Source organism: Mixophyes fleayi, chromosome 2 (assembly GCF_038048845.1).
Source record: "Mixophyes fleayi isolate aMixFle1 chromosome 2, aMixFle1.hap1, whole genome shotgun sequence".
Lineage (NCBI taxonomy): Eukaryota > Metazoa > Chordata > Amphibia > Anura > Limnodynastidae > Mixophyes > Mixophyes fleayi.
Genome location: NC_134403.1, coordinates 266,377,301 through 266,601,809, shown reverse-complemented (window position 1 = coordinate 266,601,809; position 224,509 = coordinate 266,377,301). Strand labels below are relative to the sequence as shown.

Sequence of the window (224,509 nt, the reverse complement as noted above, 5' to 3'; positions counted from 1 at the left end):
GATATCAAAATCTGTTCCACTTTTTGGATTGGATTGGATTGGAATTGAACTGTCGGGGTGGAAATCTGTCTGTGTGCAGTCAACCTGAAAAAATGCCTTTAACTCAGTTTAACCCAGGGGCCTGCCAATGGAAAACTAAGACTAAGATTGCATTGTGACAAGGAGTCAGGTTGGCTGGCATGTATTGTGATGCCATGGGCCATTCCGGAAGTGACCAGAGCCATATGTATAATGAATTCCCACTCCTCAGTGCCTGTACAGCTAGACTGTGCAATTTGTTTGCCTCCAAAGTGCGTAGACAAATTACTTAGACAGACCTCTTAATATGACTCCTGCCAATTGATACAAAATTGTCTACTTTTCAACTGTCCATTTAAATTGTTTGCTTATTTTAAATCTTTTTATTTTGTTTTTATAAAGACAAAATACTTCTCTAACAGAGCACAAATAATTGGTTACCTTACTGCACATTACAAGCAATAACAAACAAATCTGCCAATAAAGCAGGAAGGAGCTGGGGGCTGCAGGTGAAGGTTTGGACGGCCAAAGGCCATCTGTTGCCATTACTGTTGTAAGGAGTCATATGTTGGAGGTTATGCTTATAGGTGGATGAATGTTAATTAGATTCTATATGGCCATTAGATCTGTTTTAAGTGTGTATGTACCACAAAATATTGCTTAGTTACGTGTTGCTTAGGAAAATCGAATACATTAAAATAATGCAAAAGAATAGTTGAAACCTGATTAAAAGAATATATTATATGTATATATATATATATATATATATATATATATATATACACACATTATATATATATATATATATATATATATATATATATATATATATATATATATATAGAGAGAGAGAGAGAGAGAGAGAGAGAGAGAGAGAGAGAGAGAGAGAGAGAGAGAGAGAGAGAGAACAAACAAGATATCTATAGATGGCGCTTACCCAATATATGGAAGATAACACAAATACAAAATTGCATGTGCGTGTATGACAATAAATAAATAGATGAATATATAAACTTATTTCGACTAACACTAATCAGTGTCCTCTTTCCATTAGGATGTCACTTTGCAAAGTGAATGCAATTAAACGGGTTGCACTGATGTCTCCGCCGACTGATCGTTGACGGAACCCGGTCTTCCGGTCTGCCTTACCTCAGCTCATACACACACACACACACACACACACGTACGTACACACCTATGTATGACATGATCCCTGGGCTTATTTAAAAATAAATCAATAACAAATCAAAATAACAAAAATGTTATAAATCTTTTTTCAATAACTTAGAGAGGAGGCTGGTAAACAAGAAAACAAGACACATTATCAGCAACAGTACCCAAAAAAGAGCAACAAAATAATCAGAATTAAGGAATGTTATGAACGAACAGGTTGAAAAACCTAACAACAATGTCAATTAAACCCTGACATAAATTAACATGACAAGGTCACCATTATAATCTAGGCTTAATACACACACTGGGAACTGCGATTTGTCTTTATGCACCAGGTATTTCCTGAGCTTAAAATATCTGTCAAGAAAGAGTTAAGTCTGTCATATTTCCCCATAATGTGCTAACAGCTGAGAACAGGAAGGTACAAACTTTGAAAATACTATTGCTGTAAACATGCAGAATATGTCAATAGCATATCCTGGGGAAATTCCCACTGTAAAAGTTTCATCCCTCTTGCAGTCATGTGACTGAAACAGTTTAACACTACGTCAGCTGCATGTTCCGCAATGTAATGCACAGTCTATAAAAACAATCGAGTGTTGAAAGTGGAAGTTCATGTGTTTTTTTATTGCGTAAGTGGCAACTTGCGTATTGTGCTGCTTCTTGCAGGTGATTGACAGGTCAGACCAATAACAAGTATACAGGCACAGCAGAGAACTGATTTTTTAAATTAATTTAATCTACCTTACTGCATGTCTTCCCATAAATAACCCCTTTTATATCACCACATTTACATTTATGTGGGCAATGACCTTTATAATTTGCTCTGCCCACCAGAATTTATAGATCCAGTGCATTCTGATCTTACATTGGCTGGCATGTCACAACTAATGCAAACAGCTTGGAACTCATATACTACCATTAGTCCGCCACCTTCCAAAACATATAGGGGCTCATGCAGGGTACATCTGTTTTGTGTAAAACATACATTTCCATACTGTGCATGCATAACAAAAATGTGTACGCATACGCGGTATGCAGATTTTGTCGCATACTACACTACCACTTCTTTATGCTTGGTGAGGCGAAACTGGGGACGGAAGATGTGGCAAACTTAGGCAAGCATAATACAGCAAGGACATGTTCACATATTTGTGACTGAGGTAGACCTAGACATAAATATATGTAACACCTCTTTGATAGAGTAAGTGTTTTATGGTTACTTTAAGCTAAGTAGCTTTCTTTATCCACAGTATTTTATCCTGTGCTGCTATCATTGCCTCCACCAGAGTCTGAATATGGATTTGACAGGTAAGAACAACTGTGCATCAAAATAGGAAGTTCCCCCTCCCCAACACTGCTAAAGTTATCACGCAAACAAAGTTTATGGCAGAACATCAATCAAGCAGCATTTATTTATTGATCTGTTGTAGGGTTGTATCATCTAAGCAATTTTATATTTGATAACTAATAAATAGAGCAATTTCATAACTTTAGGATCTATGAATGGAGAAACTACAATAGTTCCAATTGACTAACTAGCCAAATATTATACACAATCCTAACTTTATTGTAGATACCAACCTACTTTTGAGATACTTAACGACGGTTGGTTTAAATATAGAGAAGACTTAACATCTATACTAGTGTCAATATTAATTAAAGGTACTCTTTCCATTTCATACTCCTTAAATATGTACAAAAAGAAAACTGAGAGCGCAAAAAACTGTAAGCCACTAGTTGGAATAATTGCAAATTCATTTATTATATAAAATAATATGTATTTAAAGATGATATAAATATACCATTACACATATTTATAAAACAATAGCCAGTATTGGGTATAACAAAAAACTGGCATATATCAGATTCAACACTCTAGATGTGTCAGAGCACATAAAATATTCCCTAAATGGATTCACAGCAGATGTAATAATAATTGGATATACTCGTGTATATGTATAGGTTGAAACTTGTAGACACAACTAAGTGTGTGAGATGATAATCCAACAAATACACGGCTCAATCCTGGAAAATGAATGTACTAGAGCACATGAATGTAAAAACAAATCCTCATACCGCAGATGATTTAGTCCATGATAATGGTAAAGTCACTCATGAATAATTCAGGAAGTTCATATGAACAAAAACCTCGTGTGTGAAATCCCCAATTGAATACACAAAAGTCACCCTCTCTGTGAGAGGAACATTGTTGCCTTTTAAGATGTTATATACTTAATGTTAGTCCCGAATAGGCAATCTAATGTGATAGTAAAGATCACTCATAGATAATTCAAGAGGTTCATATGCACCAGACTTCATGTATAAAATCCCCAATTGAGTACACAAAAGTCACCCTCTCTATGAGAGGAACATAGATGCCTTTTAAGATGTTGTATACTTAACGTTAGTCCTTAAATATGTATCATCAAATGTATCATTTGCTATGGCAATGCAAAACCAATGGCTTAGTTGCCGCGACTCACTCACCCGCTTCCTGGCCGTCGCTATGACGACCGGGACGCCACTCCCGGTATTCGGCCCGACCGTGGCCGTTGCCTAGGCAACGGTCGGGACGCTGCAGTTGGTAGCGCCGCATCCCAGCATTAGGGTCAGCTGGGCGCGCACGCTACGCTTCAGGTGTTTTACATTATGACAGCCCTTAGGGCTGATTTGTTCTTTGCCCCCATTGGCTAGTGCCTGTTTATTAGGCAGGGAGGGCTTAGCCTCCCTACCGGTTATAGTTCTGTCTGCCAGTCTGTAGTCTGTTCCTGTACTGTGTTGGTGAAGAACTTTAGATATTGACTACCCGTGTATGACCCCTTGCCTGTTCTTGGAATTTGAGCCTTTGCCTGTGACCCTTGACCTCTGCCTGTGTACCGATTCTGAACCTTTGCCTGTGACCCTGACCGTTCTGTTTCCTGACACCTCCTCTGGTGCTCCGTCCAGTCTGCAGATCGCTGGTCCGCCGCTGTTCCGTGTGCCATCACCTGAACCCATACGCAGCTGTGTGAGTATAAACTTATACTACTTAGAGTTTAAGACCTTGGGGCATCCGAGTACTTGTGAGCGTAACCAGTCTATACGGGAAAGGCGGCTGCTATAGGTGAAGACCTCCTATATCTGTTCTATAAGTTTATGCCGCACTAGTTGTCGTAACATTATAACCGGCCAGTGAAGAATGGTACTGCTCCCATGGATGAACGCGGAACAAATCTTTCTCCTGTTTTGGCGGGCCATATTCAAAACACTATCCCAGATGGTCCAAGACCTGTCGCAGCGCTTGTCTGCGCAAGAGGAAACTACCAGAGCCTCACAAGCCCAGCAAGCTCCCTTGGCCTTTTCTGTAGAACCTAAATTGAATCTGCCAGATCGGTTCTCCGGAGATAGAACCTTATTTCGGCATTTTAAAGAAAGTTGTAAGCTGTACTTCCGCCTTAGGCCTCGCTCGTCTGGATCGGAGCTTCAAAAGGTTGGCATCATTAAATCCCTTCTGCAGGGAGACCCTCAGTCCTGGGCATTCAGCCTTGCCCCTACAAGTCCTCAGTTACAGACTGTTGATGCCTTCTTTGACGCCCTAGGACTGCTCTATGATGATCCGGACAGAGTTGACTCAGCCAAATCACATCTTAGAGCCCTGAAACAGGGTCGTCGCACTGCTGAGGAATACTGCGCTGAGTTCAGATGCTGGTCCACAGACAGCGAGTGGAATGACCCAGCACTCCGGAGCCAGTTTTATTTGGGCCTTTCCGAACTGATAAAAGACTCTCTGGTGCAATACGCTGTGCCCACTACACAGGAGAATCTGATGTAACTGGTCATCAAGATTGACCGTAGGTTTAAAGAAAGAAAGGCTGAGAGGGATACCTCTGTTTCCTCGTGCTCTTTTCTTACTCCTCCTGCAGCACCATTTGAAGCCACTGAACCTATGCAGCTAGGTGCTTATCGGCTCACGTCAGAAGAAAAAACCCGGAGACGTACGTTAGGCCTCTGCCTATACTGTGGCAACAGGGGTCACCTCCTCCAAAGCTGTCCCAACAAATCAGATAAGTCGGGAAAAGAACAGGCCTAGAGAATGTGGAAGAGGTTCTTCTAGGTCTGCAAATTATTTCTTCCAAAAATGCACTTCTGTTTCCTGCAGAGATTTCCTTTGGTGCTAAATCTACCGCTGTCGCTGCCTTCTTAGACAGTGGTGCCGCTGGTAATTTCTTGGATCTGGACTTTGCCCGTTCCCTGGGAATTCCAACTGTTGAGCTCAAGTCACCCATCACTGTCTGTGGTCTAGATGGTGGTCCTTTACCAGGCGGGAAAATATGTTCACAGACACCTCTGTTGCAGCTTACCGTAGGGCCACTACATACCGAGAACCTGTTGTTTTTTCTTATTAATTGCCCTTCGGTTCCTGTGATCCTAGGGCACCCCTGGCTGCAGCTCCATAGTCCTATCATCGACTGGAACAAGGGCGATATCATTCACTGGAGTTCCTTTTGCTCATCATCCTGTTTATCTCTGCCTGTTCGGTTGCTCCAGGTTCCGTCTGACCAGTTGCCTCTACCATATCATGAATTTCGAGATGTTTTCTCCAAGCAGGCAGCCGACACCTTGCCTCCACATCGCAGTTACGACTGCGCCATCGACCTCATTCCAGGCTTTAAGCTCCGTAAGGGACGATTATACTGTCTGTACTGGAAACGCAGGCCATGGAAGAATATATTATGGAGAATGTCAAAAGAGGCTTTATCAGGCCTTCAAAATCTCCTATCGGAGCCGGATTCTTCTTTGTCTCAAAGAAAGATGGGACGCTTCGACCCTGCATAGATTACCGCGGGTTGAATAAAATCACCATTAAAAATACGTACCTGCTTCCACTCATATCAGTCCTCTTTGATCAGCTTAGAAGTGCTTCAGTCTTTACCAAGATCGACTTACATGGTGCATATAACCTTATTCGTATCAGAGATGGGGACGAATGGAAGAGCGCGTTCAACACTCACTCAGGTCACTATGAATATTTGGTCATGCCTTTCGGTTTATTCAATGCACCCGCTGTTTTCCAGGACCTAATTAATGATGTTCTCAGGGAATTCCTAGGCCACTTCGTTGTGGTATACCTGGATGACATCTTGATCTTTTCTCAGTCCTTGGCTCAACACCGCTATCATGTGAAACAGGTCCTCCTCAAGCTTCGGCAGCATCAATTATTCGCCAAGCTAGAGAAGTGTGAATTTGAGGTCCAGAAAGTCTCTTTCCTCGGATACATTATCTCTCCAGACGGGTTTTTAATGGATCCTAGCAAGGTTCAAGCAATCTTGGAATGGGTGCACCCAAATAATCTGAAGGCCATTCAGAGATTTTTGGGCTTCGCAAATTATTACCGGAGATTCATTCATTCCTTTTCAAATCTAGTCGCTCCTATTACTGCTTTAACCCGGAAAGGGGCTGACTCCACCAATTGGACTCCGGATGCCATAACCTCTTTTGAAGCCTTGAAATCAGCTTTTGCCTCCGCTCCAGTCTTGAGACTTATCTTTCGTCATTGAAGTAGACGCCTCTGATGTAGGTGCAGGTGCTGTTTTGTCCCAGAAGGATCCTCGAGACCACAGATTACATCCGTGTGCCTACTTTTCACGGAAATTCTCTTCTGCTGAGATTAATTACGACGTGGGCAATCGTGAACTCTTAGCCATGAAATGGGCATTTGAGGAATGGCAACACTGGCTAGAAGGGGCAGTCCATGTCATCTCTGTACTCACGGATCATAAAAATCTACTATTTATTGAATCTGCTAAACGCTTAAATTCCAGGCAAGCCCGATGGGCATTGTTTTTTACTCGCTTTAAGTTTGTGATCTCATACAGACCGGGCTCCAAGAATATTAAAGCGGATGCTCTCTCCCGAAGTTTCAGTTCTTCTCACGCTCCGCCTGCTGTTCCGCTTCCTATCATTCCTCCTGCTTCTATCCATGTGGGGCTGACTCAGGATCTAGGGGTTGCTCTCCGCCAGTTTCAGAAAATTGCTCCTCCCGAGACTCCGTTGGGCAAGTTGTTTGTGCCTATTCACCTCAGAAAAGCTGTGTTGTCTGAAGCCCATGAAAATAAAAGTGCTGGTCATCCAGGCATTTTCAAGACCACTGAAATTCTTCTGCGTTCTGTTTTGTGGCCCACCTTATCTCCGGACGTCAGAGAATTCGTCCTCTCCTGCAGGGATTGTGTCAGGAACAAGTCTGCCAGGAATTGTCCTTCGGGTCAACTCATGCCTTTGTAAACTCCAACTAAGCCTTGGTCACATCTCTCAATGGATTTTATTGTGGATCTGCCCTGCTCTTCTGGTCATAGTACTATTTGGGTGGTGGTCGATCGGTTTAGCAAAATGACCCACTTTATTCCGTTGGCAGGGCTACCTAATGCCCAGAACCTGGCATCATTGTTCCTCCACCATGTCTTTCCTCTCCACGGGTTGCCAGAGGATATTGTTTCGGACCGCGGGTCTCAATTCATTGGCCAATTTTGGAGATCCTTCTGCAACCACCTGGGCATCAACATCAGTCTATCATCTGCCTATCATCCACAGTTAAACGGTCAGACTGAAAGAGTCAACCAGTCTCTGGAACAATTCCTTCGACTATACATTTCCAAATTCCATAGCAACTGGTCTTCGTTACTCCCATGGGCTGAATTTGCTTACAACAATTCCTGCCATTTTTCCACCCGCATGTCTCCATTTTATTGCAATTTTGGCTTTCATCCTAGGTCTAATTCCCTTTCTGCGATCAATTCATCTGGTTCCTCTGGTATACGTCCCACTATGTCTCTTCTTAGAATTATTTGGAAGAAAGTCCATTCCGCTCTGCTTCAGGCCTCCACTCGAGCAAAATTTTTTGCAGACCGTCATCGCAGGAGATGCTCTTTTAAAGTGGGAGACGAAGTATGGGTCTCCACCCGTAATATTAGGATCAAACAACCATGCAAGAAATTGGGACCTAGGTTCATTGGACCTTTCTCTATTATTAAGAAAGTCAACCCGGTTGCTTTCAGGCTCAAGCTTCCACCTTTGTTAAGAATCCCTAATACATTCCACTGCTCCCGCTTGAAACCTGTTGTCTCGTCATCCAGATTTCAAACTCATAACCATCGAAACCTCAACCAGTCAAATTGCATGTTTCTCATGAATATTTTGTGGAGAAGATTCTCGACTCCAGGAGGGTTCAGGGACAAACCCATTTTCTGGTCCACTGGAAGGGCTATGGCCCAGAACGCTCTTGGGGGTACTGTTCCGAGCCGCGGCGGTGCCCAGCCGCCGCGACTCACTCACCTGCGTCCTGGCCATCGCTATGACGACCGGGACGCCACTTCCGGTATTCGTCCCGGCCGTTGCCTAGGCAACGGTCGGGACTCTGCAGTTGGTAGCGCCGCGTCCCGGCATTAGGGTCAGCCGGGCGCGTGCGCTACGCTTCAGGTGTTTTACATTATGACAGCCCTAGAGCTGATTTGTTCTTTGCCCCCATTGACTAGTGCCTGTTTATTAGGCAGGGAGGGCTTAGCCTCCCTGCTGGTTATAGTTCTGTCTGCCAGTCTGTAGCCTGCTCCTGTTCTGTGTTGGTGAAGAACCTTAGATATTGACTATCTGTGTATGACCCCTTGCCTCTTGGAATTTGAGCCTTTGCCTGTGACCCTTGAACTCTGCCTGTGTACCAATTCTGAACCTTTGCCTGTGATCCTGATCCGTTGCCTGTCCCTGGACTCTGAACCATTGCCTGTGACCCTGACCGTGCTGTTTCCTGACACCTCCTCTGGTGCTCCGTCCAGTCTGCAGATCGCTGGTCCGCCGCTGTTCCGTGTGCCATCACCTGAACCCGTATAAACTTATACTACTTAGAGTTTAAGCCTGGGGGCATCTGAATACCTGTGAGCGTAACCAGTCTCTACGGTAAAGGCGGCTGCTATAGGTGAAGACCTCCTATATCTGCTCTATAAGTTTATGCCGCACTAGTTGTCGTAACACATAGGTAATTAACCTATGAGTAGAGGGTGTTAGCACAGTACCAAATAATATTTACTCTACTCATATATATATATTGGGACATCGACACAATGCTCATATTTTGGGCTCTATACACCACCACAATGGATTTGAAATGGAAAAAAACAAGATATGCTTTAACTGCAGACTTTCAGCTTTAATTTGAGGGAATTTACATCTAAATCAGGTGAACAGTGTAGGAATTACAACGGTTTCTATATGTGCCTCCCACTTTTTAAGGGACCAAAAGTAATGGGACAATCGACTCAAAAGCTATTTTATGGAAATGTGTGGGCTATTTCCTCGTTATTTCATCATCAATTAAGCAGGTAAAAGGTCTGGAGTTGATTCTAGGTGTGACATTTGCATTTGGAATCTGTGGCTGTCGACTCTCAATATGAGATCCAAAGAGCTGTCACTATCAGTGAAGCAAGCCATCATTAGGCTGAAAAATCAAACAAAACCCATCAGAGAGATAGCAAAAACATTAGGTGTGGCCAAATCAAGTGTTTGGAACATTCTTAAAAAGAGAGAATGCACCGGAGAACTCAGCAACACCAAAAGACCCGAAAGACCACGGGAAACAACTGTGGTGGATGACAGAAGAATTTTTTCCCTGTCGAAGAAAAACCCCTTCCAACAGTTGGCCAAATCAAGAACACTCTCCAGGAGGTAGGTGTATATGTGTCAAAGTCAACAATCAAGAGAAGACTTCACAAGAGTGAATATAGAGGGTTCACCAAAAGATGTAAACCATTGGTGAGCCACAAAAACAGGAAGACCAGATTAGAGTTTGGCAAACAACATCTATAAAAGCCATTACAGTTCTGGAACAACATACTGTGGACAGATGAGACAAAGATCAACTTGTACTAGAGTGATGGGAAGAGAAGTGTATGGAGAAGGAAAGGAACTGCTCATGATCCAAAACATACCACCTCATCAGTGAAGCATGGTGGTGGTAGTGTCATGGCTTGGGCATGTATGGCTGCCAATGAAACTGGTTCCCTTGTATTTATTGATGATGTGACTGCTGACAAAAGCAGCAGGATGAATTCTGAAGTGTTTTGGGCAATATTATCTGCTCATATTCAGTCAAATCCTTCAGAACTCATTGGACGGCGCTTCACAGTACAGATGGACAATGACCCGAAGCATACTGCAAAAGCGCCCAAAGAGTTTTTTAAGGCTAAAAAGTGTAATGTCATGCAATGGCCAAGTCAATCACCTGACCTGAATCCAATTGAGCATGCATTTCACTTGATGAAGACAAAACTGAAGGGAAAATGCCCCAAGAACAAGCAGGAGCTGAAGACATTTGCAGTAGAGGCCATGCAGAGCATCACCGGGGATGAAACCCAGCGTCTGGTGACGTCTATACGTTCCAGACTTCAGGCTGTAATTGACTGCATAGGATTTACAACAAAGTATTAAAAAGTAAAAGTTTGATGTAGGATTTTTTAGCTTGTCCCATTACTTTTGGTCCCTTAAAAAGTGGGAGGCACATATAAAAACCGTTGTAATTCCTACACTGTTCACCTGATTTAGATGTAAATTCCCTCAAATTAAAGCTGAAAGTCTGCAGTTAAAGCACATCTTGTTTGTTTCATTTCAAGTCCATTGTGGTGGTGTATAGAGCCCAAAATATGAGAATTGTGTCGATGTCCCAATATTTATTGACTTGACTGTATATTGACGAAAGATCTCGTGTCCAAAACATGTTGTTAGAAGATCTATATACTATCTCAGTTCAGCTTCTGGATCCAATTCAATTATCAATGCTGTTGCCATCTCTATTCCTCCTTTGCTGATCTCCCATGCGGTCTTGATGTCGTCAGCTGCTCCGGGCATGGGGAACAAGATCCTTACTCTGTATCCTGCAGCAATTAGGATGCTAAAGAAAAACACAGCTACTCCCGAGTGCACTGAAGCACATAAGCAGCAGCATCCTGTAAAATTAGAAGAGGAAGGAGGTTCAGTTATGATAAATGGGGAAGGATAAGTATGGTTGCCAGCAGCTGTTTTAAGATTTCTATAATGACTAGTTCATGTTACATGTAATGTACTTCATTCACTTGCATACTTGTGTTACTTAGATCACATGCGGTTACTGAATTTCTGTGGCAAGTCTAGATGAGTCTAGTTCTTTATCCTTTTCTAGTATTGTCTGATTTACCGACTTTTTAATGAGCTCTTAATATTATTGATAATAGCTGATTTGGTTGATATATTAACAACTATCTCATTAAGGCACATGGTATTTTATGCTGATTTTATTTTATTTTATTTAAGACCCAGTTTTGCATTTTTATTGTCATGAGATATAACTGTTTGAAGAATTTACACTGAAATATCTATATTGTGTGCGTTAAATAAATTGTTATAATTGTATCTTACTTTTCAGCATCGTGTGTGTTTTTTCTTGATCAGATCCAGCGCTGTCTTTATTTTTATTTCTTTATTTACCGATATTGACTGGTTTGTATGAGACCTAAAAAACTGCAAAGATGATTCCGGGCCTTAATTGTTGTCTGATTATCTTACCTGGTCATGAGGACTTTGCCATCTGGTATCTCCACCAGCATCTGCATTGAAAGACCCAGGAACCCCTATTCCACTCATTTAACATCAACCTACGACATTCCCATCTTAGCCACAGCAATGACACCAGGCAGGCCATCTTTTAAAAATGTCAAAACTTTGAGCCTTAGAAAAGGGATCACATCCCAAAAGCTTGCCTGTCACAAAGCAAATATAGTAGCATGAGCTTCACACTGTATGCCACTTAAATTATGGTAACTATGTTATTCCAGCAGCAATTAACCATTAGTTCATTTAGCATGTCCCAACCTCAGCAAATGACACCCAACAGTTAAACAAAAAAAATATTTACTCGCATGCAATCATAGCAATATTGGGAAAATTTCAATGCCATAGAGCCCTTTGTCATTTTACTAGATGTGATTACTTAATTGTTGACTTCTCATACCGTACACAGTACATTGTTTGGAATCTGTAGAGTCCCAGATATGGGGTATTCCATCTATTTATGTGAACCGATTAAAAAAGCTGCACACTATCTAATCTTGGGAAACTACCAAGTCTATCTGCCTCTGGTCTATGGTAGCTCCATACTGCACAGGCCCTGGCACTGGTAGATATATCAAGCCTTAATAGCACATTTACTTAAAATTATCTGCAGATAAGAAAATCAACAAGCCTACATTTGAGTAGTGCCACCTTCAATACTGGGGTTCCTTTTAGGGGTGACCTGTAGCCACTTCAAAACGAACATAAAATAACCATATACAGTTGTTATTTTCTTATATCTTTTGTAATTTTGTACATATAGTATTGTTCCGCAAGTGTAGGGTGTTCGGTTTGCTTACAGTTGTTGGTGTCACGCCAACATATTAGAGCTCCCATTTTGTGGAAGCTTAGGTCTTTAGTTTTCAATACATGTAGTGCCAGCCCTTACACATTTACATAGACTAACACAGGCAGAAAAGAGCAATAGCTTCTACCCACTTAAATTTCCACTGAAAACTTAAAAAATATGTTAAATATTAGACACAACAAAGGAATATCACCGCACCAGGTTATCACAACCCAGATTACTAGTATAATCTTATTGTTCCGATACCTGGGTCGTAAAATAAATCGGGTGGTGCATCCAGAACATTTAGAAATGCTTATACAGAAATTTTAAAGGGGAAAAATCATTGTTCTATATGGAGCATTCAGTGATTTAAAATATGGCACAAAATAAAACGTAATCCTTTATTTATACTTTAAAAGTATTCTCTTTTGTCCAGTTTATAAGGTTGAAGAGAAATATTTAAAACCATGCAGAGTAAAAAGAATGAGAATTGGTGATTAAAATGGTAGACTTTCTACCAGGCCTTGCTATGTGATCCTAGACCATGTATGGTATTTTGATAATTAATATGATAAAGAATATAAACCCACCTGTTTGTCTCACAATGATTTAGCTAATGTTGCTTGTGAGCATGCAGGGACCAATATTCTGACTATAGCATTTTCAGAATTAGCACTGTTCAATTACAGCAATAAGTGTTCTTAAATATAACACCTCAAATAAAGTCCATCCATAAATTGTGGCCATAGGAGTATATTTAATGAAGGTCAAGGTAATCCACTGCAGTATATAGCAGAATCACACAATGAGAGCAGACTAATCACATCTAATCATTATTTAGAGTAGTGGTTCTGCTCCACTAATCTATATACATTTGTCCATGAGGTCTTATTATTTTTTTTATTTTTTTTCTTATAAACTTTTGATTTATAATAGCTGATGGTAACAATACAGGCCATTAAACGTTAAATATGTTTAACAAGAAGTGCAAGGAGGGAGCATGAACAAGGCTGCTGGGCACTATGCATTTTCATTGGGCCACATCACTATTTAAGGCAGTGAAGGCTCACTGCCGGTTATAGATTTCTGCCTCTAGTTGCTGACCTGCTCCATTCTCCTGCTCCTGTGCTATTTTGGATTGATTCTTTGTGTATGACCCCTGGCTTGCTTACTGGACTTTGTTGGATTGCCTGTGACCCTGACCTCTGCCTGTTTCCCGAATACGTTGCCTTCTGCCAGCCCTGACCCTTGCCTGGACTCCACTCTTCTCTCTGCTGTTGCCTCTCTGAACTTTGCCTGTTTCTGGACTCCGCTACCTTCTACCATCAGGCCCTCGCCTGCGCTGCAGTAATATTAGAAACTTATACTACTCTGAATTAAGACCTGGGGACCTCTGAGTACCTGTGAGCGCGTCCAGCTCTACGGGAAAGACAGCTGCTATAGGTGAAGACCTCTCCTGCCTGTTCTACAAGTTTATGATATTTACTGTCAGCCCTAACACTAACATTGTTTAAAAGTGCAATCTTCATTAAAACCATAGTAACCAATCAGCAGCTAGCTTTCTTAAGTGAAAGTCAGACAATTAAACAAATATCTTGATTGGTTGCAATGGGTTTAATGCAGTCTTGGCACAGAGTTCTATGGGGACTGGGATAACCCATGAAAAATAGATTAATGCAGGAGAAATCTCTGAATTCTGCTGTGTAAGACCCTTCATAAATTTTGCAATGGTTATTCCCCAGAGAAAACAGCTGTTTTATCTGGGATTATGGCTGATCGCACTGTCATAAATAGACCCCAAAGTATTGGAACCCCTACAATACAGCAAGGATGCAGATAGCTAGCACGGCAAGAAAGACCCCTTTTACCATAATGTGGATCACACGCTAGGCAACCCAGCCACCCGCTGTTGTCTGCTCGCAGTGGTGACAGGCGGGCTGACCCATAAGAGTGCGTGTGACAATTTTTATTTGAAGCACAGACATAAGCTGGCTACTTACACTTTCAAAGGTACCCAATAACATGAATGCACTCGCATGCTAATGCTACATAGTGTGTACGCAGGGGGTTCATGTCTTATTTGTTAAAATGCTTACATGTAAAGGTGAATCAAGTGATCTAATTTACAAATAAGAGTGCAGGATTAGAGTGTGGAACTGTATCCACAAGGGATAGCTAATTTATTAGAACATATAGTAATTCCATGGGTACATCAAAATATACCTAAAAGGAGACTTCATAAATGTGTAACATTGATCTAAATATTAGGTATGAGATGGTTGCAAAATAAAGTCTATGGTAACACAAGGCAACAGTTTAACTGTAAGGTACAGTTGTAATAATTAGCAATACGTAAAAGAAGTGGAGGATATCAGTTCATTTCAGTCCTGTAACTGTTTATAATGCAATAGAAAATATAACAACATACAGTCAGTTGCCAAGGGTGAAGAACATTACAAATATATGCAAGCTGTGATTTTATATACACAATGCAAAAGAACAGCCGAAAAGTGTATTATAATACCATCCAATATATGTGGAGATAGGTCAGAGATCGCTCAAAGTGGCGATTCTTAAGAACTGGTGAATACACATACGAAGGAGAAACCTCCTTAAATGAAGATAATTGCTATTGTTTATTTAACACTCACAGATCACCTTGATGCTGATTATTCCTATATTATGTATACATATTATAATAGACATATTATAATAGACTACATGCAATAATTTAGTGATACCCACATATTGGACTGTAATTGTCAGGAGCCCACTACGAGCATCCCGGCCACCTCCATGACGACCAGGACGTCATTTCCTGTTACTCGGGCCTGACCGTTGCCAAGTCAACGGCCGGACGCCAAGTGTGCTGAGCGGTGTGCCCCGGCAAGTACTGCAGCCGGGCGCATGCGCAAATACTGTAGCCTGTGGGCTATTTAATTAGGGGCATCATTAATTATACGAGGCCTGACAATCATTACAGGGCTAAGCCCTAATTGGCCAGTATCAGTATATAAAGCAGGGAGGGCTTAGACTCCCTGCCGGTTATAGCGTCCAGTCTTCCCTGTCAGCTAACCTGCTCCTGTGCTATCTTTGGTGATAAACCTTTCAGATTGATTACTGTGTATGACCCCTGCCTGTACCTTGGACCTTGCCTGTGACCCTGACCCATTTGCCCGTACCTTGGACCCCACTGTATTGCTTGTGGCCCTGACCTTTGGCGTGTTATCGGACCATCCTGCTTGCTAGTGACCCCTGATCTCGGCTTTCGTCTGACCATCTGCTGTCATCTACTCCTGGCCTGGCGTTGCGGTTTAGTATAACGAACCTGCACTGCATTGGAGTTAAGTCCTGGGGGCATCCCAGTACCTGTGAGTGCGTCTAGCTCTACGGAAAGGCGGCTGCTATAGGTGAAGACCTCTGCCTATCAGTTCTGAAGGTTCGTTATCTGACCAGACAGCCTAACAGTAATAAGATGACATTTTAATGAATTCTGAAAAAAAGTTGTTTTTTATATAATGGGGATCTATACTAAACTTTGTAGCAACAATTGAGGTCATTATATTCTTTCTATTTGTGCACCAAGATAATAACTTGCCTTTAAACACATTGTCAATTTTAAATTTGTCCAGCAAAGTCGCCGAGTATTGTCGATTTGCTAGAATCGCAGATTAATACATTTACCCCCTGGTCTTCATTTTCTCCTAGGGGACTTATTTCACGTGTGAGGATTTTTTGCCAGTGTTTATATATGCAATATATATGCTTTTAATAAATGTATAAAAGTTGTGAAGCAATATACTAGAGCAGCCGCTATTTCCTTCTCTTACTGGTTATAGCTTGGAAAGGTACTATTGAAGGGTGTTGGAAAGAAGGAAAAGAGATTAGAGAAATCATGCAAGATACAAGAATGTGCTTGGAGAACAATGTGTGGTTACCGATTGAAAAGTATTCCATATCTTGAATAAATGTGAGTACAATTACACCCATTAAGCCACAATTTGACATACTACACTATCATTTGTTTTATTCTCTTAAGAACTGTTATACACTCGACGTGTGAACAATATACACGATACGGTCAATGACATGTTGTCATATTTATTTTGTTTATAGAGGTGATTCATGAGGGTGGAACTGGTTTATATGTATATGGGTGTTTACGTGCACAGTAAACTTTAAGGAAGTCACAGTTTTCTATGTATATTTGAATATGTTACATTTGTAATTGCATTATTTTTCTCTTCATTTTTATGTACATAGCATGAAACTGTAGAGTTGCAATATAGAGGGAACTATCCACTATAGCATATTCACTAATGCAATTATTGCGCACATCACGTTAAATGACCGGTGGTCAGATATTGCAAGAGTGTGTACGTGCCCACGATCATGTTTTATATTACCAATGCACATCACATCGTTTGTTTTGGTTTTCAAAACTTCCTAAAAACATGATCAAAGATGGAACGATGTTGGGCAAATGTGGAAGTGTGTACGCACTTACGACCAGCACTCTAGGCCTATATCTTTAGAGTGTGTACTGTCTTATCAGTAGATGGTTATGAGAGATGTGAAGATAAATTGTGCAGGTGCATACGCATGAATCGGCATGCTCATTGGTACTTTCCATCGTTGGTAAAATCGTTAGAGACATTGCATCTGAACTATCATTGCTTAGATGTGCACTCAGCTTTATACTACAACTTACATATATGAGAAATCATTTTTGGGACAGGAAATATAAGTTAGATCGAAATGGTAGAAAAAGCACTATTATAGGTTAGCCAGGGAACTAAGTGCATTTTAGCTGGAGCTCAAAAGTAGTCACAGAGGGAATTTTACAAAGGTAGTTTCCAAAAGCAGACTGTGATGTGGGCTCGTGCTGCTGCATATTTTCCGATTTAAAATTCTGCTTTTCACTATTGATTTGGTAATCATTATTATGGTACAATACTGTATAGTATATTAGTAGAATTATAATACTTATTGCTAGACCAAGGGTAAAAAATAAATAAATTTTGAATCCCATCCCCAAGTTTCCAATGTGTAGCTTGCTACCAATTAGTAAAATTAACTGCAGTTCTAGGAAACTTTTCACTATTGGTCTTGGGATCATCACTAATATTAATTTTAGCAACCTCTGTGTTGCTTTAGTGAGGGTACCAATCAAAACGTAGCTGTCATTTTTATATAGGTTTTTCACTATCAACAGCCAAAAACAATCAAACTAAAAGCCATTGTTTGGAGTGTGACAAGATAATTGTGTAAATGTCAATTACATGATACAGGATAAATGGCCACCTTACACAAGTAAACAAAGTTTCACCTCTTCCTCGAACAATCTGAGGATAAGACCATCCAGTTGGATGACAAGCTAAAAAGGTGTAAATATAAATCTAATATTACATTAGTCCTTGGTAAAATCGTCAACTGTATTGCATCAAAAGAAATGTCAATTACATGATACAGAATGGCTGTTTCCAGCATTATATTCAATACTTGAGTATATGATCACACAAGCAATATCCTCATTCTGTTCTGCTCTACCACTACTGGCTCCTCCATCTATTTCACTGTCACCCTTTACAAATATTAAGAGACACTAGGATAAATGGCCACCTTACCCAAGTAAATACAGTTTCACCTCGTTCTCAAACAATCTGAGAATAAGACCATCCAATTGGATGACAGGCTAAAAAAGGTGCAAACCTAAATCTAATATTACATTAGTCGTTGGTAAAATCGTCAACTATATTGCATCGGGAGAAAATTTCTGTAGTGTGTACCCAGCCTTACCCTTAATCTGATTCCCCATTTAAGCCTTGTATGCAGTGATTTCTTCCCATGTACCAACATTACAGGCATAGCCAAATGATGCTGTATGTGAAATAATGAGAAAATATGCCACTAATTGAACTGTATCATTGATAAGTTAATCTGCAGAATAGCCCTCATAAGGACTAATTTGCCACTTATGTTGGTTGCTTAACTTAACAATGTAAGCTTGCTTAGAGAACAGGAAGTTAAGGTTATGACGGATGCAACAAAGCTACTAATATTTCTATATGTAGGTTAGGATACTCCCTATGTAACCCTCAACAAACGCTTCCTTACATACCTAATTAGAGAATGTACAAGAAATGACATGTCAATTTGGATTCTGAAGTGAAAACGGCATTGTTGCAGCCTTTAGGTGTAAGACTTCCAATATAGGGTGTGGGGGCAATAGCTTGACTGAACAATTTGCCAAATGTTAATATTTTTACAAGGTGGGCTAAATGGGTGCTGAAAATAAAAAGGACAGACTTTTTATTCCAAGTAGTTCACTTGCATACCCCATAGTGCCCTACAAATAGGATATACCCCTTTAAGTTCTGGTCAGTTCCCAGGTTTTATTTTATAAATATATCAGAAGGTAAACTGATAAAATAGTAGAAATATATATTAAAGATGAGTGAAATCAAAGTGCGCTTCTTTAAATGAATGAAATATGTGTACAAGTAAAAAAATCATTTGAGGAAGTGCTACCAGGGACAGTTTACTTTGTATGTGAAGAGAAAAGATCGTCCAATGCTCTAAAACAAACAATATATGTCATTACGTGTCAACATATACATAAGTAGGTAGTGGTTGAAGTGCTGATTTGGAAATTTAAAAGTGATGGTATGAAAAATGTAAGTGAATGGAATTTGATTGTTTTACAATGAAGGCAGTGGGAGACCAGGCAATATGACATAATACGCAGGGGCGCACGCAGGATTTTTAAGGGGGGGTTTCTCCCCACCCACGCAGCAGCTCCATTTCGGCAGCACTGTACTATACAGCAGCCACAGAGCTGTCAAAGAAGCGTCCGCTGCGGTGCTGTGTACAATACAGCACCACCGCGGACACTTCTTTGACAGCGCCGCGGCTGCTATACAGTACAGTGCCGCTATGTAGGGGCACTGTGTGCGCCCCTGATATTGTATACCAGGTTTCTTCCATCACTGTAAGTCATACTTACCAACTTCTTGAAGTCTTCTTCCGGGAGCCTGCCAGGGGAGGTGGGCATGATGGGGACGGGGCTTCAAAATGCTCATCATTTTGACCCCCCCATGACGTAATGATGCAAATCGCGTCATTTGACAGTAGAGGCGGTGAATCGCTGCGTTTTTTAACTAATTCTGCCCACTTCACTAGGAAGTGGGCAGAATTATGCCAGATGCGGGGGATTGCCACGCTCTCCCGGGAGTCCGGGAGACTCTCGCAAAATGCGGGAGTCTCCCGGACATTCCGGGAGAGTTGGCAAGTATGCTGTAAGTAGGAGAATTTTGTATACAATCTAGCTATGTTGGGGTAAGCTCACCTATCAACGTCAAGGCATCTGTAGATGAGACCCTAGCCTTTGTAAAAACAAGTATTCTCAGGATTTTACAGTTAAATCCTTCCTGAGTCTTAATAATTAAAGTATGCAGCACCTATGTGTGTCCCAAAACAAATTAAAAATCAGTGAAACCAAGGTTTGCTCTTCTTTAAATTAATTAAATATGTGTTCAAGCGAATAAACTAATTTGAGAAAGTGCTGCAACAACATTTAGACCACTGTGTATGTGAAAACAGAAAGGTAGTCTGGAGCGCTAAAATAAACAATATGTAAATCACTATGTGTCACTATATGAGATGCCTTGACAAGTGAGCTTACCCCAATATAGCAATACTGTGCACAAACTTCTCCTACTTTTCTATATGTTGACACATAGTGATTTATATATTGCTTGATTTAGAGCACCAGACTATCTTTTGTTTTCACATAGTGAAATATATCCTAAAGTTACAATATGTTTTCTTTGCATTTGGGATCTGTATAAACATAGGTAATATTGTTAGACATATCAGGATTTAATGGGCTCAGCGGAGCCATTAGAAACATATTCCAGATGATGTGCCCAATTCCTACCATGCTAGCCTCCACTGAGCAGGACAGGGCTTGTCTGGTGGGTGGTGACATAACAAGTAGCTGACAGTAGGAGGCGGGTGTTTAAGAGAGAGGGCCTACATGCTGTTGTGGTCCCCACAATGCTAAACAAAAGAGAAAGAAAATGATCGGAGAGGAGGTAAGAGATGGGAATAAGGATTAAATAACTAAGCAAGGATGGAAATGAGTAAGGAGGTGCAGCGGAAGTAAAGGGGATAAGAGAAAGAACCGAAAGGCAGAAAGAGAATGGGATAAGTAGATTGGGGAGCATAAGGGCATAACCGTAGAAGAAGGTAAGGTGTGATGGGAGGAAAAAGAAGGTAAACACTAGAAAGGAAGAGGGGCTGAGCGGTAGATTAAGGGAGCAGGAGATAAATGGAGTGAGAGGAACTCAGAGGCAGAGAAAACCAATAGTAAGGGCAGATTATTTATTTGAAAATAGTAAACCCCCACTCTATAGTCAGAGATGCCCCCTCCCCCTCTTTTACAGGTATGCAAGATTGGCACATGTCTGTTTGCCAGGCATAGCTAAATCTTTGTAAAAAAAAAAAAAAAAAAACTGGATCAAAACAGTTATTTTTGGGAAACTTATTACTTTTTTTTAAAAAAACAAACAAACTCCATTATATGCGGGTGAAATAGGTAAAATGAAGGAAAATATACTTTCAAGATTCTGCAGTTTGCAACCTGTACACAGTTGCTGCAAGATTACACCTGTGTTTAGGAAGCACTTGATTTTCTGAGTAGACGCATTAGTAAAGATCACATGGACATTTTAGAATGCCAAGATACTGATCACAAAACCAAGGTGTAAAGCAATGACAAGCCAAGATCTGTTATTAGGAAGAATTAATCCCATCATACCATAGTTTCTCTGAATGCATTGATACCAAATGTGTGTATTTTACTTTAAACTTGGAATGATATTACAAGTTGTATATTTTTATCTTTTTCTGATTTTTAATTGGATTATATTTTGTATTATTATTTGTTTTGTTTGCTTACTGTATATGGAAACTTATAGAGGTGCTTCTTTTACACCCAGTTCACATCAAAGTTAGAGTGCATATAGGCAGGAGAGACCTTATACTGCCCTCTGCTGGGGAAAGTCCTTGAAAGAGTAAGCATCATATACTGTAACATTCACTTAGGGCCTGATTCATTAGCGATCGGATTTGCCATTTTTTGCAGATCTTACGAAAATCTTCTCTGCACATGCCCAGAAAAGGGAGATAAGAAGAAAATTCTGTTGCGTATGCTAAGAATTTCTTAAGGTAAGATGAAAATCCACAGTAAATGCACTTAAGAAGTTTTCTGACCACTTAAGCAAAAAGGGTTGGGAATGGGAGAGGAATGGGTGGAAATCCAAAATAAGGTAAGAAGAGTAGGCGTTATTTGTACGGACTTAAGAAGAGTAGGCGTTACCTCCGGATCCGTCGGATAGTTAAGAAAAAAACCTGTGCGTTTTATCTTAACTCCTTGCTGAAACTTAAGGAAGCTCAGTGTCATGCTTAAATCCAAAGCAGCTACAGCAGCAGCGCTGAGTAACAACAATAAACTGTTCTAAAAGCATTGTTTGCTTAAAACACAACTAAATATGCACAACATACACCGTAATACTCTTTACCAGAAAAATAGTTTTTGTTTAAAAGATATATATATTTTATATTTAGCTCAAACATTAAACATTGTGTAAATTTTTTTTTAAACGCAACCTCTTTTTATTACAACCACAATTGTAATAAATAGCAATGTACAGTGGCTGATGTGTCAACAGTTTGTTGCTAGTGCTTGTAAAAAAAAAAAAACAGCTAACAATATGCGAGTATTAATCTAAAAAAATAAGTTATGAAAATTTTACGGAGAATTTGTGTGAACTTAAACCAAGCGTACTCTTACACCAGGGACACTTTGAACATCAACACAAATAAGGGAAGGATATTATTGACCCCACAGAGACAAGGGCGTTGGTGAGGATTCAAACTCAGGATTCCACTGTTGAAAGGTGGATTGTCTAACTGCTACACCAATGTGCAAGTGCTGAAAACAATATGTGAATAAAATAGAATAGAAGAAAAAGCTGAGCATCAGCTTCTCTCATAACAAGCTTTTTTCCTTTTTTAATTTTTATTAATGTCAATAATTATACTGTACTTTAAAATATTATAGACATAAATCCTTGGTACATGCACAGTTTAAATATTTGAATATGGAAATGCAGTCATGTATAATAATAATAATAATAATAATAATAATAATAATAATAATAATAATAGTAATTGGACTTCAAATTGATTGTCTTTTTTTTTATATCTTGGGCAATTAGGTTTTTTTGGCTTTCATCTGTGGATATTTCCAATATCTTTGCAATCAAGTAATTTTGAACAGCTGCTTCTCTGTGTTGTACCTGCACACAATTTTCAACATGCCATTTAGCCATATTCCACAAAATGTAGCAGGAATCAAACTCATGAACCCACTGATAAGAAGTGGATTGTGTAACTACTATGTCAAACTGCAAGTAGAAACAGTATGTGCATGAAACAGACTAGAAGGAAAAGCTGAGCATCAACGTCTCTCATAACAAACAGTTTTACTTTAATAATTTTCATTAATGTAACAATCAATCAATTATATTAATATTATCAATTCTACAATGCAATATTGGAGCCCTCAATCCTTTGTACATGCACAGTTTAAATTTTTGGGTATGAAAATTCCCAACTCAACACATGCATTACTGCCAACATGAAGGTTTAAGGATAAACACTAAAGAATTACACACACACACACATTTTCTTTTTCTTCATCACGAAAAATGTGTCATAGGAAATTTATATGTTCTCCATCACGAAAAATGTGTCATAGGAAATGTATAAATGTAAATAAACATGGATGCGGATGTAACGGCTAACAATGCGCAATCATAAATATGCATGACAATAGCCATACCAAACGGCGAAACATATACTAGCGTACTCTTCTATAAGTGACACATTGGAGTACATCCACAGAAACATGGGGATATACAAAGTCAGCACAGATATATGCATGATTCTGCTTTCGAACTCATGACCCTGCTGTTGCCAGCTCATTTTTCTAACCAGTAAGGCATACTTCAGATTGAAACACCCATACAACACAGCACAGGAACTATTGGCAAAATAAAGTGTTAATGACCATAATTAAATGAACAATTGCACACACCTTCTTAGTAACAGACAAAAAGGATCATGTTTTGTTTTTTAAAAATTAAAATAAGAAAGTCTATGCAAAATATCAGATTAATTCACAATTAGAAATAAACATAAACATGTTTTAATCAGTATAAAAGGAAACAACAGATTTGCTAAATCGGCATTGCATAGAGCCAGCATCAGATCTCGTCATCTGATACCTCAGTGAGCCTATACACCTGCATATACTTGTCTCATTACAATCCACTATAAAAGACTGCTTCATGCACACTTGCAGTTGGTTAGGACTCTATAGTGTGATTTTCTGCTGGGGATTTGTATAGTGGTCTGTTATTTGTATTGAGAATTATATTTTAGTTTACTCTTTTATAACACTTTAACTGTTTGTGTTTGTAAGATATTTTATGTTACACAATAACAGTGCATCTATATTTTCATATGTAATGTGTGTGTTATTTAAATTTTCCAGGGTGCATGTTTATCCAACAGATCCCCAGCCCTCCAGAAACTATGGAGACAGGACACTTCAGATTCCAAATTGATTTGCAAGGTAAAAATGTTTTGAAATATGGTTTATATCACACTTTAAAAATCTGTCATTCCAAAAAAATAATTGTATTGTGATGAAAGTAAAGGCCTGTTACATTTTTATAAACATATACAAATGCAGGCACCAGATAGTTTGGACTTAAACAAAAGTGCACCTTTGAATTCTGCTAAATTGAAATTATGCTGTAAGGGCTGCCTCTGCCTCTGCCGAGATTATCAGATGCGACTTTATAGCCATAGCACTTAGAAAAATAATGATGAAGCTTGATTAGTAGAGTTTTGTTTAAAATAGATTAAACTAAAGGCTTTCATTGATGTCCTATCAGGCCTTAACTGGAACATGTCTGGCTCACCTGAAAAATATTCAGTAATCAAGGAGGATTGGCAAGTTTCATTTTATGCAGAACGATCAAGACATGGAGGAGTTGCCTTTTGCAGCTTGTAAGTATCTAGTTATGTTAATCCTTTTAGGTTATTGGGGGACCTGTGTTACAGTTAAGGCAACAAATTGTATATTTTATTGCCTGAAAGTACAGGTGTGTACAAATTACACAGTCAACTAATTTTTAAATTGAAAATGTCCTAAGGTTGATTGCTTTTCTCTTATATTTTAAACAGAGAAAGAAGACTGGCAATATGAGTTCCAGCATGACCTGCCTTGCAACACTTCTAACCAATGAGATGAAGCCAACATGCAGGTGTTTCTAATTTTTAGTTTACAAAGGAGTTGGTATTTTCAGTTTGTTTTCATGTTTCATTTGATTACTGTAATTGTGTCTATAAATAAATATTAATAATTATTTTTGCAATACTCATTCACCTGTAACTCTCTGATGCTTTGGACACTGTTTAACATCCTCTTCTCCTTCACTCCATTGCCCATCTAGACACAGTTCTCTTCTGGGTCACTTGCTACCTCTCTAACCGCTCCTGTGGTGTACCAACCTCTGGCACATTCTCCCTTCCTCTCTCACGCTCTATTGAGGTCTTACAATGCTAATTTTTTGGCAAAATGTTGTACTTTAATATTGTACAGCTTCAGAGTTGGGGTACTAATATGATCATTTGGCCTCCAATACCATCTCTACGCCGAGGACACCCAAATGAACATTGCTTTTTATCACCTATTTCTTACAGCACTATCGTTTGCAAACCACTGTCTTTCTGCATTTGCCTCATAGATGTCACAATGTTAGCTAAAGAAAATCATGTTCTATACAGAGTTCATTCTTGTCCCTCATGCCAGAGTCATCAACTAGCCTCCAATCTCACTCACTGTAAATAACACCACTATATCCTCTGTATTTGTTTAAATTTAAGGTGTCTGTAAGTTTGTGTTTAGGATAGGAGGAGCAGATTCATGAGGCAAATTAGGGCCCCAAAAATGTGTTAGTTTGAACCTTATCAAAACCATATCACCAAGTTGTCTTAAATTATAGACACAAATTTTAAACCATAAATTACTGTATGCTTTTTCTTGTAGTTACCTTAAAATGTTACACTTTATTTCTACACTTACATTTACAACTCAGCTTTGACAAAAAATAGCACACTTATAAATCAAGAGCCTGTAATTGCGAATAGTGGAGTACAATTTTCGTTGGTCTGCCCCCTGTTTACTAGGATACGAGGAATGAATGACAAGGAGACATTTTGCAAAGAGATCCGCGAGGGACGTAAGCACGCCCACACATGGTCTGCGAACCAATCGGAAAGCAGAGTATTGGAGAGCAGTTTGTAGAAATACAAAATGATGTCCGCCACATTTGCTCGCAGAGAGTTAAGGGTGCTGACCGAGGGCATGGATAGCATGCCCTCTGGTCAGTACATTACAAATGACTTAAAATTGCGTGCGTACCGGAGGGTACGCCACTACATATTCCTGCACTTCAACGTCGGAGAATGTGCAGTTCCAGTGGTGCTGGAGTGACTTACGCCGGTGTCAGCCCCAGCTTTTGGCGGAGATCAGTGAAGAGATTGTAAGATGTGAGTTGTGTATTAATCGGATAAAATATTGTAATACAAACACTTGCTTTATTTATATGAATAGTTTGAAACTTCAGACCAATAAGCCATGTTTGGGATTCAAACTCATGACCCCAGTGCTGTGAGGCAGAAGTGCTACCCACTAAGGCAACATGCTGACATTACCTTACAGACATTTATAATATTAAAAGTGGCAGATGTGTTATATTGGCATCTTAGTAAACAACGCTCACAGTTGGCCTAAGATTATTTTGACATATTAGTAGGCCAAATACAAATACCTCCTGTATTATATGTCCCGAACCAGTCAGTAATTATCTGGTTGCTTTAATTATGATGGGTCCCCAAAAGGAGGACTATTTGAAAATTACACACAAAAACTGAGATAGTCCACATCCCTAAGCCAAAAGCAAACATTGTTACAGGCCATGTGGAAGTGGTTTGTGCCTGTCATGTTGATATCCATTTTGAAAAGTTAAAATTTATCTGTGGTGCAAAACAAATGTTTCACAATGATCACATTATTATCGGACTACATCTATATAATTGTTACGCTGGTTAATATTTGATCAATAGACTTATATGTGATTTTTGTTCTAACAAACCGTAGATGCTGTGAATGACGCCAGGCGGAGGAGGAGGAGGAGGAGGAGGAGGAGGAACAGGTGGAGGCAGTGGTGGAGCCTCAGGCAGAGGAGGTGGAGGCGGTTGGTGAGGCTCAGGAGAATGAGTAGACAGTGGTGGTGGCAGAGTAGGAGGAGGAGCCAGTGGTGGAGGCAGAGGACGAAGAGGAGGAGGAACCAGTGGTGGAGGCAGAGAACGAAGAGGAGGAGGAACCAGTGGTGGAGGCAGAGGACGAGGAGGAGGAGGAAGAGGAAGAGGTGGTCATGGAGGCGGTGGTGGAGGCAGAGGAGGTGGAGGTTGTGGTGGCGGAGGCAGAGGAGGAAGGCGAGGTGGTGGCAGGCAGCCAAGAGCCGGAGGCCTTGCTAGATGGTAAGTATTCCCATTAAAGCCTTTACATTATTTTATCACATATAGACGTCCATTATACTGGTATGAAATCCCTGTTTTCACCCATGTTCCATTAAACTAGACATACTTATAAATGTCACAGGCTTCCATCATGAAGGGCCTACTAAGTCTTTCTTGAAAATACATCCCCCACCCCCCTTCCCTGACCACAACAGAAAGGTGTAGATATCTAAGTCTGCAACCAAAAAGCCTAAGGCCTATTGTTTCTAATGTATTTGGCATGCCATTAGATGTAACGTGAAAGTTATGTAACAGTACACGTCTCTGCTAACTCCTGTGTGTTGTTAAAAATCGATAGACATATATTAATTTTTATTCTTGGTTTATTTTGACAGCTACACCATCCACCTCAATTTGGGCTCGAGACCCCCTTCTGTGAGTGAAATCTCGCGAAGAATCCTTCGAAAAATAAAGAAATACCAATAAAAATAAAAAAATACTTAAAACTATTAGATGACCTTTATGTTTTTGTTTTTTTTAAACTTATACATATGTTTATTTAGTTAAAAAATGTACAGTTTAATAATATATAATGAGACAGATTCATTGGTGTGTGTGTCTACAGTATAAATGCACAACATGTGTGTATTAGGACAATAAAGAATGGAGATTTCAATAATACAATAATAACATTTAAGGTAGATTGTTTCTTTACCTCATCATTCCAACTTTTATATAGCATCACTAATTCTGGCTCACTGGACAGATAAGGTAATCTGTCCCAAAAGAGCTTAAAATGTAAAAGCAGTAACACCGACAGACAGACTGTGGTCAATTTGTTAGCAGCAAATGAAGGTACTAGTATGTCTTTGGATTTTGGAAAGAAAACCACACTAACATAGGGAGAACACTAACTCAACACACATAAGGCAATGGCCAGGAAACAAACTCATGACCCCAGCAATGGAAGGCAGAGGTGCTACACACTAAACCATCGTGCAGAGCCGGTGTTGGCTGCATCGATTTGCTTAAGAAGATGGGGACATAACATACAAGCAGGAGATGATGAAAAAAAAAGGCTGTAAGTTTCTAATTGCATCTCCCAAAAAACAACTGGGGCCCTCTTCCAACAAAACCCCACCCCCCTCTACAAAAAGCAGTCCATTTCATTCCATAGTAATATCATTCACAAAATGTGCCTTGGGGGTCTGAATCATTAAGGAAGGTATATGCCAAATGTCAATCCAAATCAACACCTTCACCAAACCATCTGGCATTGAAGGGGTATCCAAATGCTAAATATGAGGTTTTAGTAAAATTTGAATAAAGCATACTATACATCAACTTATAATGTCTGAGTAAACCCACACAAACATGGAAGTGAACATAAAAAGTCAACACATATAAGGGAATGTTTGGGAACTGAACTCATGAACCCAGTGCTGTAAGGCAATTGCAACTAAGCCACCATGCTGCTCCACTGTGGTCTGCATTTATTGTTGTTAAAGCAGAGTACATAACATAACACATGCAAGCTGAAGATGGCATAAAACAAGGAGTCCAAACCATGTTGCATTTTAGTCCAAGAAAGTTCCCTCAAAATCAAGCCACTCCCTTCTGAGTCTTAGGCCGTTCATAGTAATAGATGTCAGCATGCACATAATAATGTGTATGTGGCCTGTGCGACGTGTCCTTTTTTAAAAGTAAGACATTGTAATAAATTTGAAATGCAACTTGCCCTAAGAAAGTGACATTTGAGGGGGAGATACATCCAAAATAGGAGAACAGATGTATCAGTGTGGTAGACCATGTAGTAGATCACGTTTAAATGACAGAGTAAAAAATCAAGAAAACAAGTATTTGTGTGTTGCATGAAAACCATGCAAAAACCATTACTTTATCTAAATACTATCCTAATTCTAGACCTTTCATAAAACAAACATAAGCAGGTTTTGGCAAAGTTCCTGTTGTGTTCCTTTCATTAATGAATAAGGCCCACAAGCTGCACACAGATGCTACAGCCATGCTTGATATTTAAACTCATGACGCCAGTTTTGTGAGACAGAAGTGCTAACCACTAAGGTACCCATGCAGATCTTAACTGGCATATATTTTTGGGTAATAAGGAAGAGTAATATTATCTAGCTCTAACATCTGTTGCACACATGCTGTATTGTTGTGCTTCTTGTCTATAGAATGTATTTATATTTCCAACTGCATGTTGCCTTAGTGGTTAATCAATCCACCTTCCAACAATGGAGTCATGAGTTTGATTCCGGACTCATGACCTTTATCTGTGTGGAGATTGTACTTACAAAATGGATAGCGTACTCTTCTTTTAATAGAGTAACGTCAATAATATAAATTTTTATAATATGCAAATGTTTATTGTAATATGCGTTTATTCATGTTAGCGATATATTATGCGATAAATTTGCATCCACAATCTTAGTACAAAGCAAACACATTACACAATCTTTCATGTAGGTATATAAGAAGGTGTGTTGAATTAGCTGATTACAAACACTGCAAAGTAATTTTCCCAGGGTCTCTAAACATGGAAGTGTTAAAACGAATAATTAGATTACAATAGTCCTGCATAATACCCCATTTAGACAACACTGCAACACAGCAGCACAGTAGCTAACCATCATCCTTCTCTTCTTTTTTCATCTCCAGGTATGTCCATGCTCTGCTGTTCTGAACTACATTAATCTGTGTATCTCATCCCTGCAGCTGTTTGTTTAAAAAGTATGTTATAGGAATTTGTTATGAGTTCAAACTTAGGTTGGTCCAGTCTTTTATTGATGCCTAATTTATGATGGGTATCTAGCCTCCTCTAGCCTATTTGACAAATGTTTTTCTTTTCCTTTGATTATCTGACCAATTAGCACAGCTGTAGTGTATTCCTAAATTAGCCTGACTACATCTTAGCTTCAGTCTATGGGGTGACGTATGTGTGTTTTCTGCACTAAGTGGGTTTTCTCACTAAGTGTATGAAAATGCACAGTTAGACAACACAGTTGGACAAACATTGACTACATTTCATTACTTCCAGGAATAAGCTACATCTGTCACAGCCTATTTCTGCATTACTTGTCTATCTACACGGAACACTGCAAATAGGTAATTCTTTAAAATCCCCTAACTTTTTTGCTTTTACTCTTTTATCACAATGTTTAACAAATTGCTTTTCTTGGTATCTTTTCATGGCATTATCTTTAGGACTGTATCATATTTCACCCCTCCACCAACACAAACATTTATCCACATTGCATCTTCATTACTCCACTCACTTCTAGTTAATACCCATGAACTGTTGTCCTATTTATTATCTCTAACAAGTACAGCCTCCACCTTTCGCCAGAAAATAGAAGGTCACACATCTTACAATCCCCTTAACTACCTTTCTCTCACTCTGCTTCTATTAACCGGTAATATAGCACCTAATCCAGGTCCCCCCACACTCCTCACACACACATACATCAGAGCACTACCTCTCTATAGCAAACCTCAAGCACATCACCTGTTTCCCCTCTCTTCCAAAGTCCTTTAAATGTGCCCTTTGGAATGCACGCTCTGTTTGTAACAAACTTACCTCCATACATGATCTCTTCCTGTCAAAAAAACAACCTTCTGACAATAACAGAAACATGGCACGGGCAATCAGACACTGCTTCACCTACAGCACTTTCACATGGTGAAAGGATAACCAAACTATTCAAACATTTAACGCAACCTTGCATTTCCATTCATTATATGTATTAATTAGAAGTATTAGAACTTTGTGCGGTTAATCCAGAAAAATAGAATGTACCAAAATAAAAAAGTAGCCCAACTGCACATAGACTATATTATTTCACAAAACAGTTCACCCTTTGAAGGATAACCCAAAGGTTACCAACATGTAGCTCTCCAACTGATATGGAACTATGCAGTTGGCAGACAAAGCATGCTGTACTTCCATAGAAGCTGGTCAGCTACAGAATGCCTAAGTCTGCTTTAACATATGACATGCTACATGTAGGGTGTGTGACCCTAGCTGATACCAGCAGTTGGTAACTAGTTGATAGGACCTGCTGGGACCTTTAGTTACACATAAGCTGGAGAGACACATGTAGCTTAAGACATAACAGAGTGAAAGGTATGTAACCCCAGTTGATCTAAAACTGCATACACACTTATGCATTTATTGCCCAAATCACACGTTTGTTCAGCTATTACAAGAGTGTACAATATATGCTCCTATGATCATGTTTTGTCTTACCAAAACATATCGCATCTGTTGATTTGGTTTTCTAAACAAACAGTGATGGAACGATGTCAGGCAAACGTGGAAGTGTGTACACACTCACGACCAGCAGTGTAGGCAGATACCTGCAGAGTGTGCACAGAGAGCAGGGGGTAAATGTATGAAAGTCCGTTTTTTTCAACTTGCTGGAAAGCGGCGACTTTGCAGCTAAAATTTAAAGCGGCGATGGCTTGTAAAGGCAAACTTTACAAGCTTTTTTTCAACTCGCCGATTTCCGGCGAGTTGAAAAAAACTGACTTTCATACATTTACCCCCAGATCTTTTCAGAAGATTGTTATGAGAGATGAAGATCACAGATCTGAAGGTGTAGGTGTGTGCGCATGAATCAGCATGCTCATCAGGACTTCAATTGATGAAATAATTACCAAAATTGCATCGAACATCAATGAACAATGACTGAAATAGGGTCACTCCATCTCCAGACTACAAGTTCCCGAAAGTCATGGTTGCCATATAATTGAATCATTATGAACATAGCTAAGGGGCAAAATGGCCCAAGCTTCAAACCCGGGCCTCACTATCAGGGCCGGATTAACCCTAGGGCTAACTGGGCTAGAGCCCAGGGGCCTCGGGCATCCAGGGGGCCCTTGAAAGTGCTCAGCAGCATTATTGATCGGTCGGGGGCGGGGGCGCCCCCGGCGCGATCAATGCTGCTGAGCACTTTCACTACGGTCCTTCCCTGATGCGCTGTATTCTCCTTACTGAGGAGATCTCATGAGTCTCACTCTCTCACGAGATCTCCTCAGTAAAGAGCATACAGCATGCTGGGGAAGGAAGTAAGTCGCTTGGTGGCGGCTCGGATCACGGGGGGGACGGGACCTCACGGGGGAATCTCCCCTTAGCCCAGGGGCCTCCATCCCCTTAATCCGGCCCTGCTCACTATACACATTTCACTCAGAGACAAGAATCCATGGTGGCAATTATGATTAGGTGGTTGTTGAGCTACTGTCCTGTGGTCAGTTGTCAGCACAACTTGTGAAATCACATTACACTATTGACCCACTTGCAATTGGTAGGAGCAGCTTTTATTTCCATGAGGCTCTGACAGCCCACATTATTTATAATTCAACTGACAGACAATTGCAATCTGGAGGACTAGTGAGTGAATTGCCAAAGTTACTAAAATGTATTCAGGTTTTACTTAATTGTTTGCAATCTAGAGACATCCACTGAATCACCAGACCCCGTGCAGCTGTGGTAATTTGACCGCTGCTTAAAAAGTAAATTTTCCAAATCAAAATGTAAAATTAACTCTTTGATTGCATTTCAGTATGCAGTACCTTACATTACATGGTACCAATGTTACAGGTCAGGGTTCCAAGATCCCCTTGCCACTGATGATAAACCATATTCTCTTGAATTTAGATATCAGTTATGATTATCTGAGCGGGGAGGTGGGGGTGGCCCCACTAGTCTCAGACTGAATCAGCTGGCTCTGTTAAGTATTGTAACTATTAAAATATAAATATTGTATAATAGTGTTTATTACCGATAACAAAACAATCAAAGTGTCCCACACAAGCTATGAATAAACTCAAACAGTGATTTGAACATATATTCATTTCCCTCCACATCAGTTCATAGATTTACTAAATATGACATTTTGGCCAGTCTCTACTCCACTATATGAGCATCACTGCACTTCTTTGCCTGTTTAAATGGTTTATTGCCGACTGTGGATCTGATCTTTAGGTATCCGTCAGATATGATGATGATGATGATGATGCCGATAGCTACACACACCTAATTGGGGAGGTGAAATTTAACAGTTGTTACATGTAAGTGAGATTACTACATTTGAGAAAGATTTCTACAAAACCTACCCAGAATATTCTTCTTAAAATATAACACCATATACAATGGTGTAAAATTTTTTTCCCCCTTTCTTATCTCTTCTATTGTTGCATATTTGTCACACTTAATTGTTTCAGATCTTAAATATATGACATCCTGAGTAAACACAAAATAAAGTTTGTAAATGGACATTTCATTTATTGAAGGAATTTTTTTTTTTTTATTCCACACCTATATCACCCTTGTGAAAAATGAATTGCCCCCTAAACTTAATAACTAGTTGTGCGACCTTTAGAAGCAACAACTGCAACTAAATGCTTCTAATAGCTGGAGATCAGTTTTTCACATCGCTGTGGAGGAATTCTGGCCTACTCTTCTTTCAGAATTGCTTCAATTCAGCAACATTGAGTTTTCAAGCATGAACTGCCCATTTAAGTCCTGCCACAGCATCTCAATTGGATTCAAGTCTGGACTTTGACCAGGCCACTCCAAAACCTTGTTTCTTTTGAGTCAGAGTGGGACTTGCGCTCTTGTGCTTCAAACCATGGCTTGCTGTTTAACCCAGATGCGCTGTAGCTACAGATCAAGAACTGATGAGCGAATATTCTCCCTCAGAGTTTTCTAGTAGAGAGCAGAATTCATGATTCACCACTGTTCCAAGTTTTCTCCATTTGGAGATAATTGCTCAAACTGTGGTTTGCTGTATATTTCAATAACTTTCTTTCTCATCTTTTCTAGAATGTCTTTTGCTCACAGCATACTATGGTGGTTGTTGAGACCTTTTAGCCAACTTCACATCGCTGTAAAGGTTCTATTTAAGTGATGTTTAGATTCAACAGTAATCAAGCCTGATTGTTGAACCCAAATATCAATTAAATTTGGTTCATTGGTTGAATGAGTAACTAAGGGGCAATTACTATTACACAAAAGGCAAGTTGGTGTTGGATAACTTTTTCCCTTCAATAAATGAAGTGACAATTTAAAAACTGTATTTTGTAGTACCAGAGGAGTGGCTTGACCGGACATGGAGTAAGTCGCATGGCGCTTGCTCTCCTACCAAAATCCTGTTTTTTATCCTGCCCCACACAAAGAAACTGGCTAATTTCATCTGGAAGGGACTTGCTACATGCTCCCGCTCACATTAGACCTGTGACCGGGTTACCTGCAATGGAGTCCCACCTGTGAAAAGACTGCTGTAGAGCTCCGTCGGTAGCGATCCCCACACCCTGTCATCTCCAAGGGTCTCCAGTCTTGAGCTGCCCTCTGCTATTACTCACTGAACGGTACTGTGGGGGACTTGGCTGCCGGCGATTCGTCTGTCTCAGGCTCCTGTCTGCTGCCCTCCATCCCCCTCCTCTGCTCCCGATACTCAGCGGGAAGCGCCCATCTTGACCTGCAGCGGAGGAGTCTGTCCCCGTAGGTATGGTGCTCCACTGTCGATTAAATATGCCATACTTGACCCAGCTTGCCAGAAACCTGGACTAGTCACTTACTGCAGCCCTGACAGCACATCTCCCCCTACACTCTCTTCTCCCAACACTGGTAGTGACTGAGAGCAGTACCTGCCAAGCTTGATATACAGGGACCCAGGATTGATTACCATCAACTGTATTGCTGCTGCCATTATTCTGTGACTGACTGGGCTGCCCCTGGGATAATATCTCTGCTCCATTCCCTCCCCTCTGGGAATAGTTGACTCTTGCTCTGCATCTCCTGGAGTGGTCAGTAGTGGCCTTATCCTTTACACTCTGCTTCCCCCCTTTCATATCTGCCACCGTGGGGAAGCACAATGCTGCTGTTACCACTGCGTCCAGGCTTGAAAAATATGCCCGTGGCTCTTCTTGGACCAGTTCTTATGGCAACCCGTGTGGCATAAACTTATAAAACTAGTAGCAGAGGTCTTCACCTTTAGCAGCCGCCTTTCCCGTAGAGACTGGTTATGCTCACAGGTACTCAGATGCCCCCAGGACTTAAACTCAAGGTAGAATAAGTTTATACTCACACGGCTGCGCACAGGTGCAGGAGGTAGCCACGGAGGGGAAGCAGGCCAGAGATCTGCGGACTGGACTGAGTACCGGAAGAGATGTTGGGTACCAGCAGGGTCACCGGCAATGGTTCGGAAACCAGGTACAGGCAATAATTCGGAGTCACAGGCAAGGTTCACAATCCAGGGACAGGAAATAAGTCGGGGTCACAGGCAAGGTTCAGAATCCGGGTACAGGTAATAAGTCGGGGTCACAGGCAAGGTTCAGAATCCAGAGACAGGCAATGGTCATACACAGGCAATCAATCGAAGGTTAAACACCCCACAATAGCACAGGAGCAGGCAGCAGTGCTGGGAGAGAACGCTATAACCGGCAGGGAGACCAAGCCCTCCCTGCCTAATATACTGCAACTAGCCAATCAGGGCTTAGCCCTGTAATCATACACAGGTCAGGGTAATTGGAAATGAGGAGTCTAATCAGCCCGCAGGCTGTACACTAGCGCACGCGCCTGGCTGCCCTGTGTTGCTGGGTCGTGCTAGTACTGACTTCAGCGTCCGGCCGTTGCCCTGGCTGTGAAACCGGATGTGACGTCTCGGTCGTCATAACGGCAGCCGGGATGCCGGGAACCAGGGGTAGTAAGTCGCGGCGGTGCCCGCGGCGACTCATCATCATCATCATTTATTTATATAGCGCCAACATATTCCTTAGCACTTTACAATTGGGGACATGACACCAGTTCTGTGGAATCTGCAGGTGCTAAAAATTGTCCCGCTCCCCTGGCTTCACCTTCGCCCCCTACGGAGGACTCTTCTTTCATTCAGCAGGTTCTTTTGGCTATTAGCTCCTCACAGAAGAGACTTGCTGACCGTATTGGGGAGGTGTAGGTGGACCTGTCTCCGTCCAGATATCCAAAATATGAGGGAGAGAGTTGGGGAGGCGGAACAACGCATATCTGTGTTGGAGGATACTACTGCACGCGTTCGAGGAGATATCACTGAGCTGACTTATCAAGTTAATCTCTGCCACTAAAAAGTGTCACACCTTGAAGGGCGCAACAATTTACGTTTTGTGGGCTCACCTGAGAGAGCAGAGGGCTCTAGTCCAGAGATTTTCCTGGAATCCTGGTTGATAACAGCCTTTGGCAAGGACATCTTCACTACACAATTTGCAGTCGAATGGGCTCATCACCTTCCTCCACAGCCTGGGGCTCCGGTCCGCACATTCACAGCTAAGATGTTACATTATCGGGACAGATACAAGGGTACTCTGAAATACGTCAACCACATTGTATCAGTCTTCCCTGATTTTGCCGTTGAAGTTCAGAAAAGCAGAGCCCAATTTGCCCAGGTGAAGTGTAGACTCCGGAACCTCCAGTTGCCATATACAATGCTGTTCGCTGCGTGGCTGAGAGTGGTGGCGGATGGTCACACGCATTTCTTCTCTACCCTGCGAGAGGCCTCGGACTGGTTGGACGGCAGACCTCAAGTGGCAAACAGGTGAGATAATGACCAACTCCAACTAGTCCCAGTGTATGATGATGCAATATAGTGAAGGCTTTCTATCTTAGATTGAGGGACTGACTGTTATATTACTGTTATCCTGATATAGCGTGCTTGGTGGAAACTCCCATGGTGGGGGGGCAAGTTCTGGCCTTTAAGAAGTCATGGGTTGGCTGAGCCGACCATTCAGTTCACTCAACACATTCACGGGGGGTTTCAGTACTAGCGAGACGAAATTTGCAATTTGTGTTGGAGCAGGTACAACTGAACCTCTATGGTCGTTATGTATTTCTTCAAGCCCTGTTAGATAACTCCCCAATTACATTCTTGGACATCTATGTCCCTCTCCTTTCAGTGCCGAGGAGCAGGTCTCCAAGTTTATTGCAATCTTCCCTTATGCTCCGGTGGTGTGTATGGGGGACTTTAACGCAGTTATGGACGCTCAGGTGGTTGGCGGCAGTCCAACCCTCTTTTATAGATTAATAGCAGATATGGGTTTGGTAGATATATGGAGGGCCGCCAGATGTTTTCTTGTCATTACTCCTCCCATATTACATTCTTCCGCATAGACCTAGATTTGATTTCTAGTAGACTGGTCCCCTTGGTCACATAGGTCGGCTTTCTCTCTAGGAGGATATCCGACCATTCCCCTGTGCTGTTGGTCGCTGCCTTTGCCCCACGTACTGGAACTCGTTTAGGTAAGTTAAATCCATTTTGGCTTACTTTGACGGCTAGTAACCTGGTGGCAGATTGGGAGGGGTTCTTTTCATAAAAGTCATGAGGACATGCTTCTGTTCCTTAAGAGATTCGGACATGTCCCGGGCCGCACTGCTGTGTCTGGTGGATTAGTGCCGTGGTTGCAATTGGCCGGAGTATAAACTGGTCCAAGTCTAATATATTTCTCATCTCTGGGGGGCTTCCGATGTGTCCTGTTGCCTCCTATCCACTTCAATGGACACCTAAATTTAAATATCTAGGAATATGGGTCACAAATTTGGTTGCTGACTACATACCACTGAATATTGACCCCGCAATCAACTATCTTTAGGCCAAAACTTCTACTTGGACAAAATTTCCCCTGTCCATGTTTGATAGAGTTAATCTAATAAATAGGTACGCCAGCCAAAATTCCTGTACCCACTGCACCAGTCTCTGGTGTATCTCCCGAGATGCCTTTTCTCCAAGAATAAAATTCATATCCTCTCTGGTCTGGGGGGCAGGGTAAGAATAACGTTAGCCACTCTGTGTCGTTCCCAGGCCTCTGGGGGACTTGCTCTTACAGACTTTTGGGCTTACAATTTTGCTGCACAATTGAGGGGATGGTTGGGGGCTTCTCCACCGTTGGCGTGCCGCGGGGTCACATTCAAGAGTCAACTCTATTCCCATGGCATTCTTAAATTGTTTGCGCAGCTACAATTCAAATTTCCACTGCCAAATTGCCTATTCTTTACTTACCTGCAGCTCTGGCATGCTCTAGAAGACCAATTTGGCAGAACTTTCATTTCTTTTGGCCTGGTCCCTCTCCGCTCACTTCTTGGACAGGTGGGCACAACCCAGACCATTTCCATTCTGTACGTCAATGTTCTTTCCTTACTTGCTTCTGATGACTTTAGTGAGCTGCAGATGGAATGGGAGGTGGACTTATGCCCTTTGGATCATGATGACAGGAGTGCCATTCTTGACATTGCCAGAGAGGCCACCTCCTGTACCAGGTTTAGACTCTGAGTGCCCAAAGTGTTGGGAAATCCCAGCTAACTTCTGGCACCTACTCTGGGATTGCCCTGTGGTTGGGGACTTCTGGTCAGAAGTGGCCGAGGGGGATAAGAGATACAGGCATCAGGATTCCTTTGTTATTTCCTAAGACTTGTGGGTTTGGTATCAGAGTGGATTTGCTGCTTGGCAGGAGCGCAACCAGATATTTCACCAACCTTCTTGCACTGGCTAGTTATAGCCCAAAAGTGAATGGCCAGTGATTGGCCTAGCTTTGCTGTCTGGGTGGTTTTGGTGAATGAGGCTGTGGGACATGAAAAGTTCACCTACCAATCCAGAAACACCATCCCTAAGTACTATAAAGTCTGGTCTTCCTGGTTGAAGTCCAGATATGCCGTGAGATCCCTGGCGGCAGATTTTGATCCACCATGAACGCGCCCCCCCCCCCCCTTACATGTATAAACCTACTCCATTGTGTATATGCATCTGTTGGATGACTGGACACGAGGGTCAGGGGTCACAGTGCTCGATGGGGGGTGGAAGGGGAGGCTATATCTGTTTGGGCCAAATGTTACATTTGATATTCACTTGAACTGTACATTGCTAATATGCTTAACACTTTATACACATTTTCTTGCAGGCCTAAATACTCAACAAAAGTAGCTTGGCACACAGTTCCAGTAGTTTTATGTTGTTAACTGTATTGTCTGAAAACTTGAATAAAAATATTTGATTTAATAAACAAACACTGTATTTTGTTTTTACTCAGGTTCTTTATCTTACATTCAATTTTGTTTGAAGATTTGAAACAAAAATGTGTGACAAATATGCAAAATATGCAACCATAGAAGGGGGCAAACAAACCCAAAACCTCTCACACCATTGGATGTTCCTTCCATATTTTAGATCTATTTCCAGATCACAGTGATAATATGCCTTTACCAACAGTTCTGTCAATTTAGGTACATTTAGGATGTGATGAGATTTAGATTGAGGTAAACTATAAAGCTGCTCAAGTACAAAGTGCTGCCCACAGATTGTGATACAGAGCTCAACCATTATTATTATTGTTGATCAAAAAAGCACAATGATCCCATATAGTGGGGAAACCATTCTTTCAACACTTATTTATAAGACACTTGCTATAAAAGCAATTTATTACAAGATAAAAGGTTTATAAAAAAGTATGAACAGTGGATTTAATAATGTGCTAAAATGTCTACATAGGTACATGTCCCATTGGAAAATTGGCCATTGGCCTATACTTCCATGTGAGCAATTTCTAGACCCTTTGAACATACGTAAAGATCAGGCTGTTTTGGGGGAAAAGAAGCTCTGCAATTAACAGCTAAAAAACCCCCAGTACACCATTTTAAGCACTTTTAAATATCTTATTACACAACACAAGATCTCATATTTGTATGTGGGTACAATTAGAATCATTTGCACTGCAAGACACACTGGGTCCGATTCATTAAGGAAATTAAGGCAAAAAATGAAAGGGGTGCAAACTAGTTTATTGTTTTTCCCAAGTTAAATACTGGCTGTTTTTTTCATGTAGCACCAGTGCTCGAAGTGGGGCAGTTTGTGCCAGTATGGTATACTGACATTTCTGCGCCCCACTCCTTCAGCCTTGCTGGTGGTAAGCAGGGTAGGCAAGGCAGGGGAGCGCCATGTCTGACTGGCGCTCCGCCCGCCTACCCTGCTTGTGCTGCATCCGATGGCTGCAGAGAGAGAGATATGGAAGGGGAGGCGCAGCGAGAGAGAGAGAGATATGGAAGGGGAGGCGCAGGGAGAGAGAGAGAGATATGGAAGGGGAGGCGCAGCGAGAGAGAGAGAGATATGGAAGGGGAGGCACAGTGAGAGAGAGAGATATGGAAGGGGGCTTCCTCTAAATGTCACTGAAGCCTTGTTAAGGTCACCTGGCAAAGCAATCAACAACTTAGAAGCCCTTTTAGACCATTCCTTCCAAACTATAATCAAATTTCATTGTGAATTACAACTCCACACGCCTCTTATCTAAAAACACAATTTATTGAGGAGTTCCCACATAAATTCTCCTCCCTTCAGTCTGGGATTTTGGAGAATACAAAGCACAAAAACGGACATACATTATTCCAGTTGTGAAAACGTTGCTTAGTTTTTTGTTTGTTTGTTTGTTTTTTATTTTATCTTTAACATGTAGTTTAAGGGGTGGGGAGACCACTTTTTTTAAAGACATTTTATACACTTTGTGTTACATATGTGATGCATACATTCTCCTAGACAGCATGAGTATTATTGACACAGCTCCCAGAGAACACTGTCCATAAACATAGTATTCTAGTATCAGTGGTCAAAGTGCCATAACAAAAAAAAGCAGTTGTACAGTGGCGGCTTATTGCAAGAAAGCACTGTATTAGGTCCGTGCTCTGTTTCTTCTAAATGCACGCACATACACACACACACACACACACACACACACACACACACTTAAAAAGGCTGGTCTTAACTCCTCTGCTGGGGAGAAACATACTGTATTCCCAAACTTCCAGCAAAGTGTTCAAACAAGTGAGACTGGTTTACACAGGAGACTGAATTGCAAACCCGTATGTAGTCAGAGGGAAATATGTAGTTAATCCTCTCCGGAAGTAGACAGGGATATCGCACACGAGAGTGTCCTGCTACAATGAAGGTCCATTCTAGGACTGCAGAGGTTAAATAAGCTCCATCTTCTTTGTAACGTAAAGTCTTACATAAAATGAAAAAAACAAAAACAGAAAAATGCTACTGAATATGCCATGGGCACTTTAATAAATTCCAGATGCTTCCCTCACTCCTATATTTGGGGGGGAAAAAATATATATATAATAGTATTTTAAGACACTTCATATCACTGAACTGCATGTTATTATATTGCTGCAAAGTGCTATGCTCATAAGCCGGTAATAGGCCTAACCCCCACCCATTGGCAGTAACACAGCAGGAATTACATGCTCTGTGATGCAGTGCCATGCAGGAGATGTATTAAATACTGTCAAGTTTCATGTCAGATGAAGCTCTCACTGTCATTGCACATAAATGGATAAAAGCATTACTGCTTTTTTGGTGGCTTCCAATATTATCTATAGACATTTTCCTTATCCTTAAGACAACCAATGCCACCAACAGAAAGTAGCAAGTACTACAATTGCCGATGTATTATGCCACTGTATTGTGACCTCCTCTCAAGGTCCAGCGATCCGTCAAGCCTGGTCACGTTGTCAAGTCTAGGATATGTTTTTCAATATCTATAGACAGGCTCTGATTTAAATGGGGCACAGTATAGCATTTAGTTTTCCGATAAAAGTGATAAAGGATGCTCTCTGTTGTACAGATATAATTGCCATAGTTTTAGAAATCATCTATTTACAGACACCACATTAGCACTGTGTCTGCTGTATATAGTGTTAATGTATATTTGCCATCCATTAAAAAAGAATGGTCATTGGTCATTTAGGATAAAAGATAAATAATACTGATCTAGTGTCCATGGTAAAGGAGCAGCTATGACTAACCATAGTCATTCAGTGACAATCACCATTAGTGCAATGGTACTCTGCTCCAGCCACTAAAAAGCACTGCTCTCTTGTCCCCTTCCCATATCTCTTCTTAACATATATGTGCCACTGTGCAGATCACAGATTCTTACATTGCTACACTTTATGTGTAGATCGTAGTGTGCAAGTAAAAGACCTGGAGTGGTGGCTAGGACAACTATTAAAGGCTACTGTAACCCCATGACAATGGGGTTAATGCTACCTTGGGCTCTCTCAAAGCCAAGCACAATTCCCTTATTGCTGTTGTTAATATTTTAAATTTGGAATCTTGGAACAGCAGGAACTGGAATCAGAATACAAGTGGAATGTATAAAGGGAATAAAACTAATACAGGCCCTACAGAAGAGAGTTCTAAGACACCTACCCACTCTACACCTACATATGCAGACAGAGTAAGGGTGACAACTCAATGGGGAATCACAGAATAGAAGCATGGTCCCACATAGGATCAATATGAACTAACATTGTCATAAGGTCAACTAGTGACGTGGTTCGCAATCAATCAGTGTTAAACTTTTACAAAACTATGCTGTTTTACACCCTGTGAATCTAAAATGATTTCCTACCTATGCTATGCTAGAAGAAAAAGGACCGACACTTACTCCAAACCTAAATGTGGAAATGCGTTCATAAACTAATTCATAAATCCACCCAAATCTGGAATTATTGTGAACTCACAGTTGTAATGACTCTTAAAATGATGTAAAACTCTCCATACCCTCCAATAACACCTGTAAACCTTTCCCTGAAAGATGCAGAACGTGATAATTTTGCTCTTATCATGCACGTATACTCTTTATTTGTTTATGCAAGCTTGGTAGATATGTGAAAACTATGATATATGTAATAGACAAAACACTGACACACAGTAAATAGTATAAGTGAACACGAACATTTTACTCTCACGGCAATAATTGTTATGACCTGCTTTTAGCTTTTAATTTTTGTAACACATTTAAAGCTTGCTTAAACATAGAGTAACTCAATGTGCATAAATGAGAAGAGCATTTTAAACAAATTATTATTTCAAGCGGCAATCCCTATACAAATCTCATCATCTGTGCCACTTTCAATAAAGGGAGTAACTCTTAAGTCTGGGAAACATTGATCCTACATGGGACCGGTACTTAAGAGCTCATTTGGTCCTTGACCTCCTTGTTTGTCCCCATAATGGATTCTTCCCAGTTTTGTTTTAGGGCTCTTGCTTCTGTCAGTTTCCACACTCTCATCACAAGTCCTTATGTACACACTAAAGATTTCTAACATTGAATTCACAGTGATGACCCTAATTAACCTGCATCACACCGGACAAGACTTGTCGGACGGCTGCTGACCAGATGTAGATCCAACTCCACCAGGTGCAGGGGGATTGGATTTGGGGAACATCGTTGGTTTGGGACGTGTAGCTGGAGGCCTTGAAGGGGGTACACGTACTGATTTAGCGGTACGGAATGAACAAGATATGTCGCTGGCAGAGCTGGAGCTGCGCTGAAAACTGGGTTCTGAGTCCCGCAGGGACTGAGCATGAAGAGGACTAGAAGGCTCAGAATTGGGAGCAGCCACAGGGGAAGTCTTTAGGGGCTCCAGGGTGTCCAGCACCACATCGGGGGCAAATTTTGCGCTGCTTTGGCGCTCTAGCTCCCTCAACTCATTAAGGGCAGAGTTCATGGTCGCTTCAATATCCTATAAAAAAGGAAGACAAAGAAAAGAGTTAAAGCCTCTATAGGTGATAATTCTTACATTAAATAAAACCTTGCAATTTTTTTGTTCTTTACTATATTTCTAAATATTTAAATATTGCAAGTGTTGCATTTAAGTAACAATCAGAAAAAATCAGGACATTACTAGTCAAAAACGGACTGGCTGGAGGTGTTAAAGGACGGATTAACGAACATTATTAATTTAAACCACAAAAATACCACACTGTCTTAACTTTTATAGGTATACAATAAATCTGTATTTTATGAAGCTTGGCTTATCAGCATCATCACCATTTATTTATATAGCGCCACTGATTCCGCAGCGCTGTACAGAGAACTCATTCACATCAGGCTTATTTGTACAATAAATTTGTATTCATGTCTTTTTTCACAAAGTGAAAAACTGTGTATATATATTTAGTACCCATAATACATATGATATGACATAGGCTTGGATATCAGTGACAAAAAGGGTCTATGTAAAAGTAAGAATGTGACACAGATGAAAACAGGCGCATGGTGCAAATAATGTATGGATAGCTAGCTAAGGCAAATATGGATATGTTATGTTTGCGGAGGAAAAACTGCAGCGACATAGAATCTATACTCTGGGGTGGTTCCTGCCACACCACCCTTCTACCTATCTTTTATTTCCTACTTCTCCATTTCTCTCTCCTTTTCTTTTTTCTTGCTCTTTATCTTTCTTTAAATTAAAATAAAAACTACTGGTCGTTATCTTTGCATATCTTAGTAGAATCTGACTCATAGGGGGGGATTCAATTGTTCCTCCGGGCGCCGCCAGAACGAGCGCGTTAAAACTATTACCGTTTATACGGTAATTACTCGCTCAATTTCAGCTCGCAGCTCCCTGAGCAGCGAGCTGAAATTGAGCGAGTAAATTACCGTATGAACGGTAATTACACGCAATATTACCGTATAAACGGTAATAGTTTTAACGCGCTCGTTCCGGCGGCACCCGGAGCAACAATTGAATACCCCCCATACTCTTGCCCTCATATGGAGAATTATTCAATTAATGTACTCTACTTGTTGTAAAATATGTATCCGAATCCCACTGCGTATTCTGTTTGACCATCAATAAGCATTTGTTTAAAAATAAAAAATTATATATATATATATATATATATATATATATATATATATATATATATATATATATATATATATATATATATATATATATATATATATATAAAATCACATTTAATGTGCTAAGTTTCTTTTCACCAAACATCCTTTTTAATTGTGCACAGGTGACAGGTGAATTAGTCTGTTTGAGATCATGTGAGACAGTTATGGGCCCAGCCAATTAGATTACTGTACCAGAGCGTGATTAATACAGGTTTTTATAACCACTACATTACAGTGTTCCTTGCTTTTTTCAGGTTTTCACTGTAGGCAGGATCATTCTAATAAGAACAGTGTATATAATAACGTCAAATCTGAGATTGATTTTACACCAAAGTATTGGAGGCAAGAATGGGTGGTGAAATTTTTATATAATACCACCAAACAGCATTCAGGATAATTTGGTTGCCTTTCTCCGCTCCCCTATTATCACTGCAACTAAAGCAATATCCCCCCTCCCCATTAGATTTGACAGTAATAGTAACAACCTGAGCAATAACTTCTGGGTCCAGTGGGCGGTGATTATTGAAGCTTTTTGACCTTCCGGCAGCCATTGCTTTACGTATCTGAGGACTGTCCATCCTGTTTTTAAGAGATGAATGTCGGCTGATGCTACTGACTGTGCCATGCCCACTGATCGAGCAGCGATCTGGAGCCTCTCTGGAGAAGCTCTGGCTCATGACAGGCTGAGATGTTGGCCGTACATTTGCTCCAGGAGAAGCCGGTTCTGACGTGTCAGAGCTAGAAAGACTGTCACTCTGGCGAAATGGTCTTCGGATACTGCCAGACTCTGGCCTCTTTCTTTGCCTGACAATCAGTAGAAATGGCTAATTAGAAAAGTAATATTACACCAACAATTAGTCTAACACAACTACATAGGAGACAAACTTAAAGAAATCAGTTTACATTTCATTGTGAACAAATCATGCTTCTCTGAAAACTACAAGTGTGTTTTATAATATTTTACCTAGATTATTAGTTTATTGAAATACTGTGTTGTGCTAGGAACATACAATTTCCTAGCCTCAAACATAAAATGTGAAAGTGAATTACACAAATCACCAGAGGGCCCCAGAATGTATCCAAAACTATAAATAATAGAATAATTCTGACAATTTCTTGTGATAGACTTGCATCCGGCATTGTAGGCACTTTGGGATCTTCAGTCCCACTGATAGAAGTCAAAGTTCATAAGCTTTAGGAATGGGATCTATTACTTGGAATCCCTGGGACAATTGATATCCACACGTTACAATAACTACAGATCTGGGAAACCTGCCCAATAACGCAGCTTATGTATTCCCAGATATTGCAGATTACCTCTACTTGTCTGTGTGCTCACTTACCTTCAAACCCCACCTGGTGACAAAGGAACAAGTAACAACGGAAGAAGTCTGTCTGCAAGCTGGGACTTATGGCTTAACATATTTGGCTATATCTGTGCTATAGAAGTGCATAGCTATGTAAAGGTGACAATTTGTATGTCTCCACCTATAATCCATTAGGCAAAGAATAAATACACCTTAAAAAATAAAATTATATAGGTCAAGATTGCACCTACTGTTTTCAGATGACATATGTTTTATGAAGGAATCATAAGTGGATTCATTTTATCCTGACCTAAAACTACTTTGGTGTTTAATCATCATCACCACCATTTATTTATATAGCGCCACTGATTCTGCAACGCTGTACAGAGAACTCACATCAGTCCCTGCCCCATTGGAGCTTACAGTCTAAATTCCCTAAAGCTGGGTACACACTACAAAGTTTTCAACCAATAATCGGCTAAATCAGCCGACATACGACCGCTTGTTCAAAAGTCGGGTCAGTGTGTACAGTGACACAATGGTCGAAAGTCTGCCCAAATGGACGATTGTCGCCTCATTTGGTTGGTCGTACCGTTTAATATTTTCGTTCCAATCTCGTTTCCGCTGTGTAGTGTGTATACACTTCCGACCGATCCACAACAGTGAGTACGAAATTACAGTCATTGCTCACGACAACATGGCTGTAAAAAGTCGCTAAAGGGACGTCCGCTCTTCCCTTTCTCGTCCTAAACAAGGCTAGTGTGTATGCAGTCCATGGACCGAGCGATCGGACCATCGATCGCATGTAAAATCGCACGGCATAAAAAGTTGGTCGAAATTTCTGTAGTGTGTACCCAGCTTTACACACACAGACAGACTAGGGTCAATTTAGATAGCAGCCAATTAACCTACCAGTATGTTTTTGGAGTGTGGGAGGAAACCGAAGCACCCGGAGGAAACCCATGCAAACACGGGGAGAACATACAAACTCCACACAGATAAGGCCATGGTCGGGAATTGAACTCACGACCCCATCACTGTGAGGCAGAAGTGCTAACCACTTAGCCACCGTGCAAATAAGGATTTGTCTAGATGTGTATTAAAAACAAAGCTGTTTTAATTATCTTTTTCTGTACCTACTTCTAAAGTGAAGTGAGAGGGACCATACTGGTGATATCCATGTAATGTACTGTAGGGGTATAATATCCCACGTTTTCACGACTATATAAATGGACGTTTCTACAGCATTGCCCAAGGAAATCAATCAGATCAAAAAAATGTTCTAAATGAGAATGACAGAATCAGATGTTTTGTACAATATTTATTTAGACAAATGTAAGTAAATCCTGATTTTAGTGCAGTTTATCACAGAAGAAAAAATGATACCAATAACTCAGCTCTATATAGAATATGATTACTTTGCATTAATTGTATCTTGTTCAGTTAAGCTGTAAAATTCAGGATTTGTTTCAATTTGTAACGCTTGCATATAAAATAATTATGGCACGCATAGAGATGCTCCGATTTCACGCTTTCACATGCTGGAACTATACCTCAAGCAAACTGCAATGTTGGGACAGAAGAGGGTGTAATGCTAATTGGTTTCTAATGAAAAAAAAACTGATGTGTACCATTATATATAACGCCAGCATAAAAAAATAAAAAAGGTTTTGGCGACTGTGAAAAATCAGTTTAATCAGCGGCATTTTGGATCATAAGGATCAAACACATTGGACCTGATTCATTAAGGAAAGCAAGGGGAAAAATGAGCAAGTTTTCTCCTGGACAAAACCATGTTACAATGCAAGGGGTGCAAACCAGTTTATTCTTATGCACATAAGATAAATTACTGGCTGTTTTTTTATGTAACATACAAATACTTGATCGCTTTATTTGTATACTGAAATTTAAAGTTGATCTAGGATATGCCATACCCCAAATATAAATCTGCCATCACATTTTAAATTTGTCTCCCCCTCCAGTGCAACATGGTTTTGCCCAGGTGCAAAATTACTCTTTTGTTTGCTTTACTTTCCTTAATGAATCAGGCTCATTGTTTCAATTAAGCTGGAATAACTTCAACTCTACATAAATATATATATATATATATATATATATATATATATATATATATACACACACACACATACACACACACTGAATATTATTATATGTTTTTATATGCTACAAAACCTATTTCAGCAAAAATCTATACTTCAAATCAACTTTTATATTAGCTTTAGTAGCTCTTTAAAGTATAGAACTCCTCTGATCACAAAACAGATACAAGGTTATGCAGTCAATGAAATGCTTCATTAGAACAATGAATAATCTTATTAGCACTCCTTACTTGTTAATGTTAGCCAGATAAATGTCAGCCACGTGGCTCCCGGTGGGGCAGCTGAGGCTGGCTCTGGCTGTGACCTTCTCCTCCACCAGCGGCTCAGAACTCTGCTCTGGATCAGAACGGGGACTAGATCTCTCACTAGGAGGGTCATCGCTGTGAGAATATAAGAATAACTTACCAAACACAGCACACATGTATGTTTACCAACCACACCTACGTTATTGTATATTTCACTATCCAATCATTAATAGGCTAACAATGAAAAATACGTGACAACATATTTCTCTATGTCACAACTCCTATCAGTGTATTGTTTTTGTTATTATATTGTTATTCCTAACATCCAATCTAATTTGTGGCTTATAACTGTTCCCTCTTTTCTCCTTTTAACGTGAAATATAGACTGGAATTGCTCACTGATACAATAAAACTATAGCAACACAAGTACTAGGAAACTTGATTGATCTGAGAATAGAAGTCCAAATTTATAAGTGCTTTTTAGCCATTTCTATAACGGTTTTCTTTATTGATCTACACTGTGAGGTCTTTCTTTAATACTTGTATAGCTCTTATAAATAGAAATGACCTCTTACTAGTGTTAAAGGGTAACTTTATACCAGGTTCAATGTATGAACAACGATCACAGTGGTGAGGTTGGATATGGGGCCGAGCCCCCTGATCTGCTATGAGACAACACTGACAACAAGGGTTGTATATCCAGATATTCTGACTGAAGACTGCAGTCCTTGGACCATGAGCACATACCTCCCAGAAGTTGTAATCCGTCTGCTGCTGTATCCAATGCTGTTTGGATTGGACCCTGTGTAGGTGTGGACAAGACACATTAGTTTCCAAATTCTAAGTGTAGAAAATGAACCGCGGCACACCCAACACACACTGCAGGTCCAGGTTCTCTCTTAATGACTGGTAATGTCACCACATGCTGACATGTATTATGTGTTTATCACTATAAAAAGTGCACTCTTTTGAATTAACATAAGCAGACGGCTAAGAGAGATGATCATGCAAAACAGGAGAACACTCACCATCCTCTGTGCTGTGTATGTCAGAGGTCATATCTAGTACGGAATCTTCCACAGAGATGGGCTCACTATGAGAACTCTCGCTACAGGAGACAAGCAACAAAAAGAAAGCGGTGAAGAGTATGGAGAGTGGGAAAAGAAGGTTAATTGAAGTGTTATATTATTTTTTGACTCATCTTAAAGATGAAGGAAGTATAAAGTTACACTAATATAATCTAAAATAACGATTTATTGGTTGTAATCAGCCAAAGAATATAAATCATATCTATGGTCTGTCTGTTTCAGGAGTGAGACTACAACATAAATATACACAAGTTCCACTATACAGAATATATAGGTTGCAACATTCAAAATTTCACAGTGCAAGATATTGTGTTCTGCAATCCTCCATAATTGTCTGAGCGGCTGCGGACTGTGTAATCCCACTGATGTGTTAGACTGTTCTGCAACACAGTCCTATATATAAAGTTGTTGTTTTTTTATTATTTCTGACAATCATATATTACACTGCCTGAATGCCTTGCACAGTTGTCAAGGGGTCAGGAACTAAATGAAATAGTTACTATTATAGGTCCTATACCTAAATGCCCAGGCTGTTAACAGTGAGGGTGGACTTGACAGTGAGACTTCAGAGTATACAATTTTACTATATAAACACTACTACATACTGTATTTCTACCCCCTGTCCCCAACTGACAATAACTTTGTCACTGTACCAGTCTTCACCAACACTGCCAAAAATATAGACTGGCCCGTCCAGCTCGCGAGGGCCCGGAAAGATGCTCTCATGTTGCATGATGATGGTTTTGATTAACTCGTTAACATGCGACTGGCAGGACACTTGGTCATGATTGTCAGGGACGCACATCAGGGTGGGGCCAAAGCAGATTGCCAGATTATAGGGGTCCATCATGTTATCATCGCTGAACTGAGAAAGGCTGCGTGAAATAGAAGGGAGTAAACAGAAAATCAAATTGAACCGATGAAAATAAAAACAATAAAACCTCCTCGTTGAAATTTCAAAATATGTGGCCCCATTGAGCAAATGTTGCTTTGTGGCAATATGCACATATTCTCCCACAAATAATTCTGTTTATAAGCAAACCACACGCATTAGCCGAGTAAGATGGAGGCATCTGCAGGGATTGCAATTTTTTTATCGTCTGATAGGAGGATCAGGGTATTTTGGGCTTAAGGCAGGGTAGATGTACTCATATTGCATCCATATGTAAAAAGAAGATATTTCAGGGGCGGGCTCCCAGTGAAGTCAATGGCTGCAGGGGATCCTTGACCCCACACAAAAGGGCTTGATATTTACAAGTGTTCGGAATGTGCTAAAAACAGGCGTCTGTCTAACCTTTCAGTAGCCTTTTTGCAACATCCAGGCAAATGTTATGTAGGAAATTGCAAATATAGGAGCAAATACACCATGTCTTAGAAATAATGACATATACGAATGCAAAACGCATAATAGAGAGTCCTGATGCCTCTTTACTCTTGCAGATCACCTTTGAGGTGCCAATTGCAGAAAGCAGAATTGGATTATGCCATGTTACATGTGCGGGGAGGAATAATAGTTATATATGCACAAAATGAAACATGCAGAGATGTGTTTAATCCTGATCACAAATGACTTTTAGGGGATTTTAAAATTGTAAGATATGTGTGCAACAGTAGAAATAAAAGGGAGGAATTACCTCCTGCACAATTTATCCCCAAACAGGTTCCCCCTTGAGTATTTTGGGTGAGATCATAAGTTATCACACAGGAATTCTGCAGTAACATGGCCACCCAACCAGTTTCTTCTGTCCGTTGTATGGTGACATTACTCCTCCACTAGACTTAAGCAGTCTAGTGTGACAGATGACAACTTCTGCTACATTATCTATGCAGTTTTGTCAACAACAGGACCCCACCATTGTGCTACTTGGTTAAAAAACACTGTTGTATTGTCCATGTATGAAACATAAGTTATATGTGCACAACTAATATACACTAATGGCACACTCACTGATTGAGGAAGGCAAAAAGGTATCTCATGAGGACAAGAATGGCAGCAGGGAGACCAAGCAGGACTTTGCGGATGTGGGAAGCTCGTTCTTGCATGTTCTCCATGGCTGTAAAGAATAAACATCACATAAGTCACATAACTTGCTATAAGCTTATGAATAAATAGCCTCCGCTGTGTCTGAAACAGTTAACTGCAGGGACAGAATGTTTGTGGAGAGAATAGATCATGGTAATACATCCCCACTTCCAGGAACTTCCTGAATTACATAGCAAGATGTTGATGATCCATTCCCACTTCAATGAGCTTCCTGAATGGTACAGTCATGTTAGGCATGCTTTCCCCTTAGCACCCCTCCCCCCCTGTCCACAAATCCATCATTGTCATTAGGTCATTTAAGCTCTCTTGGGGTATGACCTGCAGAACCTATTATGAAGAAAATGTTTATTGCCTCTTTCACTACTGTTCATTGTTTTATTCCACATCCCTCAACCTCTAACACACTCAATTTAGTTCCACACTTCCTCAGCAGTCAAGGGATTAAACTAAATCAAGAGATATTTTTTCTTATTTTTTTTTTAACTTCAACCTTTTAATTGATGGAGCTTGAAGAGTTAAAATGCCCAAATATGTAATTCAAAATTACATCTCAGACTATAACTATCAAATGTCCACGGAGAAGAAATTTTCATGTTGTTTATATGACAGTAAACAAGTATGTCCAAGTGTACCCAGTCAGGTTTGTTATCCCCCATTCCAAAATAACTATATATATTTAATATGAACAGAATATAATACTTATTTTGTGCTGAGGATGTCTCCTGACTGCTAAAACCCTAGGCCAGTCTTTGCCAACCTGTAGGTCTCTCCAAGTGTTGTGAAACTACATACCCCAGCATGCTTTGCCAGTAGATAGCCAGCTGAGAGCCTACAGGGCATACTGGGACATGTAGTTTCACAACATCTGGAGAGTCACAGGTTGAACAGGCCTGCTCTAGGCTCTGCATTCCACATAACTCCTGGCTGTTTTGCCTTGAAAAAGCATACAAGCGAAACGCGCGTCGGCGTTCGCATTGTATCTCACACACTGCTGCTAAATAATACTGATTTTATAATAGATTTTATAATATAGATCAATACTATATTCTCTCATACTAGTTGGGGTCATAAGAACGGGTCAATATACGACCGCTTCATTATGGGCTGAGACAACTGTATATGCTATAAGATTTATATTAACCACGGCTCAAACAGACTCTTGTATTGACTCCACTAGATTACTCTCTGGCAGTATAGAGACCAGCTAACTTACAAGTGCACTCCTTCAAATTAGATTGGGTCATAGCAACGGGTCAATATATGGCTGCTACACAGTGTACCGTGATAATTATATACGTTACAAGAATTTACAAATCACGGCTCTAATAGATTTATGTATTGACTGTTCGAGACAACTCTCTGTGGTCACAGAGATCGGCTAGCCTATTAGTGCAGCAATTGCTTTGACCCTGCTGCAGACGATCCTATCGTAATCATAGAAGCACTATATTGTGCACAATTTTATAACATAGGATCATAGACTATATTTAGGCATGCACAATTATTTGCATTCATCGGTATTAACTACAGAGAGCCAACATCTGAGAGGATTTTGTGTAATAATAATTATTTAGGTATTACTAATACTCTTTATCATCCGAAGTATGAATCATCATTAGGGTCTTATTCTGTTATGACCTCTAGGATGTATGAGTAATTCATCATCACAGCAGCCAATATTGTTATATTAGCACTTATTACTTCAATAACTTCAGTGAGAATACAAGCGACTTGCAGCAGAAACTGCAATTTTATTTTCACTTCCCTCACTTTGCATCTATTTTTATATTTTCGCTAGTTGTATCCAGATATTACAATTTTAACAAATACCAATAAAATGTAATTTTTAATACTCCATACCCCGGAGTGCCCCTGTATACACTCTTTTTACTTTGTTCAATACTCTAACTCCTGGCTGTGCAAACTTATTATACAATGTGAGATAGTGACAGGGTTCCATCCACAACATGCTGCCCTGACATTTCTGGTTTACGGGTATAGAATGATGAATAAACAATAGGTGGAGACACTTTTTGCATAATGAACAAAATGGTGATAAATATACCATTTACAGAAATGCCATGTATATGAATGGATTGTTAATACAACACTTGTTCAACTATATATATGAGCAACAATTCATAGATAAAACCACGATAGGTGGCACAGACAAGGTATATTAGGGTATATTAGTCCTTACAAACACAGCTTAAGAGGTCATGGAAGATTTCTTTTGGGAAAAGAGGTATTGAGAGCCCCCGAAAATATAGTTTAAGAACTCCAGCCACAGAATCCAAATCATGGTCATTTTGATCTTCTTCTAGAGGGTCCTCTCCTGCCAAAAAAATAAAACAGGCAAGTGTTAACACTAGTTCTCCTACAGCTGATCTGGTCATGTCATGGTTTTCCATACAGGTCAAATTGGTTTAATGATATTATATAAAGATAATTTATATTATTTACACTTATTTACATTTTAATTGCAAAGACATCTCTAATTTTGCAGATTTCTGGAGACCATCTTCAGCAAGAAAAATCACTCTACGCCTTCCTTCTGACAACATCAACACATTTTAAATAAAGGAAAAAAATAAATAAATTTATTAATACATTTCCTACAATCTGATCTTCAATGCAGATTGTCTATTCAACAAAGGACTCTCTTCCCCCTTTAAAAAAATCAATACTTGGCCCTAAACATTGTTTTTGTTTTTAATTATTTCACAAAACTCCACTGCTTTTTGTTCCTTTTAAAAACAATGTCTCCTTTTGTGTCACAAAGTGCCACAAACATATTATTATATCAAGTCATACACACCTCTCTCAAATGCATTCTTAATGTCATTCACTTCCACCTGGGAGCCAGACACCCGGAATATCCCCTCATGCTGAAGACCTGAGGAAAGGACATAGAAGTGGTCGGTCAATTAGTACATGTAAAGTGAGTGGAATGGGCGTCAGTAGAATGGCGGTATAATACGCACCGTGACGACTAAGGAACCTTATGCAGCTTTCTACCACTAGGGGAATTGGTTGCTTGGAGTCCTGGAATAGAAAACCCAACTCAGATCTAAGCCCATTAGAACACGTACAAGCTTACATTACAGGCAGGCCTGGATTTGTACAAGGGCCCAGGCCTAGGATGGGAAAGCTTAAAGTATTTTACCACATGTTTCCTTATGTATTCTTACCAATAAAATGAAACGATTATTACTTTTAGTTAGTGGTAGAATAGATTTAGTTTTTATAAACAGATAGTATGGGGCCAGCAGTGGGGAAGAGGTCAGGGAGGTCTCTGCTACAGCTGGTCTGTGGCCACATAAAAGTAAAATCCGGGCCTGCTTATAGGTTTGACAGTTTGTATATGTAGAATTACATTTTTTTCACTAATGTTCTATGCTTACTACAGAAACAAAAAGCAGCTAAGAAGCTAGTCCTAAATAGGTATGGCTACCTAGGTTAAACATACTTAAGTCTAAAGTTCATACGGTTATTATAGTAGTAAGGTCTTTAAATGACAGTTAAAATGTTATGGTAAATAAAGAAAATAAATAATTCCACCATAAATAGCCCTATAGGCTTATTTTATGCATGGTTATGAGTGTTAATAAGTAAACCAATGGCCTTCTTTGTATGCTGCTGGTGTGTACGTGTGTAATATATACAGTACATACACACATTCTTACCACAAGTGGCAAGGCAGTGTAATGTTGGGGCAGGCTGTTGCGTCAATCTGAATGAAATAAAAATAACCTAAATCAGGGCTGTCAAAGCGGAGGATTGTGGGCCATGAATGACTTTCTGTAGCCTCTGCTTAATTGAATAACAGTATTATTTTCAGTGTTACATACAATATTAATAAAGGCATAAAATATATAAAATATTCCATCAAGCTTATATACAGTGTCTTGTGATTATTTATCTTTGGTGATCCATCTTTATTCTTCTACTGCAATATAATACAATATTATTCTGACATTTTAGGAAGGACCCTGGTATAGTCAAGCATTACTAAAGATAAATAAAATGAAAAAAAGCATACAACTTAAGTAAAATAAATAAAGGATAAAGAATGTTCTACTGTAAATAGCAATGTAAGCTATGACTAACGGCTTAAGTGATCTAAGCCATTTTTCTTTAAAATATTATTCACAGATTAATTTTTTTTACTGACTTGCTGATGTAATGTGTGTGTGTGGAAGGGGGCGCTTGGGGGGACCAGGAGAGGGCAAACATAAAGAGTATACAAACCAAAAGGATGGAGCCATGTTGAAAAGATAAAGAGTAGTTATTAAAGTTGTCTTAGCAAATACCATTCCGTTGACTCAAATAACCTCAAGTTATGATGTATATTTTCGCTCAAAGATTCTATACATAATCCCCATTTTGTATAGAACCCTGTTTCGATGTCAGGAGGGGTAGCCTTTCTGTCTAGATATGGTGTGTCCAATAAATCAGTCTTTAAATGCCCAGCAGAGGGGGAATTGAGGATGTCCAAAGTTTTAGTATCAGTTGTTTTGCAATGGTCACAATTACCGTCAAACTAGACTACAGTACGAAGGATGGCAAATCTGTTTTCCACTGTTTGAAGTTGGCAAATAGAAGGCTCCTGGCACCTTCCCTACTCACACAGTAAAGGTGTTATTTATAAAATTCATAACCTTGTTCCAAAATGTATTTTTCTGCAATTCCCAAGGTTGGGTATTATGTTTGCCTGTTGTGTCTTACATTTTGGCCACATCCCTGTTTCCTTTCCACCATGTGTTTGCTCTGAGACTGGGATAGTATAAGCTCTGTTAATTATTCTAATACAAATCTTCTATCGCCTTATGGTTTTCAATGTGGACTCACCAAAGATTCCGGATGAGGTCTGTTTATATGCATCTTAAGGGAGTAAAGGGGGTTTAAGCAAAATGACCAATCTGAAGCAGCAATCACAAAGTCTGGGCTTCTGATTGGTCTTTCAGCACCCCCTGCAGCCATTTTGAAGTGGCAAACATAAATGTTCTGCTACTGGTAATGCAGCTTTAACAACATATATGTACTCCCGCCTTAGTATTAACCTTAATGGGTCTGTCAATATACATCAAACTACTTTATAGTATACACACATCATTACCTGCTTCCTTAGAGTTGACATTCGTCGACCACTGAAAGGCACAAGGTTAAAAAAAAAATGTAAAATGTCACATATTATAAAGTGACCCCATCCTCAACATAAATATATTTAGACATAGGTTTTAACACTAACCTGCCAAGAGAACAGTCTGTGCGCTGACCTGCCAAAATCAATAAAAAGAAAACAAACACATTACTAGGGAACATGATTTAAGGACCACAGAATTCCAAAATGTAAACTTTATGATATGGAGATAAAATACATTGTTCTTTGGTAAACTGACTTTTCGCTGCAGCTCTGGTAAAGAGTTCAAGTTTTATCTCACCTCTACACTACAGACAGCTACATCTTTAGGACAGACAGAGTACTGATGGAATCTCGGACAGGTCAAAAAGCGAAGAGTGCAGTCATCTGAGCTTCTGTGACATCACTGGCCTTGCCCTTGTGTATGTATGAACCCAGTGCATTTCTGCACAGCAACGCTACTAAAGTGTCACTCAAACTCTGCTTGCTCAGTTAAAGAAACACCTTACTCCCAACATGTAAACCTTCTGTAGAGGAGAAAATCTCAAGTATGGTGGGTATATTCAGTTACAGATGTATCACGTGTCAAATAGTGTTCTGACTGGTTAATTACATTATTCTTTCGCATGCTGCCTCTTTAAGTAAACACATCACATTGTGTCAAGTGTGTTTCCAAAGTGTAATATTGAAATTTCTAGCAATAAATTATGCTGCCACTAGAGGCACTTTGAGAAAATTGTACAACACATGTCAGATGAAAAGTATGCAGCATATGCATAATGTGCTTTGTAAATCAGCATCTTAGCAGAAAAAACACATGTGGCTTAATTTTCTACATATTCTGCCAATAAGATAAGTTAACAGCACCTCCCCACCAATCCTTAAACCGACAGTGCAAAATACCCTGGACTGGCTTCCACTATATCAGTGTCCCACACCCTCCAAACATGACTAGACACGCAATAAATAGCAGTGGGAGCCAGAAGACAACCTTGCCATGGGCCCATTATATCAATTAAAAAAAATATAAAATAAATAATTCTTAATTAGTAAATCAAACAAAAATAAATAAAAAATAAATAAATAAAATAAAATAAAAAAAAAATCGACCCAACAGGCAGTAAATGATGAAAGCTGGGATTAAAAACAGGCTCTGTTTCACACTCCAGCCAATCACACAAAGCCAGTGATAATAATCGCTTGTAGTTGGCTGCTGATGAAGGTGAAGAGAGATAAGGAACTAGAACTGATTTTTCCTTTACATATTTTTTATTATTATCTAAAGGATTCTAAGTGCAGATAATGAAACTGTATTGCTTTTATGTGTTCTAGACTATAGCTATATCAGAGTAAAAATTATTTGATGGTTTATTCACTTGGAGTAACTAATTATTTATATCATGGGTAATGACAATTCAGAATGGGTGTATATGTTACTTATGTTTTTTCATAAAATATAGGATAATTATGGCCTGATCAACCAATAGGCTGTGCAGACTGCAGCGCTGGCCGAGGTTCTTAGCCCGGTCTCATAATCGTGTAAAGCCTAAGAACTGCGTCACGCAGCTAAAAGCAACCTATATGATTTCCTGCCAGGCAGCCTCTCAAGTAAAGGTGACGAAGACTGCTGTCCGAGTGAGGGGAGGAATGTTGGTCATCATCGTACTAATGCCAGCAGGCTAGTCAGCTGCTGGTGACAAGAAATGGCTGGTGGTGTGTGACAGGATTAGGCCACACTGCCAAGATAACATCTCCCACTGGCCCTCAATTCTCAGAGATTACATGGACTGTCACCCCAAGACCAGTTCTTAAATTGCACCTGGTGGACATGGGGAGAACGTATTGTTGACATATGGGGGAGTAAGAAGGAAGGGACAGTTGGAAGCCCCGACACGTAACAAAAGTTGGAAGAGGTAAATTTCCGAAGGAACTGTGTGTTATCCAAGATCTGGAGGTGGAGAAAGATAAAGTATTACCTATTGTCTTCCACAGGACTGGCCCAGATATTGTGGCAGGGACAAAGCAGGGGAGCCACTGTAGAAGGCCAACTCATCTCCATTCCCAGTCCAACCCACTAAGCCAATTAACCTACCAGTATGTTTTTGGAGTGTGGGAGGAAATCGGAGCACCCAGTTATTACGCAGGTTTTTTTTGTGTAAAAAGTTATTTTTTCATTTTTAAAGTTAAAAAATTAAAAAATAAATGTTGTCATCTCTGCTGTTCCCTCCTTCCAAAAGAGGAGCAAAATGGAGAATGTTTATGCAATCATCCATTACCTCATTGAACTTCAGACACTTCATAGTCAGCCAGTACCAAACAAACCTGCTATGTATCAGTGACCAAGAGACACTCCCAAAGATTGTCATTCTAGATTATTATTGACCTTGTCAATGTCAAAGATGGGCGTCCCCACCCAGCTCCCAGATGAACATAAGAAATTGCTTCTGTCAGACTTACACTCTCCCAGGGTCTTCTGTAACATGTCATGCTTGGCTTTCAGTTTCATAATCAAATTTCGTCCCTCCAGGAATTCCTTCATCTTCTACAGAGAACAAAGAAGCAATAATTTATCAGTTACATCCAACCAGATTCTCAATGCAGCCCCAGAGCTATTACACTTGACCCAGAAATTTCTAATTAATTTCAGAGCTTTATTATACTCACATGGATTGCACTTAAGGCAACATATAACATTATAAAAATCCCAAAAAAGAATGAAAAAGTCTCTCTCTGAAGGGGAAAAACTGATGATATCAAGGAAGAGCTACTTTCTAGACAGTACAAAAGAATCTTGAAGCAGACTCCCAGCAGGAGAGTATAATTTGATAAGGGATTTGGAAAAACATTATCACCTTCAAATGAAAACAGCTCACACACACCCTGTGCAAAATGGAAATGGTATAAGTCTGGCAGCCTAGAGGTCTATAAGACATGAAACCACTTCTCTATATGGGAGAATTAACATATCTCCAAAGCTGCTCAAGACTAGTAAACCAGTGTTATAAGGGCACCTTTCCGTACTAGCCCTTATAATCTGTGTGTATGTTTATAAAGTAAAGAAGTTAGTACTGGTTTTGATATTGGGCCCATGGATTATACAGAAATACAACAGCCAGAAGAGCCAACTCTGATATTAATGGAATACGAATTGGGGAGGGTGACCATAAATTAGCTTGTTTGTGGAGGATCTTCTAGCTATGCAAATGCAGTGGTCTCTCTCCCTAATATGATAACAGAATACCAACAACTACAAGAACAATTACTCCAAAGCAGTAACCTTAAACATTTTAAAGTAAATTCTAAAAGGCCTGTTTATTGAGGAAAGAAACTGAGATTCAAACATGGAATCTTATTTATTTGGAAATCAAGAGGTAGTCTACAACTCCCCTGCTTTACAAACTACCACCATTCAGTTCTACTTCATCGTCTAGCAGTCCAAAAAAAACAACGTGCTCACATTGAGCAATTTTATCAGTGTTATTCCTTGCAGAGTAAAAATCCCTAGGCACCACCACCACCATACTACTGGCCCAACTTTACAATCCTGGAAGAGATTTAAACCTTTAGTACTCTTTACATGCAATATACACCTTTAGCCCTAATAGTACATAATACAGACTTTACTGAAGGATTTTTCTCCCAATTATTTTAAGTCTTGATCACAATCAGTGATCCTACATATCGGCCATCTAGTGAACGTAGAGAGGTCTGGTCATTTGAAGACCGTAAAAATACCCTGAACATTCTTAATGACAAATCCTGGGCCTATCTTTCAATATGGCACTTTATTCTTAGTATAAACCAGCGGTTCCCAAAGTGTGTGCGGCGGCTCCCAAGGGTGCCTCGGCACTGTCACAGGGGTGCCGCGGCCAGGAGACAAAAACAAAACAAAAAACAACTTACCAATCTGGAGGCGCCCAGGACCCAGCATCCTCCTCTCTCCTCACTCATGACGTCGTCACGCCCAACATATTCAGTGAGAGGCGACAGGAGAGAGGAGGATGCTGGATCACGGGCGCCGCCGCATTGTAAGAAGAAGAGAAGACAGAAGAAATAGAAGAAAGAAGGACAAGTATGGTAAGTAAAGAAACGTATGGGAAGGTGAAAGGAACCGGCAATGGAGGGGCAAAAGAATGAAGAGGGGCAGGCAGTTCGTGTGGGGATGAAGAGGAGCAGACAGTGTGTGTGGGGATGAAGAGGTGCAGACAGTGTGATGATTTTTGTACATGTTTTATTTTGTTTAATCTTATTCCTCTTAATATTAGCTGTAAATTATTCTTTGACAGAAATATAAAAATATTCTTTTCCCTTGGATTTATGGATATTATTTTTGTAAACAACTTACTAAGTATTTCTGTCCTGAACTAAATACTTATTACATTATTTTGACTCAAATACTTAAAAAAACGGGACTGCTCTGTAATTATTCTGGAGGGGTGCCTTGAAAAAATGATGGCGACTCTAAGGGTGCCGTGACCTGAAAAAGATTGGGAACCACTGGCATAAGCCAAAAACAGAAAAATTTTTGCAGGGACTTCTCTCATTTGGAACATATTTACTCCTCACCGTTGTCCCCTAGACATTTGATCTCACAAATCAATAGGTTAATCATTAAATTGTCCTTTGACTCTTCCCAAACACACAGAGACTTGGAACTGCAAACTACAAATGAGTATCAATAGCACCAGATTTTTAAATTCTCACATGCAAGCTCATGTAGTAGAGACGCAGATCAAAGTAATCTCTAGATGGTACAAATGCCCAAGTATTCTTAGCAATAATGCTGGAGGTGCAAACAAGCTTCTTGAACCCCAATTTATGTCTGGTGGAGTTGCTCCAGATTGAAAGGGACTTTGACATGAGACGAAATTCACGTCAGAGGAAACTACTGGCGCATCAACACTGCTGACCACAGAATTCTGGCTCCTCAATTTGATGAATATGCCTACCAAATTTAAATAGCAATTGCTAAAACACCTAATAAATATGGTGAAAGCAAGAAAATCTCACTCCCCTCAGATCATTCCAGAGTGGTAGAATTTAATTTTACATGGCTAAAGAGGACGTAACTTTATCTGCTACTGATCAATACCTTTGGATTACAGACACTTGGTACTATGGTTGGAGTATAAAGAATTGGATAATTATAAAAAATATTTTGAATAATTACCCACCCCAGTACTTGATAATAACCTAACTCTCTCCTGCTTTAGGGTCACCGTTTAGTTTTTACCAATGGATATACACATTTCAATAGAGCCAACAAGGAGTTCTGCAAGCGTGATAAGAATCCAAACATGACCATTTTTTCATAACCTGTAAACTGCTTTATAATACTCCTTTATCAGCCCGCTCATTTTATTATCCCAATAAGTTACCCAGTTTTTGTTGAACGTTTTCTATTAAATGACTGCCTTTTCGTTATTGCCTCCTCACCCCTATGTTCCTGTGTTAATACAACTACTCATTCGAAGATTGTGTTTCGTATGTTAATCAAATTGACACTCTTATACCAAAGGTCAGTTCATTATCCTTTATCAAGTGTATGTGTTGCTTACCCATATCATGTAAATTAATAAAAAAAAAAAACAGAAGTTGGGCTCAACTTACAATATTATGAAAGAAATTGAAGAGCACTTTCACTCTCTGTAGACACCTGCAAATTCTGCTGTATGCCTCAAAAGAACTCACAAATACCATAAATATGGAATGTTGAAACAAAGGTAAGGTTCATTACTATAGGTTATGACATATTTGTGCCATTCACACCTTGTTGTTAAATAAGCCTTTTAGCTATGTTCTGAAAAAGTTACAGGACCCTGCCAAGCATTTGGTAGAAATGGTAAGATTTTATCTTTACAGTGAAGTAGAACTGCTCCGTCTCCTGCTGGTTGGCACGCCGCTTGGCAATACTCGGCTTGCTCATGTAGGTCTCCGACACTGTGGACTTCACAGATTCCATGGAGTTACTATACTGGAAGCAGTCAGATACATCGAAGTCCTCCACGCTCACCATGTCTTGAATGGTCTGCAATGTAGCTTCCATCGTCTTCTTAACCTTTGGTATGAAACAGCAAAACAAACAAAGTATATGTCACACAAGCAGGATTGCAATACATAGCATGAGGGTTATGTACACATAGGCATTTTTATATCATCCCATGGTCCAATGCTGTGTGCGGTGTTCACCAAATGGTGGATGCAGCTTAAATAAAATATAAATATAGGGATTCTTATAATAAAAACTAATACCCATGCTCATTTGTTTTCAAATGGATGAGAAACCATGAACAGCGCTTGATGGACCCCATATCCATCATTAGTAGCAAAAAATAACTGTGGAAACTGACCATTTATTTCTATAGGGAGCAATGTTCTATGTTTTATATGGCATTAAGCAGCTCAGAACTGCTTTCAAGAAGACAGATTTTTCATCTTCAAGTTGCAATTTGGCGCATTTCTGAGTATACTACATGTAATATAATAAGCAGGTCACACACAAAAGTGAAATGTAATAAATACACCACACTAATGATTCATTTAAGCTATAAATGAGGCTAAACATAGCACTATTTTAGGGGGAAAAGGTAATTTAATGAAAGTGGTGGTTCTAAAGTGGTAGTAGGTTCACACTCTATATAGTGCACTTTTCTGCATTGCTGCACACTTCGAGTATGTAGAGTACTTACTCCTTGGTGCACACTTCACAGACCATCTAAATGATCTTTGTGTTTTGCAGTGTGAATCTGTTATACTTAATAAATGACCACCACTGTAGTAAAACTGGGCACGGTCTAGCCATTCAGCTAGATGGCTAATGATGATGATGATGATTTCCAGTATCACTTGGGCTTGCTAGGGCAGAAAGAAAATGCCACACACCAGCTAATAGCAATAACCTGTGGTCATCTTCTGATTGCATTTACCAACATGCCTGATAATGATCTGATTGATTTCAATTCAATAATTATTGGACATCATGGTTGTTTTCGGGCCACACATACTGTGATATTGAGATAACTGCTCCAATATAATCTACATTAATGCAGTGTGTAGCTAGCAAAAGGTACCTCACAGGACGGCCTCACTAACATCTAATTTGTGCAATTGGCTGTAAGTGAGGTCTGTCCTGTGAGGTGAAGGAGTTGTGACACACATGCCCAGTATACAGCAAGAAGGAATACATTGAGCACTTGGGTCATGAGTTCAACTACCGACCATGGCCTTATCTATGTGGAGTTTGTATGTTCTCCCCGTGTTTGTGTGGGTTTCCTCCGGGTGCTCCGGTTTCCTCCCACACTTAAAAAACATACTAGTAGGTTAATTGGCTGCTATCAAAATTGACCCCAGTCTCTCTCTGTCTTTCTCTGTGTGTCTATGTTAGGGGATTTAGACTGTAAGCTCCAATGGGGCAGGGATTGATGTGAGCGAGTTCTCTGTACAGCGCTGCGGAATTAGTGGCGCTATATAAATAGCTGATGAGGATGATGATTGAGTGGAATGTTTTACAGCCTTTGTGAATACCACGATGACTATATGGTACTTGTGCGGTCTTTCAAGAAAAATATATTTAAAAAAAAATTAAAAAAAATGGATGTAATTACTGAGATGACCTGATGGGTTCTTAAAAAGGTAAACTGTATTTTGTACAGGGTACAGCACATAAGAACATTGGAGTATATACTACACACTATGTGTGCAACGGCATACAAGTGACATTTATAAACTAGTGCACAGATAATGTGCTGTAACCCATAGTAATCAGTGAGGGGTTCGTTTTCAATATTTACTGGTCGTTACAGGTGACAACTCTTTACAGTTACCATTTTCATAAATGACCCCTACTAGAGCTTGTCCCCTAGAAAGAAGATCGGATAGTAGTACAGGAACTCACAATCCAAACAAACACCCCATACCTCCTCATTTTCTATTTGTAACGTGGACAAACGACACTGCAGCTGCTGACACCTTTGAGCCAACTCCCCCTGTAAAGGCTGCTGGGCACAGAGTTGTGCCATCTAGAGACAAAAAGACAGTATTCAATACTAACACATTAAATAGTCAGGGGTGACACGGGTGGTTTTCATGTATAACATTCTATTTGCATGCATAAATAAACTATTATTATTATTATTAATATTTATTTATAAGGCGCCACAAGGCATCCGCAGCGCCGTACAGAGACAAACAAAATTACAATACAATGGGAGACAGCACAGTACAGTAAACACAGCAACTCAGTAAGCTCAATGCACAGCTAGAGAGGGCGGGGAAGGGGGAGGGAGGATCCGCAAACGACGGGGCCCAAGAAGGAGGGCGCAGAAGACAGGGAGACCCCCAGGGGGGAGGAGGGAGCGAGAGTGGACGTGGGGTGGAGGACCCTCGAGGAGGAGGGCTAAGTAGCTGGAGAGCAGAGTTAGAAGTGGTGGAAACAGGAGGAGAGATGGCCCTGCTCAGAGGAGCGTACAATCTAACTAGAAAGAATAACGATGTGTTGTCTTTCCCCATCCAAGTTAATAAATCTTTTGTCATTTCAGCAACAGCGGTAAGAAGAAAGAGCCTCTGTGTTCACTTTCAAAGGTCAGGATCAAAGGTCAAACAAAATAAATGGTTACATCAAAAACCGTATGTCCGTATGCAAGAGTCCATTTCCACAGTACATTTTAAATCCAAAAGGCATTGTTTTTGTATGCCTCAAATAATGCACTGAAGTAATGCAATGTAGTTTTATGATGCGCATTATTGCGTCCGTAGATTTAATAGAATGTGTTCTAGCTGTTATTTGTTTATACTGAAGTCTTACAATGAGCAATGTTGGGCAACATTCTGTGTCATGGGGCAAAAGTGACAGCTTAAAATAAATTGTTTTATATGAAAAAAAACCAAAAAACTACCAACAAGATATGGGACTCATTTAGTGTTAGGAGTAAATCCAATTGAAAGGAACAATTCTGCAAAACCTTATCCAGCAGTGGAGCAAATGTAAAATGTGTGAACAGATACAGATGAGTGTGCAACCAAATGCACCAACTGCATCAGAATAAGGTTATACTGGCTGGATTTATCTCTAACTCTATATATGTAAATGTTTCAGGAACACGCCAGCTCTTTAGATCTGGGGAAAATGACATCTTGTGCAATGAGAGGAGCTATTTGTTATGCAAATTTAGTTTTCATTGTGATTCTTTACTGAATATTACAGAAGTGTCTTCCAGGTCTAAAAGCAGACACTAAGCTAATTGGAAAGAAAATACCTGATATTGCATACAATCTCAGAACCTTTATAGATGTCCCTGAGAATTCGAAAATAATTTTTAACAGCTTTTCCCTTTGGACCCGCTTTAGAGCAGCTCTGCAACCAAATAAAAGACCTTATGAAAGGTGCAATATGAGAATACTTACAGTATCCCCCATGTGTGGTTGGAACTCAAACCTCACAGGAGGGCAGAAGACACTGTTGGAGGACTCCATGAGGCGTTGCTTGTCTGCAGAAGCATCCAGATTTTCTGTGGCACTCTCCAGAGCCTCTAGTCCCTCCTGCTTGGAGTGCTGAAGATTGAACTCAGCGGAGAGGAAGGTACGTAGAGCGCGATGCAAACTTGAGTGGTAGCCGAGGTCACAGCACTTTAACAGGATAACAACCACACAGATTTACCAAACAAACTACACAGCTATACAAATGATAATATATGAACTCAATATAATAAAAGATATATTCTATTTAAAGAAGGATGTGGCATAGAATAATCTTTACGATCTTGCATGGGAATTAGCGCATACACAACAAGGTGCAGTGACTGTTAAAAAAAAAAAAAAAATCAACCAAAATAATTAAATGATTAACTAAAATTAATATATACGTAAGGATATGCTGCCTAAACTAGATATAACATGTCAAGTCTTAAACACAAAAGTGCATAGTGGCCACACAAAATAAACATTCATGGCATAAAAAAAATGAACCAACAGGTAACCTCAAAGACTCAGTAGTCTTACAAGGGAAAAAAAATGACTTGTTGAAGAAAGAGCCACTCGGTAAGGCTTACAATTCCAGAACTCTCAGGTTGTAAAATCATCTTCTGAAAGCATCTGGCAGCCATTCTATGCCCATAAAGCATGATTTAGATTTGAACATAAAAATGCAACTGTTGCATACACGCAACAATGCATCTGTAAATGTACCTTCCTATGTCTATATTTGAACTTAAAATCTAGTGTATAGATACATCCGTCACAAAGATGTGCCCGTCATCCATGCCCTTATTGTACTGAACTTACATGTGGAGGCTGTTATAGGCTACATGCTATCTGTGGCAGCAGAAACATGCCTCAAGATATTGACTCTCTATAGGCGGACAGGTGCTGTCCAGCTGGGTTGACTGCGAGCCAATGTCCGCAAGAGGCAAGGACTATCCCCTGGTCTCTGTATCATGCAACATTGGTAGCCTGTGACAGAGATGGTACCATGCTTTGCCTCCGGATTGTCTGTATCTACATTACTGTTTGACAAATGTGAAAGCCAGCACAGGAGTGTTAAAGTGCTACCATACCACATGCTGCCCCGGGAACTATGTAATGCACTATGAGTACACCATTGGGAATCGGGCAATTGCAGATGTTGCAATAGATGATACTATTTGTATTTGAACTGTATTAAAAAAAAATGTCAGTTAAACCAGATTCTTACGTCAATGAGGTCAGACAAGTCATGAATGTAGTATTTGAAGACAGACGCGTTGGTGGCTTCCAGTGCCAGCACATACTCATTTCGAGCCTTGATGGCCTTCACTTTGTTCTCTGTGTATTTGGCCTGACGCTAGAGGGACAAAACAAGTAGGTTAAGAATGAGGAGGGAATATGTGGCGGAGAGAAGCGGTGTTAACACACAACACAACGCTAACACTGCACATAATGGTCACAGAACAGGTATAAGACAAGTGGGAGTTGTATTAAAAACAGCACTGCTAAAGAAACAGACTAATGCGGGGCAAATAATAAACACAGAAGAAGAGAAAGAATATGAATGTGCTCAAAGAAAGAATTTGTGCACAGAGAAATGTACAGATAACGTGAAAAAACGTAATTTGTACAGAGTTCCTGGTACACTGTACTCCGTTATGAGCTATACCTCAGTAATTTGCACACCAGTATGGCATTATGCTACGGTAAGTCAATTGGCAAGTTCATTTAATCTATGCGGACTCGCTTCCCAATAACACACCTGTATTTTGAGTATAGATGGACTACAAGCAGGAAGCTACTATTCTTAGACACATTACACCTATGTAACAGTGGAAGAAAATAAAAAGAGCAAAGGAAAGCCAGGTAGGTAAATCATTATGACAATTCTTACCTTTTCCTTCATCTTTTCGATTTTTCTAACTGAGCTGCGCCTTATGTGTTTCTCATCCAGACGGACAGTGGTGGCGGCGTCGGGGGAGCGAGGAGTCTGACGATCTTCCTGTCTCACGGATCTGCTCATCTGTTTCTCCTCCTGTTTTTCCGCCTCTTTTAGCTTACTCTGCGCGGTGATGCTGTCTGCGTTGTACATGTGATAGGTCTTCATCACCTGAAATATAAATGACATCAATTTGTGATTTTATATATGTTAAGAGCAAGGTAAATTGAACAAATTATAGGTTGTTCGCTAATGCCAAGCATTCCTACTGGAGAAAAACAAAAAACAAAACTGCATATGCTGTATCCCTTAAAACACCTGAACTTACAACTGTATGTATTTATCATAAAAGGACAGAATATTTTTTTTCTTAGCAATGCTTTCCCTTTAACAAATCAATCAATTCTAAATTTTGGTGATTGGACTAGACACACATTACAATATTGCGAGATAACTATTTTCCACTCTAAATCACACTTTAGCAATCCTACCTGTTTAGGTGGCTAGTTCGGAGTAAATACAGAAGCTGGCTGTGCCATCTTTTCCCAAGTGAGTCTGGAGTTAATGGTCTAATCCTGTTATTCCATCTTTTAAATAATTAACCAATAATTGAATAATTGATGTTAAAAAATAGAACTAGACCACAATTGCCTGCTACACTTGGGTAATGTTGGCAATTACTAATTACAAAAGCCTTTCCTCCACCATTAAATGGCCAAAAATTACAATCTGGTGTTTAATATTCACATACTTTATTCAGCACTGTAAGATAAAGTGCTTTGATTAATTATTACTATTGACCACAACTTATATCTGTTTAGGTAAGGCAGTAAAAATACTTCACATTCAAGGATATAGAAGCAGAGTGCAAAATGCGTACAATAAACAATTAATTTTACGGCTACAGATATGGGATGAGCCAGGCAGTATTGCTCTTTCTTTCTGGGTAATTTCAAGCATTTACAAATCTCTATTCCTCATGCTGTCAATCTTGCAGCAAATGAACACAGTATGAGCTGGATAGCTACTCACTGTGTAGAGCTCATTTAATACTTTCATCAGGTCCTCGTGCAGCTGCAGACCAATTTCTTTACTCTGCAAAGACACAAAGAAATACATTATGGGTCATTTTTTTAACATGGAGATGTAGGTATGTATGAAAATAAATAAATATCTATCTATCTATCTATCTATCTATCTATCTATCTATCTATCTATCTATCTATCTATCTATCTATCTAGAAACATTGATTGTACATATCTGAGGGTCTATGGTTGCCAAAATAACCAGTTTAAATCAGAAGTATACAACCTATGTTTTACAACATCTTGAACACTATTTTTAGATCCATTTTGACAGAAGCAAAGCCAGTTCTGAAGCACAATATACAGGTCCAAAATGTATCCCTGTGATTGCTACTCACTAACCAGGATGTATGAGCGTCAACCATCTTCATTTAAACCAGGTGTACAACCCCAGGGCTGTGGTCCTGTACTCTTTGACCTCATACCCTACTTCACTTTCATAGGGCAGATTCACAAAAGTCCATGAATACCGTTGATAATATTCTGGAACATGGAAACTCACAGAATTTCTCAAATGTCTTATTTTCTTGCAAATATGTGTGGAGATTATTAATTTTCACCACATTATAACAGCAGTATAAATGTCAGGCATAATGCCAACTGGAGCTATCTGGCAGTGAACAGTCAATCTCTGCACCATACACTCACACTACAAAAAGTCTAAATAAAAATAGCACAAAACATTTATATATCTGGCAAACTAACAAGGTTTGGACATTAGCAGTGCCGTTTTCTTAAAATAAAATTATATATCTATATATCCATCTGCTCCTATTTTCCAAGGCCTCCCACATGATTTGGTCTTGAAAATGTCTCTAATAATTTACAAGTATTTGCATGGTGTCATATCCAGCATGTCACATGTAGTCTAGTGTACTATGCTTGTATAGATTATTATACATAGAATACACTCACCTGTCCAACAGCAGTGGCCTTGGAAATTATGTTCAAACATATGCAACTATGCTGGACTTATGACAGCTCTACTCACAGGAAACTAATGTTATATTTCCAACATGACGTTGCCTTATTGGAGCCAGTATGTCATACACATTGTGGTACATACCAAAAACTGCAGAATAACAGGGGCAGTATAAAATCCATCCCCCAATGAAAGGTCTTATGCTGGCACTACATCATTCTAAAAAATACAGACAGGATTCAGGGGACACTGACAACAGGAGGATGTGACAGACGGGAACAGAAGGAATGATTGTTGGGGGGAGGGAAAGACTCTGGAGGTGATGCAGGGTTGGTAAGAGAACAGGATGAGGAGATACCCTGCAGAGGTCTGACACCAGATGGGCACATACAGGATACAGCACATACAGACTTTGTTGCCAGGACCACAGACTATATTCATATCCTTTATCAAAATTGTAATATATATCTCGATGCGCAAGTGCAGAGTTTTGGCAAGCTTAGTGTGAACATGAGACATGGTAGATATAGCTCTAATGATGTGTGTCAGAAAGAGAAGGAATAATCCTATGTGAAGAGATACAATTTGGTTGCTTAACCCTGCATGTTCTACCCCAAGGCACAGACTTGCTGCAGCACTTACGGACAGACAGAGCTCCGGCAGCCTCCCCAAGCCAACTCCTGCAACTGCCATTATTAATTCATGTAGTTGTTTTTTCTAAAGGCAACTAACACAGGAGAGGGCATTTGCTGCCATATTAATTGTTAATACCTTCCATTCCACTGCCCTCTCCCTATGGGACTTTTCATCTGCTCTCACTACAAAGGCAGGAAGGGGACCACACGCTATGCTGGCTCTTTAACTCTACTGTCCCCATGGGAGACACCCAGGAGGGAGGGGCAGACCGGAGGTTAGAGATGCAATCTCATGTTTTGTAGCTGCCTACACATCTATGTTGTAATCCAAAAACAATACAAATGGTTCCACAATACAAATTTAAGATCACTAATTAAAAAACGCTAACTTGCTTTCATTGATTTCATTTAATCTTGGTAGAATCTGTATGGAAGTCATTGATTTCTGTATTTTATTTATCCTCCTATTATTATTCATCATCTACTGTTTTAGTCAAGTTAATAAGGTATTTTACCTTATGGTAATATCATTATCAAAAATAATACATAGTCTCTTCCTTTGACACAATATTTGAGGAATTTTTATTTTACCCAATCAATGCCAGCTTTGCAAAGAAAAAGTGTTTATTTTGTATGGGGCCGGAGAATACAATGCACTGTGCATTTTACAATTGGATACTACAGGAACAAGCATTGGATTTAATTATTCTGCCTGTTCTTCTCCCCATCACCACAGAGCTCTACAGCCCAAAACTCCACATTATCTCCTCTTCAAAAGAAATACATGTATTTTACTGGTAATTAAAAATTATTGTTATTTTTTTTAATGTTGAAATAAGCCACCCTAGGTTTCCACAAATTTGAGTGTGATGGGAACCATGTTGAACGTATATAAATATATGTTCACAGGTCGTTTAACAGAAGCGTTCCTTACAGCAAGGTTAAAAAGGGTAAAGGACTTCCATAGAAGAACTTAGTACTATTTTGGACTATCCTATTGTAGGATTTTTGTGGGTGTCTTAACATCCAGCAAGAGTAGCATGCACTCGAAACCAGGGTGCACGCACTGCACTATAGCGTTTTTATTTGAATAGACTACATGTGTTAGTGTGTAAGGTGGTGCAGCACCAGCTGACATCCTATAGAGTGAGCCATGATCTCCCCTGTAATACATTTCTCTCCCCCCTCATCTCTAATAGTAACACGTTTTATGTATGTCACTTTTTCCCTACTGTGCGGTGCTGCGGAGCATGTTGCACCTTACAAATCTACGATAATAATTCCTGGCTCACCTTTGTAGTAACACACCCCCAACAACCACCACCCCCATCACCACTGTAGTATTAAATATCTTCCCCTCCTCACCTTTTCAGTAACATATGCCCCCCCACCCTGTGCTGCTATAGGAACACATCCCTTTCACCCAAATGAGTCACAAAAAAGACCTGGTACAATGTGGGACAGATATAGGGGGATGCAAGACAATAGAACAGCAGCAGTATTTCTGTAACTCCTTATCTGGGGCAGCACGGTGGGTTAGTGGTTAGCACTTCTGCCTCACAGCGCTGGGGTCACGAGTTCAATTCCCAACCATGGCCTTATCTGTGTGGGGTTTGTATGTTCTCCCCGTGTTTGTGTGGGTTTCCTCCGGGTGCTCCGGTTTCCTCCCACACTCCAAAAACATACTAGTAGGTTAATTTGCTGCTATCAATATTGACCCTAGTCTGTCTTGCTCTGTGTGTGTATGTTAGGGAATTTAGACTGTAAGCTCCAATGGGGTAGGGACTGATGTGAATGAGTTCTCTGTACAGCGCTGCGGAATCAGTGGCGCTATATAAATAAATGGTGTTGATCTGTTCCTGTGCATCACTGCTCACAACCCTTATAACCCCCATACCTATAAATCCAGTTGTCTTATCAAATTGTCTTAAAACTTATACGGTTTTCTTCCAGGCCTGGTCTTATATAATGACCCAAGGTGGAAAAATGGCACGGCGTGACGGCCTTAAAATGAAAATTATACGGACAGTTTATTTTTTTAAATTTCAAAATATTTTGATTGATGACTGGGATTTTGTTGAATGTATTCCCATATCAGCGAGATAGAGCCATGCAAACAGTCTCCCAATATTTATTAAATTCTGGTCTCTAGTGGCACAATTGATATTTAATTTCATCTCTGCAAAGAAACTAGCATGGCAGCTCCAACTGATTAATATTCAAATACAGACAGAAATAAGGTTTGAGGAACATGCTTTGCTGAATATCAATAAATACATGTGAAAACAAGACCTTTTTTTATATAACCTTCAGTATGGCGGATGACTCTGCAGGACATACATCAGCTGAAATTATGAAGTGTAAAAACAAAAAGAAAATGATATGCAAGCAAGGCAAATACAGATGTAAATGTGGCTCCAATTACTGAAGCATTTGACGTGAACAAACAAACTGCAATCTGACAAGTGGACCACTAAAAGTAAGGGATCCTCTGGGGTGTCTGCGGTGTTCTCTACTTGTGCCAAGTGTAACACAAAACTATCTGTTAGACAGCATAACCAAAATGCCCTTTGCACCGCTTGTGAGGCCGGAACTCAGGAGCGTCCCGCCCCAGCACAAAAACAAGCAGTCATGGAAGAGCCACTCTGGATCAAGTCCCTAGCCTCAGCCATGGATAAACTCACCAGTGTACTGTTGTGGGCCACAGAGGTACATGATCACACTACTGAAAACACACAAGCACTTCCCATAGGGGACGCAGGCACATCCTCCCAAAGCTTATTAGTTTAGAGTGAAGAGCGCCTGCTCTCGGTTACCCACAGGGCCAAGAGAGTCATTCCAGATGTGGACCAAGGTCGCGATCCAGATTCAGATTATTCCTCTGATGAGGAGGGGGGGGGGGATTAGAACTGGATACACAGGAAGAGGACTCGGTCAGCACAATAGATTCTGCCTTGTCCAATAATGTAGATAATCTTATTTTCGGTAGAGTTAGGTTTCCCGGACCCTGAACCCATGGCCCCCCTCAGGGCTCACCCTGTTCAAGAAAATCAAAGCCCAGGTGACGGCCTTCCCACCATCTCCCCAGATGGTTGAGATGGTAGCCGACGCTTGGCTTAAACCAAGTAAACAGTTTGTGATGCCGGGCAGATTTAACACACTTTATACCCTCCCGGCAGAAGATTCTATTAAATGGGAGGCTGCTCCCAGTGTTGACACACCCGTCTCCCGTTTGTCCTCCTCCTCAGCCATCCCCACCCAGGAGCGAGGGTCTCTCAGAGACCCAACAGACAAAAAGTGCGATCACGCACTCCGTTCTGCCTACATAGCATCAGGTAGCATGTTTAGGCCCACCATGGCTGTGGCCTAGGCCAACAAGGCTGTCCAGCTGTGGGCGGTGCAGTTAGTCACTGGCATCCAGAACAACACTCCGAGTGCTGAACGCCTCTTTCCCTAGCCGAACATATCCAGGAGACCTCTGACTATGTAGGGCAGGTAGCCATGTATGCGGTGTCCGTCAATGCTAGGATCGGCGGACTTATCATTGGATCCCGGCGTTCCTTATGGCTATGCTCGTGGACCACAGATGCCGATTATAAAAGAGCACTAGAAATTTTGCCTTTTGATGGGGTCACTCTGTTCGGGGCAGAGCTGGGAAAGGTCATTGAGGAACAGTTTTCTCATTTGTCTTACGCAGATGTGAGTAGATACAGTCATAAAACACAATTCTTGCTGCAAAATTTGATGCGGCCTCTATAACAGGTGTTACCAAGTCTGTTTATAGCTAATTCAGTAGAATTCCTTTGTTTTTGTCTCTGTGCCGATTCCACTATCTAAGGGAAGTGGATTACAAAACAGACGGTATATAAATATAGAAAAATATGGCTACTGCTAGTACTAAACAAAAGACTTTGGTTGGACACTAAATAATTTTTGGAGACTCTTTTACGTTAATAATAGAAAAGAAGAGAAGAGAAATCAGTCCCCATTGCACAGGTCACAGAGGAGACAAATTTTTGCATTAAAAGCCGTGATCTCAGCAGTTACAGTCTTGCAGGTATTATTTACAGTAGTATCAAGGAGCATGCCTTGCTATATGTTCACTGAACTGGGAGTTGTGGGGCAGGTTCCGAAGGCACTAGGCACACAGCAGCCTCTCACTCTTGCCGAGTCAGTCTGGTGCCAGGTGAAATAGAATTGCTGCCAAAACCATATCTGCTCAAAGTTAAGCAATGTCTGCTTCCAAGTATACATAATTTGGCCATATCTGTTGCCGAATCTAATATGCAGAGGTATGTGAACTAATACCTCATGTTTTAATTTTGTTATACACACACAGATATGCAGTGTTAAGAATAAGCATGGACAACAAATGTCTTTTTGTTTTGTACACATTTATGGGCATTTATATTGCCATGCAGCTGGTACCATATATAACATGGATATACCGAGTGCAGGCTTATTTCTTTTCTGGTTTTGTCTCAAAATATTGCCTTATAGTCCTAGCAGCTGTCCATCAAGCCTATTTAAGGCTCATTTGCATGTGGCTTACAAGCCAGCCCTTGCTAGATGTAAGCCCCTATACCTGGGAGGTGAGTGCATCCGATTTGAACTGCAGTTTAATGGTATTTGCATATAGGCAAGTGTAGGCCTGCATATAATGAGGTGCCCATGACGTTGGGATGCAGTCTTAAATGCTGATAAAAATATGAACCAATACCTCATGTTTACATTTTGCTAGGTACACACAGATATGCAGTGTTAAGGATAAGCGCTGACAACAACTGGCTTTTTGCAGAGGTATGTGTTGTGCCAAGTCTAATATGCAGACCCATATATGACGCCATATATGGGTCGTCTAATATAAGAAACATAGAGTTTACATGGCAGCAGATCTGGTTCTGCATGATACAGGTACTTGCAGACTTTTGTTGGTTCATTTTGCCCCTCCGATTTCCAAGCGCACCATTTCTTCCTGCTGGTTATTGCTCCCTGCAGCTATCAGCTTATTGGTTGAGTGCAATTCTTGTCCTGCACTGAACTCTGACAGCCAATTGGAGCCCAGTTAGGGACAGGAACCAGAACAGTCATCAACCAGTGATATTCATTCAGGAGTGAGCAGGGAGGGAGCAAAGTACTCCTTATTTGTAAGGTGTAATGGAGAGATGTACCCGATGTTAGTGTCATGTGTACCCAAAGGTATACACATGCAACAAACTGAATACAAATTTTACACCTATTGCAATGTTCATAAACAAGGCCTTAATATAGACCATAGCTTCTCAACCACAGCAACCAATCAGCAAATAGGTTTTATCTGTCTAGTTCAAGCCATACAATAAGAGCAAGTATCTGATTGGTGCAGGTTACAATGTTTTTAAACATTTCTTAGATGAGAATGGCAGGTGGTGGTGATCTTATTTTGATTAGCAAAGAAAGATCCACAAATCACATAAATGGTAATGTCCCAGTTTAGAGTACATTTAATCTAATTAAATACCACCTTAAAAACACATTTTTAATTACTTCTTAAGCTTGCATGTGAAACAAATAGGAGACATCCATGGAAAGGGAACTTTTTATATGCTCTCGTATATATCTAAATAAGACCTTTTTAATTATACATGACATTTGAATAATCAATACGTGCTAGGTTTTGGAATGGAATGTCACCTTCTTAAAGAGACGCCCAGAGTCCTCACTGACTTGGCCAAAGCGAGGGATGATGTTGTTCAAGTAGATGTCACTTAACGTTGCATGATCACGGCTCTCCCTCTTCACCTGCGCGAGAACCAGGTTCCAGCAACTCACAGGAGAAAGGACATTCTGATCTTTCCTGCATACAATAGAAATCAGACAGATCGTTGTAGTTATTATATACTGTTGCAGAAAATGGTGGGTAACAGAGAAAAATAGTTTGTAGCGACACAGCAAATGTATATGAAACATCTCAAGTTATGTCAAGGTATTGGAACATCTACATACAGAATGTGAATGTTGTTAGTAGCTGTTTTCTATATGGCTAACTGAATATATAATGAAGACATTTTCCTGTATTTAGATTAATGTACCTTGGCATATAAACTAAAATACATTATGTAGCACTATATACAACTACATAAGTCACAACAAATTGATGTTATACCTCCTTTGTCTCCTATGTAACCTATTATTCAACTCGCCTTTTACGTTTTATGCACTGTATGTTGCTTTTATGTAACCAGCTTTTATGCTGTTTAATACCATTATGCTCCCAGTGTGTCCTTCGCTTTGCTTGTTTTTTCTTATGTAATCTTTGCTATAGGAGTATTACTTCCCATTGTATGGTGGCACAATATTTATGTGACACCCTATAAATTAACAATAATGCTAATTAATAATTATAGAGAGAATGCTTTGTAAGATTACCAGGTTTAGTATTACGATAAATCTTATTTCAAGCCTCTTTTTTGGTAGGTCTTAAACTGCAGTACATTGGAGTGATGCTAATTACGTTACGGGTCATCTCTCCCAGCATAAGAAACCTACTCTTTAGTTTTAAGGCTCGCCAGCAGTCAGGTCTGTCTGTAAGTAGACAGCTCAACCCAGTACATTGTTGTTTAGCTTTTCATTTTTATTACATTTAGTTAACCTGAATACATGCATCCAATAAATGGAAAAAGAGAGGGATGAAGCAGTCTGCATTTCCAGAATGACAGGGGTAGCAGAAAGGTATTCCCTCAAGTAAAAAACAAAACTGTGAAATACAGCAGCGTAACTAACCATCAATTTCTATACCACGCAGCCTATGCTCTCCATATACACGTGGCATGTAGGAGCTATCGCTTTCTTACTGCAACCTTTGACCCATGTATATTACTGTTGGGGGCATTGCATAGAATTCAATAGAGCTATATTGTTGCACTATTTTACCAACAGTTTTCTGTTTGGCAGGCAGCTCGAGAAAATGCTCTTGTGTCCGAGCCATAAGCCCTAAGGAAGGAGGACTTTTCATAAACAAGCAAAATAAATCTTACAATTTACTTCATTTTTTTATATTTAAAAAAATGGATTTACTTTAAAACCACAGTCTACGAGCTGTCATCTGGGAAGGGTTAAACTTAACCTCTGGCAAAGTTCACACTAAGCACTTTGGTGGGCGGAGGATTAAATGGACTCATGTTATTATTGGACTGTGATATTCTCCTACCCCCAACCCAAGGAAAGCGTGAATTAAACTGCTTGGGATTTATTCTGGCATTTGAAAATAGATTTAAGGTCATTTGTAGGATGCAGATTAGGACGGACAGTAAAAGCTTATGGATGGGTATTTAAGAAACATCATTGGAAATTCAGAGTTTCTGGCCTAATAGTTCCTTAAGAATAAATCGCAGCACTGTGACCTCAAGCTCAACAGGCCAAGCAGAATCCTGCAGTAGATTCTAAAAATGGAAACCGTCATTCTATTAGATGGAAGGCATTCTGCAACTTTGGGAAGGCACACATTTAAGAACAGTTTATTTATGAATAGTTTTTTTTATACAGCGTCTACATATTGGCGCTTTACAGAGAATATTTAATCATCCACATTTGTCGCTACCACGATGGAGAATACAATCTATGTTCCCTATGACACGGACACAAACACATATAAACGTAGAACATTTCCTTTTCTCTGGAAACCCCTGCCCTGCCTGGTGTGCTTTATGTTTTAATTAACTTTCTTTTTCCCCACCTCTCCCCCACTCCTGGCACCCACGAGCGGGGAAGGAGTGGGGAAAAAGAAAGTTAATTAAAACATCATTAGTGGTCAGTGGCAGCAACAGGCAGTCAATCGTGAGGCTGCCTGTTGCTGATTGGCCTCAGACAGGAAGTGCTCATTTCACTTCTTGTCTGAGCAGCGCGGAGTGATGCAGCAGAGAGCAAGGTAAGTGTGTGTGTGTGTGTGTGTGTGTGTGTGTGTGTTTGTTGACACGGGGGCTTGTGGCAGTATTATGTGTGTGAGGGCACAAGGCGCTTGTGGTAATGTAGCGTGTGAGATAGATAGTGGCTAATTAAAGGGTGTTATTTTGTTTGTGGGGTGATAGTGGGGAAATTTAATGTAATAGTGGGGTTGGTGCAGACTTATCAATGTAGGGTGAGATGATTAATTTAATGTTGGGGTGGTTTGGGCACTATTAATTAAATGTGTGGCAGAGTTTTGGAAAAAGGATTGCCATTTCTTAAAAGTCAATGCAAGTTATTTAATGTATGGTAGGAAACTGGTTTATTTAATACATGTGATTACTATTAATTTAATGTTGGGGTTGTTTGGGGAAATGGGTCTTTTTTTTTTTAAAAGGTGAATAAAATTATTTTACAGTCGGGCTGGTTACAGGAAAGGGGCACTGATAAAAAAAACATGAATTGTTTTGATTTAATGTCGGACTGCATGAAGGCAGGGAGGCCTACTGTGTTCACTCATTGCTGATATTTCTATATGTCATGTACCTATTCTATTTCCAAACAGGGAACCAACATTCCAGGATCCAGAGAAGCACAACTGCGCTTAGGACCCAAACGGCAGCAACAAGTATTGAAAGCGGGAAGAACAGGTAGAAGAGAGCGGGACAGTCTGCCAACTGTCTTGACTTTGAGGACTGACCCACTCAGTCAGGACTTTGTCCCAACTACAGGGACAGTTGGGAGGTATGTCTCACTTCACACTGCTCGTGTATTTAAAGGGTAATTGGAAGAGTTGGAGAGCTACGTAGCACGGTCTAAAATTATAGCCACGCCCACATGCATGCTGGTCATGCTTACTGGTGGTGTGCTGTAGAAACCCCCCTCCTCAAATCCTGCATTTGCCCCTGCACTGGGAGGTGAAACTTTTTTGTGCACATGATATTTCAACAAGAAACTTTACTGCCTATTGGAATCATGAGTTTTCAGTGATTAAACACGAGTCTATGGGTGCTACAAAATGGGGTCAAAAGTCATGCTTTTACTAGTATTTTTTTCCTCCTTGTAAATACGTGTAAACATGTCTGGAAATGAAACCCACTGGGTCCAATGACTCCATCCCACACCCGCTAGTATTTGCGCTTGTTGTCAGAAGTGTCTGTGTTGCTGCACTGTTTTTTAAATGCTACATACTCTGTGTTCTCCATTAACCTCTGTGATCACAATTGTAAGCGCTTGTTACCACGCCATGTTACACATTTGACATGGTGTACTTAACGCAATGCCAGTGGGTAAACAGCATTATTGTGGAAAATTTATTTACATGTCAGCTGGGAAGACAGTACACATACTAAACTTACAGGTTTTTTTATATACATATTTGTTCACAAATTCTCATGGTTTGGGGCAGATTCATGGCCAGGACTTACAACTATTGGTACCTCACAGTTTGTTTTTTTTGCATATTTTACGTGATTAGAACTGCTTTTTGTAACAATAATGTGTGAATTTGTATTTAATATAGTTTCATATTTACCCAATATATGACAATAAATGTACATTTTTGTAAAACAACTGTGTCCGTTCAACCAACCTGGCTTTTGGTTTCTAAAAGATATTAAACACTTTTGATTTTTGTCTTGCAAAAACAGATGCACTATCTCTATTTCCATAAATTCTTTCTGCAAAAGACCAAGTCATCTTGAGATCATCAAATCTGTTGAGGATTCCTCATAAAGCTTATTCTGGTTTTCACAAGCTATACATTCTTCCCCCTTTTTTGGTTTCAAATACATCCAGGAAGTCAATTGGAAGCCCTTACACACACTTTAAAACACTATATATCCATCTTTGGCTAATCTAGACAAAATTGCCGGGCCCCCCTCACCACCGGGGCCCCTAGTGACTGCACCCATGGTAGTTCCGTCACTGTGCATCAAAAACATTAAAAAGAACCTGATTTTACAACACTCTCTCTTTCTTCCCTGCACATCTCTATCCTCTGAGCGTCACCTTCTGATCTCTACAGGAACATCCTGTCCACCTGGTTAAGCGGACGCTATCACTAAACAACTGCTGTCTCCAAATATATGGACACGCTGGGCGGAAAAAAAAAAATCTCATCATTTGTGTAGTTTTTCTTCCCAATAAGTTAAAATTACAGTCTCTAAATAAAGCTGCTAGGTAGGTTGCTCTATCCCTAAGCTAGGGACTACAGACAAGCGGAAAACAGATAATGGTAATAAGAAGGTGCCCTGACAATAGTCCATTTCACCTTAAGTAGGGAACAGTGCATCTATATAGCAGCTCACATGTTGTTTGTCACCCCTGTGACATGACTTGTGCAGAGTCCATAAAAAACACAGATGTTTTGTATTGCTCGCACTGAAACACTCACTTAATACTATGCTCACCAATTCTGCGGCTCAAAGTGTAATCGAGACCCAAGATCTTAGGAACTTGCCCGTTCAAAGTTAAAGATTTCTAGCAACAAAACACAGTCCAATCACTGAATCACTGGACACCGTTCTAGAATAGCATAAATAAATATAAACAACATAAAACAAGAGAAATGCTATTGTGCAATTGGTAAATAAAAAACAGAAAACAAACAGCTGGGGAAACTGCTGTGGAGGGGGAAAAACAAACTTTTCTCTCTGTACTGGCAACAGAATGGCTCACAATGAGAGACGTCTTCACTTTCTTATACGAAGACTAAATGCACACCACTGGTAACAGTCTTAGAAAGCTCTGAACAAGATTGGCAATACAACACACACAAAACAAATCTGGCCACAACATTTCCTTAATCCATGACAACCCTGTCCCACTTTTCTGGAGCACATTTTTTTTTCCATTGAAAACTAACTGCCTGGTCCCCTGGCTCTCACTGCTACAACTGGAATTTAAGGAATTCCATCATGCTCTGCACAGAACATCTGCTGTTTACTAGAATCGTCAGGAAGAGACGTATGCCAGATACCTGACTTACAGAACAAATCTCACTGCCCCTCCAAGTGTATGGCCTGTGTTTCATTAAAGGGAAAAAAATTCAGATTTGTCATTTTGCTTAAATTAAGTAATCCCCATATGTAAGTGAAATAGTGACACCAAGCTTTGTCAAGTTACTAATGGAGTGTGTAGGACAGCACACATGAGGCAATGCTTGCAATTTGTTAAAAGGACCAATATAGGGAACTGACATGTAACATTTTGGAAATAATACAAGATAAAAAATGATTTTGTAGTATATTAATGCACGATATTGTATTACATAACAATACATAGTTGCCAGATGTCCCTGATTTGCATGGACAGTATTAGTTACTACATATGTATCGTTAAAAGCTTATGTCCTGTGGCTTACCTTCCTCTCAACAAACACTTTGGAGCTCATGTTAAGTTGGGCATACCTGCGTTTGCTTTGCATAAATACGCAAATCTGTATAGCACTCTCCACTGTGTGCACCAATATGCAGGTTTGGACTTGCGCTTTGTTACATACCTCACAACTGTCCCTATTTCAGCGGGACAGTACTGCGGGTAGGAGTGTTGGGGAGGGATGATATCTAATGAGCAGCCTAGCACTTTACAGCTTTAGGCAGTCCTGTGGGGGCATGGCCATGCCCCATGGAGATGTGGCCACACCTCCTGACCTGCTGCCAGGGACTTGCATGTTGGAAGGTATGTCGCTATGCTTGGAGAGGCGGAATGAGGGAGGGAGACCAAGTGCAGGGAGTGCTGCTCATGTAATTGCAGTAAATGGAGATGCATATGCGCCTATCAGTAAGCAATATCACTTGTGGGTGACTGAGGGCAGATGCAAATACACACTGATTATGTCAGCTTCTGGCTAGCTGCTTTCTTCATTGCTTGTGCCTATATTATATGATTTTGTGGATATATTTTTTAATTTATTATTTTGCTACTTTAATTTGTACACAAGATGGAAGATTATACTTGCTGTACTATAGAGGTTTTCCTTTTTATTTAAATCAAACCTATTAGCTTATGAGTTTCTCGCTATCAAAATAAATGTTAAAAAACGTTCTTTGTGCTTATGACCTGGCTAGGGGTAAGTGTATCCTGGTGTAAGTATACCAGATGAAAACATATAAACAACTGATGCAGACATGGATGCACCTTGAAATGCCTCCGATGCCATAATGACAACTTGAAAAAAAGGACCCTGTTTGGTCTGAAATGCTGTGTCTACTTTGTTTATGCTGTTGGTATTGCAATAAATAATTTTTAAGTGCAATGGAGAGTTGGTTCCAATCTCCACAAGAACTCTGGCAGTGGTTCTGGAACCATCCGCATGTTTTTGTGGGCAAGTGTTCAACTTAGTATTATTCATCCCTCCCCATCTTATTTGTGGCCAATTGCCCAGTACCACTTGCAATAGGGATGCCCCTTTCACTATCTGTTATTATAATGCATGGCTACCACTCTATATAATACTTATCATCTTGAGAAAGTTGGTTTCCGGGAGCCTGCCGGGGGAGGTGGGCGCGATGGGGGGCGGGGCTCCAAAATGCACGTCATTTTGGACCTGCCCCCGTGATGAAAGGATGCAAACGCGTCATTTGACAGCGGGGGGCAGGGCCAAACGCTGCGATTCACCGAGAATCGCCGCGTTTGGAACCTAATTCTGCCCACTTCACTAGGAAGTGGGCACTTCCTAGTGAAGTGGGCAGATACGGGAGAATGCCACACTCTCCCGGGAGTCCGCAAAACTCTTGCAAAATGCGGGAGTCTCCCGGACATTCCGGGAGAGTTGGCGAGTATGCTCTATATGTTGGATGTCATTCTCAATATAAAGTTCTTATTCTGAATTCTACTTCAGACTACAAAAGGAGTATTACAAAGACAACAGAACTGCATTAACAGTAAGAACATTCAGTTTCCCATGGCTGTACAGTTTATTCTGTCTGGAGTCATTTTGCTGTGAAAGTTGTTTTAACAAATGAATGATTGAGCCCCTTTGCCTTAATATTTGATCTTACTTGAACTGCTGGTCTTTGGCTCCTCGGGTTTTAGAAAGAAACCGCTCAGTGAGTTTCTCCAGATTCCGCGAGTAATCCATCTCGATCTCAGCTTTCTTACGGAAAAAGTCCTGCAAGTCCTGAAGAAGCTGGGTGCGCAAATCGCATTGCTGATCCAGACATTTCAGCTGCTCCAACAACTGGGCTCGGATCTCTAAAAAAAAAAAATGTTTTTATTTTTTTAAAGTGAACATGTCAGACTGAATAAACTTAGTACAGTAATTCAATAGTATATCACAAACTGCCTATATATCACATAAGGGGTTTGTTCGACAAATGCTTGAAAAACCACCAAACTGGAAAATGTGAACTTTAATACATACAAGCATTAAATAGAGAACTCCACCTGATACTGGAAATTCAGTTCATTATTACTTACCTGAAGTCGGACATTCCTCCCCTGTTGTCTGCACATGTCCTACAGTACTCATCTCGCTTCTTCTGCTGCTCGTATGATACAAGACAGCATTGTTGTCAAAGCCCATCCTCCTAGAACTTCCCATTCATGTCAGAGGGATATTCACAAGGAGGGGCAATGACAACACCGCTGATAATTTGAAAAAAAAGATCCACCACAGCAGGATCGAGGAGAGTGTGATTGGATTTGTACAGCTATATAAAGACGTGCCAGATCAGGAGGAATGTCGGACCCTAGTTAAGGAATATTCACTATTAATAATTAACTTATTGAACATCCCATGGGTGGAGTTATACTTCAATGTAAAATACATTATGCAGTGTTACCCTGACAGTTCTGTTAAAAAGCTAATAGTGTATTTTCCCCAGATTGCATTACTTAAGCCATATGACACATCTTTAAGACATTGACTTAATGGGATCAGATACTGGGCAAAAAATGAAAATTCAGTCAGTTAAAGTTACTGTTGATTTAGTCAGCAACCAGACATCTACCTGACAAAAAAACATTTAATGGTAATATTTTGATGGTACTTTGGCACACTAGGCAAAAATACAAAACTATTATCCCTGTAAGCTTCTACTCAAACACATAACAATCGCTGCATAGCAATACTCTAGAGCTTACATTTTAATCTGTTTGTTTTGATGGCATTTAATATATCGGTATAACGGCTCTTGAAGAAGCATGGTATTAGTGGTCAGCTACTGATCGTACTGTATCCTATACTCTGAAGTAGGAGAAAAACTTATTTTATGCAGTGCTAAACCTGTGCTCCACAAGCCTTATTATGCCCAAGGCTGTCATCTCTTAACTACAACTGCCCCCCCCCCCACCTCTCACAAGAGATGATGTGTACCAATACAGTGCAGGGAGCAAGTTGTGCCACCAAGGTGACACCACAAAGAGAGTGGGGGGGGGGGGGAGTAATATTTGTGTAATAATGATTAAAAGGACTCATAAGCCGAGATATAAAACACAGAAAAAAAAAACTGAAAACAGGATCAAATGGTGGCAAGTGGACAAAAACAAACAAAAAAACAGGGAGAAGAGTGTGAGACAATACATACAACTCAATTGCATTAGTTAGCCTTTAGTAAAGTAAATGGTTGAGAATAAAGCTTTGAATTCTATCTATATCAAACCCTCACTTATCACACTCAAGTCTAAACTGATTTGTCAGTTAATGGTTTTCACCATATGATATTCTACTAGTCCAATAATTCAGCCAAAATAAGACAATGGTAGTGATTTGACTTACACACTGGGTGGAAACCTTTGGTGATAAAGACATTTTCTATTTTTTTTTGGTGGGATGCGTTAGAGATGACTCCGCCACACTTACTGCAGCAGTAGCAGTGGGTCCAAGACTGTTCCCACAGCAATGTCAGGAATTTCCTGACCCACTCAGATTTCAATGCAGCAGAGCAGAGTGGGGCTCAATACTGCTTTGTTCAGCTGCGCTGAGCCCACAATGACTGGATTCCTGACATCCCACAAGACCCCGGGCAACAGACAGTCATCCCATGTGCCCTCAAAAGGCAGGGCACAGACTTTAACTCCTAATCTGCTCAGGAAGTAAATGACATTACGGAAAACTTTATTAGAATTATAAACCCCAACCGCAAAAAACCTTATTTCCACTCCAACTAACAGTCATTTATCTGCTACTGTTGTATTAGAATTCACTGTATATGTATTTGTGTGTAACACAGTGACAGAATAAAGATATTGACGGTGTATGAATGAAGTTATAAAAATACACAGCCACTTATATAATCATAGATAGTTATTAAGATATTCTGAGCCACTACAAGATGCATTCTAAATAAAACATGACAAGTGATGCTTCATGCTTATAGACATTAAAAAGTCATGCAATTAAATGAATAAATTTTGATAAGTAGGTACAGGTAATCCACTTTCACTGTAACTACCCAAAAACACGTATACACACACACACATATATATATATATATATGTATCATTTACAGCAAAACAACTCCTTTCAGATACAGGTTTGCCCATAAATCTGCACCAACATCAGCACTTTATCATGGTGACACACAACGTCAAGGAAGGACCTTTAGTGGCAGGAAATAGTACCCTATGCCATTCAGCAAGTAAAAACCTGTGCCCAAACTTCAAAGGCAAGAGAAGAGATCTCCTTGAAACTGCATCCCTCTTCCCTGCGCTGACACGCATGCCCAGGGCTGCTGTCTGAAGAGATGATGCCGTCTTGTTCCCTATGACCAGAAACAGTACGTACTGTACGATTAAGGGGGGGTGCATGCACAGGGGGAAAAAAAACAGAAATTGTAGAAGAATTTCAAAGGCCTCCTGAGCATGAATAACCTTTTATTATACTTCTAAAATATCTCATGCTCCAAATGAATAGTAAAATGACTGCAGTATGCATTTCTGTAACCTACAAGACTTTTGCCCTCCTCAGGAAGAGAACACAATATAACCGATATAGCACACAAAGTTATGTCCTACAATTTACCACTGCAACCTCACCAACTCCCAAACATTAGAGCAAAAATCTACAGCTGTCAATGACTCAAAGGACCATCCAGGTAGTATCAATACAGAGTAAAGAGGGCACAATGTTATTCCAATCATGCAGTGCATTTAGAATATATTTTGAATCAATACAAAAAAGGTTAGATATACATGCAAGACATGCATGGTAAGAGTATGTGCTATCAAAGCAAATATATGCACACTGGTGTTGGCCGATGTCCAAGATCTCAGACTGCCTTATACAAATGCCAAACAGGGGTAACAAAATTCACAGTAAGCCCAGGATTATAATCATATCTAAGTGTTATGAAGAGTGACCAGATACGCAAGAGCTAGAATTACAAGCTAAACACACAATCTAACAGGAAACTCCATGATGTGGGATACCGGGAAGGAGGTGATGGCTGAGAGAATACAGAGAAGGCGTTGTTTCTGTGCCGAGTTCTTGCTAAGGCCAAACAGTGTTCATAACAACACTGATACATTTAGACCAACAGCAACAACCTTTTGCATCGATTAAAACAATCTCTTGTTAAATCATAATAAAATACCCTGCATAAAATACCTTGATGTTTATGTTTAGGAGTACACGATATTTGCAGTTCCGATGGTGTTATTGTATATTTAAAATCACTTTTGTTAAGGAAGACGATTATGTTTTTATCTGGGTTGGCACTTTGTCAAGAGGCGCTTGGGATTAGAGTATTTAACACAATGATAAACACTTCCTGTATGATAAACAAAACAGCAGAACGGTTTCAGCTAACTAAGACAGAAAAGTTTGTCACCAGTGAGTGAATAAATTAATAAAAAAAAATATTTTCCTAGAAAAGGAGAATATTTTTATCAATGTATAAAATAGTGTAACCTACCCCTGGATCTAAACAAAGGCATTGTTTTTCGTTCACATTCAGATCTTGTAAACAAAATGCGAGTAAAAATGCGTGTCAAATGAATATGGGTTTTTACTAGCGGTTTAAGGTCACTTAAGGTCACTGTAGTAGAAGCATTTTGTGGGAAAGATAGTTTTGGAAAAATGCCACCCACCCAAAACACTAGTCAAACCATCAGTGGGTATAGTGGCATTGTAAGGAAATTGTATTATTTTCAGACTTGTTTACATGCTTTTTAATAGTACTAAAAAAACTCTAGTAAAACTCACAAAGTTAACACAAGTGGGTAAGGGCCTAACAGAGATTTAGGGTCTACTATAATATACTCTTCCTCTAAACTTCTCTTTTCTATTGAGACACTTCAAAATAGCCGAACATTGGGGCAGGTAACCAAGCAGACCTGCTATATGTGCAGTTCTTGGGGGGTGAAGGGAGAATTACTTGTGTTACAAGTTCTATTACAGCAGTGTAACTAATGAGGCAGTCCAATAGAAGCCTGGCCCGCAAGCCCTAGGCATTCTTCATACCAAACTTAAATCAATGTAATCTGACATTATCCTGCAAAATAACTACTACCTTTAGTTGTTCCTATTATAGGCTCTCTTTAGAAATAAGGTCTTTGTTGCCCGTTTTTTACAAAAGTAAATCAGCTTCTTGTATTCAAATACTAGGGGGTATATTTACTAAACTGCAGGTTTGAAAAGTGGAGGTGTTTCCTATAGCAACCAATCAAATTCTAGCTGTCATTTTGTAGAATATACTAAATAAATGATAGCTAGAATCGGATTGGTTGATAAAACTGTAAAAGAAATTTAGGAAAAGTACAATGAATCCAGGTGGGTTTTCTTCTGGCAAGAGTTTGTCCTATTATCATCCATGGACGCAACTAATCACTTGAAGTTAATGCAGCACAATTAAATTGCGACACTGGGTGGTCACAAGCAATAATTGTGCTACACAATGATTAAAATTTGCTTGCGGTTAACATCCCATAGAAAATAAGCTGCTGCAAAATCGGCAATTGCTGAGAGGCAATTGGTCACCTGCAGTTGAGTGACAGAAAATAATTTGGGTATTTTTCAGATAGATTTAAAATCTCTTTATAATGAACTTCTTCTCCCACATAATAGATACTTTTTGTAAGGTCTGAAAAAAAAAAACCAACCCAAAAAACACACAAATACAAAATAAATAAAAAAGTCAGAGTATGTTAAAACGCAAAACCAGCGTGAGAGAGTAGTACAAAATTTGTAGGTGCGTAATGAGCAGAAGAAATAGATTTGTTTTCTTACATCCTAGCTATTAAATATAGCCCATTGTGTTAGATGCTTCTGCGTAGGCTTTCATTTTCAGAACACATATTATTCTTTTTAGAATTCTTGTAACATCCTTACGTTTTAAAAATCTTTTACGGTTACTAATAAGCGCTGTTTTCACAAAGCCTTCATTACATTACAATTTAATTATACATTATAAAAAGCACATGAATTTTTTCCTTCGATAATCTATGTAATTCTCTACACAGATGCTAATATTAATTAACTTAAAAAAAAGAAAAGGAAAGTACACTGGTAAATGATTATATTGGATTATTTAAGCCTTTTATTTGTTTAAATGCAGTTATTAATCACTTATCAAATGCCAGTAAAACATAACAAAAAAAAGATATTTTGCACATATAACCCATATTATTTTTAGTGGCAATAGTAGTATTTTTGTTATGAATGATAAATTGTAACATCATTATTATGCACTTTCCCTTCGACAGAAAAAGCCACTCAGTGACCAAATGATCAGATACCAGAATATAATATAAGAGGGCCCCTCTTCCCTCGTGTCTCCATACTTATTTTTTTGCTCTGTCCTTACTCCATACGTCTGTCCTTATGGCTGGAGTTACTGAAGCATTGGTACTTTGTGTTTATCGTTCTGTACTGTTTAACCCTGTATAGTCTACTGTTTGTACTATGTACGGCGCTGCGGAATCCTTGTGGCGCCCAACAAATAAATGATAATAATAATAATAATAATAATAATAATAATAATAAATAATGCTTACATGCCATTCCTGAGAAATCTTTTAGGGCAGATTCAATAGTAAAAAGGGGCACGTAGCGTCCAGGCTGCGAGACACTACGCACAGATTTTTTTTTGTAAAAGTACCACTTACTTCTGCTCACACCCAATAGAGGAGCGAGCAAAAGTGAGCAGTACTTTTTACCGTATAAACGGTGAAAACGCGCAGCCGCGGCTAACTGAATCTGCCCCAATGAGTGGAGATCTACAAGTCTATTTAATTTTCAAAATAAATTCATTTTGCTGCAAGACATCCCTTGGAAAGCACACAGTGCAGTACTATAGCCAATAAATCGTGTGGTCTGGTTAATATTTATGACTGGCTGCTAATGAATCTGACATTTTTCATGGAAATTTGAATTATTATCCTTTCTTTATAAAAGTGCCAAATAGTATACAGTGCTGTACATTGAGAGGATCGTGACACACAAAAATGATTTACTGCGATATAAAACAGAAGGTAAAGATCTCTGCCCAGATGAGCTCATCTAAGAGGAGTGGGTAACAATGGATACAGATGATCGTGGAATAACAATTGTGGTGGGTAAAGTGTGTGCGACTACCGTGAGACAGAAGACTATTGGCCCAGCTCACAAACTCTTGCCTCCACCGCATGGCAATTACACGAAAGACATCAGTTTGTAGCCTCAACTATAGAAAATAACTAAAAAAAATGACAATTACAGTAGAAGACAGCACATGTACTGGGATTACTGGCAATGTGCAGATCTCGTAAATGTGAGCCCTGAGGTAATTACAATGATGGCACCAAGCAGGAGTACCCCCCCCTCCCCCATATCTCAGTATTCCAAATAAGAACACTCGCCTAACAGTGGCATTGTGTGCTACCATGAAAACACTTGTGCATTAATCTACCTTTCTTCCTTGTGTTGTAGACCAAGAAGATAGCTGTAGATCTCATGTTCATCTTGTCAAATCAGAGCTCAATGATTCAGTTTCTATTTTGACATCAGATAAAACAAAAATGAAAAAAAAAAAGAAGTCCCCATTCGTTTCAAAAATAAGGAAGCGCTGGGAATTCCAGATATCATACAAAGAACACTGTACAATCTGCATAAATATACGCCCAAGAGAACTACTACCGTTCATATGTTCACATCAGGACCAAAACGTTTGCATCCAGTTGCCTTACACAGCTACTTAGTACAGGATTCTCTCTCTACCTTCTAATAGCATTGGAGACACACTAACTCCCGAGGACTAATGCCTCTCCATTTTGAATAAACAAAAATAAATCCACTGTATTTTACAATGTAATAAAGAGACATCACTGGTAAGTACGGCTCTCACGTGATTATAAACAAAGAGCAGAGACATTATAGACCACAATAAATACACATCAGAAGTAACCAGGGATATTGTCTGAAAACCAGCGGCCGTTTATTCCTCCTTATGCAAATAAAAACACCAGAAAACTGTTCCCCAGACATGATTGGATGACAACATATGATACACCTCTCTTAAAATGAGGGCCACATACCTTTCACTCACTTCACTAAGCTGTCCTATCTAATGTTAGACAAAAGAAGTTCACACATCACTTTCTGCTCTAATTTCACAATCCACATTAACACAGACATGGCAGCTCAGCACAGCCTGTAATTACCAAGCGGCAGACCTGTTCCCTTTTCCACTGGCTCACACACAAGAGCCATTTCCTCTTTGCATTTTAACTCCTAGACAAGAAGCATTTACATATAAAATGACACATAAATAACACAAATACATAGCAATAGTAATTAAGTAGTCATAAAATCCAGAATAATGTATCAAAATAGAGAGAAAAACATAAAAACACTGCTTCTATTTTATAAAGTTGCCACAAAAATTGGATTATGAAATTATTATATATCTGGTCTTTAATGCCAGATATTTTTCGCTCTTAAACTGCATTTTTAACATTTTATGGATCAATAAGTCACATTTAAACAGTGTTCACTTTTGTTTTACAGTTTGAATTCTCAACAGTAATGGCTAATTTATTAGCTATCCAACAAGTCAATATTTTACATCCTATAATCAAATTTTGCAGGGTCATATGTGCCACATCACGTTTAAATCTTCTTTATAATATGCCTTACTGCATCATACAGTCTAAAAGGGATTCATCTGAAATCTGTATAAAGTTCCTACTGTCCAGTGTTGTCTATCATTGTGGTGCTCTTCAAATAAAACCATGTGATTAAATCTATAAAGTGTAGTATTTTACTTCTGTGGTGGGTCCCACAATGTCTGCATTGTTCCAACCCCAGAGAACCCATCTCCTACCAGTGGATTTTAAAAACAAACACAAACACACACCTAATAGTAGGTTATTGAAACCCCCTATGTTAACTTCCCACTAAATCAAATTAAAATTTCACAAGCAGGAGAGAAGATCTCAAACACAGGACAGTTCTAACCATTGGGGTACCCATTAAACACGGTTATGACAGGGTGCAGGTAAATGCTGTATATCAACTGAACAAATACAATTCCACCCATAAAAACATTTTTCAACCCTTGAAAAATTGATATAAAAAGGAGCGCGAGAGGGAAGGGGAATTTTCTTCATTAGAAAGACGAAAGTAAAACGAAACAAATCCGCTGTCTTAGACCTTGATAAATACGTTTCCAAACACCAGGACATGTAAAATATAAAGAAAAATTTCTCCTAAACAATCATATTTGCTGCTCTGACAGTTTCTGTGAAAATCTGTTCCACTTCCCATCACTGACCTAATACAAGAATCTCCCATAACCACAACATTACCCACTGTACTAAATTTATCTAGCACCAACATATTACACAACACTTCACAAGAAGAGGAACAAATAAAAAATGATGGTAACATTAAAGGAACATAAGCTGAAAGAGAAGGTGGGAGAACCCAACTCATTAGAGCTGGCAATGTGAAAGTATGTAAGACGCACACACATTCTTTTATATCGTGATGTGTGTGTGTGTGTGTGTGTGTGTGTGTGTGTGTGTGTGTGTGTGTGTGTGTGTGTGTGTGTGTGTGTGTATATATATATATATACACACACACACACACACATATATACACATACACACAAGTTGACATGATCAGTCAGAGTTTCTTAGGCTTAGCTTGGTTACTGTCAAATTTTAATCTTCAAAGCCTTCAACACAGTGGAGTTCACTTGCCATATGCCTGTGCTTGACAACCGGTTTTCAATTAGGAGAGAAAGGAAATTAAGCATGTTTGAAAACAGCATGGTTACTCATTGAAAAATATTTGTAAGTGATATAAACTAGCAACATGTCAAGGTGCCATTTTTAAGGTGCATATATTATTATTATTATTATTAATAAATAAAAAACAACAAAACCCTCCCCCCCATAACGTTAAAATGTAGAAAACAAAAAATACCAATTAGCAAGACAGTTTGCAGTAGTGACAAAGGCTTGTTATTTTATTCTGACATAAATTAATTCTGCGGCATAAATATATTCACAAGATATAAAACTGAGGTAAGAGCTGTCAAATGAGGTTGAAAGCTTCTGGACTAGATCACTAGGAGAATATTTTCAAAAGGAATGCCAACATTAAATAAATACAGCATTAGAATGTAATACTAGGTTTTCAGTGCGTACAACAGTTCTATACAAAGCGATTTTTGCATTCACTGAGTCTTGTGAGTACCAGTCTCTACATGTATATTTTAATATTATTATAATGTGCCAATGTCAATACTCCCTCTATTATTTTGGGACCTAGCAGTGAAAGTTTCATTTAAAAGGCATCATCCAGTCCACAATTTGCATATACAAAGAAAGGGAGATGATTACCATTTTACAATATTTTATCAAAAAAAACTATAAAATATATCAAACTGTTGTGAGTGAGTTCTCTGTACTGTGCTACTGAATTAGTGGTGCTATATAATCACTGATGATGAAATAGCTAAATCTGCCCCACTCCTCATAAAAAAAAAAAAGTGTTTTCTGCACACATATACTCTTCTAGGTTTAACCCTCTGATGTCATGCCTTACAAATTCTACTACCACCATGAATGGAGAACGGCAAAATATGTATTGTGGAGAATATGTAGCAAATTACAAGGAAGGGATTATTTTAAGGGTGACCATTTTATTGTGTATTTATAAAGCCACATAATATCAGTTCCCAATCGGATGCAATAAATACATACATACATTTAAATTTTATTCTAAAGAGCTCATTCCAATTCCCCCCCAAAAAAATCTAACATGAAACAAATCCAACATGCTTATAAATAAATTGGACAAAGCCAAAATATATATGAATTATTTAAAAGCTAGATGGGGCTGGGGTCTCATACTATACAATACAATACTTCTTATGGGCAGCACAGTGGCCTAGTGATTAGCACTTCTGCCTCACAGCACTGGGGTCATGAGTTCGATTCCCGACCATGGCCTTATCTGTGTGGAGTTTGTATGTTCTCCCTGTGTTTGCGTGGGTTTCCTCCGGGTGCTTCGGTTTCCTCCCACACTCCCAAAAGTAAACCGAAAAACATACTGGTGGGTTAATTGGTTGCTATCAAAAATTGACCCTAGTCTCTGTCTGTGTGTGAGTGTGTGTCTATATTAGGGAATTTAGACTGTAAGCTCCAATGGGGCAGGGACTGATGTGAATGAGTTCTCTGTACAGCGCTGCAGAATTAGTGGCGCTATATAAATAAATGATGATAATGATGATGAATGTCCTATACATTTTAATTAGGCATTTATAGCATCAGGATGCCCAGGCGTATGACACAAAAGCTGTTCTCTACCATTTACTAATGGTAACTTATGTTTTCACAATAATTGCTTTTTTATTGGTCACTGGAGAGCATCTAAACCAGAGACACAAATGCAAACGATGCAAGATGGGTAAATGTAAATCAAGTGATGCGTATTGTACGTGATGGACACTACCGCCTGCCCTGTGCATCTCTGTCCTTGGTCTCCTAGGCATTGGCTTACTCCGAGGCGACAGGAGCGACCTCTTCTCCACTACCCTGGGACTTTGTTCCAGAAGGGAGGATTCCCTGGGTGTCCCTAGAGACTCTTCAGCAGGAAACGACCCATAAAACAATTAGCCAGAGCACTGCTTACTATACAAATTGATTTCACTGCATCCACTGAAAAAAGGCTTGTCTCATTAACCTCTCTGTGAGACTCTAACAGATAATGGGTTAACATAAATGGTACTGGAATGGGAAACATGGGAAAGTCTTCACGCATTGTACACCTTTTATGTCATAATTTGTTTTTGCATTACAATGAGCAAAAATAACCATATCAGAATGTAAAATAAATTATACACGATAAACGGTGTCCTGTCAACAGTGATGTGGGAAAACAGGCCTTTCAGGACACAAGTAAGGACATTGTTCATAATAGTCATAATGCAAGATACAGTCAAATGGAAAATAATTGAATATAAATGTAAAAGAAGTTTAGTAAATTAGTAAATTTACCCCTTAAAATAATGCTTGCTAAGGTTATTAACAATGCTTGATAAGACATACAAATTACGCTGAAATTACCTGATTGTAGAGTAGACTCCATAATGTTATTTTTCTATGTATATATACACATTTAAGTGTTCCAAAATACAGAACATTTAAAGCACAATTATAAAAGCAATGTAGCATAATGTTGGAGCAGTGAGGGTCAAGGAATTAACTCAGGATTTTTATTAGCCCTCAAGCTTTTATTTCTCCATCTTTGCAGCAGATGTTTTAATTACTTTGACACTGGAATAATGTACATTACTTTCAGCTTTAGGCCTATTTATACATTTTAACACAACACTAAGGAAATTAATACACATTAAAAGACAAAACAAAAAACAAACAAAACATACAAAAAGTATTCACCCCTTTGGCATTTTAATTTCTTACATCATTGAATCAAAATGGATTTGGGAATTCTTGCCACATTCAACAAATCTTTTTTTACAATGTATAATAATAATAATAATAATAATAATAATAATAATAATAATAATAATAATAATAAAAATAAAAAATGATTGTATAGATTATTCATCCTTGGCAAATAAACCCTGGAACACATTGTTATCTCCAGAGGTCACCTAAGTGACGTGACCACGCCCATTTGTCCCAATTTGAACAAAAGAGCAATGTTGGGAGGTATGCAAGTGACTTTAGTATGCACATGAAAGGGAGGAGAAATTCAGAAGATATTCTAGTAATGTGAAAATAAAATAAATGACAGAGTTATTGTTTATGTTTAATAATAGCATTTAGAGATCAAAAACAAGTATGCAATCTATAAATTAAATAGGATTAATTTAGGGGAATCTAGAATGGAAAAAGCTTTGGGAGTGCTTGTAGACAGTAGACTTAGCAATAGTGCTCAATGTCAAGCAGCAGCTGCAAGGGCAAATAAAGTATTTGCATGCATAAATAGGGGTATAGATGCAAGGGAAGACAGTGTAATTTTGCCACTAAATAAATTGTTGGTAAGACCTCATCTTGAATATGGAGTACTGTTTTGGGCCCCACTCTATAACAAAGATATTTTAAAACTAGAAAGGGTTCAGAGAAGAGCGACAAAATTGATAAAGGGTATGGAGTCATTAAGTTATGAGAATAGGTTAGCCAGTTTAGAAAAGAGGAGTCCAAGAGGAGATATGATTACTATGTACAAATACATTAAGGGTCAATACAGAGAAAGTTCATGGGAACTTTTTACCCCAAGGATTATACACAGGACACGCGGTCACCCCCTAAGGTTAGAGGATAGGAAGTTTCACAACCAGCAAAGGTTCTTTACAGTAAGGACAGTCAAGATATGGAATTCACTGCCAGGGAAGATTGTGATTGCAGATTCAATAGATATGTTTAAGAAATTTTTAGCAGAAAAGTGTATCCAGGGATACAACCGTTAATTAAAATGAAGGATAGTAGTGGATACAGGGAAAAAAAAATAGGACTGCAATATTGGGTGTGGAGGGATTTTTCTCGATTCAAACAGATTGGCGATTGTTTAATCTGGATCAATTTCAAATATAAGTGAGGGATCGCAAGGGATTCAAAATAGATTGAACTTGATGGGCTGGTGTCTTTTTTCAACCTCATCATCAACTATGTTACTTTTAGTTTGATGGAAAGACAGGAGAATAGTTTATAGTAGGGTAACAAGTCTTCATCAAAGTGCACCTCATGCTAGGGTTATCAGCTTAACCATATAATACCGGACACATATGAAATACAGATATGCAATGGCAGGGTGTCCAGGTCTGACTGTGCAGTGGGAGAAGCAACTAACCTGGTGTGGACACGCCCCGCTCAGTGGCTATGGTAGGGGCCCCCAAAAAATTACTGTACCGGGGCCCGAAATTCCTCTCGGAGGCCCTGTGCATAGCGGCATTTTTACTTTGCTTGTCACCTGAGATCCTCCTCTCCCCATCCTAATACTATGACCCCTCTTCAATTCTTTTATTAACTTTTCCTGCAGACTCTGGCATAACTCCTCCCTCCCCAGTATCTGGAACAGTCACTGAAATATTAAACACTGATGCAGGGTGCACACTACTCGCCAGGGGCACTGAGCGGGAAGATGGAGGGGTCACCAACTAGGTGTATCCCAGTCCCCTCAGAGGCTATGAAAGGCCCCCAAAAAAGTTTCTCTAGTGGGTCCTGTAATTTTTCTTGGCAGCCCTGCTAATTGCATCCCACACTGACCAACACCACCACTCAAGGCCAAACCAGAGCATAGAATTTGAGTGATGGCCCAGTAGTCAATCAATGATTGTACTGCACAAGCGTAAGGTCAGGGTGTGACATGTCAACTATATACTTCCTCCTGCATCTGTGTATAAGAAGCCTGTGGGGTTAGCCCAGATGGCAGAGAGATAACAGTTAAAAAAAATAATTGCTTTTGCAATAAAATATAGAAGCATGACCTCCCCTCCTTTCTTAATAACACAAGAATTGTGCCACCTGATGCAAGCTTCTCACCAGCAGCCAAACTGCCTCATCAATGTCACCAGTTCCTTGAGATGTGCCCAAAAATTACTGCCTCTGTTGTTTGTAGGCCACCAGCCAAGTATTCAGACCTCAAAACTTATAATAGTTAATCATTAAAATTATTTCATCAACAATAGTCAGACATCAGTTATGTGTTAACAGTAGAATTGTCAGTTTGTAGCACAATTTATTATCATTGAATAGTTATGAAAGCAAAGATTTAGTTTTTTTTTTTGTGCATGTCTGTATCATATGGTCCATTTCCTCAAACATGATTTCAAAGAGTAGCACGCAAAATGTTATTTCCAAGTGTCATTTCCTTACAGATGGCAGAGAGAGAGGAAAGGGGTGGGGGGGCACATTTGGAGGATACTGCTGCAGCTCGTGCCGAGCTGTATGACAGCGGTAGGGAATGGATTAGAAAAGGAGACACAAGTGGGGTGTGGGCATTGCTGTGTCTGGCACATGGTCACTTTCCATCACCATCTGCTGCCACTCCGAGAAGGCAAAAAGAGGATAGAAAGCAAGTGATCAAAACAGGAAGTAAGTAAGCAAGCAAAAGAAAATGTTAGAGTGATGAAACAGAAAGAGGGCAGCAGTGGAAATAGGACCACACACAGTCATTATTTTGGACAGTTTAGCCGTCCTTTATTAAATTGCCCAGATATCGCTCTGGGTTTGGGCCCAAAACAGCCAGCAATCCGGATGAAACTTTTATCTGGACCAATCAGATTTTGATCGAGTATGGTTGAAAAGCCAGTCTGGTTATGAACCGGAGCCATACATTGAGCAGTTACTGGGTGGCTACATCAACTGGGCCTCAAATTAGTGTAGCTCATGTTTGGCCTGACCGTCAGATGACTGGTCTATCCTATGTAGACAAACTGGACACAAATCTGGGCATTCAGCAGTCAGGTTAAAAAAAAAAAAAAAAATACAGATCAGGTTTGCATAAGAGAGATGCAACCAAACAGAGAGCAAGAGATACATATTGAGTTACTACAGTGAATAACAAATCCAACAGCTCTTGTTAAAGGCACAAAGAGAGATGAATGTATGTGGTGTAGGAGCCCTGTATGTCTTTCTGTTCTACTGTGATAATAATTATCTCATTGTTCTTATCACAGTGGAATGAAAAACCAAAACGGGGCTTCACTGTACATTAGTCAGCCACTGAAAGAGCAATTAATTATTGTGGATTATTCTGTATACTGTGTGTGCATGGGAGTGAGGGAAGGGGTTGGGGGGGGGGGGGGGAAAGGTAAATGTGTATTGTGCATAATCGCCTACTTTTAGCTGGGACCCTCCGGGAGATGCCGGATAGGGGGCATGGTGGGAGGGCGCAGTCAATCAAATTGCGTCATTGAGGCACCCATTCTGCCAGCTTCACTAGGAAGGGGGAAAGATGCGTCAGAATGGCCATCTCTCCCGGGAGAGTTGGCAAGTATGGTATTGTGTGCCTCCGATACTAAAGGTTTATTCCTTTACCAGTAGTAGCAATAATGACACTTACAGAATGTAAAATCATGATAAAGGGCTTGCTCCTTTAATCTAATTGAGCTCTGTGTTTTCACCTCTGGGGAAACAGCACATCAAGCAATGCATAAAGAGGCTTAATCTCTATGCTAAAAGTATACTACATGTAAAAAAAAAAGTGCTTTTTTTATTCTACAAAACTAATAATGAAACATGCACACAGCATGCACTAATTTAAACTGTGAATGTATTGCTAGTTCCCTTCACAAACCTTTAGTGGAAAGAGTTCTTACACAGGACATGTGTCGCTTAAGGCAGCTGTCCTGGAATTTTAAATATTCTAATTCAGAAGTGAAATAGTTATAGCCTTTCAGGGCCCCTGGACATAATTACATTGTGAACCTACATAGGTTCTGCATAGGGTCTTCACATTCTAGGTAAACTTTCAAGACCAAAATAACATTTTATTTAAGCACTTGAGTATAATTGGGGTCTACAAAATGAACACACAGCAATATTTTTATCATTATTAATACCGTATCTCAATAAACTCTAAAAGGAGGTGTTTTAGAGTTGGAAACGTGCTCGGAATGTATACAGGGGAAAAAAAAAAATGCATATTTATGTACATATGTCGGACGCATCTCAACATATGCACTTCTAATTGTGCCCCCATTATGTGAACACGCCCTTATTGTACTTGGCCTAGTCAGAAATATGCTAAAAACTATATATGGAAATATGCATACACGTGTAATGCACATGTATATTACAGAGGTCCTAAATGTACTGCAATCAAATGTGAACTGTCCACAATATTTTCACTGACTTACCCACATATCGGTTTCTGCAATCCCTAGAAGACAACGGATCGCTGCCACTTCAGCGGGCATGGAATAGTCTTTGTGTGGGGCAAAAAAAAGCTCTTGGGATAACAGTTAAACTGGAAACACCTTTTTAAAGACAGTGGGGCTGATGCGGAGTTGTTGGCAAAATGGGTGTGCATTACTGTATTAAAAAAGAGAGCACAGACAAACAGCATATGCAGAGCTGTTTACATCTTCAGATGCGTCCACCTCCACATCAGCAACATATGGACCTGGTTTTCATCATCAGCCTTTATTTGCACCTGCTTTGTAGCAGGTGCAAAAGATATGCGTCCTACCAGGCATCTATGCATGTTTCTGCAGGTCTGCATGCCCCACATTTGCATATACACGCCATTACTGTCCCCGGCCTACGTTAGAACACCCCTTTCCTCCATATACACCCACTATCTGGAGTTGTGCAGTATGACTTCACATAAAATATGCTACACAAAATAGCGTACATCAAAATCTGCCTCAGCCATAGTGTCTCCATCCTCTAAAGTTTATAAAAAATTTCCACAACATGAAACATCATTTGTAAATTAGGGTGTAGAAGCATCTATATTGCTGTGACTAGCTGAAAAGAACGTCTCTTATTCACCAATCTCCTTCATTCAGAAGTAACCATCAGTTGCTATCTTGATGCACGAAGCATGTGATAACTCATGAGAGAATGCAACTGCACAAAATTTGTAGAAAAACAACATTTGCTTTGCAGGCCTGCATTTTCAGTGTTTGTAAATGACCACTACTGTCTCTTGATTAAATGCACACAATCAAACTTCACTAGTTAATGTTTAAAGAAAGATTATTACTACTTGTGGTGTGAATGCCTTATATATTCTCTAATGCCTGTGATATGCATAGAAAAACCAGGTCTGCAGGAGTATCCCTGTAGTCTAATGATGGGAACCAAGGATAACAATTACTTTTAAATCAGTTTTATATTATTTTATTATTTATTCTTTTATATTAGTTTAACCAAGGTTAAAAAAAAAATACAAAATAAAAAAATATGTCAATAAAAAGTTGTAACATCTTAAGGCGTTCCATTTGCTTCACCAGAAAGATGTGTGATTATCATGAAGAAAAACCATGGCTGCCAAAGGGATTTTACCACGATACAGCATCTTCTTTGGACACCTCCCATACTGCAGAAGGGGTGTGGCCATACCAGGCTGGAAGCTCCCCCTGGCAGGCTCAGGCCCCGATACTTTGAGCCTGCCCACCCCCATTCTCTCTGGACACCCCTGAGGATAGCACAATGGTCATTAAAAAGGGTTATGTCAGGATTGGCCTCTCTCCCCAGTACTATTTATTCTCACTGCTGAACCCTTAGCAGCCCTCATCTGAGAACTTAACAGAAGTTTCAGAGATAGAGGTAAAGGTACTGCACACAGGATTTGCCTATTTGCAGATGTCCTATTACTTTGCATCACAAGGCCCCTAAACGGACTCCCTTACCTTCACAATACATGTCGCTTTGGGGCATATTCAATTGTTGGCGTTCCAGACAAAATTAACGCGTCCTGCGCACTATTACCGTCATTACGGTAATAGTGAGCTTAAATACCGGTATTACAGTACTTTTCTCGCTGGATTTCAGCTCGCGGCTCAGGGAGCTGCGAGCTGAAATCCGGCTTACTATTATCGCAATACCGGTAATAGTTTTTCCGCTGCGAAAACTGCGGACAATTGAATATGCCTTTGAGAGCGGATATCAATTATTCGCACGGTGCCGCAATGTGTCCACAACAGATTTATCCGTTACAAATATAGCTTCTTCCAGAATGAATGTGCTTTGCCTAGGACACAGTTCACATTCCAAGATCCGCCCTTCCATGAGGAAAATTGTAGCATATATCTGGGCACATAAATGCCCTTGAATTACATCTCTTATTATGCACCTCCATAGGTTTATCACAACTATCAGCTCTACAATCTACAGCTGCCCTCAATGTGGATTTTTCTGGAGAAACCCAATTGCAGTATTATGGATGCCCCTCCCCCAGGTCCTTGGTCCCATCTTAGTGTCAATATGAAAAATCCCCTAAAAATGTTGAATATAGTTATGTTATCACACAATATAATTTCCTCCTACTTAAACCTTGGGTAGCATCTCAGAAAACACCCTCTTCCCCTAGGGCTAGGACTCCAACTCCTGTGGGAAACAGTGGGTGTTTCCAGGCTCATCATCGCCAACATTTTAAAGATATAAAACCCTTTTCTTAATCCCTGTATAAGGCCCCTTCTGGAGAACTCGTTAGACATAGCCCCTACCAGGGTCCTTTCACGTTGCTCCAGCCAACTTCAATTTGTACTTTTGAACAAACCTCAATCTACAGATCACTAAATACATATTCACCCTGCAAATGCCTGCAGCACAAACAAGAGTGGGAATGTGACCTAAGAGGGCTGTTTTGAAAATAAAGAAAGGGAAGACATCTGGCCGAGTACAGCTAAATTTTCAATTTACACACCTTGGCTATGGAATCGCCATACAAAAGTATTGTCCATGCCTAGACAGTTCATTGTGTTACTAACTACCCATATGTTTACTTTAGAGGTTGTGGGGGCAGGAAAGCAGAGGACAATCCCCAAATGTGGCAGTTGCAATATAAGTTGAATAAATTTTGGTTCATTATATATCCAATGCGTTTTGCATTTTTTTTATTTTCTTAAGGTGAAAATATGCTTTTTCAGGACACTTTGGGGGGAATTCAATTGGCCGCGTTACTCTTGAAAGTAATGCGGCCTGCACACTATTACAGTTCATACGGTAATTGTAACCCAGATTTCTGCTCGCGGCTCCCTGTGCTGCAAGCAAAAATCAGCATTAGAAATGATCATATTAACGATAATAACACACACTATTACCGTAGTAATGATAAAAGTGAGCAGGCCGCGTTACTTTCGAGAGTTACACAGCCGATTGAAATTTCCCCTTTGAATGAGGGATTTCTACATAGGTAAGAAAATGATTCTAAGCTCTGTAGAATTTACTTACCTACCCCTTGTCTGACCTACCACCCCCCCACCCCCCCTTCCAATTTTTCCATTTTTGTCTTACTGACAATATTTTGTTCTATGTTTGTATGGAAAAAAAAAAAGTTCAATAAAACATTTACCTAGTTAAAAGAAAAAACAAACATCAAGTGCAGTTAGGTAGCAAGGCTTCAGAAGGATTAATTATAACTCTTTAATATCCCACTGTGATCGCGGGATTTACAGACACTGAAGGCAGCTTAGCTCTCTGCGCGAAGCAGGAAGACCTAGCACTACAGTATGCTAGGAAATATAATAAGGTGTCTATAGTCCCACTATAGTAACACAGGGATTTAAGCAATGTACAGGGTATGCGGCCGCCCATGTAACTGTCAAACATATATATCCCACTGATGTAGTCTATCATATGATAAGTAATGACAACTATAGTAATACATCAAAGGACCATTATAAGAAAGGATGAATATAAATTGGTAGAGGGGTGGACATTTGTATTTATCCATTCAACCTGTTCATGTGTTAAAGTACCAGCTGCTAAGTATCTGCCTTCTGCTCCTGTCTACGTGGACTTGCCACGCTCATGTGTCACCCTGTATTTATCTGATCCATAGTTGCTGCCATTTTAAATTAATTTCCAGGGATACATTGCCGCTGGGCAGGCGCACGTTATGGACAGTACAGTGTTGGGTGCCGCACTACAATCCCCTTCAGTGCTGAATAATAGGGAGTTTTTTAGAGAGAAATGTTTAAAGGCTGATAATGTCTCTGGAAACTAGTAACACATGATAAATGTGCTGACCACACCACCATCTGCACAGACTTCCTCGTAACTACATGTGTAAAAAGCTGCCACACACACAGGAATAGGACGGAGGCAGAGAAGGGTAGGTTTAATGAGTACCTGTCCCCTACTCACAGGGAAGACAGATATTTGTGGGCTGGCTAATATTCATGAGAATGGATCTTGCCAATTCACTAGGAGCTAGTGACATCGCTGAGGCCTTCGTAAGGTCACTAATCCCTATTGCAGTTTCTCAAACCCAGTCCTCAGGGCTCCCTAACAGTGCAGGTTTTCTGGATCACATGTGACATAATTTAGGACCACCTGTGGAACTGTTACAATGTGTCAGTCAGTAATGAATACACCTGTGCTCCAGCAAGGAGATATGGAAAACCTGCACTGTTAGGGAGCCCTGAGGACTGGGTTTGGGAAACCCTGTCCTATTGTATTGACAGGCTGAAATTTGGAGCAGCCTACAAACTACACTTTAAAACAGTGATGGGCAATAAGCAGAGCAAGGGCTGCAAGCCGCCGTCCATACAACCACTGGTGCCCAGCTCCTTCCTGTTTTATTGTCAGACTTGCTTGTTATAGCTTGTACATTTGTTTAAACGGCCTACTGATATGTTATTACAGATAGGTGTCTCTTGCTTTGATTAAATGTATTGTTTTAACTTATTACCAAGACTAAGGGTACTGTGACTATCTTTTGTAGGTTAGGGGGCCACATATGCGACAACTGATGTGTATCAGGTTGCCTGTTAATGCTTTAAAATTACATGTCCCCCAGAAACTAAACTTTTGCATTAGGAAAAGACAATAGAACACACTTAAACCATATGATTTTATATTTTGTGATTGCAAAGTATTGCCATCCACAGTGGGTGCCTTTCACTCCAATGTGTCAAAATCTTAAGTGCATACAAAACAAGATAGTTGGCTCATTTCACACCAGTACATGCTCAACAACATTCCTGATTACAAAATAAGGACAATTTAGTTCACACCCCAATCCACATCCAATTCAGGAGACACCACTCCCTTCTCAGCTGCCTTGGGACTGTCCCACGGGAATCTGGACATTTGACAGGTAGGAAAGCATAATAACGAGATATATATATTGTGAACATAAATAAAGGCAGACAGAGGTTGATTTCATTCATACATGAAACACAAGGTACTTCCTATCCATGTGTGAAAACCTGGGGTCTGGGCAGGATTTCAATTGTAATCTATAGTTTGATTAACTCCCCTCCTCCAGATAAGCCTAAATTCCTTCTAATAACCAATAGGAAATTGCTGCAATGTTAATCAATATCAGTGCAGCTTATTTTAGTTACTATGACAGCAGCCATAACCTAATCACTAGAAGGTAGAGGATAGCAACTGGACACTTTGATTTATGCAGGTACCAGGGAAAAAAGTATTTCAGCAGTTGTGACATCTGGACATAGGGGGTTACACAGTGGACATAGAGTGCATAGTGGAAACTGGTTCTAGGTAAATATAATGGACATTTGAGCTATACTAAAAGGAGTGTGGTGCAATCGATTAAATAATCATGTTTCATATACACTTATCCATATTAGCATCAATATCCAACAGTTCTTAAACTCCTGTCTACAAAACTTGCAATTTTAGCATAAATAAATAAACCATTGCATTAGATAGTAAACTCTCACACATCGTTGCTTTCACATTTGCTCTTCCCACTGCTATGAAGCACTGTGAAGCCTTACAAATAAACTACAGTAATGATAGTGATAATCATAATAGGCTAATTTTTTTTAATTTATCTTCTGTCATTTAAAGATTTTGGCAAGAATGCTTTTGTTTTACCACAAGCTGTGGGTTCCTGATGGGGGAAGGGAGAACGGAGCGCACATCTTTGTACTCCAGGCAAGTTGAGCTCACATAGGAGGTGACTGCAGTATCACAAATAGGTGTCTGTGCCTCAGTATGCTCCAGTCTCAGCTGACGAGCATCTTCAGAGCGGAAGAGGGTTGCCATGGCAACCTTTACACTTCCCGGGTACCAGACCTGATAACAAGATTGCTCTGCTTTTACTTAAAAAGCAGCACGGGTGGGAGTAACCTAGAATGAAGCTAATATTAAACAAACCTTTGTGAGAGAAAATATTTGAAAAGAACTATACAATTTATATATAGACAGGCTGTTATCAGTCATAAAAAACATACAATTGAATATGTGAATTTTTTTTTTCCCTTATTTGATTAGTCTGATTGCTACCAAATTAGGACAGTTATTATAAATACATTTAGTAACTATTTTCTTAACATAAAATATGTAGATCGGAGGGTTTAACTTAAAAAAGAAAACAAAAAATAATTAGCAATAACCCAGAACAATAAGGCAGCAATTAGCTTTCCTTAATCTAGTGCATTTTGGTTTTCCATCAAAATCATCCTTTTTAAGTGGGGAATCCACCTGCAGATTATTCGCTTGTCCAGGCAGACTTGTGTTACCATGTTAAAGGGCAACAAAATACATCTGCTGTGTAGATACAATGGTATCTATAGCACAGGCCAGAATGTCACTGTTGTCCTACCCAAAGGCAGCAATAAAACAAATAAATCTGTTTGGACAATAGAACGCTCTGAAGATTGACTTCTGCTTAAAAACAAACAAGCATTTTTCAAAACAGGCTTACAAAATCTGCTTTTGGTTATGTTAGAGACGGCTACTGATTTATTTGTCCATTTATAATGTGTGCATTATTGGTCTCTCAAATATTTGTAAAACTGTATGAGAAGCCATAAAGGTTATATTCCATTAAGGCAAAACAATGGGCGAACATTTTTTTTTAAATGTCCAATTTAAATCTCACCTATCACCATCACTACATTCAACCATTTTTTTTCAAGTTTTTGAGGTCTGGTGTCAGGCAGTTGAGGTGAGCGAGTGGTAATTCAGATGGTGAGGGGGAATTACAGTGGGCCATAGTGTTAGGGAGTATTGGTGGGTGAAGGAATTTTCATTGGGTAAGGTATGGCCTCAGTGATTGTTGATGCGTGAGGGGAATTACAGTAAAGGAGGTGTGGTGTTACAGAGTCATGGGATCAGGGAGGAGTGGTGGGTGAAGAGGCTTTCAATCAATGGCGAGATATGGTGCCAGAGAATAGTGGCGGCAAGGGTAATTACAGTCGGTGAAGCTGGGTGTCTGGGCGTGGTGGGTATTTAGGGGAATTACAGTGAGTAAGATATGGTGCCAGGGAGTGGTGTTGAGTGAGGGAGACTTCACTGGGTGACGGATGGTGTGCGAGTAGTAGTGGGTAAGAGGTGCTGTAGACTGCATTGATAGATGGGTGAGTGGTATATTTGGGAGGGGTAAGCGTTGTATTTGGTGTGCAGTAAGCACATGGTGGATGAACTAGTGTAAGTTTATTTGGTACTTTAAAAACCAATAAAAATGAGCAATAACTAAGCAAGTGCGACATATGCTACCGCCATCGGTTCTTACTACTCCACCCACCAAATGGGGGGGGTGTTGGGGGAGAGGGAATGTGGAGTCAGTGTTCTTTCTTGTACAGGACACAAAATGCATACAAACAAATCTAAAAACAAATCCCATTCTATTCAATATGTCCACACCCAATTGAGTTCATATTTACGCCTGCACATGTTGATGTTGCGGCGGGATTGTGATGAGGTTTTCTTTGTACACCGCTTGTTCCATTTCAGTGAATTCAAAGCACATCACGGATCTTGAAAGATCTACTGAGCTCTATGGGAACACAAGAGACTCACTAGCAAATGGTTATTTTCTTCTAATATGAATTCTGATTGACTGGACCTGTATGTTCCACAAAGTGTACCTGATGCTTGCAAGACTGGTCATTTTACATGCAGTAGAAAAAGTTAGGAGTGTATAAAGTTGACTGTTGTAAAATGTCATGCACAGCAAGTCCTTAGGGCTCTGTAAATGTAGAGAGGCCTGGAATAAAGATATCTTAAATTACAAACGGTGTGTTTTGACTGAACAGCTCTCTGCCAAAATCAGTTCCCTGTTTTACAGGAAGGAAAAAAAAAAAAGAATAAGAAAGTGTGTAAATCACAGCAGAAACAGCTGTCATTTTTCAAGGGTTTAATTCGTCTCTGCAATTGGAGAGGAAAATTATTAACATAAAGACTCGTTGTTCTAGGCTTTCAGGCAACTCGGTGATCTACGTTAAATAACTTTATTCTTGCAAATAATTTGAATTATGTAATAACCTATTCTTAGTGACAATATTTTTTTTAATATGGTCATCAGATCCAGACACATTAGACACCAATCAGCGTCTGGCTGGCAGACTTGCCCAGGGGGCAAGCACACAGCACAGGCCCATACGTAGCGGCTTATCCTTAAAGGGTTGTTTTCGGTACAATATATATTTATCAATATAAAAGAAAAGGTCATTTTAGTCTTAATCCAGCGGTAATTTTATTATTAGAAATGTAAATCTTAAATAATGAAAATAAATAATGCAACAAAAACAAACCTCCCTTTATATTGCATTTTATATTATATGTTCCATCCCTTTTTTACATACCCGTCTGATTATAATGGAATAATTATATATATATATATATATATATATATATATATAACACACACATACATATACACACCCCTATTTCATGGGAGCCTTATAATAAGGTTGAGGCTCCCATGTATATAATGGTGTCTAAATACCCTAGCCTCCTCTTCCCATCAGTGCCCCCTGTAATTTAACTACCTGAATGCTCCTGATCTTCTTTATTCTTTCTGCAACTTCTTCCAGCGTCTTCTTGTTGCTTCTGTTCCGGCTCCTCTTGTCTCCTGTGTTCTGGCAGCGCCCTAACGTCATTTTTTTTTACGTCAGGGCCCTGCAGTGAGCAGAGAGCTGAGGAGCTGGGTCTCTGTCAATAGTTAGTGTAGTCTTGCGGTAATGGGCGAGCATTCCGCCCCCCTGTTGACAAGGCGGCCCAAAATGTACTGTGGACGACCAGCCCGGGGGGCAGTCCTCCCCTGGCACCAATGGTCCCAAAATTTGTCACGACACCGAGCTGCAGTCGTTTTAGGCTTGTTTCTATAATCTGGTAATGGAAGGTTGAAACATTCACTATGGACAGGGTGAAAAGGTAAAGAGTACTGAAAAAAGCGAAATAGCGAGAGCGTGCAAGAGAGAGAGCGTGCGAGAGAGAGAGCGAGAGAGAGAGAGCGAGAGAGCGTGCGAGAGAGAAGAGCGATTGTAAGCTCTACAACACAATGCTTCCAACTTAAAATGTTGCTTGAATTCCCTTAAATTGTTACCCTATTATATCATTGTAATGTATTGTAGATGGTGAGCATCAGAAGAACAATAATCCACCACCCAAAACAGTGAAAAAAAAACTATATGGACATTGTAAAACATTATTTAGAGAGATTGGAAAAAAAAAACAGAACACACACACACACACACACACACACACACACAATAAATCTCGAAAGAAAACAAAAATATAAAATACAAAAAGAATTTAAAAAAAACAAAAAACATAAAACAAAAAGACCCTTGACATCGAAGCCTAGCTATTGTCATCAGACAAAAGCAGAAATGCAGAGTAGACAGAATGAAGCCTGGCCTATATCTACACTCAAGTGAGGAGCCGACACAGCAAAATCACTAGCACATTACCTGCAACACACAGAGCCAGGACAGTGACTGAAACAAAGCGTTCATACTCTGCACAAAAACATGGTCAGTCTGTATTTCCTCCTAAAAATGACAGTATACCTGACCAAAAGCATCGAACTTTAAGAACAAATAATTTTCTGAACTTAATGTAATAACGCAGGTGGCCATTGGTCCGAGCTACTGACCATTCATCTGTGCAGTCACTATTCTGCTGTCTCTTCTCACACATCATCGGATGAGCCATAAGCATCAGGATTTCTAATATCCTTACTATTCCATATATAATGTTATAGTTATTTTATCTTAAATATATTTATGAGCAAGAATGGACTAGATTTTACAATGGACTACACCAGTGCTGGCTCCCTCAACAACTTTTATAGACTCTACAGTAGGATATCATTTTTCAATAGTATTCAGCCTTTGAACATGTGGGTATTACATACATGTGTTTCTCTTCATATAAAAACTTGGACAGCACTGAAATTCACAGCGACACGTAAGCATCAACTTGATGTTTTGAAGTCAGGGATATTATTATTAATAAGCATAGTTTTCATTTTTGTTTGGTAAAAAAGGACCAAGAGCACCAACTTGACCATTTAATGAGATTAGATACAAATGCATGTTTGTAAATAGCCGGGAGCAGCACTTTCCTTGCCAGCATAGAAAAGTATTTTTGGTGGCTAAAGGAATCCTAGAGTGGTGTGGGCCGGAGAGTTCCCCAGGCTGAGCTCCAGCTGAGTATGCTGCCAAGGAAACATGCCAAAAGGCAATGTGCTAGTCTGATTATAGGAGGAGGACAAAAAAAAAAGAAAAAAAGAAAAAAAAAAAAAGATAGAGTGAAACATAGAAGGAATCTAAAACAGCCAACTCCCAGTAGCAGTGGAGACTAAAAGGTTGGATAATAACACTGGTCAACATGATTTTTTGCACAAGAAAACTGAATAGTGCCTCTAGTGTAATTTTAAATTCTGAATTCAAATATGTAATTAGAATTTTTCCATCAGGCATAGTGTGTTTTTGGCAGTTACATTTCTTTTTTCATATTTTAGTGTTCTTTATGGCCTGTCATACACAGACAGACAAACAATATATGGAGGCTCTTGGTCATCAACACTGGCCAGATAAGTGGCGATTGTTCATAGACTCATCAAAACTCACTTTGAAGGCTGAGCTTCTACATAACGGCAATGAATTCCTATCAATACCTGTAGCGCATGCCGCTGATATGACAGACGTATGAAAATATACATTTGCTGTTAGAAAAAATCCAGGATGAAAAATATAACTGAAATATCTGTTGTGATTTGGAGGTCATTGCTTTATTGCTTGGTTTGCAACTTGGGTACACTAAAGTCTGCTGTTTCATGTGTGAATGGGACAACAGGGACAGGAAGTCTCACTACATTAGAAAACAATGGTCTAAATGTGAATCTCTTATTCCTGGGCAGGAAAATGTGTTAACTAAACCTTTAGTGGATACTGAAAAAGTGTATTTACCTCCACTGCATATTAATCTAGGACTGATGAAACAATTTGTAAAAATAATTGATAAAACCTCTGCTGCATTTATGAAAGAAGGCATTTTTATAGGGTCACAAATAAGATGAGTAACGGATGATGAAAATTTTCAGAAACTGCAGCCTGGTTGTCATTCAAAAATATCTGTTCTTGTTTTCTTGGAAATCAGAAAACGATCATGATATATAGTGAGTGATCTAGTGAGTTCATACAAAGCTATGGGATGCAACAGTTCTTTAAAACTTCACTTCTTGGACTCCCAGCTAGACTTCTTCCCAGAAAATGTTGGGGCTATCAGTGAAGAGCATGGCGAGTGTTTTCATCAGCAGAATTCTACGATGAAAGAGAGGTACCAAGGTAAATGGAGTTCCAGTATACTGGCTGACTATTGCTGGGACATGAAGAGAAACATCCCAAAGGCAATATATTGCCGCAAAATCATCATCCCATAGATTGTAAGCTTGCGAGCGGGGCCTTCTCACCTCTTTGTCTGTTTTACCCAGTTTGTTTATTAGTTTACTATGTTTGTCCCCAATTGTAAAGCGCTATGGAATATATTGGCATTATATAAAGAAATGATGATGAGGATGATGATCTACAACTTTTTAGGTCATCCCAAACGAGGTGTATATTTATTATTTAGACTTGCACAAGTACTAATTTTATATAACTTTAAACGTATGTCACCAAAAAAAACCTGTCCGATGAAAAAAATTTGAAGGCACACACAAATTCAGCACAAAAGAAATACATATATATTTATATATGCAAGGGAATCATGGTGAATGAAATCCGAGGGCACTTCTAATGGAATAACACACACACACACACACACACACACACACACACACACACTGAGTCAATGGAAAGCCCCAGGATCTACATAATTGTTTTTGTTGTAGGGTCTGTTGTGTTACTGGCTGGACTACTAAGAAGCACACTCCTCCCCCACATCAAAGAAAAGGAAAAAAAAAGTTTTACTAGAAAGGAAGAGGCTCCTTTCATCCCTTCTCACTGTCTCATGCAGTAATCAAATGCAACAGGTGCTGTATATGCTGAGAGTAGAACAGCTTTAGAATCATTCTCCAGCATTTTATTATAATTAGCCTCTTGTTTCTAGAGCGCCTATATATTCCACAGCTCTTTACAGAGAATGTTTAATAATGCACATCTGTCCTTGAACAAGTGTAACTTACAATTGTCTACTACACACACCAAAATCAATTTTGTCCCAAAAAAAAAAAAAGTCACTTACCAGTACATGGGAAGAACATGACGTGAGCATACATTACAGACAGAGGCAACCCTGGTCAAAAAGAAACACCAAGGGGCTTGAACCGATTCAACTAGCTGTAGACTACGGTTCCGACTGGACCGTTCAGGAACAACCAACAACAGGAACAATCTTGAAGCTGGAGTTGACTCCTGTCTGCTACAATCTCCACTGAAAGTGGGGTGACATGTCATTTGGATCTGCTGGCAGGAGTGAAAAATTCATCCATCTAAAGGCTCATACCTACAGAGGATATTGGGGATGGCTTGTAACGTATGTCCACTGTATTATTGTGTACCTCTGTTGTAACATTGTGCAGTGTAATCAAAGTCATTTTAAAAGTGCTACAGCCAATAGGTGATTTTGTAAATAAAAACATTTAGTTTGTGTTTAAAAGATATTTGCCTGCCCGGACTGTAACATTTTTGCAATGCCATACCCGTTTGCCTGTTTCATCTTTATGTGACCTTAAAACTTTTACAAATAAAGCGATTTAAAAAAATAAAATAAAAATAAAAAAGGTATTTGCATGTAAGACCCATAGTGATATAGTGATACATATGCTAAATGCTGTGAAAAGCCTAATTCCAATATACCAACTTTTGCTGATTAGAAGACATAAATAAACTTAAAGATATCAAAAACCCGAACAGACTAATCTAGTAGGTTAAAAGAAAGTGTGAGAACTGTAGGATAGAACAAGTAAAACCAAACTGAAATGCAAACTTATAAAAAGGAGTTTAACAAGAAAGATATTTGTCCAGATGTGAGAATTTGTACCCATGTTAAAATAGTATCAGGTAAGGGATACCTGGAGTCAAGTGCTAACTTAGTGCTGGGGGTAAATGTATCAATCTGCATATTCTCCAAGTTGCCTGTAATGTCATTGCCGTTTTAGAACTGCCCTGCAAAGTTGCCGAATATCGGGGACTTGCAGAATGCGCATATATTCTTTGGCCAGCACGGTGGTTAGCACTTCTGCCTTACAGCACTGAGGTCATGAGTTCAATTCCCGACTATGGCCTGATCTGTGAGGCGTTTGTATGTTCTCCCCGTGTTTGCGTGTGTTTCCTCCGGGTGCTCCAGTTGCCTCCCACACTCCAAAAACATACTGGTAGGTTAATTGGCTGCAAACAAATTGACCCTAGTCTGTGTGTGTGTGTGTGTGTGCTAAGGAATTTAGACTGTAAGCCCCAATGGGGCAGGGATTGATGTTAGAGTTCTCTGTACAGCGCTGCGGAATTAGTGGTGCTATATAAATAAATGGTGATAATAATAATATTGATACATTTACCCTGTGGAGTCACTCCCGCTCAAGTCTGGGTGCTCCCTTCGCCAGTTGGCACAGGTAAAAGAGCTAGTGGGTGTCCTTTCTTTATTTGGCATCTAGAAATATATAGAGGTCCACAGGTCCTCCATTGCCTGATGAACTTTGAGGGGGTTAATGCATGAAACTGTTGCCAGTTAATTGCAATAATGCATACATGGAGAACCCAGTGGTGTGTGTGCGTGAATCCTGCTAGCAGCAGGCACATTCCTGCTGGACCCCGGGCACAGGGCCTTCTGTTTAATCAGCCTTTAATTCATCATGCATCTGGGCAAAAGGCCCAAGATCTCTTAACTCCTTCTCTACTGAAGGAGACGTAGTGTCGCACTGCAGAACAGCACAACTGCTACATGCCCAGAAAAGTGTGTTGATATTACAAACATCTAGATATAGCGTTATGTAGGCCATGGAATGGCTTTGTACATTGGCACACTCACAGCTGTCTGAATCTGCAGAACAGTGTGCACACCAATGTGACCCCCTTCAGTAGTAAAGTAGTCATTGACCTTCTGACTTTCATTCATCAGAAGGTCAGCAGCTGTCACAAGGACAAAGACAACAAAAAGCCTATGCAATGGGTATCTCCATAGCTACATCACACCCTGCAGACTACGGTCACACATGGGGCTTTATACCGGTTTGTTAGTTTACTGCTGGGCTACCAAGACAACGTTCCACCTAGCCTGTCACAGACTGATATTAAGCATAAAGAGGCTTCACTGTGTAAAATAGTAGGTCAGCATTATGGTAATATTCCGCAGCCCACAGAGTGCAGATTAAATCCGTTTACAACGCGTGGTGAGGAGGCCATGGATAAAGCTCAAGGGAAAAAATAAATAAAAAATGAGTCGTCCGTAAAACCAACTCGCACATACTAAAATCAAAAAGAATATGAACAGAAATATCCTTTTAAACATAGAGGAATTGTAGACTTATGTTCCCTGCATTGCTACAATTAACGTAGATATTCTGTCAGTGGTCTTTGCTCATAATATCTGTATTTCTCACAATTATTGAAAAGGCCGGATCATATAGGACACTGTACACAAGACATATGCTCTGGAACAAGAGAAATAGCCACCCTATAGTACATCTGTTTCACATAATGCTGAAGGTTGCTTTTGAAATGAGATTTCTGAGGTCATTGCCAGCTCAAGTACACAGTTTAAACAAACATATATAGACAGAACAAAGACAAAACACACACGCACAATATTGTAGAGATGCTTCATACCAGTAGTTAATAAGTGAATTTGATTTTTCTTTTCCAACCACCTTTTATGCTCTGGGTTTGAATCTCCATACAGCAACGATACCTATGCACATTTGCTTCCTTGCAGTGAAAAAGAAGCTTGTGACTATATAAAAGATACCATCATAAACTCACTATTCAACTAGTAAGTTATTGGTCAGACGACAGTTTAAAAGATATTGGTCAGTTATGCAAGTTAAACAGATATGGGTAACATGCATAACTGCTAACATACATATTTTTTCCAGAAATACACACTACAAACAGTGTGTTCAATTTCTACCCCATGGCATACCATAGGAAATCATTTAAAACCTTAAAAATGTCTGTATTTCCAAGCAGTTTACACTGGGATATACATTTCCTGGGATTTTGGGAGAACTCACAAAGATCTGCTCTCCATTGTCATGCAGTACACATGTGTGAAACAAGCCTGAAATTCAATTTAATCCCACAGCAGGAAACAATGCAATGGAAGGGACATAAAAGGTGACATTAGAAAATAGAAACAATAGCCAAAACATAAGTCCTGTGAGAATATGATCTGCTCACATGCACATTAATGAATGAGGCCCCAAGTTACATCCGGCATGTCAAATGTTTATGATCCTGCAGTGTGTGGAATTCCAGAGTTATCCATGGCGGAATTTACATAAGTAAGTCAAAGAGAAAGATCAGTCATATGCTAAATATTTTGCTTTTAAAACGGTTTAATTGTGTAAACAGAATATTCCGATCGACGTGTAATGTTCCTGTTAAACTCACCCCACACACTGTAAACTGAAACAAACTAAAGTGCAGTGCTGCAAGACAAGGGAGCAATATCCTGTCTGGAATCTGGGAAAGGTGATGATCCGAGAGGTTAATGACCATTCTGTGCTCCCCTACTGAGCACTCAACTTGCCTTTGATGAAGAGTCCGTTTACAAACCCACTAAAATTAAATGGTTCAGTGCCAAATAGTAAGAAAGTTAAACAAACATAGCAATCTAATATTTTTACAACAAAGCATAAATACTTTTTAAAAAAATAAATAAATATTTATATATATATATATATATATATATATATATATATATATATATATATATATATATATATATATATATATATATATATATATATATAGCTGGTAGGTAGGGTATCCTGTGGGCAAATCAGTGTTTATAGTTTGGCTTTGAGGCAGATGATAGCTTCACATTTAAATAAAAGCCAGCTGTCCTTTTGACTTTTGAGGGGAAAAAAAGGCATCAGCTATGTGTAGTATTTCATTCACCAATGATTTCATATTTTTAACATTGGGGGCAGCACGGTGGCGTAGTGGTTAGCACTTCTGCCTCACAGCACTGGGGTCATGAGTTCTATTCCTATTCATGCCCTTATCTGTGTGGAGTTTGTATGTTCTCCCCGTGTTTGTGTGGGTTTCCTCTGGGTGCTCCAGGTTTCCTCCCACACTGCAAAAACATACCGGTAGGTTAATTGGCTGCTAACAAATTGACCCTAGTCTGTGTGTTTGGGAATTTAGACTGTAAGCTCCAATGAGGCAGGGACTGATGTGAGTGAGATCTCTTTACAGCGCTGCGGAATTAGTTGCGCTATATAAATAAATGGAGATTATGATGATGATGTGCCATACAAGAAATTAGCTTCTTCAGTTCTGTCCACAGTGGCCTTAGCGTCTGTGTAAAAAGGTGTTCTGAACCTATGGGTGAGAAAGCCTTTTAGGATGGATTACTGTGATCCTTGTTTTACAATCCAATTGCATATAGTAATATAAACGAATACAAAAATAAATAAAAAAGTAGTCTAATTAAACACCTGGAAAGTAAAAGCAATGCATGCAAAGCAGATTCAAAGATATAGCCTTGGGCCTTGAATTAAACCTTCCTGGAAAGGTCAGGATAGGCAATTTGCTGCCTTTAGTAGATACGGCCCCACCAAAAATTTCCTTTCTTTCTCCTACCTTTCTGTATTGCTAGCAATTAAAAATACATATTGTAATCATGTTTTGCAAGTGTCAATTAAAAATAAAACCAAATCAGGCACTATTACTTATTGTTTCATTTCCATTGTCCATTTCATAAAGCAATGCGGAGAAAAGCTAAATTGGGATGAACTGGGTTTAGAGCAGTTTTGATTACAAATAAAGTAAATTTAAATGTGGGACGTGTGCTCTCTTATGTAACAAGTATCATTCGAATGAAATTAAGTATTCTAAAATCATAAAAGGCCCTATGAGGACCGCCCTATGGTTGGTGAATGCGAAACTATTACACTCTAAAGACACTGCAAAGTTTTCTGGGTGTAATAGCTCCCGTGTGACAGAGGTATAAGCGCTCCCCAATCACTTCAATGTGTCTGCATGGAGCGGTTTGAGGGCTAGTTCTTTTGGCTGGAAAAGTGCTTGCATTCAAAGCTCCTGTGTGACACCACCCTTTAGTAAGCTCTTCATAATGTATTTAAAATTACACAGAGCACGTCATAACATTATTATAGATACTATGTTAAATGTAACTTAAAAGCACATACCCATTTAAAATGTATATGGCTGAATATTTTAGATTGCAGTATAGTTTTAGAACAGAGCATACATTTTAGGCTATCCCTTTGAAAATTACTGAAGCCTTTATATATTTTGCAGTCATCATCTGTATTTTCATCCAAGTAAAACAATCCAGTTGTCATGCAGCAGCTATAACTGTCTGTGATGGACATCTTTGATTTAAAGGAAAATGATGCACAAATTGCTCCTGCACCAAATGCAATTTTGATATAAATATGTGTGTAGCCTTTTTCAATCCTAAACATCAAAAAAGAGGCATCTAAGAATCAAAAGTATAAAAAAAATACATAAACAAAAACACTTTTTTTGGACTCATTTAAATGGTTATACTTGGTAAACGTAGACAACTTGAAATAAAACAGAAAACCAAATAACATCTTAAAAAAGGTAGACACAAAATATTAATCATTTGAGGACGGGTAATCCCATTAACCTAAACAGCAAATTGCTTTACATAAAAGGGAGCTAGCTTATCAGGCAGGACTTATAAATATTCAAGATATGATTGTAAATATGAGAGGTGGTTATTCCTATGCACATCAGACTTCCTGACAGTATATTGCAATGTCACTGTTCTGAGCCTGAAATAACTGAAATCGGGGACAACATAATTCAGAGGTTGAGAACAAAGTTACAGCGTCGGCCATCTTAAGTCCTGTCATGGGAACTTACAGATGTACATCTAGAACTGTTACATCATGCCCTTTCACTATAGATTGACTTGTAGTTTATTGATTGTAGCAGTTAATCATTTTCTCTATATGAATAGTAGAAGTCTTTAACAAACAGCTGAACACTTTTTAAATAAAATAAAATAATAAATGTGCTTTCTTTCTCACATTCAAATATGTATTTGCCTGACCTCAGGGAATAAGTGAAAGGCAAAACCAGTGCGTAGCTGTCAGTGGACTGCTTGTAAGGTGGGCAAAAGGGCAATTGCACCTCAAGGCTCTCTTCTTTTTACAGAAAAGAGTCTGTACCGATAGGCCAGGCTTCCTGCTTTCCAACCATTACAGTTATCAGTAGTGCAAAATCATATACAAGATATATGTGGTTCTCTGGCTATTTACCTGATCTTACAGGCCCAAATCTAAAAATCACACAGCTATTTACCTTGGAGAGAAAATATTCATAATTTATTGTGTAGGAAGATAGAGCTGATTGTTATACAATGAGATACTACCTCTGATTATATTTGTACAATTGTGTCATTGTAAACTTATGAGGTCTGAAGCTGTACCCATAGCCCACTCCTGCATGACCTCAGGCCAACAGTTTTTAGCCCTTAGAAAAACAGAATGAAAGTCATTGAATAAAAAAAACAAAACAAAAACCTTCTTGATTCCTTTCTGCATGGGGAACTAACAAGGCTATAGATTACCCTGGCAGTTCCTTCTAGAATAAAATGATCCAGAGGAACTACTGCTTGAAAAAGGAGAGTGAGAGCGAGGGGGAAGGGGTGGGCAATGAATGGATGTAGTCATTTAGGCAGGGTGCCAAAATAAATAAATCAAAGCCTAATTCTAGTCTTTCATTGGTAAGAATCTTGCAGCTGTGAGGATGTTCTGATTGTCCTACACAAGAGGAGATGATATTTAGAATAGATAAAGAACAATGTTAATTTGTTTTCAGTAGAGTAAGATATTTAGAATACTAGCCTCCCACATGGTTTGTGTAAGCCTATTCTGCTGCTTACTACTGTTACATGAATTAACTTACATAGAAACAAACTTTAGTGGCAGAAAACTTTTTGCGGGGGTTTTGTTTTTTTTTGTTGATATTTTCTATTGTACCTTTAACAACAATATGTTTGTCGCATGTTTTCTCTTTTAATGAACAAGTCCCCAGCACGACTGCTGGAGATTTCCATGGATCTATCACAGCTTCAGTTAGAAAAAAATAAAAATTCTACCTTATGTTCCCTTTCGGACTCCTTCACTCCACGTTCATAGTGGTTTCCCTTTTGATATGTTTAAAGTTTCTATCATGTCATGATGTTAATGATGACACATTTTCTGTGCAGCATAGGTAATCGGATTGGCGCTACATCAATAATTAATAAACGTCACCTCAGTCCATTCTCTCATTTAGGGGCCTATTTAACATTTTTTCCCCATCAAGTATCAACGATTTACCATTAAAGTCATGTCGGGAGAGCGCATCAGAGTCATCGGCGGGATAGCCGCTTATCAGTTCTAACAACAACTCAGAGTTCTGACCCGGAGTCTTTACTGCGTATGTGCAGGGAACAATTCCGTTAATCAACGCAGGGGAGAGCATGAAGGCTGCTGGAAAGAGATACAAAGATTCCTCCCCTGCGATGCTCTTCCTATACGACTGAATACCTAACTCCATCATCAGATGACATCAGTCATCGGGGTCAAGCTTGAAGCTGGAAAAATTTAACCAGACCGTAGTCCCCAATGAAAACTATGGGGACTGCAGCATTATGCGGTACTTTGGATGCAGGAGATAACTCAGATATTGCCTGCGTTAGGCATTTGTTAAAATGCCACTATACTTAAAAATGCCTAAACCATGTGGAGACAGCATTAGTTTAAAGCTTGATAAATAGACCCCTAAAGCTGTACATGTTCAGTTCAAGTACTTTTACCATTTACCATTTTAGTTGCTTTTATCTATATTTTTCTGATGTCTTCTTGGAGACATGGCCTCCAGTACTGTGCAAAATACTTGAGGTGATGGCTTACCAGTGACCTCCAATGTAACCTGCTTCTACATCTGTGGCCAATACCTCTTTCTATGCAAGAAAGTATTCTACTGGCTCCTCCCAATGCCAGCTTAACAGATCATCTGTAAGTAGAACTCCATGGTCCCTTACTTTTGTTGTTGTTGTTGACATTACATCACCATTTATTCTGTATGCTGTTTTTTAGACAGTGTATTAAAAAACTAGATCGTTTATATACGTGGACACATTATTTTACTAATCCTTCTATCCCATCCCAGCATGCACCTCACTCACCAGTCAATCTGAATGGGGTGTAGTGTTCTGCTCATGGGTGCAGCTGGACTCATGGTAACTTGGGTGTATTACTATTATTCGAACACATCTGTTGCCAGAAGGGACTCACCCAGTTTCTATACATTATTTTGGCAACAGAATCAAGCTGTTTCTCATCGGGCTGTGTCATAAACTTCCAAAACTTGAACAACTGAAACTTGCTAATTGAAAAATCCTTTCAACAACGGAAACAGAAACGCATGGATAATACCACACACTGCAAAATGTATTGCAGCATTGATAAACAAGAGCATTTTATACATTTATATATAAGTAAATATTTCCTGTTAAAGCTGCACTACCACCTATGGAATTTTTTTTTAATAATGTGTCCCTCATCTTTGCTGTGGGAAGGAGTGAAATTTATGAGCGAGAGGTTCAATCACAAGCAGAAAAAGAAGAGATTGCAGCATGTGATTGGTCCTCTCAATCAGCCCCCTCCCCAGTAAAAGGTGGTAAAGTAAATTAATTGGCAGAGCCCCAGGAAAAATGGCTTTGCCTGGTTCTGAAATGACAGGAGGGTTGGACATTTGATGCGACATGTACAGCTTTGCACAGTGCGCCTCTTGAGATTTTTAAGCCTCGGCAAAATTGGGTGCACATTTCTTGTTTGCGGAGCCCTTTCGAGAGTAAGAGTAGGATGTACCTAGTTATCCATCTTGGATAGACATCCAGTGGACATCAATACTGAGGCCTGTTGCAGCTAGGTGACAGGTACAGTTTAATACTACAATTCTACAAAAAATGCCTTATTGCTGTCTGGACATCCGAGACATGCAATATTCTGTAAAATGGAGTGGAGTCAGTGTTTAAGAGTATAGCTAAATAAAGATGTGAAAGAACAATATCATAGATACGGTAATAGAAGCATTAGTGTATATCATATGTTAATATTCCATATTTGTCATGTGTGAAAGTCAATACCATCCCATGCCTCAAACAAAAGCTTAAAAATTAGGATAAACAACCCATAATCTAAACATACTCATACGGTTTTATTTTCCCATATTATGTAAAGCAGACACGAATGAACATAAAATCCAATTCTTTCCTATATATTTTGAAAATTATGTTCTGTGAACATTAAAAGGGTAAAAACATAAAAATACTGACCTAGTTTAAGAAGGCAGACAGGTCACACAACACATATCAGCAATCCACGTCTGTGCTGCGTTTCTCTAGTCAGTATCAACAGCAAACTAGACATGGACAGGACCTCGGTGCTCGGGACAGGAATAAGAGCATGCGCCTCCACCTCTGCATCCATGACAACTGTATGTATTCAGTGGATTTATATGGCACCATAATTTAAAATGGTGTATGATTTATATGTATGTATAAAATAACTCTAAGGGGCATATTCAATTGTTGGCGGTTTCTGCCCGCGGAAAAAGTATTACCGTTATTATGGTAATACTAAGCCGGATTTCAGCTTGCAGCTCCCTGAGCCGCGAGCTGAAATCCAGCGAGAAATGTACCGTAATAACGGTATTTACTTGCACTATTACCGTAATAGTGCACGCGCCGCGTTACTTTAGGCAGTAACGCCAACAATTGAATATGCCCCTAAGGGAGGGATTAAATTTGCAGCGATGTTCCTCAGAACTTTGTAGGTGTGAGCTTTTAACAGAAATCTCCAGAGATTTTTCCTTGTGCCCCATAGAGGTACGGGGAAAAACGAGCGGAGATTTTATGAAGTAACGGTAACAACACACAGCCGTGATGTTCTGAGGGATATTGAGGCTAATTGAATTCCCTGCTTAGAATGGAGTATTTGTTATTTATTTTTCATAAATAAAGTTTGTTTATTAAAAAAAATGTTTTACTGTTCACACTAAAGCTGCAGTTTTCATATCCAACTACCTGGACCTCTGTACTGCAAAACAATTAGTAGCTGCATTGTGACGGATTAGCAGAAACTGTTGTCCATAGCGTTGGTGGCATTATCCATGCTAATTGAATTATTGAAGTATGGCCGAGGCCAATATGTCATTTTTGTACAAGTAGTGTTGTATGTTTTTATGTATTAAATCATATCTGTGTTGATTGCATATGTCTGATAAATCGCATCTCCGATGGGTGTGATTACTTATCAAGTGCTTTTAAAATAGATTCAGCAGGCTGCAACACATAGATTGTTGCAAAGTAAAGACACAGTCAATCCCTAGTGTAGTTGGCTTCATACAAATCACTATGCTAAAGAAATGAAACTTGTTGGTAATGATTTGTCACAGTCAACAAATCATTAGTGTAACTTTGCTCTAAGAGGTATCAATCACCACATGAGAGCCAATCACTGTCCAAGGCTATTGCAGAGACACAAAAGATCTGCACACATACTGAATCCACATCCATAAACTGAAAGAAATAACTTCACATTTATTTTTTCTACATTAAAGGGCACTGCTATATATTTCAAGATATTTCCCCATGGAGGTATCCCTTTAACTAGGTTTTTATAACAGAAAAAGCCATGATACACTGACTCCTGACACAAGTCTATTTCTTGAAGGTATCCTCGGCATCCGGTAATTGTAATGAAATCCCATTAGGTCGCTAAATGAATAACGCATTCATAAATGCACATAATGAAGATATGAAAGCCCAAAAAATAAACAAAAAAAAATTTGGCCAACGTATGCAGTTTTGTGATAGTTCTGAAGGAATTATACACAGAAACTAATAACTGACTGCTTGTAATTCTGACTTGATCAATATTTCAATAAAACTGGACACTTGAAGAAAAATAAAGGTTAAATCCGCCTCACAAAATACAATACAAACACTTCATTATGCAGAATATGTAAGAATGATGTCAGCGTAGTCACAAGATTGATTGCAACAGAGATAATCTAGCATTAACTCCTTTTAGCAGGAAAGGGGTTAATAGCTTCCTAAAACAGATACTGCAAAAAAAAAAAAAAAAAGGTTTTAAAACATTCAGGCCCTGCTGACTAGCATACCACAGCCCAGCCCTTTAAAAAAATGTATGCAAATCCCCATTCTACATTGCTGTTTAAATCAAAAACACACCAGATTCCTGATCCACCCCATAAAATCTCCAACTCAGCAAAGAATGTCAAGAAATGCATAAAATAAATACAATACCTTTGACTTGGGTGTCATACTCTGCAATGATCTCTTTATCCTTTTTAAATTTTGCTGGCGATGTCATGTTCTCTGGCTTGGCTGCTACAATCCTGGGTTTGAAGAATGGATCTTGCAGATGTAAATCAATGTGGTTTTCTTAGTGATCCCGTTGACTGTCAGTCCATGGAGAAGTAAAGGCACTGTAGGCTGTACCAGTAAGGGGTAAGAGAAGCTCCGGGTCTTTCAGACAACATGCAGCTGTCTGCACAGTAACGTTTGATGCAGCAGTCTTGGCCTTATTCCCTGCACCAAATCCTAAGCAGCAGCCCTGGCTCCCGCAGTCCCCTCTTGATTGCAGACATTAACAGTACAGAGTGTTAAGTCCTTCCCCAAATCAACTGCATGGTTATCTTCACCTCCACCAATGATCTCACACAGACAGGGACTCGGATGCAAATAGGAGGGGGAAAGGGGGATTCTCTAGGCTGGAAATGCAACAGGGCAATATATATTGAAGGAAAAAATATAATTCACATATCAAGAGAAAAATTACATTGTGTAACAGTACCACAGTCAGTGCAAACAGACAAAAAAAAAATCTATAAAACCATAATCTTCCAATTATAGATGAACAGAAGAAATGATGTTATGTGTAAAAACTGAAGGAAAAAGTTGCACATTTTCCATAATATAGTATTCCTGGCCCTTGGGGAAATGTAACTTGAAGGTTTTATCTTGAACTACAATAGATCATTCAATAGAATGTCACAGATTGTATATATTATGCTGGCATAAACTGTACTTTAATAGATATCAGCTTCCCCTCCCCCGAGTATACAGCAGTCATTATATTAAAATCTGCACTGGGTTATTGCAAACCATATGCATTCCCTTGCTGAAGACATACATGAATAAATGTATGCAGCCTAACCACATCATACTTTGCTTCAAGATAGACAGATACACAGCACCACTCCAATAAAAAAGCAGTATCAAACAATGAGGATACTCTGTGCAAGCTTTGGACAATATATTATAATAATAAAAAAAAAAAGATTCCTGCAGTTTGCATTTTTGTCAGATTTGGCACATATATCCAGGAAGGGCTGCATTTTATATCCTCCCAAGAACTCCAGAAATAGCTATGTGACCCATGGAATGTTGTGGTGTACAGGGCATAGACAGCATTAAACTCAGCAGGAGGATAACCAATGAAAAAAAAAAAAGTCAAATAAGTAGAGAGAGAGAACTGCCTTCTGGCATAAAGTAAGAGGAAAGAGGAGGAGAGAGGTCAGCCAGGAAGGAAAAACCCTCCATCCCTTTACACTTCAAAAGAGCAATGGGACCAGATAATATGACAGGAAATTGGATTTTAGGATTTGCAACAAAGCAGTGAATGTTACTGCACAACCAATTAGCTAATTGTATGTAAACACACTGAATGTAAATCCTCCAACCCAGGTCCAAAGGGGTTAAAATGCTAGGGCTCCACGTATAGTAATGTAAGCATCCTGGAGCTTGCCTAATGAATGCAAGTGGGTGACTTGCTCACAACCCTTCTTTGTAAGGATGGGCTGTATTCTTTACAATCCCTCCCTGTACTGATCCACCCTGCCAAAATATCTATGACCCAGATCACTGCAAGTAGGGAGCAGCCAAGGATTCCATGTGTCTTGTTCTCACATGCAGAAAGATAACAAGATTTGAAGGGAAAATATAATTTATCTAAAAGCTATAATTGTGAATTTGAACATATTAAAGACAGTCAGAAAATAATCTGATTATCCTGAAAAATACATCAGTCATCAAAATATCAGGGAATGCTAATACCAACCTCATCTGAATAGCGGATCTTTTGTTCTCTCCTGCATTACCATTACTACTACCTAAGTAGTCCCGAAACATGATACACTTATTGCTGTGTGCAAGCAACAGGATCTAAGGACAAGCAGACATTCCTATCTTCCACTACCTTTTCCCTTGTGCGATCTCCCCCACCCACTATATGCATTCCCTCAGATTATGTGATGCATTGCACACAGGGGAGCCTGACACACCCCATTAAATCTCTGTTTTCCTTTTCTTTTCCATAAAGTAGAATCAGCTATTAACAAGAATGTTGATGTTTACCTTTCTACAGTTGTAAACGTTCTTCTTTCATAAATCTAGGATCTAATCTCTTCATCCTCACTCAGATCCCGTTCAATCCATAAAAAGAGCAGACAGGGATCTCCTTTTGCAACTACAATTCCCCATGGAATACCCTAGCCCCGCCTACTCCAGTCCCCCGGCCCAATGGCAAAGCGCCCAGTTGATGATTGATAGCTAGCGCATCCAATGCGATGTTTGTGAAAGGAGTTGCCAGAAACCACGGGTAGGATCCAATCAGAGAGCGTTTCAAACTGTAGGGGCGTGGAAAAGCCTTGTGAAAAAGGTGTGTCCCGCGAGAGAAAGGGGCGGGTGCTTTTAGTATTTGACTGTCAGCTGTAGAAGCCAATGAGAAAGGAGAATGCACAATGCCAGGCTGCTGCCTATCAAATGTAGAGGTGGGTTTGTAAGCCAGGATGCGGTTGATTGAAAGGTGATGTGATGGTGATGTAGAGGCCAATGAGTGGGCGGGGACTATCGCGGGAGATTCAAACAGCGAGGGAGGCCGGTGGAAGGGCGGAAGTAGATCCTGGTCAGTGAATTAAGGTACATTAACCCTTTCCTGCCGGGCATCACTATAATGCTTTTGGACTGAAAACGTTCATGCACATCTATTATTTATGTAGAATTAACGGCAACATACATGCATCCTTTATATCTTTCAATATTTAGTTTTATGATGGATAGCAAGCATTCTTGCATCATTTATAATGCTATTAAACTGAACACTATCATAATTTATAATGCTATTAAACTGAACACTGCTGACCATATTTCTATTGTAACTTTCCATTGACCTATTATTATTTGTGATACACTAGTTATGTTAATATATTTATAAGCTCCTCTAAGTAGTATCTGCATAACCAGTGAGTTTCGATATCATCGCCTATAATAAATTGGTTCAGTGCTCATTTGGATATCTTGTTTAGGGGTATGGGTGTAAATCGGTAAGAATGAGTCCGCTCCCTGCAGCGGTCTCTGCTGCTTGGTGTCTTCAGTGAATCTTGCTGTGTGTTTTTTTTCTCCCTATATAGTGCATTTGGTTCTGCTACACAAATATATTCATCATCATCATTTATTTATATAGCGCCACTAATTCCGCAGCGCTGTACAGAGAACTCATTCACATCAGTCCCTGCCCCATTGGAGCTTACAGTCTAAATTCCCTAACATAAACACACACACACAGACTAGGGTCAATTTGTTAGCAGCCAATTAATCTACCAGTATGTTTTTGGAGTGTGGGAGGAAACCGGAGCACCCGGAGGAAACCCATGCAAACACGGGGAGAACATACAAACTCCTCACAGATAAGGCCATGGTCGGGAATTGAACTCATGACCCCAGTGCTGAGAGGCAGAAGTGCTAACCACTTAGCCACCGTGCTGTACATTAGCCATTCATTCTCCTTGCCGAAATGGATGTATGAGTACCTTGCCTATCCATTCTGGGAGCCGGAGTGGTGGTCTGAGCTACTTAATCATCTGTTCCATGTGCTGGAATGGGGCTCTGACTACCTTAGCCATTTATTCCGGGTTACTGAATAAGGCTTTGTTTACATTAATCATCCATTCTGGGTGCTGGAATAGGGTTTTATACATACTTGCCTACTTTCAGGCAGTGCAGTCCGAGAGAGGGGCGTGACTAGAGGACGGGAGGGGGCGGGGGTGGTCAATCACGTCATTTTGGCCCCGCCCCTGCATCGGAAATGCTGTTTTGTCGCGGGGGGCAGGGCTAAAATGACGCGATTCACCACAAATTGCGTTCATTTGGCCAGGGAATTGCGGGATGCGCGAGACTTTCCTGCTCTACCGGGAGACCGGCTCGGATTTTCGCAGTCTCACAGACATTACGGGAGAGTTGACAAGTATGGTTTTATGTATATTAACCATCCATTCTATTTCATAACTGGAAAGTCATTTCAATTAGAGTACTGGGAGGAGCTGCTTTATCAAATCATGAAAATCAGAAAGATAACACTTTTATTTAGTACTAGCTGGAGGCATTGGGATATTACAGGGTTACCAAAACAAAAATACAGAAATAAAATCATTAGATCATTACATAGATATTTGCAATGATTAAATGCTTAGCAGACCAATAGACTTTTGGTAGACTAAGGGGGTCATTCAGAGTTGAATGCAAAACAAAAAAGCACATCTTATGCCTTGAAAAAATGCACGCTATGGTACTCAGAGCCCATTGCGGCCCCTCTGAGACCTGTACGACACCAGAGAAAAATGTAAATAAAAGCAAAAGAGAAGAAATATTTTATTTGAAATAAACACACCCGGACACAACCCTCTTGTAAACATGTTGTATCTATAACTTATAAACACTAAACACAGTACAGTACTGAGAACATATATGTGTAGCAGAACAGAATGCACTATACTGGGAGAGAAAACACAGCAAGCTTCATTCAAGACACCAAGCAGCAGAGGGCGCTGAAGGAAGCTGACTCTTCCTGTCAGTTCCAGGTTTTACCTAATCTTTTTGATTAGTATTAGAAAAAATGTACCCCAGCTGTATATTACTATGGATAACAGAGGATTATCATTACGGATATTAGAAGTCACCGTAGATATTTGTCTAGAGCTTCATGCTTTATCATATATACACATACATTTGTACACTGCTATTTTTATGGCTATATGAAAGCAGGATGCAGCAAACTAACTGTTTATTCATAACAATGTATTTACATACACAGCAAGGGACAGTCTACTATGTCAGGAAATCAAGCAGCTACATTTCAGTATTGGACACCTGTTGTGCCATTGTCTGCTGTGATTTTCCTGTTTGGGAGGAGAGAGGTTTCCTTTAGTAGCGGAAGTGTTAACTCTTAGTAGTGCACTATTTTAAAATAGCATTTTCACCGAACAAACATATGTGAAGTTGTATAGTATCAAAAGAGTTATTGTAGGAATATCACCATCATAATTGTATGCAATTTTCTGTATTTGTAAGCACTTTGCACACAGTGCTTAAAAGTACAAAAACCTATTATGAATTTAGCTAATTTATATACATTGAGTTGTTTATACTGGCAATTAAACAAATAGCTGTGCTTTTAAGTTTTGACTCGTTTTTACACTATTACACTAAAAAATAATTAATTTCTTTATTAATCTTAATTTATAGATCACCCACATATTACGCAGAGAATAATTAATCAGTCACATCAGTCCCTGCCCCAGTAGAGATATACTGTACAATATATATTTCCTAGCACATGATACACACTAGGATTCATTTCATCAGAAGCCAATTCACCTATCAGAATGTCTTTGGGGTGTTGGTGGAAGCTCACGTACACGTAAGGAGAGCATACAGACTCTGCACAGACCTGGTCAGAATTGAACCTAGTGCTGGCAGGCAACAATGCTAACCACTATGTGACATTCTCTCCTATCCAGACTTTTTTTCCAACCACCAATAATAAATTTCATATAGATGTATTTAACAGCTAACATTAGGTATAGCTTGGCTTACACTTGCATAATAATAATAATAATAATAATAATAATAATAAACATACAATATGGGGTGTATGTATTAATATAATGTGGCAGTAAATATGCAGCACATTGTAGCACTGCTGAAATGCACCATGCCAGGGCTACTCTGAGAGGAGGTGAAGTGAGCCCTCTGGTTCAAATTGTTATTCCTGTTTACTGGCAGGAGGAAGTGCTATGTGCTCCGTTTTAACGGCTGATTGCAGTTTAATACATAGACCCCTTATATCAGAGCTTGAACCCTACATTAAATCCAAGAATATAAATATATATTTATATTAATTATAGAAACAAAAGCATTGAATATACCTATAAATATAAATAAATTATATCAAATGTAAAACTTGCCTATATTGAATATGTAAATAATCATGAATGGGTTAATGAAAAGTATATTGTGTGTAACGCGATTTACGTGTACAAAGGCAACAAGTGTACACATCTTTGAAGAAACTGCCAAGTACAGTGAAATGCGTCAGTGGAAACTAATTGTTACTTTATATCTCATATCAAGTAATGCTAATGGTGTTACAGTAATGTTCAGCCATGGAACTGCTCAAGGTTTGAAAAGTAGAGAAGGGACTTGCTACTTCTAGTCGGTATCTACCAGTGGAATAGGGTGATCCTAATTTGCCTCATGCATAATGAGCATGACCAGATTGGGTAAGATCTCATTGTCCTGAAAGATCCTTCCATATATCCTGCTGCAACTAGATAGAGGCCTGATCACAACTGTAGGCTACTGAGAAGCCACATACATTGTTTACGACTTAATATGTGAGTTTTCACAGCCCAAAATAGTTACTTATCTTAGGTCATGAAGGCAGCGCTTATAATTTTGACTTTAATTAATTTCTTGAGAATTAGATTTGTTATACAAATTGAAGAGATGCGTTTCCTTTATGTTCAGTCCATTAGGATGATTATTGCCCTTCAGATGAGATATATATATATATATATATAAAACAAAAACAGACATAGATCATAGATCCTCTGCACTCACCATGTACAGACTGGGGTGCAAGAGGGGGTTGCCCACATTGTATAGACAAGAAAACAGGGATACTCTGCACTCTCCAAACACATAATTAATGCTGTACCATTTGCACCCCAGTCTGTACATGGTGAGTGCAGAGGACCTATGTCTGTTTTTGTTTATACAATGTAAGTCCCATGACTCTTGCACCCCATTCTTTACATTAATTAATTCCAACTTGTGTCAGGTGAGTCCCAGGTCTCCCATGGCTGCTAGTGCTAGGGAAAGACTTGCCTTTAAAAGCTGTGTGCAGGTAAGCCTTAAGCCCAGATAAATAGCATAGCATTTGATCATGTTAGGACTGACCAGAATGGGAAGACTTTGGCGTAAGTTGGTCAGCTTAAACATATATTGCAATATGTATTCCCTGTTTTTACTATAGAACAGTACTTGGTACAGCATTAATTATGTGTTTGGAGAGTGCAGAGTATCCCTGTTTTCCTATATATATATATATATATATATATATATATATATATATATATATATATATATATATATATAATGTGCTATACTTAATGTATTTACAGGTATGAGGTTGCTTTAAATATTTATGGCGACTTCTCTCACTAATGAACTTGCCTGTATGAGGTCTCTTATTATGTGTTGTATTGGGAGGGCATTATGGAGTGCTCTCAGAATTACCAGTGGTAGGAAGGTATCTGAAATGCGTAGTAGGATTAACTCATTTTATTGCTTGGAAATATGAGTTGAACATTGTTAGATATTTGAATACATTTCTCAATATAAGCTGAGACTGAAGATTGTGCACAGCTCTTTACTCTGCTTCCTACAACAATTATCAATTGTTGCCACGTGAGTTGTTACTATTGCCTGTTTCAAGTATTTTATATAGTTGTTTATTTTTTATTTGTAACATAGATAGATTCAATATGATTATTACTTATGTAAATGAGCTTGTAATGTATGTAAATACTTGTTATATGGTCTACATAGTTGTAGGAACAGTTCTTGGTTTTGAAATATATGTTTTATTTTATTTCTTTTTCTAACTGTACAGTACTACTTATTTTATTCTGTATGCAATTCTCATCTCTTCTATCCCAAGAGCTGTTTACATTACAACACATATTATTGTATTATAAGTATGTCCAGTAATCGTGTTCTGTTAGCCCTCGTACAGATGAGAGTAATTTTTAAGCAGTTAACATGTGTTTTCAAATCCTATTATATGCGAGTTGACGCTGATAGTCCAAAATAATGAAGGTGAAGAGATTGTTAAACACAGTTTCTGAAAAGCTTTTATTTTCCGTTACTGTGCATCAATTTTGGCGTTGCCTGAAGCGTTAAGAAGCAGTAACGCTTGGTAAGCTACAGTGGAGTTCTGTGGAAACACATTAAAGTACAAAGTACATTATGTTGCAGCACAGCTTTGAGACATGTGAATGAACGCAATTCGACTGACTGCAGGGACAAAATACAAGATTTTGCCTATGCTTTAACTAGTGGATATTTTCAGTGTCCATAGAAATGCCCCTTTAGGTGTGTATCAAGTGTGCCTGGAGATAAATAACCAACGGTAAAGTTTCCCTGGAAGGTATTCAAATATGTAACTATGCCTAAAATATGTGAGTTATTTAGAGTTATTGATAGGGTTGTGTTTATACACAAGCGTTGTCAGAGAGGCCAACGTTCTCCCATTCTGTTGAAGAAGAGAAAGAAAACTCATGGGAGAATGGAATGCAGCATGCTTTAGAAAGTGGCTGTGGCTAATATACAATACAGACCTCCTCCCCATTCCCAATAGGTACTATAAAAAAACAGATCGTCATTTCCAGTGGCTAGTATACAAAACAGACACCAGCTTTTCTCGTGGCTTGTGTACAAAGCGGGACCTAATCTAGTCCCCATTACTTATATGCCACTGTCCTTACCAAGGGGCAGCATTTTGGGGGAATTATGTTTAATACCAAAGGAAAGCACTTTATTGCTAGGTATTGTCTTTGCAACCTGGTCTTTGATGACCACTTCCGACATATGTTCTTTTCCCTACTGTCATTGCTGCACTTCTCATTACACTTCAAGAAGGAGAAAGAGAGAAAGAAAATACCTGTTGTTGTTTTTGCCTGGGTTTCCTCCGGGTGCTCCGGTTTCCTCCCACACTCCAAAAACATACTAGTAGGCTAAATGGCTATCAAAATTGACCCTAGTCTCTCTCTGCTTGTGTTAGGGAATTTAAACTGTAAGCTCCAATGGGGCAGGGACTGATGTGAGTGAGTTCTCTGTACAGCGCTGCGGAATTAGTGGCGCTATATAAAATAACATGATGATGAGTACATGGCATGAGAGGATCACCATTCATATCCTCCCTTATCAGTGTATTAAGGAGAGAGCTGGTGATAGCCAGGCTACTGAGAGGGAGAAGAGATATGCCGAGATGTGATAGTCTGTATTAAAGCAGTCATCAAAGACCAGATCACACAGATGCAAAATGGCAAGTAAGTGGGTACATTTTTTTTGCTAAAGAAAATAGGAGAAAAATATAACCAAGTAATCCCTTTGGTTGTATAGGTGTGAGTGACATTCCGTGACATTGAAGGTTCCAACGCCCCCGCCAAGGAGTGACAGACTTCTGAGGTTTTAAAAGATACCTGGTCCAGTTTCTGGGATGTTTGGTGCACAGTCTTGCCTGGGACTGTCCTCTGGTTTTGAGGTGCTGCAAAATTCCATTTGACTGCACTGAGACGGAGAGATTCTGAGTGAGCTGAAAGTTGAGTGCAGAGCAAGCTCAGAGAGTGAGGCATCTGATCCCAGTGAATGCCTAGTTAGCTAAGAGCTGAAGGTAAAGTGAGTTTAGTTGCAATAGTGAGGCTGTGGAAGCCAATGAATGAGGGAGGGTGATAAATGGGTAGATACCAGGGGGATAGCATCTAAATTGTTCCTCCCACCAATCAGATTCTAGTTATCATTTATTTAGTGCATTCTACAAAATGACAGCTAGAATCTGATTGTTTGCTATAGGCAACATCTCCACTTTTTCAAAGCTGCAGTTTAGTAAATATATCCCTTGGTGTCATCATTGATATGAAAGTGTGTTGTTCTCTTAATGTAAGAATCATGTATATATCCAGGGCCGGTCCTAGGGCCCTCGGCGCCTCAGGCACAATTTCAAAATCCACCCCCCGTTTTTCCTTACCTTGAACTTGGCTCCATAAAGCTGCCTGTTACCGCCTGTTACACAATTTCACACAAGACAACAACATTGTTGAGTGACAGGATCATTTAGCTTATGAGTCAATTTTACCTTTGCAGTCTGGCTGGGCCAAAATGCAAAATGTAGACTTAACCTCATGTGTCAATCTCCCATTGTCCCATAGATTGTAAGCTTGCGAGCAGGGCCTCTCACCTCTTTGTCTGTTTTACCCAGTTTGTTTATGAGTTTATTATGTTTGTCCCCAATTGTAAAGCGCTACGGAATATGTTGGCGCTATATAAATAAATGATGATGATGATGATGATAAAGCTGCTCCTCTCTGCCTGGTCCCGTTCCTCACTGACACTGTCGGGCCGTGATGATGATGTCACGCCTGACAGTCAGTGAGTGGAGGGAAGGAGACGGAGGGACGGTGCGCCCCATCAGCTGTTGGAGGGGAGGGCGGCGGTGGTGATCCATAGCCCCTCCCCGTGGATCTGAAGCTGTGTGGCGGTCGTGGAAGGTATGCTCAGCGGTCGCCGCACAGTATTAAAATACAATAGTAAATGCATTTTACTTCTGTGGCGCCCACCAGAGCCCGAAGCCCTAGGCAACTGCCTAATGTTGCCTAATGGGAGGGCCGGGCCTGTATATATCTTTAAGTCATAAAATAAGGATTGAAGTAGAGGTGTTTTAAAAATCAAAATTACTGTTAGATTTTTTTTTTTTGGGGGGTGGGGTGTCTGTCCTCTTTTGAAATGACAATGACAGAGAACATATTTGTTTCTAATACTATGTTGCCTTCCACTTCTGTTTCCTCTATCTAATCTGCATGCATCATTGATAGTCATAATAATGTCATAAGAGATAAAAAAAATAAATAAATAAATAGTGTTGTACTATTGAATTAGAAAATGTGAATCTTGTTGAAAAGGCAAATTTAAGCAAATAGCATGTTAAAAAAAAGTTCAAGTTTTATAAAATCATATAATTATCCATCAACTGGGAATCTGCAGCTTTTTCCATTAATTATTTCAGCTTTGACCAGCAGCAATGTATATGTTAATGAAGTATTTGACTTTTTCACACATGCAGCAAAATGTCCTTCACGGCGCCCATCTTTAAGGAGAAGCACGTATCTCTATTATGCTGCAGGTTCTGTAAGCAGGTGCTATGCACGCGTGGCATGAAAGCAGAGCTGCTGACAGGAACAGACCAGGAGATGTTTTCTACAGATATTCCCCCCAGCAAGTAAGTGCAAACATAGACATTTTCTGCAGCAAGCCTACAGAATACAGTGAAAAGATTAATGTGTTCAATTGCAAAGGATACATAAAATGACTGGTTTATACTAGTTCTTGCCCATATGGCAGAAAAGAAAGAGTCTAGGAAACCTGTGTATTCAGTATTAAACACAAGTAACGACACATCCAAGAAAAATAGATAAAAAGATCTGTATTTACTAGCAGCAAAACCCACTTTAAAATATATCTTCGTGATGGCCATAAAGCTATTTTCCTATAATTTCTAATCCGGGAGATTGCCACACTCTCCCGGGAGTCCGTGAGACTCACGCAAAATGCAGGAGTCTCCCAGACATTCCGGGAGAGTTGGCAAGTATGCTATATTGGCATACTCCATTTATGGTTCAGGATGTCAGTAGGGTCCCAGTTGTTGCACTACACTGAATAGTTTTTTTCCCTAGGTGTTGATCCAGATACAGAAGCCTCTTTTACATACCTCCCAAAATGTCAGATATTTGCAGATAGTCACATTTGTTTTGGCGATCAGAAGGGGTATGCTTTGCCATATAGGGGGGAGCTTTGTGGGGAAATGTGCGTATCATGGGCAGATAAGACCTGGCTTTGGTGGGTTGGGACGTGACCCAATTATTTTCACATTAGAAATGCAGTGAAGCACTGTATGTCTCATAAGCAACAATGTACGACAAAGACACAAAACCGTTTTATTTAAAGGGAAATTGAGGAAACCTAGTAAGAATTGTTTTTGAAAATGTTATTTCAATTTCAGTTCAGTTGCTATTCTATTTTATTTTTCTGTGAGAAAAGTGAACTATTTTATGTTGTAGTGCAATATGCACACGCGCTATAAACTCATCCAAACACTTTTGTGAAAAAATGACATCTATATCTTGATTGGTTGCTATGGGTTACAGCACAGGTAAGCACATTGCACCATGTTATTAGATTAACTCAACAGTGTACATAAATAAAAATGCATCTCACTGCACCTGGCATCTGCACAACAGGGGTGCTGATGGGGGCTGGTACAAATTACAAGGGCCCTCCCCTGCATGTGTTGTGGGAGGAGCCCTGGAGCCACACCAACCTGGTGTGGTCATGCCCCATTCAGTGGCCCTGGAAGGGGCTCCAAGAAGTTGTTGTACCAGGGCTTGAAATTTCCCTTGGCAGCCCTGTCTGTGCAAATGGCAAAGCACCTATTGCTTCTCGTTGGGTTTATGTTTCTTAGTTTATCTTCTTGTTATCATCCAGGCAAACAGCATGAAATCCATATGAAAACCTGTAATGTGTAAACTCTTTGCCCTGTAATCGTTGTTTTTTATGTGCTTATTTGAAATCTTTAAAAATGTACTGCTCAATGCAGTGCAAGGGAGCGTAGCTGCGGCCACGTGTTCATACTTGGGTGTGCAAGGGATTTTTATTTGATTTTGTTTTTAATCTTATGTAGAGAAAATGCTGCACTGTCTCTTCATATCTTTAATGCATTTCCACTGCAGACTTGATGAGTTTTTCATGCAGATTTTCTGCAGATTGATGTATTTTCAGACATGGGTGTTTCCTGAAGATGCCTATGATTTGTGAATCTGCAGTAAAAATGCTGCACTTTGTGAATTTACACAGGAACACAGTACACACACGCGAATACAGTGAACGCTGGACTGATGGATGCAGCATGTCCTATTGTCTTGTTTAAAATATTAAATTACAATCACACTAGATAAAAGCTTTCCCTAATAAACTTACTTGAGCCAATCATTTTATAAAATCACTGCATGGGTCTGGCCTTATTACACTATGGGGTCTATATGTGTCCCACTGTATTTTCTTCACGTTAATTATCATTTCTTATCACAATGTTAAGAAATTATTTAATGTGCTTATTTATTAAAATTGTTCAGCCAGGACAGCAGCTCTGATAGGAGCCAGATAATATTCTATAGTAAAGTGATGGGAAGAAGAGGAGGAGCACAAAGCCTCAGATGGCATTAGGTGTCCGGGTCAAGCTTCCATCTATTGGGACTGCACCTGTGATCAACGATGCTGGGACCACGGCAGATGTCGGAGATATCTGCTTGGATCCTCTAACAGTAAATAGGCACGGTACTTTAAAATGTGGTAATCCTCTGAAAACTGCAGTTTTCAGGGGATTTATCAGGGTAAAATCAATCTGCATTGCTCTCCTAGCTATACCTGATTAATACTAATGTGCTTTAGTATTCTAGTTTCACCTTATAATCCGTTATAGCTGGCAGGGAAGTATGGGGAAGCCAGAGTTCTATTAAATACTGCAAGTATAATACCCTACATCTAGGACCAGGGAAACAAAGTACATATCAGTATAGGTTGTAATACAAACTTTTATCTACTCCTGCTTATGGCTATGTTTAAACCAAAACATAAATTCTGTACCATTATGTAGACCATGGAGGTTAATTAGTAACAAAGTGAACATTTAAATAACCCACAACAACTAATCAGACACTTGCTTCCAACTTGAAAAAGATTAATTAAAGTGAATTAATGATTGTTCTGGGCTACTGCACATTTGCACTTTGTTAAAAATGCAGACATTTTTTCATAAGCCTTATTAAGGGGAATCCATGTTGGTGAAAAAGCAGTATTTATTTGCTTATATACACACACTATATATATATATATATATATATATATATATACTTTTGCAATTATTTAAGAAGCTTATCTCCCCGTTCCAGCATAGACAAAAAACAGCTGTCCTAGAGAAGACTTTCCTCCACAGTGAAACTTTAGCTGGCGGCTCTGTCTTCCTAGTATCAGCCATATTGGGCACAGATGATTTATGTATTGTTTATTCAGTGGCTCCTTAGCGGAATTATAATTAATGGTGCTTCACTGGTGTTGTCCTTATATACATTACATAATTGTACTGTAGCATTTTATAAACGCCCTTTATCTTCACATGTACAAAAAAGAAAACCACTGTCATAGAGATATACTTTAGTCCTGGGATGAATTTAAACGTGGAGTGACTCCTGTTCATATTATACTGGACAATACAGCTCCTTGCCTCAAATGTGTCTGCTTACCAACAGCCCTCCAAATTGCTATTTTTATGGTGTCGGGTGCAGGTGTGCTATATTTCAATAAAAAGCATTTTGCTCTCTCCGCCAAAGTGATTTTGTATCCTGCATCAATACTATTTTCCCCCGGGATGGTTACCCATCAGGAGGAGTAGGGATGTCGGGTGCATATAGTCAGAATTGCTTTCCTATGGTAACTGTGCTGTGTGACTGGCAGCTATCACTGGGGACATAAGAGGAGCATGCCGCCTGCCGGGAAGGTATCACTGGTGATTCTTCTCTCCAGTGGGGCTGAAAATCAAGCAGAAAGCTGCTTAATGCCATTAACAGATTGTGTTAGCTGTTCAGGACAAGCGGAAAAAGTTAAGCTTTTCGTCTTTTAATAAATTGACTTCTTTTTGCTGGCCCCTTTGAGGTATATGTGGATGTTCTTCGGAGTTAACCCTTTGATAAATTGACTGAACTGTTAAATTGGCATTTTGCCATGAAAACGAAGTTAAGACTTATCACTCTTTGATAAATAGGCCCCCAATTTCATATATATATATATATTCCATTCTTTCTTTGATTACTAAATAAGAGGAAAGAGGAACAGTAGTAGATAATAATAATAATATTATTAATTTTTATTTATAGGGCGCAACTAGGTGTCCGTAGCGCTGTACAGGGACAAGCAAAATTACAATACGAGGAGAGACAGCATAGTACAGTAAACAATAAGCAAAGTAACTCCGTGAGCTCAAAGCTATATATATATATATATATATATATATATTGTGGCAAGAGCCCGCTACTGCAGAAGCACACGCGAACAACAACTTCCTTTTTATGGTGCTTTATTGTCAGGATGGTAAATGTTTGACACCGTATACCTGTACAGCAATCATGGAGACCCTAAACACTAGCTATACATAGACCAGCTCTCTCTCAGGACCAGCCAGCTCACCCAGCATTGGTCTCCCTGAACAAATGAAACAAACAAGCTTTTATACATGATGCTCCTCCCCCAGCCTTAGCTTGATGGACAGGTGACACACCTACCTTCTCTTTAAAAGAAAACACCCATCACTGGCTCGGTTTGCACAACCAGACACGCCCTGTCTGTTTGCTGAGAGGAAGGATTTCAGATCATATAAGTTTAACCAAATTTAAACTATTGCTTTTCATACATAAGTCTTCACTCTAGGTGCATTACTGCAGAAATGTTTTACTCTACTTCCCTGCTTTCTCTGTATATTGCCAGCTAAATGCCTCCTTTTGTTACAATATATATACATATATTAATGAAAGCAGGCGTCTGACTAAGATTAAGTGCATATTTTGCACCTGAATGCAGTTTGTTTTAGTAAATGAACACTAGTGTGGCAGCAGCAGATATATTCTGCCATTTCTGCATGGCAAGTGGCCAGTATCAATGTTAAATGAGCTTTTGTATTTTTCTTAGTTGACATCTAGTATTTCTACAGCAGTGATGAGCAACTTTATATATTTCATGGGACACATATTACATGTAATTTCAGTAATGACCCCCAAAATTACCTTGACACCCCCACATAACTAATTCCAAAATGCTCCTCACTTGCTTCAAAATTCCATCATGGGCCACTCAGACCTACCCACGTTCTCTCCAGATGCCACTATAACTTCCCCATGAGTCCCCCAAATGCCTCTTCTCCCACACATGACATTCAGACCACTCCACATGGTACTCAGACCTCCCAACATGCCCGCACTTGCTGGCTAACCTACAGCTTAGTAATATCTTCACAGTCGTCGCGTGCAGAGGAAGGAAGGAGACCATGTGGTGCAGAATATACTACACTCGCTCCTTCTGCTGTCATGTGCTGCGTGACCTGTGTTGTGTAGAGAAGGTCACGTGATGCAGAAGCTGACTGCTTTTGTTCAAACTTGTCCTCTATTTTATAAGGCAGAGCAGGGGTGTGAGTTGGGAGCCGCAGGTGTTCTACAGTGTTCTTCGTAACTTATCTTTAGCAAATGCGAACCATACCTAAAATAATGAGTAGCATGTTGTATTGCCTACTATATATCGTTTTCTAAATCTTATGTGGTTTTGTGAATGCTTATATCATGACAAAATATATTTCTTCCAAAAGCCCTGACTTTTTAGATAAAATGCTTCTAGGCAAATACTATATGGGGGATGCTTGTGTCTGCAGTATCTTCTCTTGGGGAATTTTAACATATGGAAATTTGGCTCCTATTTTCTAGCACTGTGGACTTTGTTGGGAGCTGTTACTACTTGGAAGCATGCCGATGCAAGCTGAAAAATGTAGCTTGCTTAAAATGGTAAATATAATCATTGTTGTGTTCTCATCCTTTCTGCACATCTTACATTTATATTACTAGTGTCAGGAGCTTTTAATTGTTACACATTTTTCAGTTTAGATCAACACTAAATAAAGAATAAACGTTGATTTTATTAAAACATATTTATAAAATATTTATGGAAAAGGTCACATGGTTAGAGAATGTACTTGTGAGAGGTTGCTGCATGTAGCCAATTGTCCTTTGTACTTTTCTTTCTTTATAACTCTCAGAAACGAACATAAAAATGTGTACGTAATCACCCTCCACCCTACATCATGTATATAGAAACCCAAAATGTTACCCATCATTCTAAAATTAGAATTTTCTATCTCTTTTTCACAATTTATAGTGGTAATGAGGTTGGTTATCATGTGGTGGCTCCATGTCTGCCCTGTCTTTTGTCCTGTAATAATGGCCACTTCTGGATGTTCCATAGTCAGTGTGTATACAGCATCAACCGTCTGGACCAATCAGGCAAGTACATCTGTGCGCCATTGGAGGCTGTCACCTTCACTTTCCAGTCATTATATTCGTTTTCTCCTACACCATTAATAACATGTTCTTCGTGTAAAATGGTGCTTAGCTGCTCTATCCTCTTTTGCAAATGTATGGTCATTCTATTTGACAGCAATCTGGCTCCAGGAAATGCAAAAGCGGAGAAGTTGGCATGTGATATCGCCAGCTCCATGCGTAGCCAATCGTGTCCCCCCACCTCCTGCTCCCTGAGGTGGAACACTCCCCCCGCTTCCAAATTTCCTGGAGTTCTGTCTTTGTCAAATACAACATATGATATATTATAGAGGGATGATAATACTTAATGATTAATACTTGTGTCTTAATAATGCAAACCATAGTTCTTATTTATTTATTTTTATTTATTTTCCAGAACACCTCTACATGTTTTTTTATACTGTGATATTAAATATAATTAAACATCTCTCTTTGTTATAATTCACAGTGCCATTATATTTAAACAATCATTATCTAAACACAAGTAGTTTAAGAGCACACTATGCTGGAGCAGTGAGCCGGCTTCTAAAGAAGCCATTGTTCTCTGCTCCGTAATGTTCCAATTACAGGTGTTTACTGGTGATAAAGCAGGACTTGCTTGCCTGTGATCAGTGCATGAGGGACTTGCCAAGTTACACATGTTCAGCATTCCTGGGGACACTAGTTGGCAGATGTATTAGAATGTGTGCAGAGAAGCAGAGATTAAATCAACATAACACAGTGCGCTTTTATATTTAACTGTGTAACGCTCTTAAGGTTCACTTGACTGTAAAATAGTTGTGGAAAAAGGTTAGAACTCTATTTACTTTTTCCTTTTAACACAGCGAATAGGGAAGCAGGTAGCCAGTCAAGCAGTGCAGGAGATGAAATCATTCCATTACAGCAGAACTAGTGGGTACGTGCACGTTGATATGAATGACTTATGAAGATAACCACCGGTCTACACTGACAAAGGGAAGAAAGGAAGAATATTGATGGAAACGGGATTGGAGCGTGCAAGTGGGCACAATGTAGAGAATATGTAATTCAATTCTATTAGTGAGAGCTCTGGCCTGATTACAATCAGTAGGGGAATTTACAATTTGCATATAATTCTTTATATTGTTTTTGTTATATTGTGCCTCCTCTGAACTAGGCAACCAGAGCTGTAATTTCTGTAGACTTTTTCCTAGCCAGGTGTTTCTACTCTTTGGCTAAGTGTTTTCTGTAGACAACAGTGTCATCTACAGGCTACAAATAGGTACTACAATGTATTCAAACATTTGATTTTTACAGAAAAGTTACACTTCCTTTATCATCTCCCTGCTTTTGTATACAAACATACAACCTTAAAGCTAGTGACCTTGGACTTTTGGGCAGCGTATTTTATAGGCATGACAGTGAATGGCATGATCCTGGTTCTCAGAGAATCGGCACCTGGTTTGGCAGTAGTATAGCGAATTCCTCAAACCCTCAATTTTGTGGGACCTGTCTGATATCCTTCCTAATGACTCTCTTGCTTTTCAGATCCATTTAAAACCTTTAAATAGAGAAATAGATGTAGCGTTTATTTTTCTCTTTAATTCCTAAAAGTAGACCATGAAATTGTCCTTGTTCATTCTGTATTGTTGCTCCATAGATAATGCAACTGATAAATCTTATATGCATGTATTCCTATGTATGTACCATTTTGTATACGACAGAACATGTATAGTTTAAATTGATTTGTTGTCCTATAGTTGGGTAATGGTATCACCAAGCCAGCATCCCTGATGCCAAAATTCTAATACATGGCTCCATGCTCTTATAGAAAATTACCTGTAAAATGTAATACTGTCTACACTCCTCTGGGATCCTGTTTACTAAACTTTGCAGTGATAATCATATGCTCATGTCAATGATGGTGAGCCTTAAAGTAAAGTTTGTTAGTCTGTATAAGAAATAGATTTTTCTGCAATAAAGTATCGCTAAGGTATGGAACAAAGTTATTAGATGTATGATCAACAACACTACCATTGTTTAGTAACTTTCAGTGCAATATCCCTTTATGGCTTTACAAATGATCTAAGAAAACCAACATAGTTGCTTTCCCTCTCCCTCTCATTCCTGTCTATTTAATACTGGAAATTCTGGTCCAGCATACACTGTGTTCAGGTTTCTTACCTTACTTGTCATCAATCCATTGTCTCTTTGTGGCTCTTGCACAATTTTCTGTTTCTGAACTGTTTAATATGTATGTGTAATTTTCCTATATATATGGGGTCCACCCATTAAAAGTTTTTATTAAAAAAGTGTCCATTTAATTAGAACCAGGACTATTAGAAAATTAAAGGATAATTCCTCTTAAAACTTTTTGCTGGCATTCCATACTTTACAATAATGCAGAATATTACCTGTGATATGGAGGCTGACCTAATACGCAGACTAGGCCACAAGTCTGGACATAAAAATGAGTCTAGTTCTTGTAGAGTCATTCCATCACTTCAGCCTAAAGACATGCTTACATTTCAAAGGCTCATTACAGTAACTATTTGAAATGGAATTACATTGACTGGCCGCCGTTGCTCGCTTCTGTCTGCCTCGGGCGTCCCAGACTTCACCATGACGACCAGGACATCACTTCCGCCTACACTGCTTTATCCTTTTACCGCCGTGGCCCGGATAGAATGACAGTTGGGCGCGCACGCACTCACTGAGGGGAAATTAATTAACATTATCCTCATTATCTATTTATATAGCGCCACTAATTCCGCAGCACTGTACAGAAAACTCATTCACATCAGTCCTTGCCCCATTGGAGCTTACAATCTAAATCCCCTAACACACACACATAAACACAGACCAAGAGAGACTAAGGGCAATTTAACAGCAGCCAATTAACCTACCAGTATGTTTTTGGAGTGTGGCAGGAAACCGCAGTACCCGGAGGAAACCCACGCAAACACGGGGAGAACATACAAACTCCACACACAGACCATGGTTGGGAATCGAACTCATGACTTCAGTGCTGTGAGTTTGTAGTCCCTCTATTCTGATTGACCCATATGTGTATAAAAGGCAGGGAGGGCTTAGCCTCCCTGCTGGTTATAATTCTCAGTCTCTTTTTGCTGCCCTGCCCTGTGCCCTGTATCTGCTTTGGATTGGATTGCTCGTGTATGACCCTTGACCTCATTTACTGGACTTTGATTCTTTGCCTGTTGCCCTGACCTTTGCTTCGTTTCTGGACCCTCCTTGTTTGCTGCCAGCCCCTGACATCTTGCCTGTTCCTGACCACAGTACCTGCTTCGGGCCTAAGACCTCGGCTTGTTTCCTGACCACACTATATTTTCTATCTCCCGCTAATCGGCGCTGCGGTACGTTTATAAACTTGTACTTCTCTGAGTGTAAGAACTGGGGGCATCCGAGTACCTGTGAGCATAGCGAGCTCTACGGTAAAGGTTGCTGCTATAGGTGAAGACCTCTCCATCTTGTTCTATAAGTTTATGATAGCCGTAACATAAAGGATAGTCTTGTTAACCACCAAAACTCTTTTCACACTTGTCTTCATTAGCCACTGCTATACCACTCCTATTGGCTGTTTCTGTGCGGAAACACGCCAATCGCTGCAGCTATTAACCATTGTACATCCATTAATCCCATGTAGATTTAATCCCTTGTAGCATTACATTAACGTCGGAAGAATGGAAATAGGGAAGTGGAGAAGGGATACCTGTGTCCTCATGTGCATGATAACATCATACACACATGTGGATGCATACTGCACGTTGCACACGGATACCCCGTATACTATTCTAACAGAATGACAGAGCATTAAACAGAATAGTCTACTGTGGGCATGCAAATTGGTCTTCCTTTGTGGGTGTCCTATTTGAAATTGGGCACAATAGAAGGAAGTCACAAAGGGGAGACACCGATTATTCAGTTAAGGGGTGTTGAGAAATGTAATATTTTCAACAACATTTAGTATCATGCAATATTTAGATGAATAATTGTGTAGTAGTGTTACAGTTGTCTTTACACATAACACCAAATATCTTTTCTTCCAATTGAATTGTACATTTTCCCCTGTAACAGTGACAACAGAGGTCCAATGCAACCCATTATTACTTAGATCTCTATGGTACAGGTCCATATATGAACTAAACTAGAGCTTATTAGAGCGCAAAGGTGTAAATGTGCCTAAATTAAAATCTTGAGTGTATTTTTAATTGACAATGTTTACCAAAATTCTCATTTGTCACCATAGTTTTTAAGTCTTTGCTAATGGCTATCTCTAATTTGTTGTTTTCTGACTAGGTATGAACACGCTGCTCTGGAGAGACCTACCAGATACAGATGAGAAGCAGGAAGGGTTATTCAGCTGGTATGAAGAAGAGCATGAACTGTGTCTTAGGTAGAGTGGCATTTTTCTGTAGAGAAAAACTGGAGGAAGTTTTTGCGAAAGGTCTGTCAACATTATCCTGATGAAACCTGTTCTTCATTACACAAAAGACTTATGACTATGCTTGTGAGCAAGACTTAATGATTTAAGAATTATTATAATATGTGTGTATGAATATCAATTTCACTCCAATCAATGAAGAGCTTGGAGCTAAGTGCTGTTCTCTGTCATTACTCTGCATTCATATCTTTAAAGGACTGGCTACAGGTTACTGGCCATAAAATGTGGATGTCTGTCAGTATCACAGGATATTTGTATAAGATGCTCCTCATAACTAGATTTGTTTTGTATTAAACGGCAGTACGCTTTCTTATGACTTTACTATATTGACACACACATACCCTCTTGCAACTTTTACTTATCTTTCTGGCTGCCATCTTTGAGTTTAGCTATAATTAGAATATAATAATAACTATGTATTTATATCATCAGACCGAGTTGTACATTTTTTTCGCCCTGAGTTATGACCGTGTTATGTGTATTGAATACAGTTAAATCCAGAAATCAGCTTTATGGTGACGACAACGATGATGCAAAAACATGTCAATAAAAGATGCAAATTAATAAGATAAAGTAATATGAAGGTGACAGACCCTTTAGTCTCTCTTTTGTACATTCCAAGCTGAATAATGTAATAATGTGTTTCAGTGTCATAGTGGGCTTGAGTACATACTAACACAACCCACCTAATAATGATTGTACCTTCAGATCTTAAGTCATGAACAGAAATGTATCTACAACCACTTTTGTTGTTTGTCTTTTTAATGGTCTTATTTCTTTTAAACTGAAACAAACACTCGCTTTACATTTCAGAAGTCTATATTGTATTGGCTTTAATTCCTGTTGAAAGTCTTTGACATTGACATAAGCAAGTTCAAAATAACATTTCCAAGTATTTTAAATATACAAAATAGTTGTATTCTTAAAGTTTTTTTACAAATAAGTTTACAGAATTGTGTTGATGAAAATATGTAATTTAAATATTAAATAATATATTTGTTTTCCAAAGGACAAATAAATATTTTTACGTTTGTTGTGTTTTTTTTTTTTTGCCATCTCCTCCTGCTTGTCGGCAACTTTTTACCTCCGTGAGCGCGGTTAAGACCGCAAGTTAAATCAAGCCCACGGGTGGATTCCATTCACATTGCTGGATTAACTGAGGTTGGTAATTAGACTGCTTAATGGACCCCGCTGCCCCGTTATTTGTTTGGGCTTTAAAGGATTCACCATCTCCACACGGGGCTGATTGAAGCAGTCTCTACTGCTCCGTTACATTTGAACTTTGGACATTGTGTGTGTGACATTTTTACTGGCTGGATTGTTTACTACTTAGTGTTTTATTTTAACTAAGGGTGTGCACCGGGCACTTTTAGTGTTTTGGGTTCTGATTAGCTTGAGGTTTTGAGTTCTGATTTGTTTTGCCAAAACACCTGACGAAAGGTTTTGGTTCTGATTTCGGGTTTTGGGTTCTGATTTATATTTAAAAAAGCATAAAAAGCACTAAAATCCAGTTTTTTTGTTTTTTTCCACTCCTACGCTATTATTAACCTCAATAGCATTCAATAACAATTATTTCCACTAATTTCCAGTCTATTCTGAACACCTCACGATATTGTTTTTAGTCCAAAACGTTGCACCGAGGTAGCTTTCTGGACTGCGTAGTGGAGTGGGCCCGGTACCCAATTTGGTACCGGGGCCACAATACCTCCTCCAACCATGGTACAGAGCATTCATCATTGAGATCCCATCAAGTATGTAAAAGACAGACAGGGTCGAAGTGTTATTTGTGGACTTTGTGAACAAAAAAACTGTCCCTGTTGCAAATCTTCGTGCAATGAAGAGTGACTTTTTCATTTAAAGGCTCAAGCTTTCAAGTGTAGTGTTTATAAGTTATATTATACTTTTGGTTTAATTTGTTTTAATTTTGTTTTACTTTGTGATCATGGCAAACGACTGTTGAATGGTACAATTCTGTAAATTTATTTGCCAAAAAAAGAGTTGCAAGATGGAATTGTCCTTGGGCCCTCCCACCCACCCTGATGTTGTTGAAATAGGACATGCGCACTTTAACAAACCAATCATTTCAGCGACAGGGCCTACCAAACAACTGTGGCTGAAATGATTGGTTTGTTTGGGCCCCCACACCAAAAAAGCTATTCATCTCTCCCTGTACAAACTAAACAGGCTATACTGAGGCAAGATGTCGTCCTCATCCTCTGATTCCTCTCCCCCTTCAGTGTGTACTTCCTCATCCTCACACATTATCAATTCGTCCCCGCTGGACTCCACAACCACAGGTCCCTCTGTAGTATCTGGAGGCCAGTGCTGTACTTGATTGAGGAATTGATAATTCATTTTTATGAACATCATTTTTTCAACGTTCTGCGGAAGCAACCGCCTTCGCCGCTCACTGACCAGGTTCCCCGCTGCACTAAAAACTCTTTCCGAGTACACACTGGAGGGGGGACAACTCAGGTAAAATAGAGCCAGTTTGTACAGGGGCGTCCAAACTGCCTTTTTTTCCTGCCAGTAACAATATGGACTGTCTGACATGTCTATTTGGATGGTGTCAGAAAAATAATCCTCCACCATTTTTTCTAGTGTGACAGCATCGAATGCAGGGACAATAGACATGTCTGCAATGGTTGGCAGGTCCTTCAGTCCGGACCAGATGTTGTCTGCATCCCCGCTAGCGGGTCTTTTAGGAAAACTGAGTTTTTTCCTCGCTGCAACAGGTGTGGAAGAATATGAAGGTGGAGCTGTTGGCATGTCACGGTCCTCTTCAGAGGACAATTTCCTGACCAGCAGGTCTTTGCACCTCTGTAGACTTGTGTCCGCCGGAAACAGAGACACAACATACGCTTTAAACCGAGGATCGAGCACGGTGGCCAGAATGTATTCCTCTGACTTTAAAAGAGTGACCACCCTCGGATCCTGGCAAAGCGTACGAAGGGCTACATCCACAAGAGCTACATGCTTGGTGGAATCGCAATGGTTTACCAGCTCCTCCCTCACTTTCTCCAGCTGCTTCTGCAACAGCCTGATCAGGGGAATCACCTGACTCAAGCTGCCAGTGTCAGAACTGACTTCTCGTGTGGCAAGTTCAAACGGCTGCAGAACCTTGCACAACACGGAAATCAGTCTCCACTGCGCTTGACTCAGGCGCATCCCCACTCCTTTTCCTATGTCGTAGGTGGCTGTGTAGGCTTAAATGGCCTTTTGCTGCTCCTCCATCCTCTGCAGCATATAGAGGGTGGAGTTCCAGCACGTCACAACCTCTTGTTTGAGGTGATGGCAGGGCAGGTTCAGACTTTTTTGATGTTGCTCGAGTCTGCGGTAGAATGCCGAAAGTGTCCAGCAATTTTGCGGGCCACCGCAAGCATCTCCTGCACACCCCTGTCACTCTTGAGGTAATGCTGCACCACCAAATTAACGGTGTGGGCAAAACATGGGACGTGCTGGAAATTGCCCATATGTAATGCCCGCACAATGTTACTGGCGTTGTCTGACACCACAAATCCCCTGGAGAGTCTAAGTGTGGTAAGCCACTCCGAGATTATTTCCCTAAGTTTTTCTAAGAGGTTGTCAGCGTTGTGCCTCTTACTAAAACCTGTGATACACAACGTTGCCTGCCTTGGCACGAGCAGCCGTTGTGGAGATGCTGCTACTGATGCTGCTGCTGTTGCTGCGGAAGGCGATGCATCTACCCAGTGGGCTGTCACAGTCATATAGTCCTTAGTTTGCCCTGAAACACTTGTCCACATGTCCGTGGTTAAGTGGACAGTAGGTACAACCGCATTTTTCAGAGCACTGAGGACACTTGTTCTTACTTCTCTGTACATCTTTGGTATCGCCTGCCTAGTGAAGTGGAATCTCGACGGGATTTGGAACCGGGGACACAATACCTCCATCAACCATCTAAATCCCACTCCACTGATGGCGGACACCGGACGCACATCTAACACCAACATTGCTGTTATTGACGCAGTTATCCGCTTTGCCATAGGATGACTAGTGTCGTACTTGGTGCTCATGGCAAATGACTGTTGGACGGTCAATTGTTTAGTGAAAGACGTAGCGGTCTTACGACTTCCCCTCTGGGAAGATGACCGACTACCAGCAGCAACAACAGCAGTGGCAGTAGTAGGCGTATTGCTGCAGGATTCCTCGGATGAATCCCGTATTGAAGAGGACTCTGTCTGGCTGGTGACATGGCCTGCAGGACTAAATCTGATGGAGATCGTGGAGGAAGTTGACGAGGAGGGTGTTGGTGGTATGTATCCAACAGGACCAAGGGATTTAGGTGTCCCTGGACTGCTGACGGTCCTAGCCACAGGTCCTGAACTAAACACTGAATTATGAAGGTTCTTCAGGTGACGTATAAGTGAGGAAGTCCCTAGGTGGCCAAGATCCTTACCCCTGCTTATTTGAGCTTTACATAAGCTACATATGGCCATACATTTGTTGTCCGGATTCGGATAAAAATAACTCCAGACAGAAGAGGTGGATTTTTTGGTCTTCTGACCAGGCATGACGAAGGGCTTTTTCATCCCATGGACAACAACTGTTTCCCCCCCTGGTGGCTCATTTATGATAACCACATCAGCATCCTCCTCTTCAAGTTCCTCCTCAGCGCCAGCTACATAAATATCCTCCTCCCGGTGTACAACATTCACACCTTCATTAGCCAAATTTGTAACTGGACTGTGGGTGATCCTTCCAGCATATGCAGAGGGCGTGCTGCAAATGGTGGAAGGAGCCACCTCTTCCCGTACAAAGATGGGAAGTTCAGGCTTCGCATCCACCAACACCTTTGGACTCGCCTTGGGGATTTGTGATGTCATCTGTTTAGAAGGCAGAGTTCTTTGCTGTGTTATTGATGACAGCTTAAGTCTCTTAAATTTTTTAGAGGGGGGGAGGAGGAGGAGGGTTTAGATCCATGGGTGAAGCTGAACCACTAGTCCTGAACACGGGCCAGGGCCTAAGCCGTTCCTTGCCACTACGTGTCGTAAATGGCATATTGGCAAGTTTTTGTTTCTCCTCAGATGTTTTTAATTTTCTTTTTTTGGTAATTTTAGTCAACTTTGGGTTTTTGGATTTTACATGCCCTGTACTAGGAGATTGGGCATCGGCCTTGGCAGACGACGTTGATGGCATTTCATCATCTATGTCATGACTAGTGGCAGCAGCTTCAGCATTAGGAGGAAGTAGTTCTTGCTCTTTCCCTACTTTATCCTCCAAATTTTTGTACTCCATTATATGCAGCACTAATGAGTGTACCCCTAAACCACACACACTTTGGAAATGCGTGTAAATGTAATATAGATTGCAGTACCTATTCTCTGGAACTGCTTAAAGAATGAACGTAGTAAATGGAATATAGATTGCAGGACCTATTCTCTGGAACTGCTTAAAGAATGAACATAGTAAATGTAATATAGATTGCAGTACCTATTCTCTTGCACTGCTTAAAAATTGAACGTATTAAATGTAATATAGATTGCAGTACCTATTCTCTTGCACTGCTTAAAAATTGAACGTAGTAAATGTAATATAGATTGCAGTACCTATTCTCTGGAACTGCTTAAAGAATGAACGTAGTAAATGTAATATAGATTGCAGTACCTATTCTCTTGCACTGCTTAAAAATTGAATGTATTAAATGTAATATAGATTGCAGTACCTATTCTCTGGAACTGCTTAAAGAATGAACGTAGTAAATGTAATATTGATTGCAGTTCCTATTTTTTGGACTGCTGAAACAGTGAACGTAGTAATGTAGATTGCAGTTCCTATTTTTTGGACTGCTTAAACAGTGAACGTAGAAATATAGATTGCAGTTCCTATTTTTTGGACTGCTGAAACAGTGAACGTAGTAATATAGATTGCAGTTCCTATTTTTTGGACTGCAGAAACAGTGAATGTAGGTATTGCAGTACTAATATTTCAGGACTGCAATAATATATTGCTCTAGATTTTTTTTTATACTTTTTAAATTATTTTTTAATATTTTTTTAACTTTTTTTTTGTATAATTTATTTATTTATTTTGGAGTTTTTAGTAATTAGACAATTACTATGGACTTAGCACAAAAATGCACAGGACTAAAGCACCACTGGACTCAGCAGGACAGACACTGGCCAAAGCACCACTGGACTCAGCAGGACAGAGCACAGGACAAAAGGACCACTGGACTCAGCAAGGACAGAGCACTGGACACAAGCATAAAGCACCACTGGACTCAGCAAGGACAGAGCACTGGACACAAGCATAAAGCACCACTGGACTGATCACGCAGGAGTACCACTACCCTACAACCTCCCTCTACCATGATCACAGCCCAAATGAAAATGGCGGCCGCTAGCTGTGAATTTATGTAATCCGAGTCTCGCGAGATCCGACGCGAGACTTGGACGTCAGAGCCTCAGTTTCATTTTTTTGGCGCCGGAAATACCCGAACAGTGCTCGGATCCCGTCTGATCCGCACTGTTCGGGTGTGCTCGGATTAGCGGAATCCGAGCCCGCTCATCCTTAATTTTAACCCATTTATTTTAACTCGTTTACTTGGATCAACACAGTTGTTATTTTAACCCTTGTATGTACTATTAAATGTTGTTTTCATCATGTCATTTGCAACATCCTCTATTATAGTATATATCTATACCTAGTACTAAGACAATTGAGCGCAATTACTTTACTTTTCTTCTAGTATATTTTTGTTGCAAAAATACATGTAGATAAGGGTTTTTCCAGTGGCTGCTCAGGTAAATGTAAGACACGGTTCATATGTTTAATAATGTGATAAAGGGGAGACCATACCCATTTCTCTTATGTCTCATTTTTATCACACTAATAATATATGATAAATATGCCAGTGAAGTAAATGTTTTCATGCCATCACCAATGCTGAATTTAAATACATCTTATTAACAGAATATCAATTCTGTGATGATTGATACTTGTAACACATGGTAAAATATTTATTTAACAACATGTAATAAGTGATAATTGAGTCATTTGTGATCACACCCCAGTTTAGTGAACGTTAAGAGACGTCACTCTATTAACTGGGAATTTCCCACCTAACAATGAAGTCTTCTTAACAAACAGGTTGGTGGAATATATCAACATCTATTGATGCTTGGATAATGACATGGAATAATATATACAAGTTGGGCCTGTTCAATAACATGGGCAGTACAGTGATTATCATTGCTGCCTCACAGCGCAGGAGTTTGCATGTTCTCCCCATGTTTGCATAGATTTCCTCCCACAGTGCAAAAATATACTGGTAGGTTAATTAACTGCTGACTAAAATTTACCCTGTTGACTCTATGGGGCATATTCAATTACGATTCCAGTTCGCGGGATCGCGCCGGAACGGGCCGCGAACTTAATCCACGGTACTGCAATAACGTGGATTTTCATTCGCAGGCCATAGGGTTGCGTACGAAAATCTGCGTTATTGCTGTACCGTAATACCAGCGATAGTGCGCACTTTCCACGGTAACGCGCGTTACCGCGGACCGGAACCCTGATTGAATATGCCCCTATTTGTACTTGTGTGGTAGAGACTGTAAGCTCCAACTGGACAAGATGTGGATGATTAAATGCTCTCTGTACAGTGCTGATTGTGTTTTTTCAGTAGACTATAATAATAATAATAACACATAAATAATAGTAAAATAGAAAGTATTAATACTGCAGTTGGAAACTTTTACTTTTACTTAAGGACACTTTAGCGTGCTTATCATGCTACTTATATAATATTTGTGCTAATTACAGTGGGTGCTTGTGGGTTTGTTATATTTATTTATCGATCTACCACAACATTACAACCACCTGCCTAACATTGTGTAGGTCTCCCTTGTGTCGTCAACAAAACAAGACATGTGAAGGTGTCCTGTGATATCTGAAACCCAGATGTTAGCAGCAGATCCTTTAAGTCCTGTAAGTTGCTAGGTGGGTCCTCCATGGCTCAGACTTGTTTTTCCCGCACATACCACAGATGCTCGGTTGGATTGAGGTCTGGTAAATTTGAAGTCAACACTTTGAACTCTTTGTCATGTTCTTCAAACCATTCCTGAATAATTGTTGCAATGTGGCAGGGCTCATTATCCTTCTAAAAGAGACCACTGCCATCAGAAGCTACAGTTGCCATGCAGGGGTGTATTTGGTCTGCAATAATGCTTTGGTAGATGGTTTAGTAAGGATGGGGTTTTTCAGGTAAAGACTGCAAGAGGCAGAGGATGAAAGCATGGGGCTGGGTCAGCCCAAGCTGCCATTAATAGTCTGGGTATGCTGGTGCTTGTTGAACTACAAGCACCTGTAGACCCATGGCAGCCAGGACATGCTGGAAGTTGGAGAACCACAAGTGCCAGCATGCCCTGACACCCAAGGCCCACTGAGCCATGTAGTTCCACAAAGAAAAATTTACACAAACCTCGTTGTGTAAATCACATTAGTTTAATAAAAATAATAAAACCTAAAATAAACCAAACACCTCTTTTAACCACATTTGTGTATTAAAAATAATAAAACCGCATATACTTACCGTATTTTTCGCTCCATAAGACGCACCTAGTTTTTAGAGGAGGAAAACAGGAAAAAAAGTATTCTGAACCAAATAGTGTAATAAAATATTTAAGAAACTGTAACAGAATAACATTTGAACCATGTAAAGTGAACAGCAGTCAACAGTGGCATTAAGAACCATTATCACTGTCATTAACAAACGGAGAGACTTAAAGGGTTGAGTTCTCTAGTTTTATGGAAACCCCAAGAACTCATCATCACTAGAGTCAGAATTTATGAAGCTCATTTGCTCACAATCACTGACCTCACTTTCTTCGTTGTCTTCATATAAGATACCGTCTTCACTTCCATCTAAGGCATTGCTAATGCCACATTTTTTGAATGACTGTACAACGATCTCCTCCTTCACGGAGTCCCATGATGTTTTCACCCATTCACAAACTTGAGTGATGGTGGGCCTCTTCATTCGTCCAGTAGATGTCAGATCATGATTACCAGCAGCCATCCATTGGTTCCACTCTTCTATTATTATTATTATTAATATTTATTTATAAGGCGCTACAAGGCATCCGCAGCGCCGTACAGAGACAAACAAAATCACAATACAATGGGAGACAGCACAGTACAGTAAACACAGCAACTCAGTACGCTCAATGCACAGCTAGAGAGGGCGGGGAAGGGGGAGGGAGGATCCGAAAACGACGTGGCCCAAGAAGGGGGGCGCGGAAGACAGGGAGACCCCCAGGGGGGAGGAGGGAGCGAAAGTGGACGTGAGGTGGAGGACCTTTGAGGAGGAGGGGTAAGTAGCTGGAGAGCAGAGTTAGAAGTGGTGGAAACAGGAGGAGAGATGGCCCTGCTCAGAGGAGCGTACAATCTAAGAATTCTATCATTAAGACCTTAAATGGCTTGTTGATGGAAACATCAAGAGGTTGCAACTGGCTGGTAAGACCTCCGGGAATTACAGCTAGATGAGTCTTCACTTCTTTGAAGCACTTTTTCGTTGGTTCGCTAATATGTGCTCTAAACTGGTCAAGCACTAATAAGGCAGGTTTTTTCAGAAGTCCTCCAGGACGTTTGGACCACACCTTTTCAACCCATAATTCTCATTCCCTTTTCATCCATCCATCCTTTCTCATGTACATGTACAACAACTCCTCGCGGAATCACTTCTTTTGGAAATGTTTTCCTTTTGAAAATCAAAATGGGTAGCAATTTGGTGCCATCGGCACAGCAGGACAACACACCTGTGTAATGGGTCTTCTCATGCCCTGAAGTTTTCACAGTGATAGTTTTGGCACCCTTCAGATCTACAGTCCTATTAGATGGCACATCAAAGGTTAGCGGGACTTCATCCATATTCCCAATCTGGCCAATTTCAAAGCCATTTTTCTTTCTAGCATCAATAACAAATTTATGAAAGGACAGAATTTTAGATTCATATTCTTTTGGCATTTTTTGCTCAATTCTAGTTTTGGTCCGCATAGCAAGACCATATGGTTTCATAAATCTGTAGCACCATGATGGTGATCCTGTAAAATCCTGAATGCCTTTCTCTATAGAAATGCGTTTTGCTTCAAATTTGATCATTTTTGTTGAGACACAGAAGCCATTATTCAGGTGACGTATGATCCATTCTTTCAGGTCCACCTCCAACTGTGGCCACTTTGCAGCATGCCCACGGAAAGTGTGCTTACTACTATTACTTTTTGCAGCAGATCTTCCTGTTTCCTCCACTCTCTAATCATTTTTTCAGTTGGAGGAAGCCCAAAATGTCTCTCCGCTGCTCTGTTTCCTTGCTCCTTAGCATATTTTACTACCTCTAGTTTAAAAGGAATTTTATTTGCTAGCCTTTTCTGCTTTATCATCCTTGCACTGGTAGAATGAGGTACTGTAGTATTTTTCTGCAAGAAATGAAGGAACTGTCAGCATCATTTCTTCCATATTTACCATTGAGCACTAACCATTTGCGTTGTCACTTACCGCTGGCCTGCGCATTATCACTGACCAATAACCTGCACTGAGCATTGTCTTACGGTAAATCAATGACAACAACAATCAGCCATATTAAAATTATCATTTTAGATAAATACACAGGCAATACTGTGTGCATTACTGTTAGGTGCACACAGTTCTGCCTTCACGAGCAGTACACGGTGAAGCGGGACATACCTCCCAACTGTCCTAAGCGAAACAGTCACCTAATTCGGGACTGTTCCACCAGATTCAGGACAGTTGGCAGACTGTCCTGCTCTCTCCTACCTGTTCTTGTCAGTGTTGTAATGTGCGTATTGTCGCTAACCAATAACGATTGTCGAACCTCGATTTGTGTTTCCAAAGCACAGAGATTTATTCGCAATAAGTGGAAAAATATGCTCAAGCGAAGTAATAGTAAATACAGCCGTTACTTATCGCAGGCGCTCTGGATCCAGTGCAGTCATTCAATCCTGAAGTCTGGGGACAAGATGTCTGCCCTCTGGATCACAAGCTGCTGCTTATATACACAATCAAATACAGTAATACAATGAAGATGGTATGGCTTGCATCTATTGGTCCGGGTCTCAGGAATGTCCAAGGGGTCGTCAATCATTGGCTGGTTCATCCTAAGGAATCCAAAGGAGGGGGTCATCTCTGCAGGGGGTATGCTCTGCTCTTCCCGCCAGAATTCCTTAGTCTTAAGTAGTTCATAATTCCCTATCATTCATAACTTGCGTATGCACTCTGCGATTCCCTCGCAGAGCGCACCAGACAGTAGGATATGTAACAAGGTTCATTATGATACCACTCATGATGTTATTCCTTTAACCCGTTCTGTGTATTTCACTAATATGCATGTAACTCTGATATAACATATAAATACTACTATATTTCGACATAACTGACTATGTGTTGCAACTACCAATAATGTGTACTATTTTATAAGTATGCGTGTTTATGCGAATGTATGGTAAAAGACCAATTACTGTTGCTGCCACGTGTAGTGGATGCGTACGCCCTTTCACGCCGTAGCGTGCCCTTGTACGTCATAGCGTACCGTACGCATCTTTTCAGACAAAGACAACCAAGTTTGCTAGACTTTAATTGAAATGACTTTATCCAATTTACTGACTTCGACAGTTCCACCCTTTGATAGTGTAATAAACTATCACCCAATCACCGTTTCAAGTTCAGGATTATACAATACTTCTTCACAGACCATGATCTCGGTATCTGGTACCACCCTTTCAGTCTCTTTCTCAGTGTTACTCCCATGAGACCGTTTTCCACACTTCAACACAGTAGGAACACATTTGACAACTAAACCAATTGCTAAGATGACACCCAGTATAAGGAGAAGGAGCTTACCTACACTCGCAATCATTTCCTGTACCCACTCCCCCAGACCGGAGAACCATTTTGCTGGGTTCAACCATTAGAGACCAACCCGCCACCTTTTCCCCGACCTCATATAACGAAGAATTATGGCTCTTTCGAAATTCCCATTTCAGCTGCAAAATTTCATCCATCTTCCGGTCTATAACCTCTTTAGGGTCTTCCGTATTATTAGTAATGTATGTGCAACATTTGACACCGAACTGGGTGGCCAGTGTCACACAGTACCCACCAGTAATAGAGGTGAGATAATTTAGTACCAGTCTATGTTGCACCAACTCCTTCTTGTACGCTTGTAGCTCCCTTCCAGTATACCTGAAAGTGTCATCATACATCTCGGTGATATTATCTATTAATTTAGCTAGGTCTTGGATATATTTAAAGTTTAATGTTCCCCGAGCGGTCCTGGTGAGATCTAGAGCAACCATAACTTGGAAACCAGCAGTTTCACTAATCAATTTTGTAGCTATGGGTTCCTCACCAGGAATCATATTTCTCTTGCCACGGTGTTCATACTGTGTGTGTATGTATGGTGGTGATGTAGTCTTGTGAATATCTACCATTTCTTCATGAGTAATAGTCATGATTTCAGGAACCAGTTTAGCTATGAAACACAAGCCCTTGGAACTCGGAGTCACCCAGGAATAAGCTTTTCTTCCACAAACAAAATACACATCATCAGGGAGAACATAAGGAACAGTATGCCCATGAATTATATCACACAGAGTTTTGATAAAACTACCCATGCCTAGTGTCTCCATCTGCTCTAGACACGTGTCGGCATTAATGATATTTTCACATTTATCTGTAGAGACTTTTCCAATAGATACCTTCTTATGTTTGGTTATTCGCCCTAACTTGTGACTTCCATCAGCATTCCTGCCTAGTAGTGACCTTGTGAGTCTCTCTCTAAAATGAGTGTGGCGAGCCATTGTCTGATCTGATAGGTCAGCCTCCCAATTCTCCAGGCGCTTTGCATGAGATATGTTTAGGCACAGCAAAGATCTGCCTATGGAGTATTGTCGAAGCGTCAGACTAGGGGACCTAGTGTTATTGTACCTCCCTTCTATGGGCCTCCCACCCCTTAATTCGAGTACTTCGGATATGTTTAGAGGGAATGGCACTAGTCCTATGTTATGCTGCCCTTGAGGCACGTGAGAGCACACCCAACACTCAGTTTGGTTTAGCACCTTACCCACCAGGGAGTGATAATCCTCCAAAGGATGCCCGCCTATATTCAGAGTACTGGGGGACTGGCATCGTTGGATGCATCTCTCGTCAACTAGGGAGTTGCAGAACTTGCAGATACAATACTCATCAGACAATAGCCCCTCACACTGCCTCCGAGTTCCTGAGCTAGCAGACCTTTTCATAACCCCTGGACCAAGTTTGATAATGGGCTGCTCAGGATATCCTATTAACTTTTCTTCGGCCTCTATTTCATCCGTATCACTCCCAGAACTCTCCTCCGTCCTCCATCCTCCTTCACAAAAATAGAATGTCCTAGAAAAAGTAAAAACAAGGAAAATCCTGGAACAAAAGAAAAACAAAAACCGCCACTCCATCGCTGGAAAGATAGTTCTGAGGCAACGTCTCTGGTTCAGGTGTCTCAACTGCAGGCTTTAGGTCTCCCGGAACAGGCTCACAAGTGACAGCTCTATGTCGTCGGTCTGAGTCTTGTCTTGCACTTTCTCCGGATTATGGACTCTCCTGCAGTGGGTGGAATGGACCCAAGTGTCTCTCTCTGCAACCTTCAGTGATGTAGTACTGGTCAGCAGCACTTGGTACGGGCCTTCCCAACGGTCTGTTAAACAACCTGAACGTAAGAAATTGCGGATCATAACATAGTCTCCAGGTTCAACATCATGACAGTTCGTCTCTGGCATACCAGGTGACAGCATTTTTAGTTTTTGTTGTTGTTGTTTCAGCTGTCTACTCATTCTTATAAGATATTGTACAGTCACTTCATTATTACACTTTAAGTCGTCTTGTGGACTCACGATCAAATGAGGTTGTCGCCCGAACAGTATCTCAAAGGGGGACAGATTAAGGGGAGGTCTAGGAGTGGTTCGAATGCTGTGGAGGACCAACGGCAAAGCCTCAGGCCATGCCAACCCAGTTTCAGCCATTATCTTACCTAGTTTGTTCTTTATAGTACCATTTGCTCTCTCCACCTTACCACTGGCTTGTGGTCGGTAAGGGGTGTGAAGTCTGCTACTGATTCCCATGAGTTTACACATATTTTGGAAGACATCACCAGTAAAATGGGTACCCCTATCACTTTCAATGATTCTAGGGATACCGAACCTACACACAAAGTCTTGTACAATTTTCTTTGCAGTGAACACAGCAGTATTAGTGGCTGCCGGATATGCTTCTACCCAACCGGAAAACACATCAATACACACTAACACATACTTTAGATTCCTGCACGGTGGTAGTTGGATATAGTCAATTTGTATTACCTGAAAAGGTCCGTCTGTAGGAGGGATGTGGGATGGCTCAGTTGGAATAGTTTTCCCAACATTTTTCCTCAAACAAGTAAGACATGACATTGCTTTCTTACCAGCTTGAGAGGAAAATCCGGGAGCACACCAGTATGCTCTCACCAGTTTGCACATACCTTCTTTACCCAGGTGAGTCAGGCCGTGTGCTGCTTCAGCCAGGCTTGGATAGTATGTTCGGGGAGCTACAGGCTTACCTTGTCCATCCCTCCAGAGTACTGAGGACTCTTGACCACATCCCTTCGCCTTCCAGACCGCCTTCTCCTGCAGGGAACACAAATCTTGCATTTTAATTAATTTCTGCATGTCTAATGTCTGAAAAACCATCATAGTCTCGGTCGATACAGTCATAGGTTGCCCTGCTGCCCATTTAGCAGCTTCGTCTGCCCTGTTGTTGCCCAATGACACTGGGTCTTCTTCAAAGGTATGGGCTTTGCACTTTATGACGGCTACTGTTCTGGGTAACTGTATCGCTGTCAGAAGTCCTTTTATGTGTTGTGAGTGTGCCACTGGTGTACCTGCTGCTGTCGTAAAGTTTCTAAGACGCCAAAGGGCCCCAAAATCGTGCACTACCCCGAAGGCGTACCTAGAGTCAGTATATATATTGGCTGATTTACCCTCTGCCAGTTCACACGCTCTCTTTAGTGCTACTAGTTCTGCCACCTGGGCTGAGTGAGGTGGACCAAGGGGTTCAGCTTCTACCACATCCTGATCGTCTACAACAGCGTAACCAGTACATAGCTCTCCTGTCTCTGTCTGTCTATGGCAACTTCCGTCTGTATAAAACGTAAAATCTACATTTTCTAAGGGGGTGTCACGTATGTCGGGCCTTGCAGTAAAGGTCTGATTCAGGTGTTCCATACAGTCATGCGTGTCAGTATTCTTGCCTAACTCAACATCAACCAGGGTCTCCTCACCTCCCACCCTTTGTGTCTCTTGAGACACATACGGAAGGTATGTAGCTGGATTTAGGGTGCTACATCGTTTGATGGTGATGTTTGAGGGTGCCATCAGGGCTAGTTCCCACTTTGTGAATCTAGCTGAAGAAACATGTCTGGTTTGGGCTGAATTTAACAGAGCTGATACAGCATGGGGTGTATAGATGGTTGAATTATGTCCTAATACTACATCCTCGCTCTTACTTACTAGAAGGGCCGTTGCTGCTACACTTCTGAGACATGTTGGGAGTGATCTTGCCACATTGTCTAATTGTGCACTGTAGTATGCTACCGGTCTGCTAGCGTCACCATGTTTCTGTGCGAGGACACCTGCTGCACAGCCATCAGCTTCTGTACAATATAGCTCAAAAGGCTTTTCATAATCAGGTATTCCCAATGCAGGTGCTCTTGTCAGACTATCTTTAAGGTTAAAGAACGCTTGCTCTGACTCTTCTGTGTGTACGACACGTTCTGGTTTTGAGGAAGAGACTAGCTCCTGCAATGGTAATGCCAGAATAGAAAAACCTGGGATCCATGACCTACAGTATCCACACATCCCCAAGAAAGTACGAATCTGCTTCTGGCTCTGTGGCAGGGTCATGTGTTGTATGGCCTCAATTCTGTCGGTTGTCAGGTGTCTTAGCCCCTTAGTGAGGCAGTGTCCTAAGTATTTGACCTTAGTCTGACATGGCTGTAATTTATCCTTTGCCACCTTGTGCCCTGTTTGTGAAAGATGAAGCAACAACAATTTAGTATCATGTAAACATGACATAAAAGAATCAGAGCACAACAACAAATCGTCCACATATTGAATTAGAACAGACCCATTGTGGGGTTGAAAGGATTGCAAACAGTCATGTAAGGCTTGGGAGAAAATACTGGGGCTGTCAATGAACCCCTGGGGTAGTCTGGTCCATGTGTACTGCACTCCCCTGTAGGAGAATGCAAAAAGGTATTGGCAGTCAGGGTGAAGAGGGACTGAAAAGAAAGCAGAACATAGATCAATGACAGTAAAATGACTGGCAGACGGTGGAATCTGCATGAGGATGACAGCTGGATTCGGCACTACGGGGAATTGGCTCTCAACAACTTTGTTAATTCCCCTTAAGTCCTGGACTAATCTATAGCCCCTCCCCCCACTCTTCTTCACAGGGAAAATGGGACTATTTGCTGTACTGGCTGTACGAATTAAAATCCCTTGTTGTAACAGCCTCTTAATAACAGGATATACCCCTAGTTCCACCTCCGGTTTTAATGGATACTGTGGGATTTTTGGAGCTATCCTACCACTTTTTAGATTGACCATGACAGGGGCTACGTTTGCCATCAGTCCAGTGTCCTGTCCATCTCTGGTCCATAGGGAACCTGGTATTTCCAGCAACATCCCCTTTACTTGAGATGGACTTTGTTCTATAACAGGAGAGTGTAACATTAACTTTGGAGGGGTGTCCAATATGTCCTGTACCTCATGTGCAACCTTCTCGGGTATATCCAGGAACACACCATCTGAAGTACAGTATATGACACATCCCATTTTACATAACAAGTCTCTCCCTAGCAAGTTAGTAGGAGCCGCTGCAGCTAAGAGAAACGAATGCTTAGTATGCAGAGGCCCGATAGTAACTTCGGCGGGTTTAGTTAGAGGATAATGTAACACTTTTCCCGTCACCCCCATAGCTGGAATAGTTTTGCTGGTCACCTGTAGATTGAAAGGAGAGGTTATCACAGATCGGGCCGCCCCTGTATCTACAAGAAAAGTTTGTTTCCTGCCAGCTATGTCAACTATCATTGTTGGTTCTTCACTCTGACTCTCAGTTAACCTCACTGGCTGTAGACTACAGGTATGACCTGACCCCTAGCGCTGACTATTGATTTCCCGCGCAGCATTTGCTGCCGTAATATGCGCGGGTAGATGTGAGTCTTCTAGTCTATGTGAATCCTTTCTTGGAGGATATCTATGTGACCCACCCCTATGTGTATTGAGTCTTTCTTTATTACAATCTCTCCTGTAATGTCCTTCCTCGTTACAGTTGAAACACCTGATCACTTTAGGTTTCCTGTTATATGGGTTGTATGCTGGTGGTCGTGTGTGCACCCCTTCTAGAGCCTGTATACTTACCGTCATTAACTTATCACTTTTCTCTTCCCTTTTTCTAAAAAGGTTCTTGTCATGCTCCACAGCAGACTCCCTAAGGAAGTCTACCGTGACGCCTCTCCAATTAGGTAATGTGGTTTGTACTCTCGTCTTTAAATTTTCCCTAAGGCCATCCATCAGTACCCCTACAGCTACCTCTCTGTGATGTGGGTCCTCACTTATGTTGGATATCCCAGTAAATCGTGCGATCGCTGTTATAGCTCTAGCAAAGTAATCTGAGGCAGTTTCACTATCCTTTTGTTTAATGGTGAAAATCTTACTCCAATTTACTACTACTGGAAAACAGATGGCTAAGTGTTTGACAATTTGTTCTATATTCCGTTGGTTAATCTCATCAGTCAGGGTGTCATCTTCCTCCAACAAACAATCTCCAATAAATTTTTGTATGTTAGTATTGGGAGGAAGACACGCCCTCAACACTACCCGCCAATCCTTACTGGTTGGTTCGTGAGCATTTCCTAAGTCTTTAACAAATTTCTGACATTTAGCTAACTCTTTTCTAGGATCTGGGAATTCAGTCATAATGGAACGTAATTCTGATCTAGTCCAGGGACAATGCATTGTAACATTTCTTAAAGGAACTACACCATCCTTATCCGGTTTCCCATTGGGAACTGATATTGTGCGGACCGGGAACACACCCTCTGGTACACTAACTTCAGGGGACGCTACAGGATTTACAGGCCCTAGATTTAGAACACTTTCACTCCTAGTGATCACGCTACTCTCACCTATCTCAGCCATTTTCTCATACTTGCGCTGAGCCTCTAGTACATTAACAGCATGGGCAATGGCCGAAATCACAGTGGGTTCATCTTCATTTTCAGATACACTTGATTGAAACTGATTTAAAACAGGGTACAACTTAGTAATTTTTCTATTTTCAGTTTTAACAACGGCTGTACTTACCCCTCCCGCCACATAAGGTGGCGGGGGTGCGCTTGCGCTGAGTTCGCCACGCTTCTCAATGGTTACATCCGCCTTGCGCGCGCTTTTCGCCACGCCTATTTCCGGTTTGCATTCGCTGCTCTGCCACGTGTTACCTTCCATTTGCCACAATTTTAAACAATCATTATGTCTATTTCTCTTTTTCGTTGACTTGATCAACCATATTTTATCTTTTACAGTATTCAGTACCTCTGCATTAAAACTCCCTATTGTTGGGAAAGGCCTATCACAAGCTTTGGTCATCCCGACCCACGTGTCACAATACACAGTTGCATATGCACCATACTTCTTACACATGAGAAACCTCGCTGAACCAATAGGGCCTTCCTTAGGCAGTACACTGACCATCTCTAGCGTATGCTTAGCACCCATGTTGAACAATATACCTTCTACCCGGAACACAGACACACCGCAATGCTCTGTTCCTTCCAACCAAATGTGAAATACAGACACACCACAATGCTCTGTTCTTTCCACCTAATAATTTCAACTCTGTTGCTATACTCACCGCTAGAGATCTATAATGCTCGGTGAACGTATTTCCTTTAGCCGCGCTCACTCGCTTTTCCCTAATACAGAAATATCACTGTGGGCCCCAAGGGCTATCAGCTCCTCGATACCCTGGCTAAACCACAAAATCTGCTGAGTTTATTATCGCTGGGAGCGCAAAGTCGATACAATCAACCTGCCTTTCCAGTATAATTCCTCCTAGCTGCTTCACCAATTCGCACTAACGGTGCGACCGGATCGCACTGCCTACCAATACTAATTATTAGCAAACCTTGCGATCTATTGGTAGCGCTTTGCGAAAACCCAGTTTTCGCATTCGGTATACCTGCCTTGTATACCGTCCTTCAGTTGGGCAATCCGCCTCGTCAGACAGCAACTGAGCACCTCAACAATAAAACAGTGTATCTACGTTACAACATCACACACTATACACCTTTTTTGCGCAGAAAATCAAAAGTTCCCAACAATAGTAATAATGTCTCAGAGGCTTTCACAAGTAATTATACTATGCATGTATAATAACTATCAACACGATTGTTTAACCACGTGGCAAGTTTACCGGAAGTTCGCGTACGCACAGCAGGAAGTACACATACGCTAAACAATGCAATACAGTTAAAACGCACAATGACAGAAAAAAGAAACAGTTTTCTCTTTTGTCCCTAGGTTCTAGTTAGCGTGCCCTAGATAATGCAAAACGGACATTCGGTTTCGCAACACAGAGTAAAATTCAGGTTTTGAACACCATGCGTTCTTACCCGTTTATGACGCGTCTCCACCCTTTGTTGAGGAACCGAAATCCGTTGGTCTTGCGTATCATCGGCAACGAAACCTCCAAAGCTCACGAGCCCCCAAATTGTAATGTGCGTATTGTCGCTAACCAATAACGATTGTCGAACCTCGATTTGTGTTTCCAAAGCACAGAGATTTATTCGCAATAAGTGGAAAAATATGCTCAAGCGAAGTAATAGTAAATACAGCCGTTACTTATCGCAGGCGCTCTGGATCCAGTGCAGTCATTCAATCCTGAAGTCTGGGGACAAGATGTCTGCCCTCTGGATCACAAGCTGCTGCTTATATACACAATCAAATACAGTAATACAATGAAGATGGTATGGCTTGCATCTATTGGTCCGGGTCTCAGGAATGTCCAAGGAGTCGTCAATCATTGGCTGGTTCATCCTAAGGAATCCAAAGGAGGGGGTCATCTCTGCAGGGGGTATGCTCTGCTCTTCCCGCCAGAATTCCTTAGTCTTAAGTAGTTCATAATTCCCTATCATTCATAACTTGCGTATGCACTCTGCGATTCCCTCGCAGAGCGCACCAGACAGTAGGATATGTAACAAGGTTCATTATGATACCACTCATGATGTTATTCCTTTAACCCGTTCTGTGTATTTCCCTAATATGCATGTAACTCTGATATAACATATAAATACTACTATATTTCGACATAACTGACTATGTGTTGCAACTACCAATAATGTGTACTATTTTATAAGTATGCGTGTTTATGCGAATGTATGGTAAAAGACCAATTACTGTTGCTGCCACGTGTAGTGGATGCGTACGCCCTTTCACGCCGTAGCGTGCCCTTGTACGTCATAGCGTACCATACGCATCTTTTCAGACAAAGACAACCAAGTTTGCTAGACTTTAATTGAAATGACTTTATCCAATTTACTGACTTCGACAGTGTCAACACTTGTGTCTGCTGGTTTCTTTTGCTCATTTGCCGCTTGTCTGGATCCTGGAATATTGGAGGCACTATTTGGAGAAAAAAATGGGTCATAGGCCCCACTAATAAATTAAGGTACCGTAAATTGCCCCATCATCACAACACAAATAAAATAGCACACACACACAAAATACACTGGCCCCTTCACTCACACAAAATACACTGGCTCCTTCACTCACACAAAATACACTGGCCCCTTCACTCACACAAAATACACTGGCCCCCACTCTCACTCACCAACACACACACACACACACACTATATTAACACACTGATCCCCACTCTTAGACACACATGTTATGTTAGCACACTGGCACGCACACTATAGCCTCCAGCACACAAACTATAGACAAAAACAATTACGGTAACAGCGCTGAGTGTGGATCGGAGTTGCCTCTAATGATACCATAAAGCATGTATAGATATATAAAAACAATTTATTCAGCATAAGCATGACAAATATAAAAACATATTGACTAATAAATGACCAGCTGATCATTGGTTAACAATTGTAACACATATCAAAGAAGAGTCAGTGTTCAATAATGGTCTTACATGGAGTATGTAAATAATTACGGTATTAATGGCCAATAAATAACTCCTAGAGAAACTGATAGATGGTTATGTCTAAGGTGCTCAGTAATTGAGCTCGTAATGATAGACAACAGAGATCCGTAAAAGTAATAGAAACAGGTATATCTGGTGAATGATCAAAAACCGTGAGATTGGTGCTGCTGATATAATTGGTGAATCCAATCTCAATACACAAACTATAGCCTCTAGGACTCCAGCCTCCTTCAGCACTTCTCATATGGGATGGCACCTGTCATGTGGTGCACGTCCCATGTGATAGACAAGTCCTCACAGATAGGCGGGGGGACGGACGGATCAGGAGGATCCGCAGGAACGCTCAGTCCACCGACCACCGGCACTAAAGGTATTTTCTCTCCGGCCCGGAGGACATCTGCACCCCTGCCCAGCCCGCTGGACCCGTTTCTCCACGCTGTCACCAACTGTAAATTTTCGCCGCTTTCATTCTTTCTTGCTGGCTTGCAGTATTCGCTCCATAAGACGCACACACTTTTCCCCCCACTTTTTTGGGGGGAAAAAGTGCCTCTTGTGGAGCGAAAAATAGGGTACAATCTGATATCTTTATCTGTAAATGGTCAAATCTTGTAAATGTTTACTCCATTAGGCTTGAAAACAACCATAAAAACCCCCCATAATATTTCACAGTAGTTTAAAAAAAAAAAATCCAAATGGTCTTGAAAATAATCTTTTTTTCTTCAGTCTAAAAGAGCCCAAAATAATCCAAAGAATCCGGCTTGGCAACATAAAAAAACATTTAGCTTCACCATGATCTTCTATGGAAGATCACCTGCTGCAGAAAATATATATATATATATATATATATATATATATATAAACGAAGAAGTTTGTTTGTTTGCTGGCGAATATCTTTCACAGATCTCAAGGTAAAGTTGACAAATCTTACATAGTTATTTAGTATAAAAAAAAGTAACCTATTAGACCACATACAAATAATGCAACAGAGTGACAAATATTGAAAACATCATTTTTCGGTGGAAACCTCACCACAACACGACATAACGACAGCGCGACAAAGCAACAAATCTTATTTTCTAAAAAGCATTTTTTGGTCTATTTACCAAATAATTTTCTAGTCACAAATCAGACCCACACAATACCGGGTTATCCTGCTAGTGAATTATAAACAGATACAAGGTCAAATTTATATGCTAGGGGGTTTTCCTTGCTTTCCCTAGTAACTGCCCTTTCCTTGTGCTATAGCACGGAAAAGGGCTGATTTACTGGCTGTATATGCCAGTTCTGAGAATGTCCAAAGTGATTTTGTGTACAATACGCTCAAAATCAGCAGATACATACCCTAATGAATCAGGCCTGTTAACCTTAGAGGAAAGTAATTTTCAGCTTATAAATTGTTTTCCATAACTCATATTTAAGTAAGGGTCATTAGAATTTAAATATTCAGGCATTACTTCTTTCTAGTTAAATATTTATTAGGCTTGACATTCATAACAAAAAAAAATCTGGTTATTCTTTATTACTGAATTGTAATTTAACATCTAAACAACAGAGGGAGACAGTGCATCACTGATAATTGTATTGTCTATTTGACTCATCCCTGTTATCTGGGAATTTCTGGTTAATAAATATAGTAATATGCACGTTTAATAGACTGAGGAACAAGGTTACATTTTATTTAATAAAGCAGACATTGGCCCTGGAATCATATAATTTAAGTATACTTTTAATCATACATGTGTAATAATGTGTCTAATCAAGATAACAGTATTACAAACACCATACAGTGTAAATGTTTTATTGTTTCTTTTTTCTTCTTCCATTATATTGATCAATGAATTTGATCTAATGTTTGCTACACACAGTGATATTGGCAAACTGGGCCCCAAAATGATTGTCATGCTCAATCAACATCGATTAGCTCTGCTCACAGTTCCCCATGTGATCCAGGCACTTGGTACAAACACCAAGAATCCAAATTGGAAACCAAACTAGTTGCTTAGTGTTTAGACTGACAGTGGATTGGTTCGTGTGTGGCCAGCTTCACTTAGGAAATCCTGTGTAGTGACAGAGTTATTGATAATTGCTTTTATTATTTAGACAACATGACCTATGTATATAGTACAGTCAAATTTTATGTGGAAGTAAAAATGCAAATGATGTTTACTGTTAATTCCTTTTCCTCTAAATAATCTATGGCAGCAATTACAAAGGGTATATTCCCTTTCCAGTTTAGGTAGAAACAAGTTCAAAAATACCTCTCCTGGATAGTATGTAAGATAGCTCCTCCAGTTCTCCTATATCTTTGCGTGACTTCCCAAGCTCCCACTGAAAAATATAAACATAATAAGCATGGGTGGCAAACTTGGCTGTCATAGAGTATTTCAAAGAAAAGGAATTAATGCTAAGTGTAATTCCCATTTTTCCTCTTAATCCACCATTGCAGCCATTACAATGGGATTGTCACACATCAGTCAGGGTCTTAGCCCCACTTACCTGGTACAGATCCATTCTGGCAAACCAGTCTCTAGAAATACATGTAACTTACCACAGCGCTCAATCTCTGCCATACTATATCTAAAAATGCATAGGAATATGCAGAATATGTGATAACGTGCTGTAAACGTATCTACAGTTATACCTAAGCACAGTGCACCTTGAACAGATGTTACATATACATACACATACAGTCTCTAGCAACCCCGGTCACATGATTCATTGTACAAGGCACCCCATTTAAACCAGGAACTGCTGGTTGCACATTGCAAGAACATTTCTCATCCTGTAGGAGAAGGTCTCCTGGCTTTGTTCTTGTTCTTGACTGCAGTATCTTCTACCAGCATTATTAAGTGCTATGTTCCTGTCTGCAGTATCTTCTATCAGCATTACCAAGTGCTCTGTTCCTGACTGCTGTATCTCCTGTCAGCAGTATCAAGTGCCTATAGTCCTGTCCACAGCATCCTCCCCGTCCTCTGAACTTTGTGTTTCAGGCCACCGGTACCCATAGAAGCCGTACCACTCTTCTGGGTAAAGTCCAGATAAGCAGAAGGTTCCTCAAGGCCCCCAACTTCGATTACTTGTCTACTAAGCCAGCTAAACCCAAGTATCCTGATCCGGATCTCCAAAACCTAGCATTTGTGGCAGTTTGTTCTGGCCTTATGGATCTGGAAGAGGAACATAGTCCAGATACTAGCTGAACGCAGAGAAAGACAAGAAGCCAATCAGGGACAAGTTATGAGGTTTCTGCAGGACCTCTCTACACAAATGGACACTCTTCAAGTGCCAGAACTGATAACCATCACTCCAGTCACCTGAACCTATGAGGTTTGGTTCTCCTCCATCCAGACTCCTCCTTCACATGCCGATCAAGTACAATGGAGGTCCCAAGGCCTGCCAAGGGTTTTTAAAACAGTGCAGCATTCACTTTGAATTACAGCCTGGGTACTTCCCTACTGCGAGAATCAAGACGTCATATATCATCTTGTTGCTGTCACGGCAAGCTTTGTCTCTGGGAGAAGTCTGACCCTATTCTGTCAGTTATAGACAGCTTTCTGGCTTCTTTCCTCAGGATCTTTGATGAGCCAGCGACCACCACTTCAGCTCACATTGATGTCTTCTGGCAAGACCTCTCTTATCGCATTAGGAATGAGCTAGCGGTTCGGGAGCTGCCGGCTAGTCTTAACGAATTGATCTCACTTTGTAATCATGTGGATCTCCCATTCTGGAAAAGATCTCTGGAAAAGGGAAGGGCTGAGTGCTCCAAGTTTTTACGAGTCTGTATACCCAAGCTCCGCCACCTCCCGTGGAGGAACCCATGCAGCTCAGCAGTGGCACTTCAGAGAAAAGTTATGTTTATACTGCACCGGCTCTGGCCACCTGTTGCAAGCTTTTCCCAAAAGTCGGGAAAATCTCGCTCCTAAGTAGCAATGAGGAACTCAGTTTAGGAGTGGCACTTCGCTCCTCACAACAAAAATACTGTTTAATCTTTGTTACCCTGAACCCCCTTGGGGTTATGTATACCTTGAAGTCCTTCAGGACTCAGGAACTGCAGGGATTTTCATGTCAGCTGAGTTGGCTAAAGAACTAACCATCCCATTGACTGTGGTCTCCACTCCTATCTATCTCACGGTTGTAGATGGTAGCCGTATCCCTGGGTGCACCATCACCCAGCAGACACTTCCCGTAACCCTCATAGTGGGGGTACTTTATTCAGAGACCCTGACCCTTCTGATTATTTCCAAAATCTCCAATCCAATTGTCCTTGGGTTTCCTTGCCTGCACAATGTACAACTCCTCAAATCCTGGAATGGGATCCGGCCTGTTCAGAGAAATGTTTTGGAACACATCCTTCCGCATTGTTCCACCTCTACTACTGAAGCCTCAGCCATTCCACCACCTTATAGAGAGTTCCTGGATGTTTTCAGCAAACAGGCTCCAGAGACTTTACCACCTCATGGGAATTGGGATTGCCTTATAGATCTCATCCCATGTCTCTCTATACCGGAGACAGATCCAATGTCTGATTACATGAAGGAGAATCTGAAAAAAAGAGACTATATCCTCCCTTCCTCTTCCCCTGTGGGGGCAGGCTTCTTCTGCATAGAAAATAAAAGGATGGAGGCTTGCGACTCTGTATTGAGTATCGGGGACTCAACAACATCACAGTCAAAAACGGATACCCTCTACTCTTTAAATCTGAATTATTTGACAAGGTGAAAGGAAGTACATTCTACACCATTCTTCTCCATGGGGCATATAATCTGATCAGAAGCAGGGAAGAAGATGAGTGGAAAACCGCTTTTAATACCTGGGATGGGCACTATGAATACCTCATCATACCCTTTGGTTGGACAACACCACGGCAGTGTTCCAGAATTTCGTCAACAAAATTTTCCACAATTCACTCGTAGTGTGTAATCATAGCGTCATAGTATACCTAGATGATAGAATCATCTTTTCCACTGACAATCAGTCCCATCGCAAACATGTCAATTATTCGGTTCTCCATTTCCTTAGGAAACAGACTGTTCTGCAAACAATAAAAAAATGCATTTTTGAGGTAGAATTCTTACCCTTCCTCGGGTACATCATCTCAAGTTCTGGCCTGCGTATGGATCCAGATAAATTACAAGCCATTCTCAATTGGCCCCAGCCTGCTACACTAAAAGGCAATCCAATGGTTCCTAGGGTTCGCCAATTATAGTAGGTTTATCCCAGGCTATTCCATGATGGTCATACCACTTACAGCCCTTATCAGGAATGGGGCTACTCCTGCTAAGTGGTCCAAAGAGGCTCAAATTGCTTTTCAGCAGCTAAAACAGGCTTTCATCTCTGCCCCGTCTTCAGACAACCAGACATTGCTATTCCTTTCTTCTTGGAGGTGGACGCTTCATCTGCTAGAGTAGAGGCTGTCCTCTTTCTTAGAGCACTTGATGGGCAGTGTCATCCTTGCTGGTCCTTCCCATGAAAATTTCTGCCTGCAGAGAGGAATTATGCCATTGGCGACAAGGAACTGCTCACTATAAACCTGGCATTGGAGGAATGGAGGCACTTGTTGGAGAGCGCTTGCTACCCAGTTGCCATTTAAACCGACCATAAAAACTTACTTTACCTCTAGTCCGTACACTGCATGAATCCTCCTCAAGCCAGTTGGGCGCTGTTCTTCTCCAGATTTGACATTTAGGTGATATTCCATCTGGGTTCCAAGAATCGTAAAGCTAACGCCTTATCGCGTTCCATGTTGGAGGAGAAAAATTCTACAGTAATGGAGCCACGGCCCATCATTAATCCCTTATGTATTGTTGTCACTAAGCTGGTTATCACTCCTTAGGGTTAGACACTTGTACCAGAGAACATACATGAAAGATTTCTCCGGTCTGCGTTATTCCAAATTTGCTTAGCATCCCTAAGATTCACACATTCATTCTCTGAAGTTATTGGTGGCCCACACTCCTCCAGGATGTACAACAATTCATGGCAGTCTGCTCCCGATGTGCACAACATAAGAGTTCTAGGCAATCTCCTGCAGGTCACCTCCTGCTTCTTTTTAAAGCTCATTTGGGTGTGGATTACAAGCCACCCCTTGCTACATATAAGCCCCTCTACCGGGGAGGTGAGTGCATCCGATTTTACCTGCATTTTAATGGTGTTTTAAAGCATATAGGTCAGTGTAAGACCTCCATATAATGAGGTGCCCTTGAAGCTGGGATGCAGGCTTAAATGTTTTGATCAAAATATGAACTAATACCTCATGTTTTCATTTTCCTAGATACACACAAATATGCAGTGTTAAGGATAAGCGCCGATAATAATTGTCTTTTTGTTTTCTATACATATATGGGCATTTATATTGTCACACAGCTGGTACCATATAACAACAAACAATAGTGTGTACCTTCAGTGCTCCTTCTCCCCAATGTATTATCTAAGGAAATTCCTCTTTGTATATCGGTATATGTCTTCCTTATCATATGACACTAAAAATGGATACCAAATGCGTACATGCATAGGGTAATATTGTTTGAACACAATAATACAAAGTAACAAGTGCAGTAGAAAATATTTAGATGAGAGTCCCACAAGAAGTAGAGACCCTTATTCTAAAGTGTATAAAGGTTGAGAGACCTCTTTTTTCGTGACAATTTCACACAGAATAGAATCCCTTAGGAAATCTGCTTACAAACTGCTGCAATTAGGAAGTACATCAAAAAGATTCGGTGACCTCATAGGTAATCTCAATCTCAGGATCTTCCAGTTCTCGTGACATATGGACATAAGAACAAAGCAAGATCTAGTGTAATACCATTTTATTACCAAAATACAACGTATAAAATATGCGCTGATAGGCATAACATATAACAGAAAAATATAAACACAAATTTTTCCCAAATTGATGTCCTAAACACTTATACCGGATATTCTCCAAAGTAGCGCATATAGAGAGAGTACAAGATGACAACCCCGGGTAGTGTCGACACAGGAGACTCAGTATGAAGATGACAGGAACCGATGTGTTTCGACTCCGTAACTGGAGTCTTTATCAAGGTATAGGGGTCTGAAGTCCAAGCTCGTGATTTTATAGTCCGTCAAATATTTTCAGCTGGATAGTTTGCATTTCAATTGAAAGTGAGGCTTGTAAAAAGGTTCCAATGAGCATGCGCGATCAATCCAAAGCGAGGCTTGGTTACAAACCCGGGACTTGTTCACGATCTCACGGATGCTGGTATAAATATAACAAATCAGTGATAAATGGAGCCTCCATCGTCATCGGGATACATAAAACAAAAAGGCAACATTGTGCATCAGAAGTCAAAAAGAAAAAAACATCAATAAACACACAAAAGAATATATGAAAAGTTATAAAAAATATTAAAATGGAAAAAAAAACCACTTCAGTTTGAATTCAGTGTTCAGACCCAAATATTTTCTGTTGCACTTGTGACTTTGTATTATTGTGTTAAAACAATATTAACCTATGAATGTATGTATGCATTTGGCATCCATTTTAATGTTATATGGTGAGGAAGACATATACCGATGTGAAAGGATCTTTAGGGTCCTCAGTGATAATGGTAATAATGATATGTGAAGGAGTTAAAAATGTTGGTATTTGCCTTAAAAATACATTTAGCGTAATCACCAGCTCCAGCCTTGAACTATCTCAAAGACCCCGGATGGAGGCCTAGGACATGGGATAATGGATGATGACATTGGGAGTACTGGCTCCAGTGAAAGTTGATAAGAATAACCCATAAAAGTGACATGAAGAGAAGTAACTAGCTTTGTCAGATGATTTATATTTACTCAGGAAAATATCAATCATGTGTTTCTATCCTATAACCAGATCAAACGCTTTTTCATGTATAAATGTAACCCACTAATAAATGAGCACAGCTCAGTTCTATCTTAACATTGGCATGTCTGTGTCTTGATTACTGATCTCCTGGTTAACCAGCATCTTATCTCACTGATATCTGAAGGGACTTGATAAAGGAGAGGTAAAATTACCCTAACACCTATATACAAAAAAGGAATTTCCTCAGGTAATACATTGGGGAGAGTGAGCGGTGAAGGTACACACTATTGTTTGTTGTTATTTACATTGTTTGGATAGTTAAGTGGATTTTCTGTGTGTGTCCTGGGCTGCACACTCATTCATTTCATTTGTAACTGGTACCATATATAATATGAGATATACCAAGTGCAGGCTTATTTTTTCCTCTGGTCCTGCTTTTATCTGTCCGTACTACTCCTTTGTCCCACATTTTCATGGATTTCGTGACCAATCTACCTGACTCTAATAAGTTCAACACCACCTGGGTCGTAGTGGATCGACTTTCTAAGATGGCACATTTCATTCCTCTTTGTGACCTTCTGTCAGCTCCAATACTGGCTCAACCTTTCATCAAAGAATTGTTCCATCATCATGGCCTCCCTGTGGAAATTGTGTTGTGCTGTCCAGTTTGTAGCAAAATTCTATCGTTCCTTGTGACAAAGTCTGTAGATCAAACTAAATTTTGCCTCGGCCTACCATTCCCAGTCCAGCGGCTAAACCAGTTAATCAGTACATAGAAACTTTCCTTTGGCTGTACATCATCCCAAGATGACTGGGCAGACCTGCTCCCCTGGGACAAATTTGCACACAACCACTACCATCTATCATCTGCTTCAACCCCTTTCCACATTGTGTACTGCTTACATCCCAGAGTACCAACATTTACCCCTCTACCGACAGTCGCTGTCCCAGTGTCTGAATCATCCCTCAGGAACTTTGCGGAGAATTGGCGTTAGGTACGAGCCTCGTTGGTTAAAGCGTCTGAATGCTGTCAGATGGAAATTTAGGAAGCGGTGAGCCAGCCTGAACCTGTGGCCAGGAGACAGAGTTTGGCTGTCGACCCGTAACCTATGTCTCAGAGTACCGTCTATGAAGTTTGCTCCCTTTTTTATAGCTACAGATTACAGTTGCTGCCCTCTCTCAGAGTACCCATCTCATTCCATATTTCCCTCCTGCAACCCTTGGTTTTGAACTATTTTTTCACTCTTACTTGGTGCTCTCTGATGATGCAAACAGAATATGGAGACAAATACGAGGTCAAGATATCCTGGACTTTCAGACAAGTCACCTCCAGTATTTGGCTGATTAGAAATGCTACAGTCCAGAAGAGAGGCCTGGATCAAAGCCTCTGATGTACACGCTCCGGGATTGGTCAAGAAGTTCCATCCAAAGTTTCCAAATAAACCTCACTCTAATATCCAGTGGCCACTCATAAGAGGGGGGAACTGTCACACATCGTGGTCTTAGTCCCTCTTACCTGGTCCGGTGGTGTTACCTCATGGCCATCAGTGCCCCTCCTGGCCGCCTATGTCAGTTCGGTTTCACTATCTGTAAACAAACACTTTCTGCTGTTCTGCTTCATGGGCATGGCCATCTTGGGTTGCATCACATGCTCCATTCTGACAAACAGTAACTCCAGTTACATGATTCATCCTGCCTATCAGTGCACAGGGAACCCTATTTAAACCAGGACCTGCTGGATGCACATTGCCAGAACAACTCTCATCCTTTAGGTGAAGGTCTCCTGGCTCTGATCATGTTCCTGACTACAGTATTTTTTGCCAGCATTACTATGGTCCTGTTTACTGTATCCTCCTCCTCCATCCATCTCACACACTTCACTGTGGGTTGAGTCTCCCGCTGGGTGCTTCACCGGGAGCCAGTTCTGAGTCTCCTGTGATTTGTTCCAATTACTTCTCTGAACCTTCCTGGAATGGCTTGTTTAGAAGGTGCATTTTGGAGACCCTGCAGGAATCATGAAGACTTGCTATGTGTTTCCAAATCCATGTGTCCTTAATAAATATATGGAATTTGTTCTTACCAGTTCCAAAGAGTGAAGTTTTCTTGCTCTTTTATTATTACTTTGTGGCCAAAAGATCCTGAAATGTGAAATGTATACTTTATGTAACTGTATTACTTTAATCAGAAATGCTGGATTGCCTCTAATTACCATCTTATCTGCACAGACATTCAGAAAGTTTTCTTGCACGACAATACCTGTAATTCTCCAATTCTGCTCTTCTTCTTCTCTCCGACTTCTGCGAAAAAAAGCCTCACCGCAAAACGTACGTTGGGGTTGTGACATCAGAACGCATGATGTCACAAACCTGTAAGTAATTGCCGGTGGCGGCTGTATAGCTGCAAATATTGGCAAACAGTTTGTTGTCCTATTTCTATTTAATGTGGTGGTAGAATTTATATTATTAGAGACTAGTACAAGTTATTCATGGGGGACGGTTAACAGCAGGATACATTATGAGGAAGGTCAGTTACACTGACACGGAACTCTGCAGAACCTCCAATATGCCGTTCAAAGGACATATCTAGTGTGTGTAGCCTAAAACGGAGTGTATATATAGAAATAATCTATAGACATTTATAAAACACCATTTGGGTGGTAGGGATAAGTAATATATTATCTTCTCTGTCAACTCACAGTCCATAGGACACCTATAGAATGCTGTATTATAAAATGCTCCCAGCATGTAAAAAATTAGAATAATTGTGATATAGGAAAGTTACATAGATAGTGGCAACCAGTAATTCCTATAATTTTAAATCAGTGGTTATATTACAAGGTCAATCATTGACCTACATAGCCCCGATCTAACTGAGTGCTGGATACGAGTGTCTCACAATATAGTGAATCATAAATAGTTCAATAAAGGAATGTGATTAATTATTTAAGTGTTACTTTAAGTATTATTACATAATAACCAATACCAAGGTTTCTTTACATACCTTGTTATAGGTATGAATGTAGTACAATAATTCTCTATATAATAACCATTGCATGAAGCTTCAAAATAATATGTATACCTTGAGAATGTGAGATTTAATATAGGCAATATATGCACATAGTGGCTGCCCAAAATAATCTCCAATCCTTTCTATCACTATGGTAAATTTTAGTGCTGGAAAATAATATACTCTGAGAACATGAACGGCAATTTAGTAAATTATTAAGTCATTAAAATCAATATATAAATCCCCCTTGTTAAATACTCCATCCATCTAATTTAAAAATTAAATAATCTCTATGATTTTGGGCAAGTATGTATGTGAAAATATATGCACCACATAATTGTGGTTGAAAGGTTGATAATCTCCAAGATTATAGGCAGGAATGGATGTGAATACACCCATTGATTTACATAGCCAGATTTGACAAATTAAAGAATACTGTCACACGGCACTCATTCGGCTTCCATAACCGAAGACCGACATGCTAACCTGTTCCTTATTGATTCATGCTTCAGCTGCTGGCGTCCTGGATTTGGTTCTGTGCATGCACAGATGTTAATCTTTGTGTCCTCTGTATGTTTCCTATCGGCTATCAGTTTGACTCCAAACTTGAAAAGGCACTTACATTCCCCCTTCCCCTCAGTGCCTGTTGATCAAGTTACCTGCCTGATTAAGACTTTGTCTGTCTCCTGAGCGTTTACCTTGATTCCTCAGTGCCTCCTTGCTCTTCGTTACCTTGTTGGCTGGACTGTCCACGCTGCACCTGTCTCCGCTGTGTGGCTATACTACGGGCTCAACTGCTCAAGCTGAACCTGCCTCCGTTACCTTGCTGGCTGGACTGCCCACGCTGCATCTGTCTCCACTGTGCGGCTGTACTACGGGCTCAACTGTTCAAGCTGCAACTGCCTCCGTTACCTTGCTGGCTGGTTTGTTCTCGCTGCACCTGTCTCCGCTGTGCTGCTATACCATGGGCACAACTGCTTACGCTGCACCTGTCACCACTGTGCTACTATACTATGGGCAGAACCGCTTACACTGCACCTGTCTCCACTGTGCTGCTATACTACGGGCTCAACCGCTTAAGCTGCACTTGTCTCTATTACTCTACTGGCTGGACTGTTCACGCTGCACCTATCTCTGTTGTGCTGCTGTACTACGGACTGAATTGCTCAAGCTGCACCTATCTTCATTGTGCCACTTTACTATGGGTTGTACTGCTCAAGCTGCACTTGCCTTCATCACCCTGCTTGCTGAATTGCCCACCATACTTCTGTCTTCACTCTGCCATTAGGCTGAAGAGCTTATACTCCATCTGCCTTCACTGTGTCTCCCTGTAACATCTTCTCCCCTAGGGTCTCGCCTGACACTCCTGGTAGGGGCCGCGACCTGCGGGCGGATGCCGCTAAGCCCAAATCACCTTGCGGTGGTCACTGGTGAAAACCATCCATCTGTTAGACTCCGTGACCTACTGGGAGTAGCGCCAAGTTAGGAAGACCTGAGAATCCAGTTTACCAAACCGTGACACCACCTTTCTCTGAAGGTGGGTTCCCCAAACAGTGGAACTGACATCTGCCATAAGTATTATCCAGTAAACACTACAGAAATTTTTGATCCATATAAATAAATGTTGATAATCAAGGTTGATGACTCTGGCTCCAAATGTGACTCTTCTCTTGTCTTTAACTTTGGGCCTTGCCACCACCCAAGAGACTTCCTGGTGGTTCTTGACAGCGTGATGGCATGATTCAGAGAAGGCTGCTAGTGATCCCACTGTGTTGGAAGTTCCAACTGTAGATCATGTTCTACCTTGCCCAGGGAATAATCCCTATGGCAGAGGACAATTCTTAATAATCAAAGTCCTTTCTTATTGACAATTGACATGCCAGGGACTGGCTCTTGATACACCTCTTTTCTGACAGAGTCACTTTGTTCTGTATGGTATAGAATGAGATGAATGTTTGCCTTGTTTAGAAGCCTGCTATGCTCTTGTAGAAAGGCTGTCATCTAAATTAGTCTGTAATTGTTAATGTTTTGAACTCCCCACCAGAAGGATGTCATCCAGATAAGTCCTTCAGAGCCATAAGGAGGGTGGTGCGACCGACCCAGGGCGCAAGGCCGAGTGGGCGCAACACCCACCCTCTATATGCAGCCCCAAGATGATTCCAGCGTGTCACGAATCGGGGTCTTAGTCCTGTTTACACTGCTCGGCGGTACCTTATCATCGTACATCACCATCCTGGTCGAATGCGGCATTCTATCCTGGGATAAGCGTTACTGCTGTCTGCAGTACTGGAGGTTGCCATCTTGGGTGAGACATTTGCGAAACATCCTGCTGAGTCTGAACACCTGATCTCATCCACCAATTGGCTTCCTTTGCAGACTAGAAGAGTCTCCTCCTACACTCAGCAAATTGTCAGTGCAACACTTTCCTAGTTCCTGGATCCAGACTCTCACAGTTGCTGTTGGTTGCTGCTTCAATCCTGTCTGCTGTATACAGATATCAACCTTCATCCTTCGTGTGAATTCAGCTTCACCCTGTTTGCTGTTCTATGGATTTCTACCATTAACTCTCTGAGTGAGTTCAGCTTCATTGTGTATGCTGTTATATGGACTTTTATCATTAATCCTCTGAGTGAGTATAGATTCATCATGTAGGCTGTTATATGAACTGCAAACCTTTAACCCTTTGTGTGAATTCAGCTTCATCTTGTTGCTGTTATATGTACTGCAAATCATTAACCCTCTGTGTGAATTCAGCTTCATTCTGCCTGCTGAAATAAATACTTTGGTTATTTGTTCCTCGTGTGGATTCACCTTCATTCTATCAGATTGTATACATATTCCAGCTGTTAACTTCTATGTGGATCCTCCTCTCATAAATCTATTCCTGTCTCTCCTACTGGCTTTCTGGGGTAGTAGGTTGTTGTTCTGAGTCATCCACCTTCTGTAGCCATTTCTGTGTCTCGGGGTACCAACCTCCAGTTCGAGGCCTAAACCAGTTCTGAGTTGTCCAGGTCCAGTTCCAGGCTTAGTCTGTTCAGGAGGTTGCCATCCCTGTATTTCATCTGCCTGATTTCTGAGTCTTCCCAGTCCAAGTTGTGGTACTATATTTGCCTGAGTCTCTGAGTTCTTGGCAAGAACAGGGGGAAAAGAGGGGGCTGTAAAGAATAGGGGGGGCTGTAAAGAACAGGGGGGGGGTCTGTAAAGATCAGGGGGGAGTGGGCTGTAAAGTTCAGGGGGGAAAGAGGGGCCTGAAAAAAATGGGAGGGGAGAGAGGGGGCTATAAAGAACAGGGGAAAGAGGGGGCTGTAAAAAAACAGAATAAGAGAGGGGGGATTGCATTTATTTCAGTACAGAGTCCAGTCCTGCATTCCTCTTCGTAACTTCCAGTATATGGGATTAGAGCAAGCTCTATGAGCAAGGCATTCATCCGGCCTCCCAATTTCCACTACACTCCTGCCACAGCTATCCCAAGGGGTCCCAAGACAGATCCGAGAACCCCTATTGCCGTGACACAGAGCACTTACTGCAGGACTGTAATTTTTGAGTGACAGGGAGACGGCACAATGAGAACGCCGGCTGGCTCCCTTCATCCTGCTCCTTGCAGTGTACCTGATGTGCACATGTGATGTCAGGAGGCTACACAGTGGAGGCTGCATGGAGAAAAGAAGCAGGAAGAAGACAGCCAGCCAGAAGAAGAAGACAACAGAGCAAAGAGCAGACAGAGCATGAAGATTGCAGAGCAAAGAGAAGACAGAACAAGAAGAAGCAGGATGCAGAAACAAGAGAAGCTGAGGAGCCCTAATGTAAGTATATTGCTGTAAGGGGGCTGTAAAAATCGTGGTTGGGGGAGTCTATAAAAAACAAGGGGAGAGAGGGGGCTGTTAGGAATGGGGGAGGGGGCTGTAAAGAACAGGGGGGAAAGAGGGGGCTGTAAAGAAGAGGGGGCTGTAAAGAACAGGGGGGGAGGGGGCTATCAGGGGGAAAGAGGGGCATGAAAAAAAATGGGAGAGGAGAGAGGGGGCTGTAAAGAACAGGGGAAAGAAGGGGCTGTAAAAAAACAGAATGAGAGAGGGGGGTTGCAAAGAACAGGTGGAAGAGGGGGCAAATAAAACAGGAGGGGAGAGAGGGGGCTGTAAAGAACAGGAGGGGAAAGAGGGGGGCATAATAAGTAATTAATTATAAATTATAATGCTATATTCAAAAAGACAGTGATGTTTTTATCAGTAATAATAATCTGTATTAAATGTGGTGGAAATTTGTATGCCATAAATTTGATTGTGGGGCTGGTGAGGAAAATAGTCATTAGTATTAAATGGGAATCCTATTAATGCCGGGTGTGGTGAGGGCTCAAATTGGTTGGTTTATTAAATGTGAATACTTTTACTTTAATGGTGTTGGTTTGGTGTAAGGAGGCTTATTTATTAACTGTAAACACTAATGTAGGGCTGATCAGGGGGAAGGAGACATAAATATTAAATGCAGGAGCTATTTAATTTAATGTTGGGGCTATATAGGGGGATAAACAATATTCATTAAATGTGAATGCTATTAATTAAAGTCTGGGGCTGATTGGATACAAGGAGGCCTGTTTATTGAACAAAAAAAACGAATGATTTAATGTCTGACTGGTTGGGTGGCGCAGTGTTTAGTGAATGCTCAACTTTCCAGGAGGTGCATAGTAACTATCCCTTTTCCAAACAGGGAACTCAACATTCCAGGATCCGGCCAAGCAGATACTACATTTAAACCATCGGCGGCACTAGGTAGGAATGTCCCTTCTGGCTGTGCGTTCCCGCAAATGTGTGGGAAGGGGGGCGCCAGTGCTCTGTTTTGCCCAGGGCACTAAAATGTTTAGTTACAGCACTGAAGTCCTTATCATGAGTCATGACTGCTTGCTTCCTCAATTCTGCCACTAGAGAAATTAGCACTTTGATAAAAAGTTCTCAGAGATGATGCTCACCCGACGTGTGGACAGATAAACTAAAAGTGCTATTCCAAGACCCAGAACCTGAGGAACTGCAACAGGTATATATGAAAAATAGGCATCCTTCAGGTTTATGGATGTGAGAAAAAAATTCCTTTGTTGATGGCTGTGAGGTCCGAATTCACAAATTCCATGCGAAAATGTCTGGAAAGCTTATTGTGCCCCTTCAAAGCTAGAACTAGGCAACCAATCAACTTTCTGACAAGGAAGTCTGGAACAGATTCCTGTGCCTTCCTGCAGGAACAAGATCATTTGTATGAGCATCTCTTAAGGTTTGCAGACTATATTACCAATTCTGTTAGTGTTTCCCCCTTGGATACTGATGAACTCTATCTTTGGCCCATTTCTTACAATGTTCAACACCCATTGAGAATGTGGGTCCATAGCTCTACATACTGTGCCATGCTGGTTTTAATCAGGGCTGATCCTGACAATAGTTATTGCAGTCTTTTGATTTGATCTCCAAGCTCTAGGTCTGAGTGTCCAAAAGGACCTTTTCGATGTAGTAGGCATATCTTCCTGATGTACTTTCTCCCTGACGTTTAGCTTTTCACCACTTTGAAGTACTAACAATCCAAATAAAAATAGTTAGGCCTTCTATCTTGTGGAAAGCGGTTAGATTTACCCCCAGAAGATGTCTGTATGACTGTATCCAATTTGTCTCAAAAAAGCAGTGGGCCTTCAAAAGGAAGGTCGGGTAGACTATTCTTAGACTGAGCATATGCTGCCAAAGGGCACAACCAGAGAGCTCTTCTAGCAACCACTACTGTTGCCATTGTCCTTGCTGCTTGCTCCGGTTACTGGACTCGGTTGCCAGATGCAGCTGTGACAAAACATTCCAAAAGGATTGGAAGCACTATAAAGCAGCCCTGAGCCAATCTTAGCCTGGTCTCCATTTTGGTGCCCTGTGACATGACACACTTGCATGCGCAAACTGCTGACATCCGAAAAAGAGCACAATATTGAACTTCCTGCAGCAGATCTCTTCCCGTAGGTAGCAGATTGGTGTTCCCCGGGTAGCCAGCCCAGTCCTTTGCTTGCAGAATCAGATGGTGCATCTCTTGGATCCAAGAGAAGGTAACCCCTGCAAATCAATAAAACACCACCAGACATGCCTATTACTAGAGACAGGAAAAAACATAGAAGAGGAGGAGTTACCTTATACTCCATCCTGGTTGTATGGGTTTTTTATCTGTCTCTACCTAAACTGAAAAGCAGCTTCAGGTACAGGATGACAACTGCAGCCTGTAGCACATAGCAAACAGCTCATTTACACTGCACAGCCTGACTTAGTAAGTCAGATTTAGCTTTGACAGACTCTCTGTGAAGTTTTTACTAACCTGATTTGGTATGTCAGACCCAAATGTGACAGGCTCTCTGTGATGAGAGATCTCATATAATTCAGGTGGGCGCTGCTTGTAATATTTTTAATACTTTTAAAATATAGCGTACTTGGACCATGTTAGTAGTAGTTATTTGACCCATAGATTGTAAGCTTGCGAGGGCCCTCTTGTCTCTCTGTCTGTATGTATTACCCAGTATTGTTTTATTAATGTTTGTTCCCAATTGTAAAGCGCTGCAGAATTTGCTGACACTATATAAATAAATGATGATGACTTGTATAATGTTTTTGGTGTTTAAATAACGTATTTACTTTTAATCACAGTTGTTGTTTGTTTAATTTCAGGCTAGGGGTGTGGCTCATACTTTAAATAGCAGGGGGAACGAGATAGATGATGTGGTCTGAGAAAGAAGAAGTTCTCTCTGTAATGACACCTACTGATATCCAACTGAAAGCTAAGCTGTTCCTTTATTTTTAAAGCTAAAATGTAAAGACCAACGAGTGACTTCCTTTGTTAACATAATTATGATGGATTACACAATTTGTTTATCTGGATGAGCACCTTGGCAGCAGTTTGAATGGAAGTGCCTGCTTTTTCAATATTTAATTATGTGTGTGTGTGTGTATATATATATATATATATATATATATACATATATATATATATATATATATATATATATATACATAACTGTGAAAAAAAATCTGAAAAATGTTTCATATATATTTTTGTTTTTCAGTCATGTGTATATATGTATATATATATATATATATATATATATATATATATATGTGTGACTGTGAAAAAAATTATATGTTAGAGCTGTAATCAAATTTTAATCATATAAAACATCTAACAGCCACATCAGAGTACAATGTAAAGTAGAGACTATTCTAGTGACCAATATGCAATACAGACAACATTCTAGGGAACTCTATATAATGCAGAGAGCATTCTAGGAACCTCTCTGAAAGTGTATTCAAGTGAGTTCTGTAAAACATGGAGAGCGTTCTTGTGCGGTGGTAATCGGTATCCCGATGACAACCACAATTCCTACAAAACAAAAAACGAATTGTTAAATAGCGACATGATGACAATATACATTTACCTTCACAGCAACGGTGTGGATTTCCAAAGAGTCTGGTATGCGACGCATGCTAATTCCAAAGAAACTGCGTGCCGGCGCTGGATCGTGACATCACCAAACACATTTAAAGAGCTACGTTAATCAGACCGTTAGGGTTAGGGTGCTGCCCAAACGTCTTACCTGATGTCACAATCCGTCGCCGGCATGCAGCATCTTTGTAGTTACCAACTGTCGCATACCAGACTTTCTTTTGTAGGAATAATGGTTGTTGGTATCCCAAGCATCTGGATACCATACACCACCCTTCTTGTGAATGCTATACAATACAAGGTGCGTTTATTTGACCAATATGCAATACAAAGAGCATTCTAGGGATTACAATAAAGTACAGAGATCATCCTACCAACCAATATAGAATACAGAGTGCATTCTATGGACCTCCCAGCAGACAGCTTCCAGCACTCTGACTGGTGATTAGCTTCAGGCATTTAGCCATTTAGTTCATAGCCGGCGACCGAGAGACATTCAGAGTATGTTCTCCGGCTATTCCGATTGTGCTGTATGAACTGTGTGACCACATGTAACCCAGTCCTGGAAATTTCAAATTGTATCACCCTGGACAGCAGATGCCTCCTGCTCCCTGGCTCAGCCAGTCACTGACTGTTACAACTGTCCAGAGAGACTACATCCAGCATACACAACATGAAAACATATGAACTGTGTAGATTTCCTCTCATACAGAAAAATTACAAATAAAGAAAATGATATCCAGTCTTCAGAACACAAAGCTATTGAGTGTTTTTTTATTGATACAGATACCAAGCACAAGATACATTTTACTATGCAGGTGATCATTATTAAAAACTATTTATGTGTCCATTCTTGGAATACCATTTTACTTTGACTTTTACATGTAGAATGGACTATTACAGAGTGCACACTCTGCATCAGGCACATGAGCACAAGCCTCCATGTCCATACAATGATGATTCAAGGGAACTCTGCTATCTTTGGCCACTAGGCCTGGAGTAATAAAATAGAGAACGTGCTGGTCTGTGCTTGTCCTAGTGCAAAGTGGGAGATCAGGAAGAAATTCACGACATGAGTGTCATCAGAAGATTTGGGTAGTTATGCAGCTTGTCTCTTCACTCTGCCATAAAGCCCACCATTCATCTGCCTAAGGCCTCATACCCATGGGTGTTAATTTCATATGTTTTAAGAGTGGGTTTTTTTTGTTTGTTTTTTTAAAGATTTTATTTATTCAAGATCAGCACTTAACAAATAGTTTCTGTGTTAGAAAAGTTATCAATAAGAGGTGAAACAAAAATATGAATATTTATGAGATATGCAGAATAAGTGAAGTGTTTTATGAGTGATTTTAATGCTAATACAATGCATTTAAATGGTGTTGAAAATAGGATCCATTGTTTCTAATGTCACCATATCCACTCAGGTTTTCACTAGTTTTCTGGTGCATTGTGTTTACATTGCAATTTTATGAATTTACTTTGCTCTATCTATATTTGTTTACCATTGGAGCTCCAAACACTAGTTAAACATAAATGAAAACACATGTTAAACACAATTGCATTTGACCTGTGTTTTCAGGTGTGGTTTTGCTTGCATTAAAAACACAAGCACACAGCCATTGGGTACCTGGCCTAAAGTTAGGTGGACGAGTTCACATCTGGTTGGTAGTTTTTTTGATTTTTCATCAAAATTTCTGGTTCCACAACGAGTGACCCTAATCAAAGGTAGGGAGACCATCATTTAAACTTATATAATAATACAATAGACTTCTGTGTGCCATTAGTATGGCAGCCCTTTGCGTCAGAGCTTATCCACTTGTTTTGCTTTGTTATGATTGTCCAGTGCAGGATTTGACATACCAGTGAGCATGTGATGTATTGTAGAGAAGTTCTTTAAGTTCCAGCCCTAAGGATAGCATGAAATTGCAACTTCCATTCAGTAGAATAGACTTCCATTTAGATGTCAATCCTTTTGATCAATGCTTTAATGCTGCTGATATTCTAGATTATGACATGGACTTGTTCTTATAAAGAATACTAACCTACAGTCAGTCTATTTAATCTTTGTGACATACCTTACATGTCAAAATATTAAAGTTGCTAGAAAATAGGCCATGCCCCTCATCCACCCAGGCTAAGTTCATTAATGCCTACACATACCCCAAACTTGCTAAACAATGACAAACAAGAGCTGAGACAGTTGAGAAGTATGTTATTAAGGCTCCTCACTGCAGGATAGAATATTCTGGACAGCAAGTGAAGTACTGTAGAGACTACTTAGCTGAAGCAATGATAACACTTGTTATATTGAAACTACAGTTAGTGGACAACAAATTGAAATGCCAAAATAAACACCTAATAGGACTTTTGTCCACCATGTGTAGTCTGTATGCGCCATAGCATTCAGTCTATAAATGTCTGGAATTGTGCAGGAACAATGCAATTCTTCCACAAGTAAATCACTCAACTGATGCCTGGTAGGTGTTGGTGGAAAACACTGTTTCAGCCATTGTTCCAGAACAGCCCATAAATGCTTGATATGGATAACATCAGTGTCATGCTATTTAAAACACTGAGTTACTACATATGCTTTGTGGACGCGGACATTATCTTTTTGGTAGACACCCCTCCTGTCAGAAAATAAATACTGCAACATATGGTGAGGATAATTTAGAACAATTGACCTTGCTTTCTAAGAGAATGACTGCACCCAAATCATGCCAGGAAAATGCACCCCACAACATTACGGAACCACCAGAAATCTTCAATGTTGGAAACACACTCAGAGCTGTAACATTCTTTAGGTTGGTGCCACACATGCACTGGTTCATTTGTCAAGAACATGGTGAAGGATGAGTCATCTGACCATATCATCCTCCTCCACTGCTCGGTAGTCCAGACCATTGACAGGTATGATGAGCGGTTTATGCACTACACCCCAACTATGATTATAAATATTATATATTTGCTGTCAATTGCACTTCAAATTAATGCATGAAAATCGTAAACCTGAAGTAAGCGCTTCTGCCCATGGTTGCTCTTTACTGGTTGTGTTTTACCTCTAGATTCCATGGTGACATTTCCTTAGACTTCAAAATCACAGAGGTCTCCTCTTGCAGATCTGCAAACCATAAGACAAACAGGGAAATCCAGCATCTTTATACATGACCCTGACCATGCTTTGATGTTATTTGCTTCATTAGTGCACGTCAATGCCATTTTGTTCAATATTCTTGGTTTACCTAATTTACCCAGGGTGTACAATGCAAGGAGAATAAACTAGGTTTTAGAGCATTTTTTTTTGCTAACACAATACCCACCGACCATTCTTCTATCAAGTGTAGCTTAACTATTTTACTGTTTCCCTGTGGCTGTATCTTTAGTTCTTCACATACTAGCCAGAATGTCCTATACTGCAATGAGGAGACCTAAGCATGAAAGAAGCTAACTTTAGTTGGATTTTCTATGCCAACCTGTGTCATAATCTAAAAACCCACCGAGTAAACCATTGATCAAAAAGGCTGTTATGTAGATGGAATTACCCAGAATTCTGTTCCCTGAATAGGAGAGGCTTGTTTTTAGCAAAAAAAATGAGGATCATTTACCAATATTGCTCAAAGGTGCAAGTAAACCATAGCAACTAATTTCCATTTCCATTCATTATCTAAAGTTAACTACACACTAGTCGATACAGCCACTCTACCCATTGTTGGATGGTTAAATCTCTGAGAAATTTGACCATACATGTGCATAGATGATGATGATGATTTGTATTACATCATCATCAGTGCTTTACAATTGGGAACAAACATTTATGAGACAATACTGGGTAATACATACATACATAGAGGTAAGAGGGCCCTGCTGGAAATGTTCTTCTATACCAAAATACAACATAAATCTGCAAAATAAGTCCTATTAAAAGTACAGGACGAGACTCAAAGATCTCTAGCTCTGAGCTGGTGCAAAATTGAAGTCCCTTTGTGGAGTTGAAATGGTGACAAGCGCCCATTATAGCAAGGAAAGCTCCTAAAATGCATTCTGTCCACCCATTTGACTTCATTTCAATAATCTAGCATGGCAAAAAAAATTGAATTTTTCTACACTGCTGCTCAAAACTAAGAGCATCAGTTCTCCTACTCCACACTTAATAAGGAACACCCTCACTTGTCCAATCCTGCCCCTCTGCCTGTGCAAATGGTCTGGTTCTCTGTAAACGCCACCATCTTGTTCTGTAGACCCATGCACCTTGCCAGAAATCTAGATGCACGTGCACAAATTGAGGCATACAATGGCTTCAAAGCTGGTTTTGCACTCTGGAGCAGATTTTTTGTTTGTTTTAAGATTTTTACTGTAATTTCAAACATGCATAAATGGAAATACTCATCAGGCAATGACATATGCTTTTTAATTGGTTTGCAAAAAGGGTACTTGAGAATCATATTGTTGAAACATATACTCCATCACAACCCATATCTCCTGATAGCCCTGTTGCAGCACTGCTGTCTGCCAGCTATTTAGGGGCATTGTGAGTGAGGTGGGCAATGTGCAAGAGAAGGAGTATGGGGGAAGGGGGAGGGGGGGAATTGGAGAGCTGCAGTGGAGGACAATGGAAGAGCTCAACCTCCATGTCCAGTGGCGATTGTTTCAAGTATGGTGACAGATGGAGCGTAGTCCATGTTTCAAGTGGCCCCTGTATAATTAACAAGCCACAAAAAAGTTGTCAAATGTCTTCCTAAATACAGTTTGCTTATACATGTTACAAACCAGAAAAACTGCAGGGGATGGCTGGATCCAACTACCCTCTTCTCTCTACTGTATTATAATACAATAGTGTAATGCGATTATAAGTTAATGGCATAAGTGCTGCTCCTAGTGACATGTGCCTGTTCATTTAAAACAACTGTGTATCATTTGTATAGCACTAGTCATGTGCCTGTTTATTGGCTATAAGTAAAAGTATATTAGTTGAAATAAAAAGTGAATGGATTGATAGATACATAAATAGATATGTATTTTCTTTACCCCTAAAAACTGGAATTAAAAAAGCAATAGTTAAGCAGTTATTAAATAACATGATACGTTTGCTCAGGATACACCAAGCTAAATCCGTTCAAGTGAAACAATCTCATTAATTTCTACTTTCAGCAGAACAGGATATTACTATGGTGTCACCATGTATGTGACACTTAACTCATTCACTGACACAATCATCACATTCTTATGACTCTTCTCTCGGGCATTGAAGGAGTTTCTAAGCTTTTCTGCTATTTAGTCCCAAATCCAGCTCGAAACCTACAGGTGATTATATTCAAATTAAGACATTATTACTTTATTTGTATTTCTCAAAAGTCATTCTAAGTAGGTTGAGTACCATGTAAATTAAGGTCAGTATGGTACCAGGAAGGAGCCAGCATTCTGGCTTTGTCTCTTGGCAAAGCAGCCAGGTAAAGACGGGCAACTCTTATGCTTCTCGGAATTCTTCTACCAGACCCAAACCCTTCCCTAGCTACTGCAACATGGACTGGTACATAGGAAATTATTACTTCTTTAGTAACAGTTTATACCAAAAATAACCAGTAAGCCATGCTGTGCATTCTATCCAATTGGATACATCAACGTACTCACACAGCTGAAAGATAGTAAGATTAGCTAGGTACACCATGCCCCTGCAGGTAGCAGCATACCTGTGATGGTACACATACATGGTGACAAGAAAATAGCCTGCTTTGCTGCTGATCGTTGACAAATAAAGTAATTCCCTCTCAAATGCTGGAGAATTATGCCAAAGATGAAAGAAAACATACACAATATTCAAATAATCTTTAACTGAATAAACAATTCCCCAAAACTCTTATTAATTCTTCTTGTTCTTCTTGTTTCGTTCTTGGTCTGTCTTACTACAAATAATTAAAAAACCAGAATAATAAAACAGAATAATAAAACAGAATAATATTCTCAATTAAACAGATAGAAAAGGACATTAAAAAAATAATTTGAGAGAACTAGAGGTTATATATAATCTGGGTGATTATGATCAGTAAACAGACTGTTATTTCACTGACACTCTGTCTTAAATCCCTTTTATTAAAAGTCCTGAGCTCCCTGCAGGTGAAAAGTCAAAATTAAGCCCCTGGATGAAATAAAACACTCAGGGATTGAAGCAAAAAGATAGGCATAATGCAGAAGTGGGTGTATGTGGTTGTGAAAGCACAAAGGGAGTAGGGATTAACTGCACACCAGCCAGGCCCTCACAGAACGTTATTTACATGGGGATAGTGGTAATGCAGCCTAAATGTGTGTTTCTATATCCGATGACATGAAGCTGAGAGCAGAACATCCACAAATACAGCTTCTCTTTACCTGAACTGAATAGAGAAACCTTTATACGTTATATTACTGAGTTATTTCTGTATGAGGATGTATAGGTGGTGCAATGTTGAATATGTGAAATTCATACAGGAAAAAACCCTCTTTATTTTAAAACTGCCTTTCTGTGCATGAAGGTTTTATTCAAGTGTTCATTTTGGGACATTGAAAAAACTTGTTCTAGTTTTTGTACGGTAATGTTGAAGTATTTTTCCTGTAAAGTACTCTTACATTTAATTGTTGTAACACACACCGTTCTGAGTTCCTAGTCCCTGTCTCCAGTTCCGGTTCGCTCTGTTCTGAGTTTCTGTGTGTTTCCTATCTGAGTTTTAGCTCCCACGAACAGTTCCAGTCAGTTATTATGCCAGATTCCAGTTCAGTGCTCAGGTACAGACTCCAGTCCTAAGACTCCAATACTGCTTGTACTACTCTGAGAACCCTAGATGAGCAGAGAGATCATCAAGGCCTCCAGGTTCTGTTTCAGTCCTGCTCCAGCTAGACCCACATGTCCTGAATCAGATCAAGAATTACAGACGACTGTGACATGGATCTGTTATAGTCCAACTAATAAATAAGAAGCCTCCCCAAAATCCCCATAAATGAACAATCCAGATGTAAAGAGATGCCTAGCTGTGAAGAGGTGCCAAGTGGCAGAGCTACAAGCATTGGATCGCCAACATCGGGATGCAGGTAATCCCTCTTCTTCATCTTTTGGCCCTGGATTCACTTTTGTTCAATCAGCGGCTGCTGCCAAAAGCCGCTATGAGCTCACCAGGGCCAGTTTAGGTGCTGTGGTGAGCCAATTGAAGCTTATAATGTAATTGACCCACCCCCACGCAATAACATATTTAGCCACTGCAAGTGGCAAATACAGTCCGTTGGTAGAGAGAAAACAGAGAGGCGATCCTGAAAGACGATGTCACAATTCTGAATGAGGGGTACCTGCTAACGTTGACGCAGCTCAAGTAGAGGGTGTGGAATCTAACACGTCCCCTGATCTTCTCCAGGAACCCCCACAAGGAGGTATAGGTTGTGCTGCTGGGGCGCACAGGTCGCAATCCCTTACTGAGCCGTATAGCGAGGTACAAGAAGGGTAGTCAGGTAAACCGGTTTGGTAATGTGCTGGTAACGGAGTAGTGCAGAGGAAATCCAGAAGAATGGTCAATCTAGCCGTTTCAACAACTCAGAAGATATCAGTGAACGGGAGGAATCCAAATAGAATTGTCATACTGGCCGGGTCAGTAATTGGTAATGTATAGGAAGGATCCAAGAAGAATAGTCAGACAAGCCGGGTCAAATAGAAACACAGAGGAGCGGAGAGTAGTCAAACAAGCCAACTCAAGGAAACACACTAGAATGCTTGAACAAGGAAGACCTAATACTCTGGCATCAGCATGGTGTTAGAGTCTGTCCTAAATACTACTGGCAGCTAATGATATGCCGGCAGCGGCGATCCGAGTAGCGCCACATTTCCCGCGCAATAGGGCCGGAATTTCGGCCGGAAGTAGTGCGTCTGTTTGCCTGGAAACCAGACACAGCAAGGAAGGTAGAAGGCGGTCGTCCCGAAGGAGCGGAGGGACTGCGCCTGACAGGAGATAGTGAGAGAAGGCAGTAGATCTGCAGCTGAGCGGTGAGAACAGCGGCAGGCAGAAGGGAGAAAACTCCCTGATCAAGCAAGAAGACTTTTTTGATCAACTCAGAAGGCACATAAGACAGCAGGGGGATGGCTAAGAGCTGCAAATCACAGTTCCCCCCTGCTGACAGAAACAGATAAAGCCTTTGAGCACCTTTACACAGGTCAGTGCCTACATTTCATATTTCGGGCATGAGACCCGTGGGCACATTTTTGGACACTAGATCCGTGACAGTCAGACACAAGGCCCAGGGTTTCTTTAGTTGTGTAGTAGTTATCTCTCTGTTAGGGTACATTCAGGCCTTAAGCCTACTCCCTCATTATAACAAGGCTTAGAGCCTAGCTTGCCCATTTTCATTCAGATTTAGAGCCGTGGAGCTATTTAAATCAGGCTGATCATTGAGAGGCCACACCCAGTCTACCCCCGCCATTTTGGACTACATTTTCCCACCATAATGCCCTGGTGACCATTTTGTTGGTGTGTGCAGATTTTCCATTTCGTCCTCTCTGTCCTGTACCCTGCAGTCAGGCCTCCAATACTGGTAGGCAGCAAATGTGTGCTTCCTTCCCTAGGATTCTCAGTCAGGCCCCCATTAAAGGTAGGTTGAGATGAGTACCCTTGATTGCTTATCTTCTTGTATTGTTGGCTGCACTGTGTAAAATATTGTTTTGTATATACTGTATCATATTGTGTTGTTTCACATTGTGTGGCTTGCTGTTCCTTGTGGGGTGTCAGATTTAATCCGGGTAGTGCGATACACCTAGTCTGGTTGTTTGTTGCGCTGCAGTGACCACATAGTTGTAATTAGGATCATTGGGCTTTGTTAGATTAGTGTAGGTGGCACACTCTAGTGGTGTTGGTAGCTAAGCAGACAGTGAGTGTGTGTATGTGTGTGTTGTGTGCAGGTGCAGTGGTGTAGAAGATTGATCTATGATCAAGGGGAGCTTCTACGATCCACGGTGAATAGGATCCATGTTGCAATGCTACTGGCTTGCCCTCAAACCCATGCGAGTAAGGTGTTTGTTTGGAATACTTTTCTGTGGTGAAAACCTGTAGTCCCCCATGACCAGGTTAGTGTTACCAGGACAGTAGTAGTATAGGTGCCTTACCCCAGTTATACGTCCTGAACACACCCAATCTAGCCCATCCAAGGGTTTCATCTGGTTGCAGGTGCAAAGATCTTGCGTCTGCGATCTAGTGAAAGGTTGTTGATTTGAAGGTACACACTCCAAATAACTCAACTGTAATGATCATAAGCTCTGTATCCTTGATACTGGTATCAGTTGAGTCTGCTATGCACAGTGTTTACTTTTTCATACCAAGCACAATGCATGCTAAGCATTAATTTTCAGCTATACAATATCCTGAGTATATCCTTATTTTATTGACCACACTAGGGAAATTACAGTTAGGTCTGTAAATGTAATGTCCTATCAAAGTAAGATTTTGTTAAAATTGGCAGTGATGATCTTTATCATAATATACAGTACATATATCAATGCTATTCATTAGCTCTTTCTTAGTGAGTTAAAGTAGTCAAAAAGCTTTTCAACGTGTAGATATAATATTCTTTAAATGCAGATTAGAATGATATCATGAATAATAATAAATATAACAGTTATTCAATAATATATGATGAATTATATATAGATATGAAGATATGAAAATATAATCCTTTATTCCTTTCCTTGCAGTGGGTCTGTTTTCTTAACTGATACTATTGAAGTATATTCAATATATCTCAGCGTGTCATGATTTCTCTTTGAACACTTCCCTTTTATTTCCTGATTGGTGTTTCTATAGAGTTTGACTTAAGCTGATGTCAGAATGAGAGAAGGGTAAAGTGTATATAGACTGGGATCCACACACTCATTTCTGCATGCTCTTTGTCCAACTAACACCTGCAACACACATTGTGGTCTTTAGGGCTCTGAAATTGACATGGACTTACACTGATGTCTATAATTATCGAAGCACTCATTTGTGAAGACGAATGTTTTATGGAGGCTCTACATCAGCAGTCAGATTCTGGATCTTGGATCTGAACCTTGAAATCATGCTATTTAATATTTACAACTTTTTATGTTTCAGTAACCATCTGCACATCAATAAAATCAACGATATTGGCAAGGACGATTACGGTTTTTCAGGATTTATATTGGAAAATGACTAATTGTTCACTGCAGGTGATTTGTTATGTTTGTATCTAGATATGATGGTTCTCTGATTCTACAGAGTTATTGTATTTTATAAAAAAAAAATAATTTTCATTTAACTATAGACCATAGAGTTTATGGTACTTTTTTGTGAAATTGAATTGCAATTGTAGAATATTTTACTATTAGAGGATTAAAAGGAAAAGTACAGATTAATACAACAGTACCATGGATACAAACCCTTATCCTATAGTCGTGGCTGTAAATTCTTCAGACTCTAGAGATGAAGATCTAGCAAGGGCTGAGATAGCGGTTCTAGGAACTATTTTAGCAGTCACAACTCTGGGAAACATAGGCGTGTTGTTTGCCATATATAGAAGAGGGAAGAAGATGACTAGGATGCATCTCTTTATTGTGCACCTTGCCATTACTGACCTGGCAGTGGCATTGTTTCAGATCTTACCCCAGCTAATCTGGGACATTACTTTCAGGTTCATAGGATCTGACTTCCTTTGCAGAGTTGTGAAGTATACCCAAGTGATGAGCATGTTTGCATCCACGTATATGCTAATGATGATGACAATAGACCGATACATAGCAGTCTGTCACCCGCTTAAGACTTTACAACAGCCAAGTAGACACGCATATATCATGATTGGAACCACATGGATCATCAGTTGCCTTTTGAGTCTCCCACAAATCTTCATTTTCTCTCTAAAGGAAATCCAACAGAATTCAGGAGTTATAGACTGCTGGGCTGACTTTAGGTACCCATGGGGTGTCAAAGCCTACGTCACGTGGACCACCATATCCATATTTGTTGTGCCAGTAGGAATCCTGTTGGTCTGCTATAGCTTGATCTGTCGTGAGATCTGCAAGAATCTGAAAGGGAAAATGCAAACATCTGGGGCAAGACTGAGGGAAAGCAATGGACAAGTCATGCCTTCCAGAGTGAGCAGCATCCGGACAATCTCAAGAGCCAAAATCAGGACAGTGAAGATGACCTTTGTCATTGTGCTTACATATGTCATATGCTGGACACCCTTCTTCAGTGTTCAGATGTGGTCAGTGTGGGATGAAAATGCTCCGGATGATGGTAAGACTACCTGCATGTCTTGTTTTGCATTCTATTAATCTACATTGTTAGAGTGTTAGAAAGATAGTAAACCTTATTTACGAAATATGATTTCCAGTTACATTGTCAAGGAAATGATCACACAAACCAGATTAAAAATCATGTAAGTTGCGTTCCTGGTTGCTGGTAGAGATTGGAGAGGAAAATAAGTGCCTGGAGGAAACACTGACATTCAAAGTAAATTCAATTTTACGTGTTTTGCCAAATGTTCTAATAAATAAGGGTTAGTTGTAGTATATCAGTAACTCAAGAGTTTTATAAAAAAAAATTCGTACCTAATGTAGAATTATGAGGGACAATACAATATCAGCCAGCAATGATCATTTACGAAGCTATACAAATGCAGGAAGTGTTAGAGCTTGTTAAGTGTGTTCCCAGTTAGTGTCCTCTCACTCTTCTTATCTAAGACATGATTGAAGCTTGACCAAAACGTTTGTACTAATAAAAGAGATAGGTTGAAAAGTTTCAATTAACGATGGGTGTGGTCTTAAAGTAACAGTAAGCAGATCTAGTGCTTGAAGTGACCTTTGTATTCTCTCAACCATGCCCATTTGCAATCACACAAACAGCTCATTGACATTCACCTATGACAGACTCATTTGGTCATAATTAAATGTACTGTAGAGAGCATTTTATTTATTAATTCCCCCTTTGTCTCATAATAAGATATGATGACTTCATATACTGTATATGATTAAAAAGTCTCCACTGTAGTGACAGAAGCATCTGTGACTGGTGAGTTCATGAATTCCAGTGACATATGATATATACAGGGTCCACTGTACCTTCTAATCAATGAGCTCTGCAAACAAGGAAAAAGCCTAATCTATTGATTATCCCCTCTGAAGGGCTACATTGAGAATATGCTGTTCACTGCTACCCCACTCTCTAGGCTTTTTCTATCAAGAATTTAGAACTTTTATTTGCTAACTTGAGGTGATGACTATTTAATACCATAATGAAAATAGCATAAATGTGCTGTAGCCAATAGAAATAAATTATATATAATCTTTGAATGATCAAATTCAAAACACAGTAAAGAAAACATGAAAACAAATGTCTGATATTCTGCCATATAGCTTCTTCTTTCTTTTAAATAAAAGTGTGCAAAGTGCTAACTGTCATAAATGCTAGGATTGGTTTTCAATCCCCCTATAAGATAAGAATCTTGGGTGAAATTCATTTTCTATGCATTTTGTACTAATAGCACTTTATTAAATATGATTTTGGGGGTATTTATTATTTATGCTATTACAATGAACACAAGATCTGTATTTTTTATGTAGCACTTGCATCCTCTGTTAAACAGAGATGTAGGTGCAATTGTAAGCACCAAAATACACCTGGGGCGAGATGTATGGTTACTTTACTGTGTAATGGATCACATTTTTGTTGAACATTATTTGTAGCTTCTAATTAAAAAACCAACAACAACTTTGCATTCTTTATAATACAGTATAACACATAAGTGCAATTGCAGTGTACCAGAAATGTTCTAGTTGTTTTTAAAAACAATAATACTAAATAAAAATGTTTTTTTTTAATTTCTTGATACTTTCATTGCCCTATTTCATATTCCTTCTTTGCTTTTTAGACTCTTCAGACTTTGCTTTCACCATCACTATGCTATTGTCTTGCCTGAGCAGCTGTAGTAATCCCTGGATCTATATGTTCTACAGCAGTCCCCAGCTGTGCCCACAAATCCCCTTTTCTCCTGGCCGAAGACAGAACTCCACAGGAAGTGCCTCCAGCCGCCGGGACACCCTCCTGACACAGATTCGGACACGCTCTTTGCAGATGCAGGGCACATGCCACAGCATTAGAGATCTGTACCCGGCTTATGAAGACACAGTGATAGAGTCAGGACTCCTCTAACAATGAACAGATCTCTTTGATAGTAGATTAACAATGCATAGTAATGATTGAAGAGAGATCAGAAATATGTACTTGAAGTCATTTCTCATTTTACTGTAAGCAGTATAGTAAAATATGGTATAGTAAAAATATAGACATGTAAGTATGAAAAAAGTAATGGGAATATAAGTGAATGGGGTAGGATAGCTTTACAATTGAAGCAGTAGGGAAAAGTGTCAGTATGGCAAACCACCAATTACACCACCACTTCGACCCAGAGGCGGAACTAGCGAGCTGTGGGTCCCGGTGCAGGGAGGTGAGGAGGAGGGAACCGGGGCCCCCGGCCCTATGCATCTGCCATACAATGGGCCCCATTATCTCCATGGGCCCCAGTGCACTGCACCTGCTGCACCAATGGTAGTTCTGCCACTGCTTGGATCACTGACTATAAGTAAAAGTTGTTTCTATAAGTAGGAGCTACTTATAACATTCACATATGTATATAAACGTAGAAATTAAATATGTTCAGGAAGTGTTTTGAAGATGTTTGTCAGCTTGCTGTTGACACCAAGCAGTGAGTGAACCTATTAATCTGCTCTGTATAAGCAATATGTGTCTAGTTTTGTGGGTTGGCAGATGTTCCGGAAATTGCGGTAGATGACGAATGTCACAGAAATAGAGATGTTCACTGACCCCCGTGTTTTGGTTTTGGATTTGAATATGGATTTACTTCGTGCTTTGGTAAAACAACCCTCACGTGCTTTGGTTTTGGATCCCGATTTTTTTCTCTCTAAAATCCCTATTTTTTTTTCTAAAATCACATAATTTGGTTCGATACTCAACAAGTAACGCCTTCAATCTGCCTAACAACTCCCCTTGGATACTGTCAATCTTTAAAAATGATAATAAAATATATATCTTACTTCTATTATGTGCTGAAAGTTATGACAGTCTCTTGATCACTAATTGCAAGTTTAAGAAAATATCTTATTTCTCACCAATACAGGGCAAAACTGAGTAATACACTCTAACACAAGTGTAATCAAGTGCAGCGCCAACTCTAAATACAAACCTTTATATAAGTATTAGAGTATTAATGGGCACCTTGAGGGGACACATTGGCGACCCTCTAATCCTTAATGTCAGAAATAAGTTAAAACAATATATAGAAAGAGATTCCTAACTGTAGTAACACATCAGCAGGTATTTTAAGGTAAGAGAAAATGATAATTAAGGCTATAAAATTAAAATTTGAAAATCCATTGTGACTTTTCGGTGACCGGATTTTTCACTAGATTTTGAAAGCTAAGTGACAGACTGGAACAGTAACAGCATAACTCTGCAGAGAGGCTTCCATCCATCCATCAACCCATTGTTGTTGTTTTGAATGCACCTCATAATAGAATATGTCTGTTTACATGTGTAAGTGGACACTGGTCATAACAGGGTCCCCGTAAAACTTGCTTACCTTAATTTAAACAAGTAAGCAGACACCATGCAGCTATTTTCCAAGAAGGTAGGATGGAAAGCATGCGGTGCAGACAGCACCTCCCTCCTCTGACCTCAAATGAGCTTCTGGTTCTGCGTGATCATCATCATCATCATCATCAGTTATTTATATAGTGCCACTAATTCCACAGCGCTGTACAGAGAACTCATTCACATCAGTCCCTGCCCCATTAGAGCTTACAGTCTAAAATCCCTAACATACACACACACACACACACACACACACACACACACAGACAGAGAGACTAAGATCAATTTTGATAGCAGCCAATTAACCTACCCGGAGGAAACCCACGCAAGCACAGGGAGAACATACAAACTCCACACAGATAAGATCCTACATTGTGCTTAACATGAGGTCATGTGATGCAGAATTAGCTGCTTTAGGCTAATAAGATCAAGTTCAGTCTTATTCTGCGTTTTATGACCCACAGAGATTTATCCACTGCTCCATCTTTCAGTAAGAGCTGGGGTCATAGATTGAGCCTGGCAAGGCATAAAGCAGAATATAAGAGCCTTGGTCAATTGGACATAAAGCTGAGAAGAGGACCAATGTCGCTTAAAGCAGGAAGGAGCTGGGGGCCGCAGGTGAAGGTTCGGAGGTCCACAATTGGCACTAGGACTGCCTGTTCCCTATCACTGTATTAGAAATACATGTTTTCTGGTTGGATTATTTTAACAAAAATACTGTAGAACCAAGTTTAGAGAGGTTGAGAGCCACTGTTTTATATAATTCTGATACCAATGTTATGCAATATTTAGAGAAAAGTCATTGTAAGAGTGACAAATGTAGAGAAAAATTAATAATAAGGAGACTCCATACTATAAAGGTAAAATACAAGTGGGCAATGTTTTTAATGTAAACTTAGTATGCAGAATAATTGCTGAAATGAAACTGACATAATATATTGAAAGGAACAACAAATAGTGGTACTTTAAGCAACTAGAGTGGGGATTATGGTTGTCTGGACCAGAAATATTCAATGAGCTATTGTACTGTTCATACTCTTGCACTTATGTCTTTTTAAAAGGACGTTTGTTGTGTGCACATTGCAGGGATGCTTATCATGAGGATGAGGAATCTGTAGCAGTTATTGGTGGATGAGATGGTCGTCTATTGGGAACTATAATTGTGTAGTCTACTGATTTTTCCTTCTTCGCCATCGCTGGCTTCTTATTCCTGTTGCTATTGTCTTTGGCATCCACATTAACATAATCAGAACTGTCAACAATGTTCTCATAATCTGGCAGTTGCTTTCTGTTGTCAAAATGGACTGTTGTATAGGTGATATTCTGCAAGAGTCAAAAGCAAGATGTCAACAAATTGAAGTATAAATGAGTGGTAGGAAAATGCTATTCATTTATAAGTCATTCCTAAGATGAAGATGGCATTTGATGTATATCTATATTGAGGGATGTAGTTGTTCATTAACTTGGAATTCTATATGGAGACTATTTCTTATACTAGGTGTAACTTCAGTAATAAGCATTTATATTTTCTTCATATTTTGTATATGTTTATTTATAAAACAATGAAGGCTTACTTTGAAATACTTTGAAATGTTAGAGCTAGTGGGTGTGGTTTAATTGCATAGTTGATACAGCTGGTTAGTGCAAGCTCTATTTAACAGGAGGTAGCAAGCGATTTCATTGAGCTTGTGATTTCACTGCTTTTTTGATTACAAGTGCTGTTTTTGTTTAAAGTGTGGAGTTGGTTCCATTAAGGAGTTGAATCCAGGAAGGGGTTTAATCTGGTAAGTGGCTAGGAAAGGCTAGTACTAAAGTTCACTGTGGGCTATAAGAAGTTAGGTTAGCCATAATAAGATGAGTAGTAGCAGGCTTGATGATCTCACTCAATGCATATCTTGTCATATGTATGCACACTTGGAGCAAGTGTTCCAAGGTTTATACCTCTGTGAGAAATGTGAGCAATTGGTCTCTTTGGAAGCCCAGGTAACTGATCTAAAGCAGACCATTGCAACATTGAGAGACATTGCCAACCTGGAGCAGAGTTTACAGCTCACCCTTGATGCGTTATCTGAGCAGGGTGGAGCAGAGACAGAGGAGGATGCACAGGTAGGCAGCTGGGTAACAGTTACTAGGGGTAGCAGAGGGAGGAAGAGGCAGGCCAGTTCTGAGCTAGGCAATCCCAGCAGATTTGCCAGATTGGATGAAGATACTGTGGAAGGCAGTTCAGAATTGGTAGAGTTGGATGACACTGCTTCCTCTAGCAACCAGGGGAATGGTCTCTCCAGCACAGAGGGGACCAAAGTTACTCAGGGACCCAGGCAGATTGTGGTGGTAGGGGATTCAATTATTAGGAAGGTAGATAGGGCAATCTGTTACCGGGACCGTCCATGCCGAACAGTGTGTTGTCTCCCGGGTGCTCGGGCTCGGCATATTGCGGATCGGGTGGACAGATTGTTGGGAGGGGCTGGGAATGACCCAGCGGTTTTGGTGCATGTTGGCACCAATGACCGAGTTAGAGGAAGAAGGGGTGTCCTAAAGAATGATTTCAGGGACATAGGTCGCAAACTTAAGGCAAGGACATCCAAGGTAGTATTTTCGGAAATACTACCTGTGCCACGCGCTAGTCCAGGGAGGCAGCGGGAGATTAGGGAGGTTAATGCGTGGCTAAAAGATTGGTGTAGGAAGGAGGGTTTTGGATTCTTAGAGCACTGGGCTGATTTCTCGGTCAGTTGCCATCTTTATTGTCGTGATGGATTGCACCTGAATGAGGAGGGGGCTGCAGTGCTAGGGGAGAGGATGGTTAGAAGGTTGGAGGAGATTTTAAACTAGGCTCCGGGGGGGAGGGGCAAGCAAGTATTTATGGGATAGACATTGAGAGTAGTAAGGAGGAATTTAACAAGAGTAAAGGGGGTGGAGAGGGGGGAAAGGGAAGCATAGCCAATAAGGAGCGGCCCTTTTTAAAGCAAAAAGAAATACCTAAGGGAGGCAATAGACTTAAGTGTATGCTTGCAAATGCAAGAAGCCTGACAGGTAAAATGGGGGAGTTAGAACTAGTAGCAATGAATGAGCAGTATGATATTATAGGTATTACTGAGACCTGGTGGGATGATACACATGACTGGGCAGTCAACTTGGAAGGCTATTCTCTCTTCAGGAGGGATAGGGTAAATAAAAGGGGAGGAGGAGTATGTCTTTATATTAAGCCAGAATTAAAACCAAGTATTCAGGAAGTTATATACGAGAATATTGGTGATAATATAGAGGCATTGTGGGTGGAAATATCCAGCAGAGGAAAAAGTTCAGAGAAGTTTCTGATAGGGATATGCTATAAACCGCCAGATATTAGTACGATTGAGGAAGCCCAACTTCTACAGCAAATTGAAAAGGCTACACAACTAGGTCAAATTTTAATTATGGGGGATTTTAATTATCCGGACATTGATTGGAGTACTGAGACCTGCGGTACAGCTAGGGGAAATAGGTTTCTGAGCACGCTAAAAGACCATTACATGTCCCAATTAGTTGAGGAACCAACTAGGAACCGGACTATACTGGACCTAGTAATAACAAACAATGTAGACGTAATATCAAATATTCAAGTAAAGGAGCACTTGGGAAACAGTGATCATAATATGGTCTCATTTGAAATTAGTTTCCAGAAACAACAGTATAAGGGATCAACTAGGACTTTAAACTTTAAAAAGGCAAATTTTAATATGCTAAAGGAGTCTATAAAGAGCATAGACTGGGACAAAGCCTTTGAAGGAAAAAATACGGAAGAAATGTGGGCTGTCTTTAAAATGTTGTTGGAAACATACACGTATAAGTTCATTCCTATGGGAAATAAATGTAAAAGAATTAAGTCTAAACCAATGTGGCTAAATAAAAAGGTAAGGGAAGAAATGCAAAGGAAGAAGCGTGCATTTAAATTGTTTAAGTCTGAAGGGTCAGAGGAGTCCTTTCATATGTACAAGGAATGTAATAAAACATGCAAAAAGGAAATTAGATTGGCTAAATTAGAAAATGAAAGGCACGTTGCAAAAGAAAGTAAGACAAACCCCAAAAAGTTTTTTAAGTATATAAATGGCAAAAGGATTAAAAAAGATAATATAGGACCACTAAGAAGTGAGATGGGTGAATTGATAAATGATACTAAGGAAAAAGCAGAGATATTAAACATGTTCTTTTCTTCAGTATTTACCAGAGAGGAACAAATGGCAGGAGTAATACATAAAAATGGAAATGAAACCATGCCATTAATTAATACTTGGTTGTCAGAGGAAGAAGTCCAAAGGCGACTGAAGAATATTAAGATAAATAAAGCTCCAGGTCCAGATGGCATACACCCAAGGGTCCTTATGGAATTAAACTCGGAAATAGCTAGACCGCTATTCTTAATTTTCAGAGATTCAATCTCATCAGGCTCAGTACCAAGGGATTGGCGAATAGCAGATGTGGTGCCGTTGTTTAAAAAGGGGACGAGATCACAACCAGAGAATTATAGACCTGTAAGCCTGACATCAATAGTGGGGAAACTACTGGAAGGTATTTTAAGGGACAGTATTCAGCATTACTTGGTACGCAATAAAATTATTAGTGGGAATCAACATGGATTTGTGAGGGATAGGTCATGTCAAACTAATCTTATTAGTTTCTACGAGGAAGTTAGTGGGAACTTAGACATGGGCAGGACAGTAGATGTGGTCTACTTAGATTTTGCAAAGGCCTTTGATACAGTGCCACACAAGAGGTTGGTTTACAAAATAAGGGAACTGGGTCTAGAAATCAAAATTTGTACTTGGATCGAAAACTGGTTAGAGAATAGGGAACAGAGAGTTGTGATAAATGGAACATTTTCTAATTGGTCAAAGGTCTTAAATGGAGTTCCTCAAGGTTCCGTGCTGGGACCACTCCTTTTTAATATATTTATTAATGACCTTGGTGATGGTTTAGAGAGTAAAGTTTCTATTTTTGCAGATGACACTAAACTCTGTAAGGTAATAAAATCAGAGCAAGATGTAGCTTCTCTACAGAGGGACTTAAATAAACTGGAGGATTGGGCGGCTAAATGGAATATGAGGTTTAACACAGATAAATGTAAGGTTATGCATTCAGGGATCAAAAACAAGAACGCAATCTATAAATTAAATGGAATTAATTTGGGAGAATCTATAATGGAAAAGGATTTGGGAGTGCTCGTAGACAGTAGACTTAGCAATAGTGCTCAATGTCAAGCAGCAGCTGCAAGTATTGGCATGCATAAAAAGGGGCACAGATGCAAGGGAAGACAGTGTAATTTTGCCACTGTATAAATCATTGGTAAGACCTCATCTTGAATATGCAGTACAGTTCTGGGCACCACTCTATAAAAAAGATAATTTGGAACTAGAAAGGGTTCAGAGAAGGGCGACAAAATTGATAAAGGGTATGGAGTCATTAAGTTATGAGGAAAGGTTAGCCAGTTTAGGCATGTTTACTTTAGAAAAGAGGCGCCTAAGGGGAGATATGATTACTATGTACAAATACATTAGGGGTCAATACAGAGAGCTTTCATGGGAACTTTTTACCCCAAGGACCATACACAGGACTCGTGGTCATCCCCTAAGGTTAGAGGAGAGGAAATTTCACAACCAGCAAAGGAAGGGGTTCTTTACAGTAAGGGCAGTCAAGATATGGAATTCATTGCCAGGGAAGGTTGTGATGGCAGATTCAATAGATATGTTTAAGAAAGGGTTAGACAAATTTTTAGCGGAAAGGTGTATCCAGGGATACGACCGTTAATTTAAAATAAAGGATAGTAGTGGATATAGGGTAAAAATTGGATTGCAATATTGAGTCTGGGGGGATTTTCAAAATTGAAACAGATGGGCGGTTGCCTACTCTGGATTAATTTCAAATATAAGTGCAGGATCGCAGGAGATCCAAAATAGGTTGAACTTGATGGACTGGTGTCTTTTTTCAACCTCATCAACTATGTTACTATATATTTACAAAAATACATATTTCCAGTAACAATATATTTTGAAATAAAGCCCTTTGGAAGGATAGTCTCTGTAGGTGTTAGATGTAGGTGTGGGTGTTAGGTGGTTGTAGGCAGTTATAAGAAGATGTTAATAGTTGGCTGTGATGCACTAACATTCATACATAGCAGCTCTCATCATTTCCTTTATCAGCTCTTTTACCTGTGGCTTTGAACGATTTTTCGTTCTGTCTGTTTCTGAGTCATCTGAAGAATCTTCACTGTCGCTGTCACTGTCACCTTACAAATATAAGATAACAATTCTTCTTTACTATAGTTTGAAAATCAGTAAGGAGATTTATGTCAAATCCTCTAAACTCCAGGTGGTATATTTACTAAACTGCGGGTTTGAAAAAGAGGAGATGTTGCCTATAGCAACCAATCAGATTCTAGTTATCATTTATTTAGCACTTTATACAAAATAACAGCTAGAGCCTGATTGGTTGCTATAGGCAACTTCTCCACTTTTTCAAACCCGCAGTTTAGGAAATATACCCCCAGGAGGGTAAATCTATCAAACCTTCTAAAAAGTAAAAGTGGAGGTGATGCGTATAGGAACTAATCAGATTCTAGCTATCATCTATCTAGTACATTCTAGAAAATGATAGCTAGAATCTGATTGGTTACTGTGGGCAACACCTCTACCTTTCCTTTGAAGAAGGTTTAATAAATCTCTACCCCAGGACTATAACCACACAACCATTTTAAATATCTCACTTTTCAATAGAAATTGATTTGCTCTACTTTCAGTGAAAACACATTCATGAACACCAAACTGAAAGTCATCCTTTGTTCGTGTCCTGAGAGACCAAACTATGTGCATCCATAGTTCCACAGGTATTTCTGCAGAAACACAATGCAAAATACTGTATATATATTTCTTTCTCTACAAATCATTGTTATGGAGCAACAAGCTTTTCCTCACTTTTGTAAATATAAATAAGGAGGATAATTTCAAAGAATTAAACCTTGTTACATATGTGGCATGCTTTTTATGTCTTATTGTATTTCAAATCAATATCACTCCATCAATTGAAATATAAACTTAGTTCATGGTCAGCAATTAATGGAGAATGCGCAACAAATATATACCGAGTTTAATTAATTGAGTCCCTTGAAAAGTGTAGTACAGTGCATAAATTTCACAGACCTAATCAACCTCCAACCACCCTTACTTATATTACCATTATATCAAAAACAATAATAGGATGTCCGGTGCAAACCCTTACTTGCAGCCTTTCACACCAAGGATCTCATCCAATAAAAACCAAAAGATCAACATACAAAAATTAGCAGAGTGAAAAATTGGCGCTTATAAGTGATGAAAATAAATAAAATAAAATATAATTTTCTTATCAAAATGTGCTAATAAATATTCACAGTTACATAGAAATATATCATAGTGCAAACTGTCTCTGTCTTTTTGATATTTATTGATATGTGATAAAAGTGATACTGTTTAAAAAAAAGAGAAGCTTCATATAATTATTCAAATATTCATTTAACTGTGTGAATATTTATTATCACGCTTTGATAAGAAAGTTATATTTTATTTAATTTAAGCACTTATTAGCGCCACTTTTTCACTCCACTAATTTTTTGTAAGTTATATTAGTTGTAACTAATATTAACTCACTTGCAGGTATCACATTATTTGCACCTGAAGATGATTCTTTGTCTGAAAAATATTTCACATGTTCAGTCTTTTTCATATAGCTCTGACAAATAAGAACCTCTTCAGAAGTAAATAGGAACAAATCTTTCTTATTTAGAGCAATATTAAAATTTTAAGCCATACAAGGAAGACGGAACAAAACCATATTGTTTCTAGTGCAATACACCTTCATCCTTTATTTTCCTGCAGATAATTCCTAAAGCAGAACTACCAACTACTAGATAAATTTCACTAACCTTCTCCTTCTAGCCAGAGCTCCGGGTGCCTCAGACGTTTTCATCAGGGCACCTCCAGTTCTGTAATACAGAACCAGCAAACCAATTCCAAACCACTTTAAAATGGTGGAGGTGGGGGAATGAGAGGGAGGACCAAACATAAGCTGCAATCTCTAGTTTATGGATTGTGATTGGTCCTCTCAATTAACACTTTTTTTGATTCTGTCCGGATGAAAACCTGTGACAAGCGCTGAGAAAAATGGTTGCATAGAGCAGCCCTGGGACTCCAGCTAAGGTTGTGAGGTTAGTAACATATATCTAACACATGGTAGTGCAGCTGTCGCTCACTTTTTTGCAGATGACGATGTCAAAAAAATATAAGCTATTACATATGTGGCACATTTTTGATGGCCTATTCTATTACAGGTCTATATTACACCCTCAATTGAAATAAACTTTTTTGCATAATGGAGGATGTGCAACAAATGTAAACTTAGTTTATTAGGTACACGTGTCCCCTTTATGCTATTGATTGTTTCCATTGATAAGTGTACATCAACATAAAAATTCCACACTCTTCCTGATCAGCCTCCATGCACTCTTACTTACACCATGAGACAGTTATATGGTTATACAATTACCGGTACCTGTTAAATGGTACTGGTGATAACTCACCTCTTGTCTGCATTACTTGTTGTGCACCTGAAGATGATTCTTTCTTTGACATGCATTTCACATGGTTTAGTTCAGTCTCTTTTATACACTTCTGACAAACATGAGCATCTTTAGATGTGAGAAGGATGAAAATGTCCTTAGTTAGGATAGCACTAAAATTTTAAGTATACAGGCAACAATCAAAACTGTTTCTAGTACAGTGCACCTGACACATTAATCAATATGACAGTATGAATTAGGTTACATGCAGGGGCGTAAGAATATGTGTAACAGTGGTCATTGCTGAAACTACAGTCCTGGCCAAAAGTTTTGAGGATGACACAAATATTATTTTTCACAAAGTCTGCTGCCTTAGTTTTTATAATGGCAATTTGCATATACTCCAGAATGTCATGAAGAGTGATCAGATGAATTGCAATTAATTTCAAAGTCCCTCTTTGCCATGACAATGAAAGTTTATCCCAAAACATTTCCACTGCATTTCAGCCCTGCCACAAAAGGACCAGCTGACATCAGGTCAGTGATTCTCTCGTTAACACAGGTGAGAGTGTTGCTGCTAGTAAGATTGCACCTAAATCAACCATTTATAGGATCAACAAGAACTTCAAGGAGAGAGGTTCAATAGTTGAGAAGAAGGCTTTAGGGCTCCCAAAAACGTCCATCAAGCCACATGACCGTATCCTAAAGTTGATTCAGCTGCGGCAGCAATGGCAGCAGACAAGTGTGAGTGCATCTGCATGCACAGTTAGGTGAAGACTTTTGAAAGATGGCCTGGTGTCAAGAAGGCCAGCAAAGAAGCCACTCCAGGAACAAACATCAGGGACAGACTGATATTCTGCAAAAGGTACAGGGATTGGACTGCTGAGGACTGGGGTAAAGTAATTTTCTCTGATGAATCCCCTTTTAGGTTGTTTGGGGCATCTGGAAAAACGCTTGTCCGGGGAAGAAAAGGTGAGTGCTACCACCAGTCTTGTATCATGCCAACAGTAAAGCATTCTGAGACCATTCATTTGTGGGGTTGCTTCTCAGCCAAGGGAGTGGGCTCACTCACATCTTTGCCTAAGAACACAGCCATGAATAAAGAACGGTATTAAAGCATCCGCCAAGAGCAACTTTTCCCAATCATCCAAGAACAGTTTGGTGACGAACAATACCTTTTTCAGCATGATGGAGCACCTTGCCATAAGGCAAAAGTGATAACTAAATGGCTCGGGGATCAAAACATCAACATTTTGGGTCCACAGCCAGGAAACTCCTCAGACCTTAATTCCATTGAGAACTTGTGGTCAATCTTTAAGAGGCGGGTGGACAAACATAAACCCGCAAATTCTGACAAACTCCAAGCATTGATTAGGCAAGAATGGGCGGCCATCAGTCAGTATGTGGCCCAGAAGTTGATTGACAGCATGCCAAGGCGAATTGCAGAGGTCTTCAAAAAGAAGGGTCAACACTGCAAATATTGACTCTTTGCATAAACTTAATGTTATTGTCAATAAAAGCCTTTGACACTTATGAAATGCTTGTAATTTTACTTCAGTATATCATAGCAACATCTGACAAAAAGGTCTAAAAGCACCGAAGCAGCAGGGGTGGGTACGGATTTACGATGCTGACAATTCCGACAGGGAGGAGACCTACAAATAAAAATCGAATGTAGTAAAAACCGATTTAAATATAAATAGACTTACCTGAAAAGTGACGCTGCACATCTCCGATGGCCCCTGCATGCTGACTTCAACTGATTCCGAATAAGGAGGTGGCCGACACTACACTGTGACGTCATCGCGACTTGTATTAATGTTCATTTAAAGCGGCAATGTCTGGTTAAGTGTTGAAACACTTAACTTGCGGGGTCCCGACATTGCCGCTTTAAATTTACATATACAATATTACAAGTCGTCGTTAATTCGGTTTTTACTACATTCGATTTATATTTGTAGGTCTCCTCCCTGTCGGAATTGTGGCAATTGTTTTAAAAATTACCACTGGAAGCAGCAAACTTTGTGAAAACCAATACTTGTGTCATTCTCAAAACTTTTGGCCATGACTGTACATGTCCTGGTTCATCATACAGATCAAAAGGATTGGCCAAAAATATAACAAGGCAGTATGATATGTCAGAATAGATACATTTATTGAACATATATTCAAAAATCTTCAGATGAGTAGGGAGTGTCACGCACCAGGCTTTCATGTTCTGTTACTTACCCCTTTGTTGACTTTCTTTTTTTTTTTTGCATCAATATTTTTATTCAACATTTTCAAAAGTATATGGGGCACAGAAAAAAAAAAGGAAAGGGACAAAAGACAATCAAAGGAAAACACACAAGGAATCCCCACTCAGGGGGAAGGGGGTCACTCGGTTGAGATAAGGCTCACAATATCAACAATATACATTTAGGAATATAGAAATACAACAAGGTATATTAGCCTTCATTTTGACAGTCTAGAGATGCTTCCAACATGGGAGGGGTACCAGAGGATGAGGACTGTTCAATGGGCTGGGGGTAATCTATGAGAGCCGCTGGAGAGTGGGGTAGTTCATAATCAGGGGTATCCTGGGGAGCCCCGGGGCCTTCTGTGATGTATTCATACCACCTAAACCATCTCATGATGGGGGCTGATGCAGATGAGGAATAGGGCATATATGTTGTTTCCATCTCAAAGTTGTACTGTATCTTGGAGATGATTCGGATAATAGTATGGGGAAACATGGGACTTCCAATTTTGAGCTATTGTTGCTCTAGTGGCTATCAGTATGTGCCCCAGGAGGTAGCGATCCTGCTTTGGAATGGAGATCGGGTATACATGGAGAAGAGCTCGGGCTGGGTCTGGAGCAACAGGGGTGTTTAAGACAGTTAAGATCAAGGCAAATACCTTGCTACACAGTGGCCGTAGCACCGGACATGACCAGAAGACATGAAAAATATTGGCTACCAGAGCACAGTGGCGCCAGCAAAATTTTGATTGACTTGGCCAGAACTTATGTAACCCTCCGGGGTAAGGTACAGTCGGTTGATAAATTTGACCTGCATCTCTGTATGGTTAATGCATTTTGACATACGATGAGGGATTATATCAATTTTTTCCCATTGTTGCTCAGTGAAGGTTAGATTCACATCCGTTTCCCACCGAGTCTGTGCAGGGGTTTTGGTGGGGGGGGGATCAAGGAGTAGATGTAGTGATACCAGAATGTTATTCCGCCTCTACCACTACCCTTTGTTAGTCTATCTAAAACAGACGATGGGAGCGAGATGAAGGAGTAGGGGGTCTTAGAGACAGTTCTCACCCAGTGCCTAAGTTGCAAGTACCTATATGTCTCCAAGGAAGGCAAGCTATAACGATCCTGGAGGAGAAAGAAAGGAAGAAAAAGGCCCTGGGCAAACAAGTCTGATAAGGAAGAAATCCCCCTATCTTTCCAAACGCCAAGATTTATATCTGCGATGAGTTGACATACAGCTTGAAGGGAGAGATTACGAGATGGAAGTGCAAAATCGCTGCGCAACACAATAATCCTGTCCCACACCTGCATGACATCTGAGATGGACCATAGTTTGTAAACAACAAAAGGGCAGGTGGATCTGGGAGTCCAGAGAAGGTCCAGCAGAGGATAGCTAGGGCACAGGGCTTTCTCAGTATCCATGTGCCCATGGCTTAGAGGTTTGAGGAAGTACCCAATCCCTCAGCTGGCTCGATATGCAAGCCTCTTGGTAGTAAGTTAAGTTAGGAAGCATCAATCCCCTACGTTGTTTAGATAAGGCCATGCGTTTATGGGAGAGAAGGGGGCGTTTCTGTCGCCACACATATGTCATCATTAGTGTATGAAAGCATCAATCATTTAGGTACGATATAAGAATTAGTACGGAAAATATGCACGAGTTTGGGTAATAACATCATTTTAAAGACAGCTATACGACTCAGCCAGGAGACTTCGAAGTTAAGCAAATTCTTAGTTAGGGAGGAAATATGTAGGAAAATCGGGCCAAAATTGATTTCAAATACCGTAGATAGGGTAGAAGGAATATGTATACCTAAATATGACAGAGTCCTTTACCCAGACAAATGGAAATTTCTTTTGCAAGAACGATAGTGAGGATTGCGGATATTAATAGGTAGGGCCTCAGATTTAGTGATATTCAATTTATAAAACGAGGCCGAACTATAATCATCTAAGATGCATTTCAAGGCTGACAACGAGGTCTCTGGATGTGTAGCAAATAAGAATACGTCATCTGCAAATAAACATAGTTTGTGTGTATAAGAGTGAAAAGTGATGCCTGGGAAATGAGAAACCTGTCTAATTGTATGTGCTAGAGGTTCTAGAGCGATGACAAACATCAGGGTAGAAAGGGGACACCCCTGCCTTGTTCCATTAGTGATAGAAAAATGGGAGGATAGGAAACCATTACTAAATACCCTCGCAGAAGGTCCTTGATATAGGGTTAATATAGAATGTCTTTGCTGTCTTTCTAATGCTGTCCCTGCAGTCCGCAGGCTCTGCTGGTCTCAGATCTCTCTGTAGCATGTTGACCAGTCTGTCTCCAGATCCCTCCAAAATCAGTACATGACGCTGGCTTCTTGGATTCAGTCACCTGCTCTCCCACAGCCAGTCCGAGTACTACTTCAGCTCAGCTGACTGCAGCTTTCAATTAAGGGATAGCAGTCTCCACTCCAGCGTTCCCTCCAAAACCAGTTCCTGGGCGCCGCCATCTTGGATCCAGTTACCTGACCTTTCTCAGCCAGTCAGAGTGCTGCTTCAACTCAGCTGACCACAGCCTTCAATCAGGTGATAACAGTTTGCATAAAAGGACTTCCTAGAGGCCTTACCTGTGGCCAGTGCAATGTTGATTCTTAAGACGCCAACATGGTTCCCAGCTGTCTGAAGTCTTTTTGTTATTCCTGCTCAGTCAGTGCAGTTAGCAAAGCGGTCCAGAGTTTCGGTTCCAGTCTGGTCCAGTATTCCGGTTCCAGTCTGCTTGTCAGTCTCCAGTGCCATTCATATTCTCTAGTCTCTTGAACTCACAGCAATCACCATCTGTACCAGTCCTTTCACTTACATGCAAAAGAACATAATCAGGCCACCCAGCTCTGTGCACGTAGCCATCAGTTTCGCTCCAGAGACACAACCCAGTCTGGGTACAGACAGATCGTCAAGCGTGACATGGCGCTTCCAAATAACAAAAATAAATTAAATATTTTCTAACTTCCTTTTCTTTTAGATACTTTGAATAGAACTGTCAATTATAAGTAACAATTATTCAAAATCAAAATAATTCAATACAATTCCCTATACAGCTTGTACATGTCCCTATTGTTCAAATTAATTATAATTTGAATGTGGGATATCGTGAGAAGAACTGGATGTCTATTTTTCAAAGGACATTCAGTTCTTCTCATGATATCCCACGTTCAAATTTTCTACTCACAAAAATAGAACACACTGGGATGACTGGACTGTATCTTTTGGAGAACCTAGGAAGCAGGTGGCATACTATGCTTGTGAAAGCACAGTCAGGCTTCTCCTTGGACTGTTGAAGGAAACCTCTATTGGAGTTACAATACCTTAGGCATTATTAAAAATAACTGCTGGTGTGAGCAATCCTGTGGGTTGAAGATCCTTTGAAACTAATGTCATGTAGTTCAGAATCAATCAGGAGACTATTAAACTTTTTATAGTTTAAAGATGTCAGAGAAAGTTTCTCATTAGCATTACTAATAATTACACTTGCCCAGAAGATGGCTAACTGAACGTAAAATGTAAATTTAGAGGAAACTATTGTTGTAACAAGCAAAAAAATTAAATTTGGTTAACATGTTGCCTTTTCAGATATCTGTTTAATGTGTAGTTATGTGCTGGTGACAGGTACACTTTGTCACATGGTGAATTTAAGTCTAGCTGTCACTTACCGAATGTCCTCTGCCACTACTGCCCCACTCTATATAGCAGTGGGCACGATGCTCTGATGAGAAGTTAAACCTGTGGTCATGTGACCACAAGTATCACAGTCCAATTCAAAATTACTCTGCCTATATTGACATGCTCTGTGCACAGTGCTGTACCAAAGTATTAGGCCCCTACCTGTAGCGTCCAGCGTTCTTGTACATTCTAGTGGCTATTCTTTGTGATTCTGATTTGGACCTTTCCTGACCTCTTATGCTTCTAATTTTGGTACTGCTTCTGATTCTGGTTGCTGCTAACCCAGCATGACCTGATGTTAATTTCTATTATCCGCTTGACACTCCGCATTCTGTCTGTGTACCAGCTACATTGACATGACCTGTCTTTTCCATTGCTTTTTACCAGCTTTCGCCACATAGGGGCAGGGCAGAGGACAGCTGTGAAACCCTTCTGGTACTGGTGTCATACGGTCACTTACTTGGGATATCCTGTTATGTGGCACCCCACTTTCTGTTCCCATCTCTTTTACTCCGGCTATGGTGTGGGTGTGGCATTTGTGACCAGAGGGTCTCCTGAATACTCAGGTGTTTAAACACAATGAACATGGAGTGGTCGCTTGTGGTGCTCTGTGCAAAGTCAAATAAATGTTGAGCACCAGATCATTTCATAACAAAAAAAAAGTTTTTATTATCCAAAGCCTTCTCCTCCTGCACATATCATAACGGTAGCAATGGACATGAACACCAAACTCATCCAGCACAGATAATAGCAGTTATAAGCACAACTTCTCCAAACGCCTACAGCACATAAAGCTCAGCAGATGTTAAGCTCTATTACTCCTGTGCTCCACCTGCACTTTACTTGTTTGCATCCATTTATTATAATTTCCCAGCTGCATATTTGGTGATGCTGGGTGCAGCAGTTTCGCACACTCTGAGAATACTCGCCTCTTCTCTGTTAACACACAATGGGCATACTTCAGAGGTTCATGCTCGTGCTCCAACAAGAATTATCTGACATCCCATTATCCAGGGATTCTCCTTGCCATGGTGCACCCTATTCCTCACAGGGACCCTCTTACTCCAGCTCCACTGCTGCATCTCACACTGCCACTTTCAGGTGTCATCCCAACATACAGGGACCATTCATTCTTGGAAACCACGCTGCAGTACTTTGTAATTCAGGGACATAAGATATTCATCCAGATCTCTTAAACATCCCTATGACCATGGACTCTGCTTCACTAGAGTTACAGTTACAAATCACAGGTCGCCATTTACTCTTCACTGGGGGGACTACCTTCCTTCAGAGTAGCCAACTGCCAAGTTGCAGTGACCCCATCACCTTATGGGGGCCTTTTCAAGGGGAATCTCTTACAGGGAGAACCTCCTCGCTTAATTAAAATCCTGCTAACCAGCTGCCTCTTCAGCGACCCCTCTCACATTATGGGGTCATTTCAAAGGGGGATCTACTCAGGGTCTTCTCTCACATCAATATGGCTTGCAGCCAATCATACTCACCCCTTCCAAGGGTCACTTTCTGTCCATCCATGCCTCTCTTCTCCAGACAAGCTCTTACAGGCAATCAAATCCAAAGGCTCCACTCTTTCTTTGGGATCTTTGTTTGTGGGGTCTCCCCCTCTCGTTCAAGTGCAGCTCTCATGCACTCTGGCACCCACACTATTGATCTGATGCCTCTTCTGGGTTATTCATGAAGATGGGGATCCCCTCTGCTGTTATAATATATGGGATTTTTTTTCAATTGGGCCCTTTATCTTCCCCCTACAAGGGAAATCATCTTGTAACATTTTGTAGCTGCACAGCCCCCCCCCCACCGTTTTCTGTAATATTGTGGGCGACTGTTCCTCATGGGGCCTTTACTGTAGAGGCTATTGAGTTCCCCCTGAAGGTGTTGTTAAGTTGTGCCTCACAGCATTGCCACGCACCCCACACTTGCTTCCGACCTGGGACCACCCCCCTCCTTCCTGGGTCCCAGGACCTAAAAATGGCTGCCAACCCTACAGGGCGAGAAGCCTAAGTCTTTACAAACTTTGGCTCCCACCTGCTCCCTCTATAGCTGGCACTTTCACACAGCGTTGTTGGCCACACTCATCCCCCCCCATAAAACCCAAATGAATTGCAGCGCTATAGACCTGTTAGGTTATCTTGAATATAGATAATATTCTAATATAAACACAGAAATATGTGAAAATTGATACATATATATATATAGTGTATAAAGTACAGGATACGGCGCAATATGGTGCATTACCAGTGGTATATAACCCAAGTTCAGTGGAAAAATATTATAGTGCAAGATAATTCAATACTGTCCCCATTGCGGTTCCGCACACCTGGAGGTAAAAGGTCTCTAAAAATTTAAAATAGTTGTAAGTTAAAATAAAACGACTTAGCTCACATATAAAATCTTTATGTTCCTCCGATAAATCGGGGTCAGGGTCTAAGAACTCCCTGCATGTGCTTATGCCCTTGTTATGTTCTATCGCTGTATAGAGAGATTGTACATCTATAGTAAGCCATGTGTATCCAGAGCACCATTCAAAGTTTTCGAAAATATTGAGTACGCTGGTAGTATCTTTCAGGTAGGATTCTAATTTGGTTACGTATTTACTGAGAAATATATTTACGTATTCAGAGGAATGGGATGTTAAGGAGTCTATACCAGCGACTATTGCTTCACCACTTTATCCACGGTCACACTTATACCCTACTATATATTGCCTGCCTTTTCACAAAATCGCGGCAGTACTGTAGTTGTGCATGCGCATTATGTCCGTCAGGACGTGCATGCGCAGTAGGATCCATGCTATGCGCATGCGCAAAATGGCGCTGTGCATCACTATAAATACCCCTCCAGCTAAGATCACTTATACTACCTCCTGAGGAAGTCCTGCTAAGGACGAAAAAGGATCATTCTATTCACTCCTGGGTTATATTTGGATCACCATACCATTAGTAATTCCTGTGCGGAGACTGTGGGAGGTTCCTGTTGTACCCGAGGACATGGTATATCTGTTACCTTAATTACAGATAAGCTTATGTTATAACTACTCAATGTGAGTGTGCATTTTATATGTTACTTTTTATTAAATGCTGGTTTCTTTGAAATACTACACCATATAGTGCATTATTCTTTTTTCCCTATCCACTGTGTGGAGGAGAGTTATGGTGTTTACAGCATGCTGCTGATATATGGCTGGTGAGCAGGCATGCAGTTTTGCTGATTATACTACCTCCTTGGAGAGAATGCTGATTATATATCATTGAGAGAACAGCCGTTTATTAGCTGTGTTCCAGTCTCTGGACAAGATATATGCAGATAAGCAACCTTTATTCCTTGTGGTGTGTATTCATTAAGGTGATGGGCTATCACTAACACACTGATCTCATACCTGTTTTTTCTGTCTTTTAATGCTTACCAACTGGACTTATACCTGTGGTCCTTAAGGATCGTCCAGGAAAATTTAAGTATTGAATTATCTTGAACTATAATATTTTTCCACTGAACTTGCGTTATATACCCCTGGTAACGCACCATATTGCGCCGTATCCTGTACTTTATACACTCTATTATCTTGGACTTACCAACCATTTCTAAGGAAGGCTGCCTCCATACGTGGAAGAGGTGTTTATGTGGACTTGTATCTATATACCTATACAATACTATTGTGAGCGCCATTGTTTATTACTTCTATTGTATATATATATATATATATATATATATATATATATATAAATAACTGTCACGAATCACCAGGTGAAAAATACATTTATTATTCACAATAAAAACACAAATTTGATAATAAAACAATTATTACATACACACATGTAAAAGTGGATGTTAGTAGACCTTGTATAATGCAAACCGGAACACCATATCAAACATAAATAAAAACATATATTCTAATGGAAAGGCACAGATCATGAGTAAAATATCACAGTGCACTATGACTAAAAAAAACATAAGATGGCTAATATAATTTAAATGTAATCAATGACCTCTTATGATACAATGTATAGTATATACCATACAGCTGTGTGGAAATTGCAGGGAATTGGCCAATTCTCTGGTTATGTAGTTATAAGACCACCCACGTAAATAGAGACAAATCCAATCATGAATATCCGAAAAAGGTATTATATGATGTAAATCTTGTGAACTGCAGATTATCGTAATAACAGCTGTTGATTACAAAATATTAGCGATAGAGGCCAGTACTCCACAGATAAATGTCAATTCTACATATAGATAGATGATGGAGTCAAACTCCACTATGCAGTGCAAAGTTCCCTGGTAACACTTTTGCTCCATGATCTGCAATCAAATACTCACTGACAGTGTTCAATCACAGTGGTCAGCAGTGAAGTCTACTCCGATCTTGAATCCTTAGTGGCTTAGCACTCCCTTACCGCAGAAAATGAAATATTTCGGGTGCACATGTAGCTCACATGAGTCGGGATGAAACCACCAGACAGACTCACAATACAATGTTATAGCCAAATTGTGTGAGACGTCAGTAGTAGATTGTGCGCTTGAGTTAAGGACACTGCAATGATGTAGCCGGCTATTTGAAAATCAGTACACCAGTATCCTGAGGAACTCCCATATAATCACTGTGCGTGGTTTAGATTCAATGATAGCTTAGATAATGCGCTGATAATAGTAGTTTTCCACAAGACAAAATACAGCTTGAGAAGTGGGAATAGAATGGAAGGACCCAAAGCTATTCATCCATAAGAAACTAACGCGTTTCATTACAATGTAGCTTCATCAGAGGGATAATAAGGTAACTCCATACTGGTTCGAGTCATGTGTGTAGGTAGATTCATTAATCAATCAGTTAGCATGACCTGCACCTGATGATTCGTGAACTAGTAAAAAGTGATAAGAAAAGTGAACCCTGTTTTGGATGGAATACAATTGAACATATAACAAACCAAGAGAACCAATAAATATGGATGGATGTAAATAGTGGCGTAGTACATATTTAACACAGATACAAAATAAAAACTAAAAAAGCTAAATACTAAATGAGATCTATATTAATCTAAAAATACTATCAATAGAAAAAAATTAAATTAAAATGAAATGGTAAATGTTTAATTAAAAATAGCTAAATATAAATAAATGTTAAAAAATATATAATAAAAGTATATATGAATACACATATAACATATGTATAAAGTGTAAAATATAATATTGTGCAGATAATCTCCACAACTCTGACCGTGTGGTTTCTAAGTAATACAAAAAAAAAAGGGGGGGGGGGAACAAATCCTAGAAACAAAAAACTGCAAATGAGATTTACACATAAAGTATACTACATGAAACAGATAGTGGGTGGTCTATAAGATATTATTAAGTTCCATGGCTTCATCGAGACCATCAGGATGAATTGAATTCAGTTTATGCATCCATACTACTTCCTGGTTACACAATATATATCTATCTCCTACTCTATCTGTAATTTTTTACATGTTCAACTCCATAAACAGACAAGCAAGAGGCATCTCCATTATGGACAAAAGCAAAATGGCGCAAAGCACTTTGATTGGATTTATTATTTAGTCAATATATTATGTCTGTGTTCTACTATTCTTCTTTTAAGTGTTCTAGTAGTCCTTCCAAGATATTGCAAATTACAACTGCACTGCAACAACACTCCTGTTATTTACTTTCAGCATCTCCCTGCAATCCGTGTTCTATATCTGCACCATACATTTTGTACCACACTGCATTTTCTGGAAACATATCTGCAATAAATATTGTGTATTTCACCATATTCCGGACTCCTTAGCTGTGATTTTCTGCATTGAAGCGTGACAGTATGACCAGCCTTGGTCATAATATGAAACAGCTTTGGAGCCGTGTGAAAATTCTGCTTCAGATTTTTATTCCTGGGACTTTTTCTGCAATTGTTTTATTCACTTTCTCCTGCAAAATGTCTGCCTTACAAATCACTGAACTACCTCAACTACAGACTCTATAAGCAAATATAATTTTATTACAATCTCAGCTGGCTCAGTTTTCTGCCTTACTTATGGACCCACTAAGGAGACTGTCAGATTTTGTTTCTCACAATTCAAATAATGTTGACTTGCCTCAACCAACTTTCTCTGCAGCTGAGTCACTTCCAGCCGCCTGTCCTGTCTCGAGTACAAGCCAGCTGCCTGTCTCGAGGCACCAGCCTCTGCTGCCAGTCCAGAGGTGCCCGTTCAGAGGTGCCAGTTCCGGCCGCCTGTCCAGAGGTGCCAGTTCCGGCCGCATGTCCTGAAGAGCCAGTTCTGGCTGACTGTCCTGAGGTGCCAGCTCCCGTCGCTTGTCCTTAGGTACCATCCTTTGCCTCCAGTCCTGAGTCTACAGCCCCTGTCTCCAGTCCTGAGTCTCCAGCCTCTGCCTTCAGTCCTGAGTCTCCTGCCACTGTCTCTAGTCCTGAGTTTCCTGCCACTGTCTCCAGTCCTAAGTCTCTAGCCGCTGTCTCCGGACTTGAGCCTCCAGCCTCTGCTTCCAAGTCACTGGCCGCTGTCTTCAGTTCTGAGTCGTCAGCCGCTGTTGCCAGTTCCGAGTCGCCAGCCCTTGTCTCCAGTTGCGAGTTGCGAGTCGCCAGCCGCTGTCTCTATTCCTGAGCTACAGCCTTCTTCAGAGAGGGCGCTGCCCCTACAGCCTACTTCAGAGAGGGTGCTGCCGCTACAACCTGTTCTAGAGAGGGCGCTGCTCCTCAAATCTGCTCCAGAGACGTTGGCAGTCAATACAGTTCAGTCAGAGTTTTCAGTCAATTCGGTCCAGCCCGAGTTGCCAGTCAATACAGTTCGAGGCTTCTCCCAGTGCTGTCTGGTCTAAGGCTTCTCCTAGTGCTCTCCAGTCTGAGGCTTCTCAGTGCTGTCCGCTCTGAGGCTTCTCACAGTGCTGTCCTGTCCAGGCCTCTTGCCAAGTCACCCGCCCAGTCCAGGCCTCCTGCCAAGTCGTAAGTCCAGTCTCAGCTGTCGGGGACCCTTGTTCTCAATCCAATCTCCCCAACCAAAGTTCCTATTACCCCTTCATCTAAAGTTGCCAAGACTGCTGACTCTTCTTCTGATTTTGAATCCCCACCACCTACCTTCGATGGGGATATAGGACAATTTACTGCGCTTGTAAAATTCTTATTTTCTCTCCGTATTCAATCTCTTTCACAACCATTATAAGCAATTACTCTTCTTGCTATCTAATTTTAGAGGGAGGACACTGAAATGGGCAAATCACTTTACTGAGACCAAAGATCCTATCCTGTCTGATTTGAAGCTTTTTACTGAGGCGGTGATCAAAGAATTTGCCCCAGAACTGACTAGCACCACTTCCAGCATCTCTCCTTTGCCGTTATCTTTATAATATATAAATAACTGATGATGATGATATTACAAAATCTGTGTTACAATTAATGAAACCCATTACATTGAATCTTTTTCTCGTATTGGTAGAGTGTCACAATCTGCCTCCATCTGCTTTGCACCATCTCCCTATAGGATGCTGCTTACCTTCTGCAGCTCCTGTTTGCTTAGAACTGTGTTAGTCTTTGCCATGGTTGTGTTCCAGGATGCAGTACCTCCATCAGCCGTGTTCCTGTTATTTGCTTTCTGCATCTCCCTGCAATCCTTGTTCTATATCTACACCATCTACACCATCCGTTTTCTACCATACTGCATTTTCTGGAAACATATCTGCTATAAATATTGTGTATTTCACCATATTCCGGGCTCCTTAGCTGTGATTTTCTGCATTGCAGCGTGACATAGAGACTACTTCTTTTGATCCATGTTTGATGTATCTACAGGCGATACAATTGTTTTTAGCACATCTATAAACACTACTAAGTGGTTCAGATAGCCTGTTAGAGTTGGATTGAGTCTGATCCCGTGACTGAATTATAGTTTAAAAAAAAATAGGAGCTAGTATGTTTTTGAGATTACAGTTGTTTTTCAAAATTACTTTAGGTTCTCCGGGAGGAGGGTGTGTAGAATGGGATCCTGTTACAAAATAGGATAATAGCTTCCAATAATCTTCTTCATTTTATGAGATGCATTATTATATTTAGAAAAAAAAAAACATATTAGTGAACTGAGTCTCAATTAGATTCTTATCATGTTTAGCTAACAACAGGTTAGTTTTATCCAATTTTTTAAGTTCGCTGAGATTTTTTTGTAGATCATCAAGAGGATAACCTCTTTCCTTGAAGGAGATTACCATTTCTAAGAGAGCAGTTGTGTCTTAATTGCATAAATTGGTGTCAACTATTTTTGTTATAAGTCCGGGTCCAAGTTTTTGATCCATTAACCAAAAAGGTTATATCTAAGAAATCCACAGAGGTTTTACTAAATGTGAATGTGAGTTTTAGATTGTAAGTGTTGTTGTGCAAATACAAAACAAAATCAATAGCCATCTGTTCAGTTCCCCGCCAAATAATAAAAAGGACATCTATATAACTGCCATAGAGGACCAGGCTCACCCCGAACTCACCACCCCAGATGCGTGCATCCTCAAATGCACCCATGTAGAGGTTGGCGTAGCTTGGGGCAAATCTGGTCCCCATGGCCGTCCTCATTACCTGTAGATAGTGAACACCCTCAAAAAGAAAATAATTGTGAGTCAAAATATGTGATAGAATCAATAATAAATCTCTGGTGATTCTCTGCAAGAGTAGTTTGTCATTTACGTTCTCCACGCAATATATCGATTCCCAAACCATGAGGTATATTAGTATATAAAGCCTGTACATCAAGGGTGAACAAACAATAATCTGCTTGCCACACTAGATCTTTAACTAAGTGCAGCAAATGCATGGAATTGCATATGTGATATTTCAGAGAACACACCAGAGGCTGTAAATAATAATCTACATAAAAAGATAAATTGGACGTGACTGAACCCAACCCTGAAATAACAGGTCTCCCGGGGGCTGCTGAAAGTAATATATGAATCATCATGTGGGGAGCCTACCTGGTGTCTTGACAGCCCTCATCACTGACGCTCGCCTCGCCGGGTGAGGCACTTTACTACAGTGTAGTTAGATTCGCCCTGGTGACCTCACCTGCCATCACTGGGAGGGAGGGCAGGCCAAAATTTGTAACATTGCTTGCACATCGACCTGTGAACCTACCAGCAGTTAAGCTCCAAACTCCTTGCATGACTCCACCCTTTTGTTTTTGCAAGTGCTCACCAAAATTTCCAATAAGAGAAAACATTAAACTCTGCTGAAACCGTAATACGTTTCGTTAAATTTATCCTGAAACACCACAAAATACCTAAAAACTGATGACAATGAGCAAATTATTTAATTCATATTGTTAGTAACTGTGTCTGGACCTTAAAAAATATCTTAAGAGCTAATATAAATGACAACTATTTTGCACATTCATTTGCTTTGTTACCTATTCTTCTATTTAATTTCACATACGTGACGATCAGACCGCATACATTCAGAGCAAAGAGGGTGATGGTAATGAGAAGTACGATTGTGTCAGTGATCTTCCATTCCATCCTGTAAATGGAGACAAGAATTAACTTGCAAGAAGCTTTTCAACAATGTTCCTAACTATCTTTTCTCTCCTGTGGGCTTGGTCACATCTTATACATCACAATATTTCTGTTTTACACCCCTCAATGTGAGTACATGTAATCCATGCAACCTGTTTCATTTATATTTACTTAATAACATCTTCTGATTTACTTGCATACAGGTACATTAACAGGTGTAAGTTCACTTCTCAGTCTGAGATACTTTTAGAGGTACCACAGATTATAATTTGTTATTTTCCTATGCCCTGTATATAGAACATATAGTATGAGATCTATCAATGAGTTATTTTGTTCAGAAGTTTTCAAACACCCAACATCACAACAAATACATTATTTAATTCCTCTAACTCTCCAATCTATTATAAAACCTATTTAGTTTAGACTCAATAGTATTTGGGTGATTGTTTTTGACTGGGCAGAATCAGCACTTTCTCATTAATTTGCACAGGCAATCCAATTTCATTGAGCCCAGAATGGCCATTGAAGTGCATTACATATTCAAATGAACGGGAACATCTCAGCCAATCACAAGCAATGTTTACATGCTTACATACTGTATATACATATTATATCCTTGTGATTAGCTGAGCAGGTACAATGTCATTAGCAGCAAAGCAATAAAATGCTATTGTGAAACTATTCCAAAATGACTCTAACTGGCACTTATAGTTCCTAAATAGTATTACATCTTTAATTGAAAGTTTAGTTTTGGAAATTTCCATAGCAATTTTTCACCCTTAACTAGGTGTTCCCTGGTCTACACTGGAATCAGTGATTTCTGATAGTGAGATGTATGGCAGTTTGAAAAAGAGGATATTTACATGGCGATTTGTCTTTAGCAGATTAGGCGAATTGTCAATCACCATGCAAATCACTAAAATAAAGAATCTAAAAAGATTAAAAATCAATCTTTGATAGAACTCCACCTTAAACTTAACGACTTCCCTGCAGCAGTGAGAATTAACTGTTTAGCAAAAAATAGAAAACAAGCTGTAGCTGGCTTTCTGACAAGTAATATTATTGTTAAAAATGAAAGGAAGGGGGTTTAGAAGCTGTGAATATCTATTCAAAGTGAATACCAGTGCTAGTAACAAATGCATGTTAACATACTGAATGTCAGTGGTTACATGGCCGTAGTTCACAAACAACTTTAACATATGCTTTTATCTCCACCAGAAGACTAAAGAAGAATAGTT

At 40.0% G+C, this 224,509-nt stretch overlaps 3 protein-coding genes across 3 annotated transcripts; 2 read left to right on the top strand and 1 right to left on the bottom strand.

Annotated features, from left to right (window-relative positions):
• Positions 1–40,565: 40,565 nt before the first annotated feature.
• SRGAP2 (SLIT-ROBO Rho GTPase activating protein 2) lies at positions 40,566–125,957 on the bottom strand. The gene is made up of 23 exons (XM_075196155.1): positions 125,818–125,957; positions 123,706–124,172; positions 83,895–84,087; positions 76,642–76,804; positions 69,358–69,420; positions 68,281–68,496; positions 67,615–67,743; positions 66,330–66,551; positions 64,844–64,945; positions 62,788–62,985; positions 59,385–59,469; positions 57,036–57,063; positions 56,904–56,934; positions 54,769–54,829; positions 54,603–54,680; positions 53,985–54,119; positions 51,689–51,794; positions 50,394–50,615; positions 49,681–49,760; positions 49,400–49,454; positions 48,638–48,787; positions 45,466–45,784; positions 40,566–43,811 (listed from the first exon to the last, which is right to left on the bottom strand). Exons 2-23 carry the CDS (start codon positions 123,770–123,772, stop codon positions 43,428–43,430), a joined length of 3,087 nt encoding a protein of 1,028 aa, XP_075052256.1. The 5' UTR covers positions 123,773–124,172; positions 125,818–125,957; the 3' UTR covers positions 40,566–43,427.
• A 287-nt stretch (positions 125,958–126,244) lies between these two features.
• On the top strand, positions 126,245–145,671 carry FAM72A (family with sequence similarity 72 member A). Its single transcript, XM_075198161.1, has 5 exons — positions 126,245–126,381; positions 134,642–134,797; positions 140,097–140,174; positions 140,545–140,669; positions 144,981–145,671. The coding sequence occupies exons 2-5, from the start codon at positions 134,646–134,648 to the stop codon at positions 145,079–145,081; spliced, it is 456 nt and encodes a 151-aa protein (XP_075054262.1). The 5' UTR covers positions 126,245–126,381; positions 134,642–134,645; the 3' UTR covers positions 145,082–145,671.
• Positions 145,672–195,020: 49,349 nt separating this feature from the next.
• AVPR1B (arginine vasopressin receptor 1B) lies at positions 195,021–197,802 on the top strand. Its single transcript, XM_075197790.1, has 2 exons — positions 195,021–195,888; positions 197,522–197,802. The coding sequence occupies exons 1-2, from the start codon at positions 195,021–195,023 to the stop codon at positions 197,800–197,802; spliced, it is 1,149 nt and encodes a 382-aa protein (XP_075053891.1).
• The last annotated feature ends 26,707 nt before the right edge of the window (positions 197,803–224,509 follow it).

What these genes read in the sequence shown, in the direction of transcription:
- SRGAP2 (XM_075196155.1), bottom strand. Translation starts at nt 123,772, where the DNA reads ATGACATCGCCAGCAAAATTTAAAAAGGATAAAGAGATCATTGCAGAG. An exon ending in ACTTGTCTGACCTCATTGAC is followed by an intron (nt 66,552 to 67,614) that starts GTAAGAATCTGG and finishes ATCCTGTTAAAG; the next exon opens with TGCTGTGACCTCGGCTACCA. An exon ending in AACCACACATGGGGGATACT is followed by an intron (nt 64,946 to 66,329) that starts GTAAGTATTCTC and finishes TTTTGTCTCTAG; the next exon opens with ATGGCACAACTCTGTGCCCA.
- FAM72A (XM_075198161.1), top strand. Translation starts at nt 134,646, where the DNA reads ATGTCCTTCACGGCGCCCATCTTTAAGGAGAAGCACGTATCTCTATTA. An exon ending in ACAGATATTCCCCCCAGCAA is followed by an intron (nt 134,798 to 140,096) that starts GTAAGTGCAAAC and finishes CCTATTTTCTAG; the next exon opens with CACTGTGGACTTTGTTGGGA. An exon ending in CAACCGTCTGGACCAATCAG is followed by an intron (nt 140,670 to 144,980) that starts GCAAGTACATCT and finishes TTTTCTGACTAG; the next exon opens with GTATGAACACGCTGCTCTGG.
- AVPR1B (XM_075197790.1), top strand. Translation starts at nt 195,021, where the DNA reads ATGGATACAAACCCTTATCCTATAGTCGTGGCTGTAAATTCTTCAGAC. An exon ending in TGAAAATGCTCCGGATGATG is followed by an intron (nt 195,889 to 197,521) that starts GTAAGACTACCT and finishes TTTGCTTTTTAG; the next exon opens with ACTCTTCAGACTTTGCTTTC.